The 243793-nt window shown below is 37.4% G+C and overlaps 6 protein-coding genes across 26 annotated transcripts; 3 read left to right on the top strand and 3 right to left on the bottom strand.

Annotated features, from left to right (window-relative positions):
• Positions 1 to 4619: 4619 nt before the first annotated feature.
• Positions 4620 to 59694, bottom strand: LOC138713039 (uncharacterized). 2 transcript variants are annotated; one of them, XM_069844749.1, is made up of 5 exons: positions 59574 to 59694; positions 34276 to 34415; positions 25503 to 25654; positions 13952 to 14123; positions 4620 to 7301 (listed from the first exon to the last, which is right to left on the bottom strand). In XM_069844749.1, the coding sequence occupies exons 1-5, from the start codon at positions 59595 to 59597 to the stop codon at positions 7103 to 7105; spliced, it is 687 nt and encodes a 228-aa protein (XP_069700850.1). In that variant the 5' UTR covers positions 59598 to 59694; the 3' UTR covers positions 4620 to 7102. The 2 variants fall into 2 exon arrangements, with proteins under 2 accessions (XP_069700850.1, XP_069700851.1); XM_069844750.1 differs by lacking the exon at positions 59574 to 59694 and adding an exon at positions 58312 to 58469.
• A 4208-nt stretch (positions 59695 to 63902) lies between these two features.
• On the bottom strand, positions 63903 to 85734 carry Nopp140 (nucleolar and coiled-body phosphoprotein 1). Of its 3 annotated transcripts, none has more exons than XM_069844748.1 (12): positions 85576 to 85734; positions 81647 to 81785; positions 79270 to 79348; positions 78734 to 78870; positions 78377 to 78649; positions 77460 to 77594; positions 75243 to 75344; positions 72701 to 72853; positions 71870 to 72066; positions 71724 to 71792; positions 70093 to 70176; positions 63903 to 64334 (listed from the first exon to the last, which is right to left on the bottom strand). In XM_069844748.1, exons 1-12 carry the CDS (start codon positions 85675 to 85677, stop codon positions 64179 to 64181), a joined length of 1626 nt encoding a protein of 541 aa, XP_069700849.1. In that variant the 5' UTR covers positions 85678 to 85734; the 3' UTR covers positions 63903 to 64178. The 3 variants fall into 3 exon arrangements, with proteins under 3 accessions (XP_069700849.1, XP_069700844.1, XP_069700845.1); XM_069844743.1 differs by lacking the exon at positions 70093 to 70176 and adding an exon at positions 68001 to 68452; XM_069844744.1 differs by lacking the exons at positions 70093 to 70176; positions 75243 to 75344 and adding an exon at positions 68001 to 68452.
• A 10473-nt stretch (positions 85735 to 96207) lies between these two features.
• Positions 96208 to 120756, bottom strand: LOC138713036 (zinc finger protein 431-like). Of its 13 annotated transcripts, none has more exons than XM_069844732.1 (5): positions 120600 to 120756; positions 112504 to 112853; positions 104228 to 106211; positions 102767 to 102898; positions 96208 to 99607 (listed from the first exon to the last, which is right to left on the bottom strand). In XM_069844732.1, the coding sequence occupies exons 3-5, from the start codon at positions 104276 to 104278 to the stop codon at positions 98696 to 98698; spliced, it is 1095 nt and encodes a 364-aa protein (XP_069700833.1). In that variant the 5' UTR covers positions 104279 to 106211; positions 112504 to 112853; positions 120600 to 120756; the 3' UTR covers positions 96208 to 98695. The 13 variants fall into 13 exon arrangements, with proteins under 13 accessions (XP_069700833.1, XP_069700830.1, XP_069700832.1 ...); XM_069844729.1 differs by lacking the exon at positions 112504 to 112853 and adding an exon at positions 106460 to 106708 and having other exon boundaries at positions 120600 to 120617; XM_069844731.1 differs by lacking the exons at positions 112504 to 112853; positions 120600 to 120756 and adding an exon at positions 106460 to 109940 and having other exon boundaries at positions 104228 to 104367; positions 105223 to 106211.
• Positions 120757 to 129297: 8541 nt separating this feature from the next.
• On the top strand, positions 129298 to 177656 carry LOC138713035 (b(0,+)-type amino acid transporter 1-like). 4 transcript variants are annotated; one of them, XM_069844725.1, is made up of 13 exons: positions 129304 to 129403; positions 151820 to 151870; positions 156670 to 156828; positions 159936 to 160037; positions 161303 to 161581; positions 162043 to 162168; positions 164766 to 164865; positions 165428 to 165472; positions 166788 to 166911; positions 168364 to 168564; positions 168747 to 168896; positions 174455 to 174623; positions 177542 to 177656. In XM_069844725.1, exons 2-13 carry the CDS (start codon positions 151846 to 151848, stop codon positions 177616 to 177618), a joined length of 1557 nt encoding a protein of 518 aa, XP_069700826.1. In that variant the 5' UTR covers positions 129304 to 129403; positions 151820 to 151845; the 3' UTR covers positions 177619 to 177656. The 4 variants fall into 4 exon arrangements, with proteins under 4 accessions (XP_069700829.1, XP_069700826.1, XP_069700827.1 ...); XM_069844726.1 differs by having other exon boundaries at positions 177537 to 177656; XM_069844728.1 differs by lacking the exon at positions 151820 to 151870 and having other exon boundaries at positions 129298 to 129403.
• A 10436-nt stretch (positions 177657 to 188092) lies between these two features.
• REPTOR-BP (REPTOR-binding partner) lies at positions 188093 to 221203 on the top strand. Of its 2 annotated transcripts, none has more exons than XM_069844724.1 (5): positions 188093 to 188263; positions 196712 to 196805; positions 198192 to 198313; positions 199739 to 199844; positions 217117 to 221203. In XM_069844724.1, exons 1-4 carry the CDS (start codon positions 188213 to 188215, stop codon positions 199832 to 199834), a joined length of 363 nt encoding a protein of 120 aa, XP_069700825.1. In that variant the 5' UTR covers positions 188093 to 188212; the 3' UTR covers positions 199835 to 199844; positions 217117 to 221203. The 2 variants fall into 2 exon arrangements, with proteins under 2 accessions (XP_069700825.1, XP_069700824.1); XM_069844723.1 differs by lacking the exon at positions 217117 to 221203 and adding an exon at positions 205752 to 215148 and having other exon boundaries at positions 188099 to 188263.
• Positions 221204 to 224352: 3149 nt separating this feature from the next.
• CNBP (CCHC-type zinc finger nucleic acid binding protein) lies at positions 224353 to 225513 on the top strand. Of its 2 annotated transcripts, none has more exons than XM_069844721.1 (2): positions 224353 to 224511; positions 224924 to 225513. In XM_069844721.1, exon 2 carries the CDS (start codon positions 224930 to 224932, stop codon positions 225359 to 225361), a length of 432 nt encoding a protein of 143 aa, XP_069700822.1. In that variant the 5' UTR covers positions 224353 to 224511; positions 224924 to 224929; the 3' UTR covers positions 225362 to 225513. The 2 variants fall into 2 exon arrangements, with proteins under 2 accessions (XP_069700822.1, XP_069700823.1); XM_069844722.1 differs by lacking the exon at positions 224353 to 224511 and adding an exon at positions 224610 to 224757.
• Positions 225514 to 243793: the final 18280 nt, after the last annotated feature.

Genomic DNA, 243793 nt, shown 5'->3' with positions numbered 1-243793 from the left:
AAAAAGCTTAAAAAATTATTGGTGCAAGAGTAAATAAATACAAATGCTTGTACAAATGCAAATGCGGTGAAGTCGTTCCTAGAAAATATCGTATTTGAGTTTGAATGTGTGGATGTTGTAGAAGATTAATGTTATGACGAAATTAATAAAAATATTGAAATTGTCTTAATGGGCTTTTATTGCTGATTATGTTGTAAGTAGTATTTTCAAGAATTTACCTGACTATACAAAATACAAATATGTTCTAATTATTAGAGATTGTGATGTGGAATTGTAGATACGGTACCTATAAATCTCGTAAGTAAATTTTAGTTTATCAATAGGGATGGTTAAAGTAGTCCATATGTTTTGTAATACATCCACTTGTTGATATATGTCTGCACAAGATCTTGGCTCACCAAGATCTTCACAATGTTAATTAGTCAAGAGTACCTATATAGATTCAGGTTGTCCCAAGTATACATTGAAAAAACATTTCAATAGGTACAGCAAAAGTTAATATTACTGTATTTTGTGATGTAAATGTCCCATAGACATATATTTCTGAACAATTATTATAATTTTAAAAATGACAAGAAAGGAGGGGGAAAACGTTAAGTTCATTCATTCAAATAACATTTAAAAAAATGAAAAATATATAGTAATTACTTTCTAACAGTTCTATACTATAATTTAATTTAGGTTTGACCCTTTCTAATTGTTCCTCTTTTTCAATTAGATAAGATAGCTTTCAATTTCAGTATGGTCCATCTACATTGGCGTCTATGACAATTTGTAAGAATGGAGAGGGACTTGGTCAGTCATTCATTTTGTCTCTGATGCTTTTTAAAATGGGGAAAATAACTTGAAGAAACAGAGTTTTTTTTTTTTTTTTTGCGAAAAGTTCACGAATTGAAAGGTCAACTATTTGAGGGTTTTCACCAACAGTAACAAAAAAAAACTCTAAGAAAGAAGCTTGGATGGAATTGCGGAATTTTGCTGTATCAATTGGCTTGGTAACGAGTGATAAAGATTATATTTATGTACGTAACGCAACATGGCCAAACATGAGAACCAGAACTGTGTTAAGTACGTAATATTTTTTTTGTCTGCAATTGTATTTTAGTCTGTTTTAATTTAATTCCATGCATGTCTGATACACAATGATATTGTCCACCACTACCCAACCAATGCAGAGCAATTTGTAGCTGTTTCTGAGAAGTTAACGATTTATTCCTTTCTGTGGGATGTTCTAACAAGTTATCAATTCTTTGAAGGACATATCCAAATGTTTCAAAATTTAAGCGAAACCTTTCATTATTCTTTATATTCGTAACTTTCTTGCATGGTTGTAGGATATTCGTTGTCTAAAATTTCTTGGACATCTGACAAACACTCCCTCTTCATCACTATTTGAGTCAGAATTATCTATTTCAAACGTTTTCACGGTTTTATCTCCAAAATCTAACCCTACATTGGCATTTAATTTTTACAAATTATTAAACTATTACTTAAAATACAGTCATGGAACAAACGTTCATATTATTAATAAATTTAATTATCTTTGCTGCTTTATGAAACACTTTAGTACTTTTATTATTTATTTTAGTAATATTATGAGCGTTTACAGTAATAAATAATATTATTAACTATTACTTTTATGAAACAGAACAGTAATAATATTACTTAATGCTATTACCATTTTAGTAATGGTATTAAATTATTACCTTTATGAAATAGGGCCCTGGAACAATTTTTCCCTTGAAATTATTCAAGTGAATTGATACTTTACTTGATGATCAACGAAGAACTGATACCAATAAATACAACGAAGGGGTAAAGAAAAATAGAGTTGTATTAATGCGAATCATTGACGCTATTTGTCTTCTAGCTAACCAGGAGCTCCCTCCACGGAATCATGACGAATCAGATAGTTCTTTGGACAAAATAAATTTTTTAGAATTTTTTAATGTGTTAAAAAATATGGTTTACTATTAGATTTATTTTATTGAGTTATTTTACGACGCTGTATCAACATCTAGGTTATTTAGCGTCTGAATGATATGAAGGTGATAATGCCGGTGAAATGAGTCCGGGGTCCAACACTGAAAGTTACCCAGCATTTGCTCTATTGGGTTGAGGGAAAACCCCGGGAAAAACCTCAAGCAGATAACTTGCCCCGACAGAGATTCGAACCCGGGCCACCTGGTTTCGCGGCCAGACGCGCTGACGTGTCTAAATACACGTTGAATACAGTTACAGAAGGCTGTGGCATGGATAAATATATAATATTATATATTTATCCATGGCTGTGGTTTAGATCTACGAAGTTAACAGATAGTACTCTTTGTTGTGAAGGAATGTATAATAGTAATATGCGTTACAAGAGCGGTATGTTGAAGTTTTCATGTTCGAGGAAAAGTTTGAAAAAGCGAAACGTAGTTGAGCTTTTTTAATTTCCGAGAATTGAAAGAAAACATACCGCTCGTGTATCGTACATTATTTTGTGCGAAGATCGTTTATTACATACCTGAAAGAGGAATTTCTAATTAGTTGCAATGAAATCTCCATCTTGGTTTCTGTTCAATGACGGCAAATTTACAAAACAAAAATATCTATCTTCAACATTGTTGCTTTAAAATGTTTTCTGTGTTTACTATACTCCAGCAGGCCGTGATATACGTCTGTCTTCCCCCCCCCCAGTCTATAAATGCGAACTTAAAACAAACGGCTTCCTTAATGTTACATGCATCACGAATGCAGTAACTTTAGTGGAGTTGTAGAGTTTATGTACTTAATTTTTGCAAATATTTAAAAACAATAATTAACAGTGCAATTTAAGTGAAATTGCAGTGGTAAGTTTCCAATTTATAATTATTATTATATTTGAATGTCTCTAAAAATAATATGTTGAAAGCCTAAAGCAGTAAAATCAATATGTCACTTAAGCCGTAAGAAGAGGGAAATTGTTATGTGTATAGGTTGGGAATAATGAATGTGGAATTTTAGACTTACCGTGGATTGGTTTTGTGCTGAAACCAAGCAAATATGCACGATCTCGCACAAACAAATTTTTACAGATCACATTTTTTTCAGCGATGGTACGTCATTTTTCACTAACGGTCTGTTTTTTGGCTATAGAAACCACTGGCGGTATCCCATACGCCTCACTTCCCTCACTGTTTGTATCACTCCAACCACACTCTCATCCATGTTTAATGAACTGTAATACTTACATTTTAAGACTTAAACTGAAGTTGGCCTTTATAACAAAACACTTCTCAATCTCTCGTACTCTGAGGTACTTAGAAAAACAACTCTGAGAACTTCCCAATATCTTAACGGTGGCACATGTGACATAAAATTATGCATGAACACGAAAATCATTACTGTATTTGAATTGTAATTAAATAAAACGGTAGAAAATTTAAGCTTTTAATTTTAAAATGTGATCAAATATGAAGGGGGGGGGGGGACAAATTTCACATCGTCGAGAATTAGGATTTTGGCATTCCATCCAAAATTCTAATCCTGACCAGTCACCGTGAAAGCCTAAAAATTCAAATAATTGCATATCGAATTCTTATCAAGCCAACGCAATAAATAAAGCAGAGAAAAATGTATAACAGAAATGAAAAATGTAATTCCTTCACAGATGTGTTGGATATTTATGATCTGAGAAAGTTACCCGCAAAAAAAATGTGCAATGTGAACTTAGAATTTTATTTCAAATAACACTTTAAGTGTTCATAGATACAATTTCTGTAGAGTTGTTGTGAAGTAAAGGTCACATTGCTGGAATTAATGAACTGAAGTTCAGGTTTTCACATTAGAAGTATTCTACCTATTTATTCATGCCAACGCAGCTGAACCGTAAGTAATGGCATTAATTTCAGGGGTTATTCTTTGAGATATTTCGAACAAAAAGTTTAATATAATTTTGCTCGTTTTTGTTTCATTTTCGACATAAAAATTGTTTTATATGAAACATTTCATAGCGTGTTTCGGGAAAGCCATTCATTTAATTCCCAATATGCTCAGTCAATTTAAGAAAGCAGTGTATTATGATGATAAATAGATTGAAAGAATTTTAGTTTTGTCCTGTAAATGTGGAGAAATTTGATTCAGAGAAATGTAACTTTTCATTCTGCAATGGAATTTTACACTGTTACATTTGTTCGGATCAAATTTCTGCATATTTGGAGGTTACAACTAACATTTTTTGTCAATAATTTATTGTCATAAATTCTGCTCTCTTAAATTGACTGAGCATATTTGGAGTTCAATCAATGGCTTTCCCAAAACATGCTATGAAATATTTAATATAAAACAATTTTTATCTCGAAAAGGAAGCAAAAACGAGAAAAACTGTATTAAACTTTGTTTGAAATGTCTCAAAGAATAACCTCCTAAAATTAATTACATTACTTACAGTTCACTCTATGTAATGTGTAGGACTCGGACTGTCGAAATGCATCCATCTTGATGCGCATTTACTTATCCATTCTCTTCCTTCGCCTCCACAGACTCGGAGTTGCATTTCAGTCACACAGAAAATAGCATCTCTAGGCTTGCCAATTCACACGGACTCCTTGCACGAGTACCCAGTGTGGGATCCTTCACAATAACGCACATGCACAATCTCTTACAAATCTTCGTCTCGTATTTATTATTACACTGAATAAGTTACAGAATGGAATAAATATCATTTTAAATAGGCCTATGTAATATCCTCTTCACATGCTGCAACAGTCACACTATATAGTAAGTTTCAATACAAAATGGCATTTATATTCAAAGTTTCGTTTCAATAAATACATTTTTTTTTTATAAATATATTACTAACAGTACAAATCTGCCACATTCATGCAATCGCCTGCATGTGCGTGTCTCAGTGGCGCAACAACGGGGGTGGGGATAAGAGGTAAGATTCATCCCCATAAAAGTTTCAGAGGGATGTATAGCATAGTTTTACCTTCCTAAAATATTAGAGAGGTATATGGTATAGTTTTCACCCTTCTTTGTAACAAACATTTCAAATTTATAGCCTAATTTATTTTTTAACGAGATGAAAAAATTTCAAGGTCAATTTAATACTGTATAATAACAAAAATAAAATTGGAACTAATGCGACAATTACATGAAACGAATGCTGTTGGTTCAAAACAACGCAATAATGATTTCTAACATTGTGGAAGTCGAGAGCTCAATATGCCGTTTTGTGTTTGGTGTGTATTTGTTTACTGCTAATATAATTGATTTATTTTACAGTGAAAAAGTTTTACAAATGTAAGGAAGTCGCAGGTTCGATTCCCGCTCGAGGTTGTGAAATTTTTCTTTCATAGCATGGCATGATTGTGACTATAATAGTATTTAAATTCATTGAAAAAGTTCTGTTTCTTATTAATCGATCGAACATTATTAATATTAAGCTATTGCTGTGAAGAGGTTCGTTATTGATTCCAAGATCATACTGTACTATACTTTTGCAAAGCAAAGTCAGAAGACAAAACAATAGCGTTTGTGGAGGTGTATCAAAGTCTGCAATTTGGAATTTCTAGGACAGAGTGGAGAAGGAAAAATCTCTAACGAGAAATTCCAAATTGTAGACTTTCATACTGTATATTTTTTTTTCAAAAGAAAAAGGGGAAGATAATGGTAAGAGCATACCATCATGCACTCTGCACTTCCTTCCTGGAGTTGGACATTTTGTAATTCATTACTGATTAAACGTTACAGTCACAATTACTATTATCAGAAGTGTGAAATAAGTGTTTCAACGTAATGTTTCAAATATTTTTTCTAATTGTTTACAATGAACTTTATAAAAATTAACATTAAACATAGTTTAAAAAAATACTTAGGTATTTCAAATCATCTTCATGGTAGGTAATTAACTTTCTTTCTTGTAGGTATGTTTTTAGTCAGTTCGAACACAGGTTAGAACCTCATAAAAGTGACATAAGTAAGGTACCACTCATGAGGCAACTAAGCCAGAAGATAGTGAGGTAAGGTCGTCAGTACTTTTGCCTCTCCACTGCATACGAATCAGACTTGACATGTATTCTTCCTCCATCATATATCCCTCCTTTCATAACTACTCAAATTTTGCTCTAATTGCATTTTCAGCCTCTGTTAAAAGTTTTGATGTGGTAGCGCATTGGTTTTTGGACTATTTGTTATTGTGACGAATGGAAACAGTTTTAAACTAGTTGACAGTACAGCAGCCCCGCGTCATGGCCTAAGGACTCGCTTTATGGGACCAATGCCCACACAGTAGGGTTGCCAACTTTTTTTGAAGAAAATACGGGAGACTAAGGAATTGACAAAATTTCACATAGAAAAATAGACATTTGGTTCAGTTACTAAAAAACAACTTTATTCTACACTTCGGCAGCTAGACTTGAATTAAGAGTATTTTGAAACAGATTTTGCCTCGCGTAATAGTTGAAGTCGATTGGTTAAATGTGTCGTGCTCATCGAACATCTGTCCAATAAAATTATTGTTCATGAGATGAAACATCCTCTTTGCATGAGCATTACTACTTGGCATGCTTACAACAAAACTAGTCAGTTTTTCCAAATTTATAATATTAACATTGTTTGATTTTAAACAGGTGAGCACTAAAACTCATTTCCGGCAAGCATTACTTTCTACAAACACTGCGCATTTTAATGCATCTCTTGAACACCACAATTCATCATATAAATCATCATTCACGGCAAAACCAAATGTTCAGAATAACAATTTTTACATTGTGCAAAAATAAGGGAGAAAAATGTTCTAAGAAAAGAATACAGGAGCTGGGAGAGTGTTAAAAATTAGGGGCAAATATAGGAGAGCCCAGCTGGCAACCCTACCACACAGCATCGTGATGACAGCAGCAAAGCCTCTGCTGAGACGTGTGGACGTGAGGTTAGATGGCCCTTCATGGGCTGTCACATCAGGAATTTATATATACAGTATAGCGTAGTTAATCCTCCACCACAATTATGATAAGGATTGTTGTCACGAAAATTACACCCCCCTCCCCCTCCCTCCCCCTGTTGTGCCACTGAGCCAGCCTACTGCACGTTCGGAGCGGAGAAGGCAAAGACATTTCGAAGACGCATCACCCCAGCGTTACAGCTGCGGGATCGCAGAGATTGCGCTGGGCTCGGAGCTGCTCGGGGCCGCATATTTGGGCTTGCACACGCACCCGCTCTCCACCAGCACGTAGTCCTGCCCCGTGAGCGTCACGGGTCCCAGGGGGATCACCAGGAACAGGTATGGCACGTACGTCTGCGTGCACTCGCCTCTCACCACGTCACATTCGCTGGACCTGTAATGTGCACAATCCAACTATTTATTTCCCGGTATTTTCTCTAGTCATAATTTAGTGCACAAGAACCTGAGCAGCACTGCAAAGCCTGTGTAAAATATCAGAATCAGTGCTGAAGTCAACGAGATTGAATGTGAACAAAACTAATTCGGTTAGGCCTATCCCTTACACACCATAATATGTTCACATTAAAATATTACGTTTGTATGACGGCAACATGTAACGCTATTTTAAAACATCGCCTTATTGTACATCCTACATTCAAAATTTAATACTTTGAAAATTGTCAGTACCATGCAAGATTTATGAAAAACATGTTATATTACCAATATTGTTACGTATTTAAAGAAGTAGAAGAATTAATTAAATATAGCAAAGCGAGCTGGTTCAGGAAATCTTTCAACTGTCCGAAAATGACTGTTTTAATAATTATATTGTAGATACAGTGTTAAAATTTTATAAGGTGATGTCAATGCCCAGTTTACTATATGGAAGCGAAACATGGATTATGAAAAAGGGAGATGCCTCTAGATTACAAACAAATGAGATGAAATTTTTTAGAAGCGTAGCAGGTTACAGGAAAATAGAACATAAAAGAAACAAAGAAATAAGAGAAGAACTTGAGATATATGAATTAAACAACAAAATAGAAGAATATAGAAATACATGGATGTCTCACATTTCAAGGATGCAGGACGACAGGATACCATACAAGTTTTGGAAATATAAACCTCGGGGAAGAAGAGATATTGGAAGACCAGCCAAAAGATGGATAGACCAATTTCAGTAGCTGCTACAGGAATCAATTTCCTAATGCATGAAGGATGATGATGATGATGATATTGTAGACCTACTTTCATTTGTTCATATTTAAATAACAGGCAGAGAAACTAGTCCCTCACTATGAACAGCGCAACATGATGGAGGAACCAGATTATTGCGATGGCGTCATCACTTCTCCTTGCTTTACACCAGGGATGCAGACCTGGGAGAGAGAGATGTGGAATTTCCACAGTCCACTGCCCTTGAATCTCTCTATCATATGGCGGATTACAACAGACTGGTGCTCATGAACAAAATGACGGAAGTATTTCCGACCACAATAATTACAACACTTAAATTTAACTAACAAATTTGGATTAAATGCATTACATGTCTAAAAACCAAAAAGACATTTGGAAATACTTAAATGCACAATTTCCCTTTTAAATCCAATTAGTTGAAGTGAACTGATAATAATACTAAATGTTTAAACAAAACATATTCTTGTTGTCTTACGAAAACATCGGTCACGAATAAAATTACTTACCGTCCTGAGTACTGCCTTTCAAAACATATCGCTATAAAAGATCAGATTGAATACCTTATCTTTGTACTATTGGTATTTATCCTGTATATAAGATTTTGAAAAGTATAAAAGTACATGTCTTCTATTTTAAGTAAAATTGACTACATTGATCTCATAATAAAAAAATAAAACAATTCTGATTTCTCATGTGAAATAAAAATCATTTCTGTAATTTACTTAGTTTCAATAACGTGCTCCACATCTGTGCATATTTTTTTTGTTCACCAATTTCGTTGTATTAGATTATTCTGAAGATGTACAGGCCTATAGCCTGAGGAGGGAAATCAGATGTGCATCTGTCAATTTAGAGCGATTGTCGCTCAGTGAAGTTCATTTGCTCACATATTACGTACCGGTACTGTATGTACTAGAACCAAACACAGAACTCATACACGCTTTGTGATTGTTTTTAATACAGAAGTATTCATTTTACTCTTGCTCTTTAATCTGGTATTTTCCGAACGACATTGCGCTCAATTCCACCACTAGACACTGAATGCAAATCCCCTCTACTCTGTCATGATGCGTGGATTGAAAGAAAGAGATGCATAATGACGTATTCCAACTTGTGACTGTGATGTAAAGCACAACTAGCGCCCTGTTCTGCATTCCTGCTTATACCCTAACGTTACAACCTTTAGATGAAACCTAACATTTCATCTTCCTCCCCCATTACTGCATATGCTAGTGGATGATTGTGATATTCTAGTTGTCAGGTTGAATTTTCTTTTGCCAACTTTGTTTAAAATTTAGGTACTGGCAAATACTACAACTGGCAGTTATACTTTCTGTTATGTTGATAGCATCGTCTGCTTTTGAAGAAGCTGCCAACGTTCATGAAACGAAAGTTACTAACGAATCCTATTTAAAATTTGAATGTAACTGAAAAATTAATAACTAATACAATAAATAATGCCTGTACAAGGTGGAAACAAATTATGATCAGGATGAATAATTCTTGTTGCATATACAAAGTTTGGAATCATATTGGTGTAAAGTTTATAGTTTTCGCAGAAAAAAATCATTTTCTCAAAATCTTTAACACCCTCTGTTTCGATAGCTATTGCGAGTGGGAACGTGATTTATGTCTACGCTGATAGGGAATCTAACAAAGAATTATTATTCCCTTTGGCATATTTCAATCGAGTAAATTTAATGTAAAGGTAAGGAAAATTTAAACATTTTAAAATTCGAGGAGGTTGCAATAGTGTAACCGTCAGGGGGTGATTAGTGGTGGTTGTTCACTCAGCAGACAAACCTGAGTTCGTCTCCTTGTTGCATCGGATAAAGCCACTATTTTCAAACGGTGAATATCGTGATATGATATTACTGTGCGGCAAAACACGATTAGTTCCCATGCGATATCCTGCGGATTATTTGAAATCCTGAGAAATTTATCGCAGTCTGCCAGCGGTCCGTGATACCGGCAGTGTTGTTACAGGTTATCGTAACAGTGGATGACAATGCCCTAACGAAATAATCCACAAAGAGGAGGGTATTTTAAATTTGGTGGGAGAAAACCCTGGATGCAACAGTCGCGATATTGCTCGAGAAGTTGGGACATCGCATTGGACTGTTCTTAGAACATTTAAAGAACAGTTGCATATTTTCCAGGCAGCTAGGGAATCAGAAACGACCCAGGGATCCTCGCAAGGACGTGTCAAGCATGTGTACAAGCGAATGGGCGCCATTTTGAATATTACCTCTGAAATGTTCCTGTAATGCTTCAGGTGAGTTTACCAATGTTTTTATTGCGTTTTGATATCTAATGAGTCACTCATATCACTATTAACACAAAGTTTCCATACTGTGGTGTCACTGTCAACAAGAACTTTGAAAGACTGACAGTATTGTTCATATTAACCATAGACTATAAACAATGGCAAGTACAATAAGACCGAAGACACTTTTCACCAAAATGATACAGATTTGCACGTTGCAGTATGACAAGAACTAAGAACAGTCCTTAGTAACAAGTATGTATTAATTTCTGGCCGATTCCAATTGGAATTGGAGTAGACCTATGCTTAGCACTGCAAGTTTATTGAAAACTACGTCTACATTAAAATAAAATTGTTGGCATAGCAACGAAGTGTGCAAGGGATACGATGATGCAATTTATGAGAGATAGCGTGATCTCTCCTGATTCATACGAAATTTCAAACAATAAAGATACTACTCAACGAAGTGAATGACGATAAATAGAAGTAACGATCTTTTGCATAATGTTGGAAAGAATCTTACCTGCAAAAAGTAGCAGCCTAGCCTACTGAAGCATTTGTGCGACTACGAAGTTGAGGTGACCTTGCGGCGTAGAAGAAACTTCGTATGCTGCTTTTTCATAGTTTAAACCTGCCGAAAGAGTTCGTTCCTGACAGGGTTTGGATTTGGCTTCCTCGCCTTTTTTTCCCCACTTTTCTTAAACTAGTACGTACACAACACCCATGCCCGAGGTGGGACTCGAACCCACAACCTTTCGGCCCAAGCGATAGAGACATGCCGTGCCCCTACCGCTTGAGCCATCCAGGTCGGCGCGGCGCCTTCGGACTCCAGAAGCTCCTCCTGCCTACCTTCATAGGGGCACGGATAGTGAAGTTGGAGTTGATTGCTATGCCCAGCATCCTTGGCGGTTATCAGAATGTGCTAGTTGAACTCTCCACAGCAACATTGTACATATCTTTGCATCACTAAGGAAGCTACTATACGCGGTACCACAACATCCCGGCCAAGTTCGCGCCCTACAGCAACCTGGTACCTTAGCTGCACAGAGAACTGAGTTGAGAGAGACAATGACAGAGAACCCAGAAATTCTTCACTTCTTCCGTTACATGAAGGTTGTCAAGACTGCACCCTGATGTTCGTCTGCGCCGCTGATCAAGATATATCACGGGATCAACAAATTGGTGCAGACGAGGAGATTGGGGAAATCTGTTGCTCAGAACACAATGGAGACAAAGGATTAGGTTTCAAGAAACACAGCATAGGTTTGTGAAATCAGACAGATAATTGCTTTCATAGTCATGGACAGTAGCTACTGGTTTGGTTGCAAGGATGCGGCAGTGTTTTAATCAACTTCGAAATGGGATTTTATAATTTGAGTAGACTTTCGTGTATTTCTTGTGCCAGTGGACTCTACTTAGCGAGAGAAGTATTGTGAAAATAACTTAGTGTTACATAAAAAGTTAGCACTTACCTTTTTAAAATCAACTTATTCATTTTTATAAATTTGGTACAAGTCAATTATTTTCTATACATTAACATATCTGACAGATATTTTGAAATGTTAAGACACACAGGCAACAAAAAAAAATCTAATAAGTGACACCAATAAGGAACCCATGAGGCGGCAACTAAACCAGTATACAGGGTGATTCAGATCACCCGTAATAGTAATTTATTTCGGTAACTAGTGCATTAAAATTTTCGAGACAAAAATATTTATAACTAAAGCACATGTGAACTTTCACTTGACTTGATTTCATCAATCAGCCCTAACAGGAAGTAGAGTCAGTGGCGTATGACTTTAAAATTTCAAATGGGAGTCGGGTCAAATATGGTACCATTTGATAGAGCTCTTCAAAACAAACAACTTTCATAGGAAACGTTTTTATCAATTTCTAGTCTTTCAATGAGAAAACTTACAAAAAGACAGTGTTATCAATAGCTATTGAGAAATGTTACAAGACGAATATGTAAACAAAACAATTAATGTTGACATATTACTGAAAGGCTGGGCAATTCCATTAATTTTTTATACATTTTCAAACTATCTACCGTTCTGAGCAGCACACACCTGTACACTTCTTCTAACACTGTCAGTGACTCCTAACACTTCGGCGTGGTCAAGTGACTGGCAGAGTAGCAATTAATAAAAACGTTTCCTATGAAAGTTGTTTTGAAGAGCTCTATCAAATGGTACCTTGTTTGACCCAACTCCCATTTGAAATTTTAAAGTGATACTCGACTGACCCTACTTCCTATTAGAGCTGATTGATGAATATATATTATTTTTTATATATATATTTTTGATGTACCGAAGTACATATGATATTTCCATGCAGATATTCTGCGTCATCACATGATGAAAGAGTGATGGAACGGAGAAAAATTCTCTGCGGCGCCGGGATTTGAACCCGGGTTTTCAGCTCTACGTGCTGATGCTTTATCCATTAAGCCACGCCGGATACAATCCCGACACCGTTTAGAATCGTCTCAGATTAAGCTCCATCTCTTGGGTTCCCTCTAGTGGCCGCCCTCTGCACTACGTCATAGATGTCTATGAACGCAGGACCGAAGTCCATACATGTGTTGAGGTACACTCAGATGAGTGACTGATTGGCCGGGATCCGACGGTATGGGCGCCGTCTTAAATCACAAAGTGATTTATTACGCATATCATATATATTTTGATGTACCGAAGTACATATGGAGCTTAATCTGAGACGATTCTAAACGGCGTCGGGATTGTATCCGGCGTGGCTTAATGGATAAAGCATCAGCACGTAGAGCTGAAAACCCGGGTTCAAATCCCGGCGCCGCAGAGAATTTTTCTCCGTTCCATCACTCTTTCATCATGTGATGACGCAGAATATCTGCATGGAAATATCATATGTACTTCGGTACATCAAAATATATATGATATGCGTAATAAATCACTTTGTGATTTAAGACGGCGCCCATACCGTCGGATCCCGGCCAATCAGTCACTCATCTGAGTGCACCTCAACACATGTATGGACTTCGGTCCTGCGTTCATAGACATCTATGACGTAGTGCAGAGGGCGGCCACTAGAGGGAACCCAAGAGATGGAGCTTAATCTGAGACGATTCTAACGGCGTCGGGATTGTATCCGGCGTGGCTTAATGGATAAAGCATCAGCACGTAGAGCTGAAAACCCGGGTTCAAATCCCGGCGCCGCAGAGAATTTTTCTCCGTTCCATCACTCTTTCATCATGTGATTGATGAAATCAAGTTCTAGTGAAAGTTCACATGTAGTTTAGTTATGAATATTTTTGTCTCGAAAATTTTCCTACACTAGTTTCCGAAATAAATGACTGTTACAGGTGGTCTGAATCACCCTGTATAATGAGGTAGAGTGACTAGTCTCTTTCCCCCGCCATTGCATACATCGCTGATTATTACTACTATTATTATTATTATTATTATTATTATCATTATTATTATTATTTCAATAGATAGCAACGTGATTTTACCTGCTTTGGTGATACCTGATAACAGTTGGCAACATTGAAAAGAAGGCCATATTAGCTTCTAATCTTACGTAAATCCCACCATACTCACTCGCAGACTTCGAAGACCACCTGCTGCAGCAGGTCGGGGAACTTCTGCACGATGGTGACCGGCTGCCCCGACGTGAGCGACACGCCGTACATGGGCGCCGTCGTGTTGTAGCGCGTCTTGCACAGGCGGGCCGGCGTGCCGCCGCACGAGTCGCGCGGGCTGTACTTGCGACCTGCAGGGAAATTGCATATCATGTTACGAATATAATCCGTGGTAAGAATAAACATGAGTATATAGTATATACTAGACTTTTTTTAGTATATACTCTTGTTAGTAAGAATAAAAACATTTGAGTACCTACTCATTTTTGATTACAAATACTCATAACATGGAAGCATATTAGAATATACTCAAGCGTCCATCTTGTACAGAATATATACTCATGCTTGATAAGAAAAAAGCTAGTATATTCTCATATTTATAAGTTCGTTCTCATGTTATTCTGAGTATGGTTTGTAGCAGACTCAATTCTGAATATTTGTTGATTTGTGTTCAGTTTAAAGTTAAATAAAAAAACATGGCAGAATTTATGAACGATGTAGTGCCTCATGGAAAAATATAGAGAAGAACGTGAACTTCCGAAGCCTTTAACGCTTCACAAAAGTGAATGTGAAAAAGGTTAAAACACATTTGTTATTCATAAAAAAACATAACCTATAAAAATATGAAGGCTATCAAATTATGAGGTTAGTTTGTATTGTTAAATATAATTAACAAATACAGTTTATTTTGTAAAATTTGAATTGCAAAATGCAATTACTCGTAACTTTAAATTATATATATATATATATATATATATATATATATATATAACTCTCCATAATAAAAAATAGAATTAGCATAACTGGAATTCTAGAAATCCAACATCCCGTAATGACGATTTCCCGGTACTATTTTCTTGTTTCCGGTTTTATTAAAGTCACTTATTTGATTCACTCTCTCGTTCATGTTTATTTATTTATTCATTCATATTTATTTACTTATTTATTTAATTTATTTAGGCCTAATTAATTATTTATTTAATTAATTAATTTTATTATTCAATTTATGTAATTATTTATTTATTTTATTTATTTAGATATTTATTTATCCATTATCAAAATTTACAAAAAGCAAAACACAAACCACTACAGCATGCGGTCAGCATGTGAAAGTCTATAAAAAAAACTGAGCATCACGGTGCAATGTGGTCAAAGAGGATAGGTAACACGAGTACATACTAACGTTTAAACGATCAAGAAGGCTGTAGAGATGAGTATATATTCGCGTTGTAGAATGTCTTTATTCTTACGAATATGAGTATGTTCTAGTGGTTACGAGTATATAATCACAGTAAGTGCTCATACTCATAAGTATAAACCTTGAGAATGTACTTACGCTTTATTCTTACTACCAATCTCTCTAAATTAGACCGGCAAATTATGGGATTATATAGGCAATTTTTTTACTTGGTTATTTAACGACGCTGTATCAACTACGAGGTTATTTAGCGTCGATGGAATTGGTGATAGCGAGATGATATTTGCAAGAGGAGGCCGAGGATTCGCCATAGATTACCTGGAGAAAACCTCGGAAAAAGCCCAACCAGGTAATCAGCCCAAGCGGGAATCGATCTCGCGCCCAATCGGCAGGCAAGCGCCTTAGCCGACTGAGCTACGCAGTGGCGATAACTTTTTTTTTTAATACTTTTTGTTCGTTAAGGAACAAATGGGCTACAGTGTACAGGGTTCACAGTTAATTTAAAACTTCAGGAAGTGTTAATATTTGTTTTATTTACGTTTGTATTTTTGGGTCAAATGAATATTTGTAACATTAATAATTAATTTGTTATTTTAGACTCGTTAATTATTTTTCAAATAACTGGTTACGGTACCTCAATCTCGTCCAACGGATGACATAAATCCTTGATGCACTGAAACGAAGCATCGCAGTCCATTTGTTCCGAATAAACAGTGTTCGTTTTAAAAAGGCTATCTATCCGAATCCAAAGTTTGTCGATCTACTTTAGAGACACTCTGTATGAATAGCAAGTCATCCTGGCAGGCGGATGAACACATCACCGAGAGAAGTGGCTCAATGGTAACGCACTAGACTTGCATTCGGGAGGTTCCGGGGTCAAACCCCGTGACCAAGCAATCTGAATGGGGTTTTTCATGGCTTCCCTAAGTCACAAAGGTAAATGCCGGATTGGAAGTTCTATCGCCGCCTACGTCCACACTGTTGCCCTCTAGAGAAACAAGTTTCATATTCTACTGCCAGCTGACAATGACGTACTGAAAGTAGCGCGTGACCAGACCCTAGAATCCTAGACCACAGTATAACATGATCTAGGACCGGACGAAGAATACAGAACTAACAGACGTGCAGATCGTTTGAAAAAGTAGGACCTAATAAAATTGTTTAAAGCGCTTTTTTTAAAACAAATTCGTCTTTGTAAAATAAAAGTGCAATTCGAATCCGCTTTATAGAAGTTGTACTAGTTTACTCAACGATTAATCTCTTTCTAACTCGTTGATTACAAGAAGCAAAGTAACGCCACGGTCACGTCAGTTCTTGGAACTAGCGTCTTATGCTGTTCCCAACAATGCCACACGTGCGACTGACCCATTTCCTCGTTTCAGATATCCCTTTTCATTGCAGAGAATGAGAACGTGGAATTCGACGTGGGACCCGTTATGGCCCGCATACTGATTAACGGTGCGCGCTCCCACGCTCCTCTTCAACTTCTATCCACGGTATAAAACTATGTATGTATGTATGTATGTATGTATGTATGTATGTATGCGCCGTATGACGTCACGTGGCTAACGAGAAAGACAGACTACGGCGCGAATCGGAGTCTCATGCCATCATGACAATCGCCTAAAAAGAATCGCTACATTAAACTCATGTTAAACGTGCATTTATATATAAACTTGTTCAGTGTTGGCCATGGTATGACTAAGAATGTGACGTCGCGCAAGCCTGTCTCATCTCTTACGGCATACTCCATGTCTTTGTCTTACGGAATATTAATTTTAAACGACATTAGAATATTGCTCTTCTTATTCTCAATCTGAGTTAAGGAGGGCCTTTAAATTTTACTTTTACTTAATGGTGGCTGAAAAACATTAAAAGAGTAAAACATTAAAAATTTAAATAGCCTACATTGACTAAGCAAATCCATAAAATAATATAGCACTTCCATAAACGTCCATGAAATAAAAGACGAGCTGGTTAATGACTGCAAATGAAACCTTGGCTACGTCACATTACAGTCTCAGACCGGCTGTCATACGCTGAGTTCTCTTCGGTTGATTCCGTGAAAACGTAGCTTTACACGTGAAGGAATTTCTTATGCACGACTCCGTTCTTTTTATCCTTTGTTTTGCTTGTTTGTTGCCTTTTCTGTCTGTTTATAGGTCAAATGTTATGAATAACCTATAATGAAGATACTGTATATCCAAGGAGTCAATTAGGTGCAAAATAAACATCCTTTCCCTAGTCGTGTGAACCAGGCTCTATCCGAAGTGGAGTTACACAAATTCACGCTGCAGGAGAGCGATCATTTTTTGTGTCTAAGGCTGTACATACAAGTGCAAAATTAAAATTTCTTTATCAATCAAATTCATTTGCATCTACGTCATTTAATATTAGCAGCAAGTGCATGTAAATTAGTATCGTAATTAAGTTAAACGCTGAACATTTACTTAAAGTGAGGTAAATCTGACCACAAAACACATGGTTTGAATGTTTATGGCAACTTTACCCCACTTTACGGTATGTGAAGCAGTTCATTTTGAAAGAAATAAGGAGGGAGTATGCCACACTTTAAGCCGTACATTCTCTCACGTTCCATTCTTCTTCATGTGTTTTCTTTGCAGTGGTGCATAAGGTTACTGAAATCCCGCGACTACGTACACTTGAGTTGATATTACTAGATCGAGGTGGAAGGAGAGGAAAGTCACGTGAAGTTATGACGTCTGATCACTGGGGCCACGAGGCAATGCCCATACCATTCTGATTCACAGCATGAAGCGTAAGACAAACCGACAAAAGGCCTACTTTCAGTCCTCTTGCGCTTCCTGTTTGGTTTATAAGCCAATAGAGCCGCTTGATCGTCTCTGTTATCGTTCTCCGCAAAACAGTCTATCAGAAAATTCAATGAAGTGACAACCCATTCATTTAATACTAGGAATTGTAAGATCACTTAAAACTATCACTGCTGCACAGATCGTCTGCTCTTTCCCCTTCATAGTTCTACCACAGTCTAACGAAGCTTGAGTTGTGAGGGTGCTAGGAACAGTAGACTGTGCCGGTACTATTTCGCATTGTCTGTAATGAGGCGATAGTAGCGATCCTAGTGGTTAGCAACTATCTATGGATGCATATTTACTACGTATTGAACTTCGTGATGCTAGACTGTGGTTCCACACTGCTGTCACCGAATGTTGATTTAGTGGCCACTTCTGCCCGGATTTCCAACCTACAGTAGTCGTGCTGGTTTTGGTACAGTATTACGTACTTCTATGCAGCCAAGCCAATGGAGGTGTAAGGTTCTTCAAAAAACTTTTGAGAAACTTTGCCATGTGACAGGGTGCACCATCTTGCATAAAAAGTGGTTTTTCATTTTTGTTAAACCAATTCCAGAGTAGTGGAATCAAGAAAGTCTGCGGAACTCTGATGCATTATCTTGTCCCATTCTGCCGCTAACAACATGCCAAACATTTCCCAAACCCTTGCCACTAATCACAGACCAAATCGTTGCTGAATCTGGATGCTTGATGTTCTTCTAACAAATTGTATCTTGTTCGCTTAAAATTTGGAGAATGCTTTCGTCACTGAAACACACTTCCTCCCCCTCCCCTAAATAAAGGATTACTGCATACAGGTTTTAAAATTAGCAATATTAATTTTTAATTAAGGAGAATTTATTCGAGAAACGTAGACCTGCTGATCTCCAATCTCTCACGGCGAAATGCTTATACTTCTTACCCATTGCAACCCTTGCTTCTTCAGCCTGGTACAACGCCTTAGTTTAAAACTTATGCAGCCCGAGCCAGGCAGACATGGAGACCATTCTGATCGTGGTTGCTGATGTCGTATCTTCTAATACTATTTTTCTCAAAAACCGTTCACCATGAGAGGATAGCTTCTTTTTTGTTCCATATTTACTCTTGTGGTTGGGTTGCAAGTCATCACATCACGTAACTTATGGTTTATATTATTCACTGAAGTTTTCAAAACTGGACTTTTTTATATTCTCATTGGGGAAGATTAGTTTCAGTCAAGAGATCTTTAACAATTCCCTCGTTAGTTGGTGTCAGGTGCTTAGCTATACCCATTTCTTAACTTACCGTATTAATTTTTTAGGTCAGATTTTAAAAAATTATAATTAATTTAACAATAATTGAGCATAAATAATGCCAAAAGTTTCAAAACGGATATGAAATTAAAAAATATATATGCAGTTATGAAAATAACGTATCAGTTTCAAATTGCTATTTAATTTTTAGCAATACAAGCAACTTCAACGATAGTGGAAAACAGAGTTGGCGGCAGTTCCTACTATAGGCCTAAACACAAAATGATGCCAAACACGTTAACAACACACAATCATTTTAGCACTTTTTTCTCTCTTCAAGAGTACCTCTAACTGAAAAAATACTCTCAGTCTTCCTAAAAACGCTTTAATGTGTTTAACAGTGCATGTCTACAGCAATATTATTTACTGCTCATATTCATTTGACCAGGAACTGTAAATTCATTGCAATAACGACTTCCCGAGCCAACAATGGACGGAGCTGATACAAAAGCATACAAGTTACGTGCTTATGAAGTATCAGTACATAATAATTAACCCATATATGCCCAGAATAATTTTTTGTTTTCAAATTTAATAAAATTGAATTCCTAAGTGCATTAGCATTAATGAAAGTAGAATTTTCAGAAATTTTTGATATCGCATTTCTAGTTCCTGAGATATGATGTGTTGCGAAAACGCATCACCGGGCACATAGGGTAGCAATTATTACTCACATTTTGTTTTTAATATAATGACTTAATAATTAAATAAGACGACATATTTTGACCTAACCTATTTTATTACCATGCACAGAATGTATTTTACATGATCTGAGACATTATTTCTGAAAATTAAATTCTTGAAAATATTTAACACTGGAAGCAACAAGATGAAAAGTTTTAATTTTATCTCATTATTTTTTAAAAAAATTTCTTGGAAATATTTAACATTGAATGTAACATGAAAAATTAACATTTTGCATCATTAGAGACATTATTTATGAAAATTAAATTCTTTGCAAGCAACACCTTGAAAAGTTTATATTATTTACATCGTTAGAAACATTATTCCTGAAAATGAAATCTTGGAAGCATTTATCATACAAAGCAACGTCACATTTTAGACATCGTTTAGTTGTCTGAGATTTACAAACAGCACACCTTGTTCTCTTTTGCTGAGTGATTATAATATGGCCCCTTTCATCAAATCGAACACTTGGTGCTACTCTGCTGCTGACAGGAGTCACAGTTAGACTAGGTCTTGACTTCGGTGTTCCATATTGTCTCTGATAGCCATTGCGATACTTCTACGAAATGACAGAAGATCCATGTCTTCCATATGACTGACTATATAAAGAAGCGATGTGTTTTGCACACCGACATCTAACCCCCGCAAAAAGAAAGACCACCACCAGAAAGAGCCTCACCTTAGACAACCTATCGCTGTTGTCAAGTTGTGTGCTGCCATTTAGATGAAGGTTTCTCATTATTTCATCAAATCTATTGCATCTCATAGCTCTGACTATTGATTCATTTCTTGTGTCACTGCTCTCTTCCCAGTATATTCGACGGTGCAGGACTTTAGTATATCCACTTACAAGAAGAATTCCAAGGTTTTTTTTTGTAATCATTAGGGGAAAAACTAAATTTATCCCTGCCTTTCTGCACCGCATATGCAACACTTTAGTTTACAATATCAAGTACAATATTTTCATGGAAAAATAATTGAAAAATATCAATTGGCAATAACTTCTTTTCATGTTGCGATTCGACTCACAATTTTCAATTTCCTCATTTACTTTTCTTTTCAGTTAACAGTAACTTGGTAAATTACTCTTTTTCCATTTTCTTACAGTAGTCCCTTTATCTCCCGACAGGCTCTGATATTTCACGTATTTCTGCACCTTCTGGCATCTATTCATTCTGTGCCTGATTTTATATTATTGTATCTTCTTCCATGTACTGAGGACCACTATCCCTTCAGCCTCCAGTTGATGACAATTTAGATTATTTCTGTTTCCATCGAAGTCCTCATCAGCACTATCTTCATCGATATCACTTCTAGCTTCCGGTGGAGATATGAAAACATCTATAGAATCTGCCTGAATTTTGACGTTCTCTTCCATGATGGTCCATATTTCATGTACACTTAGGCCCCTTGAATATAAATCATGAATAGAATAACTATTTTATGCGAAAACTCGAATTCCATAAGTAAATATATATATAATTATTTCACTAATCTCAGAAAGACAGTTTTGATATTCCATGTGCCCGGTGTTGCAAAAACGCAACACCAACATTCAGGCATACATTACAGAAGTAACGTTTCATGCATTGTCCAGCTACTTTTACAAGAAGTATCCTAAGAGTCTTTAGATTGTAATACATACAAGAATAGGTATAATAAAATTATAAAAATAAACAAAAATTACATTCCTTTATGACAGACTGCAGACATTTCAACATTTGTAATTATCACTTCTTTTCTTCTCAAGTATTGCGCCATCAATGAGTCAGTTATCAAATGTTTTCAATAAACTAGGTTTACCAACATCAGTATAATAGATAATAAGTGCCATAAACTTAACAAATACTAAAAACCATGATTCACACACGTTTAATAGCAAAGAAGTAAAATGTTGCGAAAACGCATCACCGGGATAATATGGGTTAAAATACGATCATTTGGTCCAGGAAATATCTATTTTTGGTGCAAGGATAATTCGATTAACATGTTTCTAAATTAGTATTGAAATCAATCCAAACCAATGTGAATCAGACATCAGTTCCGCATGTGGTGTGGAAGAATATCGAAGTTTCAATGAGGTAGGTAATGCCAGTAAACATGTCTGATTCTTTAGGATCGTAATATATGCAGGGATATCATTTTATTTTTACTAACATTTCTAATATTAACCTGGCTATACCTTTGCATCAACGATTACGAACCGGAAACACCGTTTGCTACCTCCTTCCGCGATTGGAGTTCGATGATACTGGCGTAATATACAAACAAATCACTTTACTATAGGAGGGAAGAAAAGTAGTTCATCCATTTACGTAAACTAAGAAATATCGCGATTTTGAGTTTGATAATTTTCATTAGGTTTTTGTTTAATCAAAATACAGTACAGTATTAACAATGAGTGTTTTTACTCACGAACTGAGCTTTCCATGCGGACGTATTCATTATGCAGTGTATATTATACTGTCTACAGCACATTAGCGTACAATATAGAGAATGAAGTTAAATTGAAAAATAATCATAGTATGGATATTTAAACACATTTTTGAAAATGGTGGCCGTTCATTTCGATACAGGCTTCAGTTCTAATGTGCATATTATCGCACTATAGACTACTGTACATAATTCCAATTACCAGGTTCGTACTTCGTATCAGTAACTCATGTTGAAATAATACTGTACCTACTCTATAAAAGAGACCTTACGTACTGTAAATTCAATCTTCACTTCTGTCCGATCCAAAACGATAGAATTACTCAGACATGCTATCTACTGTCCGTCCAAGTGGTTACGTCGCAGCGTCGTAGAAATAGAGGAAATCACGTGACAGTTAATTACTTAACGAGGCCCTTTTATTTAAGTTATTTTAAACAATCGTATGGGTATAATATTACGTAGACGTCCAATTCCTAACAGAAATTAATGTTCCCAGAAAAGAGCTAAGACAGTCCAGCCACTAGCATTTACAGAGAGGCGAATAAAAGCAGGTGGGTGAAACCGGGATGCGACGTAGGTAAATGGAAAATGGTGCAATAATGAAAGCTCTTTCGTCATGGAAAACGCGAGCATATTTTTGGAACGTACTGTTTACTATGACCGTAAGGCTACTATGACTGTATATGCAGCCTTGGATGTGTGGAGGACGGTTGAACTTCATTAGTAGAAGGGGTGGGAGTGAAGTACATTCAAAAACTCAGGTACAATAAAAATTAAAGTAAAAATAAAATGATGGACAAGCTGGCGCATAGCACTTCAAATACATCAAAGAGAAAGTTAAATAAGTCAAATTTTATTACAAAATAAAAAAATAATTTCCCAAACCTAAAAACCTCATTATTTCGCTACATTGTCGAAACTCTCAAAATATTTTTTCAAGCCTGGGAAAGAGGACATATCCGACAAAAGAAGACTTCTGTAACCTATTAAAGACGCGTGTAACGCACACCGAAGCAAGTCGTTCTCAAAAATCACCATCTTGCTGCAGAAGAAGGATCTCAATTTCGCTTTTACATAATATGAAAAATTACTGTAGGCCTATGCACAGCATGTTGTAGGCTATCCGTGGCGAAAATGTGGCTCAAAATGATAGCTATGCATTTCTCTTGCTTCCTATTCCCCCAACCTCCACCTTCTCACACTCACTGGAGTCAAATTCCGTTCCATTTGTATTTGTCTCTGACCTGCGAGTGGCGTATTGTCGCAATGTCTCTCTCAAAACCATGTACCTCTACAAAAACAGGATGGGAGGACGCATTTTTTGCTGCCAATATGATGAGAATATTAAACGTATGATTTATTCACAAGTATTATGAGAAAACGGTTGTGTAACATAAAACGGCATTATACATGTCACTCAGGAAACATTAAAAGGTTAAGTATTATTATTATTATTATTATTATTATTATTATTATTATTATTATTATTTCTGTACGTCGATCCTTTTTCAGCAGTCAGCAGATGTACGATTAATGCAGTTAGATTTTCAATTTAAACGTACTGATTTACAATGTGATGTGAAATGAAAGCTAGATGTAAGGACTTGACAAATGTTGAACTTTTCAAATCTTTGTCAAAAAATAAATATCCGAAGCTTCGTTCTTTTGCTTCCTCCGTTGAAGCCATGTTCGCTACAACTTATTTTTGTGAAAAATTATTTTCAACGATGAAAATAGTAAAAACGAAATTTAGATCACGACTGACAGACAAATATCCTCGTGATCAACTACGACTGGCAGTAAGTGACATAATTCCTGATTTTGAAACTCTGTCGCAGAGACATTCTGAAGACAGTTAATTTCAGGTTGTGATAATGTGCCCTATATTTTCTTATTCATTTCTTCCTTCGTTACACGTACTAAACATTAGTTTGTAGCCTTGTACTGTATAAAATTATATTGAAGTGCTTGACGTAAGGAAAATTAAAATCTGTTAATAAGTCAGACAGTTGCTTAGCTTCCCCTTCGGGTGTCCGCCTCCCTCCATAGGTGCTATGCACGTTGCAGGTTACACAATGGTTCGGCGCACGATCACATTTTCGCCACGGCTGTTGTAGGCCTAATGAAAAAACATAAGCCTACATGTTACACTTGGAATTGACGCTAACACATTTGGCTTAATCTGCCCTGTTGTTTGACAACACCGAATTGCGGCTGCATAGCCTAAAGTCGTCTTAAAACTAGAAAATGAATTGCTTTTTATTTACGTGTGAACGAAGTACGTATTTTAACATTCAAAATGAGTCAAGATCGTAAATCTCCGACAATTAGTACCAGAAATATTCAGCATTAACTACAACGATGCGCGGAATATTTCAGAAACTTCAGTGCTATCTAGTTACCAAAATAATCAAAAGGGAGACACGAATTTGATTTTTCCACTCACAGACTATGTAAATTTGATTTCAGAGAAATGGGGGACGTGAAGACCAAATTTTCTTTAAATTTGTGCGAGTTGACGTCGAATAACTCAGGTTTCACTCAATCCAGTCTTCCGCCCCTAACACGCCATCAGTAAATTATTATTTGTACAGTTATTTCTTATTCTGATACCAGCGCAGTTCTAAGTAAAACATTTCAAAGAATATAATTATTTTCCTTCCGTCTTTTAGAAGTAAATTCCTGCTACATAAAAACATATTTTAAAAATATAACCCCTCAAGGGGACCCATTTTATGTTTTGATTGAATCTTACAAAATTGTATATAGCAGTCCAATTCAAACACGGAATGTGTAAGATTTATAGAATCTTTAGAAATACGATTTTCATAAGTAATTGTGTCCAGCCGGAAAAAATAGAAAAGGGCTATTTAATTTAATGTAGGAAATGCATGAAATAAATGGAGCAAATAAGAAGTTGTCATGTTTCTTAGGTGTTCGGTTTGACGTGGAATGACCCATATCGGGGGGGGGGGGCATCATGCCAGAAGGGCGTATCACATCTGGGTACGGGCGCTAAGACATCATCATTTTAACTTGACAGGCTTCTAGTTTTTAAATTTAGAATCCAAGCTCGCAACTGACCTGTCCTGCTGGAGTGAGCGGCGTCGTTCGCCAGCTGGTAGTTGTGCAGCAAGGTCCTCTGCGTCAGGAGCGGGTCCAGGGGGCTGAAGGACCTTCCGGTGCGCGAGGAGCCCCACGTCGTCCCCCCGCGGAACGTCCTGGCCACGGACGCTCTGCAATCGTTAACAAACCAACATCAAGGCGAGAAGAACTCTGTTTGCGCTAAAACTAGTCTGACCACAAGGACCTTAATTCAGCCACAGACTGGAAGGAAAGCATATGTAGTTCATGATGGACCAGTCGCATCAGATGGCGGGAAGTGAATGCTGTACCGTTAGCTTGGGTCAGCTCGAGTAACGCACGGCGCGGTAACGGTCCCCGTCACATCTGATTCGTGCCAACACAAGTGGTCCAAAATGAATTTTAACGTCCAATAATGCTTACTGCTCTTGTGTACAGGGTTGCCACCTCTCAGGGTTTTAATACCTCATCTCCGCGTTCCGGGTTTAACTACAATTTCTCCGAGTAAATTGATGCAAGATACATACGTTCAATTTCATTCAGAGCTAAGAACTCTTGTCCAGTAAATTGATGCAAGATACATGCGTTCAATTTCATTCAGAGCTAAGAACTCTTGTCCAGTAAATTGATGCAAAATACATACGTTCAATTTCATTCAAAGCTAAGAACTCTTGTCCAGTAAATTGATGCAGAATACATACGTTCAATTTCATTCAAAGCTAAGAACTCTTGTCCAGTAAATTGATGCAAAATACATACGTTCAATTTCATTCAGAGCTAAGAACTCTTGTCCAGTAAATTGATGGAAGATACATACGTTCAATTTCATTCAAAGCTAGGAACTCTTGTCCAGTAAATTGATGCAAGATACATACGTTCAATTTCATTCAAAGCTAAGAACTCTTGTCCAGTAAATTGATGCAAAATACATACGTTCAATTTCATTCAAAGCTAAGAACTCTTGTCCAGTAACTGTTGATGTAAACAGTCTTCAAGACGAAATTGTTCTTTGAATGAAGTTCTGAGTAAATTTCATGATAATTATTTTAATGATACCGGTATGTCATTAGATCAAATATGGGTGAAAATGCTTCAATTTTCCGCAACTTCTTAAATTGGTGTCAAAGATGTCTGTATGGGCAATGCTCATGTTAAGAGCGTATTTTCTCTGTGTCCAATCTCCGGACTGGCGAGTGCAATAACTTAATTAGGGCACAAAATGAATTAAATTCAATTTTAAGATGACAGGTCAGCAACTTGCAGAATATCTAGCCAAAGAGACTTGCCAGTTTTGAAAGGGAAGACAATTTATTCCCACTATTGCTTACTCCGTCAATGCGCATAGAACACTCTTGTTCTCTGTCTCTAATCAGTAATTTAAAACGTTCCGACGGTGACGAGCACTGCCACTCCAAAAATATCCGAAACAGTCGCGGGTTTTATGCTTGAATTCGTCGCCGATAGAATTGCTGTTAAGGTAAACGTCAGCAGTGACAATCAACATCTCTTCTTTGCAGATACCCTGAAAACCCGCTACAGCTTTTGGGACTCCCGGGAGTAGTCATCTTGTATGCATTGAGAGCAAACATATCGGTTGCTATAGTAACCTTCGCACTCTATCGGTGCTTATACGTACTTGCCGTCACTTCGAAGTTTAGCAAGCTTGCCATCTCAACGACTCACTCTTGGTATAACTGTCGACTTATATACATTGTATGGAGATGCAACAGTGAATATCCGGTTGAATTGCGTTTTGTGCTCGCAGTGGACGACCGACACACCAGCAGCTCGGCTAACGGCGCGGCGTGGAGTGGCCTCAATAACGCGAGTGCGTCAGGCTTCTGTATTGACAGCAATTATCAGTGCGTCTGTCTGATGCGCTTTTGTTCACAGGCTCCAATCCCACGTGTCTTTGCGCCTCGTTCGTGCTCAAGTGTTATATACTTCGCTGTAAGTGGGATATTAAATTATCTGTACGTTATTTTGTACTGATCTTTTATATCTGCGTCGTTATTTATTTTTCTGTATCCTGTCAAATATTTAATTGATTTCTTTTGCATTCGTACCTAGTCTCGTATTTCGTTTCCACACAGAATAGCTCTAACACTAGTTTTACCTTGTAAGGGCTGTTTTATTACTTCTTTTGTGTACGTCGGTACAGCACAGCCGATCGGGTTAATACATTTCCACTAAACGAAGACGGTGCTCGTGTTAAGCGGGTCACCCATTCCCCCTTCGTGCATTTTGTTTTAATATTAAGCTAATTTCAGCATTCCGAACGACGGCAACACCGGGAAAAGCAGTTATGTTGACATAACTGTGCACGGTACCGGTACTCGCGGCCAAGAGATGGACAAACACTTAATAGTGACAAAAGTGTCTTCTGATAGGAATGTTCCAACCTTTCCACCTGAAAATAATGTCAAGTGGACTTACAGCTACACAATCAATTACGTAACCGACATTTCCTTTAAACATCTTCCCAGAATAACGGACAGATTTTCTGATATTAAATAAATAAGTTTGCTAGAAGGAAGATGCTTTTTGGTCATCCAATTCAGTTGTATATCAGTCATTGTATAACTTACTTAAATATTATTTTTGAGATGGTTTTCTATGAAATAGTAACTGTCGAAAACCTTTGTTTACTGGAAAGTGGTCAGATATAATGGAATGTGTTTCATCGCTGCACATAGCCGATGACCATAAAACTGTATGTATGTATGTATTTATTTATTCACACTGCAATGGGTATATACCCAGTGGCAGTGGTAACTAATTACACTCAATAATGACAATAATAAACTTATTAATTAAAAATACAGTTAATAATAATACCAATAATTAATACAAATAATTAATACTAACAATAATAATAATAATAATAATAATAATAATAATAATAATAATAATAATAATAATAATAGGGAATATCCTAAATTAAATGAAGCACGATCACTTAAAATAACATTTAAAATAAATCTAATTTGTATCTTAAATCTAAGTTCGAACTAAAACCCACGAGTATGATATGTTCATATCTGCACAAGTACCTTTCAACACTACACTCATTTCGCTGTCAACTCACTCACTGCACTGGAACTACGACACATTTCACTGATTCTATCCTGATTTCACTAACACTTCAAAAACATTTCACTGTTCAAATACTTTGCACTGTCACTATAAACTATAAAGCTTCACTGACAGGAACACGTTTCACTGACACAACACACTTCACTGACACAACACACTTCACTGAACAACACACTTCACTGACACAACATAATTCTTCACTGATACAACACTTCAATAACAACATATCATTTACATCCTTTACATACTGTGTATAATTACCGTCTATTAGTAAAGTCCTTAAGCCTATTTTTAAATACATTTTTGGTTGTTGGTAAAGCCTTTAGTAAGTCTGCAGGTAAAGCATTCCAGTCCCTGATAGTACTATTGAGAAAAGAAAACTTTCCAGTGTCCGTCCTCTGTCTTCTTTCCCTCAATTTATATGAGTGGTCGTTCCTTGAAGAGTAATTTGGCGGTTGCAACCTATTTTTTATTTCTCTCCAGGCAGGCTCACCTCTGTATGTTTTGAACAGTGCGCATAATCGAATTCGCGTTCTCCTGTCCGTGAGTGTGTCCCATTTTAATGGTGAATTTTTCCGCCAACACTTGAGAGCCCGTTTTTGAATCTTTTCCAGTGTCTTAATATGTTCTAATCTGTAAGGATCCCAACATGCAGCTCCATATTCCATTACTGAAGAAGAGTTACACTACATTTACCTACATCAAGCGATAAAACTAAGATCGTGGCATTTCACCCAATTCTAGCAAAATATCCATCGGAAACATAATACTGGAACAAGTCGGATCATTTAAATATTTAAAATTCAAAATTGCAGTATAACAGAGCATTACGGATGATGAACCTGACTTTCAATTCTACGAAACTCCAAAGACACACCAGCAAGAGAAGTTACAAAATTATGGACAGATCTGTACATGCATGACCAGTAGGCAACAACTCACTTCAGTCGAGATGAAACTTCTCAGAAAAACCGCAACTACACATTGCTAGACTTGAAGGGAATTCAGATTTCGCAAGACAATTCAAAATTACCCGACCAATAATTGAATACATTCAGCACTAGAGGGCAGGTTAGACAGGACCACAATGCCTAAAAAATTACCCGTTACACCTCCACAGAAAAAAGAATGCTTGGAAGACCACCAACAAATGACAGTAATAGGCCACTGGAAAGAGAGAAGGAAATGACGTAATAGAGTGAGGCGTCTGACATTAGGTACCTCCAGAACGAGAGCCGCCCCATATTTGATTATTAAACAGAACTATTTCCCATGTATGTGCGTTGGTTGCATTAAAAACTATCGGGGCAGAGAATGTTACCCTTAAAAATTATGACACAGGGTGTCCACGTATTTGAGATAAAAGCCTGCAGGCTCTCCTGTTTCGTGATGCAATTTGTAGTTTAAGGTGCAGATGGCATTTCATGTCGTAACAATACAGCTGAAGGTATAAATGTCATGTCTTACAGTTTGCTGGTAATTTATTTTCTTAGACCGGAAATTATTGCAGTCCTGTCCCTTCATGCATTTCACGGATCCCAGAATGCTCTTTTTTTTCTTCTGAGAACGAGATAAATAATAAAATTGTTTATGCTCGACCATGCCGAAATGTAGTAATTATACACCTGGTAGCAGACCTTTAATGCGTGTCATTAAAGTACACCTACTCATGAAAGTACAGGTGTTCAGCCAATGACAAGTCAGCTTTGTACCGTTATAAAACCGCAAGTATCGATTATTCTCGGATATGCAATCGAAAGAGAATTAGCGAAAAGTCACGGAGGCTGGAAATCCAATACTGTCGCAGAAGGTTATGTTCTGTTACTATAATAATTAGCGTTAATTGTAAATAATATTCAAATAAATTCAATTTGTCATCTCGTTTTTCAATGTCTAATTTAATTTCAATGTTATATCAAAGTTAATATTTAATTTACTCTGTAGGTTCTTATAGGCTATCAAGGTCAATGTGGATATCTGTTCCTCGGAAAAAAATCAATACTTTCGCGTCTGCGCACTTCTCACAATTTACGAGGTATTGCTCAAGGTCAGTTAGATACAAATAAAATGAACAATTTCAAGTTAGAAGTATGGTAGAGCATAAAAAGTCGTATGAAACTCGTCTATAATGGTAATTAAGAAGCTCGTATGAAAATTATGAAACTCGCTTGCGCTCGTTTCATAAACATCCATACTCGCTTCTTAATTACTATCATTATAGGCTCGTTGCATAATGTACTATTATGCTTCTAGTTTCATTTCCGTTCTGAATCCTATTGACTGTGTTCACAAAATACGGCATTTTTTAAATTCTGCCACAAAGGACTTGTCACGAGCCGCCCTCCCGCATGTTACAGGCCCGCATGGACGCCGTTGAGAAATCATTTACTAAGAGATCAGCACTTCTGGGTTAGAAAGTTACATTAAACACCAAATTCGTAACTTATATAGCGAATATGCATTTAAAAGCTCCAGCAGAAAGTTTTCCAATTTGCTGCTGTGAACTCAAACCAAAGAGAGAAAACCGTCATCCAATTTAAGAACTGAGCTGTTGGTGAACAACACGCCATGAAAATTGCATTCTCTAGCCCTGCGTAACGAGTTATATTAGGCGTCCTGGGTTCGTATTGCCGGTGCACTGTTCATTGTTTAAAGCCGGTTCCCACGGTGCTTGTTTCTGTGCTGGATTCCAAGCTGCGCTGCTTGCTGGAAGTAATGCGCTCTGCTGGCTAGCTTGCTGAATTTCGAGACTATACTTGTTTTTTTAAGATGGGACATGACCAACGAGTTAGAAAGAGAAAGATATAGAGTGGTCATTGCGCCGCCATGTTTGAAGAAAATTGAACGACCGTTGGTAATGAACTTATGCGCCCAAAACAAAGTGGGCGTGGTGATAACTGACAATAGAATCGTCAGCTGTCTTAATTTCGTTTGCATAAATCAGTTAAACTGAAGTGGAAAAACCTAGTATTTCGTCAAATATGTGCTAGGAACTTAATCTAAACTTATGTACGCTAAATTTAAAACACTTGAGCTATTCCTAGAAGGAATGCTTAAAAGAATAACCTAAGCAAAATTGTCATGTAGTATGACAAGAAGTCCTAGCAAATATACTGAAGAATATGTTAATATTCCTAGGTTCTTTTAAATGAGACCTGCAAGATTGCCTATAAAATGAACGAGTATGATTCGGATTATTTTATTAAATTGTTTTCCCAGTCTCTACACGTTGCAAAACTATTTACTATACCATAAGATATAGAATGAACGTAGGCCGTATCTGTAGTAAACAATCTTTACCTCCAAGCTTGTAACGTGGGTGAAACATGACAAAACACGCTTTCAGTTTTTTTGTTACAGTAAAGTATAATTATTATCGAAATGTGAACGTGAGGCCAACAGCCGGCTGGTCTGTCTGAGCCTTTCAAGGGCTGTGGCACCACAGATAATTATTAGTGTATAATTGAGCACCCACGTACAATAATGGGGTAAGTAGTTACGAAATATATTCATACTTACCCCATTATTGCACGTGGGTGCTCAATTATGTTCTTTCATGTCCTTCCAGTCAAAATACTAACAACAATACGACCTACCCCAGAGTTTTGCGTTATTTTGGATGCGAGTGTCAAAATACAATTTTAATATTTGATTGCTATTACTAGGTTTGAAACGAAATTGTAGCGGTTTTATCCGTATTTAGTTTAACTTTATTACTAGTGAACCATTTATTTGATTAATCGTTTGTCTTCGAAATAGGCCTACTTCTTATAAGCTATAGCTAGCTCATCGTCTTCTTGTATTAGCAGTAAGGACAGAAGGAGCAGAAATAAAGGATGCCGGTGTCGAAATACAGTTTTAATATTGTATTGCTATTTGTTTTTCACTGGGTCTGAAACGGAATTGTATTGGTTTTATCCGTATTTAGTTTAAGTACATTACCAGTGAACCATTTATTTTGTTTATGCCGGGCGTTGTTACACATTTATGCATGAAAAAAAAAAATGCTGCTAATTAACAAAACTATGGACTTAACTTCATAAAATTTACATGAAATATGATATATCAGTTGTCTTTTTCCTTTTGACATTGCAGTTATATGCAGCACACACAACAGGCATGTTTTTTCTTCGTTTATTTGTAGTTCTTACCTCCGTTATACAACATTGTAAGCAGACGAATTTTTACAAAGGTGGGCGCTTAGTTCAGGACTGCCGTGTTTCGCGATGGCACCGCAAAGAGCGCTGTACAGGACAACATGGCCACTCTATAGTCTTCTCTTTCTAACTCGTTGGACATGACAGTTAAGCGTCCGAGCTTGGAACTACAGTGCTATGTTGCCAATATGGACTACCATGCTGCCAGCTGATGTAAGCTAGCAATTTACGTTAAGATGGCTGACGTTAAAACATTCATTGACAATTGACGCGAAGGTAAGAAAACAATACAAAAATCGACAGAGAAACAAAGACTAAACGTACCAATGCTGACACTGTGTGCACAATAAATGTCGCCAAGAGAGCTATTAAGCATTCGCCACGTGGAAAGAGAGTTTGGCAACTCAACCGTTGTTACCATAGCAACAGGCCTACCACGCTATATGACATTCACTTGTTTTTCCGATCACAACGCTCTTGTCATGTCCCATCTTTAAAAAAAAATAAGTATAGGTTGCTTGCTATTTCTCGTGATGGTTTGCAGGCTGGAACCAAAGATGATAATATAGTATCGCCGCTGAAACCATGTCGCCATGTTCGTTGTTTTCCAACTAAATCTGTTTTTTTCTATGTTCTTTAGTTTCTAAGAAACAGCAATTAAATATCGGACTTCAGCTGTTTTATACTTGTGGTTAAATTACCTTATTACGACATTTAATATTGTTAATGTAGGACTTTAGTTGTTTTTCCACTCAGGTTTAGTTTCTTTTTGATCATGACAAACATTGTAGCAAACATAGGAGCCATCGGCGTACTCATCAGAGAAGCAAGCTTGCTGGCCAGCAAGGAAACTGGGCTTAACTCACAAAGAGTAATGACTTCGTTGATCGAGACATTCCTGAATAAAGAAGAAGGATTGCACAACGAGATTAAGCAATACGTGGACTAACAGAAAAGCATAGGATATCAATAATACAAAATGGTTAGTCTGACATATGGCCTTCCATGTTCATGAAGAGGCCAACCTTCGATCTTTTAAGCAGTTTCACATAAAATAAAATTATTCTCTAACAAATTTCTATGAGGTCTTTTCATTGTTGCCAACTGTTACCAGATATCATCAAATAAGATAAGATCTAGTGATGTGAGTTTTCCAATAAAAAATACGACTTATTTGATTCTCGTAAGTTCTCGAGCTATATCTCGAATCGTGAACGAGTAGTGTTATACTTTGCTCAGATGATAGATACTGCGAGAAGTGGAGAACAGAACAGAACGAAATGCATAGAGTGTAGCTGCTATGCAGAGGTTCCTTGAGGTCTGCTATACAACAATGGTCAGCTGTAAGTATGTCATTAATTCTGACAAAGTGAAGCATGGCTGAACTTCGATTCTGGGGAAGTCCAACGGCCAATTCATCTTTCCATTAATGCGCAAAAAAGAATAAATGAAAAATTGTGAACAAGATTTGAAGTAAGCCCTCACTTTGTATTATTACAATTCCATCATTCCGTACTCACGTGGGGTAGGGCTTTCCGCCGGGTCCGATGCAATCCGGCGGGTCGCTCAGAGCGTCGCCCCACAGGTACTTGAGAGGCTGATTGGAGCCGCAGTTCGTGTCCACAGACGCCAACGTCATCACTCCGCACACCAGCGCCACCTGCAACGACACCATTACCAGGCCGCCTCGTAAGTAATGTCTTTTGTGGTTTGGTAAGATTATGATTTCCTTTGCGTATTGTGAACACGGGACAGTTGTCAACTGTCAATACAAAGGATATGAACTGGAGGTGATAGGGTCCTTCTAAAACACTACTACAAACAATATAATAAAACTGAAAATATGCAAGTGGAGTGTCAAGGTGTCGTTAGTGAGCGTGTAGCACAACGATGGTTCTAGCGTTTCAATATGGTGAAGGGGACATTAAAGATTCACAACGTTCTGGAAGACCTAAGGTATCGAATATTGAGAATACACACAGAGTTTTGGAAGAAAATCCACGAAATAGTACTCGTAGGTTACCACAAGAATTTGGTGCTTCAAAAGATACAATACATCGCCACAGTAAGACACTTAGAAAATAATACAAACGTTGTAGATCTGTACCTCATGAATTGACACCTGAATAGGCTCAACGCAGAATGCATATCCATCGTCAGCTTATCGCTAATCCCATAGATGATGAATTTATCAGAAAAATTGTCACCTGTGATGACAATTACCGCAACCCAAAATAGCGGCTCGATCCCCGCGGCCTCCAAAGTCGTCATTAAACAAAGTCGGTTCGGCCCAAAGTAATGTTATGTGTCTGGGAGTTTGTTCCAAACTGACGTGCAGTAGTCAATGCGGATCTTTATTGTCAACAGCTGGAAAGAATTCGTTAAGTTTTCAGAGAGATATCCGGCATTAGTTAATAAACATATAATAATTCTCTTGCAACAGGACTCCCATACCGATCCAACAACCAAGAGAAAAAATAGGAAGTGGAAGAAATCGAACTGCATATACTCCTGATCTACAATCTGTTTCGATCCATGGCGTGTAAGAAATTTACAAACTTTGAAGCGAGTATTAACAATACTCCATGATCTTTGTGAGGAGCAGAACTGCTTTGTAAGCTCTGCTACATTCCTTCCTAACAGGGATAAATCTCTCTTCATATATTCCATGACCGACATTTTCTCTCGTTATTGATTGTACTTAACCTTAAACTGTGGACTACAACTATCATTTCACGGCATCTTGTGCACGTCTGTCCGTACAATAATAGCATTTTTATTTGCCATTCATTTCAGTCCCCCTCGCCACGGACTGGGTATGTGCCGAAGCAGGATAGTTTCTCAAGTAGATCTGTGTGATTTATTTACCTGGACATTTTGCAACGTATGTTTTAGTTTGCGGTGAAAATTTCCCTCGTATGCCATGCTGACTGCAAGCCAGTGTTCCAGTTGTGGTTCAAGAAATGTGACCGACGACTGAAGAAAGAAAATATCGCAGTCGCCATGTATGGCAGTGAGGAGGACGTAGAACCCAACTGGTAGTAGCGAGATGAGGCTAAGAATTAGCCATGATATTACCTGATATTGCCTTATAGTTGGGGAAAATCAGCCCAAGTAATTCACAGCCGAGTATACCTCGCTGCATTTTACAAGTCGGCAGTAGAAGTGAAGAATAATCTCAATTAATTGCCTATTATCACGTCAGTCGGGTTTTTCATCAAAGAAAACAAGGCTGAAGGCTAGCTCTTGGCAGTGGATCGAACCAATATGGAGACCGAAATGTTAATATTTATACATTTACAACGCTGTGCAAAATCTCACATTCATTACTGATTTCGATTATAGAGCCAGCTCATCTTGACTTCCTGTGTATCTTGATGTCGTAATTCAGGGATGCAGCCTATAAGAAATAGCAGCAGTATATACGATATTTGCTGTACAAATAGGAGCAACCAAAAGACAAGGATAAACAAAATGAACGTTATGAAGTCGAGATGCAACAACTCTTTACACTTTTGTTTGTACATTTTTAATAAATGTAATGCAATAAAATTATTTCGCAGATGATGCAAAAGAAGATTTTGAATAACTAACAAAATTTTCCTTGTAAATGCATTATAATACGGACTGATTGAATATCGGTAGCTTAAAAATTACTGCGTCCATGTATCAAGTTTCGGAACTTCTGGAGTATTACATCATTTTCATCACAATAGCAATACTGTTATGCGGAATAAACCTGCAAGATAAAATTTCGCCAGAATCTCTTCGATTTCCGCCTCACACCAGTCTTATTATAGCTCGAAAAATAATATTTAAAGAAGAAAAGCTAAGCATAGGGCGCTTATCATGGTGGAATAGCTTTGACTTTAATCTTGGCTTTGTTAGGTTCATGAAAATCTGCTGAAAATCGTAATATAATAATTTTCGCTGCTAATTTACGAATCCTCGGACACAGGTCACAGTTAGGAATTGTAAAAACTAAAGAAGTCCTTGTCATCATGACTTTGTACATTTCAGCAGTGAGGTATGTGAAAGATCCAATTAATTCTAGCTGCAACTCTGGAGGCAAATTTCCGGGATTTGCAGAATGGGGTGACAGAAAAGCTGCAATTTGTGTTGAATCACTTCCATTTAGTCTAAGAATACTTCATTTCTTAATGCAACGTTTTCCACATATTAAAGACAGTACAGTCAAGTACCCATACTTGGGACAGTTTACAAATTCATAGCTAAATACCAGTTTTGAAAAATTAGAATTGGATAATAATAAATATGTAGAAATACTGAATTCTATCAGCACTATTTGTGACATGAAATAAAAATTCTCTCTCTCTCAATATTTTTTTTTTATTTAAAAAAATCTTCCTTGTCGCAAGTTAGGGTACATGTTCCCTTACTTGGGACACTATTTGTTTTAGCTTCTGTACCATGTTTGGGTGGGTATTACCTAACATGGGACTTTAGACAATACAATGTTGTGAACATGAGCAATATTACACAACAAAATAACCTTTATTCATGTACAGAAATTGTTTGTTTAGGATACTTTATAACAGTTTAAGCTTACAAACAAATTTTAAAGAGCTAAACCCATTAAGAATCACCTTAATTATTTAGTTTACAAAACGAAAATGTATCTACCCCTGAATTCAGACACTGGTTTCAGAACCCTTTTAATTCTTTCTAATGGAATACAATCATCAACATCCTGTACGTTAGGAAAAATGAAAACATCTCGCGACCCCATGTAGTTTCGCATGAAACTAATTTTGTAGAAGAAACTGTCATTGCTCTTACTTGTTACTCTTCCAGTAAAGTTTTTTTTGAATTGCTTTTCCTTGGTTTGATCATAAAGAAATTCAACGATAACAAAGTCATTTATTTCAACATGAGTTGGTGGTTGGTCACTGCTATTATTCCATGTTGTCAATGTCTGCATGCACTTGCTGCTGGTTAGTAATTGTTGCAATATTTATTTCTTGTTCGCCATTATCAGACAATACTGCAAAATGTTCCTCCTCATCTGATAATGATGGAGTGATATCACGTCGCTTTCGTCTGTACTCTCATCTTCATTGTTTTTCTTTCCTCTTCGTTTTTCAGGCACTGGTTCTGGATCGTCAGCAGGGTCACCACTGCAATTTCCATTGTCAGAAGCCTTCCTCTTATTCCTTCTAGCTTGATGTGTCACCTTCTTGTGATTTTCTTTTTCTCTTCGTTTTTGGGCAGTTTCAGTTTCATTCTTTCTTAGTTCTTCAATCACATTTCGCTCTGTCAGACTTTTGCCAGGTGTGACTGTTATCTTCTTCCTCCTTGGGTTCACTTTAGTTTCTTTTCACGGGTGTTTTTCAAGAATTCTTCAAATGATGAAGTCCACCTTGCTGCTGAAGTAGAGTCATCTTCAGCTTGAGAAACTTGAGGTAGGCGCTGCAACACTATATTTATTGAGCAGATAGATTCCACCCTTTTGAAAACCTGCTTTCAAATTTTCAGCTGCACAGTCCCAATTTCATCCAGGATCTTCTTCAACAGCCTAGGAAACTGATCTTTTCTTATAGCCCCCTTGTACTTCATCTTCCAGTCCGTCAGCTGTCTCCGCCATACTACTTTAAGTAGACTGAAGAAGACTAAGTCCAAGGGTTGGCACAAATGTGTGCTGTTAGGTGGAAATAATATGAATTGAATATTCTTGTCAATACACTGTTGTAAAACTCTAACAGAAATGTGGCTGGCAAGGTTGTCACCAATAATAGCTTTGGGGCAATCACAAAGTTTTTTCATATATGGCAAAGCTATCGTTTCGAACCATTCCTCAAAAATGTTTCCCTCAAACCAACCAGATTTTGATCGGTTATATCTCGTTCCAGCTGGTCCGCCTTCTGTCCATGTGCTATATAAGTGATCAGCCTTGTAAACTACATATGATGACAAGGCAACACCACTTGTTGTACTGGCAAACATCACTGAGAAGTTTGATTTTGAGAAGTCGATTATTCGTTCTGGGTATTTGCAACTTCTGTGCACGTTAACCTTACTCTTTCCTGGATTATCCTGCATGCTTGTCTCATCGTAATTAATGATAGCTTCTGGCGGAACATCTTTCAGAGTCTCTGATAGTTCTTCAAAATATGAATCTATAATTTCTGGAGACACAGCTGCCCTAGCTCTCTTGATATTCTGGCTCTGGCGAACAGCTTCAGCCGCACGATTTAGATTTTCATCATCAAAGTTATTATAACTCCTCTTGGTCTGACTCATTTTTTATTAAAATCGACCTCAGTCTGAAAAAACATCATTTGAAGTGTAGGCCTAACCTAAAAATGACATTACTACAAATGCTGACATAACTTGGGACACTGTCCCAAGTAAGGAACACCTATACACGTTTTTAAAAACATATTAAAAAGAAGGAAATGAAATAAGACATTTAAAAAACAGTGGTTAGGAACTGAAGGAAACATTACAGACATTACATATCAGGGGTCAGCAAATTCTAGAAGCTGCTCAGAGAGTAGTGGTAATTAAAGTTAATCTTACGAAATAATTCACCTTTTTTTGGTAAGAACTTCAAAACTCTAAACTCCAACACAAAATCAGTTAAAATGAACTTGATTTCATTTCATAACTCAACTAAAACATCGTCCTTGTAATTAAACATGCTTCCAGCTCACTATAAACAATTGTCAAGATAGGAAACTTTGTAGAATGAGAAGTTCCAAAATGTCCCAAGTAAGGCTACTGTCCCAAGTATGGGTACTTGACTGTACATGTACATAGCTGCTCTCCTTAACGTATGCGTGGACAATCTTTGCACCGGTACCCCTTTTTCGGTGCGTTCTAGTAGGGGAAGAAAGCTAACCCGCCCGCTGAGCGATCCAACCCGTACGGGCTTGAATATGCACCGCTGTCGTGATTGATTGTGCTTCAGTTAACAATGCGGTGCGTGGCATCGATGTTGATCAGCCTCTACAAAAAGAATACGGTAAGACAAATGCAATAATAATCATCAACAACAACAACAACAACAACAATAATAATTATTATTATTATTATTATAAATATACATAATGTCTCAAAATGAACTAACAACATTTTCTGGAATGTTCTTTAATAACACTAGTCAAAAAAAGTTAAGATACGCCTGTAAAATTAGCATGATTTGCGATTAGGCAGTGTGTTGGTGTATTGGTAGGGGTGGTGATTATTAGTATTTTGATTTTAACATTTAGCATTTTGTTGAACTTATACATTCGTCATTTAGCGTGTTTGCAAAATTTAACAAGGAAACCAGCTTGTACACGAGGATATAGGCTACACGACCGATTCCACTGCTTTTGTAGACCCGCTTGCGAAAGACGTTTCTTCAAAGGGCTCAGGGCTGTGCACGGAATGGTTAATACGTCACTTCTTTAGGAGCCGAAAGTCGGAATATGTTAATACCGGCTATTTGTTCTTGCACACTTCTCACAGTATCACTCATTTTAGTCGATTATTTAATAGCGCCATAAGAACTACAAGATGGAATGAGTGATAGAGAGATGAGGCTGAGAGTTCTCCATGTGATGATCTGATATTTGCCTTACAGTTGGCACATCAGGATAATTCCCAGGGGCCCGAGCCCCAAGTCCTCCTATATCAGCACCGGAAACCCCAAGACTTTCGTTATTGGGGATGATAGATGAAATAGAGGGAGATGGAATGATACAAGGAAACTGGAGGAATCCGATAAAGCCCTTCGCAATGTCTTCTTTGTCTAAAACAAATACACCATGAGATCAAATCCGGGCAGCCTGGATACAAACACAATGTGTTGGCACACGGCGCGTTTACACTTTAGATCCGAAGGACCCATTCACTATCAGTTTGGCCTTCAGTCGCGCCTGTTGCGATAAACTGATGGTATTTCGTCTTTTTGTCGTTCCGTTTTCAGCTGATCAGACTCGTCCGCCTGGTGTGCCACGGCAGGCTGCAGATTTCCTCTGTATCGTAACCCCAACTTGTCGTCACTCACAGGACGAAGATTATGCGGAAAATTTTAATTGTTATCACTTCACTCACCCCAAAAGCTCGTCAACACTTTCGTTGTACAATAACAACGTACATCATCAACAGCGGATACCGGAAGTCTTCGGCGTATTGATAATATAACATTTAAACCTGTACAGTCAAAAGGCTATATTCTGGATCCGACCATCAGATGCGAGATGCATCAGAATCAACCTGGGGAGGTTAATATAGAGAAAATGGCAATTTATGAACCAACTATCTCTTATTACAAATCATCAAACTCAGGGATATAGAAATCATCGGATTAATGGTGGGCGCTAGAGGGACCATAACTAAACAATTCGTGTCATTATCATAAATTTGGAGTCCCAACAACTATAAAGGAAATTTCTATGATAGCTTTGAAGGGTGCTCTGCAGATTTTACGGCGACACTTGTACTTCAATTCAAATTACAGTTGAATTTTCTCATTCTATTTTATTATTTTATTTTACTGCAAAGTTTCATTATTTTAATGATAAAACTTAATCCACTGTAAATTTCAGTTCATTGTAAACAAATTTCTTGTAAGATATTTTTAATGTCACACCTTAAATGTTACTGTTTAACATTCTTTGTCTTTGGCAACCTCACCAAGTTGAGGAAGATTAGATATTATTATTATTATTATTATTATTATTATTATTATTATTATTATTATTATTATAATCATTATTATTATTGGTTACGGACTGGAAGGTCCGGGGTTCGATCCCAGGTGGTGACAGGATTTTTTCTCGTTGCCAAACTTTCAGAACGGCCCCAAGGTTCACTCAGCCTCCTATAAAATTGAGTACCGGGTCTTTCCCGGGGGTAAAAGGCGGTCAGAGCGTGGTGCCGACCACACCACCTCATTCTAGTGCCGAGGTCATGGAAAGCATGGGGCTCTACCTCCATGCCCCCCAAGTGCCTACATGGCATGTTACGGTGATACCTTTACCTTACCTTTATTATTATTATTATTATTATTATTATTATTATTATTATTATTATTATCATCAGTTGTCTTTATTACTTTGTCTATTTTTAAGCGCATGTTGACTGGATAAATATAAAGTAACGATTGTGCAGCGATTCAGTCTGCCCTCGGCGAAAATATGACGTAAGTAAATAACACACCGATATATTACAATCGTAGGTAGGATTTATGTAGATGCAGTCTTAGAATACACTGCAAATTACAAGAAATGTGATTACTTCTGTGGACTTACTTGAAGGTTTTTTAGACACTAAAATTAATTTTCACAGTTTCGCAAACATACTATGCCTTAAACAGCAGGTTCAATTTATCTTTCGCAAACGTGCCTTCACCTTTAGAGTTTTGATGAAAAACACGGACGCTCGGTTAATATAAGAAGAATTGAGACTCAACGCTTCCTATAGTTTCACTCTCCAATATACGGGATCAGAAATGACACGCGTACAGTGTTGCACCAGTTCGCCGAACCGCTTGTTAAATTTGTCGCAGTGCGTAGAACCACTTGTTAAACTTTTAAGTTTAAGAAATTAGCTCTTTCACAGAAAGGGAGAGATTAATTGAACACGAAATTCTCCAGCTTTTCACATCACAAAAAAATATAATGTAAAAATAAACGACATATAGCTCGAAGTGAAACATTCGATCGAGTTATTTGTATTTATTTATTTATATTATTATTATCATTATCATTATTATTATTATTATTATTATTATTATTATTATTATTATTATTATTATTATTTTAGTTGGATGATCTGAGGGGAGAAGTCCTATGGTGAGGCCAAGGCGTAGATGCGAGGATAATATTAAAATGTATTTAAGGGAGATAGGATATGATGCAAGGACTGGATTAATAGTGGTCAGGATAGGAACCGATGGCGGGCTTATGTGAGGGTGGCAGTGAACATCCGGGTTCCTTAAAAGCCACTTGTAAATTATTATTATTATTATTATTATTATTATTGTTGTTGTTGTGGTAGTGATATTAAACAAACCTAGCGCCCAGCCATGTCCTGCTTTTAGGACTGTGTCATACGTCTAGCCAGGCATTTGTACAAAATCAGAAATTGTCCTGCTTTTCCCTCGCGTCAATTGGTGTACCGAAGAGGGAACCCGCCTGTCTAGAATCCATTAGAGACAAACAAATTTAGTCATCAGAGAAGTGCCAACAATCAGGAAACTAAACAAGCTATAAGTTATTTATAATGTGTACAATTAAATAATTTATTCAATGATTATTAACAGTAATGTATTTATACTGACACTAAGAATTTACCTCACTGTATATAATATTCAAAACGACGTTACGTCACGTGTCACGTTATCATGTCCTGCTTTTGTGAAAACCTTGCTTTTTTCAGATAGAATGCTCTGCTTTTCATGTTTCTAATCTCGTAACCCTAAATAAACTTGATGTAACAGAGAGTGTAAGTGCATGTGCAAATATGCATTTTCGATTTTGGAAACAATTTGTCAATGTGGTCATACAATATTCAACGTCAATTGGTGTTGTGAATATGTAGACCAACTCCCCTTCTAGTGATACAAGCCAGTTTATAATTTAGTGTGAAACATTGCAATCAGCGGCTTATTATTAGCTTATTTAATAAACAGTATTTGATATTAAAATTATGTATAATTTACGGTTATGAACGAAAAGAACCCGATGTTAAACAATTTGAACTACAATCTTCGTATTTTCATTTTTCTCAATGTCGACTGCCTACAGTCTTTCTGTTTTCTAAGGTGAAATCCGCGTCGCTTTGCATTCTGGACCTAGAAAATAATGGAATATAGCCTATTGCATAATTGAAAAAAATATATATTAGTAGTTTCGTTTGAGGGTTACTGAGATATTGTAATATGTAAATTCATATTAAATTTCAACATTTTTCCTCAAAATAATATGTGCCATGACACATATAGTAGGTTGTGTGATTCACTTCACTCTAACCGTCCACGTTCAGGTCCCGTCACTTCTCGAAAAATACCAGACGGTCCGTGACGTAGAAGGCCAAGGCCTGACTGTGCGTGAGGTCAGAAAATGGAGAAGACGTAGCATGTTTTAAAACAGAATGTATTTTTGACAGCATATTGCTAAATTTAATAGGAAACTACAAATAATTTTTTAGTTATATATTCCATTACTTTCTAGGTCCAGAATGCATAACAGTGAGCCCTTGGGTTTCGTTAGCTGCCGCGAACGAGAATTTCTCTTTCTCTTCGTGCAGCTGGCTAGCGTTTAGGTTTTGCACAATCCTGATGCACGCAACACGCTGCGTCGCGGTCTTGGGCATGAAACAAAAAGTTTGCGGTCAGTGCAGCGCTAGAAACACCCGGAAGTCAAAGAGCACCACGCTGAAAAAGACGCAACGACAGTCCACCCAGCATCCTAAGAAAACGACAGAAGCGTTTCAGTGACTATGAAGATCGTCCGGAAGCACGTGCAGCGTGGAAATGAATAACAGCGAGGCAAGATGTCCTTTATCTTATAGTTTATAGTCGGCTCCATGCAAAAAATTAATCTCGTTCTTAAGACTGTGTACAATGTAGACATATCCATTATTTTACCGGAAAGAAAAAACAATCGAAAATTTTTGCGCCCTTCCGTAAACATTTTCCACTTGGTCAGATTTACTCAAAACAAAATTTCATCTCCATAGGATGACATTTACTCGTGCCGACTTGAGCGCTAAATTTGAATGTTAGAAATTCTAGGTCTTGCAGTGTAAAAGCTATTGATGAATGTATAATATATAATTTTTTATTAAATAATTGCCCATCCAACTCTTCACAAAGACGAATACATATCTTTTCCAAGTGTAGATTCTCTGTATTCAAATTTGTTGCCATTTTGATTTTGAATAGTACATGTACTTCATCATCAAACAGCGATAAGACAGACAACTCTTCTGATAAATACCACATAATGCTGACTATTTTTTTTTTACTGCTGCTTTTGAATTTGTGGAATTTATTTTTATATGATTTCGGAACTTTTAAGACGTAGAGATCTTGATCAGGAGCTTTTACAGCTGCAGCCACGGCACGCTGACTGCCTTACTGATCTACACCCACACTGTTCCGGGTTGCTTGGTGACGCAGAACCTTATTTATAACATGATCAAATCCGGTGTAGGATCTCAATTTTGTATTGTTAAATGTAGTACAGTATTCTGGAACTTTCCTGGCATAAATCATTTTAGAACACAAAAGTGCGTGAATAACGCGAGTAAATACGGTATTTGTTTACAGCCTGAAGCTCAGAAATCACTTTTAAAGGTGGGTTAACTTCGTTTTCTTACACCGTAATTAAAGAAGCCACTATCCGAGCACAGAATGGCTGGATTGTTCCTCTAGGAACGTGTGTGACCAAAATACAGCAGTTTATTTTATAGAAGAAAATCAGAACGAGCAGCCATTAAAAGTGTTATGATTGGCTGCGTGAGACGCATTCTATTTCAGGGACGTCGAAGTAAAATTGCCAACGATCGTAAAGTTGTAGCATAGTTGACGGAGGGAAATCTCGCCTTCCATCACTGAACTATATCCTCATCTGTAATCTCGTCACAGCCGTGGCCTCCAGTCCTTTTGGTCCAGGGAAAGTACTTCGCAGTGCTCGCTTCCATTGAATACTAGCAGCCTATTTCACGCGAAGAACTTATTGCAGTATTAAACCATGTCTCTTCGGATCGCACACCCTGCCACTTGAGGGTCCGATATATAGTGGGGCTCACATTAGATTATTTCCTTAAGAAGGTAATATACGTGCGGCTCATGACAGGAATAACTTGGCTGTTAGACCAAACTGCGCATGCGCGGATTTGGTTAATGAAAAATCAAACCTAACCTTCGTAAATGCAAGATTTGTAACCAGAGTACGAAGGGAACTTTTTTATTTGATCTGGAATGTGCACGCGAAAATAAATCCAGATAAGGATCACGCTGACACTGCATGAGAAGTCCGCGCATGAGCAGTTTGTTCTCACAGCCAAGTTCCTGTTGCGAGCCCCTCCTATTAATATGACCGTCTTTTCAATATTGCGAACTGTTACTAGATAAAATGACAATGCTATTTACTGAAACAATGGTACTAATTATATTATTATTCTTTGTGGTTCATTGCTTGTGCTAATATTAAAAGTAGTTTGCCTGAAAACATGAAATTGACTAACAGTTCACGATTCATGAGACATAACCCAAAAATGTATTCTGTTTGAACACATGAAATAATAAGATATTAGCACTAAATTCGAAAACCGAATACCGCTCTACTCGTTAGCAACTGTCATTTCACGAACGTTGGCAGTTTATTGAACGGCAGACGATACTGTAAGAGTAACGTAACAGTTAGAAAGAAACTTGCAGTTGTCAGTACCGAAATTCGAAACAAAGTTGGCGAAAGAAAATTCAACCTGACAACTAGCAAATCACTGCAAAATCCATGACATAATATGTAGTAATATATCCGCCGAGTTAGCTCTGTGGTAACGTGTCTCCCTCCAGACTAGCCGGCCCGGATTTGATTCCCGGAGGAGTCAGAAACTTTCATGTAAAATTTCTACCTCGGGACTAGAAGAGATGGCGGTGCGCAGCTTCTAATCACTAGATTGTGCGCCAAAATCCCAAATCTCTCAGCAGTGCATATGCAGAGAAGGCATATGTCACTTGACAGTGATTCGTCCGTCGGATGGGCTTGTGACACAGGAACATCAGCTGACCTCAAGATGTCCAGAATTGGAAAATTATGCTGTGGATTAATTAAGCATGGCTGGGATGACGCAGGCCTTCCTTATGCATAAATCATATTTACAGTTACACAGAAACGTAGTTGTAGAGAACGTTAAATCCACAGAATAGCAAACATCATCGTTTTCCGACTCGTCATCATCTTCGGAGAAGAATAGTTGCCATAAAAACAACTGTACACCCCTGGCACAGTCGGTGCATATATGGAAATGCGAATTACCGGTTTCCCCCTCTTGTAGGAATCTAACAGTACAATAATGGCTGGCACGCTTCCTTATTGATTCTGCTAGGACAAAAGAGTGAGTTACTCGACCCAAACTCAATTAACTCAGCTAACTTCGTTGTAAGGAACCCAGTGTCCTACATCCCAACCCCACGGGTGCGGGCGGTTCATTCACCGCGATGACCTGGGTCACTGGTCCACAGGAGGCTAAAACCGAAAGTTTTAACAGAAATCGATCATCGTGGGGCTCTTTCATTTAGATTAGGCCTAATGATGGAGACTAGAATAAATGGCCTAGGTGACTCGGCTTGGAATTCACCGGGCTCGGGCCTTAAAGAAATGCAACGAATTATACGCCGATTAAAAATTAATACAGACATTTTAAAGCATACACGATTAGATTCCACCCGGCATCCCAGCAGACTACCGGTATCGTGAGTTGTTGTGTAGTTGGACTTCGTGTTTCGTAACGGTATTAGTCTCGTCTCTCGCCGTCACAGACAACAGAGCACTGATCTGGGAGATCACTCTTTCCCATTGCTCACCTCTCTCGCGATGTTCCTGCTTTATCTGCTAATCTTATAATAATAATAATAATTTATTTTAGCTGGCAGAGTTAAGGGGTTTCGGAGCGGGCTGGGGCTATAGTTGTGAGCTAATCTTGGGTTTTGGGTGTGAGGCCGCCCTTACAGACCCTATTGGGTGCAGGCCTGCCAACTGACCTTGACCAGAGTGCCCCACTCTTTGCGCTACGTAAACTAAACTATAAAAAATATATTGCTGTAATAATAATACTTACTTACTTACAAATGGCTTTTAAGGAACCCGAAGGTTCATTGCCGCCCTCACATAAGCCCGCCAGCGGTCCCTATCCTGTGCAAGATTAATCCAGTCTCTATCATCATACCCCACCTCCCTCAAATCCATTTTAATATTATCCTCCCATCTACGTCTCGGCCTCCCTAAAGGTCTTTTTCCCTCCGGTCTCCCAACTAACACTCTATATGCATTTCTGGATTCGCCCATACGTGCTACATGCCCTGCCCATCTCAAACGTCTGGATTTCAAGTTCCTAATTATGTCAGGTGAAGAATACAATGCGTGCAGTTCTGTGTTGTGTAACTTTCTCCATTCTCCTGTAACTTCATCCCGCTTAGCCCCAAATATTTTCCTAAGCACCTTATTCTCAAACACCCTTAACCTATGTTCCTCTCTCAGAGTGAGAGTTCAAGTTTCACAGCCATATAGAACAACCGGTAATATAACTGTTTTATAAATTCTAACTTTCAGATTTTTGGACAGGAGACTGGATGATAAGAGCTTCTCAACCGAATAATAACAGGCATTTCCCATATTTATTCTGCGTTTAATTTCCTCCCGAGTGTCATTTACATTTGTTACTGTTGCTCCAAGATATTTGAATTTTTCCACCTCTTCGAAGGATAAATCTCCAATATTTATATTTCCATTTCGTACAATATTCCCGTCACGAGACATAATCATATACTTTGTCTTTTCGGGATTTACTTCCAAACCGATCGCTTTACTTGCTTCAAGTAAAATTTCCGTGTTTTCCCTAACCGTTTGTGTATTTTCTCCTAACATATTCACGTCATCTGCATAGACAAGAAGCTGATGCAGCCCGTTCAATTCCAAACCCTGCCTGTTATCCTGAACTTTCCTAATGGCATATTCTAAAGCGAAGTTAAAAAGTAAAGGTGATAGTGCATCTCCCTGCTTTAGCCCGCAGTGAATTGGAAAAGGATCAGATAGAAACTGACCTATACGGACTCTGCTGTATGTTTCACTGAGACACATTTTAATTAATCGAACTAGTTTCTTGGGAATACCAAATTCAATAAGAATATCATATAATACTTCCCTCTTAACCGAGTCATATGCCTTTTTGAAATCTATGAATAACTGATGTACTGTACCCTTATACTCCCATTTTTTCTCCATTATCTGCCGAATACAAAAAATCTGATCAATAGTCGATCTATTACGCCGAAAACCGCACTGATGATCCCCAATAATTTCATCTACGTACGGAGTTAATCTCCTCAAAAGAATATTGGACAAAATTTTGCTGTAATAATAATAATAATAATAATAATAATAATAATAATAATAATAATAATAATAATAATAATTTATTTTAGCTGGCAGAGTTAAGGGGTTTCGGAGCGGGCTGGGGCTATAGTTGTGAGCTAATCTTGGGTTTTGGGTGTGAGGCCGCCCTTACAGACCCTATTGGGTGCAGGCCTGCCAACTGACCTTGACCCAGAGTGCCCCACTCTTTGCGCTACGTAAACTAAACTATAAAAAATATATTGCTGTAATAATAATAATAATAATAATAATAATAATAATAATAATAATAATAGGATGCGTTGTGAGTACAGTTCCTGCCGATCATGTGGTCGGCCACACTTTGCTCTCAGATATCGAAGCTCACGTCAGTACCAGCCTGAAGCAGTCTCTACCGAGAACCAAAGGCGACGCACTCATCCAGGATCCAACAGAGCTCTGACAAATTTCAGCATGCTGTTCTAAACTGACTGTCAGTTTGAAATATCAAAATAACACAGGGTGTAGTATGAAGAATGCAGTTCATTGGCATGTCAATATTTTTTTTTTTCAATGGCGCACTTCAAGTGATCCCCAAGATATCTTATTGTTTGTTGCAATATTATCCGGACACGTTGCATCTAACGAGTTTGGCAGAACTGTAAAATGAAATGAGAGCAGCAACAATTAAACGTTGTCCAGCCCTGCATGAACGGGCAATGCGTAACGAAGAAGCAATTTCTGTGGATTTGATAAAGCCTGATCTACAAGTATTTAACTTCAGCCATGCGGAGAATTTATCGTGGAGAATAAAAACAATACAACGTTACTTCAGAATTCAGGATGATAAATCATCTGTTACTATGTTTTTCTAATGACGGGTACTTGTCTGTTAGTCGCTCACCCATACGAAGCCAGTTGTGTAGTCCAAGTTACCGACGGAGGCGTTGCCCAGGGTGCGCCATAGGAGGCTGGTCTACGCTACACCCGCGTTGGTGTGACGATGGAGATTTGTTTTCTGTGTGAATATCTCAAAGAAAGGCTGTTTCGAACCAGAGCACACTGTATTCAGGATGTGAAGAACAAGATACTGGCAGAAGCCTCTGGCTTGTTGTAACATGTCATGAACAAGATTGAAAGAAACCGTGTCCACACCTGTGCGAAACCAGGTGGCCCGGGTTCGAATCCCGGTCGGGGCAAGTTACCTGGTTGAGGTTTTTTCCAGGGTTTTCCCTCAACCCAATACGAAGAAATGCTGGGTAACTTTCGGTGCTGGACCCCGGACTCATTTCACGTTCATTTCATTCAAACGCTAAATAACCTAGATGTTGATAAAGCGTCTTAAAATAACCCAATAAAAAAAGAAAGAAACCGTAAAGTACCGAGCGGATCACATGAAATGATTGTGTTATTAAGCAAAATAATAACATGCCAAGAAATAGCGTTGTTCAAGCCACTACTACAGGAATCGTGTTTTATCCTACCAGAAGCCTCGCCAAGACATGTCTCGCCTTCTGAATGTCTCAGTCGGATTTGGGAAAGTCGGAACTTATCAACTGTATCAGTATGTTCGTAGTGGTCACAATAAAATTGTAAACGGAAGTGATATTAAACCAGAATGAAGAGGAATTACAACCAACTTGTAATAGACGCAATGAACATTCACAGGCGCTGGAAAAACGACGGTCACTTTCGCTTAACATAAATTGGCCATGCCCTTGGCATTCACCTTCTGTCTCGCAGGCGAGGTCGTTGACTTGGGCGGCGATGTTACTGTCCGCGGACCGCACCTTCACAAGCACGTTGTAACAACAGAACGAAACATTTCCTTTAGGTAGAAATATGACGACAGCATCAACAGTTCTATTTCCACAAGATATTAAAAAATGACAAACGGTCTTGAAAGGAAGGGAAAATTAGTAGTAGTTACAGGGGTAGTAGTAGCTGTTTTATCTAATTACGCTTTCAAAGGCAAACGACACGGATTTCCCAGATTTACCGAAGCCATGCCGAGGATATTTTTGCTCTTTGTCCTTCGAGCTTATTCAAGCGTTTAAAATAGCGCAGTGTCTAGCTCAACATTATTCGCTTATCAAGGACTGCTCGTAAGAGGTAATCGGTGTTACTGCTTATACCGAAAATCTGGCGAAACTTCGATATCCTCCCACACCGCACACGGGAGACAAAACATACCTGAAAATAACCTCACGATGTGATCACTGCGAAAGTTATACTGTATTAGTTACATACTCATTGAGTAACAGTTCCGTATAGTACACAACACTGCATACTGGATAATTAGAAATTAGCTTTTGGGCATCCCAAACCCAGCGAGTCTTATATTACACTGTCCTGCAGCAGCAATGATGTTTCGGGATGAATGCGTGTTCTTAAACTGATTTTTTCGCGCTGAGTTCAACGGTGCAATCAGTTTTTTCCTATCACGTTACGTTTTCGATAAAATCAAGAATTTATGTTTCATAAAAGTTCCGTTTATATGCCATAGAAGAGCATGGAGAGTATCTAGTGTTAAAATGTGATTAAACCTTTGTATGTAGTCTACAACAATAATTCCACTATTTTTTGTTTCACAGGTGGTAACACCGAAAGGAGTGAACATCGAGTTCCTAGTGCTGAACTGAACGGTGTATTCAGACAACAATGTCTTCACGTGGCTGCGAAACGACCCACGTATGTGGAAAGTACATGTTGTGTAAACAAAGCTATTCGTCAAAGAAGCCGAAGTCATGACAGCAATAGATATTTCAGTCATGGCAACCTAATAAAATATCAAATGAAACTATGACGTAATTAAATTATTAAAATACGATCTTTTAGGCATGCAGATACGTATTCACGCATAAAATTATATTCCGAGTATTTGTGGGTATTTCCAGTTCTGTTTCTATGGTGCTGTTACCCTGCTGAACTTTTCAAGGTGGTCTTTACTGTTGGGTTTGTGTTCCTCTGTGTCTGTACAAAGGCTTCTTTTTTTATACATTCACAAGCAAGGAGAATCGATCATCGAAAATAGTCAGTCAGGTACAATAACATCAATATTACAACGTTAGCACAGTGAAGTCGTTATTTATTAACTTAATAGTTAATCAATGATGAAAGAAGAAGAAAAAATAGAAATACATTAAGATAGTAATTTTCATTATTTCAGAATGTGTAGCAGTGCCTGATTACCACTGAATAATGTTGTGAAATTCCTGACACCAGTAGGAATACATTTTTTTTATTTGTGATGCATAGTTAAATACAGTGTTAATATAATACATTATAATCGAAATATTTGAGCTCTGAAACTAAACGTCCATATTTCTTTAATATGTCTTATTGAATATTTTAAATACAGGTTTGACTGCATGTCGGTGAATTTTGAAATGTATTTTGTGTTTACAACTACCACCATTTTCAGTCAAGTTATCAATTTTATTGCAGAAGCGCTGTTTACTTATTTATGTTGTTGGTTACTGCTTTGTTAAGGTAATGTTCAGCAATGCCTTAAAAATAACATTTGAAAACTTCATGTCTTCTAGGGTAATGTTCCCCAAGCATTCGGCTTAATTCAATCTAACCACTAATATTTTACGATTCGTTTTTGATTTTCAGATAAATCTATTCAAGATAATAAATTTATTCAAATGCTCAATCATATGATTTATCAATTTGCAAATTTATTATTTGCTAATAAACTACATCTTGAAAAAGATATTCATGAACGTTTTCGCCTGTACGACATCATCAGATGTTCAAAAGTTTGGCAAAATCTAAACATAAGTCCATTAAGTTGTACACAGTACAGTTTTTAAGAATCATTATAGTACAACACAAATTGTCAATTACATCAACATATTTGATTAATCATAAATTTATTTAAAAATACATATATATGTTACAGAATTCAAGGATTTTATGAACAGTCACTATAGAAGATTCTACAAATGTATTGCATATAACGCATACCATTTAACTTCATCAGTAATAGTTTGCATAACACCAAGTGATCTGTCTTAAATAGACATAAATACATATTTTATATTCTCATCAATTTTAACAATTTTATTAATACAATAAGTGACATCTAACAAAAAATGTAACACGAGTTATAGCTATTTATTAATATTCACATTTTATTAATTTTCATTTAATTTTTCGGCAAAACAAATTAGACCCGAGCATTATGCTCATTTCGGGTATCTATTCATATGTATTCAATTCAAATGTAAATTGTAAATAAATTTGAATTTAAATTTAACCCTTTTCCATTATAAGTTTTTCATTACATAAAACCCATGATTGATCATTCAACCACTGTTATGCATATTACTGTGTACAACTTAATGGGCTTACGTTTAGATTTTGTCAAACTTTTGAACATCTGATGATGCCGTACAGGCGAAAACGTTCATGAATATCTTTTTCAAGATGTATTAGCAAATAATGAATTTGCAAATTGATAAATCATATGATTGAGCATTTGAATAAATTTATTATCTTAACCACTAATAGTGCGAAATTGGACAGTCCGTTGTTTTACAACCTTGTTCGTGTACTGCTTAACGTTCAGTACGTCAAATGAGTTAGTGATAAAGACCGACAAACGAAGTTTGAGCATAAAGAAATAGAGCGGTTCGATTTTGTTAAAAAAAATTGAGCTTCAAGTTCTTACCAGCGCATTGAACAATTTTAAGGTGGCTTGATAGAAATAATGATACTATTCAGCCTCGGTGCCTTCTGGGTAATGCTGACGTGAACTGCTGATTAGGTTGGCCGCAACACACGATCACAGCAGCAAATTCGTCCGTTGTCACTTTATTATCTGCAAGGGACATTTCCCCTGCTGCTACAGTAGGAGTTCTGTACAGGTCACGGAGATTTGTAGCATTTTAAAATAGATAATTTTCTTCCAGAATGCTTCCTGTGGACCCACACCATCTCTCGTTCTCCCCAGATTAGTATTCCATCCTCTGTCTGTGCACCACACGTTGTACGACGCACGCTTGAATTCCTCAATGTTGCATCGAGTAACATCGGTTCCTTCCACTGCCAAGGAAAGGATCGTCTTCCAGGCATGCCAAACCCAAAAATCTTGGCGAGAGGACCCTCCGTTGTACCGTTAACTAAGAGCTTCATCCCGAGGCCATTGCTGTGAACTACGCAAAAAATTCCCTGAATGGACTGGCCGAGATTCGAACGGTGAGATCGCGCACACCACGTAGCAGCTGGGCTATAAACCAGAATGCGACGGTAAATGTGGAATGAATTAATGTCTATTTGTGTTTCAATGAGCAGCAGCAGCAGCAGCAGCAGCAGTAGTAGTAGTAGTAGTAAAAATCTGCAATATAGTTATCATTAGAGTTTGTGCTGACAGGCACTAAAAATTCAAAATAAGAAAGCAAACGGCACGAATAATTTAAGAAGAGAAACTACAATTAATCGCTGGATATCTATTCACCCACCCACCCACCCACCCACTCACTCACCCACCCATCCATCCATCTTCCAGTTTTTTCGTATTTTCAATTCAATGTATATATTTCATTAAATTTATGTAGGCCTACATATTGCTTTGCGCGTTAAAAGTCAATTACACATAATATCGTAAGTTTATAATCAGAACTGTAATGATTAGGACTAGAGCAGCCCCATTATGCTTTTTTTTTTTGTCAATTATGCTTTATTTTCATTTGTGTTTAACATACATAATGGAACACATATATTCTAAATATCTTATCTATCTTTTAATTATTCTTAAGAATTCTATGAATAAAAGGATTTTTTATACCTGTAAACTTAAATCAAATGCAGTATTGAAATGTCATTTGATCACTTATACATGTACACATTGCAGTAATAACAAAACAATGCTTAAAAATGAAAGATTGAGTCACTATGTCGCTCTCAGCACAAAGATGCAATACAGGTAGACTGTAAAAGCTGAGGTGCAACCGCAGCCAGTCGTCTGCCAGCAGAAGCATGTGTGGTGCACTGTCTGATAATCAGACATAGAGATTTTGGGCCCGATAGAATAAGTTTAGGCAGCTTTGTCACCTTTATTTTATTTCAAGGAGTGCAGTTCGGTGTTCAAATAAGCCACCGAACTGCACTCCTTGAAATAAAATAAGGTATACATGAAACCAAGTCCAGTCCAGTCTGCTGGTGCCGTACAGTGACGTTCCAAAGAAAGACAACTAATTTATCAAACATTGAAATAAAATGAATGTTAAAGGAGAAAAATTCTGTAGGACCAAAAAATTAATCTTTACGTACCGGTAGATTAAAATAAAAAACCTATAATGCGAAATTTTCAAAATAAATAAATATGCACTTCCTTTCGACTTCTTTCATAAGCACATGTGCAATACATGATATCCCCACAATACATGCAATATAAATTATCCAATATATTCACAATATATACAATATATTTACAATACAATGTAATGAGAATTTATGTTCTGTTCAACTTGTTTATTTTCCAGCTTTCTCTTCTAGAATACTATTTGAACTGTTACAATGTACTACAACACACATTCTCAAGGTCTCGAAACTAAATTTTCTTCGGTAGTTGGCAAGACAAAGTTTATATTGGGAGAAGTTCCGCGCTACATCACGTGATGTAATTGGTGCAAAACACTAGGCCTAAGTTATTGAAATCTATCTTCGCTACCGCAGCAGTGTGTAGACTTCTTCCCTGCTAGCATGTCTTTTATGTTACAGAATATCGCATCTCCACTGTTTTTACACAAAACTGAGTTTAATCTCTGTTTAACACGATTACTAGCTGGTGTAGAGCATGCTTGATGAATTACTTTCGTCATCTCCTCAATTAATTTTAGAACTTCAGGCATTTCAAGAGGTTTAATTGTTTTAGGTACAATAGGAAAATTATGTTCTATGAAATCCAAATTACTCTTCAAGGTCGTCAATGCAGGGATTTTACAGGCTGTAGAGGTAGAGGAATAGTCGATGCAATTTCTTTGAATGTTAGCATTCGTGAAGGAGATTTCAAAATATTACTTTGTTGTTACCTCTTATATCTGCACCCTCCAAGTTGTAAGAATAAGTAAATAAAATATAAAATGAAGTACATATGGGAATTATAATACAGCCACACATATACTTGACAATTACTTGTTTCTGTATATTTTTGTGGCGTAGTAACAATATTTTCAACTGATTAAAATGAGGAATGCTGGTTTGTATTAAGAAATCAGGAGGAGCGACATGGCGCAGACTGTTCCATTCTGCATGTTGTAGTGTACAACTAGCGGTGTAATGATCATTAATTTTCGCTTTTTAACGTGTCAATTGATATAAACACTTGTGTACTTTCCAAACATTCTGTAGATCACTGGCTAATTTTCTATAATAAAATTTGTCACTCCAACGTTGTGAGATGGACAGTAACGTTGGAGAGTGTGGGTGGAGGGGAAACGGTTTTTTTTATTTTATTGGATTATTTTACGACGCTGTATCAACATCTAGGTTATTTAGCGTCTGAATGAAATGAAGGTGATAATGCCGGTGAAATGAGTCCGGGGTCCAGCACCGAAAGTTACCCAGCAGAGGGGAAACGTCTATCAACCAAACTGAAATGGGGAGTACACTGTGTAGACCTAATTACACATATGCTACTGGTACTGTTGGGTTGATCGCAAGTTTTAATGGCTACTTCAACTAAGACGCATTTTAAGTTATCCTGTATGTTACAAACTATAATCAAATCTAAAGAATATTACTTCAAATACCAAATTTGAACACTTCACGCATTACCGTTGAAACTGCTGTGAGCAGCTCAGTAAAGAACCGTTAGAGTCTAGCCTGCATGTGGTCACAAAAACGAAACGATAGCCTACTTCTGAAACTATTGCGTAGGCCTATTGCATTAGAAGGGTTCTGGTTCATTGCACTACGGTATCCTAGAATAAGTATGGAAATTCTATGATTTTTACAAGTCTATTAGTATTTATGAAGATTTTAACATTGTTCAGTTTTCCCTACCCCCCCCCCCTTCGTCTACACTGATGTGATTCATCACACCATAAGGTACGGTTTTCCTTCAGTGGTAACTGAGAAGCGATTAATTAGCGTTTGAATTAGGAAGGACGCGGATCGTGGCCCTTTCAATTGGAACTATTCGTCCACTTGCCTGGAGAGACTTGGAAATCCACTAAAACTCAAGTCACGCCCCTAGGATCGAATCCCAATCTTCCGATCATCATCATCATCGTCAATCTGTAAAGAATATCCTCACCATGATTTAATGTGACGAGCCGCCACTGATAATGAAACACTTTTTAAAACTAGCCTATTTTATTATACACCAGTTTCTAGGTTCGAATCGAATCTAGGTTCACAGCCGCTGCTCACGAGGCTGTTGTAATTCTTATGAAAACAGGCATACAGATTACGGATGCACTTCGTATAACGGGACATTCCGCTCGAGCAACACGTCTATCGTATCCATAAACAGCGCTAATAATAAGATTATGACTATTAAAAGTTTGATAATTTGTTTGTCCTTCGTATTTAGTAAATTTAAAATGACGGATTCGAACATTCGACTATTTCGTAACGTACGCCCTGAAAGAAAGCATGCTCCAGATAGGTGGGCTATGTGTATAACGTGTGAATTATATCGCGTTGCACTGTATTAACACTTAGAGATCGTGAAGTGTAATATTTTCATAGTGAAATGCTTTGAAACGAGGGCTATTCAAATGTTAAACAAACGCGCGATCTATCGAATAGCACTTTGAACTTCATACATGCAATAAATTCATGCGTTAAAGATGCATCTACACGGTTCAAGTTTTCTTTCAACTCTAAGCATTCAAGCAAGATTGATACTTAACATTAATTTATATATATATACACGCAGTGAAGATGACGTTCAAACGGCGCACCATGCACACACGAAATCTTCACGCATCTTAATTGAACGCGCGTTTTAAACGTGATTCTTTCAGTATTCTTCCCAGATTGGCTGCGGAAAATTGAACCGTGTACATGCAGCTTAAGTTGCCTTTTTCTTAACATTCGACGATTCTGAATTAAGGTACAACAAAAATGATGAAAATAAAGAATGATAGAAGATTACACCATAAATAAATGATTGACATTAATATGATGTTGATGTTCCAGTCACGAATGCTACCGACAAAGCACTACTATTAGAAAATTACTTGCATTCCAAAATGCACACGTGGAAACCCACGATATGCAGTGATGTCATCAATCTTGTGGAATTGCATGAAAAAAGTTCACTTCTACGAAGATTCTAAATGCAGTAGGCTAATCACGCGATAACAGCCAGTCCACGACACTATAAAAAAAAACTCGTTAGTTCGAAACCTGATCTTTAGTCAACCTGACATTGGCCCGCTTACGTCATTTAAGAACTGAACATCAGCTTCTTTATTAGAAGCGATGCGTTGCAAATCACAGTACAACTGATTGTGCTTCAGTACTCACTCTTGCAAGATGCTCGATCATTGTCTGACTGGATACCTCGCCGTGTCACTGTCGACTGCGCATGATCCCCTGCACAACTCTCCGCTCTGAGGTCGAAACACAACTGAATCAAAATTTAGTTTCGGAATACAGGTCAAAGACACCTGTCCAAAGAGCGTCAGCGTTGAAGAGATAACATACATCCTCTCCATGCGTATTCAGAGAGCAGTACAGCGGCTCATGCTTACAAGAGGTCCTGACGTCGATGCTGTTTTATGGCCTGGGAACCAATGCCGTCGTTACCTCGATGCCCTAGTTCTACTTAGTGAATGTCTACCGCACTTTGTGTACTTTCATTTCGATGTAACCTGTTGCGCGCATAAAAAATATATCAAGTTATATCCTGCAAATGGTGATAATTTCCAGAATCTCCCTTATTTTCAGTCTGAGAACCTGCCAACCGTAATTCTGCATTGAGCGGACATCATATAACCTCAATTACGCATTTTTTTTTTAATAAAGAAGAAATGCGCACAAGTGTGCATAGATAGGTTGTTTGTTAGTCTTCGGTGCTGAGTTCGGTCACTGCAGGACGTGGTACTTGTCACACCTTGCACCACAGAATTTACAGATACATTTTTACGCATTTTTATAAACCACACTGATTCTTGGCGTTGTCTGGAATCGTGTTAAAATTTATGACAGGCTACAGCGGTATTTGACGAACTCGTGTTCATATGCGACTATGGGATGGTTGTGAACACGAAGATTTGGTCGCGGGCTATTAAACTGATAAAATGGACACTTGCGACAAATCATCCCATCGGCCTGCAGTCGAAATAATTATGTGAAGTGATTTATTTATAGCAGTTCACCGAATTCTACTGTCTGTGAAAATAGTTGTTTGTATTTGTAACCTACATGTTTACACAAATCAGTAAATGTTAAATAAACTTACATAGTAAACATGTTGGTTCTTGTTGAAACCAAAGACATTGTAGTCTGTTTATACAGGTTATGTCTGCATTCGTCTTGTGTATATAGTTACTATTTAACAAATTTAGTTGAAACTGATAGTTTGGTATACGGTTTTGAACCATTATCTATAAAGGGATCTACCATTTTCAGTACGTAGTCATGACAATTTAGTTGGCATACGGCACTGGTAAAATGTGCCATCTTGTGCACGATTTTAATTAGCTATAAAGACTGTTTATAATTTTAGGTATAAAATAACTTTTCTTGGCAGTTATTACAACAGAAAACACCAATTTAGTACTTACCAGAAATTCAATTGCTGGCCACATTTCTCTGAAGATTGATATTATGTAGAAAATTCTTTACAGTCAAGTTGGAAACAAACTTGAGGTTCTAACGATCTAACCTAAAGAGCCCTTGTTGCTGCATTAAATCAATTCAAATCAAGCACAACTCAATTGATGAGAACACTTCTCGATTGGATTCGACCTTATGAGTAATCGATTACCGATCACGATGATAAAATTATGAACTCCGGGAGAGTCTTACGCAAAGAGTGTGTGAAAAAATACTGTAAATTGTTTCATTTAATAACGACGGAAAACTTGGACAGAAAATAGTTCACAAGTAAAATTAAAACGAAAATAGACATTAAGTACTACAGGAGGGAAAATGGAACTGCACATCACGAAGCGGGAACTCTACAATAAAACATTCAAATATCGGGAAATCCCGCCAAATCGGCTAATTCCTTTCGAATGTCTTTAGCTGCGTCAATTCGTCTTAATACACAATTTTATGGTCCATAGAAAAATATTGGTACCTGGCCACAATGTTCTGCAATTAAGAGCAGTTTCCCACTTTCTTTAATGCGACACGTTTAATTGTACCAACAGACTGTAACAACTCTGCTTCTATTCGGTCTTGGTATAGGGATAGGGCAGGGACGCAGAACTAGGAACAGAGGGAAAGAGTTTGTTCCCCTGTCCACAAAGCCGGACCCTTCAATAACGTATATGTGGCGTTCGGCAAGCACACTGAATACCCTACATATCTCTTCTCCCATACCCCACAATTACGCGAGGGTTGAAGGGGGGATGATTTACGTGTTCTGGCTTGTGACGTTCTGCCACAATTGTAGCACAATTTTGCATACCTGGGATAGGGTAACCAAATTTCCAAATAAAAAACCGGGAGTTATTTTAAAATATTAAATACTACACTGTTTACAATAACTAGGCTATAATAATTATGCAAGTATATATTTTTTATTTTAGGTTATTTTACAACGCTTTATCAACATCTTAGGTTATTAATTAGCGTCTGAATGAGATGAAGATAATGCCGGTGAAATGAGTCCAGGGTCCAACACCAAAAGTTACCCAGCATTTGCTCATATTGGGTTGAAGGAAAACCCCTGAAAAACCTCAACCAGGTAACTTGCCCTGACCGGGAATCAAACCCAGGCCACCTGGTTTTGCGGCTAGACGTGCTGTTACTCCACAGGTGTGGACATGCAAGTATGTAATAGAGTAGCATGGATACTTGGGTTGTCATTGTTGACAATTTTTTATATTGCAACTAGTCTGGATTAATTAGGTTAACTTATCTGTTTAAAAATACTTCAGGTTAATTGGACCTTACATCATATCCATGTCACTGTATTCTAAACTTGTTTTATAACAAAATGTTTTGCCTTATATTATCTATTTTAATATTCTCCATGAACATCAACCGTACAATCTGCATCATATTTCTTTGATCAGTGAATTTGCTCTACAAGTGTTGGCCTTTTCTTCAGAAAACTATAAAGTTCATGCAAGACTTGTTTTTGAAGTGACATTTTGTGATTAAATGGCCATTCTGGTTTTAACTGAAAACTGATTCCTTTCGTCAGACCAAATTGAATTCATCAATGAAAACACTCTTTCCGATGATGCATTGATGCCAGGTATTCCTAACACAAAATTTACAATGTGAATTATGTTTGTGAAACTAATCTCTTTGTCCTTCACAATTTGTAATGCTTCAGTCCACCTCTCAGTAATTTTAACATCACATTTCTTCCAATGTTCACCGTTTGCTCCATATATGGTGATAGAATTATCAAAACCGTTTGATTGTCGATCTAAGCTCTGAGTTATCAATTATCGGATTGAATTCATTACGGTGTTGTTAACATTGCCCTGTGTAATGGTAAAAGAAAAAAATACTGTTTTCAATCCCAAACACTTCCTTGTGTCATTCTTGGAAACAAAAATGTTGCAACCTTCTTGCTGCCAATCTCATCCAGTACTTGTGAATGTTTTGAGTAATAGTCGACTGCAGGCAAGTCATGAGTCTGTGTAGTACGCTGACCACCTTTCTGCCTCACAGGTGGATGATCGGCATATCAGTAAAAGCAGACAAGATGGACACCTGACTCTCATCATTGACTGCAATGTTTGTTCTTTTGCTGGAACATCTGTATTTCCACTCTTAATTATGTGTTTATTTGAGGATAAAGTACTAACACATTAAAATTTTCCCTTTTTATCAAGATATTTTCTACAAGAATTCGTTTCTTTATACCATGTTGATTGAAAAATCAGTTTAAGTCCCACACAAAGTATTGTTGTTGATAGTATTCTTCAGATGATTGAGTCAGGCTGTTCTGTATTTTTGCCTTGGACGTGTTAACCATGATCCTTAATCTTCTCATTGCAATATTTGAAAACAGACTGAAATTTTCATTAGATCTAAGTCTGTTTAAATCATCAACAATGGTTTCATCAGATTAGTAAGACATGCCATAGTATTTTTCTTCTCCTAGAAAGACTTGTTGAAGAGTTCAAAAACTTCAATTACCTGTGCCCCATCAACAAAAGATGTCACTTCATTCTCAAACACACTGAATAGCACTAACACTTCATACTTCATCAGAATGTCCTCCACGTGATCTTCGGTAGAACTGTCTCTTGTTTGATCCTGGCAGTATTTTCAACTGGTCCCCAGAATGCTTTCTCATGGATGAGAGTGAATGCAGATTTAATTTTTGTGTTAGAAGATAGGATTCTCAACTGATTGGTCCATTTCAGAGCACATTTTACTGTTCTAGATGAGCATCACAATTCACAATCAAACTAACCAAAGGCTGTTTGTCAATATAATGACAGACTGAACACCTTTATTGACCCCACTCGTATTTCCAACCTCATCATAAGCCAAGATCTGCTAACAGTAACTGTAGTCTTACGAGTGGCAGTGTGGCTTCACAGATGGCTACAGTAGTTTGCAAAATCCCACAAAACAGGGTTGGGATGCACTACCCTATTCAAATCACCTGAGTCCAATTAAAAACGTATTTTTTAATCTTTTTTACTGGGTAAATTAGTTTCCCTCGGAACTATTCTGCCGAAAAATTATTGGGGCGACAGGGCCATGTCCCCACCAGCCATGATGTCCATGACAGTTACAATATCAGGAGTCTCGCAAGATGTTTTAGTTTTAAATATCATACTATCTTCAAACAAACTTTCCAGTAAGTCTTGTGTTCATCAATAAGAAGTAGCTCAAATCAAATTATGCACCACTGCTTTTATATCAAAGCAATACCTACCACAAAGCTGCTGAAAGAATTCACCTTCTCTACACACTTTTAAATAAAATATTATTCTTTAACACTGCGTCGAGAAACAGTAACACGAAGTAATGAACCTCAAATCTCAGTTCCTTCAGCAACCAGCATCCAAAATTAAAATTAGACAATAATTGCTACCAGGAAGTCAAAAGGAGGATAGCAATCGCAAAAGGAGCATTGTCTGTGGAGCTCTAAAAAAAAAGGAACTAAGGAAAAGACTGGTAAAGTGCTTTGTATGGAATGTGGCATTCTATGGACATTATGGAAGTATTTGAAATGTGAATACATATAGAGAAGAATGAAACGTGTTAAAATGTATGGAGAAATTCGGGTTTTACTTTTTTTTTTTTTCTGATTGTGTATAATCTTTAATTTTTTATTTAAGTCCAATTTCTGTTTTGTAATTTGTACAGACGAAATAAGAAATGAACCTGTGCTAGAAAGAATAATGTTGAAATTCGTCAGGAAGAGAAAAAGAAATTAGCCAGGATGCACCGAAAGAAATGGTGAATGGGAAAGAAGAAAATATCATGTAATAGACAACATTAAAATATGTGAAGATGAAGAGGAAGGCAGAAAATAGGAATGACTGGAGAATGGTGAATTTGCAGTGAAGGATCTGTCCTATTAATGAATGAGTTAACGACAATTTTGGTTTACTGTTCGAGTCATATATGACACGAGATGCAGAATGACCTCCTGTCTGCTGGAAAGTATGCAACCCACTCTGCAGGTGTTTCATGGTTAATTCTAACACTGGGGTTCCTAAGTTTTATGACTATGTAGGATGCTTCTACATTTACAACATGATGCAAATACCCAAAAAATCTCGTAGCATGCTCAAGACAGAGAAACCCTAAAATAATTATTTTATCACCATTTGAATACCAACCCAAGAGCCTGAATAAGCCTACTGTACAAAATACACAAATGCCTTCAGGGCAGTTTAAGAAATCTGCAACAGTGAAGATATGCAATCAAGTACCATGTTGTGTGAAGACACATCAGAAACGTGTTGTTCTACACATACCACTTCTTTATTAAATATATGATGAGGGTATGCAAAATAACTTCTTATAATACAAAACTCATTCTCTAGATGCAACAGATAACGGTTCACGTCTCTAACAATGTTAGAGTCACACACATAAAAAAAAAAAAAAAAAACACAATCACTGTGAAATGGAATAAGAGGCCCGAATGTACACTTAATGCTGACAGATAAAACCATGTGGATGCACTCTACTACGAGCACAAAGAAATCAAGTCCAGCAGTTGCACACACCACAATTCAATCGTCAAATTTGATAGAATTCACTGCGGTGGAGATCTGTCCGCCACGGTAACTCCCTCTTTTCTTTTTGGTCTTCTCATGCCGGAAGCTCCTCCCCTTTGTGAACTTGAGGTCATTGTTAGCACGTTCTCCCCATGAACCTCGCGCCCCTTTCTGCAAGGCAAAGTTTATATTGTAAGAAAACAGCAGAAACAAGGTATTACACTACAGTTGCCTGCTTATTATTGAAAGAGTTTTAGTTTGTTGGAGCTACACTGCCAGCACAACTCGCTTATCAAAGACAAACTCAACAAATAACTCCTAGTCTCTCTTTTTGATCCTGTAGTTGGCTACAGAATGGTATCATGAATGTAAGGCATTTTTTTTTTATTTCTACAAACTACCAAATATGGAAGCTCCTTTCCCTCAATATACAGCTTAAGCATGGAGAAGCCTAGCCTGCTTGCAGTCCTGGGTCTCCATTATGTATGTTCAAGTTAACCCTCAGGCTTCTTACTTTTCAGTTCAAGAAATTTTTGGCTTGTACACACATTCACGTATTGTCAGAAACAGTAAGAACAGCAATGCTTTGTGAGCCCAATACTCCTTGTCTGTTTTATTTTCATTTGGAAAGGTTAGTCTTGCAGAGGTTTTCTCTCCTCCGTCTAAATATTTAGTATATTGCAATACAATTTTCACCTCCACAACTCAAGCACTGTATTACCTCCAGACAAGTTTTACGGTAGCGGTTGTGCTTTACAATTTTCGCATTACAAAGTTATAAGCAAAGTTTGCAATGCTTTAAACAGACAATCTTATACATTCCAAACCAATCCTCAACTGACTGTTCAATGTATTCACATATCCACAGACTACACGGAGGCAAGATAAAAGATGGTTCTGGTCCAAATTCTCATAATAAATTACGAATGACAATTTCAGACTAATAAGAATTATCTGGTTGCTAATGCTCGACATATTGGAGTTCTTCCATTTGCCTTCTTGCTTCCCAGTTCGTAATGACATCTGTAGCAGTTCTTGAGGTCGGCCATATCCTCTTTACAAAGCAAACAGCTGGGTCAATGTGTTCTTTTCTGCTATCTCGTTATCAAGAATTCCCGTGTGAAGGAATCCATTGCCTAACTATTGTTTTGTGAAGAGATTGTGTTTCATAATTTGGCGAATTTCAGCAATTCTTGTTGTTGTATAGGTATTTGCATTAATGTATAGCTGATTTAGAATTGCTAAACGTAAGAGATTAATGTGATACTGACTGCCTCAAGTTCTCCACCGGAGATGAATTTTGACAGAGAGTAACAGTATACAAGAACAAAATAATTACTGTATAAACCGCCACCAGTTGTATTATTAAAGTTACTGCTAATTTTACAGCCAATGGTGTAATGTGTAACATCTCGAAAAAAGATCACCTTTCGAATGTGGCTTTGATCCTAAATCAAGAGCTCGACTACCATTTTCACTGTGATCCTTCCTAATTGCAGTAATCTTTGATGTAGAAATTGCACTCACTCTCTGGGAATCTCGTCTTGATAGTTTCTAGTGCAATTAGTTTCAAACGAATGGTTTTCATCCTGTTTTTAATTTCTTCTATCGAATTTATATCATAATGGATTTTTAATCAATTGACAGGATAAAGTGGAAGATGTAACTATTCCAAACTACATTTGTCTAATGCTAGGCTATATTGTTTTTGTAGATACTTAACTTTCTGTATGAAAACTTGTTTGGTCTCCGAGGTTCTAGGAATATTTGAGTAGATTCTCCAGCAGTCTACGTTGTTCTTTTCAGTTTTTTATATAAAATTAGGCTATGTTGGTTTCTGTCTGATTGTAATGGAATGTAATCTGCAAAACCTTGCAGAACTGATAAAGGTGTGGATGAAACAGCACCTGTAATAATGCGTAGCACTTATTTTGAACTCTCTCGATTTCATCTAAATTCGATTTTTTTGCTGTATAATTCTTTCACAACAATACTGGAGAACTGGTTTAATGTGCGTTTTATATGTTGTATTCAAAACTTATCTAGAGCATCCCCAATTACTTTCAGCTAGTCTTTTCAAGATGGAAAGTCTTCTACTTGTCTTTTCCATTACTGTACCTATGTGATGTTTCCAGGTTAATTTGCTATCAAAAGTTCCATCTAAATATTTATATGTTTGTGTTCGTTACTCAACAGAAGTGAAACCGCAGGTATTTTATGAGCTAAAGAGAATATTTGGTAATTTGTTTGTCTGCATTAACATTCGTATCAGTCAACTAGTTTACAAAGTGCACCAAGGAGAGTGGATGGCGACGTTTTCTTTTTGACCATGTCCAGATTACCAAATCATCTGTGAAAAGAGCACAGGTGATATTTTGTACTTTAAATTTTTTTTTTTTTTTTTTTGGCAAATCATTTATCATCAAGTTAAATAGGGTAGTGCTCTAGAAAGAACCTTAAAAGATCTCTTGTTGATACCCATTTTATGCATTTTGTCTAACAGCTTTATTCCCCATATTAAATCATAGGCACTTCTAAAATCTACAAATACAGCAAGTACTGTTCTCTGTTTATCTTAACTAAGTTTAATTGTTTGTTGAGCTGTGGACTGATATTGTCTAATCTTGCCTGAGCTGGGGAAGTGGAGAATCCAATGAAGTCCAGTGCAGATCATCTTTTCCATAAAAGTATTTGTTAAGGACGTTGGTCTATTTTCAGCTGATTTTTTTATTCTTAATTGTTCTATATAAACTTTTAACACTTTTTTTTTATTATTTAAGGTTGGGTATTATTAGAGGGAACTCATATATGCCAGATTAAATTGAATAGTATCAAGATCTTTACTACTTAAATGTTTCATCATTTCATTTGATATCTCATCAGGACTAGAACTTTTATAGTTTTCATTTGATCTAAAAATGGACATGAGCATTTTGAGCTTTTCTGATATGGCAATACTGGTTATTACCGTCATCCACTTAGATTCCGTCAGGTTCCTTTCATTAATCTTCTCATGCCTCTCATATTTCCTTCTTTCTGAAAGTTTCTAAGTCTATGTTAAACAGTTCTGCATTACATCCCTGCCCTTCACACGTACTTACTTGATATTATAATTCTGGGGTATTTTATGACACATACAGTAGATAAAAACTAAAGTAAAACATGAAAGCAGGTAAGTAATTATTACAATAACAAAATAAGCACAGTATGTCTCAATAATGCCTTTATGAACAAATGAAGATCGAGACTCCATGTGGACTTTTTAGTTTCGTAGCTATGCTACAGAAAACCCTAAAGAGAAGAGTAATGATACAAGTTACAATTCATCAATACAATATCTGGCATTTGACAAATTATAATTCTGCAGATAATGAACGGTTCGGTAATAATCTTAATTCTTGAAGTAAGTCACATGACGAAACTTTTACTTTTGGTAAACAGATGTAAATTATTGCGAGTAATAAATGATTACCAGCTTACAACAGAATGAAAAGTCAACAATCCAGTTTGAAGAATTCCTCTTTCTTTTCCATCAATAGCCTGTGAAAGAAAATAGTCTGCATTTTTCACTTTCTTTTGGTATGTTTCGTATCTTCAGGCGTTTCTTCATTTTGCACAATACAGTTGCATCACCAATTCCTTCGATTGTGAAGTTTTCTTAACTATAAATTAAAACTGCAGGACTTGATTTAGTTTCATTTTCGAAGGTACTTCTCGAGCTACTTAGAGAATGTCGTTAGCAGGAGATATCTTATTAGCAGATTGCACATAAGCTTACAGAAGCCGGCTGTCACGTGACTCACCATTCAATGCCAAGTACTCACGGTTCACACTCACCTTCCAATTCAATCATCGAACTTAATTTTCTTGTTCTCCGTGCTGCCGCCAAATGAATCCCTCTTCTGGAATCCTCCTCTTCCACCTCTATCGCCACCACCCCAACCTCCTCTGGAACCTCCCCTATTGCCCTCGCCATCGAAGCTTTTTCTAAAACCTCCCCTATCTCCCCCTCGCCCTCCTCTGCCCCTAAAACCACCCCCTCTGCCACCCCGGAAGCCGTCACCTCCATCACTGTGTCTAAATCCCCCCCGACCTCCTCGGAACCCACCACCTCCTCTGTCACGGCCACCTCGAAAGCCACCACCTCCTCCTCGATCCCTGCCTCCGAAACCACCCCGACCTCCTCTGAAGCCACCTCCTCTATTGTCTCTCCCTCCAAAGGAGCCCCGCCTGTCCTCCCAGAACTGCTTCTTGCCTCCCTCTTCATTGTCTTCCTCTTCTTCGCCATCCTGGATCCCAAGAAAGTAAGCAAGCAGTGTTAGACGGCCACAAGGCATGAAAGCACACCGCAGGCAACCATAACATCTGCCTGAAGGAGCAAACCAACCAACAGCTCTGCAGAGTTCACATATCAAACGGCAAGACCCATCTGGCGAGGAAAACTGTACATTACACTCGAAATCCACTTTCAATATTAGATTCAAAATTTTTGTACATAAATATCCATCTTTGGGTACTTTGAATAAACATTTTGTAAAAAAAGAAATGAAAAGCATTAAAATTTCGTTCAAATAAATTAACATTTATCTTCAGAAACAGTAATTTCGTGCTAAAAGCAAACATTTCGCGTTAATTTTGGCATTTAAACTAATGATGCTGTACTATAGTTTGACTTGCAAGGGCTTGAAACAAAATGTTTCCTTTCATCAGCTGGAAAACAGGTTTGCATAAACTAATCTCTTTCCAGCTAAAGACTGAAGTAAATGTAAATAAATGCACGTGGCATGATGGTTCCTGATTGGCTATTGGACGCACAATGCCTCCAAGCTCATGCTGGTCATCTTCTTCCTCACATTGAAATAGTTCCTTCTAAAATAATAAAATGTATACTATACATGGAATACGGGTAAATTAAACATGCTTATAAGAACATTTTCTTACAATTTAAACGATATGTTTATATTAGTAGTTTCAGACATTGCATGATAAATCATTGCAACGCACATGCATAACAGGCACTAAGCGGAACTCCAGCTTCACATCAGCACGGCTGGTAACACAGTGCGAGATTGTGTTGCCAACCTCAAAGAAATTTCTGTATATTTAAAGAAATTCTCCGCTCTTCAAAGAAGAACATTTAATCACGAATCTACACAAAAAGAAAATCCATTTATTCCCAGTAGAAATAATGAACTCTTTGATATCAACGCGCATATATCTAACTAATGAAAATTCTTCAATATCCCTGTATCATTGAATCGCCGTGTCTGTCAGCACAAAATTCGTCTCCCCTCTGTCTTTAGCGCGTGTGCGTTCCGAGAACGACCACGTGAGAGATGCAGGCCTTGATCACGTGAAAGATGCCTTTGTGAATCCCCGACTTCGCCTTTCTCGCATCATCTGAGGTCGAGGTCAGTATCTCAGTTACGGCAAGTCGCAATAGTTCACAAAACTGAAGTGTGAGAACAGACGTGAAAAAATGTCGGAAACAGAATGAACCATTATGTCCCAGAGATGTGTGATTCGATCTTAATTTATTTTAACGATTTTCACATACTAGCATTTCATAGGTGTAACTGTTTTACAGGTTTCCGTATACTTAATATCGTAGGAATGTCAACTGTCACTCCACAGTGAATTTTGTACTCACAGTAAGTGAAGCAAGCTCTTATCACCCATAACATAATCACTATACAGCCATATACGCAGTGCATTTTAACCATGAGTTTTCTGAATGCTGCTTCTTCTTGGTGCGATAATATTCCTGTATTAAGGGAGAACAAGTGGTGGTGATGCCTGATCAGTTTCCCTCCTCAGTGGACTGCAATGTGTGAAATTTTAAGTGCGCACATTTCAATTTGGCCCACCCGTGTGAACTTTCATGCGTTGCTTTGGTCTGCAAGGATTCAAGCTCGAAGTTATGGTTTACCTTTGATTCAAATGAATTGTTCAAAAACCGGGGATCAATCTCTACCTCCTCTTCACGCACTCTTCTGAAAGGTGCATTTTTGGGCTGCAAAAACAAATTAAATTACAAAGAAATTAAAGCAGATAACTACATAATGCAGTGGAGTTTGCATAAAATTGTTTCCTAAGATGCTAATAGGGCCATCTTTTTAATGTTGCCAACTGTACCAGATATCACCAAAGCTAGTAAAATCACATGATGAATGCAAGAATGGAGGGAGAAATAAGGAGAGAAAGACCAAAGAAGAGGCGAATGGACGACGAACTGCGAGACATTACAAGCCTGGGAGTGAGGACAGAGTGAAGTGGAGAGAAGCCAAGGTCCAGTGCAGTGGCATCACAATGCTATGTAATGAAATAATATTATTTATTTGTGATTAATTGATTGATCTAATATTAAAATGTATTTTGTCTGGCAACATGAAATTCATTGCTTTGATTAAACAGTTTAGGATTCATGAAACGTAATTTCAAGATTTATTTTGACCACATGAAATAATTAGCAAAAACTCTGAAAACTGAATAGCCTGCCACTTTGAAATGTATGCTGTTTATTTATTAATTATTATTGTATTATTTATTAATATTATTAATTATTTTCTAATTTCATACACTTGCTAGTAACTTTCGTTTTATGAATGTTTGCAGCTTCTTCAAAGGCAAACGATGATGTCAACAAAACAATAAAAAATAAAAAAGTAACTGCATATTTATCAGTACCAAAATTCGAAACAAAGTTGGTAAAAGGAAATTCAACCTGATAACTAGACAATAAGGATAATGCACTATCATATGTAGTAATATGGGAAGAATGGCAAGGTTTCGCCATTAGGATATAATGTAAGACGCGAATCATGGATAAATATAATAGGATGCAAAACTGCAGTCAGCACTATCTATCTATCTTCGTCTGGTGAACATTAGAACTAAAGGATAGGTACATCTCTTATCTGTTAACAACCCATTCAATGTACAGCCAGACCGAATTCCTGAATCTGCCAAATGCAGCAATATCAATTTCTATGTTAGCACCTTTAGCGTTTGAAACGGGAAAGTCAGTAACTTCTGCATCCTATTATTCATCCATGCCCAGACTATAACATTAGTTTTGAAGCATACAACTGCAAGGCAGGGTATAGTATAATTTCATCATTTGCCATGTAGTGATTGAAATAATACCAAAAGTAGTTTTAAAAATCAAGGGACTTAAAAGTGGCAATGCTTTTTTTCTTTCTCCTGCAAAATCTTTTTGAGAACACACAGCAGATTTTGGAGGCACAGCGACGATATCCAACTTATTAGTGAAAACAGTTGCTTGCTTTGAAAGCTGATGCCAACCTTTTCTCAGAAAGACTGGCACCATAGTCAGATTTCATCAAATCCCTGTCAAAATAAAATGTTTAATTGCTTAAGCTGACAACCCTAGTGGAAGCAAACTGTAGTAAAGTTCTGTTTGTCGTCTTGTTTTGACGCATTGTGTAGGCTACATCCATTCTTTAGTCACTGAACTGCACTATACCCTGCCCTGCAGCATGACACACTGCACTGCGAAGGCAGTGACCACCAGACAAAGCTACATTGAGTGCAGCTTACCTTATCTGTTCCATTGAAGGTGGTGCCACCTTTAACGAAATTCGAGTACGGTTCTGATGCTTGCTTCTTCTGAAAACAAAAAACAAAAGTTTCACATATGTTCGTTAGGACTGCCGTCACAAGGGCTGCTGCCACTCCGCACTCACAGGCTTGTGCTTGCTGCTGGCCTCCTCCTCCTCCTCCTCCTCACTGCTGTCCTCACTCGACTCCTCGTGCTTCCTCTTGCTCACAGCGGGCGCCGGCTTCTTTGCTGCTGATTTGGTGGCCGCAGCCTCATCTTCAGACGAATCGTCAGAGTCATCTGAACTTGACTTTGACTTCTTGGGAGGAACTGGTTTTGAACCTAACAGAGGACAAACTGAATTAGTTACATATAATGGGAATGTGGCATGCATCTCCAAATTCTTAATTGTATGGCTCAGACGGTTGTAGTGTACAACAGTATTCTAAACAATTTCTTATTAAAGGTCATTCAGCTGGAGATATCTCCATCTGTTATATGGCTTTCTGGGAAGAGTAAAATTTGCGTCAATAATTCACAATAAAAAAAATTATGGTTTATTTATCGATGCTCGCAACTGCAGAGGTTATATCAATGTTGCCGGTGTGCTAGAATTTTGTCCTACAGGAGATTTTTAACATGCCAGTAAATCTACCAACATGAGCCTGTCGCATTTAAACACACTTAAATGCCATCGACCTAGACCGGGATCGAACCCACAACCTCGAGGATAAAAGGCCAGCGCTATACCGACTACGCTACACAGAACTCAATAATTCAATTCTTCAACAAATAAAAAGATATGTCCATGAAGCTATCAAAATTTATAAATGTTCAGGGAAGCATAAACTCAATCCTTAAACCATCTCTAGAGCAAATGCACACTTACTGTACATGGCTCACACAGCAACAAAAGCAGATGCGATTTTTGTAGTGTGTGATGAGCTTGGATCGTTTTCGCGCATGTTGCCCTTACCTTTAAGCGGTGTTGGAGCTGCTTCGTCATCCGAACTGGAATCGTCTGAGCTGGACTCCTGCTTCTGCTTCTTCACAGGATGCGGTGTGGCCAGCTGTTTGTTTGCTTTCTTCACCTGAGGAGTTGCTGCAGCTTTCACTCCTGGCTTAGGAACTGCAACAAGATACACACACCTTGTACTGTGAAAATGGCGTTAGGAAAGAAGCATTAGGTTTTCATTATCAGACAATCTCCGAATTATAGAATAAAATTAAATTTATACTCTTCCACTCAAGGGTTGTAAAGTCAATTCCAGTAATTAGCACATCAAAGTAAAAAGAAACAATTAACACAAGTTGAATTAAATGCGCACTACGATGTAGTTTTCTCGTCCACTGGGTTCAGAAAAGAAATTGAGAAAAATGATCTCATTCAACGAGATTGCGATGCATCAACTGTTACATATTCGTCTAGTTGCTCTAGCTACATACAGATGTACGCCTGGCCTTCATGCCAAAAAGTGATCAGTGAAAAAAGAGGTTTTCAAACAAATCCTGATACTTGTGAGAGAGAATGTACAAAGACAAATGACATGGTAACTCAACCACAGTCACATACTGGATGTCTGCCAAAATGCTGGTAACTTCCAGTGCTGGACCCTACATTCATTTTGCTGACATTATGATAGTTGATAAAGCATCGCAAAATAAACCAATTACCAACTAGGAATTGTAAAAAGAAAAACTATTTTTAACAAATTTGTGCTTTTCTGCTTAAAAAATAGCTTTTCATTTCTACGCTGACAAGAATTCTCAGAAAAACAGTTGCCAAACAATGCTCAGTATATGTAAGATAGGAACAGGTTGCTTTGCTGAAACTTCAAAGCGGGATCGTGCTATTCTCTTGCACATAAATTGTAGGATGGCCATATAGTATAAAGTGCGGATTAGGAAGAAGTGCCAACGAATGGTTTCCATCACTAATAAATTACATGCTGGATTGAATGTGTTAATGAAAACAGTAACACTGAGACTGTACAAATGATTATGACAATCTTCCAGGAACTGGACAAGCTCTTTAACCCAGCAATGGGGGGGGGGGGGGGGGGTTGATCGAGAGTTACTCCAATGTATGAATAGGGATCCTCAAATTTCTTGAGTGACAAAGGTAAAAATTCTTGAGTAAAATAATTAAATTCTTGGGTGAAAAAGAAAAATTCTTGGGTTCTGTGATCATCTATATCAGTGTGGCAACAGGCACTGTTTACAGTTTTATTAGTGTGCAAGGGGAAAGAGAGATACTGTAGTAGCTTCCTAATGACTAAGGACAAACTCTTAATTAAGGTATAAAAAAAAAACAAATGTATGTTTACCCTACTCACCAACTAAAATTATAAGCCTACATTAACAAACTCTGTTTCCTTTCATAGTTATAAGATGACAAGAGTTCCAAGTTTATTATGCTGAGATTTGTTCTCTGGTCAGTTAAAAGTGGCGTAATACTTTTGTTTATACAGTGAACATATTTGTTTTGGTACGGTGTTAATAAACTGCTGAATGTGGGGGAGGGGGGAGAAGGGCACGGGAGGAATTACGGCTTTAGTTTAAGATTTTTCGCTAGATGCTACTAAATTTCTCGAATAAAAGTAGAAATTCATTGATAGAGGTAAGTTTTAAAAAATTCCCGGGTACTTGATGTGTCGAAATACATGTGAATGTGTGTTACAAATTACGTAAAAACACGTTTTGCATCATTTTGCAATGTTCTTAAATTTTCGCGAGTCGCGAAATTTGAGTCTCTCTATGTATGAAATATAAGTTGCCATTTTCAAATAGTGCGGATGAATTTGTATAGTTGTGTGAAAACATCAGTAATGACAGAAACATAAATGATGTTAATGGCACTCTTCATCTCTGCTGCAGCCCTGTGTAAAGTGATTGCAACAGACAAGATGTAGGATGCCAAACATGCGCAATTTAAATTTTAATGCCTGAAATGAATGTATGTTGAGTGTAGATTATAGTTTGATTTCAGCTCAAAATTTCTTTAATTTGCAATTTCCTAACTCATTATCCTTGAATTACTATCTCCTGTCAATAGTCTACAATCTACTAAATTTTGAAAGCATAAATGCTAAAATTACACGCAATTCAAAATGATAAATACTAAAAAGCACGAAATCTTAAGTGTCATATTTCTAGACTTCTGTTTGGTATACATAAATTATATGGAGGAAGAAGTCGTTAATGAACTGGCCAGGTCTGTCCAGTTATGCGGCTTAGAATGAGCAATGCTATATTGGACTGTGCCGATTAATACAGAGACTGCACAATACTTCAAAACTTCCTACACTAAAATTTAGAATTTTACTACAGATTGAAGAAGTAAATCTATAGCAATAAAATGCACCAAGAGACAACATAATAATTAAACCCAGGAAGATGCTTTTGCCAACCTACAGACAATGGCATTTTTCTTTTTTTCCAGATTGTACACAAATGTATGCTCTGTTCAATTCTGTAGCAGTAACCAATATGAAGTTTGAATAATGGCATGAGCATACCTGGCGCGTCGTCATCTGAACTGTCCTCCTCAGAGCTGGAATCTGCTTTCGCTGGAATGCTTTTCCGCACAGGAGCTGGCGTGGATTTTGGCCGTGCTTCTTCTGCCACCAAATTAACACATAGTTAAAACTACGATCTCATCACAAAATCGTGTCAGATCCACTAAATACGTGGGGCAGCTTCATATCCAATGCAATGTGGTATACTCCAGAACAAAAACATCTGGTTTAGGTACAGAACAGAACCACGTGTTTCCTAAGAGCATACAAAGCCTGTGAAGTGTGACAGTTTGTGTAGCTTACAGTTCACAAATGGTGCTTTGGCAAGCAGTTAGAAAATGGTCTAACTTTCTAAACAAGATTCACGCTGCATTGAGTGGGAAAATATAAGATGCTCATCTTTCTCCATATGAAATTATCTTTCAGCAAGATGCGACAATTGAAAAACCTGCATAGCTCTTCACACGACGTCTTGAGAAGCTGTTGGAGCCACAAGGGCATTCACAAGGGTTGTAGGATCGCATTATATTTTGGATAATGTCAAAAAAACACTTTCACAACAAGATTTACATTTCATCCTAAATCTACAAAAAAACTTCTGATGGTAAAAATTTTGATGTTGATGGTAATGAAATTGAAGGTATAATCTTGACGGAAATCCTGAACTACACGATTCCCTGTGAGGAGATATGAAGTAGAAGCTATAATACTCGCAACTCTGTTTCTGCTGTAATTGCTAACCCAACATTTATCAGTACGGACAGTTGCACCCTGATATAACAATACAATTTTTCTAGTCCTCAGAAAAATATTTAAAAAAAAATTGCGTAAGTGTTATGCTTTCGAGCACCACAGAGCACTGAAACTTAGTGAACATAATATATGAATAAGAGATTGCCATTCATTTTTTACACGAAAACGAAAATGCGATTTTTGACTGAAAATGACAAAAATTTCACCTGTCACCTCCTTAATTTGCAATTTGCATGGAACTGGAGTTCAAGGGTGCAGCCACTTATGTATTGCAATTTTCTTTAGGATCCCCGTGAGTTTATTCCAATCAGGTGATGGCTGAAATTTCTATTTTCTACATTTTTCAAGCTACGTCCTTGAGTTTTTGTACACATGATCACATGATGTGGTGAAGTTTCTGAGTGATTAACAATAATTAACCTTAAATTGGTGGGGGGTGACACTAAATAGGAATTTGCTACTTTTGTTTAAAGAATAATGAATACTCCTGTAAAAATTCAATTTATTTTCAAAAAAGCTGCAGCAATTAAATTATGAATAATTACTGTATGGAGGGACAAACAACAACTAAGGAGGAAATGGGTGCCAATCAAGTCTTCTTCTCTGAATCAAATTAACTTCTTCCACAACAGAAAGTGGTTTCTTTCTTTTACGGCCCTTATTTTCTAGTGATAAACCGTATTTCACCACACAATCATCGCGTTATGTGAAGAATAAATTAAAATGATAGTGGCTGGTTGCGTCAAGTTTCAGTGATCAGGGCCAAGTGTGTGTACACTGTGGTGCTGTACCCAAAGATGAAAAGTGTGATTCATGCAAGAGACTAAAAATGAGTTTGCTATAATTCATATCGTTAGTAGGATTAACAGTGACTATTATCTTATTTGTAACTTTACAAGTGAAGATGTATGTTAAGCTTATTTATTTCTATTGAACTCAAATATCAACAAGCAGGTTTAATTTTTGTGTATTTAGCCGTAAAAGTCAAATAAGATCTCATTTCTCACAGTTTAGCTCAGCATACTTATAATATTTCAGTCAAATTTATTAAAATTCATACGACTTAAAGAAATTAAAACGTTTACCTTAAAAAAGGAGTACGTAGAAGTGAAAAAAACTTGTCTTATCTCCCTCTTTCGTAGTTTTTTATTTATTTTACTGTTCTTGATATACTTTCTGTCATAATATGTAAGAAATATACATCACTTCATATACAGTAATTGGTATTTACATACAGAAAGTCAATTAACTTTTAATTATGAACACCGATAAGTCAGTTATGAAAAGAGCAGCAGTAGCTGACTGCACGGTTATCTTGTTAATGATGTCGATCTTCCTGCCACGGCCACGCAAACAATGATAGTTAAAATTAAGGGGTATTATAAGCGATGGGAAGGTAAATAGGGCAACATTTCTACACGTTGCTTCCTTTATGCACTCAAGAGGCAACAGACAAACTCTTACCTGAACTGTCGCTGTCGTCTGAGCTCGACTCTGCTTTTGCTGGAACAGCTTTCTTTGCAGGAGTGGCTTTCTGAGGCACTTGCAATGCCTTGGGTTTCAGAGGCATCTTAACAGGGGCTGTCTCTTCATCAGAGCCTACAGAAAGTATCTTCAATAAGAAGTGTGTGTGCTCAGTCACGAGCTTATACTTGTGATTCTATTACTTAAAAATAACCAACTTTCCTTGAACACTCATGTTTCATTTAGGCTGGTGACATGTAACATCTTAACAAAATGACAGTTTTAGCTTCTGAATACATGCAACCAAGACTGTAACAGGGAAATACGATTTTCAAGCTCAAATCAGAAGATAATTCTAATAATTGTAACAGCCTACAGGCACTCTATTATTTGTCATCAAAACGAGAGTTTCATAAATTGAGGATAACAGCCTATTCTCTTAATTTTAATGTCAACCAATGACGATATTTCTTTATACTGGATGAGAGTTCATCATCATGATAATTATGGTGCCATAAAGTTACTGAGGGTGGGGAACAATCACATTCTCCACTGACAACTCAGCAAGAGCACAGATCTCATTTCTTTGTCTTATCGTGGATGGTGAGTACAGTAAAAACTGAACTCTGAAGATTAGAATTGTAAAAACTAAAACATCGGGTAGTAGGCATGCAAGACTTGCAAGTCAAGGAAAGTCCCTCTGGCTGTTAAACTCTGTGTCTCAAAAGTCTGAGATAAACGAAAAATATTCCAGCAAGCTGATAAAATCAGAGAAGGTCATTAAATTTAGTTTAAATATAGTTTGAAAACACAGCGAAATCCTAACATGGAACTGTTGACATACATCTATCAAGTAACTCTTCAATAACAATTTCATTTATGCTACATTTTACATGCTGAAGTAAAGTGGCACTCACTGTCATCATCAGAAGAATCTGAAGAGGACTTTGTCTTCTTGGGAGAAGTGACTGGCTTCGCTGGCGTTTTAACAGGCGTTTTTAACGACTGCCTGCTCATTGCTAGAGTCTGTTTTGCTGTTGGTTCATCATCTGAAGAGTCTTCCTCACTCGATGACTCCTGCTTTTTCTGAATCGCTGGAGACTTCAGAGGCATTTTCTGCACTGCTGGAGTCTTTCCAGGTGTTGCTGGAGTCTTTCCAGGTGTTGCTGGAGTCCTTGCCTTGACAGGCACTAGAACATACCCAAATATCAAGTCACCTTACAAGGATCACAGCAAGCTTTTCGCACACTCAGACTGTTTTCCACTTCCTTTACCTTTTGGGGCTTCTTCTTCACTGCTGCTGTCGTCACTGCTGCTTTCTGCTGCAGGCTGCTGCTTCTGCACTGGCTGCGGTTTAAGAGGGCTCTTTGCTGCCGGCTCGTCTGAGCTGTCGTCGTCTGAACTCGACTCCCTGAGCACAACACAGTGAAATGCTAACACCATGCCAAAAGAGAGCTAATTTCATTCACATAATTATGCATTAACTACCGTATCTGCTGGCATATGAAATGCACACCCTTTGTACATATTTTTAAGAAAAATCTTTAGCAATGAATATTATAATTTACAGTAGCCTATTTCAAATAATAAATAATATGTAGGTCTACTTTCATCAAATACCTGATCTAACTAAGTATCGACAGTTCTCTCTCGCACACGCGGAAAGGGAGCGACGTTGTGAAGTTGTGCGGCTCTGCAGAAAATGACTGAGGGAACCCAATACTGAAAGCTGTACAAGCCTATTTCTATTGTGGTTCACACTCACCAACAAATTCACTTTCACACAATCTCTTCCACTGGAACTACTTACTTGGGGACAGGCTTCTTTCCCACTTTCCCGTTAACTGGAGTAATTGCCTTCTTGGGTGGAGGAGCGTCATCATCAGATTCTGTAACAAGAAATGCACAGCATCTTAAGAACCCAACAGAATACTCATCTCAAATCAACCTTTCTCCAATCGCTCATGGAGGTATGTCCTAAGTCTTCAATGGTTGCACTATATTTAAATCAGACTCTTTTAATACGAAACGACTTCAGAAATTTGTCTATAACTTAATTACCATGGTAAAAGGAATAAGTTGTCTTTTGAAAGTAATGTATAGTCAGATTAAAACTTCACAGTTCCATATCATGGCGACTTCTATCAAAGCAAAACTGATTTCAGCCAACCACACAGCAACATCTGTTGTTAATTCAATCTACACACAGTTTCTTGGGGTTGCCAAGTGCAGTAAGTGTCATCCTTTATCTTTTCATGTTTGTTTTTTCTGTAATTTTTGGGTCAAGAGAATACTTGTAACATTAATGATTTATCAGTTAAATTCATTAATTAATTTTCAAATAAATGTTCACCTCAATCTCGTCCTGTAAGATTGCCCAATTAATTATACCCAGCCCAAAGTTTGTTGGTCTAATTAAGAGATACCCTGTGTAGTACATAATTACGCACAAGCAGATTAATTTACACGCACATTATTAAACAGAAGGTATGAACATGGTGAAAATTTTCAGTTCTGTTCTTATAACATTTCCTCTTGGGTCTTACAAAGCTTTAAGATAATTAAATTAGACTGTAATACACGAGTACTCAGCTGAAACTTTGAACTGATTAGTACTAAACGTATCTAGATTTTTAACATAAAACATCAGGGACAGGTGAAGTCAAGATTTATACAATTTTTATCACATGCTGTTCTTTATGCACAACTGTCATTATTCAATTAGCACGAGTTAGCTTCGAATATTAATCCCAGATTCAGTTTAGAATGAAAGTATGCCATTTTAAGTGTGTTTATTATGCCAATAGGCGATAACAGAAAGAGCTCAACGTATTCTATGTGTGCTTTACAGTTCAAGTGACTACCCAACTCTAAACAAAGAAACTTTGTCCTTATGGATCAAATCCATTTAAACTAACATTAAAAAATGACCATTATCGTATGCACTATATATGATTACTCTGCTTTTATCAACATTAAGTGCAGAACACACATCATTCATTAGATTTAACAACACATTAGAAATGTTTATAAAGTAATCATTGTTCACTTGAGATAATCACACATATGTATCTGCAAATAAGATTACCTGGAATAAATGATTTATGGTTGAGGCCAAATCATTAATATAAATTAGAAACAATAATGGACCTAAAATTAAGCCCTGGAACACTCGATGTTTCATATTCACAATTCTGAATGAGTAACTTTATATCAATTTGATGTATTTGTTTCTACTTTTTACTTCTGTTTGATAAGGTGTTGGGGTACCACAGAACTTGAATCCACGTGCAAGTAACATCAAGTGGGTTTCATCTGTGCAGAGTGAAGCACAGCATGAGGGAAGCCACGAGCGATGTGCTACGTCATTAACAGTACTAATAAAATGAAATAACAGCATACTTTTATTCAATTTAATTTACTTGCATATCGAGCTTCATATGTTGGAACAACCTTCTACATGCCATACAGCCATTAAAATGTACATAGTATTAAAAACACTTCAGTAGTTAAGCATGTTTCAGAACTCTGCTGTCCTACCTTCAGAAGCCATATCAACTGTTGTTCATACTGTCATCTCGTGCTGATGTTTATTGCCATCCAGTGTTAAGAATCTGAGCTATTGATAAAATATTGATTTTTATTATTCACAATTCAGTACTTGCCATCTAATGTTAAGAATTTCAAATACAGGTGAATAAATGAATGGTGGAATGTGAAATATAGCAGGTACTGAATGTGACCTAAACACATTGAAAGTGGTCATTTAACCTATGTTAATTCTAAAAAAAAGTTTGAAACTTTACTAACCAGGAACAATTTCAAATCAAGATTTTGACAGTTATACAGTAATTCATGATCATGACTGGTTGAAAACTGAAGGAACTATTATACTTACGGGATTGGTCACACCAATTCCTGTCTTTAGAAGCGGTAGGGTTGTCTGAACAGACGTAATCACCAAACAAGACTATTTTCTTTCTTTTTCGAGTCAAGGATGGAAAGCTGGCAGATGAGCAGAAAACAGATTGCTTTCTTGAGTTTGAAATGTCACAGTGAAGTAGGTTTTAATCGCAATAAAATTTAACAATACGGTAATCAGGTTTGAATATTTACTAACAGATGGCACAACCAGCGAGTAATAATGCAAACAAATCTCCCACTCCGCGTATCTGTTAACAACCCACCTGAACTCGAGTCAGATGACGACTGAGCCTTTTTGCTCGCGGTCTGATTCTGCACCTGGACTTTCTTCTTCGGTCCTGGACTAGTCTGGTACTGCTTGAAGACATCGATAATTGTCGGCGACCCTTTTACTAATGGACACTGAAATAAAGATCACAATACACACTAAATTACTTGACATTGTCGGCTGTGGAATTGAGATGAAAGATTCCCAAGAAAAGTTGCTCTCATCTCCAGGGAAAACATGCAGGTAATCTTACTGAAATACAAATGAGAGATAGTTTCCCCGTACTGTTAAACAAGTTTTAGAATGTCAAAACAAATTTGTCCTTTTCGCCATATATTTTACATAAGTGTACAGATCCATTCTAATACCGTAAGTTATATTAAATAGGTACTTGTAGGAATGACATCTCAGCTGTTCACAAGACTTGTTCTACAGCTTACATTTCAGACTAAGAGAAACAAAGACTCCTGTATTGGTGGAGCCAAAGAACTCTGAACTGTACAATTCTCACGGTAGAAAATTCTAGAGCGAGGAGTAACAACAACATAGCCCACTGATTTTCTTCCCACCTTACAGAGTGAAACTAAGAACAGAAATTCGTAAAATAACAACGTTATCATTTTCATTTTTTTCACATTTGTCGCATTCCGTAGACCTAACATTAGCATTCAGCTTTAAAATGTGGAACAAGTCAAGAGTTATAATTTTTTTTGGAGAGGTAGGTCTATCCAAAACAAACTGGGAAGGGACCTCCACACAATATATAAGTACCTACAAAAGAAATTTTTAATTATGTGTAGTGTACATAAACTATACAATTATAGCCATTTTTATTGGTAATTCTGTATAAGCTGTAGGCCTACAAGAGCGCTACCAAGAAGAGACTAATTTTCGGTGAAAAATGTTTGAATTGAATGCACCACTATTCGTATAAACGTATTATTTTAAGATCCATCCTCTGGATCTTAAAATAAAGGACCGTGGGATGAACTCACGTTAGCAATGCTGCAACATACACTTAACGGCAAAAAGAATGGCCCGACTCTTGGTCAACAGAAATGCTAATTTCTATCGTGCGGTTCACTCGTGTAAACGTAACCCACTGCAAGGCATTGCTGTGGTGTCTCTTCATTGAAAGTCGTCAGTCTACAATGTAGTCAACCTTACGAGCAGTGTGTGGCCCAGTGGTAAGATGTCAGACATTCGTTGCAGAGGTTGAGAGTTCGCCTCCCATTACGGTAAATTTTTTTTTAAATTTTAGTTTTTAATTAATTTATTAGTTTAAATGTGAAATGGTATTTGTTAATAAACTTCGTTATGCCTGCCTTGTAAAAATATTATTGCCCATCACTTGTGGGCTATTAATAGAAGAGACCTGGCCTGTATAAACAAAAATACTTGTTTCACATCTTAGAAAACCCGAGGCATATCAAACATAAATAAATAGTTAAATAAACAAACAAAAAAAAAAAGGCCTGTTGTGGGGACTAGTATCTCGTCTATAAACCACCTGAGTCAACATCTGCCCTCATTCTGCGAGACATGGAGTCCACAAGATTATGGAACAGGTCTAAATTCATGGCCACCTCCTACCACGCATCTACAACTCAGTCCCATAATTCGTCAGCTGTCCGAATGGGTGGTTGTTCTGCCAAATTAGAGCGTAGGATCCATTTGACTGTAGCCCACAAATTTTAAATCGGATTCACATCTGGTGATTTTGGAGGCCAGTCGACCGGGTCGACATCACGCCTCCTCGTAAACCATCTTTGAATCCGGTTGGCAATGTGTACCGGGTGATTATCCTGCTGGAAGAAAAGTGTTCCTTCTGGATATCGTTTAAGGGATCATTACATTTACCAAAATGTGTTTGTAGACTTCTGCTGTAAACCGACAGTGGATGCGTTCCTGAAGTCCTGTCCCATCGTATGACATCCACAGCCAACACGTGACGCTCATGCGACCCGACCTGTTAAGTCGTCTCACGAAGCGTTCATCATATTGTTGGCCATCCATATGATAAACTAGGGCAGGACCATCGTTGCTACTGGAGACAATTACCTCGTCGGAGAAAATGACATTTCTCCAATCAAAGTCCTGTCGGAAAATAGCATACGCTACATGGTCCACGGCATGCTCCATCGTCAACTGTTCTCTCCTCACAGCTCGACAACACCGTAAGCCACGATCTCTAAAACATCTCCTCATTGGTGTGTGGGAAACCAGGAAAGTTGGACGCCATCTTGAGTTGAGAGGCGGTTCTAAACTTAAACTTCACTCAATAACATGGCGACCTCTTCCCTTGTAGAGATGCATGGCCGACCAGGATTGGGACGATTCACATCTTCACCATTCTCGATAAACAATTTAGTCCACTGCTTAGCAGTTGACAATGGGACTCCAATCTCTCTGGCCACAGAATAACCTATGTGAATCAGGGCAATGAATTGTTGTCTCCCTGCCATCCTCAAGCGTAATGACGAGACAGAACGTTTTATTAATAGACAGGTGTGTTGCTTAGAAGAGAGAGGGAGGTTTATTATTTGAGTTTGGGTATATTCTAAGAGATATCGCCACATAGGCCTAATTATAGCTTTGCGAGACATATATGGCAAATTTGTAATTAAAAAAATAAAGATTGTAAGAGATTCGAACCTTGAGCTACTACTATCACCTCATTCAATAGACCAATAACGACTTAGGCTACGCTACTGAGACCGTTAATATAATTTCGGCATAATGCGTGGTTTTCCTGTTCATATTCGCTTCGGTTCATTTTGTATTTACCAATATTATTATTTCAATCTTCTGAGGCCCTGAAGTATCTAGAATCAACCCTACATTTCGTATTACAGCATATTTTACACTCAAACAAAATACAGTAAATTTAAATGGTTTAATTATGTGTTACTTGGTGAACTACGGCTTTGACGAGACGAGCATGCGCAATGTCATGTATCTGGAACTTATAAATTGTCGCCGACTCATTCTTTTTGCCGTTAAGTGTACAGTTGGAAGGAATGCACTTAAAGAGTCATTCAGTTACAAACACGTGGTGCTAAAAGGAATGCTAAGAAAATTACTTCGTATTCATTGTTCTACTACACGGGCAAAGAAAGCTAAGGAACAAACTCTATCAGTGTATGAAGTGCCGACTTCACCTGTTTCGCCTAAAATAGTAGCGTAGTACGTAATGTGCTACAAACAAATCTGTAAGGAAATGACAAGACTGGATTTTCGGCAGGTGTACCATCTCTAACTAAGGATCATCACTTCATTGTGTCACGCAACGATATTAGCTGGAGAAGTTCATCGGTTCTTTTCTACGCCGCGAATAAAAATGGCTAGGCAAGTGTAACATCATCTGCAAGTGATAAGTGAAGCATTCCTGCCGCCATTTGATCAAACTCTAACTATGGATAGTCGTTGATAGTTACCGGCAATTGTGTAATCCATGTCCTTTCGAACTTGTAGTAGGCTTTATAGGTTAATTCAATAAAAAAACCTTCAATGAAATACAATAACTCGCTCAACATAATTCTATTCTATGTTACTGCCCAATGCAAAATATCGTATCAATATTGATACACATGAATCCAAACCCTGCATATTGTGCGCATTCCCCACTATTACATACAGTACCAAAGAAATGACTCTGCCATACTACAGTAAATAAAATACATCGGCTGTGCATCAGCCACTAAACACGTGAATATGTAAGATGGGTTTTAAACAGTGTGAGTATATAAACTATAAAAGTAGATCTTGAAGAACTGATGCCTTTATTGTAAGATAATGGACAGACACAAAACACTTTTAAAACCACGTGGTACACAAATATATAAGATACATTGGGCGTCTGAACATATACATTTAAAATCAGTTACTAGTGACTATGAAACATCAACAAACATATTTACTTACAGCTTTAGTCTTCTTCTGAAAAATTTGAGCTAGCGAAATGTCCTTTTTAAGCAAATAATCATACACTAAGGCAGCAACACCAATATCTTCTACAGTCGCCATGTTGCACGAGAATGGAAAGAAAACCAACGCCACACAGCAAGCTACACAACGCTTGCGGGAATCATAGGAGATCACGGAAATCCAATAGCACCATGGATGACGGTAGTACATAGAGAATGTAAATTAGGATGAAAGCCAGCCAATGCCACAGCGCCACAGATAAAACCAAAGTTCTGTTTACGTATATATTATATTGTGATCAGGCTTCAAAGCCATCTTTATTTCGACTTATTTGTTACAGCTTTTGTTTTCAACTTAACAATGGCAAGGTAAACGTGAATTCTTTCGGTTTTGTCAACAAGTATATTTCACCCCTGATCACATATTATCACAGTCTACTATATAGTCATGAACATAGACAAATAAATAGAAGCTTGAGTTTGAGGGTGCTAGAAACAATAGACTGTGACGGTTCTATTTTGCATTTCCTGTAATGAGGCGATATTAGCGATCCTAGTGGTGAGCAACTACCTAATGTTTGCATATTTACTACGTATTGAGCTTCGCGACTGTATATACTAGACTGTGATATTATCAGATTGGCCCAGTGGCGGATCCAAGATTTCCTAGAAGCCCCCTGCTAACTTTGTTTCCTATTCAGCTTGCTGGATTAGGGATATCTTATGCGAAATTTTACCGCTAGATGGCAGGAGCGTTCCATGCGGCGCAACATGTTGTAGGGCCATGTTATGTCATATGCTACAAAAGAGGACTATATATATTATTAGTCCTCTTGATGCTACAGTTGATTACGTTTCCCCGCTTGTTGGTTTTCTGTGCGTGTCAAAATTATATTTACAATTATTTTGCATAACCTAGTATAATTTAATATGGTAGGAAAATTTATAAAAAAGAAAAGTTACAATAGTAGTACCTAGGGGCGGCGTCCTTATGTGCTACAGTGCTACAGAACGATGATAATTTTTGCTCAGATAATGTGTTCGTAATACCATAGTATTTGATCTGTCATTTGACAATTTCCCCTGGTTATGAATAGATGGCGAAGATAATTGTCAGTGTTGCCAATGGCACATAAATCCGCACGGCAGACATCCAAAACAACTGGGGAAACTCTGTTATAAACGTCCTTTACAAAGGCAAGGGAGACAGCGTAGACCCTCATACCTACAGAGGAATCGCTCTGAAAATGCGCACCATTGAAGATCCTGACCAACAGGTTAACCAAACTGTTAGACAACATCTCAGAAGAACAATTCGGTTTCCGAAGAGGACGGTCCACAGTACATGCAGTTCAGGGCTTGCAACAGAACGTAGCGAAGGCGTTAGAGGAACAGAAAGGCAAGCTTTACGCGTTATTTATTCATTGACTACTCAAAGGCCTTCGACTTCATAAACAGAGAGAAACTAGCCAACAAAGTGGAAAACCTACTGAGAGAAGGACATTACCTAACAAGAATCATCCTAAATATATTCTCTAAAGTCCACACCTGTGGAGTAAAGGTTAGCGCGTCTAGCCGCGAAACCAGGTGGCCCGGGTTCGATTACCGATCGGGACAAGTTACTTGGTTAAGGTTTTTCCGGCGTTTTCCCTCAACCCAATATGAGCAAATGCTGGGTAACTTTCGATGCTGGACCCTGGGCTCATTTCACCGGCATTATCTATCACCTTCATCTCATTCAGACGCTAAATAACCTAAGATGTTGATAAAGCGTCGTAAAATAACCTCCTAAAATAAATAAATAAATAAATAAATATATATATATATATATATATATATATATATATATATATATACTCTCTAAAAACTTGGTGCAGATAGATGACAACCTAAAAAGATTCTACCCGCTGGCACAAACAAATGGTGTACTGCAAGAGGATCCCTTGAGGCCGCTCCTCTTCAACATAGCAACAATGGACTACCGGTAGTCAGAGCAGAGAACCCGGTCGTATACAGTTATTATAATGTAAGCAGATGACATGGTACTGATATCCAGATCACAAATCGCTTTCGACCGTCTGACAGAATGGGCTAATGAAAATGATCTACAGCTGGAGAGCGCAAAATCGGGAAAATATGGGGAGATGTGGAATTATCTCCCAATCAAGCTCCTCGATACCTGTTTTCGTCATGTTAGCAGAGTGCGGGATCGTGTAGACTGTAGCAGCATCACTTGATGCAGTCTTCCCGGTCGTTTTTCTTTAATAGCGGCCGCAAGGCATCTGGGTTGTTGACAATAAATATAAGAAGTTTTGATTATATTGCTGAAAGCAATTCGTAGTACACGACGTCTTCTTGATCCTAATAGACGCATAACATTAATTTCTGTGAATGGGCACCGATTTTTGTACGGGATGTTGTGCGTTGCAGCCCTTTCTCCGATGGAATTCTCCCAGCATACGGCATAAATGTTTCAAGTCACCTTCGCTGCGTTTGCTCCTTTATTGTTTAGTTGGTTATTTTACAACCCTTTATCAACTGCTAGCATCTGAGTGAGATGAAGGTGATAATACTAGCAAGATGAGTCCAGGGTCCAGCGCTGAAAGTCACCCAGCATTTGCTCTTAATGAAACCCCCAGAAAACCTCAAGTATGTAACTTATTACAACCAGGATTTGAACCCGGGCCCGCTAGTTTCACGGTCAGACGTGCTAACCGTTACTCTACAGCTGTGGACTTTGCTCCTCTATTAAACTCTAACAGAAGAATATGTCGGTAATGTTCTTGACACTCTAGCTTCTTTAGCCCACAATTAATACAAACTTTTTTCAAATCCGCCAAATTCAAGGCTTATTTATAAGCAGAAATTCAAAATAACAAATGACAAAAGAATAAAGAATCTCCTAACAAAAGCACTACGAACTTATGGATCAATTTATTAGCCTAAATAAAATTCGCTCCTTAAAGTATTTTATGTTTAATTCTTTAATAATTCGCCAAGTTATAGTTTCAAAGCGTCGGCAAAATACATTTAAACTGACATATTAGGAAATGGGGATGCTCAGATCTTCTCAGGGGGTGCATGCGCATTTCTTCGCACCTCCTCGAGACATCACGCAGTCGAACACGAACAACATATTGCTACGAGCGCATGTGGTTAATTTGAGGTGTTCGGGTAAAGGGGGGTTGTCATTTTTGTGCAAGTGGAGTTTTGCTCCACACAAGTTAAATTCTACAAGTGGGTGTGCACAAAAACAAAACAACACTAGCATTTGATGTTTTGTATATAAAATTATTTGAAATAAAGATTCGATGTTTAATTTTCATTTAACTCAAAACTCATTTTTATGACATCTTCCTTTACCCAAGCACCATCGAATTAATGCCGAAAGTAACAATTGCTACTATCGTGACAACCATCTGTGCTTTTACCTTATAATGCTTCATATTCCCATGATGCTCCATCGGTTTTTTCTCACGCCACACACTTGGCTGGCTCATTATTGGTCGTTAGGACCAATCATATTCGAAGAGTTACTTTGTATAATCCTTAGTTCATCTCTGTTGCAAAGAATTGTTGTGGTAATAATTATTTACTTCTGTGACTAATTTACAATATCTTAACCCAAGTATTTTTTAAAAACGAGTCAATTTCACGTTATACGGTATCTACTAATATTTTATGATACGCAATACGTATATATAATGTTGAAATTAAGTGTACTGCTACTTCATAAAATTGGCGCCATATTTTCATACCAGTTTGCCGATTGGCTTCTTGAGATTATGTGATTCTGAGTATGGAAACTTGATTTTTCATCTGTCGTCCTATTATTACAAGTTTCAGGTAATGTTTTATGACTATTATTAATTATTGGTAAATCACATATTTTGTTTGCTTCAAAGTAGAAATATTTTTCACTTGTCTTGCAGTTTGAAATCATGTTACTGTACAAATATTATGCTGAAATTGATCAATTATGTACGATACCTAAGCCTAACGTTTAACTGCCCGCTCTTTTAAGTATTTCCCTATCCAGTTTTTGTATTTGAAATAAAGTAATATATTAATAATATTACGTTATGAATGCTTTAATTCATGAAGTTTTTGAAGGAGTTGTGTTATCTTATATATTTTTAATTAGTCGTTTAACTTTTTTAGTGCGGCTGTAACGTATTCGCTTGTAACGTATTCGCTATGTACATTGTCATAAAAATATAAAATGAACAGAATAGTGACATGAAATAGAAATATTTTATTTTTACATAAAATTCGTATGTGAATGCGTTATACTTATTTTAAATTACAAATGCTTACGTTTTGGAGAAGATGTATCACGTAGGCCTATACCGTATTTATAACATAACAGAACAAAATTACATTACTCATACTGGTAACACAAAATTAGAACCTACCTACTCATAACAGTTCTATCAGGTGTATGTTTTGGTGAATGAATTTCCGTAAAAAGTTTGTTATTCTCCTTCACGAAATTAAAAAAGTTAAGGAAACTGAATTTTAAATTAAAACTTTGATAATTAACAATGCCTTCAATGTGACAACCTTCAGTTGTGTTTTATCCAATGTTCATATTTTGTTCATTCTGGCAAAAGCTCATTCTGCACGAGTACGCTTTTGGTTCCAGGCAGAGATAAGCCATATTCTACAATTTTAGCAATATTTATGAATGACAATTTGTTAATAGGAAAAATGCTGGAACATTCCTACCATCTCATATGGACTTCTTTCTCCTCTCTTCCCACTGAGTAAGTTTGTCTACACTAACAAATTGCTCCCCATAAACAAATTCATTGAACGTGGTTTTGTCATCAATGTTGGTTGGTTGCTTTCTAATGCACTGCATTTGGCGATAATTCAACATGGATAAATTTGTTTTAGCAAACGAGTTTTCTACAATTTTGAAACTAATTTTCCATTTTTTATTTTTTATAGCCTGCTGAAATCTATATTAATTTAAGATGTTGGTTCTTTTTTTTAATATGGTGATTAATTGAAAGTTGGAGATTTCGTTTTGTTTAGCCTAATTACTTTGTAAGATAGGTATTAGACCTTTTTTTGGCAAGATAGTCTGCTGTGTCATTTCCTTCGAGGGGACTGACTCCACTGAAGAATGATGTGTTTGCTAAGTGTTTCTGTAGTGTTAGCATTTGGAATTGTCCCCATGGCAGCTTTAGAATCAATGAGGATGACAGCTGTAACAAATGTTGTCAGTTCAGCGGGTGCTTTAGAGATGTTTTAATGGCAAGAGGCTATTTCACCATCAAAGTTTGAAGGTTGTCCGAGATCCTGCATGACAACAGAATGAAGAAAGTTTGGCATGTCCCACCAGCTACAGCTTCACTTCCTAAGTCAGATAGCCATCAGTGTATATATGAAACCATTCTTCAGATGGATATCTGGTATATGCAATATGTTTAAGACATAGGATTTAAAAAAAAGGATAGGCCTATATTATTAGTTTCAAGCTTTTTATTGATGCTCTGATTCAGTTCCAAATTGTAACTAATTTTAATCATGTTTAATTAATTGACTGTTCTGTGTTAGGGTTAATTTCATAGAATTTCATTAGGTCGATTACTTTTTAATGAAATTTGTTTGGGTATTTAACTTATTAAGTGCGAACCTTCTATGCTTCTATTTGATTTCAGCGGATCTTCTCAGCTTTGGGACTTTGTTCAGCAAGATTCCTTTTCGTATTTTCCAACAAAACAGTATTGATAGGCGTAGTAACAAGAATTGTCGGGGCACTGGACAGAATATCTAAAAATATGACTGTCCTGTTCAAAATGAGACATCTAATCACATTACATATGTAAACTTTTCTTACGGGGTTACATTATTGTATCAACAGATTGCTTTTATTTGCAGGACTGTGCTACTGCGTTCCGAACAGTGGTAATGATTTTGTTGGTGTGACCATCCCCTGGACCTCTGAAACGCATAATCAATATAATTGTGAGAGACTCATATCCATGTACCGGATTATGATGTAGCCAACTGGCTGAGCTGCGTGACATCACATGGGTCAACATTCTGCAGTCATCAACATGGCCGATTCACACACGAGGTCAGTGCCATCTTATTCAGAGTTCTGGATCTGTGTTCGTATTAATTGTCTGTGCAAAAAAAACATAAGTAGAGTTGGAAGGATCTACTGTACATCCCTTTTATTATTTTTCTGGATTGTATGAATACCGGTACTTAGCGCCTTATATGTTATTTGTATGAATTATTCCTCTGTACTGAGTGGAAACTGACAGGTTTGGTTGACATGACTAGCGAAGTATGCAAGTTCTCACAGCCACATGATAGTTTTGATATGATTTATTGTCACCCAACCGTTTGGTCCTGTAGGTCCTTCACATTCCTGTCATATTAGTTATAGGTGTACTGCATACAAAAATAACTATGGTGGATTGCTATATTTCTTTCAAGTATTAGGTGAATCCGACTGAAATTACAGATTTTATTAGTGCATTTGAATATTTAGACACTCGAGAAACTGTACTACTAATATTTTTGTCCCTTTGTGTCGAACCCTGGAACTTTTAATAGAAAACTAAGTAGACAACACGAATTTAACACTTTCTGAAAGAATTAGCAGATCGGAAGGAGTTTATAAATTTTATTCAGTCATGTCCACCGACTCACTCACCACACGCATGCTGTCACTTGTACTGGAGGAGGACGTTTTAAACTAGGGTACAGTTCTCCTCAAAAATATGCTCTCAATGCTCTTCATGTAGTCACAACAATTTTTCCATTTATTTGTTGTATATTTATTTGAACACCGGTAATTTTTTGCTGGATTTTCTTCACTCTCGAGTATTTTAAGGGTATTCTTTTCTCACTACATAGAATTCCCAAATTTTCTGCCTTGCAGTGCAGTCTGAAAAACTTTCAACTTCGGCCTTTTTCTTTTTTTGTCGGATTATTTGCCTTTTGATCTTAAGAGCGAAAGACATCCTTTTGCTTTCGATTGCTGGACCTTCTTAATAATAGCAATGACCAAACTCGTAATACGCAGGAGGCTTCCCTTGTTTCTTGCACAACATTTATATCCAACTTGTTCTGCATATAAGAGGCCTTGCCATCCTTACTGAATAATCAAGTTTATATGTTGTTGTTGTTTTCTAATGCCAGGCGTTTGACAATAAAGTCATTTGACCTCTTGCACTCCAATATTTTTCAAAGATATTATCATGACCAGCCACTGAAGCACAGATTATATGTAGTCAAATAGGTATTTACATGTTGATTACATTTAGTCTTGATTATTCAGTGAGGACAGTGAGGCCTCATATATGAATGTATATATATATATATATATATATATATATATATATATATATATATATATATATATATCAGTGTTGATAGTAATTAAAAAACTGTTGTCGAAAATGGACTGCTCCTGCATACATGACTTATATGTCTAAAGCGCAGGTGGTAGACCATTGATGATACAAAGGAGGGGAGCTCGGCCGGCGCCGTGAATCAGGTCTCAGCATAGCTCAGCACGCAAGCTGAGAGGTCCTGGGTTCGATTCCTAGTGCCAGAACGAATTTTTCTCCAAATAGGCATTATGTTTTGTCTTTAGGTTTTTAAAGCACTCCTATACACTGAGTACAATTCAGTTGCCAGATCTCTCAAGGGTCTACCCGACGCAAATTTGGAGGGCGAAGCCATTGAATGGATTAGTCACAATGCACTTAGTGAATAATGTAGCCTAGGGCCTGCTGGGTTTTCATTTCAGTCTAAATAACTATTCATTTCAATGTAGGTAATTTAATTTAAACAAAAAATACTTCGATATAGATAGCCTACTGAATGAAAGTTTAAAACCAATGTTAATTGCATTTTAGGTTTCACCCCCTCACCCTCCGTATTCTCCACCTCCTTTGAAATTTCAAATCACACCCCTATATTTTGATACTTCAATTTGGAAAGAGTATTCAACTGTTCATAGTTCTCATTAATTTATTTCACATCTTTTGTTTCCTATCATCGCCTGGTAACCTGGATTGTTTATTGTCAGTTGGTTGTTAAATTAAAAAATGTTCATAATGTGCTTCATTGTTGACTAGCCAGTAATACAGCCTATCTCAAAGCTCCTCTACACAGCATTGCAGTAGTATCAGAACCTTATATAAATAACGTAAATCCAAACTTCGGCTTTTAGTATCCTCTATTTTCTTCCTTGATATTAGTTTGCATACTTCCTGAAACGAATTGTGCATTGCAGAAACCCCACAAGTCACAATATATTCATACAAAGGCCTTGCATGTGGTGTGGAAATCCCATATGTCCAGTGCTCAGTGTACATTTCACAGTGGCAGTAAGTTATAGGAAAACCACAAATCGAGGGTATGTGGAATTTTTCAGAAACAGACAGTTTTCAGTTTGCTTTCCTTGGTTTTTTATAGGATTATAGGAGATTGAAGAATTAAATATGCTATTCACATAATTTTGCATTTTTGTATGTTTATGTACTTTCTTCAATTTCTTGGCTTAAATATACATTTAAAGTACTTTATAAAATAAAAAAAATTATCATTCTTTGTGTTCTTCATCGAAACATTGCGGGTCGCTATTCAAATAACCTGTAATCAACAGTAAGCAGTCTTTGTAGTTTTATTCTCTTCAGCTCTGATGGACAATAACGACAATCCAGGTTCCCAAGCAATGATAGAAAACAAAAGATGTGAAACATATGAATGAAATGTATAGGCCTAAACAATTGAATACTTTTTCAAATTTAAGTATCAAAATGTAGAGGTGTCATTTGAAATTTAAAATGGGGAGTACTGGGAGGTAAGGAGGTAAAACCTAAAATTCAATTAACACTGGTTTTAAACTTCCCCCTCAATATCTAAATTGATGTGGTTTTTTGTTTACATTAATTATATTGAAATAAATAGTTATTTAGACTGGGAAGTTTTGAAGTGATATAAGGGTATTATATTAAAGAATTATTAGGTTCTAACGTGTATTAATTATTCCATTTTTTTAATGGAGGAAGGCTCCAGACTTGCACTGCTATCGCTCCTGTTCTGTCACTGATAGCCGAGCGTCTCGCTCTTGTACGCACCCAGCATGCTGCTAATCATGGGTTGGCTATGCTATCAATACAACAGATTATCCTAATGTTTTGTTCCTATTCAGTATTATATCTGTGACTAATGCATACACAATGAATATTAATGGGTCTTTCTATTTAATGGAAAACACAGTTATTCCAAATTAAATCAGACGATTTTCTGCGTGGTTCTTTTGTATTCTGTAGAATAAACTAAAAAATAAACAATATAGGTAGTCTGTGTGAAGGAAAAGCTATTTCTTAGAGAAATAATAAATTATATACATAATTATTTGTACCTTTCATTGTGATTTAATATTAAGTTTGTACCACTTCAGCAGATCAACCACACATGTAGTGAAGAGTCCCCTTTTTAAAGATTTTTGAAGTCACTACTTGTAAAACCTTCCCTACTATGAGTGGGTGAATTTCTACAGAAGACTTTGAACCTGAGAAAGAATCTGCTTAGAATGTTGTTATAAACCACCAATATATGTCACTTTCAAAGAAGTAGAATACGGTAATATTGGAAATCCCATATACAGGAGCTTTGCCTGCTCCTCTTCAATGTATACATGGAACATTAATTACTGTACATACACCTAGCTACTTGAAGTGTACAATTTTTATAAAGTCAGTCAGTCTCTTAACAAATGTCTTTTGTTATCTGAGTAAATAATTTAATTTATCCAAGCCTTTTAAATACTACTTAAAAAAAAAAAACAAACATGATAAACACCCGAGTTATCACAGTATGAACGAAACTATGCATCATCTTCATTATATTCTCTTTGGCCAAGTTGCATTGATATTGTACAGAAATTCAATGGCTTGCAGAACTATCACGTATATTTACATTTCATCATTTATTATTAAACATCAGATTTATATACAAATGCATATCTAGTATCTTTTTACATTTGATGTGGAAAGTGGAGCCAAATTACGTTCTATATCCTGTTTTTGTAAAGTTTCATAGTGCATATATTTGCATATTTTATATTTCTGGCATATATATAGGTATATTATGAAGCATTTTTGAAATAGAAGTAAACGAAAATTTTTTTCTGATTGTTTATTTTATGACACTTAATCAGCTGCGATGGTTATCTAGCATTTGAGTGAAATGAAGATGATAATGCAGCGAAATGAGTCCAGGGTTCAGCATTGAAAGTTACCCAACATTTGCTCTTAATGAGTTGAGGGAAAACCCCGGAAAAAACCTCAACCAGATAACTTATCCCAAGCAGGATTTGAACCCCTGCCCGCTTGTTTCACGGCCAGATATGCTGTTACTCCATAACAACGGACATAAACAAAAGTAATACTAAACTTTGAATGGGAGAAAAGTGGGTGTGATGATCTTTCCTAAGGCAGAGGGAATGCTAATGAGTCTCTCCTCCAGACGTGCCAACTAGTATGGATTACGACCAGAAGAGAAATTATTATGGAAACAGAAAATTATCACTGAAAATATTTTTTCTCTTTCTCCCTGTAAGAGGGGAAAAAATGTGTAAAGAAATTTCCAACTGAGGATGTATTTCTTCAGCCTGTTTTAACAAATGTTTCACATTCATCTCCTGAATATCACTCAGAGATTTCCAGATCTGAACATGGTGCACTAAGAGGAATTTTCAGCTTACCAATGTCATACATTGGCAGAATACATTATAAATGGATTTTGAGTAGATGCAAATTTTACTAGACCAAACTGCAGATCTCAAAAATGAAAGTGGACAAGTAACGTATAAAACATCTGCTAGATCGAAACATGCTACGCAGCTTTTTTTTGTCACAAGAAGTGATATATAATGTGTAAATACTGTAATTTGCTTTACATCCGACTTTTCCAACACGAGCACTATGGGATTACTTGAAAGGCGTTCTCCTATTTCATGTATTAGCAGTGATTCAAACTCGTCAAGTTACAGCCTGTGAGAAGTGAAATATTGCTGCATCACTGAGAACATAACTGTGAATCTCTGGCTCTGGTTATAAAATACCTTTAATCTAGTTCTCTTACATTTCGCTTAATGAAGTAGTGAACTTACACGTTGTAATACCGAAAGATAAATCATGTTTTAAGTGGTAAATTAACACAAATAAATTCCCCTAGACCTTGTGGTGCTTTCATATATTCCCTAATCATCTCTGGAGATACTGGAAGGTCGTTTTCTGTATAAAAACTTACATTAACAGATAAATATTACAAACTTAACTCCGGGTATTTGGATAAAATCACTGTTCTACACTGCAAATCAAATTAAAACCACCAGTACGATATGTATGGAAGATCATTTAATGTGAACAGATTTGACGAGCTTATTACAAAATATGCACGACTAACTTTGTATTTTCATCATTAGAGACATTCAAAACATGCATAAAATATTTTTGCATGACTTTCATCTGGTCAGTAAGAATACGCATTTGCATATGAATCCTGACTCTATTTTATTACGTACATCATGTCACAGACACCACAAATTAATATATTTACTTCTTTAATGTTAAATCGGATAAAGAGGTAAAATGCATGATTTATAAATAATTCAGAAGATACATCTTAGATGACATCTACTAATGTTATGAAGTTGCTTGTCGACGGGGACAGGGATGAATGGCTATCCTGCAGCTTGCGCTCAGAAAGCCGCATTTCAAGTAGTAATAATATATTTATTATAGGTTATGCAGTAACATAACGTATGACTTGCAATTTAAAATGTCGTTCAAAATGCTGAGCCTCTTTTATGAATATTAATATCCACATCTCTCTCTACTACAGAAATGCCTCAACAGATTCGTGAAGGCTGAAAATCTGTTGCTTCACAAAGCATAAGGATTATTATGGTGATAAGGATAAATTAAATTTGAAAGTACACTAACACTTTCTCAGAACATACAGTGTGAGAGATTAGAACTACCTGCAACTGTGAAACACAGTGTATGAGCAGAGGTTGTGGAGTGGTGGAATTCGTCCTTTTACTCTTACACATTTCATTCTGCATGCATAAAATTTCACTCTTGAATTTTAATGTCATATACCACGGTTAAAGTCCTGGAAATACCAAATGGAATTTTTGTTGGACATGAATAACGTTTGGAGCAGGTATGTGTATTCTCCAATACCCATCATCTTTGTGGTGCGATGTGCTTTCAGTTCCATGTGGAAAACATTCATGTAACTAAAGGGAATCAGATTATCAATTACTGGAGAGAAAAAACTGCGAATTCCACGACATGGTAGGTTGAGATCGAAATTATTGGAAACATCTGTTTCTCCTTAACGAAGAGGAAGTGATGCATATTGTTTTGCAGTCTCTACCTCAATTATACGTGAATACGTACAAATCTCTATTGTGATTAGTTGAGCCCAGATTTATATGCACTGCTACTTCATATAAGTCTACATTTAATCATGCTCCCATATGCATCTGATGTCAGAGCTGTGTGTGGGAAGCAATGCAAATCACGTCCAATCACGGAAGCATTTAAAGATTACAAAACTAATTTAAACGCAGCATTTCTTGATAACTGCTGTAAGGGTAACTTGCATATGTAACACGCTCGCCGTGAGGTTCAGTAGGTGACTACTTGTCTCCTTTGGGTACTATTAGATACAGACTGGAAGATTTAAACTTCGTAACATTGTAATCATGCTTTCTCAACCGTAATGTGCAACAGGCATACCCAAATATACTTGAAGCCAGTTTTAGCTTATATAAATCTGGACCCTAATGATTAGACTGGACATACATAGCTGTCTATGAAAACTGCTAAAATACTCAAGTAACAGTGAAAAGCAATAATACTACCATCAGACCATCATGAGACTACATTATCACATTTTCCACATTGTCGCTACAGTCTATAGCCTATAGATCAGTTTTGACTTTTCATATGTTGATAAGACATAAAAATTACAATTTAAAATCCTTGTGCTGCCTCATCCATGTGGAAGTCAAGCAGTATGTGCCACCATAGGTCAGAATACCAGCATGGCGCAAAGGCAGCTCCTCAACTCGTGAAATACGCACACTGATGCGTCTTCACGCTGTTGATGGACACGAAAGCTCTGTTGCAGAGCCTACAGAGGTACTGTGGCTCGCTGGACTTCTTGCAGTTGTGGCTCGTCAGATCTTTCTTCTCAGCAAACGACTTGTCGCACATTTCACACGTGAAGAAGTTGGCTGTACTGTGCACAAGGCTGTGTTTCTGCAGGTCGTCGGCTGTGTGGTAAGTCTTGTCGCACATTTCACACGTGAAGAAGTTGGCTGTACTGTGCACAAGGCTGTGTTTCTGCAGGTCGTCGGCTGTGTGGTAAGTCTTGTCGCACATTTCACACGTGAAGAAGTTGGCTGTACTGTGCACAAGGCTGTGTTTCTGCAGGTCGTCGGCTGTGTGGTAAGTCTTGTCGCACATTTCACACGTGAAGAAGTTGGCTGTACTGTGCACAAGGCTGTGTTTCTGCAGGTCGCCAGCTGTGTGGTAAGTCTTGTCGCACTCGCTGCATGAAAACATCTTCTGCTTGCACTCGTGGCCTCTCAGGCTATTTACGCAAGTGAATTCTCTTTTGCACAAGTCACACGAATACGACGCCTCGTCCTCTTTGGTGCAGCCTCTTCGGTGGGAGATGAATTCAGTCTTGTTCTGGAACATTCCCTTGCACAATTGGCACGTGTAGACGAACTGCCCGTGCTGGATCCGCTTGTGTCGTGTCAGTCCCTCCTGGCGCATGAAGGTCTTGGTGCAGGTGTCACATGAGAACGGTCGTTCTGGCTGCATCAAGGCGTCGTCTGCCGGAGTGAGCTTGTGGCACTGCTCACACTCACCACTCACTGTCATCACGTTCGAGCACTGTTTACACTCCACTTTCTTCACTCCTTCAGTTGCATAAATGCTGCTTGTACTCATGCCAATATTAATGCCCTGAAAAATTAAGCAAGATATCAAAATTGTGCCTGAATAAAAACTACAATGAGAGGCAAAAAAACCTGGTCACTTCAAAATTCCGCATCATCCTGAGGATTAGTGCATGATGCATGAAGAATCTCTTTATATCACAATGCAACAATTCATTTCTCATACCTTGATTCAACAATGGAATTTCTGATAGCAATGTTCAATGGAGAAAACAAAATACTGTAGTGTGTAAACCAGAGATTATCCTCGTGATATCTTTTGAAAGTTCACAAGCAAGGGAAGCATTTTTCTCAGAATTTAAAGCCTCATAAATTTTCATGTAAAATGCCATTAAGGACACTTCGTAGAGTTTCCTGTATGCTTTGCCTTACCTCAACAGAAACTGCATTTTCTCCAGAACCATAGCAGACTGACAAACAACACTTTCACCAATCACAGACAAACTCTGCTGAGTTGATAGATACCCACAACAAGTAACTAATGTAATTAAACATTTCCGTCTGGTACCATTTTCTGAGAAACTGTTTGTCAGAACTTACTGAAAACTGATAAACTCATTGTTTATTAGTAGTTTCGCACTGTAGGTGAAAGCTTTTGACATGAAGTTCTTAATTATTGTTTAAGTTATTAATTAACTTAATACAAATTATGATTACGTCCAGCATAACTGATCCCCAGAAAACCATTACTGAGGAGGGGTGGTGGCTCTTCTGAATTGCTGGTGTTTTCTCACGAGGTTCCTCAGAACTCAATGCATGAACATTATCAGTTTGCCGGTTGAAAATGACCTGTGTTGTGTGCAGATGCAGAAGATATCTCAGTTTCAGGACCCTCTGCCTCTTCAGGAAGTTCAAAGTATTTTGATGATACACTTTAAGTACAAGATCATCCATCACTAAGCACTTTGGATATTGATCTGTTCTAGTTCCCATTCTAATTACATTCTGTCCAGAAGACAAACATTCTGCTTCTTAAGTGTTTGGACAATTTCATTAGCTGTTTTCCAATCATGCTATCATGACAACATGGTTTTCGTGTTACCCCACTCCATGTTTAAAACTTGAGATATATGTACTTCCTCACAGTGGTCGAAGCAGAAGTGTTTCTTGCTCCTTAACTGGGTGTTTCCCTATTTTAATGAAGTCTTGCAATGTACAAGTGAATTTAGCATACTTCAATTCTTTTAGTTGGAGAACATCGTAATTGGGAAATCTGCTTAGCCTGCTCAGCATAACTGAGATTATCAACAAAATTAAACCAACTGAGCAAGGGGGGAAGAGATTCTGTGGGGAGAAGCAACAGAGGGTCAGAATAGCAGATTTAAATGTACAGCAAGTATAATGTTCTCCTATTTGTTCTTTCCATTTTGCATATTTATAAATCTCTGCTATTGTGGAATAATTTCTTAAAGATAAAGGTTCTTTCTTGCTACACATTCCAAACATGAAAATGATTTTTCGATATCCCTAATATATTTCTGCTGCTACCATCCAGTTCTGTTGGACTTCATCCACTTTATTTAGTTTGTTTTTGTAATTAGGCTGTAATAGTATGCGTTTGAAAGTTTTGATTCTAGGCTGACAACTTTTGCACAGTAGGCTACAAATAACATACAAGGACACGTTACTGTAAGGAGATGGAACAACCTAAAGAGGTATTGCAACAGTATCTTCTGGAAATGAATTTTAAATACTTAGCTCCACCATCATCACAGCAAATAATACATTTCTCAATCATGCCAAATTTTATCACAGGTACGTAATTACTCCTACCAACACCATGAAAACGACTGTGGAGGCCTCTGGGAGATGTGATTGGGAAAATGTTGGTTCAGATGCTCACTGACTCACAGCCTTCCAAGCATGGCATAAAATACAAATCCTGAACTAACACCATCTTCTAACTTGCCAAAAACTAGACAAAAATGTAGCAAAAAAATGAAAACATAGAGAGTCCTTTGCTGCTGATATGTTGTTAGCAGAAGAGGAGATGAAGCTGAGGGATATGCTACTGGAGCTAAATGACAGCTGTGAGCAGTATGGATGAAGATAAATAATAATAAGACGAAGTTCATCGTCATAGGAAGAAAAATACAGAAGATAAACTTGCGAATTCTAAATGAGGCAGTAGAGCAAGTGGACAGCTTCAAATACTTGGGGTGTACCATAAGCAGTAACATGAGCTGCTGCCAGGAAGTCAAGAGGAGGATAGCAATGGCCAAGGAAGCTTTTAATAGAAAAAGGAACATCTTCTGCAGACCTCTGGAGAAAGATATAAGGAAGAGACTAGTGAAATGCTTTGTATGGAGTGTGGCATTGTATGGGTTACAAACATGGACATTACGACGAAGTGAAGAGAAGAGAATACAGCCATTTGAAATGTGAATATGGAGAAGAATGGAACATGTGAAGTGGAAAGACAGAATAAACTGTGTTGGAAAGAGTGGGTAAAGAAAGAATGATGCTGAAACTGATCATGAAGAGGAAAAGGAATTGGTTGGGTTTCACTGGCTGAGAAGAAACTGCCTACTGAAGGAATGGTGAATGGGAGGAGTTCGGAGCAGAAGATATCAGATAATACATGACATTAAGATATATGGATCGTACGAGGAAGGCAGAAAATAAGAAAGATTGGAGAAAGCTGGGTTTGCAGTGAAAGACCTGCCATTGGGCAGAACGCTGAATGAATGAATACAGAGTCCGGCGATTTTAAGGATTTGAGGAGTGATAAATAAATTGCGCGCACATTCTGTTGCCATTTAACCAACATGGAAAGGTGGAGCAGTGCATTGTGCTTTTGCAATTAAAAGCTTTTACAAGAACGACGAAAGTTTGCGGCTACTAGGCACGAATTTCGTCATTTTAATTTACGGCGCCATGATCCCATCCTCTGTGCTCATGTGGCATACAAAATTTCTTTTCAAGAAATAAACAGCCGACTATGCACTTTGTGTTCTCATGTTTGTCACTTTCAAAATAATATATTTTTGAGTCAATAAATTAGTATTTATAATCGCCTATTTCTCTGCCAGACCCTGTATCAGGCCTCCATTGGAAAGCAAGAGGAAAATGGCGCAAGCTACTTAACTCCCATCACTACTGGACAACAATACTAGTGTGAAGTAAACAGATTCAAAATGGACATAAAGCAAAGCATCATACCCACCGTACTGTCCTTCAGAGCAGGAAATACTTCCTCAACCTGTTGGAGCACGATCCTTGGAATGCGCGTTGCCAGGGAGTGCAGCGTGCGATGCAGCTTGGCGATGCGCTCCTCCTCATTCTCCATCATCATCATCTGCAACATAATCCTCAGCCACAACCCAAAGCCTTGCTAAAGATCATACCGCCCTTTCAGATCCATCGTCTTCCAACCTGCACAGAACTGTCGTGGTAACCAATGAGGACTACATCACAGCAATGCACTCTGTTGGTAATTTCAGCTACGTATGGGATGAAGATAAAATGCAAACAAGACGAAGACCATTGTCATAGTCTCTCTACGTTATATACCCTTAAGCATTTTTGTAGCTTACTGATTTTGCATCAATAAGGCATCACTCATAAGACAATTAAGCCAGCAGATAATGGGGTAGAGTGACCAGTTCCACAGGCTCTAACCTGTCTTCGGACAGCTGACTAAACAACAACTGATTCTGCTAAGTTTTATAATTTTACTGATATAATTGCAAATTTTCCTGCAAATTGTTTCCTTACATTGAAGGAATGTTTTTGCAGCTTATTGATTTTGTTAAGTTTTATAACTGTACTGTACTGATATTATCACTCATATACTAGGGCAAATCCAGACGTTTGATATGGGCAGGATATGTAGCACGTATGGGCGAATCCAGAAATGCATATAGAGTGTTAGTTGGGAGACCGGAGGAAAAAAGACCTTTGGGGAGGCCGAAACGTAGGTGGGAAGATAATATTAAAATGGATTTGAGGGAGGTGGAATATGATGGTAGAGACTGGATTAATCTTGCTCAGGATAGGGACCAATGGCGGGCTTATGTGAGGGCGGCAATGAACCTCTGGGTTCCTTAAAAGCCAGTAAGTAAGTAAGTATACTAGGGCAATCGAAAAGTAATGGCAACATAGTTACTGTTGCACACTAAATCGATTTAGGTTACTTTTGACATTACATACTTCAAATATAGTCTCCAGCCATGTTAACAATATGTTGCCAAATTCTTGGAAGATGGCGGACTCCAACTGCAGCAGCATTTCTGGATATCTCTCTCACTGATCAATCTAAAGCTCTTGATTGAAATCGAATGCCTCGCTTCCACCCAACTCGCAATAGTTCAGTATGGTAGGACTTCTCTCCCACAGGCTTCTTGTAATGCCCTAAAGCACTGAGTTGCATGTTTTTCTCTTGCAACTTGGATTTTTATGAAGCACCTTTGTTCGTACCTTTAGGGCTGTATTGTTTACTACAAATCAGAAACAGCCACCGTATTTACAAAATATGGCTACTTCGAGACTTTCAATATTGCAAATTTATGAAACAATCACTGCTCTATTACATAGTACAAGATTTCAATGGTCACCGCTAGGAGCACTGATTTACAGCATTGTTGTCATTTCTTATCGAATGCCCTAGTATTTTAAATTTTATTACCTTGACGAAAATGAAACCATGGTGAACCTCGTCTTCATTCTCCATACCCATTCTCTACCAACTGAGCTATTACAACAAATTGAAAGCTGATGCGAAAATGTCATATTATGTATATATTTGTGTATTAATACTTCCTGTACCTGCAAAAACGATATCTATTTCATTTACGATATTACGGCGTTACACCCCCTGTAAGTCTTATTTGTTAGTCTCTATTATGCCTAAACCATCATCTATAGATACGAGTAGGCCTATCAGTGTTAACAGTAATGCCTACGAGAGGTAAGTCCAAAAGCGGCATATGTGAAATGTGGGCGGCTTCTGTGCATTTACCACAATATCAGTACTTAAAAAACTAAAATAACACTGCTAAATAATTTATGCTAACGTTGCCGCAGTGTGAAACAACAATCTATGACGTCACACATGCATGGCATTATACAGGACTTTCTTCCCGTGAGCTCGTCTTCTAGGAAATCAGTCAGCTTTGTTGAAGAGTTCGATATATCTTATGCAATACCAGTTTAAGCTAGTGCGAGGCCTATTATAAAGGGGCCCCAAATTTGTAAAACTGCGCATAAGATACTTACTTGGACAGTAAAGTAATTCAATACTTCAGTTTTCTATTCTGCCAGTTAAACGTCAGATATTATTCTGAGGCAGTTCTAACATGGAATGGTTTTGACAAAAAAAATAAGTACCAGCGTGTAGTGAATACACTACAGTAATGAAAAAGGGGCATTTTTTTCTGGTACAGATTCAAAATTATCTAATAGAAATACAGTAAAAGCCCGATATAACGCGGTTGTTGGGAGACATTTATCCCTCGCATTATAGCTGAACTGCGATATATCGAAAGTGATTATAATCTATGTGTTAAGGAAATGACAAGTCATATGGAGATGGGCAAAGCCAGTAGCTAATTTAATGCACTATAACTCTATACACGAATTTAAATAATGTAATACATACTGTGATATAAACTAAACACTCACCAGTTATGCAGTTTATTCCATAAAATGTTATTGTATTGTTTTTAGCAATAGTTCACTTCACTGTTTATACACAATCCTGCTTTTACACTGACTTAAAAAAGTCCGTGGACTACGTCACTGCGTTTCTTCTCCGTGTGTTGTTTTATATTAGCAAGATGGAGGAGACGAACACTGTTTGGTTCACTTTGCCTTTCCAATCAAGACATTACATTATTTAGATGAGATATCACTTCAGTAACACCTGGAATATTGTCTTTCTCTTCTACAGCATTTTCATCACCGCCATCAGCATCGTCGTTTTCTTCATTCTGCATAACATTTATGATATTTCATTGCTCACACACTCTGAAACCAGCTCGCTGCTGTCAATTTCAAAATGCATTCATGACTTGTTAAGGTACAAATTGTTTCCCTTGAAATGCAGTTTTACAACCCCGAAGAAAAGGTCATTGTCCACTAAGGACTGTGCTGATGCAGCAGAAACGCTCCTATGCAGTATTATCTTTTACATTGATTCTTTTAAAGATTGATTTCCATTAATGTATTCTATATTTTATGTTTTTTACTGGGGGACATACTTTCCCCATATTAAATACGAATTCGAGGTAAATCGGACCGCGCTATATCGGGATTTTACTATACTGCATTACTGTAAGAAAATCATGCATGAGAAAGTGAAGTGGTCAATGTAAAAGTAATGTTCACTCCATTTACATCCTCTTGAACTGTCACAGTTGCTATTTAACTTACTTGTAAGTACCAATGCCAAATGTAGAGAGTAACAAAACTACAATTTAAAAGTTAACTTTTCTAGATTTAGCACAAGAAAATTTGTAGATGATATTGAAAGATGACTGTTCCACGCAGACTTTCATATTCACTGCTCATTAGAGTGATATTGTTCTATCTGTCTTGACTGATGGTGCTCCTAAGTTAATTTTAAATCCTTTTCTGTTTTGGAAATGAGCATTCTCCACTGCAGTGAAATTCTGGAAGAAAAAAAAAATTAGGCCTATGATTTTCAAAAATGGCAAGTCAAGACTATATCAACAATTTATGTTAGAAAAACTAAATAGTGGTATCAACAGAGACTAGTGAAAAATCACAAATTTACGTGACTGTGACTATGGGGGCATATGAAATACACAACCACCAATAGGAATAATGTTCTGAAAACTGGGGTAATATATGTACAGATTAGACCTCACAGTCTAATCCAAACTTGTATGTTCCTCACCTGATAAACAGCAGACCAATAAGGATAAAATGCCTGCACACAACGCAGCAAGGAGTCAACACGACGCATAGAGGGAGCTGGTCTAGGGATGAGTGGGGTTGCCTGCTCGAAACCTGGGTGTAGTTTGTGGGTTTGAGAATGCATCTAACTTGAAGGTCAGAGCAATAGATCTTGAAAGGTCGCAGTGCTGGGTCGTAGTGCCCCCCCTCCCGAAATTCCATTCCACTCCATGGTAGGACCGACCGTTCTCTCAACATGTAAACAACAGCATTGTCACACACAATACAATTTTTATCAGACAGCTTACAATCATATTTTTTTTCATACTTTCAATTTGTTTATTTAATTTTTTGCTAATTACTTATAAGTACTGGTTTTGGCTTTTTATGAAATTAATATTTTAAAACCTTCTGATTATTATTCCTAATGTGGAAACACTTAGAAAAAGTGAGCGGAAAACAATTGTAGTTTAGATTTATTATATTTACGTACTTACGGATATCGGCCGGTTGGACGTGGTGGTCACCATTTTGTGTTTGATGTTTATAACAGGACAGGAACCATTTGGCTCTGGCACATGCACTGATCTCTCATGCAGTGGTGGCGTGATCCTTATGTGAATTTATTTTTGCATGTACATTCCAGATTAAATTAGGCAGTTTCCTTCATGATCTGGTTACACATCTTGCATATACGAAGGTTAGGTTTGGTTAATGTAGGTTTTTATTAACCAAGTCCGCGCAAAATCCTGTTCCGAGCCGCACGTGTATAAATCTATGTTTGATGACGTCACATGAATTCGATTGTTTTCATTTTGTCTCTGTCACTTTCAGATTAGTTCTGGTGATGGAAGGAGCGTCTCGTGATGGTGGTTTGCGTGGAGGTTGTATTTACGGATTCGGATATTTAGCAGAGTTGATGTTCAAGAGGGCATATCCAGATCATCGTGAACGCATGAATTGTTCTTTCATGGACGTGGGAGAAATGTATCCATGTTTTCATTAATGTGAGGTAAGTACAAGACATGTAGCACATATGGGCGAATCCAGAAGTGCATATAGTGTGTTAGTTGGAAGATCGGAGAGAAAAAGACCTTTGGGGAGGCCGAGACGTAGAAATGTTATGTTTTATTTAACGACGCTTGCAACTGCAGTGGTTATATCAGCGTCGCCGGATGTGCCGGAATTTTGTCCCGCAGGAGTTCTTTTACATGCCAGTAAATCTACTGACATGAGCCTGTCGCATTTAAGCACACTTAAATGCCATCGACCTGGCCCGGGATCGAACCCGCAACCTTGGACGAGACGTAGATGGGAGGATAATATTAAAATGGATTTGAGAGAGGTGGGATATGATGATAGAGACTGGATTAATATTGCACAGGATAGGGACCGATGGCGGGCTTATGTGAGGGCGGCAATGAACCTCTGGGTTCCTTAAAAGCCATTTGTAAGTAAGTGATCATAGTTTGCAATTTACTGAACTGTTTCGTCATTGACATAGTTTAGGTTAGGAATGTTAGGTTGATCGTTATTATAAATTGAAATGTAACTTTGAAGTTGTCTGTATTTAAACTGTTTGTTTTTGCTAATATTTTGTGCTTTGAATTTACTTGCGAAAGTTTGGATTTTTTAGATTTTTTTTTTAACTTATTTCAAATTTTAATGTTTTCCGCTCATTTTTTTCTTAGTGTTTTCATGTTTGGGGCAAAAATCGGGGGGTTTGGAATGTATTTTTCTCGAAAGGACATAACCAGTACTTACAGATATTTACCAATTTTTTATTTTCTAATAAGGATTATAGAAAACGCGAGGCCCGTAACATATGCTACATTTGCTACTAGTGTTAATCTGGCATTGATCTTGTACAGGGTGTGGTGTCTACGTTGCCGGTGTTGCCGCCAGCAACATAAAAAAAATAGAATTATAACTTATTCCTTATTATATAATTCCTTAATTTGTATTTTCTGTCAACAATTTAAATCGATCAGTTTCCCGTAACACAATACATATCAGAAAAGATATGGTTGCCACCTAGCTCCGAAGAATTGAACTGATACACAACATTTCAGTGTTTCCGATGTTGCCTGCTGCGCTTCAACGGCAAACTCGCCAAGGCTGGGTGTCAGTGGCCTTCAGTGCCATGGTGTGACTGTAACGCGGTTATTTGCTGGTTACACATAAAGGCAAATGCGGTACACAACTTCTAATCACTAAATTGTGCACCAATATGCCCGGGTTAAATCCCAAATCTCTCCGCAGTGCATATGAAGAGAAGGCATATGTCACTGTTGATAGTGATTCGTCCATTAAGCCTGGCGACCCCCTTGGTGCTATTCGACAGGAGTAGGCTACGTGCCGGCACCGGGTTTCCCCTTCTCCGTTCCTCATCATCATCATCATCATCACTCATTCCAGACATTACACTTACACAGACACTCACCCTAGTATACGACATAACCCTTTCCACAGATACACATCATGTACAGTGTGGCCCGTCGAAGTGGTGTACAACTAGAAAAATGGGTCACAGTCCTGCCATCTATCCGCAATATGCGGAACCCGAATCACGTAAAGTGAAGTGGGTAGGCATTGGATACGTACATACTTACATAAAGACAAAAGTGTGTTATTCTTCCCTCTCCTTCACTCCCAAGCATGGCTTCTAAATTTACTGGTGAAGTATTAATTCTCTTATGATCGTGACTGTGTCATAGAGAGCTTTGTAAACTGTTCTTTAGGATCACGTACATTTAGTGAGAAAAGGTAATGTTGTTTTGAATGGCAGACCAACTCCTGAAGACTAAATCACATGGAGGTTCCGCAACACATTTTAATGCATCATGGTATACAGAATCACGATGGCTGTGCGGTAGTGCAAAATTATCACGACTCTTTCGCTGGCCGTGTTTACTTTCTTCTAGTGAAGAAAACGCCTGGACCAAAGATGGTATCAAGAATATGGATACTTTTCGCATGCTACGTGCGCGTCATGAAAGTTATAAAAATCACGTTTCATCCGTTGCTTTCTAGCAAGTGCAGTGTGTTACTTGATCCAGCAAGAACTTCCGTTTAGGGGTAGGGATGAGTCCGATAGCTCTGCCAACAGGGGCAATTATGTGGAACTCTTACACCTCCTTGCTCAAACTGATGACAATAATTTTATTTAGACCACCACCTTCAGACTGTTACTGCGTTTCCTGGGACATCAAATGATATTCAGAATGACTTAATTGAATGTGTTTTTCGCGTTTTGATAAATGAAATTAAAAAGGAAATTAGTGAAACAAGTTCTATATGCGGTGGTCATGGATGAATCGACAGACATGTCCAATAAGTCACAGTTACCGACGAATTGAATTCAAGTGCAAGAGGCAGATCTTCAAATACAGCACTTTCAGGAAATTATTTTCCAAATTTATTATGACTATTTCTATAATTCTATTATTCTTCGTATAATTCTATACATTGCATATTGTTTTTGAAAGGAATATATATATATATATTAAGCATACAAAGAAATAATTTATTACAGTTGTATGAACACTTTTGTGTATTACAACTGTAATAAATTATTTCTTTGTATGCTTAATACCTCATTTATGAACATTGTTGAATTTGACCTTACTTGTGTAGTTAATAGAATGCTCGAAAGAAATTCATCCTCTCCTGTACTGTGGTATTATTTTCGAATTGGCAACACCCAGGAAATTCCCACGCTACGCTACTGATCTTGTGATATTTCTACAAATTGCCTACACTCTTTTCTACAAAAAGAACTACTTCCACGTAAGTGTTGTACGCAAGCATTCTCTGTTCTAGTATTAACTTGTGGGGTAGCATTTCAATCGCACATTAACAGTTGTTGCAACTGTACCAAATACTCTCCATGCTATGATGACCTTGAGTGTGGAGATCAACGAGTTAGATACTATAGAGAGGCTGAAGACCTCTGATAAGCGATCCCTGTGGAGGCCAACAGTACTATGGATCGTTCCCTAAAAAACATGGCGGTCTATAGTACCGCCAGCCTCCGCAAGGAGTGCTTATCAAAGGTACACTGCAACGAGTTGGTACATGTATTATATTTTTCAGATACATCAATATTTAATTTAAACATTTCGCTATAGGTTTAGTAAAAAGCTGATTTATAAATGAAAAAGTAATAATTAAGACTTTAAAATTTCTAAAAATGTCTCATTCCCTCGGATTTAAATGAAATGTACCGTAAATCATAATATTCATTCCTGGATAATTAAACCCTCTCAATACAGGTACCATTGCTGCAGAGAATTATAAGATAAGACGGACTGAGCATAAGCGAAATATCTGTATTAATAAGTTTGTACCATCAAGAGTTTAGTATTTATTGTGTTTATAGGGCCTACTCCAATTTTCTTTTTATTAATGCGTAGGTCTCTTTTTGTTAACAAAGAGGAAAGTTAGCACTTGCATCACACACAATTTGTCATTATTGTTCAAAATAATGTAAGAACAGTTTTATTCTGCAAAAGCCTCTGCTTAGTTGCGAGACACGTGTGAGATCAATGTTTGTTTCAAATTATATTAGACTACACGATGCCTCCATCACGCGACAATATTTGTTTCAAATTATATTAGACTACATGATGTCTCCGTCACACGAAAAGAAATGTACCTAGCTGTGGGTCCTGTTGTTTCTGATAACAATGTTAATCGTAAGTATCTTATCGTTTCAATAAATGTGGTGAGTTATGATCATGAGTAACTTTCTATTAGTGTCATTCCTTAATTATTATGTTGCATCCTAAGAGGTTATTTGTAGTTTTAATAATTGCAGTTTTCAAAAGTTCTCTGTGTTAATTCCAATTTCAAATGAATTTTTCTCAATAACATAATTACTGGATATTTTTTTTTTTTTAATTTTCGCCACTACCTTTCCTATATTTTACTCCTATTAGTTACATACGTCGTCTCTCTTGATATCACCTGGTGAGCACTGATTTACATAATTTCATATTAGGTTAGATTAGCTGTAAGGTAATTAAATTTGTGACGAAGTCAAAAATTTATTTATTTTTCTTCTGCCGGTTAAATTCATCTGTCTTTAGGTGCTTTGCTTTGGTTGCATCAAGTATAGCTTGTCATTTAATATCTGGGCTATATTTAGTGAAACTAATAAAACATAGGCCTACAGCTGTTATAAAACGTGAAGTTTTGTGTGTATTTTACTTTTTACTTATTAACATAGTCTTAATATGTAACTCAATTCACAATAACTAACTTTATCACAGTCATTTCCTACAACATCCGAACCACGCCCCTTTGTTTTGACTAACCGAAATATGGCGGACCAATGTTCAATTGTCTTTAACTTTCTGAGGTCTTTGTCCTCTCTATAGTATCTAACTCGTTGGTGGAGATAAGCACAGAGAACGCTTGGCAGTTGGTCGGTAGGCAGCCGCTGCCACAGCGTGCGTGAGGCCGGCCGATACCCGACTGGGAGTCTCATATTTCAAAATATAAAAGACTTCTATGATACTTCTTTAGCTTTTAGAGGCATGAAACGAGAAAAAAAAGGGTAAATATCTATAAGTACTGGTTTTGACGATTTGTTTTCCTCATCATTTCCGACGAACTTTCTGTATAAATGTAGGCTACTTATTCACACGGTTATATACCACAAAAAGGAAGGGAGGTTCAGGTCTATTCCTCCCTTTAATAAATGATCTGGAGTTTGTGTCCATTTGAAAGAAGATAATGTGTCCCATGACAGAATGAAGAAGACTGTTGGCCTTTTGTTATTTACTAACAGAAATGCATCGCTGAAGAAGTGAATGACACGTGGTCTGAGGAAGTCTCGATTTAATGTGGAAATTATTCAAGCCATACGAATGACGCGTCACGTGAAGCATTTCATTAAATTACTGGATCGAATCGCAGACTACTCTTCCAACATGTATACCAAGCGGTGCCAGTCACAGACAATAAAATGAAGCACTGTCAAAATAACTGTCACATTATAGTCGTCACTAGGGGCGACTTTCTTACTACTGTTTTACTTACGTCACATTCCCAGGAGCCACGACCAAGTGAAATAGCCTATAAAAGGGTATGACGAAATAATAAAAACTCCGTTGATCTGCGCATGCGTCAATCTTAAAGAGTGACACAATATACTTTCACCTCCTCCTTCCTACTTGTCAGCCAATAGTAGCGCATACCGAGAGCAGTGTCAAACAGTGGCGACAATGGTTCAGATTAATGGAGGGAAAATTCCGACTCCGCCTCCAGCACAGCAGTAAGGTTAATAACCTCATACAACGGAGTTTTGCCAATTGTTAACCTATAATAATTAGAGCACATGCAGCGTAGCAGTGAACTTTTGAAATGGGATGTCATAGTGCTGCCAATATCTGCAAAGAAAAATAAGCGATCAGTGACTGTAAGTTTGGTTTCTTCAGACTTTGGTAGCCTTGCACACACTCTCATTGGTAGATAAGTGGGTAGGTAGGATAAAAAGCAAGTTTTCGTAAGATCGAAGCTCAGTGACAGGTTACGTTTAGTTTGTAAGGTCGAAAAAATTATTTAACGACACTTGCAACTGCAGAGGTTATATCAGCGTCGCCTGTGTGCCGGAATTTTGTCCCGCAGGAGTTCTTTCACATGCTACTATATCTACTGACATGAGCCTGTTGCATTTAAGCACACTTAATTGCCATTTACCTGGGCCAGGATCGAATCCGTAATCTCGAGCACAGAAGGCCAGCACTATACCGACTACGCTACTGTGGCCGACTGTAAAGTCAATGAGCAGTGTGAGGTTAGGTTTGGTTTGTTCAGGCTTTTGTTAAGTCTTGCATATACGGTTCTTGATACGCGGGTAGATAGCAAGCGAGTTTTCGTAAGGTCGAGGATCAGTGAGATGCTAGGTTTCGTTTGTTCAGGCTTTCTTATGTCTTGCATCTACGATTGTTGGTAGGTGGTAGATAGATAGCGAGTTTTCATAAGGTCGAGGATCAGTAAGAGTTTAGGTTTGGTCTGTTCAGGCTTTCTTATGTCTTGCATCTACGATTGTTGGTAGGTGGGTAGATACATAGCGAGTTTTCGTAAGGTCGAGGAGCAGTAAGCGGTTAGGTTTGGTTTGTTCAGGCTTTCTTATGTCTTGCATCTACGATTGTTGGTAGGTGGGTAGATAGATAGCGAGTTTTCTTAAGGTCGAGGATCAGTGAGAGGTTACGTTTGGTTTTGTCTTGCATCTACGATTGTTGGTAGGTGGTAGATAGATAGCGAGTTTTCGTAAGGTGGAGGATCAGTAAGAGCTTAGGTTTGGTCTGTTCAGGCTTTCTTATGTCTTGCATCTACGATTGTTGGTAGGTGGGTAGATAGATAGCGAGTTTTCGTAAGGTCGAGGATCAGTAAGAGGTTAGATTTGGTTTGTTCAGGCTTTGTGTTGTCTTGCATCTACGATTGTTGGTAGGTGGTAGATAGATAGCGAGTTTTCGTAAGGTCGAGGATCAGTAAGAGGTTAGATTTAGTTTGTTCAGGCTTTCTTATGTCTTGCATCTACGATTGTTGGTAGGTGGTAGATAGATAGCGAGTTTTCGTAAGGTCGAGGATCAGTAAGAGGTTAGATTTGGTTTGTTCAGGCTTTCTTATGTCTTGCATCTACGATTCTTGGTAGGTGGTAGGTAGATAGCGAGTTTTCGTAAGGTCGAGGATCAGTAAGAGCTTAGGTTTGGTCTGTTCAGGCTTTCTTATGTCTTGCATCTACGATTGTTGGTAGGTGGGTAGATAGATAGCGAGTTTTCGTAAGGTCGAGGATCAGTAAGAGATTAGATTTGGTTTGTTCAGGCTTTGTGATGTCTTGCATCTACGATTTTTGGTAGGTGGTAGATAGATAGCGAGTTTTCGTAAGGTCGAGGATCAGTAAGAGGTTAGATTTAGTTTGTTCAGGCTTTGTTATGTCTTGCATCTACGATTGATGGTAGGTTGTAGATAGATAGCGAGTTTTCGTACGGTCGAGGATCAGTAAGAGGTTAGATTTGGTTTGTTCAGGCTTTGTGATGTCTTGATCTACGATTGTTGGTAGGTGGTAGATAGATAGCGAGTTTTCGTAAGGTCGAGGATCAGTAAGAGGTTAGATTTAGTTTGTTCAGGCTTTCTTATGTCTTGCATCTACGATTGTTGGTAGGTGGTAGATAGATAGCGAGTTTTCGTAAGGTCGAGGATCAGTAAGAGGTTAGATTTGGTTTGTTCAGGCTTTCTTATGTCTTGCATCTACGATTCTTGGTAGGTGGTAGATAGATAGCGAGTTTTCGTAAGGTCGAGGATCAGTAAGAGCTTAGGTTTGGTCTGTTCAGGCTTTCTTATGTCTTGCATCTACGATTGTTGGTAGGTGGGTAGATAGATAGCGAGTTTTCGTAAGGTCGAGGATCAGTAAGAGGTTAGATTTGGTTTGTTCAGGCTTTGTGATGTCTTGCATCTACGATTTTTGGTAGGTGGTAGATAGATAGCGAGTTTTCGTAAGGTCGAGGATCAGTAAGAGGTTAGATTTAGTTTGTTCAGGCTTTGTTATGTCTTGCATCTACGATTGTTGGTAGGTTGTAGATAGATAGCGAGTTTTCGTAAGGTCGAGGATCAGTAAGAGGTTAGATTTGGTTTGTTCAGGCTTTCTTATGTCTTGCATCTACAATTGTCGGTAGGTGGCAGATAGCGAGTTTTCGTAATGTCCAGGATCAGTAAGAGGTTAGATTTGGTTTGTTCAGGTTTTCTTATGTCTTGCATCTACGATTGTTGGTAGGTGGTAGATAGCTTGCGAGTTTTCGTAAGGTCGAGGATCAGTAAGAGGTTAGGTTTGGTTTGTTCAGGCTTTCTTATGTCTTGCATCTACGATTGTTGGTAGGGGTAGATAGATAGCGAGTTTTCGTAAGGTCGAGGATCAGTACGAGATTAGGTTTGGTTTGTTGAGGCTTTCTTATGTCTTGCATTTACGATTGTTGGTGGGTGGGTAGATAGATAGTGAGTTTTTTTTAAGGTCGAGGATCAGTGAGAGGTTAAGTTAGGTTTTGTTCAGGCTTTCTTATGTCTTGCATCTACGATTGTTGGTAGGTGGGAAGATAGATAGCGAGTTTTCTTAAGGTCGAGGATCAGTGAGAGGTTAGGTTTTGTTTTGTCTTGCATCTACGATTGTTGGTAGGTAGTAGATAGCGAGTTTTCGTAAGGTCGAGGATCAGTAAAAGGGTTAGGTTTGGTTTTGTTCAGGCTTTCTTATGTATTGCATTTACGATTGTTAGTAGGTGGTAGATAGATAGCGAGTTTTCGTAAGGTCGAGGATCAGTAAGAGGTTAGGTTTTGTTTTGTTCAGGCTTTCTTATGTCTTCCATCTACGATTGATGGTAGGTGGTAGAGAGATAGCGAGTTTTCGTAAGGTCGAGGATCAGTGAGAGGTTAGGTTTGGTTTGTTCAGGTTCTGTGTAGTCTTGCATCTACGCTTCTTGGTAGGTGGGTAGGTAGATTGCGAGTTTTCTTAAGGTCGAGGATCAGTGGAAGGTTAGGTTTGGTATTGTTCAGGCTTTGTGATGTCTTGCATCTACGCTTCTTGGTAGGTGGGTAGGTAGATTGCGAGTTTTCTTAAGGTCGAGGATCAGTGAGAGGTTAGGTTTGGTTTTGTTCAGGCTTTGTGATGTCTTGCATCTACGCTTCTTGGTAGGTGGGTAGATAGATTGCGAGTTTTCTTAAGGTCGAGGATCAGTGAGAGGTTAGGTTTGGTTTTGTTCAGGTTTTGTTATGTCTTGCATCTACGATTGATGGTAGGTGGTAGATAGATAGCGAGTTTTCGTGAGGTCGAGGATCAGTCAGAGGTTAGGTTTGGTTTTGTTCAGGCTTTGTTATGTCTTTCATCTACGATTGTTGGTAGGTGGGTAGATAGATTGCGAGTTTTCTTAAGGTCGAGGATCAGTGAGAGGTTAGGTTTGGTTTGTTAAGGCTCTGTGTAGTCTTGCATCTACGCTTCTTGGTAGGTGAGTAGATAGCGAGTTTTCTTAAGGTCGAGGATCAGTGAGAGGTTAGGTTTGGTATTGTTCAGGCTTTGTTGTGTCTTGCATTTACGATTGTTGGTAGGTGGGTAGATAGATAGCGAGTTTTCGTGAGGTCGAGGATCAGTGAGAGGTTAGGTTTGGTTTTGTTCAGGCTTTGTTATGTCTTGCATCTACGATTGTTGGTAGGTGGGTAGATAGATTGCGAGTTTTCTTAAGGTCGAGGATCAGTGAGAGGTTAGGTTTGGTTTGTTCAGGCTCTGTGTAGTCTTGCATCTACGCTTCTTGGTAGGTGAGTAGATAGCGAGTTTTCTTAAGGTCGGGGATCAGTGAGAGGTTAGGTTTGGTATTGTTCAGGCTTTGTTGTGTCTTGCATCTACGATTGTTGGTGGGTGGGTAGATAGATTGCGAGTTTTCTTAAGGTCGAGGATCAGTGAGAGGTTAGGTTTGGTTTTGTTCAGGCTTTGTGATGTCTTGCATCTACGATTGTTGGTGGGTGGGTAGATAGATAGCGAGTTTTCGTAAGGTCGAGGATCAGTGAGAGGTTAGGTTTGGTTTTGTTCAGGCTTTGTGATGTCTTGCATTTACGATTTTTGGTAGGTGTGTATATAGCGAGTTTTCGTAAGGTCGAGGATCAGTGAGAGGTTAGGTTTGGTTTTGTTCAGGCTTTGTTATGTCTTGCATCTACGATTGTTGGTAGGTGTGTATATAGCGAGTTTTCGTAAGGTCGAGGATCAGTGAGAGGTTAGGTTTGGTTTTGTTCAGGCTTTGTTATGTCTTGCAGCTACGATTGTTGGTAGGTGGTAGATAGATAGCTAGTTTTCATAAGGTCGATGATCAGTGAGAGGTTAGGTTTGGTTTTGTTCGGGCTTTGTGATGTCTTGCATCTACGATTGTTGGTAGGTTGTAGATAGATAGCGAGTTTTCGTGAGGTCGAGGATCAGTGAGAGGTTAGGTTTGGTTTTGTTCAGGCTTTGTTATGTCTTGCATCTACGATTGTTGGTAGGTGGGTATAGTTTGCGAGATTTCTTAAGGTCGAGGATCAGTGAGAGGTTAGGTTTGGTTTTGTTCAGGCTTTCTTATGTCTTGCATCTACGATTGTTGGTAGGTGGGTAGATAGTTTGCGAGTTTTCTTAAGGTCGAGGATCAGTGAGAGGTTATGTTTGGTTTTGTTCAGGCTTTGTTATGTCTTGCATCTACGATTGTTGGTAGGTGGGTAGATAGATAGATAGCGAGTTTTCGTGAGGTCGAGGATCAGTGAGAGGTTAGGTTTGGTATTGTTCAGGCTTTGTTATGTCTTTCATCTACGATTGTTGGTAGGTGGGTAGATAATTTGCGAGTTATCTTAATGTCGAGGATCAGTGAGAGGTTAGGTTTGGTTTTGTTGAGGGTTTGTTGTGTCTTGCATCTACGATTGTTGGTAGGTGGGTAGATAGATAGCGAGTTTTCGTGAGGTCGAGGATCAGTGAGAGGTTAGGTTTGGTTTTGTTCAGGCTTTGTTATGTCTTTCATCTACGATTGTTGGTAGGTGGGTAGATAGATAGCGAGTTTTCGTGAGGTCGAGGATCAGTGAGAGGTTAGGTTTGGTTTTGTTCAGGCTTTGTTATGTCTTGCATCTACGATTGTTGGTAGGTGGGTATAGTTTGCGAGATTTCTTAAGGTCGAGGATCAGTGAGAGGTTAGGTTTGGTTTTGTTCAGGCTTTGTTATGTCTTGCAGCTACGATTGTTGGTAGGTGGGTAGATAGATTGCGAGTTTTCTTAAGGTCGAGGATCAGTGAGAGGTTATGTTTGGTTTTGTTCATGCTTTGTTATGTCTTTCATCTACGATTGTTGGTAGGTGGGTAGATAATTTGCGAGTTATCTTAATGTCGAGGATCAGTGAGAGGTTAGGTTTGGTTTTGTTGAGGGTTTGTTGTGTCTTGCATCTACGATTGTTGGTAGGTGGGTAGATAGATAGCGAGTTTTCGTGAGGTCGAGGATCAGTGAGAGGTTAGGTTTGGTTTTGTTCAGGCTTTGTTATGTCTTTCATCTACGATTGTTGGTAGGTGGGTAGATAGATAGCGAGTTTTCGTGGGGTCGAGGATCAGTGAGAGGTTAGAGTTGGTATTGTTCAGGCTTTGTTATATCTTGCATCTACGATTGTTGGTAGGTGGGTAGATAGTTTGCGAGTTTTCTTAAGGTCGAGGATCAGTGAGAGGTTAGGTTTGGTTTTGTTAAGGGTTTGTTGTGTCTTGCATCTACGATTGTTGGTAGGTGGGTAGATAGATAGCGAGTTTTCGTGAGGTCGAGGATCAGAGAGAGGTTAGGTTTGGTTTTGTTCAGGCTTTGTTATGTCTTGCATCTACGATTGTTGGTAGGTGGGTAGATAGATAGCGAGTTTTCGTGAGGTCGAGGATCAGTGAGAGGTTAGGTTTGGTTTTGTTAAGGGTTTGTTGTGTCTTGCATCTACGATTGTTGGTAGGTGGGTAGATAGATAGCGAGTTTTCGTGAGGTCGAGGATCAGTGAGAGGTTAAATTTGGTATTGTTCAGGCTTTGTTATGTCTTGCATCTACGCTTCTTGGTAGGTGGGTAGATAGATAGCGAGTTTTCGTAAGGTCGAGGATCAGTGAGAGGTTAGGTTTGGTATTGTTCAGGCTTTGTGATGTCTTGCATCTACGCTTCTTGGTAGGTGGGTAGATAGATAGCGAGTTTTCGTAAGGTCGAGGATCAGTGAGAGGTTAGGTTTGGTATTGTTCAGGCTTTGTTATGTCTTGCATCTACGCTTCTTGGTAGGTGGGTAGATAGATAGCGAGTTTTCGTAAGGTCGAGGATCAGTGAGAGGTTAGGTTTGGTATTGTTCAGGCTTTGTGATGTCTTGCATCTACGCTTCTTGGTAGGTGGGTAGTTAGATAGCGAGTTTTCTTAAGGTCGAGGATCAGTGGTTGGTTAGGTTTGGTATTGTTCAGGCTTTGTTATGTCTTGCATCTACGCTTCTTGGTAGGTGGGTAGATAGATAGCGAGTTTTCTTAAGGTCGAGGGTGAGTGAGAGGTTAGGTTTGGTTTGTTAAGGTTTTTGGTATGCTTTGCATATACGCTTTTTGGGAGGTGAGGAAGAAGCGTTTTCGTAAGGTCGAGGATCAGTGATGGCCGGTTAGGTTTGCTTAGTCCAGGCTTTCCGTATGCATTGCATTGGTAGATGTATAGACAAAAGGCGAATTTGTATAAGGTTGAGGATCAGTGACAGATTAGATCTGAGGCTATTAGTATGCCTTGTATATTATTTATTGCATGCCATTACTGTCTGCGAAAATGATCCGCCGGATATATAACAAACGCGCAGTGTTGGTTACAGTTTTCGCAGTGATCACATTATGTCTCGGTAGTGGTGTGCTATATTTTTAGGATTATTTTCAATGAATAAAGTGCGTCTTTTTCTCGCTATGTTGTGAGTAGTTAGATCGAAGATTCACGAAATTATTATACAGTACATTCATTATATTAATTTAAGTCTACTTTCTGCGGCTGCTCCTACAAACTATTTCAGGGGGTGTCTAGCTAAAGAATAAAGTGATGTGAACCACAAAACACAAATAGATCTGATCACAAAGGCACAAACAATACAGTGATAGCAAATTCGGACCACGGGCATGTCTTTAGATCACCGTTCTTACGTTGGAGAGACTTTCGGTCAACTCGACCTAACCTAACCAGCTACGGCATACTAATATTAACTACACTATTCACACACGTACAGTTCATATATGCGGTAACAGACTACAGTCCTCAGTTTACTACAGAGTTGCAAGTACAAAATTAAGTGAACACGTAACAGGAGCACGCCACGTTCCGTTTCTAACCTGCATTTAAGAGTTACTACGTTCGTTCGTGCAGAACATGGAGCTCACTTCATTTGCATTCGTTTCATGTATGTCCTTCGAGTTTTCCCTTTTGTGTTAACACACTGAACGGAATTACGGGATCGCAAGCCATTACAGACTAAAGGCTACTTTGCTTGTACGTATTACAATAGCCTCATAGACATTATATGGGCACCAATTAAATATAGTTCCTTATCGTTCTTGTATTTTCGGGTCTATACTCCCCACACAATTACTTACATGAAACAGGAAAGAAATAAACTTACCTAACACGTCAAACGACAAACTGTACACAACCCACAAAGCTGCACAGCTGGATCATCCCTCGTACGCACGCTCTCAAAATTCGTACGATCAAAGATGCTGTGAGTGAACTGAATGCGTTTATGTTGAAGCGCTATGCACCATATTATTACTAAGCTAAGCAACGGTTGCACTGACAACATTATCAATATGCCATTTTGCAGTTGGTCGAATCCCTGAGATCTTGTAGTGAAGTTTCACATGTATTGATTGGTTGGTAGACAGTGCTGCCTCGAGGGTGCGAAGTTCGACCTGTGGGTTAGGAGAGGTGGGGTGATTTGATTAGGGTCCACCGCTGTGGAGTAACAGTTAGCTCGTCTGATCGTGAAACGAGCGGGATTCAAATCCTGGTTAGTACAAGTTGGGGGTTTTCCGAAGTTTTCCTTCAACAAACTGAAGCAGAATTACTGGATAACTTTCGGCGTTGGACTTCGAACTCGTTTCGCCGTCCCTCTTCCATCGTCATCACCGTTTCTTAGCTAGGTTTCGGGCTTGCTCCGATGTAGAGTCGGGCGATGAACTTGGATCCCGTGGATATGTGGTCATTCGTTGTTAGTGGTAGCGCTATGCACCGTGGGCTCATAGCAGGTCGTGGCCCACGCGGTTAGGTAAAGGGATCATGTGAGCCTTAGGGCATGTACCCATTCCATCCCGCGTAGTACAATGGGCCGACTAGAGCGGCGACAGTCCCAGTTGTGGGAATAATAGAGAGAGATTCGAGTACAGTGAAGCTAATAGAGAGCCATTATGTATCTCAGTCTGATTAGTAAAATATGTTTAAAAAGGAACTGGCCATCCTACGCCATTACCTACTGGCTTAGTTGCCTCACGACTAATACCTTATTGGTGCCACTTATGTTGTTTAGTCAACTGTCTTAACAACAACAACAACAATAATATACTCTCACAAGCTGATAACAATACTAAGAGTAATACTGTATTTGTTACTTTTCAACAAGCGAAAGCACTTTTCTTGATTTTCATATCACAAATTCTTTTACAGTAGGCTTATTTATTTTGAGTACGGTAATTATTATTATTATTATTATTATTATTATAGCTAGATTTGATGATCTTTGTCTTTTTTTACGGAGAAGGACTCCGAAATCTTGCACTACATTATATGCGTTCTGCAATACTAACCAATATGATTATCAACAATGGGCGACAATCGTGTCGGTGCATCAATATAAATTCTCCTAGAACCACAGAGATCATAAAATTCAATTTCAATTTTATACTAACTCCCAAAGAGAAATTATAACTCATTAAAATGGCAAAGGTTTATGTGGAGCGCCCTGTATGTGCTGTGATGAAAGATAAGATCAACATAACGTCTCTTAGCGGCTTATTATTTGTGCGAGACTAGACCTGAATCACCGCGCGAGAAAGCAGTCGCATCTCCCCGTGTTATGGCCGGTTATAATGCTGGGAAGCTGTATGTGCAGCGAACTTTTTGTCGCATCACGTATACTAAACTAAGACTGTGACGCACGTGCTTTAAGATTTTGTTTTTTGACAAACCGATCCTTGTGCGTTTCATATAAGCACTATTGTCGTAGCCCGCATTTTTCGTTGAGGGGTTCAAACAACCAAATCTAAATACTGCTGTAAGTTACTCTTCATCAACGACGTGTGGAGCACAATCTAAAATAATAGAATTATATTTAAATGCTATAGATCGTTTATTAGGCCGTCTGACAATATTATTGTCAGTTTTTTAAGTTTTGCAAGATTTTAATGATTTTTTTAGTTGTGAAATGCTATTTGCACGATGCTGTGGTTATTAGGCCTTTTGTGTATTGTGAGCATGCCGCAGAATATAAAATGAAGGTCACAAAGTTTGAGATTGGACTCTTTATAAAGCACTACTGGAAAAAGATTATAAAGCTGCGTCTCGGGTTATTAATGCAAATTTACTTATGTTATTAAATTTGTTCATTTATTATAACTTATAGTGTATATTTAAATATTAGAAAGGGGATACGGTAAAGGGAAAACTCTTTTTAGTATTAGATCTAAGCTGTGACAAAATAAAATGTATTATTTTCACAATTTTTGCATCTGAACGACCAATTCCCTTCAGAAAACAGTGTTATGTATTTGACTGTGTGTCTGAAACAAGCATCAGAGGTGTTATCCAATCATATTTAGTTTTGCTAAGTTCGAACTTCGCCTTTCGCCGTCAAAAAATGTGTAATTTATTTACTGATATCGATACTTACGTGGAACGGAACAGTAAACAATTTTCACTTGTGACTAATGATTATGGAGTGCTAAAATTGCACAAGAAGCAGTTAATAGTGCAAGCAAACCATTTGAAATAGGTCCCAGATAAGTTAACTCGTAAAATGTCGCAGGCTTGTTGTGTTGTTGTTACTTGCACTTTTATGTCCAGTTTCTGGGGGATTTTTATGTGCAAAACATCGCCGACCGATAAGGTTAGCCTCACACAGCATGTCCAGCTCTGTGCTCGGCTTCGATACCAGACGCTTGCAGTAGTGTGCAATTTGCGCGCTCTGCTAGACAAAAATAAAGGTTTCAAATTTTGATTTCGGCACAAATGAGTATCAATTTGTGGTTTTGACTGTACAAAGTATGTTGGGGTGCGTCCCTTTTACAACTGTATCAGCTACTTGTTGCTTGTTAGTTAGTATAAACATTCCTTATCGCTCCGACCCTCCACTGCGAGTTCAGTCTTCGTGCAAAGCACTATTTGTAAGAACGTTTTAAGTTTTGATGATTTTGATTCACTGTGATGGAATCTGTTAATCCAAATATGTTCTTTAGGTTAACGTGCATATTTTCATTCTGCCTTTAGTTTTAGTGTGTATCACAAAAGAGTTTTATAACGATTGCAAATATGCATTTCAAAAATATTTTTCAGGTTTTAATCAAGATTATAACATAGAGATTCACAGGACTCACAAAGAAACTTTAACCATTACATTCTGTGTCATCTCCTGTATTCTATCTGTTTGTGGAAACGCGTCGAAATGTCCGAATTAATTATTTTGTGTCGCGGTGCTCGTGACTCCGCTGTGAGTTCTGTGCACTCTTTTATTCCTTGGCATGTATGGCTTATTGTTACGGGATTTATTAATCCAAGTACAGTCTGTTTTGTCGCACAGATACTTTTAAAGTCCCTGAAAGGAGGAGTGCGCCTGATCAGAGGACGAGCGACCTGGTTCACAAGAGGACTCGTCGTATATCTGATCATGTGCACTGCCTCCTTTCTGGGACTTATGAAGTATTTGTGCGACAAAACTTTTTTCTAAGACTGTACTTTCTTAAGAATGAAACACAAATTTTTATTCATTTTTATTTTTACTCTGTATCACAAGGGTATCTTTTTTTAACACTTACATTCATGAAATTTCAAAATAATTTTCAAGCTTTAACGAGAAATACGATAATGAAGCTGACACAGACCTAACAAGAGAATTTATGTATTTTATTAAGTGTTATTGTTTTGGCAATTCTGGTTTGTTTCTTTACCAAACATGCATACGTAACTGAAGATAATTTTCAGTCGCGCGGTACTCCGTGATCCGGCAACTGTTCGGCGTTTTGTTCGGAGTAAAGTCACGTTTCCACTTTTGCAACTGCGTAGGAATAATAAGAAGGGATGGGAGATTTTTCGAAAATAACCGGTTATAGGTTAACCGGTTATTTTAAAATTAATTTTACCTGAAAGAAGTTATCCGATAAAAAATAACCGGTTTACCAGTTCTTTTCAGGTTATTATTTTTAAAAACATTTTAAAGTTAGCAAATTAGTCAGAAAAACAAAGTGAGAAGTTATTTGCAATCAATTGTAAACCAACCAGAAGATAGTTAAAAGAACGCCATTAGATGCTGAAGGTCATCAGTGACGTACAAAACATAACTAAATGAAATTTCATAACCTTTTATTAATTACTTTACTCACATTAGGTTTATAGGCGAGATAAAAAATAACACCATTTGCGTTATTTTCAATTCTAATAATCTTGATTATTATGCATTTCGTTGGACAATCTGTTCTCCTATAACCAATAAATACGAAATCCTCGCCGTATAGACAGAGAACATTACGACAATGTCCATCCCTGAAGTCCACCTATGAAAGTGATCGCTATTAGAAAACTAGAGACCTAATGGGACAGTGATATGAAATATCAATAGCCTGTACCATTAGAAGAAAAAATAGAGTTTATCGCCATTTGAATTGTTCCAATACCCGCAGATTATATCATAAGCCAATCAATAAGATAGGCATTACTGACAATGATTTGAAAAAATGTTATGTTTTATTTAACGACGCTCGCAACTGCAGAGGTTATATCAGCGTCGCCGGATGTGCCGGAATTTTGTCCCGCAGGAGTTCTTGTACATGCCAGTAAATCTACTGACATGAGCCTGTCGCATTTAAGCACACTTAAATGCCATCGACCTGGCCCGGAATCGAACCCGCAACGACAATGATTTGAAGTCGAATCTTATTTTACAACTTAAGTACGTAAAGCAGTAACCCATACCCCATGTAGGAATGGGGCATACAGGGTTGATTACATAAGAATACCGCTGAACTGGAGAATTTGCAACGCTAGCTTTGAACCATGCCGTTACGGTTACACCAAATTGAACTAAATACACAATGTTGCCAATATGACATTCTGTGGCGTCGTTAGAAGAAGAAATTTGTTTTTTTTATTTTCTCTCTATCTCCTTCGTTCTGAAAATTAACTGAGAGATAGCACCACTGCTAGGGACAAGAGCAAGATTAATAGATGAGGGGCTACCGACAGGAACAGTTTTGCTGTGGCGCATGTGCGGACCTCTCATGCAGTGGCCTACTCGAATTTATTTTCGTCTGTACATTCCAGACCTAATCAAAAAGATACCTTCTTGCTTCAGTTACACATCTTGCATATTATACGAAGGTTAGGTTTGGCCAGTTTTATTAACCAAGTCCGCGCATGCGCAGCCAAGATGATTCTGTCTGTCATGGCCTTTATGATAGTTTTTTGTTTCGTAATATTGATAACAATAATATGATGAAAGCGGTGAATAATTTCATGGCTGCTAAAACTTTTCTTCGTAAAAGAGAGGTATTTTCTCTAGACCACAAATAACACGGCAATGCGGTCATAATTACGTACTTAACGCTTTGGTGAACATTAACCGGAAATTTACTTTTCTCCTTCATTTCACACAAATTCCGTCACGAGGTGGCCGGGGATCGAACCCGGGCGCTTGGCTGGAAGACCAACGCACTAGCACTTGAGCCACAGATGTATTACCTGACATTGGCCTTACATTAAGGAAATCCCGAGCAGATGATTAGCTCAAGCACGGTTCGAACACGAGTCGAGCCGCCTGAGTCCTGAGACAAGTTGAGTATTAAAAAGTCGCTGACATGAGCAAAAATGCTGAACAAATTCTGCAGGTTACAGTTAGGCAGTGGCGTATACTGGTTAAAGGGTTTGGGCTACCGCTGACCCTATTATTACACAAAATATATCTAACAATTACTTTAATTTTAATTACTATGGTAAAACTAATAATACAAAATTATTACATTATGTTATATTATAAATTTTTTCTTTTGTAATTTCCTTGGGCTACCGCCGGTAGCCCGCAAAATACGCCCCTGCAGTTAGGGCACAAATGCAGGTATATTATATATAGGCTACTTCGGGTCTCTTATCATATATGAAGTATGGTATAGTATGCTATACTCTCAGGACTCAGAAGGTATACTTCGGCTGTGCAACAAGTATTGTGTGTGGATTTTAGGGGTAGGTCTGTAGATTAGATGCCATTTTGAAATGTAGGAAAACCTAAAGTGTGCAGTGCATTTAATCAGTTAGTCTACTTTTTTATTTGTGAATTATTTAATTTACGTAATTTTGGTGATTTTTAGAAAACAAACTACGTAGGCTGTTGTCAGGAATACATTAAACACGATAAAGAACTGAACTACTGCGGCGCGTGATAAAGCTGACGTAGCTATCAGATGTGTCAGTTATTACGAAATATTATAATAATCAATTATACTGCGACAAAAAATAACGTAAAATGGGGATTTATACTATAAAATGGCTTAACCATTGTTCTTGAATATTATGTAAGACAGAGGTGACGCAACCTTGCTGTGTAGATAATATTTTGTGGTTGCGGTGTCATTTTCTACCACCTACAGGCCATTTATTATTCATTTTTGTGCTATTTTGTGAATATATTTGCACTATCTGCGAAGGAATATCCCGTAATATTAATTCAGTACAGTAACAATGTTTATAGTACGAAACTAAACGTGATGCGTAGAAATTCCATTCAAGTTGATGTTGAAGGATGACGGCAGTAACGTGGCCTCAGTGCATTATGGGTAGATTAGTAGACCTTGAGACAACATTACTCGAATTAAAACAAAACAAACGTGGACCTTAAAAATATTCGGAACAATTTCTCTATTAAGATTTCATTAAGTTCTAAGAATGTGTGTGTATCCCATGCCCACCCATTTCACTTACGTGATTCAGGTTCCGCATACTGCGGATAAATGTCAGGACTGATCCATTTTTCAAATTGCACACCACTTCGGCGGGCCACGCTTTGCATGATGTGTATCTGTGAAGAGTTATGTCGTGTACTAGAGTGAATGTAAATGTCTTTGTGTAAGTGTAGTGGGTAAAGATGATGAGGATGAGAAAGGGAGAAGGGGAAACCCGGTACACAGCAGTATTTTAGAGCGTTGAAATGCATCTAATAGTTATTACAATTTTTGTATATGCCATCATTATTTGTCATATTGATAATTGGCGCATTCGTCGCATGTGACTACGGTTGCCATACGTCCCGAATTTTCCGGGACCGTCTCGAAACCTATTCTCGGGACGCATAAATGTAATGATTTTCAGCAAACAAGGACTAAAAAAATAGTGTTTCTTTCTTTCCACACGATTTTATTCTCTTCTATTTCATTGGTACGGCAGCTCAAAAGAGTTAGAAAATAACTTGATGAATACAAACTGTAGAACATTAGTTCATACTGCATGCGGGGAGAAAGCGTTGGGCTTGGTTTTCGTCGGCATTAGGCTACTCTTTGTTTCCACCCGCCTCTTACTTCAGTCTGATATTTGAAGTTGGTTTTGTAACAGTGTTGCCTTCCCCTAAATTCTTTGGTAATTTTAGAACCTTTGCCAACAATGCAATAAAAATCTTGTTGGTAAGCCTTGTTATTAAAGTCGCGTCGCTGTTATTTCCGGCGTGACTCCTCCTCCTCTTTGCTTACGCCTTAGGAAGTGCTAACGTTGTGTGCACAATAAATGTCACCAAGAGAGCTATTAACCACTCGTCATGTGGGAAGTGTAAGTTTGACAACTCAACCGTTGTTACCATAGCAACGGACCTACCACGCTATGTGATATTCAGTTGTTTTTCCGATCGCAACGCTCCTGTCATGTCCCATCTTTCAAAAAAACAAGTTATAGTATAGTTCGCCATTTTTATTCTTTCTTTGCCGAGCTACCAGACGAGGAATATATTTGCTGCACCATTAAACATTATCATGCCGTAGCTCCTATGATAATAAATCAAACGCACTGTAATTGAGCAAATAATTGAGCGGCAAATAACGTCCTCGTGTGCTTTCTGCGAACGCCAACGAATGAGCCAAAATGGCGGGCGATTATATCAAGTATTTATCGAGCCTTAGGAAGTGCATAACGTCATCAGCAGCGAATCACAGGACGCACACGTTTAAATGTAGCCGACCTGCAACGTGTTTGACTGCCGAAAATAAGAGCGACGGGACTGTAGATTACCAATTATACAGATACGCAGCAATGGAAAATGTTGAGGAATATGAATGTTAATGTTATGTTTTATTTAACGACGCTCACAACTGCCGAGGTTATATCAGCATCGCCTGTGTGCAGGAATTTTGTCCCGCAGGATTTCTTTTACACGCCAGTAAATCTACTGACATGAGCTTGACCCATTTAAGCACATTTAAATGCCATCGATCTGACTCGGGATCGAACCCGCAACCTCGGGCATAGAAGACCAGTGCTATACCAACTGCGCCAACCAGGCCGACAAGAATATGAATGAAACAGAAAAAATGAGAGTTGGAAATTTCGTATTTTGTATGCTAGGAGTAAATAATGTGTATGTTAATAATTTGATTTTTTTTTTTTGCTATACACAACAATGTCCATGTGTTCCGTTGCTAATATAAGGAAGTGAATTAATGTATCTTTATTTCGTTTTCTTGTTTGTATAAACTTACCAACAATTTTTTTTTTTTTTGCTCACCGAGGAGCCCAATCTAGGCTGCCCTCAATTCAAAGTCACATTTGTGTATTTGTATTTGTTTTCTTAATTCAGAAGTAGTCTGTATACCGCTAAATGCGTTGATCGTTCAAATTATAAAAAAAAAAATCATTTCGCACATTTAAATGATTAAAATATTAAAAATGTCCTGGACTGCCACTTTTCAAATGTAGCAACCCTATTACTTGTTCAAATAAATAGTGTTTAAAAATTTCCATGCGCCCATTACTGTACCGAGTAAAGAAACGAATTTTACTAATACATGAACAACACAATTTCATTGTCAAAATGTTGCCCCTTCGCTCCTCTCTGTGCTCTGCGGTAGTACCGCAAATTTCCGGTGGAGTGCTTGAATCGCAGCCGCTGCTCCTTGTAGTCCATTAGTGCTTGCCTGACCGTCGCGCGACGACGATGCGGGATCGCAGGAGCTAGTGACAGCTGTTCAGGTAACGGCGTGCAGAATGCTTGCTTTGGTGTAGGACAGTACAACGGAAGTGTAATGTTTGAGATTATTTCACCTTGGTGCGAAATGTCTTGCTTCTTGCACCGTGTCATTTTTTTAAATTGGTTACTTTACAACGCTTTATCAACTGCTGTGGTTATCTAGCGTCTGAAAGAGATGGCGTTAAGGCCAGCGAAATGAGTCCGGGGTTCAGCGCCCAGCATTTGCTCTTAAAGGGTTGAGGGAAAGCCCCGGAAAAACCTTAACCAGTTAACTTGCCCCAACCAGGATTTGAACCCGGTTCCGCTCGTTTCACGGTGAGGCATGCAGTGGACTGCACTGTCACGGGTGCCAATAACGTATCCAGAGACGTTAGTTCCGTTCTTTTTATTTGGGGGATGGGGAGACTTCGCAGGGCATATCGCATAGCGCGCTGCCTCCCTATTTCCTTAGAAATTATTTTTCCATGCCGAACTGTGAACTGGGGTAAACTTGATCGTAAAACGGAAAGACTTGAGCCGTGATATTAAAAATGCATGTAAGTTACCTGGATTGTCTTGAGAGAGATCTTTCCTCTAAGAATACCGCAGTTTTTTATAAGAGAATTATTAGTAAACTGGAAAGAGCATACAGCCGCGTGAGATGCATTCTAACACGGCGGTCTCTAACGGAAGTCGTAGAAGTAATATTGCCAACGTTTGAAGAGTTGTGGCATTGGTAACGAAGAGGAATCGCCCACTGTCACTCAACTATTCCCTCATCTAACCCTGTCCTTTCGGTCCAGGGAAAATACTCGTTTTTGTTTCTTATTTTGGTCCAGGGAAAATACTCGTCTTTATTTACTGTAAACTGTATGGAAGGAAATATGTATGGTGAATATTACTGGACTGCAATGCTAGCTTTTCGTTGGATACGCTAGTAGACTTCTTTTCCGTGCGTCGCAGCTTTCACGGTCGTACGGTGTAAGAAAACGAAGAACAATTATTTCTGTTGAATCTCCGATCACACCCGGGACTACGTCTGATCTGTGTTGCGTTATTTCAATATGAAATTAAACTGGAAAAACAAATAGAGTTTTCGTGAACTCGAGGGTCAGTGAAATGTTAAATTTGGTTTGGTACATCTACGCTTTTTGGTAGGTAGGTACACCATAATGGTGGTACCGCTGACTTCGTGATGATTTCGTATGAAATTGTCCGAGAAAATCATCGGTCAGATATATATAAGAAACGAAAGTATTTGCGTCGGGCTTATAGCTTTTGCACTGATCACATCGTGTTTCTAGAGTGGGGTGCTGCAATTCTGAATTATTTAAGTAGGTCTAGGTTTCTCTTCCGTCTATGGTGCGTAGCGGGGTCGAAGATTCACCTTATTTTTTCCCATGTCTTAATTATTTTTGTTATTTTAAGTAACAAATAGGGTTGATATGATAATTTTTTTGTTTGCCCCGCTTTATGTGCATTTCCAGTTTCCACACATACGTAAGCCTAGTTTTAACTTCTACTCGATAATATCCGTAATATTCTACTTGACAGACAATTCTGTGGTGTTCGGTCGAAACATGATAACTCCAAAAAACCTATTTTGCGATACAAGCATTTTATTTTCACTTTTCCTATACAAATCATAATTTTAGTTTACATACAAATGTGAATGAAAATAATATAACTTTAGATGGAGCTATTACTGTTATACCAAACGAAAGAGAACTGTTTTTATATAGGACTACGCTCTCAGCTAAAAAAGGTAATTTTTGGAGTTATCATGTTCTGACCAAACACCGCAGAATTTACATGCCTGTGCTGTTAATATAGCAAGTGTGAAAATTTGAACGCAATTGATTGATAAAGAAACGTTAATTTCAATTAAAATAAATTGTACTTTTATTTACAACGGGTAACAATCATTAATGTAGCAGAGGGTAACGTCTTGGTTTCATTTGAGCAATATCATTAAACTAGCTTGTACAGGGACATCATTTTATTTTTAGTTCAATTTTTATTGTACCTTAGTTTTTAAATGCAGGCCTATTTCACTCCACCCCTTCTACTACGTAGTAAACCTCCACACGGAACCTAGACCGCATATGAAAACAAAGTCGTCCTCGTGAGTATAGTACGTTCCAGAAATTTGGTCGCATTTACCAGTGAGTGGAGAACATTCATTATTGAATCATATTTTCGCACAGATGGTGTATGTCCGTTTGGTTACGTCGCACCCCGGTTTTCTCCACCCGTTTCTCCAGGGCCCTCTCTGAAGGCTAGTGGATGGACTGCCTTAGCTCTTTTCCACTGAGCGAGTCGGAAGGTCCGTGGTTCGATTCTCGGACCGACCAACCTGACTGTGGTTTTTCCGTTTTCCACAGTTACTTAGTCAAATGCCAAGTTGGAATTTTCATTGCCTCCCGTGTAGAAAAAGGATTTAGATTTCGTATCATATTCATCTACCTCAGATCATTCTAGCCAGACGCTTACGCAGGGGACGTCCTCTCCGCAATCGTTCCTGGGTTCCCAGCCTCCGCAATATCTCTACCAGAATTCATTTCTTAAGAGCACTTTCAAGGGCGCTTCGACACCTTGGAAGAGCCGTTGGAATGGATACTGTGCTGCTTGGTCACTTTGGCGGTGTGAACTTAGAGCGGGAGAGGATAGGAGGCCTCCATTGGGTGAGCGGGTGAGGAGTCCCATGTGGCCGGTGGGCTGGTACACATCCTCATTCATCCCATCCCATCGTGCACAATAAGCCTCAGTATGGCGGACATGCAAAAGGTCGTCCTTACCTGCCCGTAGCCACCGTGACCTAACCTAGCTCTTTTCTGAAAACTTAGCTGTTAGGAATTGGAGGTCTAAGTAATATTATACAACACTGTTTAAAATAATTTAGATAAAAGGGCCTTGTTAACTGTCACGTGGTTTCCTCCCATTCTAACCCTGCGACATTTGGACGGACAGTAGATAGGACCTACCATGTCTGAGTAAATTTATCTGTGCGGATGAAAGAGAAGTGAAGATTGAATTTACATTACGTAAGGCACTCTATTATAGAGTAGGTACAGAATTATTTCTACAGGTGCAGGATTATGGCGTTCCATGTTGCCTGATTTGAGTGCTTTGCATTATTTCTTTTGGGGTTACTATAAAACAGCTATGTTTGCTAAACATCCTAGGCAATAGAAGAGTTAAGAAATTACATTCAGGAAAAAAAAAATACATTCAGTTTCAGAGGATATGTTTAAAAACATTTTTGATAGTATTCTCAAAAGAACTGAAGCCTGTTTTGAAATGAACAGCCACCATTTTCAACAGTTTGTTAAAATATCCAGATTTTGATTACTTTTCAATTTAAATGCACTCTCCATATTGTATGCTAATGTGCTGTAGATATATAAATACATCTGCCTGGATAGTTCAGTTATTCAGTAAAAACACTCATTGTTAATACTGTACTGTATTTTGATTAAATAAAATCCTAACGAAAATTATCAAACCCAAAATCGTAATATTTCCTAGTTTACGTAAATGGAGTCGACCTGGTTGGCGAGTTGGTATAGCGCTGGCCTTCTATGCCCAAGGTTGCGGGTTCGATCCCGGGCCAGGTCGATAGCATTTAAGTGTGCTTAAATGCGACAGGCTCGTGTCAGTAGATTTACTGGCATGTAAAATAACTCCTGCGGGACAAAATTCCGGCACATCCGGCGACGCTGATATAACCTCTGTAGTTGCGAGCGTCGTTAAATAAAACATAACATTTAAAGTAAATGGATGCACTACTTTTCTACCTTCCTATACCCAGCAAAGTGATTTGTTTGCATTTTACACTAGTATCACGGAACTCCGGTCGTGGAAGGGTAACAAACAGTGTTTTCGGTTCTCAACTGTCAATCCAAAGGTATAGCCAGGTTAATATTTGAAATGTTAGTAAAAACAAAATGATGCCCCGGTATTTTATTTCTTAACCGTTTATAAAAGCGGAATATTTTAATATTAAAAGTACAGTTCTCACATTTTTTAGTAGTACTAGTCAATTTTTTTTAATCTTAAACTCAGGCTGAGGGAGGAAATGCCCTCCCGTGCCCCCCTAACCTGTACTTTGTTCTCCATCGCGGAAGTCTTTCATCACAATCTTGTAACTTGTATCCCTTTCAGAATTCGTTTGAACTCGAACGCAGGTGGGAAATGACTTACAGTTGAAGGGAATATGTTGAAAAATAATGCTATTTTAATTATGTGTACTTGGTTGTTCTGTACGCTGTACCGTGCTGACCCCATGTTAGAGTATAAGACTGGAGTTTTCTGACAGAAAGGTCAAGCCCTGATAATGAGCAACATTTCCATTAAGGTATTATTCCCACACAGTGTACGTTGTGCACTCAGTGATCTGAACATCCTATTTGAGTTGGTGTTACACAACAAGTTTTTATGAAAATGATGTGCTTGTAATTACCGGGTTGCTGCATCGCAGAGTGATGTAATTATTGTCATCCACTGTGTTCTTGGTGTTTCACCATCGTCATTCAGGTCCAGCTATTCCACAAGGTTCCAGTATGACTGATTTCTCTGGATTTGGGATTGTTTTGTTGGAATCACTATTCATACTTTCAAACTAATTTATCTTAAGCCCAGTTGCGATCCATCTCTCTCAGTTGTCATCAAAGAGGCTTTATTTCCATTTGCAGGAACTCACGTTGAAGATTCAAAAATGGATGCCTCCAGACTGTAAAGATTGAAAAAACGTATTTATTCCTTATGTAAGCAAAACTTTTGATTTCGTTAGACATGACCATTTCATTCATGCAGCCTCTCTTCCAAGGAATTTACGTTTCCTTATTGAATCTCTCCTTACAGACAACTCACTGCAAATGGAAGCACATTTTTAAAAACCAAATCCTATCCTAATTTTACGCGGTATCCCTCCACTGCCTCCTACTCTTTTTAATGTAGCTATTGACATTGATATTAGGGATTTAACACATCAAAGTGACGCACAAGAATGAGGCTTTTCGTTACCTTAAGACATGTCAAACGGAACTGCATTTGCTTTCGGGGATGGCATTGCAATAATTGTCAAAAATGAAAAAGCAGCTGAATCTTTTGTTCACCTCGCTGAAAGCAACCTCGCCGCTGTTGGTCTTTATGTTAATCCTAAAATAGAAAGGCAATCATAATTCAAAACGGTAAATTGATCGCAGGAAAAAGTTTCACCATTCAGAACTCGGACATAAATTCGATTAAACATAAAACAGAAAAAATAAAATATCTTCGAGATGACTTTAATGATGAGATTGTACTAGATGAAAAAATAATAACTAATTTAAAATGTGATCTTCGTCATTTCGTTGCATCAAATTTATTACGACCAGATCAAAAACTCCCAATCTGAAGTTAGTATCTTTGACCAACCATTGTCTATACTTTACAGTATGCGCCTTTGCACCATCTTAAAAAAAACATTTCTCACAAATTTGAACAAAATTCTCCGCAGTGATTTAGTCTCCTAACAAATTTCGAGGACTTTGATTAATTAATGCTCGATGGGAAGCCAAGATACAGCATTTTAATACCTGTAACAAACTCCGAGTTAATGACGTTTATTTACACAGTGTTCGTAATCTAGACGACGAACGACTGCTGGCTTTTCAACAAGTACAAGCCAAAGAAGATTCTCTGTCATTAAATGTAAAAGCAAAACATTTACGAGACATTGTTCGACGTAGATCTTTTGAAAAATGATGTCAACTCCCCATAAAGAACGAGGAATCTCGCTACATTAAGAATGCCCCTAATTTAATTTCTGGTTAACACACAGAATTTATAAACGTCATAAAAATGTCAGATCGTAATACATAGCGGTCCCAGGCAGATCCTACAATACCATCCGTTGTCGCCGTTGGCTGTAACGAGATGGAAACTCTATCTCATATATTCGGGTCTGTCGGAAAGGCGAACTGATGCGTAATAACAAACTAAGAACCAATGCCAGTAAACAAAGTTGGAAGATTTTTGAGGAAGTTCACTGTATTTCCGAAGATGTTCCAACAGAAGAACAGATATTATTGCTATTAATACACAACATCATAAAGCGGTGATCTTGAATCCAACTGTACGCTGTGAAAGAGATAATCAATAGGTGCAAGAGGATCTCTGCCAGAGTTTGCATACAACTCCTTGAAAACTCTTGATTTAAATTTTGCAGCCATCAATAAAATTGTCATTCAAATATTAAAGGATTCAGTTTAAATTCTCAATCAGCATTCATATTTTAATTGCAATGAAAATTGTTCGTTTTGCTCGGTTATTTAACGCGATAGAATTGATGACAGCGGGTTGGTATTTGGCGAGATTTCCCATAGACCACATGATATTCACCTCGTGGTTGGGGAAAACCCACCAAGTAATTACCCCAAGTGGGAATGGAACTCACGCCCGAGCGCAACTGCGGATCAGCAGGCAAACGCGCTACCTTCTGATCTACGCCGGTGGCATTATCGAAATTGTTAACAACTCAGTTACATATTCACTATGTATATAGAATGTTGGCTTCCTGGATCTTTTGATCGCCCCTGATATAGGAGCAGATCTTACTAATACCGGCTATAGGAATGACTTATTCATGGGCGCCAATTAAGGGGGACTTTAGCCCCCCCCCCGTTTCCGTATTATTTATTTTCGTTCTTTTTAAGGAAGAGGAACCCATTGGCTCACACCACAGCCTGAGGCTTGTGCTTACACCGACACTTGTAGCCGAACTGTCACGCTCGTGTACAAATACAGCACGCAGCACGCGTGAATTAGTAATGGCGAAATGAGTCCGATGTCCAATGCCTAAAGTTATCCAGCAATTCTGCTTCAATTGGTTGAGGGAAAACCTCGGAAAATCCTCAACCAAAATTTGAACCCGGGCCCACTCATTTCACACAGACGTGCTAATCCTTACTCCACAGCTGTGAACTCTGCGATATTTACTTTTTTTAGGTTGACTGATTTATGAAAAAAAATTATTATTTATGTTGGAATTGCCTGTAGATTACTATTAATCCTCATTCTCTTGCGACTGGGCTTGGAAGGGAGAGCTTTAGCAAACTTTTCTAAATGCAAGAGAAATCTACAGTTTGCTTTTTCTGATAAGTGCTGGTAGGTTATTAGAGTTGTTTCCAAAAAAAAAAAAAAAAAAAAAAAACCTAACCTAACCTAGTTTAAAGGTTTTATTTGTATGTTTTAAATTCATTTTGAAACTTTGACGGAGTTACTCTGTTTGTCACTCTTTATACATACTACAGTATTTCTATTCAGTTCAGAGTGAATTAATGTATATTGTATTCACTTCGATATCTTCTCTGTTTCTGTTGTGATGTGATGGAAGAGCAATATCGATGGAGAACACAATTCCCTTGTTGGCTGTAGAAATGAGGTCTCAATTTTTTTTTTCACTATCTACTGCATTTGAAATATATTTTTCGCGATCTAGCCCAACCAATAAAACAACATTTAAAAGACAGGCATATCTTAACTCAATGAAATATTTGTGCTTGAACTTGGTTACGAAAATAATTTCATCTCGATAGGAGTTGACAAATCCACATGACGTCACTTTCTTCATTTTGTTTTCGATTTTGTCAATATGAAGAACTTTCACACAAGAAAGTTCTTCCTCAGTTGACAGTATATTGTAATCACTTGATGGATTTAAAATTTGACTCGAAACTTTCGAATGATTGATTTTATGATCAAATTAAAGTTCTATGAACTATTCTTCCAGTTCAATATTAAGATTTATGCTCTACAGAATAATTGAAAATTGAGTTTTAGCTTCCTTATGCCTTTACGAAAAGTCTTCATTTCTGATTGATTGCAGTCAGTACATCGTCATAGCGGAAGCTCTTTAAAATAGTTTAAAGCAATGCTTAGTCGACTGCAGTTGAAGCATACAGAAATACTTAAAGTTTACTTCAGAAACGTGCCCTTTATAACAAGGAGAGAGACGCCGGCGTAGCTCAGTTGGCTGAGGCGCTTGCCTGTCGATCCGGAGGTGTGCTTGCGCGCTGGTTCAATTCCCGCTTCGGTTGATTACCTGGTTGGTTTTTTTCCGAGGTTTTACTCAACCGTAAGGCGAATCCTCGGCCTCATCTCGCTGTCACCAATCCCATTGACGCTAAATAACCCAGTAGTTGACACAGAGTCGTTAAATAACCAAGTAAATAAAACAAGGAGAGAGAGAGAAAGAAGAGAGTTTTACTGTGGGTGGCATTCTGTCTGTTAGGTGCGAGCAGTTCCAGAATTTGGTCTTTGTTATGTTATCAGTGCTTTGTCGAAAAAATGAAAACAAATTCTGACGTAATTACGTGGAATCATCACGAAGGACGATGTGATTTCTGTCGAGGTCGGGCGAACAAAGCCGCTAGAGTCCCACGCTTCCTCACGCAGTTCTTACTGGGAAGCTTTTATGTGGTGTATCAATATGTAGCCTACTTAACAGTCCTCGTCGTTATGTAAGCGTGAGTTGTGATAGAGAAATGTTGATTGGAGACCTGTTTAGTTTATCTTTTTCTTTTGCATATTTACCACGTTATTTGTCGTTGTGTAGGCCTACGTAGCGATTATTATTTCTGCAATACTATAACACGTCCAAATTTCGGCTTTTCTTGCTGCAAAATTCTAAGTACTTAATTGGGATAGTGTGATCAAAATGAGACAGGTGACCGTCAGGCTAGAACTTTAGACAATATTGATGTGAAGATGTATCTTTTGAAGCACAAAGCCCTTCTGACAACCTACGAGTGCTTTTTGTGGAGTTTCTTTAAAAACTCTCAATGTTCCGTCCTTTAGGTGCAAATCTTTGTTTCCTTCGCCATTAGTGGAGTCATCTTCGTGCTGCACGCTCCCTAACGACACGACATAGTTAATTGTTTGTGATTTATTGATGGAATATTGTAACTCACGATGTTATTGTGGAATGACCCTACATGTATTTGTTCATAAAGCTGAAGTGCATCTAGTCTTCACGTCTGAGCGCAATAATTGGTGAATGATATTTTAAGCAGAAATGACGATAATTTCATGCAGTGGAAGAGTGTTGTTAAACTAAGTCCACCTACAAAAACGTGGCGATTGCTATCCCAAGTACAACCAGCGTATTTCAAGTACCGAGATCTTCCCCGTTTCGTCTGGACTAATGATCAGCAGTTAGGTTCTATGCCTGATTTCAAAATTTCAACCATCCTTAAACACAGCATCGCGTGTCTGGGTCCAGAAAAATAATGAACCTGATCTAAGATATCTTACGAATCCCTGGCAATAATATTAGATCTGTGTTCAATAAGAAGTAATCGAGTTAAATACGAAAAGTTAAATAGCGAGTTCAAAGCATGTTGGTTAATTTGATATTGCAGCTAAAATGGCAGTCAGACCGTCCTGAATCTTGGAACCAGTCGTCGAACACTATTATAGGGGACGTGATTGTTCAGAGACAAAGAATGCCACACTGCGCATGCTCCGAGCCAAAAGCTTTGATTCATACGATGGCGATATAATTATGTGATTTGCCTTTTTGTTCAAATATTACATACTGTATCTATGTTGAGGAGGAATTAAACGTGAGGGTCGTTCCATGAAATCTTTTAAGTCTGATGTTGTTTTTAAGATTTGAATGATTTTATTTAGTTATACATTGTGGTTACTACTGTGAGCGCGTGACAGTCGTCAATTGTTAATACAAAGAATATAAAATGGAGGTGATAAAGTTCTTGTAAAGCAACACTAGAAACAAGGTTACAAAGCTGCAGTCTCGGCTCGAACAATGTATGAAGTCCAGGTTGAAGGTCCGATTACTGCTTAAATGCAATAAATAAGCCGCACGAACTTCCTTGATTATTTTTGTTTTAGTATATCTAATAAGTTCATAAATGTGTCTGAATGTAACGTGAGTTACTGTGCAATGTCTCATTACGAAAGGTGACTCCTGAGATACTATCAGGCATGGCGTGCGTCAAAGTGCACGTTGTTGTTCATTGTTTACAACAGGAACGTAAATGTTCTAACACGCAAACATGTAGGCCTAGTTACGTTCTCATCTGTACGGCTTGCAGTTCCCAGCGGTGAGGCAGACACTTCGCTTTCAGAGAAGCTCGGTGAATTTTTGGTAAAGTAGCGTGTCCTGTCAATTCCAGGTGGGACACGATTTCTGGGATTTACATTGGTTCTTGTGAGGTGGTAGGTATTATATTTGTGGTGGTACTTTGCAACACATTCAGCTTCGTAAGTTATTCACCGACGAAATTCAACGTAGATCAGATTTCGGTAGATTTCGCCCGGAGCTTCTGAAAATGTACGATACCGGACCGGTGTCAGTTTCGCAGAACAACCTAGGGATTGTAAGCGCGACGTATTTCTACCGAAAATTGTTGTATGTGGTTGTCCGGGGTTTGAGATTTGAAGCTCTCATCTTCTGTTGCGTTCATATTGACCGAGGGTGAGGGGATCCCGCTGTTTTACCGATTGGGTTAATAGAGCTAGCAAAGCTTCTTTGACACTTGTGATAGGCTAATAATGCAAAGCTATTTTCCTTCTACGTTCATTTGCTGGCGAGCAGGCGTATCGCATTATTGGGGTGCTGCATTCGTTCACTCACGGCCGCGGCCTCTGCGTGTTGTGTTGGCGGACCTCCTCGTTTGCTTTTTGTTATATACGTGCATCGCAGCATTTCCACCCAGTCATCCGGGATGTCGTCTCTCTATATAGGCAATTCCAACAATAACTATGACGTATTAATTAATACTTGAATAATGTATTTTGATGCTTCTTCATTTCGGTGAATTATATCCTTATGCAAGGGGGACATAAAACAGTTATAGATCTGTCATTTCGATGCCAGATGGATTTGCAAAAGATTCAGGTGAAACATTCTTTAATGTATTAAAGCTAAATGAAATATGGAACATAATTTTAATTTAGCAAAATATTATTATTCGCACACAAATGGAGATGATAGATAATGCTGGGACTATAAACTTAACATAATCTAATTCTTAACTGTGGTAATAATTTACAAATGAATCAAATTCTCTGTAATGACATATTCATCACAATTTCTAACAACTCGTTGCGAATCGTTTCGACTGTCCATTGACACTAGGCCTCATGAGGAAGCGATCATAACGAGAAGGCTTGCATGCAGTTATAAGGATTCGATGAACCTTGTCACTTTCTTAGTATTGGTTTCTTGTCGTAGTTAAAATGAAGTGCAAGGGAAAGATAATGTTTGCATTATTTTCATCAGTAAACATCAAAGAAACTTCCCTAACACCATGAACGTAATTTTATAGTGCACAATATTAAAATCGTTTCGTGATGTGCGAAGAACATTATTGCTTACGATTCTTCTCTTCTGCAGTAACGCAAACCATTAGCCTGCTGGTCGGAACTCACGTCATAACAGGAGCTTTGTTATGCACTTACATTTCTTTTCGCTTTTTAAAAAGTCTAATTTCGTGCGTTTTAAGGTTACAGTAGTTCATAAGAAATTTAATTTTGTTGTTGTTCTTCTTCTTCTATATCCCAAGGTTCTCAGACCAAGTCCATGAGATTATGTTGTTCCAATAGGTGTGCTTTAAAAATCATAAGTTCTATACCACATCAAGCGGTAAAAATTTTCACAGATGGAAGTAGACTGGAAAATGGAAAAGCAGGTAGTGGACCAATCATTATATTTGGCAACAAAATAGAATAAATTAAAGCTAGATGTCAAGATTATGCGTCAAATTACACAACGGAACTTATTAGGCCTACTATAAAAGAAGCCCTCCATACGTTATCAAAACAGCCCACACGTAAAGGAAATATGGATATTAACCGATAGCAGAAGCTCAATTCAACATCTTCAGAATTATCATGAACTATATGACACCTTATCTACAAATGTAGTTAACATCTACAGGTCAGCAGAAATACATCTACATTGGATCCCGTCACATGTTGGAATATTTTGAAAAGAAAAGGCTAACACCTTAACTAAAGAAAGCTGTGAACTAAGGAAACCAATCAAAAGCACACTCACCTACATTAAAGTATTCTCCAAATGTAAAAAAGAAGCAAACGAAATTTGGAAACAGCCGCCGCAACATGAATGGTACAAAGAACAACATCCAGGAACAGGCATCAACTGCCAACCCAAACGAAACACACAAAACAGCAATAACAAGATTGAAAAGTGGACATACAAAACATATGAAGATAGTTGCATCACAGCAGATCTTCCCAATAAGCACAAAATGCAAGCTTCACCATCTCACATCTTGTCATGTTTAGGGCTACATCTACTCAGACCCAAAGAGATATTATTAGTGTCTAAGCATGGACATCTTTGTGGAGCTGTCCATAGTTGGAATTGCTTCACAGTCGCTAAGCCAGTGCTCCGCATGCGTCTGTGTCAAAATAAAACACGAGTATTGGTGGCCAAGGCACTGATCAAGCAGAATTATGAAACTTATTATTATTATTATTATTCCAGATCTCTTTGAAAATGAACATTTGCTACCTAGTTGCTTTTCTTGCCAGTTTGTAATAGACCTATCAGTTCAGATCGGCGTCGTTGTGCAACAGACCGTGGACTGCTTGGAAGTCATACGCCGTGCGTTTAATCAACTTTCACTCTTGCACCTGTTCTTGGAACTGTCGCGTTATCACGTGCCACTTTCAGGGGTGTTAGGGGTCTGACTAGTTATGCTATACATTGAGTCTTGTTGTTTGATGTCTTTGTTTATGTATTGAGCAACCGCGACTCGTGATATTAAAATGTGGGAAGTTTTTGACATACGAAAGCGAGGACATAATCTATTAACGATTAAGGGAGAGATAAATAGGTTGAATAGTCTGCGTATCAGTTTTGTAACGAACGTTTGTACTCTCTGCAGCGAAGATGTGCGTGCGCAGTTCGAGGGGATGTTTCCACATAAGCTCATTAACAATTTCTTGTAAGAAGGATCAGGAGGAGGAAGACTTGGAAGAAGAGCGCTACAGGAACTGGCGTGGACAGCCCTGCTGCAGGCGGTTGGCGGCCTTGTTCTCGCACGGTCGCTGACAAATTGTCCCACTTGAAAGAGGATATCGCACATGCGAGAGGCGGGAAGTGGGCCAGCTGACCCCCAGCCGAAGAGATCTAGATCAGAAATCTCCAAGCTTCGGCGCTCACCTTGTCCGACATCCAGAGATAGGTTCATTCCTTCCAAGTTCGTCTATGTAAAATCATCTTATTTCATAGTCCTGAAGCAACATACAGCAATACCTTGACACAAACAGAAACAGTGGCGTAGGTGAGAAATTTCCATCGCGCCAAGAGTAGCAAAACTTTGTAATGCAAATTCAGCACGTAGTTGGTTTAAAACGAATTAAAGTTTAGCACAAATTTGCTTCTTATATTTAGGATAATGAAAATGGAAGAATCAGACGACATGAGTCAATAACAACATATTAAATGAAATAACTTAAACAAATGGCACAGCTACGTTCATATAGGGATGCGACAAAACTCTGCCGAAGTAAATCACGGATTAATCCGAGGAAAGGGGAAAGGCAGCAGAAGGCTTATAGAAATGCAAGTTGCGCATGCGCGGTTCACCAGTGCTGCGGATGTTCGGGAAGCAAGCTTTCGTTCCCCATCAGTACTCTCATCATGTGGACGGAAGGATAGGAAATACCCTACTATAACTGTCCTTAGGACTAAATATGAATTATATTAGTGGGTTAATCTTGTGCCAATTAACTCATCTTTGATAATGTTATTGTCACTATTAGAATCGTGCCAACTTCACTCATAATTGATGTAATGGTCACCATCATTGTGTCCACTTCACTCATCATAATTGAGGTAATGGTCACCATCATTGTGTCCACTTCACTCATCATAATTGATGTAATGGTCACCATTATTGTGTCCACTTCACTCATAATTGAGGTAATGATCACCATTATTATGTCCACTTCACTCATTATCATAATTGAGGTAATGGTCACCATTATTATGTCCACTTTACTCATCATAATTGAGGTAATGGTCACCATTATTATGTCCACTTCACTCATCATAATTGAGGTAATGGTCACCATTATTGTGTCCACTTCACTCATTATAATTGAGGTAATGGTCACCATTATTGTGTCCACTTCACTCATTATCATAATTGATGTAATGGTCACCATTATTGTGTCCACTTCACTCATAATTGAGGTAATGGTCACCATTATTGTGTCCACTTCACCCATTATCATAATTGAGGTAATGGTCACCATTATTATGTCCACTTTACTCATCATAATTGAGGTAATGGTCACCATTATTATGTCCACTTCACTCATCATAATTGAGGTAATGGTCACCATCATTGTGTCCACTTCACTCATTATAATTGAGGTAATGGTCACCATTATTGTGTCCACTTCACTCATTATCATAATTGATGTAATGGTCACCATTATTGTGTCCACTTCACTCATAATTGAGGTAATGGTCACCATTATTGTGTCCACTTCACCCATTATCATAATTGAGGTAATGGTCACCATTATTGTGTCCACTTCACTCATTATCATAATCGAGGTAATGGTTACCATTATTGTGTCCACTTCACTCATTATCATAATTGAGGTAATGGTCACCATTATTATGTCCACTTCACTCATCATAATTGAGGTAATGGTCACCATTATTGTGTCCACTTCACCCATTATCATAATTGATGTAATGGTCACCATTATTATGTCCACTTCACCCAATATCATAATTGAGGTAATGGTCACCATTATTGTGTCCACTTCATCCATTATCATAATTGAGGTAATGGTCACCATTATTGTGTCCACTTCACTCATCATAATTGAGGTAATGGTCACCATTATTATGTCCACTTCACTCATCATAATTGAGGTAATGGTCACCATTATTGTGTCCACTTCACTCATCATAATTGAGGTAATGGTCACCATTATTATGTCCACTTCACTCATCATAATTGAGGTAATGGTCACCATTATTATGTCCACTTCACTCATCATAATTGAGGTAATGGTCACCATTATTATGTCCACTTCACTCATCATAATTGAGGTAATGGTCACCATTATTGTGCTCACTTCACCCATTATCATAATTGATGTAATGGTCACCATTATTGTGTCCACTTCACCCATTATCATAATTGAGGTAATGGTCACCATTATTATGTCCACTTCACTCATCATAATTGAAGTAATGGTCACCATTATTATGTCCACTTCACTCATCATAATTGAGGTAATGGTCACCATTATTATGTCCACTTCACTCATCATAATTGAGGTAATGGTCACCATTATTATGTCCACTTCACTCATCATAATTGAGGTAATGGTCACCATTATTGTGCTCACTTCACCCATTATCATAATTGATGTAATGGTCACCATTATTGTGTCCACTTCACCCATTATCATAATTGAGGTAATGGTCACCATTAGTATGTCCACTTCACTCATCATAATTGAGGTAATGGTCACCATTATTATGTCCACTTCACTCATCATAATTGAGGTAATGGTCACCATTATTATGTCCACTTCACTCATCATAATTGAGGTAATGGTCACCATTATTGTGCTCACTTCACCCATTATCATAATTGATGTAATGGTCACCATTATTGTGTCCACTTCACCCATTATCATAATTGAGGTAATGGTCACCATTATTATGTCCACTTCACTCATCATAATTGAGGTAATGGTCACCATTATTATGTCCACTTCACTCATTATCATAATTGAGGTAATGGTCACCATTATTATGTCCACTTCACCCATTATCATAATTGAGGTAATGGTCACCATTATTATGTCCACTTCACTCATCATAATTGAGGTAATGGTCACCATTATTGTGTCCACTTCACTCATCATAATTGAGGTAATGGTCACCATTATTGTGTCCACTTCACTCATCATAATTGAGGTAATGGTCACCATTATTATGTCCACTTCACTCATCATAATTGAGGTAATGTTCACCATTATTATGTCCACTTCACTCATTATCATAATTGAGGTAATGGTCACCATTATTATGTCCACTTCACTCATCATAATTGAGGTAATGGTCACCATTATTATGTCCACTTCACTCATCATAATTGAGGTAATGGTCACCATTATTATGTCCACTTCACTCATTATCATAATTGAGGTAATGGTCACCATTATTGTGTCCACTTCACTCATCATAATTGAGGTAATGGTCACCATTATTGTGTCCACTTCACTCATCATAATTGAGGTAATGGTCACCATTATTGTGTCCACTTCACTCATCATAATTGAGGTAATGGTCACCATTATTATGTCCACTTCACTCATTATCATAATTGAGGTAATGGTCACCATTATTGTGTCCACTTCACTCATTATCATAATTGATGTAATGGTCACCATTCCTGTCTTCAAATTTCCGGGTGCAATGTCGATCGAGGACGTTAGAGTTAAGTTCCCACAAAAATTATTCTTAGCATTGCTTCTTTCAGAATCCCTTGTGGAGTTACAGATGAAACGCGTTCTTGAGTCAGATCACTACACATGTGCCCTAATATTGAAGACTCTACGTCGAGCGAAGTGGAAGCTGTTAAAGTGAAGTAGGCGCTGGCATTCTAGTTTACAACAGACCATCAGAAAAGTGTGATGTTAGTATGCAGTACAAGAATTGCGCATGTACAGCGGGTGTACTGTACCACATAGCTACAGACTTCGTAATCAGCGCTAGACGCTCAATAATAGTAATTCTTCAATTTGCTGGCAGAAGTCACGACTTCACAGCGCATTATAGATTACTGTTAACCTTCATCGCATTCATACGATGTTGTCGACTTGCACTGTGCGTAGGTATACTGACCATGCGGTCATATTCCCCTAAGAACGAGCGACAAGGCCTTAGACCCAGCTGACCAGAGCTAGAAATTTAACATATCATTGACATCTTGCTCTTGAAGAGACTACTGGAGTGTAGTATTGTGTGGAGCAGAAACATGGACGGTACGACAAAATGAAGAGAAACGAATAGAAGCATTTGAAATGTAGATATGGAAAAGAATGGAGCGTGTGAAGTGGACAGACAGAATAAGAAATGAAGCTGTGTTGGAAAAAGTGGATGAAGAAAGAATGATGTTGAAACTGATCAGGAAGAGAAAAAGGAATTGGTTGGGTCACTAGCTGAGAAGAAACTGCCTACTAAAGGATGCACTGGAAGGAATGGTGAACGGGAGAAGAGTTCGGGGCAGAAGAAGATATCGGATGATAGACGACTTTTAGATATGTGGAGACTAAGAGGAAGCAGAAAATAGGAAAGATTGAAGAATGCTGGGCTTGCAGTGAAAGACCTGTCCATGGGCAGAACACTCATGTATGTATGGTAATGTAAGCCTATGTGCTCTGGACCCTTATTGCTGGAAGATTGCCTGGCCGATGCTTAGTAATTAACGTGTAATATTACTCCATGATACAGTTGATGTAAGTGGCGTGTATGTTTTACTGTTATAAATATCAAATACATTTTTTTTGGAACAAAAGTGAAAATTTTGAAACAAAACCGGACATTTCCAAAAGACTTTTTGTCTATAAAACGGACAGAAAATAACTAAAATCATTATTACTGACACCATTAGAACAACGGACGTAACATGCACGACACACAAAATTGTCGTTCACTTTGGGATAAAGTGAAGGCTCGATACAGTTTTTTCTGTTTTCTGAAAAATACTATTTTGGAAATGACCCGTTTTGTTCGCAGCTTCAGGGCTGCAGACTACTGCTAAGAATGCTCATCACCATGGCTGTGCCCAGCTTCATTCGTCACCTCGTCACATGGGAGGTGCGATCTCGCCGTGTCCTCCGAATCGCATTGTGATGTCAACAACAGATTGCAGAATAATCATAGGAATTAGCTGCTGGAAAATGGCAATTTCTGTCTAAATAATTACACTTCTAGCCGAGACAACGTGAGTGTGAAATGGTTTCTCCCATCACCAGACGGATCTCTGCGAACCTTCTATTCCTTCATCTTCTTCCCCTTTTCCCTTCCAAGCATTGAGTTCCCACAGCTATTTTCTGTCTTGTTTTAGATCCTAATCTTTTTGTTTCCTCTATTGTTCACTATTTTTCTACGTACTCTTCCCATTCTATTCTCGGTCGTCTTTTTCTGTTCCCTTCCACTCAGCCTTCCAGATTTGTTTTGGTTTCCTTTCACTCCACCATTCTTATGTGGTCGAACAATCTCAATTCATTTGTGTCTATCATTTTTGTTGATGGTTTCTTGGGTTAGTGTCTTGCTTATATGGATATTCGTTGATCTCTGTTTTCATTATCATCACAGCGACTCAGAATGCATACATTTTTATCGCCGCGCGTGGTGTCGTATTTCATGGAAATGAAGATTCTCAACCGAGGAGGAGGTTCATATATCCATATTTTATTATACAAGATGCGTAGAGAAAATATTGTAGTGTTGAAAAGAGTTTTTCCATCGAACCAAACGCTTTAAAATATAATACTTTATTAAAACTTAAAAAAGTAAAAGTGTTAAAATTATTATAAAAGGTAATACTGAACACCTTACACAATTACGCGGTACCATATCATCGACATCAAAACATCCTACCCCACTACAGTCGACGGGAAACACCAAAACTGGAAGTAAGACAAGTTCACCACACGCTGACAGATCAGCGCCGAAACGGTACCGTCCGATTATATAAGATGTATAATCTTCTTTGGCCGTTGGAATATTCTAAGCCCCAGATACAAGACACTGCGCATGATCGGAGATCCAGAGCACAGATACACAAGATAACGCGTAATTGAGTTATTTAAATTCGCTCTATTTGGTAACAAACTAACCTAAAAACTGCAAGAGAAATTTTGATTTGTTGTAAATAATGGATAAATATTATAGAAATTTATTGCTATTAAATATTAATATAATTTTTTTAAGTAAAAGAAACTCTTCAATTTTTGTTTTGTTTATAATGAACTGACCAGAGTTGATTTGTTTTACTTTTATATTCATTTCTCTTCCGAGTCATAAATGAAAAGTAGAACATTTGCAAGTTTTAGGGCTTTATTTTAACAATAATTTTTAATAAATAATAATTGTAACTTAGATTTTACAATGTAGACCTAATTGCAGATGGTGTGATTTTTCTTTCTAACAATAACAATGGCATTTAAAATATAAAAGCATTCGTTCAGAGTTTTCTGTGCCCAAGGGCAGGTCTTTCACTACAAATCCAGCATTCTACAATCTTCCCCACTTTCCTCATAGTCTCCGCATAGATCAATATCAACACATGGTTGTAACATTTATCCAGCCTTTTAGTCTCGCCGCAGGCAGGTAAAGGTATGCCTGTAACATGCCATGAAGGCACTTGGGGGGCATGGAGGTAGAGCCCCATGCTTTCCATGACCTCGGCACTAGAATGAGGTGGTGTGGTCGGCACCACGCTCTGACCGCCTTTTACCCCCGGGAAAGACCCGGTACTCAATTTTATAGGAGGCTGAGTGAACCTCGGGGCCGTTCTGAAAGTTTAGCAACGAGGAAAAATCCTGTCGCCACCTGGGATCGAGCCCCGGACCTTCCAGTTCGTAGCCAACTGAGTTACCCGGCCGCCCGCCGTTCAAAAATACCGACAAGAGTGTTATCGTGTGAATCGCTCTAGGCTTTACACCACCAGGAGTCGGCCCACCCTTTGTTGGAGTAGAATACATCTACTGAAATCGTGAAGTCATATTCCTATATAAAAAGAAAATTTATTGTTAGAATTCAGAGAACGAAAATTCATCTGATTTTTGTGTATAAGTAATCTAGTAAATATCTGTCTCATTTAGAATAATAGCTGAAGAAAATGCAGCAAACTCCAGATCGAAATAATCGTCCATTTTTAAGTTGTAACATATAATTTACATTGTCTTACAGTTTCCATCATATTCCGAAGTCAAACATGATTTAACGGCGTCGTTGACGCTCAGCTGACTTAGTTTTGTTCCTCAGAACATTATTACCAGGGAAAGGATTTATATGTAAATACATATTTACTTATAAAGCTAATATAATTTATTTTGCATTATCTTTATGTTTCACAATGTGTAGGGTTGAAAAATCCTACTTTTATTTTCCATATTTTTCCATATTTTAGAGTTTAGTACATATTTTCGTTAATTTCCATATATTTTCCATATTTCATATAAAACAGTCCATATTATATTAGGTTTAACAATAAAACAAAACAAAATTCCATTAACTTTTAAAAATACATTTCAACAATAGAGATTTAAACACATGTTCAGTAATCCCTTTAACATCAGAGTTATTTGAAAATTAGCAGTCCTATCAACAATGGGAAAGTAAGTTACAAAACTGTATTAATTTAATTTAAAATTTTTAACAGACTTCAGTTGTGCAGCTCAACAGTTAAATGCCAGTCAGAGTACACATAGGTTCAGTTTTGTAAATCATACTATAAAGACGGTAAATATGCCAAAAGTACGTCATTCAGTCAATTTAAAATCAAAACTAACAAGTTACATTTCAGAATTTAAAGAAGATGGTTTATCAACTGACAATAAAATATTATTTTGTAATTTGTGTCAGTGTGCAGTATCATCTACACAAAAGTTCCTGGTGCAACAACACATTACAACTAGTAAACATCAGGCCAACAAACAACTAAATTCCAAGCAGAGACAATTGTTTTTAACACAACCAACAACATCGAATGTAAGATCTGAGTTTAACATCGACCTGTGCCGTTCTCTCATCTCTGCTGATATTCCTCTCTACAAACTAAAGAATAAGGTCTTCAGGGAATTCCTTGAAAAATATACTCAACATACAATCCCGGATGAGTCAACACTTAGGAAGACGTATGCTCCATCCATCTACGATGAGACAATACAGAAGATAAGAGATGAAATTAAAGATAGTTCAATTTGGGTTTCCATTGATGAGACTCCCGACAAAGAAGGTAGACTTGTTGGTAATGTAGTTATCGGTTTGTTAAGTGAACAATATTCTGAACGAATTCTTTTACATTGTGATGTTCTAGAAAAGTGCAATAACAAAACTATAGTTAAACTGTTCAACGAAGCTATGGGTATCCTGTGGCCAAAGGGTATTATGTACGATAATGTGTTATTCTTTATTAGCGATGCTGCCCCTTATATGGTCAAAGCTGGACAAGCATTATCTGTTGTATATCCTAAATTGACTCATTTTACTTGTGTGGCGCATGCATTTCATCGTGTGGCAGAAGTGGTCAGAGACAATTTCCCTAAAGTAGATTTGTTGATTTCATCAGTGAAAAAAGTATTTCTCAAAGCTCCCAGTAGAGTTAACGTGTTGAAAGAAATGTACCCTGAAATTCCATTGCCACCAAAGCCAATTTTAACTAGATGGGGTACATGGCTAGAAGCAGTTGAATATTATGCCGAACATATAGACTCTATTAACAATGTTCTCCTTGCATTGGACTCTGAAGATGCAGTCTCAATTGATACTGCGAAAACAGTTACCTGTGACATAAGTGTGAAGAATGACTTAGCTCACATTCAGCATACATTTTCATGCATCATAAAAACGCTCAAAAGTCTCCAAAATAGGCACCTTTCACTATCTGAAAGTTTTGAAATTATAAATAGTACTGTGGAACAACTGAATCGTGGTAGAGGTAAAGTTGCAGATGCAGTAAGAGCTAAGGTGGACACTGTACTTTCAAAAAACCCTGGATATGAAGAACTACAAAAGGTTGTTGCTGTGATGAGTGGTGAATCAACAGTGAAGATTAACTTGGACTTATCCCCAGCAGACATTGTGAAATTGAATTATGTACCAGTTACTTCTTGTGACGTCGAACGCTCTTTTAGTCAGTATAAATCTATCCTCAGAGACAATAGAAGAAGATTCACTTTTCAGCACTTGAAAGAAATGTTTGTAACCTATTGTTATGGTAACAGACAATAAAAATTGTGTTTTGTTGAAACTACATTGGAAGATAAGGTACGTCCATTATATTTTTTGTTTAGTTTGATTAAAATGTACCAATATTTAACGTACATAGTCATTTTTTTATAATTTTAAGTCCATATTTAATTCCATATTTTGGTAAAAATCCATATTTAATTCCATATTTTGGTAAAAATAACTACATATATATTTACATATTTCATATATTTTTAGTCCATATAAATCCGTTCCCTGATTATTACTATCTGAAGACCGCACACGGCTGATCGGTGTTGATTGAATATCTTCGCTAACATGCTATAAAATTGGCCCCTGTTCATTTTCAAAGCACATGTGAAGATGATTGCGTCGTGATAGGCTACTGGTTTTGGTGTGAGCATGAATTTTCTTGTTTCAGGGACGCGAACGAACAAACGGGCTGCCATGGTGGCTCCGGCACAGACAGAGAGTGAGTACCACGTGTGACATGGTAGGCTACTTAACCAAATAATTGTGTTGCACATAGCTATGTATTTGTTAGTTTATTACGTCACAAATAATTAGGAGAAGGAAGCAGATTGAAACTCGATCTGTCTATTCAGTACACACTAGACGAGGGATGAGACGATATTAGCTCCCAATCATGGTAGAAGAGCTCGACCTTGATAAGGAGCACATAACGCATCCACTACATAGCGTCGTAACGTAGACACAGGGATGTACAGTACATGCACATGCAGCGAATAAAGGCAGCAATTATTACAATAACTTGCGTTACTAAATTTCTGGCTATGTAAGAGCTAATTACTAAATTATTTAATATAGCCTACATGTACATATATAAACAAATCGCAAAGGGAAGGGTTTTTTAGGAACAAAAAGAGAAATAGGAAGAGTTAATTGTATGTAAACCATTTTATTGTTAAAAGCAATTATTTATTATGTAAATACTTCACTTCATCGGTTAGGAGAAACTAATAGGGTCTACCTGCTCGACGTGTGTGATCTCTAAGTACTTTTGAGTATTTGTTGAAAAAATAATAATGGCAATATTGATTGAAATAGAGTATATTGATTGTGTAATTGTGAAAATGTAGTCCTTACTCTCCAGTTGTGATTATGTAACGAGTTTTCTTAGAGTGATTTGTGAGATGCACATAACACGAAAAAAACAAATTGATTAAATTAAGATATTGAGAGCCATCGTAATTTTTGGGGTCAATCATTTAAGGGGATATGTATGACTTTTAAAACTTTGAGTCCACACCTGTGGAGTAACGGTCAGCGCGTCTGGCCGCGAAACCAAATGGCCCGGGTTCGAATCCCGGTCGGGGCAATTGAGGTTTTTTCCGGGGTTTTCCCTCAACCCAATACGAGCAAATGCTGGGTAACTTTCGGTGCTGGACCCCGGACTCATTTCACTGGCATTATCACCTTATTTCATTCAGACGCTGAATAACCTAGATGTTGATACAGCGTCGTAAAATAACCCAATAAAATAAAAAATTAAAACTTCCACAATTTCGGCCAAAATTTGTGAAATTTAAACTATATAAACAGATCTATAATAATATCTGTACAAAATTTGGTGCAATTAGGTCTAATAGTTTTGAAATTGTATTTTTAAGTATATTTTGTATTGACGTTACTAAAAAAGCTCCGTGCATCAAAGTTTTCAAAATGTTTAATTCATATTTGCTCAAAATCCTAAAAATAGTTATTGGAATAAAAGTGAATTAGCATTTTGAGCTTAGTAATAGTATAAGTTAAAGTGCAATCAAAGATAAAATATTATTTCTAAATTAAAGAAACACGTAGTCTAATAAAAGTAAATATCCAGAAACAAGCAACAAATAAAACATCAACAAAATATAAAGAAATAAAAGGAATCTAGATACAATCTACTGACCCAAATGTAAATTAATTTACCTTCGATGTCAATTCCGAAATGACTTTATTTCTCTCTTCTCCTGAATAATGTCTATATATATATATATATATATATATATATATATATATATATATATATATATATTTCATGTTGCGTCTCATAATGCCGTTTTATGTTGCTTTTTTTGCAAATGATATTTTTTTACACAAAAAACACTGTACTTCATCACCATGTTCGAAGCATAAATATTGTATCTTCCACTCTTCCTTGAAAGCTTTAAGCGCTTCCGTTCCGTCATGATGCGCTGTGTTCTAAGATCTGTACATCCTTTAGCAATGTTTACAGGTAAAAGAGCTCCGCGCGCGCAGCGGGCATAAAAGAGCTCTCGCTCGCAATTATTAGTCACCATCGCAAGACTGATCTAAACGGATAAGTGAATAAAATCAAAATGTAGAAATACTTACAGCTAAAATACAAGAAACGCATATCGAATGAGAAAGAGGAGCTTAAAAGGAATTGATTATGCCCAAAATGTCCCAAGCCGAACAATGCAGGGCTTCTAGGGAGAGGAAAAAAGCCAAGTGACGGAACTCGGTGAGCTCAACCGAACAACTCTACCACGATGTGGTCACACATACCGAGCCACTGAACATGGTTAGATCTGAAGGAAAATATAACACAAATGAATTAAATGAAATTACGGGGCAGTAAACTATATATTTGTTAATTCTCATACCGGCACCAAAAGTTCTACTGCAGTTAACTTGTCTATCATTTCACAAACAAACCAAATATGGATACACGTAGCCTATGTAATAAATTTAGCTTATAGCTGTCGCAGTGATCACATCGTGTGCTGCAACTTGAGGTTATTTTCAACAATATAAGTGCCTCTTTTCTCCCATGTGTGGTGTGTAGTGGGATCGAAGATTCAACGAAAGCAGATACGGTGGACTTCAAATTAGCATGAACTTGTTAGCATTCATTCATATTTCCACGAAGTTCCAATCACTGAAACAGTCGCTCACTAACAGTTAGATTAATAGTGCGGTGGTCTAGACCATCAGCTTCTCATCCAGGCAGTCCAGGTTCGAGTCCCAGTCAGGACTGACACAGCGGTTTTTCCGTTTCCTCACTGTGATCGAGCTAAGCTCAAAGCAAGTTCTGCCACCCAGATGAACCCTCGTCCACAAAAACGGGCAGTGAGATCTTGGTACATTCAGTCCCTCGATTGGGAGTATCGAGAGCAACTGATTCTGTTGGGAAAAAGACTGTAATTTCATGTTTATAGAGAGTTTTCTTTCTGTCTCTCCTTTTCCTTTTTGTTTTTCTTAATTTTTCCTTTCTTTTTCTTTCTTTCTTCCATTCCTTTTTCTTTCTTTTCATTACAGCGATGAATTACACTTCCATTTTATCAAAGTTTGTATATCCATCTTTTCTACCATCCATAAATGTTTTATAACAGTAGATAGTAAAACCTCACCTCTGATAAATAGTGCTAGTCGTGACTTTGGGAAATCCCTCAGTAGCAGTATTGCCACTTTATGGCAAAACCTGTTCCCGTCAGGCATAAAACGTGTGAATGAACCCCAGATGTCTACTGAAATGACAAGTCTGGTGCAATAATCCCAAATAAAATAATAATTTATTTGAACTTAGGTATTTCACGCCTACTTTTTCACATGACGTCGATAAGGATGCAAGGAGCTGCTCTATTAATTCTGACAACTCACAATACGTAAAATTTGGAGCTTGTTTGCTCCGAGCTAAACATCTGAGTTCGTGTCAAAGTGATTAATTCAGCAAATTACAAGACAAATTAAAAACACTAAAAGATGAAATCCGACAGTCTTATCTTATTGGTCTAGATGAGTGGAGCTCTGGCTGACCCCCGAACTGTCCTATAATTTAGGCTGGTAATCATGTTATACTCATTAAGGGTTTACATAATGTAGTGAACTAAATATCTGTAATAAATATCAGTTTTAGCTTCTGAATATAATCTCAAAATACATAAAATTACAAAGTTATTTTACGTTACGTAATATCTTTGGTGTAAGAAATCAGTTTCTTAGATTTACCATAAGGTTATCATTGTGATGGTTGATGTCTTTGCTATGAAAAATTGAATAGTTTTAGACTTGCCATAAGGTTATAATTAGGATGATTGATGTCTCATTGAGATGGTTGATGGCTTTGCTGTGAAAAAGTAAACCAGTTTTTAGACTTGCCAACAATAACAACGTTGTCAGTGAGTGACTTTATAACATTCAACAACGCTTCATGAATATTTCTGTCTTCTATTAAGTATTGATACTAACTCCTTGTGTCATACTAGTCTATTGTAAAACTCTTCTGCATATATTTCAATTAGACTGTGACTATAATTAAGACTTAAGACTTTATTGTCAAACGCCTGGCATTAGAAAACAACATAATTAAGACTTTACAGTACCAGTACTATTAAGATTTTTTTTTTACATGTTCCATATTCTAGCTGTGAAGCGATGTACGAATAACATGGAATGTAAATAAATACAATGCGATAGAATACAAGTGAAGTCTGGCTGAAATGTAAACACTCATAAGTAGCAAGTCTTCAAGAAGACCAGAAGAGCAGAAAATGTACTCGGACACAAGTGGCTATGCTGGTGTAAATGGAATTAAGTGTTGTATTGCAATTCGGAAAGCATCGGGATATATGGGTGGTACGTGCCACCAAGAGTTCAACAAGGAAACACGATTTTTAACCTGGAATCACAAGATAATTCGAGTAATTCTAACAGCCCCTCTTCTTTGAAGTACAAACGACGTTGTTTGTCAATATATTCCCTTAATTTTAATGCCAATCAATGAAGATTTTTACACTTCCGAAGATATCTGATGAGAGTTCATCTTGTGTTACTAGAAAATTACTGAGACTGAGAAATGAACTGATAATTCAGCAAGATCACCTGTTTAATTTCTTTATTGTTGCTTCAGTTTTATCCTGAACAGTTAAAGTTAGACACTGAAAATTAGAATTTAAAAAACTAAAAACATCAGGTAGCTATGAAGGCTTGCAAGCCAAAGAAAGTCCCTCTGGCTAAGTCTTGTCTGTTAAACTCTGTGTCTCAAAAGTCTGAGATAAACAAAAAATATTCCAGCAAGCTGATAAAATAAGAGAACGTCATGAAGTTAAGCTCTGAAAACACACCTCGGTTCTGCAGACCCGTACAAATCATTTGCAGAACCTCAGGTTACACACAGCATCAGAATCTGATTGGTACCAGTGTGTCACCTATTGAACTTCTTGAAGGAATGCGTGTGTCCCGCTGCTAGATGTCCCTCTCTTTCATATGAGATTCATCGCCTGCCTGTTTCTCATTTTGTTGCAGGCGGCGCTACACTGGCGGCATGTACATCGGCTGTGCTGGCAGCCCGCAGCGCAGAGTCGTTGCCCACGCGCAGCACGCAGGCGCTCACGGAGCAGGTGCAGCTGAAGCGGGAGGTGGGGCTGTTCAGCGCAGTCAGCCTCAGCGTGGGCTGCATGATCGGTGCGAATGGGTTGAAGTTAAACATAGTACTAATACAAAAAGCTGAGAAAATTGTATTACAAAAAGGAAATAACTCTTCAATAGTAGCTTACTTCTCAAAACTGATTGGAAACAGACATAATATCGTCTTTCAATATTATGTTATTGAACCGAGTTCCTCTTTCATGAAAAAAATCTACACAACAATTCAACCCACGCAGAAGACATCACAAACTCCAATCACAACTACAGCAACATAGACACTGAATGAAAATACTACGCATCCAGCCAAAAAACCAGAAACTTGACACACTAGAATAATATGAAATTTACAGACATACAAAAAAACACCCCAGCACATCCTGAACACTCAACTGAATTTAAAAACACACACAATCATGAACACACCCCACCACAACAGGAAACCAGAAGATTGCGCGGGATCTTCAAGTAGGCTTTGGACAATGAAGAACAGCACTTCGAAACCAGTCATATTAACACAGCAAAGTGATCAGTAGGCAGCGCATTTGTGTTCCCAAACGTACAGCAGATCGAGTAGTTTCTTCTGGTACATCTTTTACGTCACGTGGATGCATGAGCAGGGTAGAATAACTGAATCATAGTACAATACAGGCATTAACACCAAGTTACGACTACATTGCGATCTGATTCTTATACTAAGTAAGTTACATTTTCATTCAAAGTTTTGTGTTAATATTATTTTAATTTCTCAATGTATGTTTGAGTTCATTTGATCTGTATCCAGCCCGTTTCATCCCCTAAGGGCCATGGCCTCCTGGCTACGCAGGGACTAGCTCAACTTTCACTTCTTAGGTGAGAGAGTGGTAGGGAGCTTTGTGGCGTCCTATGCGGTTTGTTTGCATTTACCTGTTCCTTCTCTTTGCCTCTTTTCACACTTCCACTATTCACTGACGCACTTTCACTAAAAACTGTTGTTGAGTTCTGGTCGTCGACCAGGTGTCTCCATCTTTCTCTATCCTTTGCCACTCTTGACCATTGTCCTCCTGCTACATTTTTGAAGTGGTCACTCCACCTGGTTCTTTGCCGGCCCACCTTCCTCCATCCTGTACTTGGGTCCCACATGGTGACTCGTTGTGTGCATCTCTGGTGATCCATCCATGCTACATGACCGCCCCATTTCCATTTTTGTGTTATTGCTTTAGTGACTACGTCGCACATGCTTTTCTTCTGCGTATCTCTTCGTTTTGGATTCTATCTCTCAGTGAGATGGGAGAATTTTTCTTTCCATCCGTCGCTGACAGATCTGGAGTGTCTGCTTTTACTTCTCAGTCAGGGACCACGTTTGACAGCCGTATATCAGAGCTGGTATGACACATTTCTCTAGGATCTCCGCTTTTATACTTATTTTCTGTTTTTTGTCCATTAGGATAAATTTTAAGGACCAGAATTTCCTCCATGCCAGACCTATATCCTCCGTTTCACTTCTTTCTCTGTGCTTGCATGAGGCGATCTGTTTTGTCCTAGATATACGTACTCTGGAGGTATCTGGTTTATCTGAACTGGATCCTCTATATATATATTGTATGTAAATATTGTTAATTTGTATACCGGTATCGATTTTTATTATTATAATTGTGTCCGCTAACGTCTTGTGACGTAGGAAGAACATTTTCTGAGCTTAAACAAATTTTTACTGACAGTTATGATAAAAGATATGAATTTCATAATCACAGAATATATATTTATGTTTACCTTAACGGAACTGATTTTGAATAATTTAAAGGAAAAATTGTTCCGGGGCCGGGTATCGATCCCGGGACCCTTCGCTTAGCGCGCGAACGCTCTTCCGACTGAGCTACCCCAGGAACTATACACGACACCGTCACAATTTTTCCTTTGTATCCACACAACTCAAATGAGCCGACAAGACGCCAGAACTCAACTATGAATGCACACAAATACTGTGTGACTTAAATTGTGGCTTTCTGTTAACGTACCTCCAGTAACGAATGTATTATACAAATCTGGCTTTCAGGTAGTAGCTCCCTGTAAAGCAGGTTTGAAAAATTGTTCCGGGGCCGGGTATCGATCCCGGGACCCTTCGCTTAGTGCGCGAACGCTCTTCCGACTGACCTACCCCAGGAAGTATACACGACACACCTGACGAACTGATTTTGTTAAATGAATTAATTCTATATATTGTACGAGTAATTATATAGTATAATATATAATTAATGTGTATCATGCTTACTAATGTGTCCTATAATATATGTTATATATACTAGTTCAGTATTATTATCGATCTAATTATATTTCCTGTCATATGTAGCACTAATATTTTGTACAGCGCTAGTTTCGCAGTGTTAGTGCGTTTGTGTGGTTAAAAAGTAGCTGGACAGACCATTTCAGTTTAGTAGCAATCCCACTTACAGCTGTCATGCTCCATTATTATTATGTACCAAACTAGTTTTACCTTTGGTAGCATCCTGACATAAGCATTTAAGGTTAGAGTTTGAACCCTGAAACTCCAGGCTATACTAACCGATAACTTTTCTAAATTTTTTGGGAACTAAAATGTGCTGTCTAGTAGTCATTAAAAAAAAAAAAAACCTTTTCTGTACATTTCGCATCTTCCATCTTTCTCTTCCCGAAAAAAAAGTCTAAAAATTGGGGCAGGGACCCCCTGGCTCCCGAGCCCCCCACTCGAGTAGCGTCCCCCTTATGGGCAGGCCTGCTGTACATAAAATATAAATAACAGGTGTATTACCTTAAAAGTAAGTAAAGGTTGAGAGAGCCATTGTGAGCCACTTCAAGTCTTTTGCAGGTATATTTGAAGTTGTCCCTCCATTATTTCCTAAGCAACATAATTGTGTTTCATGTACGGTCAATCAGTGAAGAGCAAGTTTCGAATTTTAACAGAAAATCGTTGCATTAGTTCAGCAGAAGAGACAAAAAGAATCTGCTTCATCAGGGACACGTACGTATTTCCTCTCTTTCACCATACTGCACCAAGTCGCTTGTCTTTCCTTCTTGCCACTTGCAACGCTTGTTATGCGTAACATTGAGTATTGGACACCAGTTAATACGGATTTTTTTATTAGCACCCACTTTTCCTCCTGGATTATCCTGTACATTAAATGTTGCAGGTTCTGGTATTTTTGTGTCCCCGTCAATAGCGCTGGAGCTTTCTGGTTCCGTGGGACTCTGCCTCATCATCTGGGCCATATGCGGCGCGATTTCTCTGCTCGGTGAGTGCTCCTCTCTGGATATCTTACAGTTTGCGTATATCTATTCAATGCAGGAGTGAAGTTAAGAGTTTCCATTGGCGTTTCTCATGTAGGACAGAGTCTATCTTTGTTATATTTCTAGCTTTCTCTCATGAAATAGTGACGATAATCCGGTTTAGAAAGGTCTTCGCCTAAAATCCACGATAGTCCATGGCCTCGATGATTCCTAGGTTGCTCACTTACTTCTTGAGTCCCAGTTTACTAGAGCTTCTGTGACTCCGTTCTCGAACATGTCCCAACTACATTCGCCATATTTGCGACATCAATCCTCCCATAATTTCTGCTGCTTCCATACGTATGTTTTTTTCAGTATGGAGATATATATCTGTTTATAAAAGTTGAATATTTTAGTTTTAAAAGTGCAGTTCTCAATTTTATATTTACATAGTAGTAGAACTACTCAATTATAAGTCCAGCACTGTGGAGTAGTGGTTAGCATGTCTGACTATGAAATGAGCAGACCCAGGTTCAAATCCTGGTTGGGGAAAATTACTTGGTTGTGGTTTTTTCCGAGGTTTTCCCTCAACCAGTTGAAGAAGAATTGCTGCGTAACTTTCGGCGTTGGATTCATTTCGCCATTACTTATTCACCATCGTTACCGTAGCCCATACAGCGTGCTGTATTCATACAAGAGTGCGACTTTTCGGCGACAAATATCATTTATAGAACAGACATGTAAGTACAACAAGCCTCAGGCTGCATTGCAAGCCTTGGGGGGGGGGCACTACTCAATTATTAAATCCTCTTTAATCGTAAAGGCAAGGAAGGATTTCCTTCCTGACCCTAAAATGACATCTCTGGTCGTAAAGACGATAACGTGACGAAGTATGTGTAAAGAACAGTGACGTTTCTTAGCTCAGGTTGCTGATACTGCAGTAGATTGTTAGTTCCATCTCCACTACTCAAAATAATACAAATATGTATTTTTTTAACGATTTTGGAAATTAACCTTAGCTCTTGCCTGTTACTGATAACAAAACAAATGGCAGAAATAAGATTGAGCTCTTTTATGGCGTTCAACGTCGTTCGAGATTTTTGGGTATCTGCGCTGTGTCTTAGGTAAAGAGATGTCTAATGTTCCAGAGCTACATACTGTAAGTGGAAATCTATACATTACCAAGAGCTAAACCTTCTCTCCGTCTTGTCTTCTTTGAAATTATGGCTGTACACGTTTCAGATAGCGAAATACAAACATTAATAATTCTACTTGTGTAAACGTGTCCTAGGTGCGCTGGCGTTTGCTGAGCTGAGTACGCTGGTGCCGCGGTCAGGGGCCGAGTACGCATACTTCCTAGAGGCGTACGGCAGCCTGCACAAGTTCTGGGGGCCGCTGCCCTGCTTCGTCTGTGCCTGGGTGCACATGTTCGTGCTCAGCCCCGCATCTGCTGCCGTCATCATCCTCACGTTTTCGGAGTACATCTGCCAGCCGTTCGCGGCGTACATGCGCGGGCTGACTTTGGAGGAACAAGACTTCGTCAAGAAACTCATCGCCATGCTCGCATTGGGTGAGTACTAAACATCATGAAGTCGTCTGAGAGTGAGCAGTGAAAGAGGCAGAACTTGAACTGAGAGAGATTCAATCCGGCATCAGAACTAGAATCCGATGTGCCTTAGTGATAGAGCTGACAACCCGGGTTCGGGTCCCAGTATCGGAGAGAATTTTTCTCCATTCTTCACCAGAATTCCTGCATGGAAATGTCATATGTACTTTGGTACACATACCATGCTTCAGCACGCGAAAGTTCTCTCTCTCTCGTACACAAACTAACCACAAAAAATAGCTATAAATAATTCAGTAATCAATTTAATCAATCAATAAAATCAGATACGACCCAAATAATAATAATAATGATAATGTACCTACATGGCTGTCCTTGTTTCTTCCCTCTTCAGAGAACTCTCTCGAGAAGCGCATTACTTGCTGTATTATTGGCTGGTAGTTTGCATCTCATGTTTTAATTGGCAGGCCTGCTGACCTACATCAACTGTGTGAGTGTGAAGCTGTACGTGCACATGCAGAATGTGTTCACCATCGGCAAGCTGGTGGTGTGCGTGGTGGTCATCTTGGGTGGCACATTCCTGCTCTGTACAGGTGAGTACTCATGCAATTGCATGTTTTTATTGATTTGGCATATTAAAAAGTAAAAGTGGATTTTTGCCGATTATGGTTTTTACGTTCAATTGAAACCAACTTTATTTCGAGGGTTTTCCCTTTTAAATGCATATATATTTTTATTTTGCATATTTAAATGCATGTATTAACATATTTCTTTGTTTTGCCCGATTTGTTACCTAATTTCAAAATTTCTCTCTGTTAAACATATATATAAATTATGTGAGAAATCCAATAATTATTTAATTATTGTTGAGGAAATGAAATTACTGCGACAACAATGGGCACTTGTCCCTAGTGTATAAGTCGAGTCATTTCCACTTAACACAGGCTAGTGCTGCTGCTAGCCGTGTAAGTATAATTTTTCAGGAGCCAGGACGAAAATACGCGTCATTCAGACTTTAACCGCCTTTTACTCTGATTTCGTAGAACCAAAAATGAAGAATGTATTTAGACACCTGCGACAATAAATTCATGTTTTGTTGAGGAAATGAAATTGCTGCGACGACAATACTGTTAGTGCGCTCTAATATCATAGAAACATCTGCGACGATGAAGTTCTGTGGATTGTAAATTTTCATTTCAACAAGTTTTACTGCGCAATCAAGCAAAGAACCAGCAGGCCTGCATGCTTACAAGCTTAACTGCCGACGTGCCAAAAGAAAAAAGTAGCAGAAAAGATTTATTGGAGAAATGAGTTTATGTTTTTCTAATGATAGGAAAATCGTCTTCTGTGCAATATGGCTTCTTGACACTTACTATAAATTATTTTAATTTATACCCTATTATTAAACCTCTAAAGTGTATTTTTACTGCATATTTTTCAGTTTTAGCGCATATTTAAACAGTTTTTACTGCATATTTGAGATTTTTTAGTGCATAAAGTTCCGTGGTGTAACCATAATCATTACTACACCAACAACAATAATCATAATCATCGTACAACCCTAATCATTTCGATCACCATCACCACCACTCCCACACAATATGCATACGTCTGGTTTAGACTTCAGTTTTTGCCTCCGTCACTTGACTGTTGACAGGTAAGTTTGGTGGGGAAGCTGCTTCTTAACACTTCACTCATCATCTTTTTTAATATCGATTGACATTTTTTCCCACTATCAACAGCTGTATTACTATTTCTTCCCAGTTGGTTGAATCATAATATTTACTTGCAGATTAGATCAGATCGAGATCCAAATTTTTTATAGGTGCCATTATCTGTAGTTTGAGCTTAAAATATAAAAAGCAAACCCGTATTATATTTATTGTATTGTAATAAATTTATTCCCTTTACAATCTATTAGAGATTTATCAGAGTTACTCACACAAAATACACGCACACATACAAAACAAGATTTGTAATATGAATTTACAGACATTTTATCTTATCCTTTTATTTATTTATTTATTTATTTATTTATTTATTTATTTATTTATTCATTCATTCATTCATTCATTCATTCATTCATTCATTCCATTAATTCATTCTGGAGAATCATGCACAAGAGGCAATAAAGGTAGGTATTCAATTTTATTACTTTAATGTTAAAAGACGGGAGTTTTGAAAGGCATGGAGTGAATTACTCTGGTTTTGAAACATTATAATTTAAGTGTTTAATATCTTCATGTATCCCGTTATATAATAAGATGCCTGTGTGGGAAGTAGTCTGCTGTTAAGACTTTTGATAATAGTATGAATTGTGTGTGATATAAGAGCTGAATTTGTCTTTAAATTATTCTGTTGTTAACAAGAAATGAATATGTATTAATAAAAGAAAAGCGAAGTATAAACATAGTAAGACTAACAGTACAGTAGGCCTACACAAAACACAAAGAGGAAAGAAAGTTCATTACATTGATTTATCAAACTACACAAAATCGTGCCTTCATTCAGAAACTGAAGTACAGGGAGATTATTGTACTGTGGGACTCCACTCTGCCCGAGCGGCATTCACCGGTAGCTTATCAGCATCTGCCATACATTTCATACACGCCGTTGCACAGCATAGTAACCTCCCTTTACGATATAACATACAAAACACATTACAAAAATATTTAAGCATTGAAGACAAGCAAACAAGTAGGCCTAAATATAACCTAACAGGAGAATATAGCATAAAATGCAATAATTATGTATTTTACATACCCGATATATTTATTATGCCTAAATTGTCATAGGCCTAAGTTGTCACTTTTATACTATTTTATTATTATTGTTGTTAAATTATATTATTTCATTTTTATGTACTTTTAAATTATTCTGTAAAACGAATTTAAATACTATTATAGTCACAATCATGCCATGGTATGAAAGAAAAATTTCACAACCTCGAGCGGGAATCGAACCTGCGACTTCCTATTCTCCGGTCACCAAACATCGTAAGATGAAGATTACATATTCTGTAAAACTATGTTCAAATTTCCAGTATACACTGTCTTCTGGAATTCAGGGTCCTTGTGGTCATCTGTATTAAATTTGTAGGCTGATGTTTGTTCTTTTCAATATGCGTATATGTGTTACGACACCATACCGGATTTTACTATACAAAAACATTATGACCGTATCTTTGCAGGACATTCAGAGAATCTGTCCAAAGGATTTGAAGGCTCGACAACTTCTCCCAAGAATTTGGCATTGGCCTTCTATGGCTGTCTCTGGTCTTATGGAGGCTGGTGAGTGAAAATGTTTTGATTAGAATGTAGTTAGGCTACTTTATTTAATTGAAATGAAACAGCTTAAGTTTAGGCAATGTTTTCCAAAATGAAGGATTACCAGTAATGTACGAGTGCTTTAATGTCCAGTTTGTTTACAAAATTCAGTCTTAACGGCAAACGCTGTGACTGCATTGTGCCAGTATTATGGACGATAGGCCTAGTTTGCAGCACTTTCGCTATTCATCTATCTGAATTGGCCACCGGCGTGGGGCAGTCGGTTAAGGTGCTTGCCTGCCAGTTTGAAGTTGCACTCGGGCGCGGGTTCGATTCCCACGCTTGGGCTGATTACCTGGTTGGGTTTTTTCCGAGGTTTTCCCCAACCGTAAGGTGAATGCCAGGTAATCTATGGCTAATCCTTGGCCTCTTCTCGCCAAATACCATCTCGCTATCATCAGTCTCATCGACGCTAAATAACCTCGTAGTTGATACAATGTCGTTAAATAACCAAATAAAATAAAAATCTAACTGAATTATCTGCTCATTTATAACTGAAATATTTTTGTATTTTTCTTTTCATTAGGTCAACAATTACAATCATAACAGAAGAAGTAAAGAAACCAGAAGTGTGAGTAAATAAGTTTTCAAATCAAATTTATTATGATCCTATTGATCAATAGATTCATGACTTGTCAGGGTATGCAACAAACAAAATACTTAAAATACTGGTGCCGTATATACAAATGACACTTTTCCTTAACCTATTTTCGCTTCGTGTGAATTATTTGTTGGTTGTTTATTCATCACAAATTTCCATAACCTGCAGAAATGTTGGTTTCGCCAAGATACCATAATTCAAAGTATTCCATAAACTCATTTATACTATAAAAACAATGTTTTAGTAAAAATTTTCTTACATTTAATCTAAATTGACTATAATTTAAAACATAAACTTTTTTTACAAATTAATTATATAGTACTGTACTATACCTTTATGCAAACCTGTGTTTCGTTCTTATATTATTTACCGTACTTGAATTGCTTTGCATTTTCTGGTGAAATGTTCATGTATACCAGTACTACCTACTATTCTGTGTGAATTGTTTAAATTTTTTATGTGTACTATAAACAGTTTCCAAAATATAAATAGGCCTACATGATGCTTTCATTTTATTAAGTTCTTGAAAATTATGTTTTACAGTGTGTTCTGTTACTTAAATTTAATATCATTCTTTGTATTTCTTTCTGCATTATAAAAACCTTATTTAATTTATTAGTTGACGTCCATATGAAAATTCCACGTCATTAAATTTTGTACATAATGAATTACATACAATCATTAAAGTTTGCATATTACATATGGTACATTTTTTATAAAAATTGAAATTATTACCATATTTGCATTTTGGATTTTATAAGTACGGTAATTGTTACCTGATATGTACAAATAACACTTATTACTATCTTACTATTTACAATACCGGTAATTAAAAGAATAAAAAATGATCATATTGAAGTAAATAGTTAGGAAATATTAATATATACAAAATGACTATTTGAAGGGGTGAGAATGATATAGGTACCGTAGTCCTAAGTCACACAGACAAAACTTCATAGGAGAGCGTGTTAAAGGTTTAGAGTCCAATACTATTAGATGCGGTATCATAATTTCTTCGGCATATACTCAAGTCATTATTGCTGAGTAATTTTTTTAACATTTTTCTAGTAGCTTCTAGTAGTTAAAATAAAGCTACGTCCTATTTGATTTTAAATGTAATAACAATTAATGGTAATGATTGGTGCATGTCCGACAGATTCTTTTGAAAATAACTTGTGGGCTGCAGGCTGAAGCCACTTGCACAATAAAAGTTCTGCTTAGCAATGCCAAGAACGAAACTGGCGCCGATTTTGTTGTATCGTTATGTCGATATGGTATTGTGCAGGAACATCACCCGCAGTGTGGTCATCGCCCTGCCGCTGGTGACGGCCGTGTACCTCATGATGAACGTGGCCTACATGACTGCCCTCACCGTGCCTGAGATGGTTGCAGCGCCTGCAGTCGCCGTTGTAAGCACAACTTAGGCTGGATCTTGTGATCGGGAGAAGTATATGTCAACACAGTAGTTGCGATATTATTTACTGAAATACTCTAAATTCGGTATCCTCAGGTTTTTTTTTTAGAATTTGAATAGCTTAGATCTATTTCAAGGATTATTGCATGGAAAGGCCTTGCATTGATTCATTGTGTTAATTAACGAAAATTTGCTCATAGAGCAAAATGTGTCGAAATATTAGGGCATTCAAAAGTTACTTCGAATTTTAAAGCATTATGCTCTGGGCCAAAAATTGAATGTAATCGAAGATTCTGCAGCTAAAAACAGAACAGGAGTGACAGATCAGCTTACCCGAAGTCCCAGGGAAATAAGCTCATAAAACTTAACATGTTGTAGCGTTGTAAATACCAAGAGACATTGCTACAATGCTTGTTCTGTCACAAGTTATGCATTAAGTGAAAAAAGACACAATTTTCTGTAGTTTTCTGCGGAAGCTGTAAGTAAAATCAAGGTAACAGTGAAACGTAAGACTTTGTGAAGCTAGGCTTAACATGTTACTGTTCACTGTGATGCAGTGCCTGTTTCTTAATTCAAAGAATCTTGTTATTCATATGCTGAACAATGTATGAACTGTATATTCCAAGGCTGCGGCATTGTCTGCTTTCTTTGAATGTTTTGATGTCATTTTTGTAGAAACGTGTAGTACTTCTGATTACATTTCAAATGAAAACTGGACAAAACAGAAGAAGCTGCACAAATTTGTATCGATGTGTCGCTAGTTATAAAACCTGAATACTAGCTACACCATCACGTGGTCTGCAAAATGATCGCAAATAAATCTCTTGAATAGTCTCTCGTCGTTACTACTAATTGTTGTTACATTAAAATTAATATAAGAAAATACTAGCTTTATACAGACACTCTCCAGCCTCAAAGATGATATCGACAACACTATTTGTTTGCATCTGCGATGTTAATTCCTCATTCTTAATGCCCACTCTTGTTACGCAGTGAATTTCTCGGCGTATGTTTTCCTGCAGAGCATGAGAAGGTGCCTGCACACTTTGTCCTCTTTCATATACAAGGATTGGGAGTTATTGAAATGTAGTCTCCATCGTGTTTTCGGGGATATCCTCTGAATGCGATCTGACTTGTTTTTATCCCAAATTCTTTTCTCATTTCATTACTTTTAAGTTTCTCTTTTGAAGTTACTCCCAGGATAGACCTCAGAAATCTCATTCTATTCGTCTTCTGTTCAGTTCTCTGAACACCCGTGCTGAGGTGGCTTAAGAAACCGTAAGGCGTGCGTCGTGAATGGGAGCGGTTCCTCTGTTTTATTAATCGCGACACAGAAGCCGCACCTCAGCTCGAGTGTGGCTGAGACGCTGATAAACTTGAAGGTCGCGTCATTAATGCTAAAGGCCCTGCTCACTTTTCTGAGCACCTCCCAATGTGTGTGCTGCAGGTGTTCGGTGACCGGGTGCTGGGCGTAGTGAGGTTCATCATCCCCGTGGGCGTGGCGCTGTCGACCTTCGGCTGTGCTCTGTCAGGCCAGTTCGCCATCTCGCGGCTCTGCTACGTTGCCAGCAGTGAGGGTCACATGGTGGAGGCGTTCTCCTACATCCATGTGCGACACCTCACTCCTACGCCCGCTGTGGTGCTGCAGGTCAGGAGCAATGAAATAAATGTGCTGAACAATATTTCCACAGCATTTTTCTAAAGATTTTGTAAATTTGTTATACAAGCAGCTTCATTTAACACAGGAAAGTTGTTTACCAAATCTTTACTGTGGAGACCCAAAGCATTAGACAGTTTTGTGTATTAGTGCTGAAAGTTGTCGCTGTGCAGGGGTTGCTGGCCTTGCTGTTCATCGTGGGGGGTGACATCAAGTCCCTCATCGCTTTTGCCAGCTTCCTCACTTGGATATTCTACGGACTGGCCATGGTGGCACTCATGATCATGCGGAGAACCAAGAAGGACGTTGAGCGAACGTACAAGGTGAGTGGGGGGAGGTGATGTGTCTTTGAATCTTTATCTTAGGATTACATTTAGAAAGATGATGGATCCTGTGAACAGGTCTAAGATTGTTGTTCTCTGTAAAGCTTTCAAATTTGGTGCTCCAGGAATGGTACAATTATATCCAGTGAACCCTTTTGTAATATTTTCTCCTGTATCGGTTATAATTCTATGATGGTAATCTGTGTACAGAATGTCCCATTTTTTAGCTCACCCAAAATAATTTTTTTTTGTTAAACACCAAATGAAAATAGTTCAAAATAAAAGCTGTTTCAGTACTATGGTTTTGTTCATGTCCTTTTTATTTAATTAATCATTTCACCTCTTAAAGGTCTGTCCAAAATATATCCCAATGTAACCATTCTAATAAACAAAATATTGAGGGGTGCAAAAGAATATGGAACTCACAGTGTATGTACTTACTGCAAGTCCAAAATAAAATGACACTTTGTAGCACTTCGGTACTCCTACAAAAACAGAATGTTTACATGTCCTGCTCAAAGTGGTGACCTGCTTGTTCTCTTCTTCTTATGTCACTACACTTTTTTTTTGGCAGCAATGTATCCAAATGTTCCAACAACACTGAGACATCACCAACGTATTATTGATGCTTGTATGTTCATTTAACAGGCAATACTAGAACGGTGTAGAGCTAGGACATGATTCATCCAAACACTGCAATTAAGTGTTAATTCCAATGATCACTACTTTGAGTATTCATTTTGTAGTTATTAGCAAGAGCGGACATGTTCAAAAATGACGAAAATAAGTTTTTAAATTATCTCTCCCGATGATCTTAAGTTCTTTCAGTTGGCAGAGACTGACGTTTCCTCCTTTAACAGTCCTTAGGTAATGTTACTGCCAGCTGATGAAATGTCCAAACGATAATTTTTATACATGATGATATTAATTTTTAAGTCTACATAATTATCTTTTATCATTATTATATATTATTTTTGGATAAAAATTCGCTCCGGCACCAGGATCGAACCCAGAACTTTCAACTCAACGAGCTGAATGCTCTACCATGTGAGCTATGCCAGGGCTCCATCTATAGCACCGGACCAAACTCCATGATTTTCCTGGTGGCTCACACCATATTTAGACACAATACATAATTTGTATTATAACTTACGCCAAAAGCTGACATATCTTTAACCTTGGTATATCGTATTTTGAATTGGTCTTTTGAAATGCTCTAAGATGACGAAAGCTGACAATGTTTTTATTTGAGAATCTCAATTTTTGCAATTAAAGTGAAAAAAGGGGACTTTTTTATTTTTAAAGAAATACAGTACGTTAGTTTTGAAGATATTAGATGCAAAAGAATAGGGAAACAAATTATTTGGAAATTTTGTTTTATTTTATTTTTTTCTCGCTGTTATTTATACTCGCTTTAATTTTATTATTCTCTTTTAATTGCCTACAGACCATTGATGGGTAGGTTTTTTTTATATATAGCTGAAAACAATAAAGCTGATTACAAACTAGCATATTATTATTATTATTATTATTATTATTATTATTATTATTACACCTTTATTTCGCATGAATATTGCAAATAATGCCATATATATGATTATTATTAGCCTAATTGAGATTGTGGATGGTCCACCGCTGTGAAGCAATGGTAGTCTGACCATGAAACGAGCAGGTTCAAGCAAAATTGCTGAGTAACTTTCGGAATTGGACCTCGAACCCATTTGGCCTTCACTAATTTCAACTTCACCTACCATCTTGAATACAATGCGTTCGTAGCTCGGCCGGACAGTTCTGCGGCAGCCTTGGACTGTGTGAAGATTGGCGCGGCTTCCGCCAGAGTAGCACTGTAGCTACTGCTGACGCGCCAGTCAGTCGAGTTGGATCTATCGTGAGGGAAAGACGTCTGTGCGCGTGTTGTGTTGTCTCGTGGTGATAAACTGTCTATTAATAATGGTAGAGTACACTTCGAACAACGTATTTTTCTCTATGATGGATATGTGAAATACTCTTCTGCAAGAAGGTGCCGAAGAGAATTTGAACATAGGTTTGCAGGTGTTCGAATTCCTAGCAGGTCAACTATTCATGACCTTGTCAATAAAGTCAGACGTACAGGATCTTTTTTGAACAAGAAAAATGTTCAACAACGCCGTTTACTGACAGAAGAGAAGCTTGATGAAGTAGGAGCCAGTTAGAGCACTCACCCCGCAAATCACTGCGACGTCTAGCACAAGAGGTTAACATTTCCAAGGCGTCAGCTTTTGTGGCAACGAAACTTCTGGAACTTCAGCCGTACAGGGTAACTGTAGTTCATGCTTTACAACCACAAGATCCTGTAAGTAGGGTTAATTATTGCAATTGGTTTGTGCAGTCCGTTCATAATGGCGACGTGGACCCACTTTTAATGGTCTTCACTGATGAAGCGTGATTTCATCTTCTTGGTCACGTTTCTACTCAGAACAATAGATACTGGGCTACCGAAAATCCCCATATTATTCATGAAGTTCCTCACCACGCTGCAAAGGTGGGGTTTGGTGTGCAGTGAGTGCGAGTACTGTCTTCGCGCTACGAGTTGGCGGGTGGAGTGGATAGGTGAGACGGGGGAACTTCACGCTACACTCTGACCTGAAAACGTCAGTCCACTTTCCTGGCTACAGGGGAACGAAGTCAGACATAAAAGATTCTTCATCTTCATCTTCGGTGTTGCTGTCGTTATGGCTGTCATCATCACTCTCATCACTGCTGTCATCGTCACTGGTGTCCGCGTCGCCAACATTAATGATGAACTCGTCTATAACGTCCTCCATTATTGCGTCTTTCTCCCAGTAGTAGTTTTCAATATCACTCACATGTTTACAGTATCCAGTCCAGTCTTTAGTTACAGATTTGAGTCCTTCTTGCACAAGTTCTTGCAGTCTTTTCAGTGACATATCACCCGTTGTGTTATGTGACCTTACATAGTTCTTAACATTACTCCAAGCTAATTCAGTAGCGCTTAGGACACACATATACTGTGGTAACCTGACGACAGTGTGACCATGATTTGCAAATATCGTATCTATTTGGTACACTTTTTGCTTAGGACGAATTTGTTCAATTAACGAAAAAAGAGTGAACTTCCTCATATTTTCTTCACATGGCACTCCATGCCTTCGCAGGTAGTCCAACATTTCTTTTTTTACCGCTGATTTGCTTGGTACCTTATCTAATTGTTTTCCATGATAGGGCGCATTGTCCATGACGATTACAGATGGAGTAGACAGATTGGGAATAACTTTTTCAATCACCCACTTTTCGAAATTGTTAGAGTTCATCTGTCCATGATAGTCGCCTGTTGCTGTCCCCGCCTTGTATACTAATTCGCATCCTTCAACAAAGCCATTAATCCCACCCAGATGGACAACAATGAGTCTGTTAGACGCATTAACGGTAGTCAAAACTCCCGTAACGTCTTTATGCTGCCAGCACTTGCGAAACGTTAAATTGGTGTCTACCCATGTCTCGTCCAGGTACAAGATTGGTTTACCCTCTTCCCTAAGCTTTCTAATTGTCTGTAGGTATCTACACCTCCAATTTACAATGTTTTCCCTTTCAATTAAAAATTTTCGTCTCGATGCACACTTCTTCCATCTGAAACCCATTTCCTTTAGTATTCGTCGTAATGTTGTCGCCTTCCATTTGAAATCAATTCTGTCTTTTAACACAGGCAAAAGTTTCTTGCAGCTTGGTACTACTTTCTTGTTCAGATAAAAATCCTCAATTATGTCCTTCATCACTCTCCGGTCAAAGTCATCTACATTTGCGTTCCGATAGTCTGGACGTTTCCGTTTTTTTCCAGGTGTCGACAAAACACTTTCTTCTTCTTTGCAGTCTTTCATTTCTTTCCTTATACGCTGTATCGTTCTTATAGATACATTACAATACTTTTTTGCCCTTTCTGCAGATTTCGTAACAGGAATGCTAAGACATTGTTGTTCTTTTTCTTCATCACAGCATTTTATCACATTTGCAATAATATTTCTTTCTCCGCTATGGATTGTCAGTCCTTGTTTCCTCTTTGTCGACATATTTACAATTATTTGCAATTAATAAACCGCTATGTAAGCCTAAACTACCACTATACAATAATAAAAACTCCACTAACTGTATTATAATCAACTATATTAACACCAGAAAAAAAACCTATTATTAAAGACTTGCGATATATTGAAACTATTCTTGTTGAAACAAATAAAACACAACCAAACGCCACTATTATTTCACAGACCCGCAGACACTCCCAAATATACGTGCAGTAGATGTTTGTGGAACAGGAACATTGCAGTGAACAGCGCGGTGCGCATGCGCGACTGTTTCCCCTCCGCCCCGTCTAAGTACTTCAGCCGCCTTCTCCTGGCGTGACAACAGTAGAATTATCGGTCCCATATTTTTCGACACAACAGTTGAGTCACACGTTTATCTAACTTCAATTTTAAATTATTTTTTTCCGCAACTAACAAGAAATGAACGATTGAGTGGCTGGTTCAGCAGGATTCAGCTACAGCGCACACCGCTGCGAATTCAATGCATGAATTACGAAGTGTGTTTGGTGACAAAATAATTAGTCAAGGATTGTGGCCACCTCGTTCCCCTGACCTATCTCCATGCGATTTTTATTTATGGGGAACGTTAAAGAATAAAGTGTACGCATCAAATCCGCACACATTACAAGAATTGAAGGAGATCACGAGAGAAATACAGGCAATCAGTCAACATGAACTTTTGCGAGTGAACCAGAATTGTTTTCGGAGATATAGGGAATGTGTTCGAGTTGAAGGTCATCATTTTCAACATCTGTTGTGATGCAAGTAAGCCTAATGTTAGTAGAGTAGTTAGTGTTCTGTACCCATGACTTGCCGGTCTTTTACATGTAACTCTGGCGGCAGGCGTGCCAATCTTCACCCAGTCTAAGGCCGCCGCTGAACGGCCCGGCCGAGCTACGAATGCACTGTAGTTTCAGGTCGACCAGGAGATCCAGAAGACGTGATACCGTGATTCACCTACAGTTGTCTGTCAGGGGGAGCTGCACAAGATCCCAGGGAGTAGAAGTGGCTTTCACAGCAGACCAGGGAGCTACGAGAGCTGTGTTGCTCCCTCGGACAGATAGCACCATGGTGAATCACGGTATCTACTGCGTTGCGATCTTCAGGTCAATGTAGGATGCAGCAGGATGTAGTATTCGATTTGCAAACATATGTCATTGATCTGAGGAGGCCGTGGAATATCAATGGGGAGACTCCATAGCTGAATCGATAAGACGGCACCAAGCAGTGAATGCGATCCTAGGAGTTCAACAACAATCATTCCACAATAAGGAGGTTGGCACAATAAGCCTAGGCTGTAGTGTTAGCCTTCGGGTGTTCCTTAGGAAAATGGAAAAAATATAATATATATTGTGGATGTGTGACATTACAAAGTGAAAGAAAATCACAAAATTACTGTCACATTTTTAACCAAAAGAAGGGTATTTTATTGATTTTCACATAAAACACCTCGTTCGTGATCACGGGATGTGTTTGCAGGTGCCTCTGATCGTGCCTGTGATCATGATTATGGTCGCTCTGTTCCTGTGCATCGTGCCGATCGTTACAGACCCAACTCCGCGCTACTTCTTCGGCCTACTGCTGCTGGCTGTCGGCTTCGTTTTGTACATTCCTCTGGTGTTCTACAAGCTTCGACCACAGTGCATGGGTGAGTAACCCTTGACGAACTGGACAAGGAGGTGGGAAAGTACAGCAGTTCCTTATGTAGTAACTACAGTAAAACTTCTTTTTTACATTTCATTCTTACACATTTTTTTCTGAGGATCAAACAAAATTTCTATACTTTTCATGGTAATTCATTTCAGATACTTTTTCTTATACGATCATATTTTAAACTCCAGGAGCTACAAAACGTCATTTATAAGTTCTAAATCAAAATTTGATTTGCTGTGAAAATGTAAGAATGCGAAAATACAACACCAGTGCATGTTCATTGTTAAGGTGTGGCCCACTTTGATATTCGTGGAAATTCAAAGCTGCCCATGCTTGTCTCCAACAATGTTGTGTCCTTTAATGAAGCTGTTACTGCTTTAGAAATAGTGAAACTTTTCGTAATACACCACGACGTAATTGAACAAATTGTGGAACATTTACCACAATTGAAGGGCAAACAATCCAAAATAATAAACTTTTTAAAATAATCACAAGTTATTAAATGAAGACCACACAGGAAGTACAACCAAGTCAATGTCGTAAAACTTTCTGCATTGGAGTTTGAAATGTAACATATCAGCCAGCTTTGGCTCTGAGAAACTAAGGTTTCCTACAAACAATCTTACATTCTTCAAGAATATGTGTACTGTATTATAGGCTTTTTTTTGCTTATGGCTTAGTCATTAGTCATTCCCCCAATATGAAGCCACTTGCGTAGACAGACACATTGCCCAAGGCGCGTCATAGGCTGGTCTACACTGCACCCAAGATGAGATAATAGAGATTGGTTGGGATGTCACAGGAGAACCGGAGTTCCGGAAAAACTCCTATGTTACCTGCACCACGGGCTTGCCTAACATAAGTTATAAATCGGAAGTACACTGGAATCGAACCTGGGTCCACAGGATTATAAGTCTAGCACTCTAGTTACTCGACCACCGTGGTGGCTATGTTGAAGTTCTAAATTTCTATTGTGAACATTTTACAGAATTGACTCCACTCATTCTTTCCATATGCCGGTAGTCTTCAGATGCTATTTCAGATGTCATAGCTCATCTTAGTTATACATTTTTGTCATTTACGCGTTCTTTTTTCAGAGCTCCAAATAAAACGTATAAATGAAGTTTTATTATACAATTAAGAGCCTAATGAATTGGAAATGAGTGGCATGTCAACAATTCGGTGAAACTGGCCATATGTCCGCCAGCCATATAGCACAGGACTGGTCGCCCTTAACAGAATCTCGATCCCACTATCATTTGATATTCAGAGCCATCCTTGTAGGTTCATGTCTTGGTGATTATTTTGTTTGGTCGAAAATTAGTGGCAACACTTTAGCTAAGATCAAATACTTATTTGACATGCTTACAGTAATGTCCTCCAGTATCATGTGCCGGCTCCACACCCCTGGAAGGCGATGGATGCCATCCACAGCATCACTTTGCTCTAAGCTGGCTATTTAAAAGTGTACCTCTCTCACAAGTTCTTAAAAATTAGTCACCTTGTTTCAGTGACTGCCCTGCAAATATCGGAGAGAGGAGGAAACTTCCTGGAATTTGGCTAAGATAAAGGAAAAGGGCATGCAAAAAAAATGAAGATTTAAGGGAAAACTATAGATTTTAATGAGGGTTTACAATGTGTTTCAATCGGTTGTGATCCATGTCATTGCCTTCATTCTCCGTCTCCTCCTCCTTCCATTCTTCACTTTTGTTACCAGATGGAGGAGTGTGAATGACAAAACAAATTGTGGGCGCAGCTTGCATTCTTACAATCTTTGTGTTAAAAATACTGTCCCTTCCCTTCAATGGGGACACAACGTCCTGTCCAGGACACGGTGAAAGTTTCTTCCCTTCCAAACAAACAAATTCTAAAGACACCCTCGTACTACAAAAGAACAGTAGCGGCCAAAGGCTTCACTTAAACTAAGCTGTTGTCAAGCATTTTATATTACTTCCGTTGTGTGAGGTGAAGCCTTCAGTGGAATGAGGGATGGACTTTAGAGTTTGTTTCAAACTATAAAACTCAAACTTCACTGTTATTCACTTCTTCAGTAGATAATTACTAGTGATCTATTTGCTTAGAAAAAGATTTAACAGACCTATCGATAAAGAATAAAGGAAAATGCATTCCAAATGATCTGAAAGTTCTTCAAAGTATTAAAAATGACCAAAAAATGCCGAAAAAATATAAAAATGACCAATTAGTTCAAAAACGTCTAAAAATGCAAAAAATGCAATATAAGAAATTAATTTTTTACGTTGATATTAACATAGAAAGGATTTCTATATTAATAGACATCGTCCTAATGTGAAAAATAAGATGACTTTTCATCAACATCCGTCCCCTACTTATAACTTTCAGATAACACATATCAGGCACCATGCCATCTCATACTACTAGTTTACATTAAACACCGCTAGGGCAGCTGAATACTAGCAATGTTGCCACTAATTTTCGAATGACCTATGTATATGACGTTATGTTACTTGAAGTCAGAGGTTTCTAACTCCAACCAGAGGCTTCCTTCTTAAGCGAGTGTTCCACGCTGTCTCGTCTCTGAATGGTGCAGATAAAGTACACTAGTTGTTTAGGCGTGATGAAGCACGCATTAAAGGGATTATGAATTGTTTATCAGTTATTTTTGTGAGCAAGGATTGAGTTTTCCACAATGTTATCTGAGTGGTTGTCCATACTGGAGACCAGAGTGAGCATAACTTTTGAAGTGGCTTTGGTTCTGACTGGGAATATAGACAAATGGAGCGGATTTTAACTAGTCGTATGTTTGTATTTGTCACAACTTTCATTTTATAACAAAGCCTAAAATGTTGTTAGAACTCGGAAACATTACAATGCTGTAATTAGATATGACTTAATACAGATCAGACTGTAACTGCTTCCTCTGTTTCAGATCAGTTCACGTACTTGGTGCAAGTTCTGTTGGAGGTGGTACCGCCCGAGAAGACTGCGGACTGACAAGTCTATGTATATAATGTATGTCTCGTGTAAATAAAGTTTTATTTAATAGGTACCTACATGCCCAAGAACGCTTCTTCCTCTTCTGTCGCCAGAGGACAGTGTCCAGTTCCTTTCACTTATGCAGACTCTCTTTGGCAGTGGCGGCTCGTGGGTACTGAATTAAGGGGGGCTGCATACAAAAATAAACCAAGCAGCTTATTTTATTTAAAGATTAATTCCATGCGTCTTGTCTTGTAGGTTACAAACTTTTGAATGATCTTCTTATTAAAATCCGATATGTCGTTTAACATAATCTTTACAATGGAAAACATAGCTAATGCGGTCACTTCTCTCATCGTATTTCTAAGATAGGATTTTACTCTCTTCAAACACGAAAAGCAACGTTCTGGTTCGGAAGCTGTCATTGGTATGGTGATAGCTATGCGTAGTAGTTTCACAACTTCTGAAAATGAGGCCTGCAAGTTCTCAGATAGAAGATACTGCAAGAGCTAGACTGCGTCACTGATATTTCTGAATTATTGTCTATGATACAACACAGTGAGTTCCGTTTTAGTTTGTCTTTATCGAACATTGGAAAAAGCTTCACACATACATTTAGGTCATTTTCAGGAAATGATCTTTTGTAACATTCAAATTTTTCTTGACAGAGAAAAGAAGATAATATCAGATGATCTATGAACTGGAATCGGGTGTTAGCTCGGCTGCCGCAAACCTTGTCTGAATCCCTTCGACCTTACGACGCTTTTTAGGGTTTTCATTTTCACAGATCTCGCTGCTCAACTGTGCACTGTTCCGTGCTTGACTCATTTATTGTGATATTGTTAGATGTTTCAGATTCCATTATGGTTTGAAAACATTCTAACAATGGCTCCTTCTCATGAACAACATTTACTGTTCTCATTTTAAAACTCCATCTTGTTGCCCCAGCTGATGGAATTGTCTTTGAAACACATTAATCTAATACAGACTGAGTGGAGATCGAGAGAAGAAAGCAGGGATACTGGATAAATCAGCAAAAAATATGCGAGCCTTTGTATTTTGTTTAGCGGCTCTTTCCATTATGAGATTCAACTGATGGGCACTTAATTTCACATTTCTCCTGAATTGTTAAAGTAGTGAACTGAATAGACTGTAAATATTGTACAGAATTAAACATTGTTGCACTTGTTATACTCACAACGTTAAAGAAAATGTTTTTAAAACTGCGCGCTACTGACAAACTGCTGCAAATTTTGCAGCGCCTGGAAACTCTGGATTCTTGGCAAGGGGCAGCAAGGGGAGGGGTAAAACTAACGCGCAAAGCATCCAAGACGAGACTGGCAGCTCCAGGGGAGGAAGTGGCTTCATCCTCTAGTCCTTGTCTCTCGTTTCGCTCTGGCAGCACCAGGGGAGGAAGTGACTTCACTAACGATTGCGTGCATATCAGTGAGAGCGAAATTTTATAAAACAATTCGAGCAGCTAAATAGGGACTGTATAATAAATGTATTTCACAACATAAAACGAGACAAAAGCCACAAATGTCTGGGGGTGCTGCAGCTCCGCAGCCCACCTTCGAAAGCCGCCCCTGCTCTTTGGTAAGAAGCTGTCTGCAGATTACTCTGGTTCCATATTCTCCGTCTTACATAAGAGATTTGTTGTAATGATGGCATCACAGATAGCAATACAACGACGATAATTCTGTTAAATGTGGGGATTCTGAACCAACATACTTCATTTGCAAATACTGGTATCTGTTGAGCATGGCATGGAAGGAAACTAAATTTCTTGCCTTCAGGAACCTCATTAGTGACTAGTCTCGGATCAGAGAGCTTATTAAGTACGGTATGTATTTCTTTATGTAAGTCCTGACTTTCTCCTCTAATGCCATACATAGTGTTGCAGCTTAGATAATGGAATATACGATAAAATGCTTCACATTTTGTTAGACACTTTTTTTACTTTTTTATTTTTTTTACTTTTTTTTTTATTTTTAATTATGATGACATTTTGGTATCAGCTTTCGACTCTGATAGCCCAATAGGCAGAGAATGGGTATGGAGAATGAAGGGGAGATAATTACATTTATGAATATGATTATAATAACTTTTATGTTTTAAAATGAAAATTAAGTCGTAAATTACCTAGTTCACTACTTTCGACTTCATATCTTTCCCAAGAGATCGCGAAGAGAAAAAGGAATTGGTTGGGTTGCTGGCTGAGAAGAAACTGTCTACTGAAGAATGTACTGGAAGGAATGGTGAACAGGAGAAGAGTTCGTGGCAGAAGACGATATCAGATGATAGACGACATTAAGATATATAGATCATATGCGAAGACTAAGAGGAAGGCAGAAAATAGGGAAGATTGGAGAATGCTGGGATTGCAGTGAATGACCTGCCCTTCTGCAGAAAACTATGAATTAATGAATCGGCCATCTTCAGAACTAGAGGTTAAAAGTGTATAATGTGTAATCAAGATGTATAATAATTACAATATGTAACATCAGAAATTAGATACAGAATTAGAAAAATACAAAGTAAATCTGACTTAATTACAACCATAAACGAGAGGACAGGAGAAATGAAGAAAAAAAAAAGTAATATATTTTCATATGTCAATTTATGACGAAATTACCTCATTCACATCCCCTACTACCAACACCTGCTAATATTAATTATTAATATTAAAAAGTATAAACATGTGTACTACTACCGTACCGGTTCTATCAATGAATATCGTCTACTAGGAAATTGCCCACATTCCTTGCTCAATCACTAATTTTATTAAATACAGTACATAATTCGAAGAGTCCACACCTGTGGAGTAACGGTCAGCGCGTCTGGCCGCGAAACCAGGTGGCCCGGGTTCGAATCCCGGTCAGGGCAAGTTACCTAGTTGAGGTTTTTTCCGGGGTTTTCCCTCAATCCAACAACAGCAAATGCTGGGTAACATTTCACCGGCATTATCACCTTCATTTCATTCAGACGCTAAATAACCTAGATGTTGATACAGCGTCGTAAAATAACCCAATAAAATAAATAATTGGAAGAGTTATTTATTTTTTGGAAAATTGTGTACATTAATATTCTGTTCATCACTTTCATCGTAGATCATAGATATGCGCTTTCATTAAAATTCTCATTTTGTAAATACCACTTTCATTCAATAGGCCGTGACCATACTTTTATCCATGCCGCATCGTGACCGTATTGGCCGTGATTTTCGAGTGGAATTGTTGGTATTTAGAAGTTGGTTAAGCATTGTGAACCCGGCAATTTGTGAATACTTGTGGACAAGTTTTATAGCTTTCCTATAGATTAGTGCAGTTTGCGTGTAAACCTTATAGTTGACTTAAGTTACTTGAATAATCGGTTCGCAAAGCAAAGTAAACGTGAATGAAGCGTTATTTTAAACAAGCTGCGTGACATCCGCTTGTAAGTAAATGACATTTCTCTTGGGGATGGCAAATGATTTTGAAAAGATTTAAATATGTCTGTTAACAATACAGCGTTATCATTTGAGCTTCAATTTATTGCATTCGTATGTAAGACGCAATACGTAAATGTGACTCTCTTATTTGCACTGTCTGCTACGATTTTTACGTATCAGAGTTGCTGTAAGTATTGTAGTGCTGAAATGGCACTGATTTCGCGATAAATGTTTATTTCTAAAATTAAACGGTATGAAAATTAAGTAAAAAAAGTTACATGAAAAATAAAAATACGGTTTAGAAATCGTTTAATTCATTTTTTCTGTTAAACACCATTAAGTTTAGTAATAATCCTTTTTAGCTGAAAAAAAAAAAAAACATTTATGTACATGTACGTCAGGCTATAGAAAAAGATCATCACACACAATACATCGAACCAACTTACAGTTACGAATAATATGTTACCAGATTCTGAATGACCCCTCTTGGTACCTAGGCGAGGCACGTTTGTAGTATTATGTATTAATACTGTTACAAATATAACACTAGAAATCCGGGACGCAATACTAGAAAAACTGACAATTTCCCTAGTAACTGGTCCTGGACCTTTCGCATGTTGGTAGTTAGTAGCAAATTGAAGGGGGAGGGACTACAATTCTGTTACAGGTTAGGTTTGGATAGTTTAGGCTTTTATTATGCCTTGCATATACGATCAATAACAAGTCATAGCTCGAAAATAGTATAATCCAACGAATGCTTACATTATGTTTACGTCATCACCGGCCTAGCCGACCTATTGTAAACTTGTTCCCAAACGATTTATATGTTTAAAGTATTTGTGGCTGCAAACTAAAACATGTTTATCATGATATACGCCTACATCTAACAGACGCCAGTGAAACAGAAGAAAATTGTGCCGCCGTAGTGTAGATTTACTGGAGAATTACCGCTCTGTAGTTTCATCTGGTATTTTATGAGGTTGGTTGTTTAACAAACTGCTCCCAAGAGAGGTAGCCCCTTAGGGCTCAGTATACTCACAATATTTAGGCCTAAAGTTAAGTGACTCGACAATTGAATACCCCCCTCCCCCCACAATAAAGATCTAAGTATATAGGGAAACACTGTACCATATACACTTATTCCGCGGGATATTCAATTAATATAGAATATAATTACTTACTTACTGGCTTTTAAGGAACCCGCAGGTTCATTGCCGCCCTCACATAAGCCCGCCATTGGTCCCTATCCTGAGCAAAATTAATCCATTCTGTATCATCATATCCCACCTCCCTCAAATCCATTTTAATATTATCTTCTCATCTACGTCTCGGCCTCCCTAAAGGTCTTTTTCCCTCCGGCCTCCCAACTAACACTGTATATGCATTTCTGGATTCGCCCATACGTGCTACATGCCCTGCCCATCTCAAACGTTTGGATTTAATGTTCCTAATTATGTCAGGTGAAGAATACAATGCATGCAGTTCTGTGTTGTGTAACTTTCTCCATTCTCCTGTAACTTCATCCCTCTTAGCCCCAAATATTTTCCTAAGCACCTTATTCTCAAACACCCTTAATCTCTGTTCCTCTCTCAAAGTGAGAGTCCAAGTTTCACAACCATACAGAACAACCGGTAATATAACTGTTTTATAAATTCTAACTTTCAGATTTTTGGACAGCAGACTGGATGATAAAAGTTTCTCAACCGAATAATAACAGGCATTTCCCATATTCTGTGTTTAATTTCCTCCCAAGTATCATTTATATTTGTTACTGTTGCTCCAAGATATTTGAACTTCTCCACCTCTTCAAAAGATAAATTTCCAATTTTTATATTTCCATTTCGTACAATATTTGGTCACGAGACATAATCATATACTTTGTCTTTTCGGGATTTACTTCCAAACCTATCTCTTTACTTGCTTCCAGTAAAATTCCCGTGTTTTCCCTAATCGTTTGTGGATTTTCTCCAAACATATTCACGTCATCGGCATAGACAAGCAGCTGATGTAACCCGTTCAATTCCAAACCCTCTCTGTTATCCTGGACTTTCCTAATGGCATACTCTAGAGCAAATTTAAAAAGTAAAGGTGATAGTGCATCTCCTTGCTTTAGCCCACAGTGAATTGGAAACACATCTGACAAAAACTGACCTATACGAACATTTTAATTAATCGAACTAGTTTCTTGGGAATGCCAAATTCAATAAGAATATCATATAAAACTTCTCTCTTAACCGAGTCATATGCCTTTTTGAAATCTATGAATAACTGATGCACTGTACCCTTATACTCCCATTTTTTCTCCATTATCTGTCGAATACAAAATATCTGGTCAATAGTTGATCTATTACGCCTAAAACCACATTGATGATCCCCAATAATTTCATCTACATATGGAGTTAATCTTCTCAAAAGAATATTGGACAAAATTTTGTACGACTTCTCCAGATGGATTGACACATAGCCAGATAGATCACATCTTGATAGATAAAAGAAGACATACTAGTATAGTAGACATTCGAACCTTCAGGGGGGCAGACTGTAATTCTGACCATTATTTGGTAATTGGAGAACTAAGAGAAAGACTATCAGTAGCCAAGCGAGTAGAGCAAGAAGTTAATACAGTATATAGAATATAATTACATAAGTTAAACCAGTAATTAAAAATTATGCAATTAATATACGGAAATGAACAATTGAAGGCTTGAATTGACCAATATTCGGCAATATTCCAAGTATTGAAGTACTTTTTCAGGAGTGCAAGTGCATAGCCTCGCAATATGAGTATTGCAATCAATGTTTGTATTATTGAAAAACACAGGCTTAGAGTCTAATTTGGATTACCGGTATTCTTTTTGTTTGCAGGATGGTAGCCGATACAAAACAACATATGTCAGGTAAAAAGTCACATTATGTAACTTTTGAACTTGGGATGTTTATCAATCCAGGTCTTCAATTAGAAATGATGCAATCAAGGAATGTGATGAATTAACATTTAGGTACCGGTATATGATTTTTAGAACAGTAATGATTAGTAATGATAAATTAATGTTAGGCCTATGCAATTAACAATCAGAAATAATACAGTTACACTCCGTTTCTGCAATCCGTAGAGTAAGTCGACGTATTTGGGTGGAGTCGAATAGTGTGTGTGTGTGCTGAAATTGATCTGTGTGTTGAGGATTTGATCGGGGTGTGTTTTAGTGTGTTTGTATATTTTGAGATGACGCTGCGATCTAGTAGGCTCTGATGATGGTGCGTGAAGCACTGAAACAGCTGTAAGCCGGACAAATATTACATATTTAACACGAGTAAGTCCACTAGTTCATCAATTAATTATATTATCAACTAATGATTTTAGACAAAGATATTCTGGATGAATCACAGTGTTGACTGATGCTAATGCAATTCGTTCCCTGCTTTGCAGTGGTGCTGGAAAGGGCTTTTGTTGTATTTTCGTTAATTATATTATATATTTTGTAGGTTATTAAGTACTTTGTTAATGAAGGATGGGTGGAGTGGAGAAAAATTCTCTCTGGCCTCGAGACTCGAACCCGGGTTTTCAGCTCTATGTGCTGACGCTTTATCCACTAAGCCACACTGGATTCCAGTTCTGATACCGGATTGAATCCTTGCAGTTTAAGTTCCACCTCTTAGTTTCCCTTTAGTGGCCAACCCTCATGCACTGTGTCACAGATGTGTGGCAGTGGCACAATGTCCAACACACTATGTGCAGAGGTGCACTCATTACGAGTGACTAAGTGGCCGGGAATGAGCGTCATCTTCAATCACTAAGTGATTATTTACGCATATCACATTATTGTGATTTACCGAAGTACATATGATATTTCCATGCAAGAATTCTTCATTACCATAATTATGATGAAGGATGAGTGGAGTACATTTTGAGCACTTTGTAGCAACGCCATATTGTACTTTTAGTTCAGGGAAAATTGCTCCTTTTTAACAAAAATAGTAGTGTTTTCGTAAAAGACGAGTACAGTCATTTGGGGTAACTTTGTGGCACTTCTATCATATTTATATACTTACCTAAAATAGTGTATATTGAAATTGACGTCTAAAAATAAATTATTTCAGAAGATTACTTGTTTTGTGGATTGAGATGTAATAAAATATATAAAAACTGTATAAGTTATTTTAAATACAATAAGAAAAAAACATGAAATTCTATTTAGTATTACTAGAACAGAACATATAAACATAATTTTTATGTGTTTGTTACCTACATATATGTTTGATATACAGTAAGTTATGTTTAATTTGCAAATCAAATTCTCCACATTCTGAACAGAATCATTTCATATGTGTCCCTTTTATTTACTTTATTTATTACTTCAAACTGGTCAGGCCACATCGAATGTCTTGACCGTATAACTGACTTTGTATCTGGAGATGAAACCATGCAGTTTAATGCTATTGACTGTGGGCCTTCTAGGGATCAGTGACCTTTTATATGACACTATTACAAAGTCGTAATAGCACAGAGTACCAGCTTTCTCGGTGAAAACATATTTGGCCTCCTAAAATCATTTCTGTGTTTATTTCTTAATTTATCCACTAGTGTTTGAAATACAAACATGCAACTTCTCGTTGACAAAGTTTTCCAGTGTTTACATCATCTAATGCCTGCTATAGCATTTCACTGGAATACCTTGCCTTCATTGCATACTTCCTGCTCTCTGGAGGATCCTTTTGACCTTTTGCCATCTAAAAATTTCAACACATTATGGAAACCCAAGACGAGTGTAAAAATTAAAACAGTAGCTAAATAAAAAAGGTCAAAGAAATTTCATTAACAAGCCAACTATGCGGGTCTTAGTAAAAAAAAATTAATTTTTCAATATAAACTTAGTGTGCCTGTAATAGATCTAGTAATATGTTATATAGGCTACATTTTATATAATAGTTGTCTCATGTTGTTTAATAAACTAATTACTTATGTTTATTTATAATCAAATTTAAATGCTTGTAATAGAATCAATATTATCATGCAACTTTGTAGCATTATAAAGTAATCCAGGAATCGGATTAATTTTATAATAAATAGGACATAGGATTGTGTATCTCACGAGGTTATTATTGTATTTTAAGGAAGAGAGGATGAGCATTAACATTTACAATAATTGTAATGGTAAGGGCCCATTCAGACAAAGCCACTTAGCAGTGCCACTAGTGATGCTGCAATCGCGTGTTTGAAGTCCTGTTTACACTAGAGAATATTTCAGTCTTCCAGTGAACATGGACATAGGAAGAGATATACTTTTGGCAACTTTGCTCATACGGACAAAGAGTGTGTGTGTGTAATGCCTACCCACGTCACTTGCGTGACTCGGGTTCCACATACTGCGGATAGATGGCAGAACTGTGACCCATTTTTCAAGTTGCACACCACTTTGGTGGGCCACATTATGCATGATGTGTATCTGTGAAGAGATATGTCGTGTACTAGGGTGAGTGTTCATGTAAGTGTAGGGTAAGGAATGGGTGAGGAAGGGAGAAGAGGAAACCCGGTGCTGGTACATAGTCTATGTCTGTCGAATAGCACCAAGGGGCTGCCAGGCTTAATATCTCCATCTGATAGACGAATCACTATCAACAGTGGCATATGCACTGCGGAGAGATTTGGGATTTAACCCAGGCATATCGGCGCACAATTTAGTGATTAAAAGTTGTGAACCACAATTTCTCCTAGTCCCAAGGTAGAAATTTTACATGAAAATTTCTGACCCTGCCGGGAATCTAACCTATGCCGGCTTGTCTGGAGTCAGACTCACTACCACAGAGCTAATTGAATTTAATGGAGGGGGGCATTATTGTGCAGATCTATTGCGCTAGCCCTCTGGTGGTGCATTCCCACACCGGCTGACCACACTAAGGCTCTCTGGTCCAGGTTTCGAGCAGCCAGATCAACTCGTCCCTAGGCCAACCCCCTCCATGCACCGCCGGCCGACGTTTAGGGAATGATGTAAATGCCTAATTTGGGGAAAAACCCCAACTGCGGCCTTGTCTGCCACAAGTGTCACTGGATTTTTCAATGAAAAAATCCCAGACCTGACCGGGAACCTAACCGGGGCCGCCTGCGTGACAGTCTGAAGATCTGACCATTCAGCCACTGCAGAGGTTACCACAGAGCTAACTCGGCGGACAAAGAATAGACGTAAAAATTGAAGAAGAGTCTGGGTCCATCCATTGGTTTTGGAAAGATTCATTCGAAGACTTTCATACTTTGTTTCATTATTTACATCAGGATGATAAAAAGTTTTTTTCTTATTTTCGCATGTGTAAGGATTCATTTCAAGTTTCCAGATGAATTTAACAATGAAATTCGAAAAAAGACACCTTGGCACGATAGACTGCATAGGCTACTGTAGTGGTGGTGTAAGAAATTGGTGGCCCAAGAGTTGACCATTAGCATCGCCACAGATGCACCACTAAAATAGTGATGTCACTTTGAAACCTACAGTTTAATTCCTGGTATCGCGACAGGAAGTGCCACTTTTAGTGGCGAAGCAAAACAACTCAGAGCATCTGCAGCACCATTATTCTGTGGCTGTGGGTTCCCATTTATATCCATTATTCACAAGCGGTACCGGTACCGGTAGCCCAAAAATTCGTAAATCGCCTGAAGTAAAAATCAGTCGCAAACAGAGCTTCGGAGTAGCCCAATCCGCGACTTTTCGTCCAATCTGGCAACCCTGTGTAGGATGTCACATTGCATTTGTGGCAGCGTTCAGTCGTTCATTTACGTGGAGCGTAATTAGTTTCCCCCGTGTCAATGTAACTCCTAGGTATCTAAAATGGTTACTGACGTCAGTTACCAATTTCCGAGGCTAAAGATACCCTGTTTACCTCCTTTTTGAAGGTCATAGAGACTGTCTTGTCTTGATTTAGCCTCAACTCATTTTATCACCTGGTTAAAGGCGATTTGCATATCTGTCTCCGGGATTGATGTTAGCGCCATGTCATCGGCATACATGAAAAGCTTCCGTGATAAAGAGAGAATTTGCATTATGGCGTGAAGAATGAGCCCACTCCAATTATGCAATCTCTGTACAAGTAGGTTTCACAGGTGGCACTACTATCGACATAAACAACCACAATAAAAATGTCAATGTCTGTTGCCATATTGTGTTAAACGAAGGACTGTATAGTTGTTGCAGACAATTTAATATTGCACGATGATGGATTTAGATGAGAAGGGAATGGATCACCAAGAACACGAGGAAACAGTAGGTTATATTTTATGATATGTCATTGTTCTTGAAGACGATTTAGTTAACGTATTTATTGCATGTGATAGTTCTAGAAGTTTCATTAAAAAGAAAAGCAAAGTAACGAATGATTGTATGTTGATTTTACATTTTGCGGTGATAGATTTAAATGAGAAGGAAATTGATCAAAAAGAACACGAGAAAAAGTAGCTTATGTTTTATGACTTGACAGGGTTCTTGAATACGATTAGTTTAAGTACTTTTAGTATGTGGTTTGAACTGGAGGTTTCATTCAAGAACATTGAGTGGTGGTGTGTTGATTTTACACGTTATAAAGCCATAGCAGCTAGTGAGATCGTTTTTCGCCATAGTGATGTACGAAATGCATACTAATTAGATTATATTGACGTTTTAATTCTACCTTGGCGAGTAGGGAGTAGGCCTGTAATAAAATTGTTTATGATTACATCAGATATTATTGTGAAGCTTCTGTGAAAGTGAATGATGCAATACTTGGAAAAAAAAATTGGTGAAACTAGCGCTGAGGTAGTTCCGGTGAATTCATAAGTGAAAATCGTTGAATTTGTAAGGGAAAGAATCCCGTTCAGTGCAAGTTGGTAAATCTATAATTCACTGCAAATTGACGACACATTGGGTATCTGTTATTGTTTAGGCCAATGCGTTTAATGAAAGTTGAGGAAATGGCACCAAGTTCACACAGTGACATCACGGTCTAATACATACAGTCGCTCAACTCATACGTATAAAATATGCCAACATTTGACAGCTGGCGCGACAGTAGCGCTCTAGCGGCACGCAAGTTAAAAGTGTGCAGACTACATAATATGATAACTAGACATCGGATTTTTAGGCACTAAAAATTGCAGTTTTAGGCGCCTAAAATAAGCTCAAAATTTGTAAAATTAGGCTCTATTTTAATGAAAATAGGCATTTTAGGCACATCAAGGTATCATACTTATTTCTTTCACTGAAATTTTTAGTTATACACTAAAATACGCACAAAAAAGTATGTTTAAACATTAAAAAAGAATAGGTACTATATTATATTTATAAACAGAGCTGCACAAATTTAATATATTGAAACTAATGAAATAATGATTATTGATATCAAGATTACTCATTTTAAGTTATTGAAATTCAGTTCCATGCTCAGACTTTATTATAATTATCTGCACAGTACACCACCAGAATTTTTTCTAAATTCTCCACAGTTAACCTTTGCCTTTTGTCACTGAGAATCATTTTGAAGGCAGAAAAACTTCTTTCAACCGAAACTGATGTGAGAAGCGCAAATTTTAAATTAGGTACAATAGAAACATCAATACTTACTGGAACATTTACACTTTACCCCGATATCACTCTTGATACTTTTTCCAACAACGAAAATCCTACATTCTTATTTAATACGTTGTCCCACTTATTTTTAACTTTTTTCCCAGTTTCGCCCAAAGCAGAATGTATGTTCACTTCAGCTTCCTTTACTATTGCTATTTGGCTACAAAGAGATTGTTTTTCACGTTCTAATTGTTCAATGCTTGCAGGTATGAAAGAAAAGTTTGATGTTATGTAGGCAATACCTATTCAGACAATCTTTCACTGCTTTCACACACGCTGCACTATCAGTTTCAGGTAATTTATCAATAACTGTGACCACTTCTTTAAAATACTTAGAATAATACACCACTGACTGAATCCAGGTTCCCCATCGTGTAACAACCGGCTGAGGTGGGAGTGGGATATCTGGAAAGTTCTCTCTGAATATTGAAATCCTGGATGGGGCTTTACAAAAACATTTTTTTGTGTTATAAATAAACGAATTGGCAAGAGGAAATTCATTCCGGATTGTTTCAGAAACCCTGTGAAGGCCATGTGCTAGACAGGTTACATGCGTGAGGTTAGGATAAAATGTTTTAAGAAGTGGAGCTGCAGCAATCATGTATGAGGCAGCATCAGTACAAAACAACAGAACTTTAGAATCGTCTATATTACCTGAGTATAAAGACTGTAGGCCTTTATTTACAAAATAAGCAATGGCTTGGCTATTCACTTTCGAAAGTTCCTTAACACATACGAGGTGTGGAATCGAAGGTCCATCAGGACTAAGTTTTCCTACTACCATATTTGCTATATACCTATTCATAGGATCTGAGGTTTCATCCACAGAGATCCATATGTACGAATCACCTATATCCTCCCGAATGGAAGCTAAAGTTTCATTGTGTATTCTGTCTAAGTAATTTTTTCTTAGGGTCGACTCAGATGGGATATTTTGTTTGCAGATTTTTGTAAAAACTGTCTTAAAACCGGATTTTCAATTGCATTCCAGGGAATGTTAGCAGCAACAAACGCTCTGGTTAAATTAGCATAGAAATTGCTGCTGAGATTGGATGAAGTAGGCTGTGTTAGTAAAGTTTGTTGCAGTTGATTTTTCTGCTGAGCTTTAGCCTTATGAGCCGCTCCTTGCACATGCTGCTTTAGGTGGCACTTCTTTTCTTGCGAAATCTAAAAATGTAAAGTAAACTGAATTAAAATAAAATCCTAATTGTTGTATTGCCGTATTTCTATCACAAAGTTAGTGGGTTCGAACAATCAAAATTTTAATGACCTGCAAATACTTTAACTATCGGAATTTAAAAGGTTAAAGTGTAGTGGTCTTAAAAAGAATTATACCTCAGGATAGCTCAGTCAATGTATAAATATTATAGGCCTACTCATTAAAATTAATAGAATTTATATATTTCAACTATTCAGGGGCGTATTTTGCGGGCTACCAGGGGTAGCCCAAGGAAATTACAAAAGAAAAAGTTTATAATATAACATAATGTAATAATTTTGTATTATTAGTTTTACCATAGTAATTAAAATTAAAGTAATTGTTAGATATATTTTGTGTAATAATAGGGTCAGCGGTAGTCCAAACCCTTTAACCAGTATACGCCACTGCAACTATTGTTACATACCTGTTTGCTACAAATCTTGCAGAATATTATTTTTCCATCATAAGTGAATTCTGAATATTCTGTTAGCCATTGCCGGATCAATGTAGATTTTGCACTTATATTTTTCGGCATTATCGCGTTAAACTTCACAGGAAAACGTCCTACCGCTCAAAACTTCTCAACACAAATAAGGTGAGGGAAAGAGCAACTGTTAACGAGCATTCAAATGAACCGTTGTTATTGAGATTCAATTGGACAAAAATACAAAGTTCCACTTATTGTTGCATTTCCTGGTAGTGTTAACACTAGGAGGGCCATTCTTTTAAATATTTTGTAACGGTTTACCCTACTAATTTGCAGTTTTACGACTTTTCATAAGTATTTCAAAAACACTCTTTCTCCAAAAATTGTGATTTTATGACACTCTGAAGGGCAGTACAGCTAATCGGTTTCAGACCGAAAACAGTCATTTTTATAGTATAGTATATCTCTGAATCGGTAGCAGCACATGTTGTGATTGTTGCCTGCTTCAAAACTAAGGTTGGTTCTTTGTCGGCATTTATGCCTCCAAACATGTTAAATTCGGTGAAATCTATTGCGAGTGTCGTGAGATTCAAAACATTTTGTTTCCTTTATCAATGGTTTCATGGCCGGTGTGAAGCAAACTTTCCACTTTTTAAATGCCTTAAATTTCGCAGTGAATGCATGTATAAATTATAAAAAGTAAGAGTAAAATGCGAAACTTTACAGTGAATTAGGCATTTTTAGGCGAATATTAACAAATTAGGCTCTAATAACCGTTTTAGGGCATTTTAGGGCACTATAAAACTCTTTGAATACCTTTCAATTTCCATGAAACACAAATATTAATAATTATTTTTACTTTTCTCCTAAAGCAAAATAGGCATTTGCCCTAGAATCCGATGTCTGATGATAACACACCAGAAAATGGGTTTTGCGTAATTTATTTTATATTTTTATGCTATACAGTAAGTGTATATGGTTCTTATTAATTTTACTTTATTATCCTAGAAGAATTTCATACGAGGTTAATCTACAAGTTTCAGAAGCTGGGAACTAAATTTTTTCTGCTCCTTACAACTGAATCATGGCCCTGATCATGTATCATGGTTTGAAATAATATAATTGTTCGTACGTAGACGGTTAATTCAATTTATTCCTAAATATATTTATGCATCATTGGAATTCTATATGAGCTGTTCAGAGCAGAAGTGGTGTAAGTCAAAATGGGTAATGAGGGTTAAAGTAAACATTCTGTAAAATACAGCACAAACCAGCAATTAATATTCAATTTATTTACAGTATTAGTAGTCAGTGGATAGCATGAAGGCCATATTAATTGCTACTTTGCGCTGTATTTTACAGAATTTTTACTTTAAACCTCATTACCCAATTTTGCTTTGCACCACTTCTACTCTGAACGGCTCATATTTCCTGTGAGAAGAGTCAAAATTGTAGGGTACATTGCGTGGCGAACTCCTCTCCCTATTTCCTGAGAAATTAACTATTCTCCATACCGCAAATTGGGGTAAACAGGAACATAAAAAGGGGTAGGATTTAAACCTTAATATGATAGACACTGAATATATTTGTAAAGTTCATTATGTTTTCCATTTCGTAAGAACTGATAGCCTATTTCCTTTATTATTTTGAGTCACAAATAGTGCTGATATTATGATTTAATTTTTTATGGCAAGTTTACCGCATTTTACATTACATTTTTAGTTTTCATGCAAAGCCTTAATTTTAACTTATCCTACCTATATTGTAATCTAATACTAATGTGTTTACTTTTTATTTTTACTGTGTACCTTTTTATTGAATTATCGGATTCTGTTTTTATGTGATTCATATTTGATTCTAACAACATTAATATGTATTCCACTATGTTTGTTTTTATTTTATGAGGTAAATTTTATGTAATTACCTCTTTTGATCTCATTATGTACCTAAATTGTATCAGTATGTAATTAATTCCGATCCAGTTTTATGTTCAACTGTGTAAGCAAGTTTTATTCCTGGTCGAGTGTAAGAGAAGGCCTTACAGCCTTAACTCTGCCAGAGTACATAAAGCCATTATTATTATTATACATACATAAGTGCATACACACACACTGTTATAAAAGTACTACTGTTGATATGAATTGATAGGTGGAAATAATTAGTGCAATAGAATTGTCAGTAATGTTTGTATCCCTAATTTTTACTTACAAAAGTTGGCAAGCCTAGTCGTAATGCCCATAATGGTGTTATAGTATAGAAAGTTGTATAAGGAACATATGAAATTTTGTAGAAAATACTTTGTATAGGATGGGTCGGGTAATTTGGGTATAAGTTACAATTTTAAAAATAAAACTTTACCTAATCTTCAAACACATGTCAATTTAATATACAGGGTGTTTCCGAGCTAGTGTTACAAACTTTCAGGGATGATGGGGAAGGGCACATGTATCAATTTGAGATAGGAACCCTGGTCCGGAAATGACTGAGTCGAAAGTTATAAGCAAAAATAGTTGTGTGGAAATGAAATAATTTTATTTCTCTGTATACCTTATTTATGTGTTTTTATCTGTACATCTTACACATACTGTATTCATCTGACATTGTTTTCGTTTTCTACTTAAATATTCCATTCAGTGCGCTGTCTGAGGGGTTGGGACAGGAAACTACACTAAAGCAATGCAGATAGCGTAATATGTAACGGACATGGTCAGTCCTGATATGTACGTCTGTAGACAGCAGTGTATGTGTACAAGTTGCAGTGTCCAGTCGATCAGTCCTAGTGAAATGGAGGAGTACACGAGAGCGGAATATGCAGACCTGATTTTCGAATACGGATGAGCAAATGGGAACAGTAGACAAGCTCACAGATTGTACCCATGTAGGAGACATCCTGCCCATACGATCTTTCCATGACTTCCAAAGGTTAAGGGAGGAGGGCACGTGGTGCCAAATTACAATTCCATTTTCACACAACTATTTTTGCTTATAACTTTCGACTCAGTCATTTCCGGACCAGGGTTCCTTATCTCAAATTGATACATGTGCCCATCCCCATCATCCCTGAAAGCAGCCCGGAAACGTCCTGTATATACACGGTGGAAAGTAACCTCTGCACCACAATGAAACTAGGAAAGGATAATGAGGAAAGGTTAAAAAAATCTAAATAAGTTTTTTTCCAACATTCATCATTTTAGAGGAAATCGTTATGTTTCTATGAAGCATTTGACAGCATCAGGCTACTGCAATAACTCTGACTACAGCGGTACCCATCCCTTACCTCCCCCCTCCTCCTCTGCTGTACTCACGCGACATTGTGCTACGTTGCAAGATTTATTTTAATGATTTTCGTAATTATTCAGTTTAAATTCATGGTTACATGGTATAATTTGCAAAAAAAAAAAAAAACCTAAGACACCAACTATTCAGATTATTTTTACTATCTGCTTGCACAGCAACCATCGATTTCTCTCTAGCCGTTATCAATAGAGCGCTGCAAACATTGGGCAAAGACTATTTTTTTCTGCATAATGTTACTTCATCGGAGGAAAAGTGTAATGAAAGTTACGTTATATTTAACATGTAGAATCACTTTGTAAATTTTGGTGTCTTGGTCTCCTTCCACTCTGTATTTATAGTTTATTTCGTAATTGACTATCACGGAGTGATGGAAATTTATTTGATCACACTGATATTGCCTGGTGAAAAATAAACTGATTTTTATATGCCAGTCTTTGAAATCACATTCAAAGCAGTACCAGGTGTGATACAGTAACCAAATTCATGCATGTGTACATTACACATGTTTAGATAAATTTGATAATATTTATTAAAAGTTTGTTACTGTAGTAAATTGCAATTTAGCCTACAGACTTGGGGTCATTTGGGTATAAGTTATAATACATTACTTCGTGTTTGAGTACCTCACTACTTCTAAAGATGACTAACAGGGGAGCTGAAACTAGTCAAGTAAGGTAATTTAAGGACTTACAGTAGAAAGTTGTTCCCAACACAAATCTTAATGCTTCACAAATATTCTATGAAGACATTAAGCTATGAAATATTCATGCATTTTACTACACATTATCTTATTTTCAAACTAGGGTAAATAATTTAATTTGATTTTTAGTATGCCTTTTATAAAAGAATGGTTGATACCTTTCGTGTTGTTCCATATATGTTTGAGTAACAAGTTTTCATACTCTTCCTGATGTTTAACAGTTTGCATTACAATATCCACTAACGTCACTGAATGTTGAATTGCTCTTCAGTCTTCTCATACTTGTCACTTGCTGACCATATGAGTAATTTCTCACATTAAAGTTGCAGCAAATTGTGAAATGACAATTTCACTTTTAATTCCTTGTGTTAATATAGTTGCTACAGCTTGCATTAAATTAAGTTGCTTTGAATTCTGAGGTACCAGTGAGTACTGTTGAAGTGGGGGAACTCTTTGTCAATTTTTCGTCCTGTTCTACAATCAGACCCATAATGGCAATATAGAATATTCTTACATCCTTAAAACGTGAAGATATAGCGGGCCAGTAGGTGCATGTACGTTGTGGCTTGGTTGGAAATGAGATAGAAAAAATGGTGAAGCAGGCATCTTTTCTGAAGCCAGCTCTACAAAAAGGATTCCTCTATCAAAGTGTATTGGGCAGTTGTTGGACCACCTGTGGAACAGGAAGACCTTGAAACAGCCAAGTAACACAGTGCTGTACATTCCCTTTTCATTAAATTTAGAAAATGCTAACAGTGTTAACATATCAGTTTTTCAAATCTTAGACAATCTCTCAGCCACTTTAAAGCTGAATATGGTAACACTTGGATAAGATTTTGTCTTCTTTTCTAAGTACAGAAAGTGAACAGTTGTTTTGCCATTTTTAGTAATTGTTTTTTCTCTCTAAATGTTAATGACTCAAATGAAGAAATCATAATGTCTCTTACATAGCACTCGTCCTCTGCCAGTTGTTTGATGGTTCTGTGCAAGATACAGAAATATTGTTCTATTTCACAAGTCCCAAGCTAGAAAAAAAGAAAGACTACATGCAGAGATAGATTGGCAGTCTTAAATGGAAACACAGTTCAGACTTAATTATGCTACCATTGTTACAGTGAGGCTGAAGACTTATTAACTTGTAGACATGGCTTCATAAATTTTGTGCTGTGAGGAATTTTTACCGAATCTTTTCTCATAAGAACGAAAACATTTGTGTCTAACCTTACTTACATGAAGATTTATGCAAGGTATTAAACAATGGCATATCGGTTATTAGTCAGATTGTAGATAGGGCAACATTTTGTTCAGGCCCTCTAATAAATCTGAAAATTATTTGCGTCTGCTGGAAAGCGAAGTGTTTAGCTGCTCATAAGAAAATTAATTAGCAAAAAATTTGGCACCCATGTAGTGGAAAGTAGCATGGAAAACCTTAGCAACATCTTGTTAATGAGATGCAAGCTGAACAAACTCATTCATTTCTTTCAGGATGAAGTGCGTGGTGATAGGAAAGAGGGAGGCAAACGAGGCCGCAAACCAGGCAGAAAGGCAGCAGACAAAGTGGATATGAAGGCCAAACTGGGTAAGTCTATGGATTTATTCTGCACAGTAAAGTATGGTTTATTCTAAACAGTGTGATATGGAATTGTTCTGTTCCCATTACATTAGCATATTTCTGGTCAATTTTATACAGGGTTGGCAAAAAAACTGCATGTTGTAAATCCCCCAGAAATGATCCTGGTGAAGTTACTGACAAGTAAATCTTAGCATGTAGGCTTTTACAGCTGATGTCTAGTTGAAATGTCGTGGTCTACTGGTGAAGATATTCCCAAATGTTTTGTCTACTACTGCGGCAGACATCTTCAGTGGTTAGGTAACCTAGGTCGAAGTCTTCTGCTAGGGTTACCTGTGGCAACTGATACCCTGACTGGTTGCCTGTCCTTATTTATAGAGCCAAGGATTGGCCTTGGTGTTCTGTTGTCGCGGCAGTCCGCACCTGCTGGATCTCGGTGGCTGGTTGTGGCGTACTGTTGTTGCAGTGGTCTATGTGGATGACGTGAATATGTTAGGAGAAAATCCACAAACGATTAGGGAAAGCACAGAAATTTTACTTGAAGCAAGTAAAGTGATAGGTTTGGAAGTAAATCCCGAAAAGACAAAGTATATGATTATGTCTTGTGATCAGAATATTGTACGAAATGGAAACATAAAAATTAGAGATTTATGCTTCGAACAGGTGGAAAAATTCAAATATCTTGGAGCAACAGTAACAAATATAAATGACACTCGGGAGGAAATTAAACGCAGAATAAATGTGGGAAACGCTTGTTATTATTCGGTTTAGAAGCTTTTGTCATCTAGTCTGCTGTCAAAAAATCTGAAAGTTAGAATTTATAAAACAGTTATATTACTGGTTCTTCTGTATGGTTGTGAGACTTGGACTCTCACTTTGAGAGTGGAACAGAGATTAAGGGTGTTTGAGAGTAAGGCTCTTAGGAAAATATTTGGGGCTAAGAGGGATGAGTTACAGATGAATGGAGAAAGTTACACAACACAGAACTGCACGCATAATTAGGAACATTAAATCTAGACATTTGAGATGGGCAGGGCATGTAGCACGTATGGGCGAATCCAGAAATGCATGTTAGAGAGTTAGGAGACCAGAGGGGAAAAAAAGACCTTTGGGGAAGCTGATATGTAGATGGGAGGATAATATTAAAATGGATTTGAGGGAGGTGGGATGTGATGATAGAGACTTGATTAATCTTGCTCAGGATAGGGACCTATGGCGGGCTTATGAGAGTGCAGCAATGAACCTGCGGGTTCCTTAAAAGCCATTTATAAGTAAGTAAGGTTTATTTCCACTTAGGTGATTTTAATATATTAAGTATATATAATATAGGTGAATATGGATTTAATATAATTAAAGTTAGCTGTTGAGTGATGAAGTATAAATTGATTTGTACAGAGCGCAGTCGACAGAGTGCACGGGAATGCCGGGCCAGGAAGAAGCTGCGTTACCAGTACCTGGAGGAGCTGGTGGCTGACCGCGAGAAAGCTGTGATAGCTCTGCGCAAGGAGTTAGAGAAGGTGTGTACCAATGGTTCATCTTGGCTCAGCCTGGGTCCTTGTGCACACTACATAATATGCAGTGCTTGTCGAAGTCCAATAAGTGGCATTCGTGAATCCAGTGTTGATGTGGAGCCCATCCCCAGTAAGTCCAGAGCCTACTTTTAACTAGGCCTATTGCAGATGAGGGGAAGGTGGAGAGTGTTGTATAAGTGGGAGTACCCCAAGAAAAACCCTTTATAATGTTTGCTTTGTCCACCACAAATTTCATCAAAACATGGCCGGGTGCACTAGTGCTGGAGGCTCCTATTCATCTGCTTGCTGTGCTGTCTGTTTGTGTTCATTATTTTCTGTTTCTGTATGGAGAAAAAGGATTTTACAGTCAGTTATCGGCATGCTTTCTTTGTCAGGAAAAATGTCCGATAATGAAAAAATTTTTTTGAAAATGCATTGGCGAAAATTGTTCTTTTTCTGCACAACCAAGCTACAACATTCCACCAGGCAGTTCTCCAGGTAGAAGGTGAGTTAACAACAGGTGAAGTAACCATGGCACTGTCCAAGTTGAAAGTAAATATGACTGAGAAAAAGGAGAACAACTTTATCCCAGATGTTGTAAAATGTGCTTTACAAGAATTACAAGATGAAGGTGAGTTGAAATTAGAGGATTTCCAAAAAGTTGTTTCTGAGTTTCAAAATAGCAGTGTAGACCTGCTGAACAGTTACATAATTAAGTTTGAAAACTGTACCTAGTTTATGTGATTTATTTATGAAGGATGAGTAATCGTTATTTCCTTTAAATGTATTGACAGTTTCATCTACTTGGCAAATGAAATGACTATTTATTTCTTCAGGGTTTATGACGGGATGTTTGTTCTTGGGTTTAGAGTTGTTATTCAGTAATTCAGAAACGATAGACCACGTAGTCTTGGATTTATTGGTAGAGTAATTAATTAGAGTGAAAGAGCATTTTCGCCGTTTTAATGGCCTTCTTATATTTACGTTTAAGTTGCTTGTATTTATCCCCAAGTTCAGACATTCCATGATAAGTTACTACGTTATAATAGAGTAAACAAGTTTCTTTTAGCTCTCGAAGCTCACTTGTAAACCATTTGGAACACTTACCAAGACTACTGTGTCTTTTGTTTAACAAGAATAAAAGAAAATGCAGTGTCAATTACATTGATTGAAACATTTGTAAAATAGTTGGATTTATCATTAATATTATCAATATTGTAAAGTAAGAAGCAATTTATATTGATAAGTAAAGAAATACCCCCTGAATATGTTACATTGTTTGCCTATGCACTTAGACATTTATTCCGGGGGAGAGGGTTTCAATTGTACATTGGTCCTTTTTTGTCCTGTAGTTTGCTCAACTTTTTGTTTGTGTGTAATCAGAAATTTCGTGCAAAAGCTGCAGACTTAAAGTTGACGTACATTTCACAGTATCGGTCCTGGGGTCGAGAACTAGATGAGGGAAGAGTGCCTGAAGGAATCACTGCAATGCTGGAGGAACTGGGAGCCGTGAAGCAGGAGAAGTAGCAAGCATGAGGTCAGATTCAATTCATAAGTACACTGAGGATGTTCATGCAGGAGAAGTAGCCAGCATGAGGTCAGATTCAATTCATAAGTACACTGAGGATGTTCATGCAGGAGAAGTAGCCAGCATGAGGTCAGATTCAATTCATAAGTACACTGAGGATGTTCATGCTGGAGAAGTAGTGAGCATGAGGTCAGATTCAATTCATAAGTACACTGAGGATGTTCATGCAGGAGAAGTAGTGAGCATGAGGTCAGATTCAATTCATAAGTACACTGAGGATGTTCATGCAGGAGAAGTAGTGAGCATGAGGTCAGATTCAATTCATAAGTACACTGAGGATGTTCATGCAGGAGAAGTAGCCAGCATGAGGTCAGATTCAATTCATAAGCACACTGAAGATGTTCATGCAGGAGAAGTAGTCAGCATGAGGTCAGATTCAATTCATAATTACACTGAGGATGTTCATGCAGGAGAAGTAGTCAGCATGAGGTCAGATTCAATTCATAAGTACACTGAGGATGTTCGTGCAGGAGAAGTAGTCAGCATGAGGTCAGATTCAATTCATAAGTACACTGAGGATGTTCATGCAGGAGAAGTAGTCAGCATGAGGTCAGATTCAATTCATAAGTACACTGAGGATGTTCGTGCAGGAGAAGTAGTCAGCATGAGGTCAGATTCAATTCATAAGTACACTGAGGATGTTCGTGCAGGAGAAGTAGTCAGCATGAGGTCAGATTCAACTCATAAGTACACTGAGGATGTTCATGCAGGAGAAGTAGTCAGCATGAGGTCAGATTCAATTCATAAGTACACTGAGGATGTTCGTGCAGGAGAAGTAGTCAGCATGTGGTCAGATTCAATTCATAAGTACACTGAGGATGTTCATGCAGGAGAAGTAGTCAGCATGAGGTCAGATTCAATTCATAAGTACACTGAGGATGTTCGTGCAGAAGAAGTAGTCAGCATGAGGTCAGATTCAATTCATAAGTACACTGAGGATGTTCATGCAGGAGAAGTAGTGAGCATGAGGTCAGATTCAATTCATAAGTACACTGAGGATGTTCGTGCAGGAGAAGTAGTCAGCATGAGGTCAGATTCAACTCATAAGTACACTGAGGATGTTCATGCAGGAGAAGTAGCCAGCATGAGGTCAGATTCAATTCATAAGTACACTGAGGATGTTCATGCTGGAGAAGTAGTGAGCATGAGGTCAGATTCAATTCATAAGTACACTGAGGATGTTCATGCAGGAGAAGTAGTGAGCATGAGGTCAGATTCAATTCATAAGTACACTGAGGATGTTCATGCAGGAGAAGTAGTGAGCATGAGGTCAGATTCAATTCATAAGTGCACTGAGGATGTTCATGCAGGAGAAGTAGCCAGCATGAGGTCAGATTCAATTCATAAGCACACTGAAGATGTTCATGCAGGAGAAGTAGTCAGCATGAGGTCAGATTCAATTCATAATTACACTGAGGATGTTCATGCAGGAGAAGTAGTCAGCATGAGGTCAGATTCAATTCATAAGTACACTGAGGATGTTCGTGCAGGAGAAGTAGTCAGCATGAGGTCAGATTCAATTCATAAGTACACTGAGGATGTTCATGCAGGAGAAGTAGTCAGCATGAGGTCAGATTCAATTCATAAGTACACTGAGGATGTTCGTGCAGGAGAAGTAGTCAGCATGAGGTCAGATTCAATTCATAAGTACACTGAGGATGTTCGTGCAGGAGAAGTAGTCAGCATGAGGTCAGATTCAACTCATAAGTACACTGAGGATGTTCATGCAGGAGAAGTAGTCAGCATGAGGTCAGATTCAATTCATAAGTACACTGAGGATGTTCGTGCAGGAGAAGTAGTCAGCATGTGGTCAGATTCAATTCATAAGTACACTGAGGATGTTCATGCAGGAGAAGTAGTCAGCATGAGGTCAGATTCAATTCATAAGTACACTGAGGATGTTCGTGCAGAAGAAGTAGTCAGCATGAGGTCAGATTCAATTCATAAGTACACTGAGGATGTTCATGCAGGAGAAGTAGTGAGCATGAGGTCAGATTCAATTCATAAGTACACTGAGGATGTTCGTGCAGGAGAAGTAGTCAGCATGAGGTCAGATTCAATTCATAAGTACACTGAAGATGTTCATGCAGGAGAAGTAGTCAGCATGAGGTCAGATTCAATTCATAAGTACACTGAGGATGTTCATGCAGGAGAAGTAGTCAGCATGAGGTCAGATTCAATTCATAAGTACACTGAGGATGTTCGTGCAGGAGAAGTAGTCAGCATGAGGTCAGATTCAATTCATAAGTACACTGAGGATGTTCGTGCAGGAGAAGTAGTCAGCATGAGGTCAGATTCAATTCATAAGTACACTGAGGATGTTCATGCAGGAGAAGTAGTCAGCATGAGGTCAGATTCAATTCATAAGTACACTGAGGATGTTCATGCAGGAGAAGTAGTCAGCATGAGGTCAGATTCAATTCATAAGTACACTGAGGATGTTCGTGCAGGAGAAGTAGTCAGCATGAGGTCAGATTCAATTCATAAGTACACTGAGGATGTTCATGCAGGAGAAATAGTGAGCATGAGGTCAGATTCAATTCATAAGTACACTGAGGATGTTCGTGCAGGAGAAGTAGTCAGCATGAGGTCAGATTCAATTCATAAGTACACTGAGGATGTTCATGCAGGAGAAGTAGTCAGCATGAGGTCAGATTCAATTCATAAGTACACTGAGGATGTTCATGCAGGAGAAGTAGCCAGCATGAGGTCAGATTCAATTCATAAGTACACTGAGGATGTTCATGCAGGAGAAGTAGCCAGCATGAGGTCAGATTCAATTCATAAGTACACTGAGGATGTTCATGCAGGTGAAGTAGCCAGCATGAGGTCAGATTCAATTCATAAGTATACTGAGGATGTTCATGCAGGAGAAGTAACCAGCATGAGATCAGATTCAAGTCATAATTACACTGAGGATGTTCATGCAGGAGAAGTAGCCAGCATGAGGTCAGATTCAATTCATAAGTACACTGAAGATGTTCATGCAGGAGAAGTAGTCAGCATGAGGTCAGATTCAATTCATAAGTACACTGAGGATGTTCATGCAGGAGAAGTAGTCAGCATGAGGTCAGATTCAATTCATAAGTACACTGAGGATGTTCGTGCAGGAGAAGTAGTCAGCATGAGGTCAGATTCAATTCATAAGTACACTGAGGATGTTCATGCAGAAGAAGTAGTCAGCATGAGGTCAGATTCAATTCATAAGTACACTGAGGATGTTCGTGCAGGAGAAGTAGTCAGCATGAGGTCAGATTCAATTCATAAGTACACTGAGGATGTTCGTGCAGGAGAAGTAGTCAGCATGAGGTCAGATTCAATTCATAAGTACACTGAGGATGTTCATGCAGGAGAAGTAGTCAGCATGAGGTCAGATTCAATTCATAAGTACACTTAGGATGTTCGTGCAGGAGAAGTAGTCAGCATGTGGTCAGATTCAATTCATAAGTACACTGAGGATGTTCATGCAGGAGAAGTAGTCAGCATGAGGTCAGATTCAATTCATAAGTACACTGAGGATGTTCGTGCAGAAGAAGTAGTCAGCATGAGGTCAGATTCAATTCATAAGTACGCTGAGGATGTTCATGCAGGAGAAGTAGTGAGCATGAGGTCAGATTCAATTCATAAGTACACTGAGGATGTTCGTGCAGGAGAAGTAGTCAGCATGAGGTCAGATTCAATTCATAAGTACACTGAAGATGTTCATGCAGGAGAAGTAGTCAGCATGAGGACAGATTCAATTCATAAGTACACTGAGGATGTTCATGCAGGAGAAGTAGTCAGCATGAGGTCAGATTCAATTCATAAGTACACTGAGGATGTTCGTGCAGGAGAAGTAGTCAGCATGAGGTCAGATTCAATTCATAAGTACACAGAGGATGTTCGTGCAGGAGAAGTAGTCAGCATGAGGTCAGATTCAATTCATAAGTACACTGAGGATGTTCCTGCAGGAGAAGTAGTCAGCATGAGGTCAGATTCAATTCATAAGTACACTGAGGATGTTCGTGCAGGAGAAGTAGTCAGCATGAGGTCAGATTCAATTCATAAGTACACTGAGGATGTTCATGCAGGAGAAGTAGTCAGCATGAGGTCAGATTCAATTCATAAGTACACTGAGGATGTTCGTGCAGGAGAAGTAGTCAGCATGAGGTCAGATTCAATTCATAAGTACACTGAGGATGTTCATGCAGGAGAAGTAGTCAGCATGAGGTCAGATTCAATTCATAAGTACACTGAGGATGTTCGTGCAGGAGAAGTAGTCAGCATGAGGTCAGATTCAATTCATAAGTACACTGAGGATGTTCATGCAGGAGAAGTAGTGAGCATGAGGTCAGATTCAATTCATAAGTACACTGAGGATGTTCGTGCAGGAGAAGTAGTCAGCATGAGGTCAGATTCAATTCATAAGTACACTGAGGATGTTCATGCAGGAGAAGTAGTCAGCATGAGGTCAGATTCAATTCATAAGTACACTGAGGATGTTCATGCAGGAGAAGTAGCCAGCATGAGGTCAGATTCAATTCATAAGTACACTGAGGATGTTCATGCAGGAGAAGTAGCCAGCATGAGGTCAGATTCAATTCATAAGTACACTGAGGATGTTCATGCAGGTGAAGTAGCCAGCATGAGGTCAGATTCAATTCATAAGTACACTGAGGATGTTCATGCAGGTGAAGTAGCCAGCATGAGGTCAGATTCAATTCATAAGTATACTGAGGATGTTCATGCAGGAGAAGTAACCAGCATGAGATCAGATTCAAGTCATAATTACACTGAGGATGTTCATGCAGGAGAAGTAGCCAGCATGAGGGCAGATTTAATTCATAAGTACACCGAGAATTTCATAACGCATGACAATATGCATGCAAAGATGCAATGAAAATCTGGTCACTAAACAATCATTAGAGCCAAATTGTTTTTGGAGTAGGTATCACTGTTGAAATAAAGACAAAGAGGAAAGTGTTGGAAATGCTTTGTAATTGATTGTTGTATGTCGATTACAAATTAATGGATCATGCACTAATTTCCCGTAAGTTGCGTTGCTGTAAACAACCAGATCTTTTCTTCTAAATTTTCTAGTCATTTGCCTACATTTTATTTGTAAAAATAATTTTTTTATGCTCAACGTTGCAGGATGTGACAGGACAGTATTCAAAATGCACAAGTGCCTCTTTTTTTTTTTTTTTTTTCAATTAAATTAGCATCACATCATCCAGCATCGTTTTTATTTTCTTTCAAGTTTGCTAGCCCTGGATTATTGTTCTATATTGTTGCCAGTGTTTTTGTAATTACGAGGCCTTGTGATCCTCATGTTGTACTGCCTGCCTTTTTCCATAATTTCCTCCACCAGCTCCTAAACTTCCGTAAATGGCTGCCCTCTCTGTTGTAGTTGCTGAAACCCAAAATGAGCCCGAGAAACAAGTGTTGCAAAATGGAAAAACTGACTAAAGTTGAAAAATATACTAAATATGCTAGTTGCATGCTAAATAAATAAAAATGTGCAATTACAGCAAAAACTTACAAAATGTGCAACACATGCAAAATAAAACAGAGTTAATATTGAGGGCATCGTACCAGAAGACTTTATTGATATATTTCTGTGGAACCTATGTGTGCTTGAGAATAATCATTTGAGAATTATAGTGCGCATGAGAAATAATCATATTCCATATTTATATGGCTGTAATGTGAGCTTGCAGTTGATATGAAACAAAGATGATTAACAAGCTCTAAATATTAAAGCATGGAATTGCTTGAACATCTTCGGTGTAGGCATAAGACAAAGAATTTGCTCAATGTTATGACCAAACCATGATGACATTTTGACATCATCATCATTATTATTATATTTGTCAGTTGGTGCCATGGGACAACAGCTTCTCTGTAACTCCACGCTTCTCTGCATCAGGAAGCCATCCATCACAAGACTCGGATGCTCGACTGTGTTAACAGGACTTGACAGCACCTTTTTATTCTTTTTGTCCCATAATAGGACATGAACTTGTACTGATAGCTTTCAGAATGATTGATTTACAGGATAGAAATGGGAGGTGGTATGAGATTAACTTTATATAGCCTTATTTTAACATTACATTTTAGAAAGTAAATTTGTTGAGCTCCTTGAGCAGAAACCATTGATTTGGTATTGTGTAGCGAGTGACTGTTGTTGTGTACTTATCCTATAGTCTGTTGTTACTAGTCATTTAAGATAGATTTCATATTGTCAGGTATTTGGTAGCTTGGCAATATTGTTTTATCCATTGATTGTAACTTGCAATCTTTCATTTTAACATTTGTTTTACATAAATGTAACGTCGTGCAGAGCATGATGTGTGAAGTTGTGTAGCTCTTAAGGTGCAATCACACACCACTACTGTTGCTGTTGTGTTCACGTGTAAATCAGGAAGTGCAACTGGAGATTCCGTGTTCACACACAAGGCACTACTTTTGCAGCTTTGCATCTCTGTATGATTCTTCAATATGTTTGCATAAAGGTCCATCTTCACTGTTCAACTTTACGCATGTAAGCAATACATGCAAGATTGAACAAAACGCATTTAATTGTGCATGTCTTTTTCCACTAAAAATGAGAGTGCATTTGAAAGCTACCATCTCCGGTGCGTTATTTCGTTCAATAGTAGCATGTAGCGAGCAGCTGTTTGTTCTGTGTGGCCGTGAATAAACTGAAAATTGTTTTGTTTGATGGTGGTGGACCTTTTAAGCTGAAAATGGCGGCAAGTACGATTAGCTTCATTGAAGATTATCGCAAATATGAGTGCCTGTGGAGTGTTTAACCACAATTTTGAAAATCGAGTAGGCCTGAGCATTGGATTGATATTTAATATTAACACATATACATACTTACGTAGTAAAGACGATATTAAACATGGCGAACCATGTAGACACAATCTGTGTGTGTACACGCATGGAAAATTGAATTGTGTAGATGCCCTCAAGTGACAGCTTATTGTCACCTGTTTTAATTATAAAATGGAGGACGTGTTGAACTGCAAAAAATTGAAGGTGGTAGGTCAAAGAAAGAATAAAAATACAGAACAGTGTACGTTACAATCTCTTTCAACAACTATGGTGTAGGGGATGAATAATATTACAATAACTTCTTGCGAGTATTAGGTACATTATTATTTGTTAACTGTTCTTCATTGAATCGGCAGGGGTGAATTATTTAAAGAATATTTATCCCGAACAGTGTGCAATTTATTTTGAACGTCTTCTGATATTTTCATTGCACTAGCTATTTCTTGTGAAGCTAATTGCCTTTAATTTTTATGGCAAATAGTATTTGCAAAGTTCACAAGCGCTGTCTTGGTTCTAGTAGGTCTATTATTTATTTTTCTGTACTAATTAACATTATAATAAATAATGTCAGTTTTTTAAAGGCGTTGGAAAAATATGTATATACTTCGGTGATAACCAGTAGCACTATTCTGTTAAACTTTGTTGGCAAACCTGTTTGAAACTATGCTATGGGGGAAAAAAATGAATTTTTATCATCAGCACATATACTCTGTTCACGTTGTACACTTAGTAACTGTTACAAGTCATTAGACACTAAAATGTTTTCATATTTTTGTACATGTACATATTTCTGGTGTTGGTGGAAGAGAAGTCTTCTTGGGTTTTAATCACTAGAATAAATAAATAAAATGTATGCAAATTATATAAAGTATTAATGCCACATTTGGGTGGCAACACTGTTCGCAACTGCTTAAGTTCCAATAAAACCAGAATAGCTGCAACCCTAAGAGCACTGCAAAAGTAGTGATGTGTGATCGTACCTTGGTGATATGTGTGCCTTTTTGGGGCTTTGACTTCCAATGTCGTAATTGTATTTCACTGAAAATTATGTATCATCCATATTTGAACTATAGTTAATACTCTGTCAGGTAAGGTGCTTTCCTACTGATTCAGAGTTGCACTCGGGCGCGGGCTGATTACCTGGTTGGGTTTTTTCCGAGGTTTTCGCCAAACGTAAGGCAACTGTCAGGTAATCTATGGCGAATTCTCGGCCTCATCTCGCCAAATATCATCTCACTATCACCAATCTCATTGACACTAAATAACCTCGTAGTTGATACAACGTCGTTAAATAACCAAGTAAAAAAACTATAGTTAATATATAATAATGGAATAACTCCTATCTATACATATTTTATAAGTTAACTATTTCTCTGCGAACCTTGGAGGAGACACATGATAGTGTTTGGTATAGCAGTAAGGTCGTAAGATAGAACACAATGGGCAGATTGTCAGAACCTTAGTAGTGTGAATCGCTGCATAATGACTGGAGTGGGTCTATAACAAACTGGAGGACTAGTGTAATGACTCAGAGTTTTAAAGGTATAGAAATTGAATTAAATGACCTTCAGGTAGAAACCCAACACATTGGTTTAAAAATTAATGCACAGAAAACAAAAATAAAAACCTTTTAACACAGGAAAAAAAAAACAATGGACCAGTTTAATTACACATTATATCTAAGACTGTTAGGCATAAAATAAAACATGACCAAAGGGACTTGTGCACAGCTAAGAGCATTGTGAGGTACACCTGCAACGTAAAATATGTACAAATTGCCAGCAGTGGTCTATGATTGGAGAATATGTTACACTTAATATCTAGGCGTCTTAGGGTACGAACACGTTGGCAGTTTCATCAACCACGAGAAAGCTTGGTGTCCACAAGGTGGAGCTTGAACTTCGAAGTGATCTGTTCAAAAATAGACTTTACATATTCAGAAGTTGGTAAGCGGCAAACGTTTTTGTTTATCACGTTAGAGGTGGAGGTCAAAGCAAGAGGAATGATGAGGAAGAATGGAAATTACTTTTAAAAGTTATTTATTTACCCTTTTTTTTTTGTTATTTAACGACGCTTTATCAACTACAAGGTTATTTAGCGTCAGTGGAATTGGTAATAGCGAGATGATATTTGGCGAGTTGAGGTCGAGGATTAGCATAGATTACCTGATATTTGCCTTAAGATTGGGGAAAACCTCGGAAAAAACCCAACTGGGTAATCCGTCCAAGCAGGAATCGAACTCGCACCCAAGCGCAACTCCAGATTAGCAGGCAAGCGCCTTAGTGGACTGAGCTATGCTGATGGCTTTAAAAGTTATTGTTGCTCAAAATCTTTACTGGTTTCCGAGTTATGGCAAGTTAATCAACCAAAATAATATGCGTAGTTTAAAATGAAACACAAATTTGTGTAAATTGAAAAGTGCGAATACTTGACTAAAGTTACAAATAATAAAAGTGGTCCCTACCAATTAGAAATGTCACCACTGACATCTAGTCCGCAATCACCTCTCCACCGAGACCTGTGCTGCAAGCTTGAAAGAATGACTGAAGTTAGAGACTCATTCTTGGAACTCATCGCTTGCTGGTAAGCTAGCAGCTATCAATGTGTGCGATTCATTTATCCCACCAAAGCTACCAGCTTCAATGTGTTTGTAAATCTGCCTTAATGATATTGGTGCAGCACCAGCAGGAGAGTTTTGCTTTTAGATGTGGTTTCAAGTAAATTGAAATAAATTAGCTTCTTAAGTTCGTCCATGTAGACAGGAATTACTTTGGATTGAGATTCAAATCTGTTGATACTGAACTGGAATTTGTCTCGACTACCTGCGAAATCGGAATTGTTACCATTAATTTAGTAATCATTCAGCATATTTGCAGATGAGTGGCTCTCAGTTTGTTCATTGTTTTGCCTTCTTTCTTCCCACACCCGAATCTTCTATGATTTTGAATTTTTTCTTCATAAATGTTTTTAACATTTTGAAATGCAATCCAAATTTTTGTTCTTGTTTCCAAATTTTTACTATATTACAATTGCCCTTTAAATATATTTGCACTTTTATTTTGTAGATTAGTCCATAACGAATCGTTTGAGTGGTCAATTGTTAAACATGTGTGTAGTAGCTCCTCTGGTTGCTGAATTACAACTACTAGAATAGGACAAAATGTGGTAATTTTAATCTCTGATCTCATGCGTGACCCCAATCACAGCATTCGTATGTCCTCTCCCACCACATGATGCTGCTAAGAGCTATAAGTTTCAAATCTTACCCTTTTTCATCACATCTGATCTGCCATCACAGTGCCCCATACCAGGTGCAAACACAAACATTTGTCAACCGCTGTCTCTAACATATACTACAAATATGGTGGCCGAAATCTATTAGCAGTGAAAAACTCGGGGAAATATTATCTGCCTCGAATACGCTAAGAATTTAAGAAAAATAAATGGAATTGGATAGGACTTGGTAAGAAAATGGACGAGCATGGAATGGAGAATGAAGAATAGGAAGACTGAATATAACGGAAAAGGGACAAGAGAAAGAGAACTTGAAACAAGTAGGAAAATCGTGAAATGAAGCAAAGATCATGCCTAAGAATCAGAGGTGATTTGTTGTGGCCCTGCATTTCACTTAGGAACTCGAGAGAAATGTTGATGAATGTCAACAATCCTTTTTCAGTGCAGTGGTGAAGCTATGGTGTAAATACTGGATAGGCTGAAAAAATCTGCTTACCTTATATCTTTTATACAGCAGATGTTTCTTGGCTTTTTTAACAACATTTTTTGACACAGACTCCACAAGAACATGATGACCACTCATTTTCATCCCCAAACAGCATACAGCAGAGTCTCTCAAACTCGACCTAATGTGGACTGAGAGGGTGTCGAGTTACGAAAATGCCCAGTTTTACGGACTCGGAGAAGGGTTATATAAAACATTATTTCAGGTTATAGTATTATTAAAAAACTGAAAGTTTTTAAAATGTAGATGCTGAAAGAAAACATAAAATCTAATCTAAATCAATTTATTTTTAAAAAGAATTTAAAAACTTACATATATATGAAATTATTAGTCTTTACTGGAGAAAAATCTGGTGATGGTGCTTTGTCTGTCACACTTGTTCCTTCTTCTGGCGACTTCATCACACAGATATCAGAGGATGACATGCATCTTGCTTCTCGAAATACTGCAGCATTCCTTCAGCAGCCTTTAATCTTTCACTGTGAGTCTTCATGTTATTTCCATTGTCTTTCACCGCCTCATACTTCGATTTCTCTTCCTACTCTTTCACCACTGTCACCTAGTAATTCGCCATTTTCATCCTGTCCCATTCATTCTCCAACATCACCATCGGTAGCTTCTCGCAGCACAGCAAGCCCACTAACTCAGAATTTTCTGTCTCTTCTCTGCCATCTTGAAACTCGTTCCCGCCATGGTCGAACAAGACTTACAGGTTGAACCTTGTTGCAAGATTCCCAAATCCGTCCAATAGGTCAATTTTCTTCAGTCTCTCGATCATCTCATGGCCCTTCTCCATGGCTAGGATTAGGGAAGACAGAAGTTTGTACCTAGATCATCTCTTCATTGTTTCTAAACTCCCCTGGTCCATAAGCTGACATAAAGAAGTCATGTTCGGAGGGCGAAACGGCTGTAATGTCTCTGCCTCACACCTGCTTGGCATCAGGCATTGTCGAGAATCAGAAGTGATTTTCAGGGCAGGTTCTTACGTTGAGAAACTTTTCCACTAAATGCACAAACTGCTGAAAAAACCAGTCCTTAAAAATATCTTCATTCAACCATGCACTTGGTTGGCTTCTGCACCAAACAGGAAGATCAAAAGAAATACCGTTGTTAATTGTACACTTTTTTTACATTCTTAAATGCACGGGAACTTTTAGCCTTCCCTATTAGAGCAAGGTTTAACTTGCGCTCACCTGTTGCATTACTACATGCCAAGATTGTAACCTGGGGCAGATTTTTCATTGCGAGATGCAAGAATTTTCGAAGGCAGCATTCGAAAATTCAAACCTGTCTCATCATAATTATAAATCTGATCTCTTGTTCAGTAAGTGTGCCTTAAATTTGGTGAACACTTTCCATGTTGGCACAAACACTCAGTGCCTGATTCCATAGCACTTCTTCCACCTGTCGAGTGACCCAGTGCTCGCCTTCTTCCTGAAATTCCTCATAAAATTCGCGAGGTTTTTCCTGCAATATGGGTCCTGTAATCGGTGTTCCATTTGCTGCCTAAACCATAGATACAGCGCCTCGCTGACTTTTTCATATTCATGTTTTTTCTTTCCTTTAAAGACTTGGTACATACTCTTTTGACGCACCAACACCCAATCTTTGATCTCTTCTTTTTCCAGACAGTATTCTAAGTTCATTGCAATTTTATTTACACTTTTCCCTTTATCCAGCCGATTTCATTTCTGTAGTCACATTGTTTTTGTTTCCTCTTCTCACTCGACATTTTCACTAGTAAAACCAAACAATACGGCATCAGTTGGAAACTTTACCGCACAACGATTCACTTCTTCCAATCCACAGAAAGTTTAACTGGAAGAAATTCGTACAGATGCTGCGTATCATTCAATCTTTACAATTCATTTTTCAATGGAAAATTCATCCCGGCAAAAATAAAAAGGAATGCATTGAGTGATGAGTAATTGACGTGAGCTAGGCAGGAGGTTCACTTGTAGAGCAAAACATTTGATGATTTATCTGCTTCTGGGACTCTACTGTACAGGTAAAACAGTATAACTTATCTCAGAGCACCTGTTAGCCAAAGATATTTCCTATATGAAGAAATTTGAAATTTTCTATTTTATCTTCCTCTACCCGCTATTTTAATATGTAAATGTAGTGTCAATCTCCTATCTTTGTAAGCACATTTTGTTTCATACTTCCAACTTGAAAACAGTTTCTCTTTTAATTGTACAGATAATGACGTCAGTGTTCTCTTAGTATGCATTTTACACAAAATTAATATGTAAAAACACACACATGCATTGATTAAACTAACACTCAACAACAAAGCACATTAATATAACATGACATATTATTTTGATGGAGAGCAAGAGGCTAGCCGTGTTTTGCACTGAGCTGTAGCGAATCGATACCCTCTCCCCGGTTCCCCCTAACACTCGTGAGTCAAGATCGTAGCTGTCGTACCAGAGGCTTCTGCCACAAGCCTTACACTCAGCTCACGATTCTAGAATGACTGCCAACAGTGAACTTAATATATGGAAGGATCGGAGTGAAACCAAATGTTATGAGGCGTTGTTATTACGAAATTCTATGCCTGCTCAAATTTTTTGGATAGGCTAGGCCTCTTAAGAGCTTCACTGTGTGTGAGCTGCTGTCTGTGTATTTGTTAATTATGAAATACTCATTAAGATTCATCTCCTCTTCGTCAGTATAAGGTACTGTAGAAATAGTTCATACATAAAGAAAAATTAGAGACGAAAGATTGATATGGATTTATTTACTTTTTTTTTTAATTAGAAATGTTACCTTCCTTCAGTTTAATTACTTCTTACACATTGAATCAATGAATCTCCTGCACATGATCTTCACTTTTATGTCCCGATTGTACTAGACTTCGATCATTTCAATTTTGGTGAGTAGTTCAACCTGTGGATCCAAGCCTTGACAGTTGCCCACAAATTTGTTATGGGTTCGAGTCTGGAAAATTTGTGATCTCTCTGCATTACTGGGATCATTATTCTCTTCAACACACAGATTTGATACAAGTGTTAAAAACGTGTGAATTAAGAATGAATTATTGAACTTGTGTTTTCATAAGATTATGGAAATTGGTCCAAATCACTAATCAATACTTCTTTGCGACATTTCCAGGAAGTAATTACCTCTGAAACCAATAATAGGTGGCAAATAAAAGTGATTAATAGGCTTTTCATAAAAACATTACTGATGCGATTGAAGGAGAGTTGGTTGTTGACCATGCAAGGCATAACTGCAGCTGCATGATTGCTTAAATATGTTTTCATTAATAATTACACTAGCCTCCATGCACATGCATTGGTACAATTTTCTCTTTTTCCACATTTCAGATTTCAGAGAAATTTAAATTGCACAGACTTAGAAGTGGTAGAAGGCACTCTTGTGTGAAAGAAAAGGGTTCCTTAAAATGTTGAGGTCTTTGGGGATATCTGAAATCTGAATAGTATATCTTTCATATAAGGAAATGTAGGTTAGATCGTCAATTGTCGTCATTGGAAAATAAATAAATAATATTTTCAATATAATTCAATAAATGCCCAACAATAAAGAAAATAGATTGCAGCTTACCAAATACTATTGGGATACCCGCAGGAGAATGGGAGAAATCCAAGATCCTTAGCATTGGTCAGGAATAACATATAATTCAGTGTAATAGGGTGAGCCTGAAAGTTTTGTAAGTGTAGCTCAAATATTTGTCCTACAAAATGTACTAATAACTTGAAAAATGTGGGTTTGGGAAAAGCTGTATGTTTTATTGGCTATTATGGTACCACTATTTGAATAAGCACATTTATTGAATACATATATTTATTGGAATTATATAGTGCAGAAAAGATGGTGTTGAGTAATTATTAATCCATTAGAAAAATCTGCAATTTTTTACCTTGTTAACGACAAACTCCCCTTAAGCATAGGTGCTGCTAGGAATGGTATTTTGTTGTACCTGCTGCTTCTGTATAAATGCGTAGCTTCTGCCTCACTATGTTACGAATGTGAAACCAACAGCATGACCCTACTCTGCATCTCTTATGCAGCCAGAACACCTACTTCAACATTACAGGATAGTACTTTGGATGATCTTTATACAAAACATTGATTTGCAAGTAGGAAGTCTTATTTTATTAATCAATCGTGGAGTAAACTTGGCCATGAGTGTTGATGTCACTGCAGGACATAGCTTACTTTCTTGATACTGCACTTCGATGATGTTGAATTATTGTGCTAGATTGTATGCTTTGCTAGCTCAGCAATCGAATGTTCATGTGTATTAGGTGAATGATGAATCTTCCTCAGCAGTGATGGTGCGATTCCCCTTGCCACTCTGGCCATCACTGTTTTCTACGAATGTTGACTGTAACCAAAGGAATATATTTTTACACATTGTGTTGTTATTTAGTGCTAGTAACCTTAATTTAGAATTTATGTACAGTGTTTATTTTGCCAATCTTGTATGAAACAGACATTTCTTAAATGTAGTGTCTTTGTTCCTTGTTTCAATGTCGTGTAACATGGCAGTATTTTTATTCATTAAGAATGACGGTGATTGAGTCACTGCAGATTGTGTGAGTCTGGCTGAGTTATTAAGTCACTGTGACAACATACAGTATGTGAATTTGTATGGAAATGTTGTGATCTGTTTTAAAATGTACTAACAAGGAATGAAAATACAAAGTATGAATATAATCATCATTCGACTTACATTCGGCTTCAGTAAGAACCATTCACTGATTCCCAATCCCATATTTTGTAATAAATAAAATTGCCATTGGAAAATGCACTCTGTAGGTTAAGATGTTCCTCATTTCACTCTCTGTCAGCATGGAAGTGAATCATAGGACTAGTAGAATACATATTTGTGTTTATAAATATTTTAAAGTGGAAATTATATGTTTTTACTGTTTAAGAAAACTGGATTTTGAATTTGACTAAATATGCATGTAATTTATAGTTTAGATGAAAGATACAGTTGCTATGTTAATGCAAATCATGAACAAAGATTGACTAGAAAACAAGAGAATTTTTCTAATGTACCCTTAAAATGGTAGGCTATATCACTCCGGTCCGAGCTGTACCGGGTAGAAGTCGGGATGGTACCCGCTGTAGGCGCTGTCTCAGCGAGATTGAAACTCTTCCCCATATTCTTGGCTTCTGCCCCTATAGTGAGGCCCTTCGCAACATCCGTCACCATGCTGTCCATTCTATGCTGGCCGAGGCACTGAAGGAAGTAGGGTTTACAGTCCATCAAGAGGTGCAGGGACTAGGCACACAAGGAAGTGTTTGGCGAATTGATATCATTGCCATTAAGAACAACTCGGCATACATTCTCGATCCCACCATCAGATTTGAGACACATGCAGATCAACCGCATGAGGTGGACAGTGAAAAGAAACGGATGTATGAACCAACAATCCCGTTCTATAAAGATAAATATAGCCTGTCCCACATTGATGTGATAGGTCTGATGGTAGGAGCACGAGGTACCATACCCTCCTTTGCCAACAAATGTAAAAACCTGGGGCTAACACACAGCATTGTGAAGGAAATAGCCATTAGTGCCCTCAAAGGATCGGTTCAGATATTGAGAAATCACTTGTATGGAAGTGATAATGGAAATTTCAAGTTATCTTCACCAATGACTATTGATTGGTTTAGATTTCAATGCCAATAAATCCATACTATTATTTTTCTCGCGGTATATGTCATTCAGATCATTCTAACATTTCCGATGATACTACTAATTCTTATTTTTCATTTTGTGTTTAGTAACTCTGTAACATTCATTTAAGTAATTTTTTTTTTCGCAAAGTTGACTCACGAGGTACAGATTCGTTGGTATACTTCTCCTAAATCTGTCTTAATGTAGAATTTTGGCATCCACAATAGCTTTACATAAGTCGAATGTAAATTGTGATTGTCGACTTGATGTAATTACCGTATGTAGTAGCAAAATCTTCTTTTTCTTATTAGCCTTTGAAAGTGCATTTTCGTGTTTGGCTGTTGCCAGATGTTAAGATTTGAAATATTTCTTGTCAGTGTTCACTGTCTGCTCACATGTTTTGCATTGAAGAATTTGGCCATCAATTGAAAACACGTCGGAGCCAAATGTATTAATGTGGTTTTGCAATTCACTGCGTAAAGGCACACTGGATTTAGGCAAGTTACTACTTTATGCAACAACTGGCGAATTACACCTGAAAGAAAAATAGTATAAAACAAGAAGTTAATATCAATCTTTGCCATTATATTTCTAAGTACTACACATATTATGTATTTATCAGAAGGCAAACACAAGCAATAATTTAAACCTTTACTTTTATACTCATTGTTACTTTCAACCCTAGAACACAAACGCTTGTATTGTAAATTTTACAAATGTCATAAATAAATCAAAGTGGGGGAAGAATAAAAAGTCAATCAACATTACCATCTGTTCAGTAACTTTCCAATTATTGATGATGGTGGTTGTGGTAGAGTTTAGTGTTCGTGAATTTGTAACTTTTAATGAGAATAAGGGAAACTGAATAAATCTTAAAATATGTTCAATAATACGCCCTCTGATTTCCATACGTGTCTGGAGGAGAAACTTGATGTTATTTACAATGTGGTGTAGGATGTCGGCAATGATTTTACAGACTTTTCTTCATTTTGCTTCAGTAGATGTTGCAGGCCACGAATCTTCACTTCATTCCTTACCCAGAAAGCAAAGTCCTGTGGATTTAGATCAGGCGACCTGGAAGCTACTCTCTGGGGTCCCCTGAGGAGTCGGGGGGACTTGTCAAACCAATTCTGCACATGAGATCATGCCGGAATCGGATCTGCTAGGCAAGGTGATGCTCCAACGTGCCACATGGCATTGTATGTGATCCATATTGCTTGCGTCAGTTCCTAGATGATTCACATCCATAATACCTGTTGTGAAAAAAAGACTACACTTGGAAGGAAAAACTGTCTTGTTATTCTAAGGTTACTAATTGTTTCATGGATGAAGGAAATACTAAGCATTCCAGCACTTCTACTGATTTTTGTTCAACAGTCAAATATGTGCTGAGGACTGAAGAACTCCAAGAAGAAGTAACTGAACAAGAGAAAAATGTATACCATTTGCCAGAAGGCAACACCATGCAAGATTGTTGTACAGTAATTACAATGTATGATGGTAATGCTTCATTCGAACCTACTAGTAAGTATTAAATAGCGTGTTCAAAGTAAATATGATTTGTTACAACCTAGAATATACTTAATCAAGTAGTCGTAAAAATTATGAATGCTTGTGTTTAAAGATGTGTGAAAAAGGTTTTGTGTTCCAGAATTAAAGGTAATATGAACTGACTGGAAAGCTTCAGTATTGTCATTGTTACATTTACAGAAATAAATTAAATGTACAGACAGACAATTTTAATTTAAACAATAAATAATTAAGACCTTTATTTTGCAAATAAGGTTTTTATACTTAAAAAAAAGGCAAATTAAAACTTCCATTATTTCAATCCCAAACATGTAATTCATACAGATTCACTTTTAAATTTAACACACATTCTTTCATTTAGTGTTCTGCCCAAGGGCAAACCCAGGATTCTTCAACCTTTCCTATTATCTGCCTTCCTCTTTGTCTCCACATATGATCCATATATCTTAATGTCCTCTATCATCTTATATCTTCTTCTGCCTCGAACTCTTCTCCTTTCAACCAGTATAATAATAATAATAATAATAATAATCTGAATTTTTGTGCACCGCATGCCACTGGATGAATGCATGTGTCAGTGTTGGGGAAGTAATTGTCACCATGAGCCTCATAATAAGCAAGTATCTCTAAACGGTGGTTCTTTTTTCTCTATAATTCTCACTTAGGCTTTGAGGGGACCCATCTGATACAAATTTTGGAATAATTGTGTAGACACCATCCGTAGAGATTTCAAGTTGAACTGAGTTCTGTGTTATGGTTCAGAATAAGGGTGTTGGTGCCATGCGTGGACACCATATATTACTTTGCACTGCTTTTGAACCCAGCAACTGACGAGTGTTTTTATCCATTGCCATATCTCCATAGACATTTTGAAGCATCTATGAATGTTTCTTATGGTCTCGCTTTTGCCAAAAGAAATTCAATCACAGTTGTTTGTTTTACATGCACTTCACTCACATCTTGTTGCACTGAAAGTCTACATAAGCGGAGATCAAGCTGACTTGCTTTGGACTACTCCTTTAATTTATAATCTCTGAAATTGTTCAGTCTAGTTCTTCAGTCCTTGATGTTAATCCATGATGAATTTATAAAAGATATGCTGGTATAACTTGGGGTTTTTTGTGTTTATGCTTGATGATTAAACTTTTGTAGCAGAGAATTTGATGATTTTTCAATTTATGTATAAATTTTACCTTTAAATTTTCCGAAAACTCTTCAATTGATGTTGATTTTTCAATTTATGTATAAATTTTACCTTTAAATTTTCCGAAAACCCTTCAATTGATGCTGTGTCCAAAACTTCATATAAAAATTTATTGGATGTTGTGTAATCAGCTCCAGTAATTGTGCGCAGAACTGTTCTTTGTACACCACACAGTAGAGACCCATTGACAGATGACCAAGCTGGATATGCATATAGGAGGCTAGCTCTGATTATTGTTATATAGACAGTTTTCTTAGTCCACAACTCAGCGATGGTGACTTGAATAAAGTATACAAACATTGAAATATAGATATCCTTTGGCAGCAATTTTACTTATGTGAGGCTTAAAAGAAAGTCCATGGTCCAAAAGTATTCCCAAATAAGTTGTTTCTTTTGTTGTGTGGAATTACTATGTCAAAAAGTTTCAGTTGAAATGGTTTTGCAGTCTTCTTTTAGTGAATTTTTTTTAATAGGTTATTTTACAATGCTTTATCAACAGCTTAGGTTATTTAGCATCTGAATGAGAAGAAGGTGATAATGCCGGTAAGTGAAATGAGTTCGGAGTCCAGCACCGAAAGTTACCCAGCATTTGCTCGTATTGGGTTGAGGGAAACTGCTGGAAAAAACCTCAACCAGGTAACTTGCCCCGACCGGGAATCGAACCCGGGCCACCTGGTTTCACGGCCAGATGCGCTAACCATTATTCCACAGGTGTAGACTCTTTTAGTGAAAATTACTACGTAACGCTCAGAGGCATTGATTTTTATTTTCCAGTTTATGAGTCAATTTTCTGTTTTGTTTTAGTAACCTTGTAAATTATTGTATGCATTATGAATATCCATTTCTGTAGGGAATATGACGATGTCATCAGCATAGTGGGCCAAATGACAGTTTTTGTGGCAAGGGAAATCTGCTGTACAGATATTAAAAAGTGTAGGTGATCAAACTCCATCTTGAGGAACACCTGCATTTATTGTTTTTTCGGAACAGAATATGTTATTGATTTTCACTTTGAAGGTTCTTTCTGTTAGGAGGCTGTTAGTGATGTGAACATAGGTATCGGGTAGGTCAGATGTTATCAATTTTATAACAACCATACGGTGTCGAATGCTTTTCCAACATCTAGGAAGAGACAAACTGTGTGTTGACCACTGCTTATAGTAGAATTTTTGTGATTACGTAAACAATAGTGTTGATGTGTTATACTGTGGTGTTCTCTGAACCCAAACTGTTCATTAGGTATGTAACATTTTTGTTGTGAAATAAGTTTTAAAATGATTCTTTCCAGAATTTTACTCATCGTATTTAATAAAGTGATTGGTTTTAAATTTTCCAATTATGATGGGCTCTTCCCTTGTTTTGGGAGTGCAGTAACAACTCCCTTCTTCCATTCGTAGGGGAAATAAGTTAATCAAAGACAAGGTAAAAAGGTATCCCCGTAACATGCCATGAAGGCACTTGGGGGGCATGGAGGTAGAGCCCCATGCTTTCCATGACCTCGGCACTAGAATGAGGTGGTGTGGTCGGCACCATGCTCTGACCGCCTTTTACCCCCGGGAAAGACCCGGTACTCAGTTTTATAGGAGGCTGAGTGAACCTCGGGGCTGTTCTGAAAGTTTGGCAACGAAAAAAAATCCTGTCACCACCTGGGATCGAACCCCGGACCTTCCAGTCCATAGCCAGCTGCTCTACCAACTGAGCTACCTGGAGAGTTGAAAGTTTTTGTGAGATGTGTTATAGCTGGTAATTGATTGTGAACATGATCAGGACTAGTCATTTCGTAGGATTTAGGCCTTTTGCTATGTTGCTTACTTCTGAAGGACAAATGATTTCTAGCGAACTTCCTGTTCATAAGATGACTTTGTCTGTAATTGTTTCTCCCTATTCATTTCGACCATGGTTTCGGAATTTTGTTATACTCTTATATGAAGAAATTAAAGCAATGTCAATTTTTGCTTTGCACTGAGAAACAAATCTGCTTTTATATCTTAGCCTATTACTCAATTTCATATGCTCCCAAAGCTGATCTTGATTTAATTTTGCTTAATGTTGTGTCAGACTCTTATGTAGCATATAGTATTAGACCAGATGTGGACATTTAAAGAGATCCGCTGTACTACTCAAAACACATTACCTGTTAACATACGCAGTGGTGGATCACAGGACGAAAACATACACAACATTCTGGAATGTCTTTTTTATGAATAATGACAATGAAAGAAAATAGAGTTTCCATACTAAATGGAGATTATTAAAAAAATAGCTAAAACATAACTGTGTTCCTAATTGTATTACTGTAAAAATGAAATAAACATGTAAAATTCCACAACGGTTAAAATTAAATGCCATATTTATTCTTCTTTATTACTTAAACTAGCTGAAAGCACTCGGCGTTACCTAGGTTGTCCTTTTTGCTTCTCTCTCTCTCTTTTTTTTTTTTTAACTGGTTGTTAGACTTTTCACAAATCTAAGAAACTCAACTATAGACAACCAAAACGAATTCAAAACCAAATTGAATTCAGCAATGAAAACACTCTTTTCTGAAGCTGCATTGGTGCCAGGTATTTCTAACACAAAATTTACAATCAGAATTATGTTTGTAAAACTGATGTATTTATCTTTCATAATTTGTAATGTTTCGATCCCCCTCTCTGTAATTTCAACATCATACTCCTTCCAATGTTCAATTTCTGCTCGATACAGTGTCCTTTACATGATTCGCTTGACTAAATTGGTCATCTTCATCTATCATTGAATTGAATTCATTACGGTAACATCTTATGGAAACAGTATAGAATTTATGTTTTACGTGATTATTAAAGGAAATAAAAGAAAAAGAAATATTTTAACAATAATTTAGAGAAACGGGACGCCATTTTTAAAAACGGGACATTTGGCGTGTCGAGCAAACTTTTTTCGGGACATGGGACAAGAAGCTGAAAAGGGACAATCCTGTTAAAAACGGGCTGTCTGGTCTCCCTAGTATATGAGACCGAAGTAACTGCCTTGCGATAGCGGGCATTGCGCAACCCAGATCACGTGTTCGCCTGCAACTCTGGCTTATCGATCGCGACGCGAGACGCCTCTGCGTTGTGAGATTAGGATTGTGACGATAATGAGTAATGACAAATGTTGGATTTCATATCTAAGGCAGATCATTTTGTTTTTTTTTTCCTCGAGGTTTCTACGGTTAATCAATCGAGCTACCAGGCCCCAACACAATAAATGAAATGAAAGAAAGTTGAACTGTGTAGATTTTGCTGTAGGTAAAGAAGTGCCTTGTACGCGAGTGCGCTGCTATTACACCTTTCAAAGTGAATTAAAATGTAGCAATATTTCATCATTAAATATAAGGAAATTAATCTTCTACGCATATGAAGTAAAAAAAATTGATGAAATAATAATAACAGTAATAATTATTATAATTGAAAAGGGTAGAGTACATTGCGCAAGTAAAATCTATTAAGTTTCTTTCATTTATTTCCGATATGAATTAAAGTAGGCCTACAGAGAAATTTAGTCTAGTACATACAGTCAGAAAGCTTGAGGTGATTTTTTTGCATTTCTCGCAATACAATGCTCCAAGCAGCTATATAGCAATTATACTGTAATATATAACGTCTTTGGTAGCAACTTAGAGTACTAGGAACAAAAGACTGCGATAGTAGCGATCCTAGTAGCTAGCAACTAAAGTTCAACTGTCATTGGCTGCATATTCCCTACGTGACTGTAATATCTTATATCAAGAATAACAATTTATTTTAATATGTGTAATTGAAGTTGGGAAATTACATCCACTATCCATAAAAACTGTACGAAGCATTTAATACGCAACAGCGAGTCCTTTATGTGCCTCAAGCATTCTGCTACATACGAATCTCTAGAATGAAACACGCTCCTAGCGGTGGAATTAGCATTACGCGGGAACCAGTTCAGAGATGTATTTAAGCGCTACACGCCAGTATGTATATTGTCTTAACGTAAGCGTGGTTTGTTATAGATATGGAAATCTGTATCTCTCTTTTCCTTTGAGTGAGTGTACTGTTAAATATTTAATTACTCTTTTACGGATTTATTTTCCATATTAAGATCTACAACGTCGATCTATTATGTTTGTTAAAGCACGGCCGACTTGATGCTCGCTTCGCTTCTTCTTTACCGGCCTTGACAATTCATCTTGATCCCTGTGTTAAAGCTGTAATCGAGAATATATTAAATTCCCGCCAGATGGCACTGACTGCCAAGGATCGCTGAGGAGTGTGTAATCACGAAGACAAAAATTTTTAATTGACAGTTTTAGCATAACAGCTTAATATTTGTTGTTCACAAAGATGACGATTACTGACTGACAGTTACTAGTTTCTTCAATTATTTGCTGTTGCAGACTACTGCAGGAATGCAGGAATTTATTCTAGACCAGCTGCTTAATCAATACCAAACAATTAGAACATTTGTGTTCGGAAATTGAGCCATTTCTGTGTAAATGCCCTCTCTTGCAATGCCAATTTGTGATGAAGACGGCCAAAAACGACTTGCTAATATCATTACTGTGAAATTTGTTAGGCCATTTCTAGATAACATTGCAGCAGTTTTAACTGAAATGTTGTTTCTTCGAAAAATGCTGCTTATAATCCACTGAGTCGCAAAATCTTGAAACTATGATTCTTGAATCTGCAATATCAAGTGGAATGTATCAGTGCAGTGAATGAAATTATAAAACTTAGTACAAGTTATGGTAAATAATTACCCAAGTAATTACTTTGAAACATCACAGTTTAACGCAGGGGTGCTATTCAGCGAATGGATGATAAAATTACGCCTCTGTCATCATATTACTTAAGCTGAACAGGACTAAACATAATAATACTTATTATTTTCTTATTTATTATTTATAAGTATTATTATTACTCTTTAATCATTTATTTTAATTCATATTGAGTATTTCTTCTCTGGACACCAATCCTTGGCAGACAGCGCCTCGTGGTGGAATTGAGAAATTAACCAATTTCAGAATAAGATTACTATGGTCAAGGTCGTATATGAAGAAGCGAAGTGAGCATTAAGTCGGCCGTGGTTGAAGGTACAATATCTTGAAGATTATTGTTAAGGGCAAAGACGTTTTATGGTTAAGGGGTTGAACACAAGTGAAATAACGTATATCATAACGAATTATTACCTATATATGTATTATAAATTTAGTAATATTATTATTTTACGCGCCATATTTGATGGCTGTCAAGTTGTACAATATCACAAATAAAAATTTCCATTTGTAATAGCTTCCATTAGCTCTGTATAAGCAGCTCAAGTTATTACAGTCACACTAATACGTAATTCTGTATGTCATGAATACAACCAGTAATATTAAATTGCAAACTACTTTGAAGTGTATTTCAAATTGAATCGAACATTAAGAGTTATGAAGAACAATTGGAAGAGAATTCTAGTGGCTATTTTTAGCTACTGAATTGAATAGCGTGGGTAACACGTCGTTTTCGATAGGTAACGGACTTTGTCAGCGGTTGTATCGTTGAATGTGAACGCGCACATTCTTGAGAAGACATTTGCACGTGCTCAGAAAGCTATTATATTTGGTTCTTGTTTTGTCTTCAGCTTCTAATATACTGCGGAGAGTAACATTTCGAGGATTTTCTAATAATATGTAAGTAACAACTGTCACTTTTTACACGAAGTAGTGAGAAAATCATGCACAAATTTTCCTTAATGCATAAAGTGTAGGCTTGTGTATAAATTTCGGAGTTCAGTGTTACCAACTACACTGCTATTTAGCATCGCAATTGTATTATAAAAATTGTAACGGAAACGTTTCTTTCGTGACAAAACATTATTTATATTCAGATCGTAGACTGCAGCATTATTTATAAAGAATAGTAGCAGTATAAGAGCTGTAGGTTTTCTAATTTTTTATTTCTTTGCTATTTAAGTTGTGATTAAGTCACTGCTTAATTAACCCAACTTCCTTCCTGGACCGCAAGGAATATGGGTTTGAAATTAAGTAAACGTGAAGAATAGGGTATAGTTATGAACGTATCATTGTGACATCCTATTTACAGAACCAGATGAGTTCCAGTGTGTGCTATAGGTGCAATCGCACTGGTCACTTCGCTCGAGAATGTCCAGAAGGAGGATCTGGGGGAGGTGGAGGTTATGAGCGTAGGGGAGGTCAACAGAAATGCTACAAATGCAACCGCTTTGGCCACTTTGCACGCGAATGTAAAGAGGACCAAGATAGGTGCTACCGCTGCAACGAAGCTGGACACATTGCCAGGGATTGCCAACAAAGTCCCAGCGAGCCCTCATGCTACAACTGTAACAAGACAGGCCATATTGCCCGGGAGTGCCCGGACTCGGCAACGTCGGGCCCTTCATGCTACAACTGCAACAAGCCCGGGCACATCGCTCGCGACTGCCCCACTTCGGCCAGCAAGGCATGCTACAGGTGTGGCAAGACTGGCCACATAAGTCGCGAATGCGATCAGGATGATAATTAGAGAACTTTGTTGTATAAAAGCTGTTGTTTGGGGGTACTCTTTTTTTTTCCTTTGCCATATAAGCTTATTTTCAGTAAGGATTTACATAGGTACCAAGAATATCATGTAATTCAACCATTGGCTTGCATCAATAAATTGTTTATCATCCAGAATGAGAATTAATTTATCTGTACGACAGTCCTTTCAGGAATGCAAACACCTCCAAACCCGTGCCATTGCTTCGTAGTTTGTGATGCAGACGGTGCAAACGTGAAGAAGGATAGTCCAGCAAGTAACAGTATTGAATGCTCTCTCTGCTGTTTGTATCAGCTTCTTTGAGGTTAGTGTGTTGTGGCACCATTTCTTATAGACTGGAAGCTGATGTAAGCGTTCTCCATTTCTTCGAACATGAGTAGAAAGAATGATTCAGTTCTTCGTTATATTTATGCGTTGTGAGCTTTGAAATGAAAGGCTCAATTTTGAGGTTCTGCTTACAGATGTGTATTTCTCGGCTCTGTGTGTGTACTGCAGGTTGCCTTCCCCATTATTGACGTGTTGGGTGCATCCACTGCAGCGTGTTACGTGGTGTATAAAGAACCAAGTCTTGTGGGCCATGCTTTGTTTCTTATAACACATGGCTTATGCTAGACTGGATGACTTGTAATGCACATTTACATCTATGGAACGAATTGCAGTAAAGTGTAGTAGGTAATTCGTATTGCGTTTAGCATATTATACTCTGGCTATTATAAGTCCATGTCGCCATAATTGTAGGCTTTTTTTTTTTTTTCATAAGGAATATCATTGCTGAAGTCTCTTAATGTAATTTTCCCGTGTGAATTTAGTATTCTTTAATGCTTTATTTTTTTACTCCTTCTGCTATCTCGAGATATTTTATCAGATAAAATTGTGTGCATTGCATAGTGTGAGTGCCACTGTTTGTGATTCCTACCGGTCATGTGTTTTATTAGAAACATTACAGCATTCACCATCTTCCTGCAATTTAGGTCCAGGGCACATACATTACTATATATTTATATACATATATATTTTTTTCAATTAAATTTCCAACGTTTTCTTATAATTGACATTATCAGCCTCTTTACACTTAAATGGAAAAGTATGTGCCCTGGACCTCTATTGCGGGAAGATGGTGGCCTGGCTGATTCTTGCTACATAATTACCGAACATTCATTTTACAAAACTGCTTAACATATCAAAATTATGTGGTCAGGTTTTGGCCTATTTTGCTTGCATTTCATGTTTTGTAATAACATCTGTGCTCTGGGGTCCATGTAGGAATGAGTCTACATTTCATTGAGAACAGAATTCATATGGGCGAGATATTCTAGTCAGTGTGCTAGAAGTAAGAGTGTGTCTCTACCCTAACAAACACATTGTTTGTTTAAGCTGCTGTTATGAACTGTTACTTAGTATTTTATTTCAAGCTGTTTGTGACTAATAAAAAGCGGCCTTTCACTTAAATTGGAAGTAATGGTTTATTTAAATTTCATTCTCACTATAGAAATATGTGTGGTGATGCTGTGAGGAACTCATTTCTGTATTTTTCAGCATCTCTAATAGTGACAAAGTAGTTTTGGGTATGTTGTCTCTGGACAATCACTTCTCCCAAACCGTTTCACAGATTGGTTCATATTCAGTATTTACAATATAAAGTGATGTTTAATTTTTACGTTTTTATGAGGGTCTGAAGGAAAAAAAATGTAAACTAAAATGACATTTACTAACATCTGAAATAACATTGAAGACTATTTAGGGAGAAAACGAGTTAAGTCAGTTCAGTAAGTTTTTCAGAAGGGAAATTTGTAACTTCACAGTTAAGCCATTTTTGAGTCTATAATCTAACATGAAACTTATAACATATTCTTGAAGAATGTAAGATTATTTGTAGAAAATCTTAGCTTCTTAGAGCCAAAACTGGTTGATATAATTCAAACTCCAACTCAGAAAATTTTATGACATTGACTTACCTTGCTCTTTCTGTGTGATTTGCGTTTAACAACTTCATTATTTTACAAAAAGTCGGTTGTTTTGGACTGTTGGCTCCTAAGAAATAAATCATACTCTCAAATTCTGATAACTGTTATACTTTGTTCAGTTAATCACGGTGTGTTACAAAATGTTTTACTGTTTATAAAGCAATAACTACATCGTTAAAGGACACAGATTGTAGGAGGCAAGCATGGCCAGTTTCGAATTTTCAGGAGTTTCAAAGTGAGCTTCATCTTAAAAGCGGACACGTGCTGTATTTTTGCGTGGCATAGGCAGCTTCGAATTTTCAGGAATTTCAAAGTGAGCTTCATCTTAAAAGTGGACACGTGCTGTATTTTTGCATAGCATAGGCAGCTTCGAATTTTCAGGAATTTCAAAGTGAGCTTCATCTTAAAAGTGGACACGTGCTGTATTTTTGCATGGCATAGGCAGCTTCGAATTTTCAGGAATTTCAAAGTGAGCTTCATCTTAAAAGTGGACACGTGCTGTATTTTTGCATAGCATAGGCAGCTTCGAATTTTCAGGAATTTCAAAGTGAGCTTCATCTTAAAAGTGGACACGTGCTGTATTTTTGCATGGCATAGGCAGCTTCGAATTTTCAGGAATTTCAAAGTGAGCTTCATCTTAAAAATGGACACGTGCTGTATTTTTGCATAGCATAGGCAGCTTCGAATTTTCAGGAATTTCAAAGTGAGCTTCATCTTAAAAGTGGACATGTGCTGTATTTTTGCATAGATATTTATTAGCCTTAGGAAATACAATGATTTCATGGCATCGTCAGAGTGAATACATAATAAATATGCTGTTACATACATGTTATTCCGACATACAAGATGTCTACAATAATATACAAATAATATACAATCAACACATTCTGTAATGAAGTCAGTTCTCCACAGTTTTCTTCAGACCATTACTTGTACAAGGTTCTTGGTTTCCTTATCTTCTTGGGCAGTCTCACCCCAGACAGAAAAGAAGAGCAGTCAACACAAAAGGAGATACTAACTACTGAAGCTAAATTTGGAGTGCTAAACTAAGGTACTCATTGACAGATAAAGGCATGTGGAAAAGTAAAATATGTTTCACTGACTTTTTAAATCTAGCATAGTTAAGGGCTTTAGTTTCAACAGGGAGTTTGTTGTAAAGTCTTATCCCTGTATGTGATAAGCTAGTGAGACTCTTGGATAACCTATGATGATTAAAATGTAAATTATTGCATGTTCTTGTGCTGTAGCTGTGATAATCAGAGCTTATTTTAAAACTATCATAATTTTGGTGGATGAAACAGACTGTTTCAAGAATGTAAATACAAGGTAGGGGCAAAATATCAAACTCTTTGAATATTTTTTTACTATCTGAGTGAATAGGTACTTTCTTTATAATTTTCAATATTCTCTTTTGCAGTCTAAACACTTGTGCAAGTTTTGATGACGACCCCCAGATAATTATCCCATATGATAATACAGAGTGAACATAGCCAAAGTAAACCGCTCTAAGCAGTTCCTTGGGAGTTATATTGGTTAGGACACGGAAAGCATAACACAAACGACTTAGTTTATCAGTTAAGAATTGAATATGACTTTCCCACATGAGGTTGGAATCAATCCATATCCCTAAAAATTTTGTACAATCGACATCCTTTATTCCAGTATTATTAAGTAGTATTTCAATGGAGTCATGTAGTTGTTTCTGACTGAAATACATAAAAACGGTTTTACTGACATTCAGTTTTAGTCTATTGCTAGCTAACCACTGTTCTAGTTGTCTTGAGGTTTCATTTATTTTCTCCTGTAAATTATTTTTATCAAGAGCATTGAAAACAATATTAGTGTCATCTGCAAAGAGAACGGTTTTAGCTTGCGTTATCCTTGAGGGAAGGTCGTTTATATATAGGAGAAATAGAATTGGGGCAAGTATGGAACCCTGGGGCACCCCGCATTTCATGATAGTGGGATATGATTTCATTGAGCCTATTTCAACAAATTGTTGCCTTGCACTTAGGTAAGAAACAAACCAACTTTTAGCTAACCCCTTTATGCCAAACCATTGTAGTTTCTGGATCAGTATCTTATGGTCAACTGTGTCAAATGCTTTGCTCAGGTCTAGGAATAGCCCAACTGTTTGATTCTTGTTGTCTTTTGAATTTAGAATAAAGTCCGTGAAAGTGAATATGGCGTTATTAATTCCTTTGCCTTTTTGAAACCCAAATTGAGCATTAGATAGTGCACCATTGCAATCTAAAAACCGAACTAATCTATTACACATAACTTTTTTCAAGGATTTTCGAGAATGTAGATAATAAAGATATCGGCCTATAGTTGTTAATATTTTGTTTATCTCCCTTCTTAAATATAGGACATACTTTTGCGAGTTTGAATTGTTCAGGAAATTTACCACTAATTAAAGATGAATTGCAGATGTTTACTAGTGGAGCTACTAGTAGTACAGCACATTTCGTTACAATACCATCCGGAATGTCATCAGGTCCACAGGAAAGATTATTTTTTAGTTTTTTTTATTATATCGAGAGTTTCATCTGCAGTCACGGGAGATAGAAATATGGTGTTTACATTTCCTGTTCCATGTAAGGTTGTTTCCTGACTACCTGTTACCTGGTTATTAGGATTTTCTGCTACATTTGCAAGAAATTTATTAAAAATTTCAGCTATTTCGAAGGAATTTTGAATTGTTTGACCATTATGTATTATTGAAAAGTCTTGATTTGAGACTTTGGTATTTTTACAAGTTTCTTTCTTTACAACTTCCCATATAGCTTTACCTCTGTTCTGTGCTTTCATAATGAATTCTCCATTGAATTTCAATTTAACTGCATATATAACTTTCTTTAATATGCTGGTATATCGTTTATAATATAATTTAAGATCTAGGCTATTTGTAATTTGGCACAATTTATATAACTCCTTTTTCCTCCTACAAGAAATTACAATCCCCTTCGTTATCCAATTTTTTGAATTGTTGAACTGTTTATTTGTAAGTGTACATTTTTTTAGTGGAAAAGCAACATCAAAATAATGAGCTATTGAGTTTATAAATTCGTTTGTTTTCGCATCCACATCTGTTAAGTTGGTTACTTCAATCCAATTTTCTTTGCTTAGCAAACGTTTAAAATATTCAACGTTTTCATCATTAAAAATCTTTTATACCGGTACCTAATTGGCTTAATGCTATTTGGTTTAGGGTTTTCAAATACATGAATATTTAAGAATACAGCATTGTGGTCTGCGATACCCATATCAATATTTCCTACTGAGAATGGATAAGAATCATGGTCAATAATTATTTGGTCTAGGCATGTTTTAGAATTAGAGGCTATTCTAGTTGGAGTGTCTATTGTTTCTATCAGATTATATGATCGAATTAGCGATCTGAATTCTATTATTGTAGCATCACTATTTAAAAAATCTATGTTGAAGTCACCGCACAAAATTAATTGTTTCTTTTTGCTTTTTAGGTGATTTAAAAGAAGTTCAAACTTTTCTAAAAAGGTTTTTTTACAGCCATCTGGGGACCTTTAGACACACACTACAGTTAAATTATAATCCTGACCGCTAATTTCAGTCACAGCATGTTCGAATACTTTGTCTTGGTTTAGATAATACGTATTCCTTTTTTCTATATGTGATAAATGTTGTCTAACAAAAATAGCTGTTCCTCCATTTTTGTAAGTGTCCCGACAGAAGTGACTTGAAAGGTTGAAATCTGGAATATGACAGTATGTTATTTCCTTTGTGTTTAGCCAGTGCTCTGTACAGCATAGGATATCTAACTTCTTTAAATCATGGTTTATGATTATTTCTAATTGATAGAGCTTATTTCTAATGCACTGAAAATTTTGATGCATTAATGTGACAGAGGCCATTTTGTTAGCATAGGCAGCTTCGAATTTTCAGGAATTTCAAAGTGAGCTTCATCTTAAAAGTGGACACGTGCTGTATTTTTGCATGGCATAGGCAGCTTCGAATTTTCAGAAGTTTCAAGAGTTGCAAAGGTCATGTGCTGTATTTTTGCGTACTTTCATTTTCCTGACAAACCTGATTTCAAGCAAAATTGATTTAGAGCATAAAAATGACGTTTCATATCTCCTGGGGTTCAAATTCGATTGCATAAGCGTGAAAAACGAATAAATGAAAAATGTATAACCGAAATAAATCAAGATGGAAAGTATAAAAATTTTGCTAAGAGCTTAGAAAAAAAACTGAAACATAATGTATTTTTTCCAACGAATGAAGTACATGAATATATTATTTTCTGGTAAAGAAGTAATGGACTTTTTTGAAATTGGAAACATGGAATGCCGCACCATTTCAAGAACCATCACGTTATGTAGAATAAACAGATCATTTAGTATCAATGGAAAGAATGTTTAATTAAGAGAAATTGATTATTGTACACAGATATATTTCTACTTTTTATTCTAAATTTCCAAAAGTTCTTGTAGAGCAGGCTGGTATAGATGTCACTTGTGAACATATTTATTATGCGTGGGTGAAATACTGAAGCAAGACCTTGAAGATTTAGAAATAAAATGGAGACTCAGTGTAAGACTAATATATTTATATCACTTTTAAATGGAGATTTTCTTGATTAGAAGGAATATTGGAAATGATTTCAATAAACATCTCAATTGGAACTGTCTACTAAAACTCAGAATTGTGTAAACGAAGTCAAATTTCTGAGTTTTGAGATGACGGAGAATGCGTTTTATGTGTAATCAGCAAATGGAGGAAAGGCGCAGTGTAAAAGTACATGTGACCTTAATGACTCACATTCTTACATGACGATTTCTTTTTTATTTTCAGATGCATTTGCCGAGTACTCTTTGTATCTCCATGCTCTTCCTCAGTACAAGAGCAGATTATTTTTCAGGGATTCAGGTAAATTAAGATTTCTCTCAAGTGCAGTAGGCTAGTTGTAGATGTGGGAAGCTGGGAAATTTACGAAAGAGACTTGGTAGAAAATGATCATATAAAGCCACAGAAACATAAAATGGCTAACCGTGTTTTTCAAATTGAACTCGAAATGGTGTGGCGTAAGTTCAACATGTATCACGTCATCCGCATATATTAATGTTTTTAAATCTTGTTTTCTGCCTTCTATTACTTTATTTGCAATTTCATCCATTACTACATTAAACAATATTGGTGACAATACACTCCCTTGTCTCACCACAGCATTTGTTTCAAAATCTGTTATTGCTATCGGTGTTTTGTTGCAGTTCTCGCATTTGTTGTATGTTTTTAGTTTTTCGATTAGACTCTGGGGCACCTTTAAAATTTGTAATGCTTCCCATATTTTTGCATGGTCCACATAATCATAAGCTTTCTCGAAATTTATAAATGCTATGTCTGCCTCAGTAGCATAATCGGTGTAGCGCTGGCCTTCTGTGCTCGAGGTTGCAGGTTCATCCCGGCCCAGGTCGATGGCATTTAAGTGTGTTAAATGTGACAGATTTACTGGGATGTAAAAGAACTCCTGCGGGACAAAATTCCAGCACACTGGCAACCCTGATATAACCTCTGCCATTGCGAGCGTCGTTAAATAAACCGTAATTTAAAATCTATGAAAATAATATTTAGTGTCCTTTGCATCTTCCAAGAATCTTTTGTCTCTTAGAATCGAAGATGAAGATAGAAGTCGGTAATTGTGGAACAAATATACATGGTTAATTTTCTTTTTTCACTGTTTTAATCGAATTGGAGATTTCTACTGGGAAATTTATGGAAGGGTACATCCTTATTGCAGGTGGGATTTTTACTTACACCAAATATACAGCACCTTCTCGGCATGGCTGAAAACAATACTACTTGTGCGTTAGGTGAGCGCCAAGACAAGACTGACACATGTTAGTCAAGCCACCTGTGTTGTCACTATCTGCAACCAGTGCTATTAAAGACAACTAATGTATATTTTCATTTTAAGTTGCCAGCTTCTTTAATATTATGGTTGGGTGGGGAGCAAGATTTTATAGGGTCTATCACGTGATGTACTGCTTCTTACGTGAAATTAACTATTTTATCTACCATAAATAGGAGTAAACTTGACCATAAATAAAGAATGGCATTGTTGTTAAGAGACAAATTTGTTTCTTGTGGTTGGCTATGCACTTAAAATGTGAAAATTAGTCTCATCTAAATTTCCGATTTCATATGCCCTAATTCTATTGCAGGCAGAGCCTCAATATTTCCTTTTGCACGGATGATGCCATGTAGAAAAATTTTAATTTCAGTAATTTGGAAATGAATGCAGAAACAATACCAATAAAACCAACTCCTCAGCATGTTTTATTGTACCTGTGCATGTCTTGAAAGTTACGCTCAGACATTTTGTCTCCAAACTCTGAACAGGTTGGTTATTAGGAAAGCAGTGACACTCTATTAGCTGAACACACACCCTGACATCTGTAAGCAGTGAAGTCTACTTCCAATAATAGTAAAAAAAGGTCAGTATGGTTCACAGCGACCTGGAAAGTCAGGGAAACTGTTTTACATCTGTCGAAAGTCAGGGAAATATCTAGTTTTCAGAAGTCAGGGAAATTTTCACAGGGATTCTCTTATTGTGGGTTTTGCAAAAAGAAGAACAACACAGATGTCTTGTAACGTCAGCTGGACAATAGTCTTAACCATTTGTATGTATGTATTTATTTACACTGCAAGTGGGCAAGCACCAGTGGCAATGGTATATACAATATTAACAATACACAGTTAAAATGATAAGCAATACACAATAAAATTTACAGTACACAATACAATTTACAACACATATACAATTTTATACACAATACAATAAGAATACACAATACAATTTAAACACAATAATAATAAAACATAAAATAAAACACCTAATTTTACAACACAACCTACATAATTATGTATAGGCCCTACATAAGTTTCAATAGTCTTTCACTTTACTCTCATCTCATTCCCTGTAGTGGCACTATGACGCATTTCACTGACACTTTAGCACACATTTCACTGACACTATAGAACACATTTCATTGACGCTATAAATTATCACTGATCGGAACTGTTCACTGCACTGTAAAACCATAACTTCACTGACTCACCTCGCTTCACTGATACAACAGTTCAAATAAGACCAACAATTACACCCTTATGCATACTTATAAACAGAACTACATTTAAACTAAACATTTATAGTCTAAGGCCCTCTTACACGCTATTTTGAAATAATTTACAATTCAAACCAAGGAAATAAACTCGTCAGGCTAGATAAATACATGTCACCTTAAAAAATTAAATGTTGAATGTTACCTTAATTTTAATTTGCACTTTATACACAACTTTTAAAATTATTCTTGAATCTCCTTAAGGAAGGACAGCCCTCAAAGACCGCTGCAGGTAGGTCATTCCAATCATTTATAGTTCTATTTAAAAATGAGAATTTACCTACATCCGTTTTCTGTTTCCTACATTTGATTTTAAAATCATGATCGTTCCTACCATAGTACGTTGGCTTTTCTAACCGAGCCGTTATGTCTACCCATGCTTTCTGACCTAGATGTGCTCTATACAATGATGTTATTCTAGTTTTCCTACGTCTGTTTTCCAAAGTTTCCCATTTAAGTTCTTTTATCGTATCGTTCCCATCTTCTCTTTTACCTTTAACAAATTTAGCTGCTCTATACTGGATTCTTTCTAAGGAATTTATCTGATATATTCTATAGGGATCCCAACACGTAGTTCCGTATTCCATTAATGGTCGCACTAACGTTAGATATGCTATTTCCCTCGATTTGGGGCTAGCCTTTCTCAAGATTCTCATAATAAAGTGAAGTGCCCTCCATGCTTTGCCTGTAACATTATCAACATGCTCTCCCCAAGAAAGTTTGGAGTTTAAATACACTCCTAGGTATTTACAACATTGTTCTTGCGGAATTACAACACCACTGAATTCGTAATTAAGACTAGTTTCCTCTCGGGTTTTACAAAATGTTATAGATTTACTTTTAGAACCATTTATTTTCATCCTATGCTTTAATGCCCAGTTGTAAATGTTATTGTGATGATATTAAGAAATATATTGATAACTAGAAATCACTTCATACTAAACCTTTGAAAAACAATTAAACTCAAACACAAGATGAGTTTTTAAAATGTAAATTGTGTAAATTGGCCTTTTTAAGGCAATTTTACAAGAATGTCAGCCATTTTTAAGAAAATTCCAAATCTCTGACCCTCTTGCTCCGTTCTTATATGCAGAAAGCCTACCTATGTCACTGAGCAAATTTTTTTCACTTAATCTGAAAGACACAGAAAATTTACGTGAAGTAAATAACATTGATATAGATAGGCTTCCAAACAAAAAAAATTCTTAAATAACTTACTGCAAATGAAGCTCAGATCCTAAGATGTAAATGGAATATCAAATTGTTTTAATTAAAACGACAGGGAAAATTTTGGAAAGATGTCCTCTAAAATATAAAATTGTCCAGGGACTATCATCTTTGGATCGTGATCTTATTTATCATCAACCACAACAGGGCAAAATAAGATTCACAATACTGCTAGATGAATTTGATATTCACAATAGAATTGCAGATGTTGCAGAAAGGGCAATACTCTTCTTTTTGTGGGGAAGCCCATTCTGGTCTTGAGCTTAACTTGAAACAATTTTTTGAAAGTAGAACAAATGCAGTATTGTTAGGAAACCAACATTACTTAGACTTGTGGAATATTGTGAAGCTTGGTCTAACAGTGGAGAGTGGGTTTCTATCAATAAAAACTTAGTAATAGAAAACTTAACTGAATACAGTCTCATTTCTCAAAGATCTGTGTGCAGTACTTGTCTTTTTACAGTCTCTTCTTCCATTTATTTATCTTACACACACACAGTAAATGTTAGTTTTACTTATTCAATGTATTGAAATGCTGACGCGTGAACAAACGAACTCGAGAAGTACTTGTTACAGATTGATTCCGATTGGTTCTACTGTACAAGCTTGTGACTTCACATACCAGAAATGCTACGGCGCATATAGCAGCTGACCACCTTCCGAAATGCCATCTAGTCTAGGACACAAAACAATTGTCTTTCTTTTGTTCTTTATTTATAATGTTTTGACAAATATAACACAAATAATAAAATAAGGATAGCTGTGAGAGTGGTGGAGGCCGATTAAAAAAATCAGTGGAACAAAATTGCATATTATCAATTAATTATTTCCTTTAAACTTAAAAATTATCACCTTCTGATTTCAATAAATTTAATGATACATATGTGGAAAAATTTTACAGAAACATATTCCAAAATCTCTATTGTCAGGGAAAATTTCTCAATATAGTCATGGAAATCATTATATGAAAAATAGTGTGAACCATGCATTAGGATAATGTACCATTGTTTGTCTCAATTAGTTCCAACAGATCTCATCTTTCATTTCTTAATCATTTTTAAAAGTGGAATATTCTAATATTAAACGTACAGTATTCACGTTTTTTCTTTAGTAGTGCTACTAGGTTATTAATTTTTGCAAATCTTGAAGTCGAACAGGAGGCAATGACGTTTCTGAATAGAGAGAAAACCAGGCTCTCTTCCAATTTTAATAACAGTTTTAAGGTAGTTGCTGTTCTATCACGACCTTGTTCACATCTCCAAGAGGGCCTTTATTTTGTCTTTCCTGCTCGAAATAGTCTCATACCACTTAATGTGCTTGTCCATGAATCGGGGCACCGCTTTCCATTTTCGTCTGTACTTTTTGTTTGGTACTCACTCTGTTTCTCTTATGATTTTGTCCAGATTGCGACATAGTTACGATAAGAATATGTGGACCTATAATAGAATGAAACTATACTACTTCTTTAAAGTTAAACCACATTATACACTTGACACTCCAACAATACAATGACAAGTGAGAGAAGAATCCGTGTGGCAGTGCTATTGTATGCACTTCTTGTGTGGTGCGAGGAAGAGGAGTGACGTATCGAGTTGGAGTGGGTGGGAATTAACGAAGTATACATTACAGATGTGCCAAAGATTGCTTCTTTCCTCAAAAATCCAATAAATGGAGCTGAAACAAGCTTATCATTTCAAAATAATTAGTTATTTTTGTCTGAGGTGGTTCATAATTCCCCCTACCTTCTTCATCTTCATTATGTCTGTGGACTTATCCCCCCCCCCTTCACTTTATTAAAAATAATCAGTTGCCCATACTCATATGTTGTATTGAATGCAGTCTGTGATTGAGAAAACGGTTTCGTGTATTTAATTTTAAGATAAAATTTATTAGAAAATCGTGCTCTGTTTTCAATTACATGTGTACAATTTTTGTGTGATTGTATAAATGATAGTTATTTGAACACCAAGTAGTTCATCCACTGATCAGGATAAGAGGTGAGTAAGTACAATTGAATCAGTGATTGTTGAAACAGAATAAGTCAGTTTCAGTGATTTTACAGGAGAGACAAAAAAAAACATAATTACAGAAAGCTTATGATGTATTTTCAAATAATGTTTGTTTTTACGTGTTTCTTTAGTATCTAATGCATAATACTGCAGAAGATTTTTGTTGTGTATGTAATTCATGTATAAAATAAAAATATGCATTTAAAAAAAAATGACTTATTCTGTTTCAACATTCAGTAGAATTAAAATTGAAATATATACATTCAAAATTGCTTTATTTTAACACTAGAAACAAATTATTACAGAGTTGATACAAGCATTATTGCAGTTCCAGGTTATCAACATTTTGCACATGATGGTATTTAAATTCATTAATATGTCACATCAACAGACGTATATACGTCACCAAACATCGTAAGATGAAGATTACATTTGTAAAGTTTCTTTCAACCCATAAGCAGTGCTGACTAGATCAGACGCTATGGACAGTACTCTATAACAGAGTCGCCAGTATGAAAGGATAATTCCAAGCCTTTGGCGTGAGATGAACTCGATAGCTCAGTGGTAGAGCGCCTGACCGGAGAACAGGAAGTCGCAGGTTAGATTCCCGCTCGAGGTTGTGAAATTTTTCTTTCATACCATGGCATGATTGTGACTACAATGGTATTTAAATTCATAAAGTTTTCTGTTCACTGATCAATCCTTGAACTGATGCAGGCCAAGATGTATGTCATAAAAAAGTCCTGCACTGCAATTGGCACATATTGAATTACTTTCTGTAGATCATCCAATTTTTGTTTTGAAATCGTTACTTTTCCAGTATACTCTGGTGCAATATAATCTATTATTCCTGGAATGATTTTAGATCTATTTTTTAAATGAGATGTGTTTAACACATCCTCCAATGAAGGGAAGAGCAGTAAGTTCACCAGCAGAATTGTAATTGAACTCCTTCAAACCAATCGGTGTGAGCATCATTCTTTCCTTACTAGGCTTGTCCCGAGATTCAACGGAACAGCATGTTTTCTGAAAGTGCTTTGGCCACGAACCCTCAATATAAAAAATTTCATGCCCATCAATAATTTTTACTTATACCTTTTGCTTGCTATTTGCTATGATTTTTAAGTACTTTATTTAAGGGAAATTTTGAGGAACATTTATAGGCCTACTTATATGAGTACCGGTACAATTATAAAACTTAGCCGAACCAATAAACTAAAAACATACTACTAAGATGCCAAGGGGGAAATTTGATCACAAAATTAGAATATTCACTTTTGAATCATGAAAGGAACTTGACATTTTGAAAAAAATTATACATGCAGCCAATTTCGGAATTTATTAAAGACTGTAGATTGAATTGTATACAGCACGTGAAGAGGCTGGATATCCAAGAACTTCTATGTTACCAGTCTAAAGTTTGAATAAACAACTGATTAAGACTTCAGGAGGCCATGAAGCCTAAACTGGGAAAAGATGATGAACCAACCGATGTCACCATACGTAATCAGTTACGAACTATTAAGTCATCTTAATGACAATTTTCTTCTCTTTGGATGTTCTTTTATAACCTGTTTAATCAATCTTGCTCTGGAGTTACATAGTAATTTATGTTATCTGAAACCACAAATTGAACTAAGGTGAAAGCAGTTCTGAGATTTTTCGAGATTCATGCGTTTTTGTATTGTTGCTCTATTGAAGAGTAAGAACATGAAAGCTGCGATTACCAAAAGGAGTTGTTTAGTGTCAATAATAAAAAACAAGTTTAGTCTATAAGAAGTAGTACATTTTCTGTTAAAGAAGGTCCCACTGGACAAATGAGGGATTTACGACAGTTGGCGTACTGTGCTTTCATTGCAGTCTGTTAAGTTCTCAGGAGAAACTACAGTTATTGGCCTATAGTCTTGTAAATCATTGAATTTTAGTTTTCGATGTTGCAGTTTTTAAATAACCATAATAATATGAGTTGAAAGAGGATACTCAGGAGCTGATGTAACAGTGCCAGTTAGCAACCTTGATCACTTAATGCTTATACTGTAATTGAATTTTATGGCAGAAATGAGCAAATTAAGGTTAGTAAAATTGCGTCCTCTACCATATTTTGTATAATAGAGCAACAGATGCTGGAGTGTCTAATCTTTATTTGTGCCTTGTCAGTAGTTCCTCTTCATTGTTCAGTATAATTATGTAGCGGATTTGTTCATGCCGGATGTGTAGTGGAACTGATGCATCAGAAGAGTGATTCTGTCTGGAACTGGGCATGATGATTGTATGGTAGATCAGGGAGTGATGAAACAGAGGTGCCAACTATTATAGATTATCCGTAATTATTATGGATTTTTCGGAAATTATGGTCAAAGGGATAACTATTATCGAAAAGAAAAATTATTCTGCAGGTAGATAACGAGAGAAAATATCCTCTACTTCTATGCGCAACATTTGATAGCTCTGTGGGTGAAATCGTTACTTTCGTCTGCTACAGTTGGCAGATTAATCTGTGGTATTGTACTTTATGTTCTCTGTTACATATGCTGACTGTTACTCCAGTGTTGTGATTTCCGATGATTGGTTTTTTGAAATGAAGCGTGTAAGTTCTCGAACTGCATCAACTAATAAGAAGACAGCATTACAAAAATATCGAGACAGTTACACAAAATTGCTTCACGTGTTAGTGTTGTTTAATATGGTTACAGGACCCGCTGTTGTTTAGCATGACTGATGAGGCTTGGTTTCATCTATCGGGATATATAAACTCCCAGAACAGCAGGTATTGGGCAATAGAAAATTCTAACCTAGTGTACGATCAACTCCTCACGACCAAAAGATCAGTGCATGGTTCATGTGCTATGACTGCGAAACGCATTATCGGCCCAATATTTTTCGACACCACAGTCAACACGGATGTATACTTGACTTTCTTGGATGAACTTTATCCCCAACTAACAGTAGAGGAGCGTAATTAGCTAATTACTACTTCCTTCAACAAGATGGAGCAACATTTCACACATCTGAGAGATCACTTACACGTATTCATCAGATGTTCACTGAAGAGCAGACTGTCGACATGTGACTTTTATTTATGGGGGTACTTAAAGAGGGAAGTGTACGAGCAGAATCCACATACTATTGATGAACTGAGGGATAAGATCAGGAATAGCATCCGCATTACCATCTGTGAGGAATTGGCACATATCTATATGACGTGCACGGAAGTGTCTGGATGTTGATGGAGGGCACTTTCATCATCATCCTCATTCCCTACGAACACTTAACATACATTGACCCTAGTACACGACATAACTCTTCACAGATACATATCATGCATAACGTGGCCCACCGAAGTGGTGTGCAATTTGAAAATGGGTCACAGTCCTGCCATCTATCCGCAGTATGCGGAACCTGAATCACGCAAAGTGAAGTGATAGGCATTAGACACACATACACACAACTATTATGAAGATTAGTACAGGACACATTTCGACCCTCCCAAGTACTAACGTTGTAACTCATTTTTTACATTTTTCAGGAGATGAAAATGAAGTTTTAAAATGATCGTGTAAATTAGTGTATTACAAAAATGTAGAATAACAATAAGATTTTACATACAATTGGGAAGGTTTAGAGCTATACAGTGATAGTACTGGGAGAAAAAGAAACAATTTAAGACCATATTAACTAGGACAACTCAAAACCATAAAAAATTGAGTTACAGTGTTAGTATTTGGGAGGGTCGATTTATTCTTATCAGGCTCCTTCAGTTGTCACTCAGTACGGTTTGAATTTCAAAGCCTTCACACAGTCCGCAAGTTCTCCTGCTCGCGTGGACCTGTTGAGCCAATTTCGTGGACTTTCCAGGACTCCTAGTCATCATTTCAGTTTGGTTGATAGGCTTTCCCCTCTACTCACACTCTTTACCATCCGTGAAGGGGAAGATGCTACTGTCTATCTTATTAACGTTCAACTAATTGACTTTGAACATAGTGAAAATTCTTACTATTGAAAACGTTTACCGGTAATCTAGATTTCGAAAATCTATACTAAGCATTTATATTTCATTTCATTGTTGTTTACTGGCACATTAAAAGGCTACTGACAGCAGAAGATAAATGTTTTCTTCACTGCTAGTTGCTACTCTACAGCATAAATGACGGAACAATCTGCATTGTGTCACTCCCCCCTGACTTCATAATACAAACTAGCGTCCCTTTATTTAATTAATTATTAGATAAAAATTTTGTAAAAACGACACTAAAATATACACACACATGTAATTGTCAGACTTGTGTCACTGTATTTTATATCCACTTATGTATTTTATTTAATATTTTATTTTCTTGTGTGTACAACTTGGGGGGTGCAGGTATAAGAGGTAACAGCTACCGGTCTGTTATACTGACGGACTCAGGGCAAGTAGAAGGGGAAAGAAATGCCTTCGCATCCTCTCAACTTGTATGAAATGTCGTTTAGTCATCATTTCCTGAGGTGCTCTGTTCCTTGTTACATTTGCACTGGATCCAATCGTACACAATTTTCGCACCAAATCTTGAATGGTGCTTTTTGCTGGTATTGGGCGAAGTGGATATTTGTCCCTGAATAATTCCCGTGTTTCCTTGATAGAGCTGGTGTGTACGTACACTCTGTAATGAATATTTGCTCTGGTATGAATATGTCATGCTTATTCACAAAACATCTCTTCTTATTCACAAAACACCTCTTTACATTACAACAACAAACACAACAGTTTATAAATAATTTGTAAATTATAGCATGCAACAAGCAACAATGTAACTAAACATGTGAATGAAAAGATAGCCAACATAATTTCTAATCAAATGAAATGAGACGAGCCAATTTTATCTGCTCAGCTCTGTACTATTTACTCTTTCATGCTAAGAGATAAAAAATAGTAAAAATTCATTCCTATTCACCTCATTTTATGGTAACCCACCCATTTAACACTAAATTTTGGTGATGTGAATATGTATCTTGAGTGCAGTTGGGCGATTCCAAATAATGTTACAGAATGAAAAAGCAGTATCCTGAGGTGAATCACCAAACAAGATTATCACTGTGCTGAAAATCCCCAAATTCGATCTTAATTGTTGTGACAAAAAAACATTTGGTTTCATTAACATTTTAGACTTAGATTACACAGGGTTGCGAAATTAAATATTGGTTCAAGGCTTTTAAGATTGAAGATTGATTTTGATTAGTTGTTGGTTTCTGTTGAAGGATCTGAAGTCAGATTTTTCCTATCATGCATAAAAAATTTTTTATAATAATTTGAAGAATTATAGCTTCATTCATGCAATATTAGCACGTTTAAATACATAAATCAAGTAATTTTTTTAATGTCTATACAGTAAACAGAATCAAACAGCATTATCTTGTTCATATTCACAATTTAGGTTCAACTCATTCCAAGTCTCATGCAGACACTTAATTTTTCAACACTGCTTCCACTTCATCTGGAAGTTCTGTCTTCGAGGTTGTCTTCTATGTTGCAGCTCCACATTGTTTCTTTTCATAGACCAACAGTAGTCAGCCATCATCACTTCATCCCACCTGCCTGGATAACACTTCTGTTTCTTTCATGTGTTCTCTGCTGTAATCTCCAAGACAATCAGGGAAGAAGTCAAGATGGCTATGAAGGAAATGGATTTTAATGCTTATTTTGGATCGTAAATTTTTCGTAGCTTCCAACATAATTATTCTACATTGTTTTTGAAATCTGGGTGTTTTCTATTCCACAAAAAATTGTCAACCACATTCTTAAATCCTGTCCAAGCCAGTCATTCTTCATGAGTCATTAAATTGTCAAAGTATTCATCTTGCATCAAACTACTTATATATTCCTGCTTCAAGTTTAGCTTCAGAGAGAAAGGAAAATTTAGAACTTAGGTATTTAAAACAATCACTATCTTTCATTATTCCAGTTTAATGTGAAGAGAAGACAAGATGATCTCTCATTTCACCAGACATTCTTTAATGATGTTTTTCTCTCCTGACCTGTTTCATAAATACAGTAGGCTAATAATATTAAGTAATATTAATGAA

The sequence above is a fragment of the Periplaneta americana genome, chromosome 14, assembly GCF_040183065.1.
Source record: "Periplaneta americana isolate PAMFEO1 chromosome 14, P.americana_PAMFEO1_priV1, whole genome shotgun sequence".
Taxonomy (NCBI): domain Eukaryota; kingdom Metazoa; phylum Arthropoda; class Insecta; order Blattodea; family Blattidae; genus Periplaneta; species Periplaneta americana.
Note: the sequence above shows the minus strand (reverse complement) of the source record. Positions and strands in the feature narration are given on the sequence as shown.

Excerpts from the sequence above, each read along its gene's own strand:
- LOC138713039 (XM_069844749.1), bottom strand. The coding sequence starts at position 59,597 with ATGTGGCCAGCAATTGAATTTCTG. Across the intron at positions 25,655-34,275 it reads GGCGGAAAGCCCTACCCCAC|AGCGTCCGTGGCCAGGACGT; the intron begins GTGAGTACGGAA and ends TAACGATTGCAG. Across the intron at positions 7,302-13,951 it reads GTGGTCTTCGAAGTCTGCGA|GTCCAGCGAATGTGACGTGG; the intron begins GTGAGTATGGTG and ends TGCACATTACAG.
- Nopp140 (XM_069844743.1), bottom strand. The coding sequence starts at position 85,677 with ATGGCGACTGTAGAAGATATTGGTGTTGCTGCCTTAGTGTATGATTAT. Across the intron at positions 72,067-72,700 it reads AGCTCCAACACCGCTTAAAG|GTTCAAAACCAGTTCCTCCC; the intron begins GTAAGGGCAACA and ends GTCCTCTGTTAG. Across the intron at positions 68,453-71,723 it reads CCTTCAATGGAACAGATAAG|GATGGCGAAGAAGAGGAAGA; the intron begins GTAAGCTGCACT and ends CTTGGGATCCAG.
- LOC138713036 (XM_069844732.1), bottom strand. The coding sequence starts at position 104,278 with ATGGGTATGGAGAATGAAGACGAGGTTCACCATGGTTTCATTTTCGTC. Across the intron at positions 102,899-104,227 it reads ATGGTTTCATTTTCGTCAAG|ATGATGATGATGGAGAATGA; the intron begins GTAATAAAATTT and ends ATTATGTTGCAG. Across the intron at positions 99,608-102,766 it reads CTGCTCTGAAGGACAGTACG|GGCATTAATATTGGCATGAG; the intron begins GTGGGTATGATG and ends TTAATTTTTCAG.
- LOC138713035 (XM_069844725.1), top strand. The coding sequence starts at position 151,846 with ATGGTGGCTCCGGCACAGACAGAGA. Across the intron at positions 151,871-156,669 it reads GGCTCCGGCACAGACAGAGA|GCGGCGCTACACTGGCGGCA; the intron begins GTGAGTACCACG and ends ATTTTGTTGCAG. Across the intron at positions 166,912-168,363 it reads CAGCGCCTGCAGTCGCCGTT|GTGTTCGGTGACCGGGTGCT; the intron begins GTAAGCACAACT and ends TGTGTGCTGCAG.
- REPTOR-BP (XM_069844724.1), top strand. The coding sequence starts at position 188,213 with ATGATGGATTTAGATGAGAAGGGAATGGATCACCAAGAACACGAGGAA. Across the intron at positions 188,264-196,711 it reads ACCAAGAACACGAGGAAACA|GATGAAGTGCGTGGTGATAG; the intron begins GTAGGTTATATT and ends CATTTCTTTCAG. Across the intron at positions 196,806-198,191 it reads GGATATGAAGGCCAAACTGG|AGCGCAGTCGACAGAGTGCA; the intron begins GTAAGTCTATGG and ends TGATTTGTACAG.
- CNBP (XM_069844721.1), top strand. The coding sequence starts at position 224,930 with ATGAGTTCCAGTGTGTGCTATAGGTGCAATCGCACTGGTCACTTCGCT.